This window comes from Scyliorhinus torazame, chromosome 20 (assembly GCF_047496885.1).
Source record: "Scyliorhinus torazame isolate Kashiwa2021f chromosome 20, sScyTor2.1, whole genome shotgun sequence".
In the NCBI taxonomy this organism is placed as follows: Eukaryota; Metazoa; Chordata; class Chondrichthyes; order Carcharhiniformes; family Scyliorhinidae; genus Scyliorhinus; species Scyliorhinus torazame.
The window spans coordinates 103,132-390,628 of record NC_092726.1 but is presented as its reverse complement, the minus strand read 5'-3'; the positions used below and the strand labels follow the sequence as shown (position 1 = coordinate 390,628).

Genomic DNA, 287,497 nt, shown 5'->3' with positions numbered 1-287,497 from the left:
CCCGGTGGAGGCGAGCAACCGCACCACGTAAAGCTCCCGGCTTTACCTGCAAATACGGCCGCAGAATGGCCGTGTCCGTGGCCTGCCAGATAGTGCCCCCCTGTAACCCCCCTCTTGCCACCCCTAGACTACCCACCACCAGTCGCCCCAGCCCACGCTGAAGCCCCCCTGTCAGCGGAACAGCTCCCTCCCCCCAACCTGGCGGTGCTGGACACAATCCGCAGCCGCCACGCAAGATCCCCGAAAATTGAGAGGACGGGCGGCCGACGCCTTTGGGAAGTCGGCCCATCGGGGGCGGAGCATCGGGGGAGGGCCTCAGGTGACATCCTGAGGTCATTCCCATGGTGTGCAGTGCGCTGTTTTTGAGGGGGTGAAGCGGCTGACAAACAGCGCCGCCCCCCATTTCGGTGTAAAAACGGATTCACTGGCCAATTGCCAAACGCGATTTTGGGGCCGGCAATCGGAGAATCCCACCCTATATTTCTGCTTTTGTACTTGATGCCTTTTATGAAGCTGAAGATTCCATATACTTTACTCAGCACTCTCTCAATGTGTCCTGGCACCTTCACAGATTGACACTGCACACTGTTGACAGATGTACCATTCAGTGTGTATTGCCACTATTCCTACTGTCAAAGTGCATGACTTCACACTTCTCTGTATTAAATTCCATCTGCCACTTCTCTGTCCATGCTGCTAGCCCATCTATGTCCAGTTGGAGTTGATTGGTACCATTCTCACTGCATGAAAGCATGAAAAACAGAGAGAGATTGCAAATGTGAGTCAAAATGGGGCAGAGAAAGAAGGAAGGTAGCTGGAGCGGGCCATCAAGAGTGGAACCAAACATTTGTGGCAAAGTAGACAAAGTGTTTCATGAACTTATATTGTAGAATATTTTGTGTAACAGAGATCTGGAGGTGGGAACACTGCATGTTCATGAATTTTGTATCAAGGTCTCTAACCTATTTCTTCATGTTCTGGTGAAATATGAAATCTTTGAATTAGGTTTTTACTTCAGATGGTTTCGTGATTGTGAAGGTGGTTCACTGTGTATGAAGATCAAGGCTGTCCAGTTTGTATTAACACCGAGTTTCATGTGGATGATGTGGCTGGAAGTTTGTATGAATAAATTACAGGGGGAGTGTGTTGGATGTAGGAATTTTAGATACGATGCATGATATATATCTGGAGCAGTAAGGGTTAACCTCCTGGATTAGTGTGTGAGTGACTGCTGCAGTAGTGTTTTTAAAAATCCTAGTTTGCAAGACTCCTAGGCTATTGGGAAGCCAGGGGTGCAATTAAAGCATTGTAAAAGGTTGGGCAAATGGATTTGTGTTTCTATTAAGAGGGTTCCTTGTGGAGTATTTAATTTAAGATATTGTGTTCAGTTTGTAAGATGATATAGTTAATGGAAGGAGCCAGGGGCTGAAACAGTCAGGTGTTGATGTTTCAGTTTAGTTTTAGATTGGATTGTGAACAGAAGTCGAGCATCTTCTCTCGATACAGTGCAGTTAAAGATCCTTCTGTGACTTCCGGTTGCGGCGATGACCAGCTAAGCCGCACGTTTCGGCGGCTCCAGCTCGAACGGACCTTCGGGCTCTTTTAAGAGCCCCAACGGGGAATTTTTTCGGAACAAAACCCGGTGTGGGGTGAGACAACAGGGAGTCCCCCCCAACGAAAAAGAAAAATATCGGCGGCGGCGGCCAGATCGCGAAGAATCCTCGAGGACAGGGGCAGAAGAAAAAAGTAGCAAGATGGCGGCGGAGAGAGCCCAGGCGACATGGGGGCCGGACCAAGACGAATTTTTGAGACAGTGTGTGGAGCTGCTTAAGAAGGAGGTGCTGGCCCCGATGCTAGAGGCAATTGAGGGGCTTAAGGAGGCACAAAAGACCCAGGAGACGGAGCTCCGCGTGGTGGAGCAAAAGGTGACGGACAACGAAGACGAGATCCTGGGCCTGGCGGTCAAAACGCAGACGCACGAGGCGCTCCACAAAAAGTGCATTGAAAGGATTGAAGCCCTAGAAAACAGATCACGGAGAAAGAATCTTCGGATCCTGGGTCTCCCCGAGGGAGTGAAAGGAGCGGACGGCGGGGCTTACGTGAGCACGATGCTACGCTCGCTAATGGGAGCTGAGGCCCCCTCGGGCCCCTTGGAAGTGGAAGGGGCTCATCGGGTCCCTGCGAGGAGACCAAAGGCGGGAGAACCACCGAGGGCGACGATCGTGCGATTTCATCGCTTCAATGACAGAGAAGTGGTTCTGAGATGGGCCAAAAAGGTACGAAGTAGTAGATGGGAGAATGCGGTGGTACGGGTGTACCAGGATTGGAGTGCGGAGGTGGCGAGAAGGAGGGCGAGTTTTAATCGAGCCAAGGAGGTGCTACACAAGAAGAAGGTGAAGTTCGGGATGCTGCAGCCGGCGCGACTGTGGGTCACGCACCAGGAGAGGCATCACTACTTCGAAACGGCGGAAGAAGCATGGACCTTCATTAAAAACGAGAAACTGGATCAGAACTGAGGGACTGATGTTAGAGGGGAAATGACAATGCCGATGTATATAGAGATGTAAATTGGGGAGGGGGACACTAAGAAATGTGGGCGCCGGTGAGGGGGAAGAAGAGACATAGGCGGGGGATGGGGAATGGGAGTGGAGCGGCAGAGGGAGCTGCGCCACAAGGGGCGGGACAACTATAGAGAACACTGGGCTTACTGTTCTTGTTCCCGCGCCAGAAAGATGATGGCGGGAAGATAGGCGCAAGGTAGATGGGAGTTCCCCACACGGGGGGGTCAAGGAGAGAGCGGGAGAAGCCGGGGTCAGTTGAAGTCAGCTGACTTTCGGAAGCAATATGGGGGAGCAATCATGCTAGATGGGGATCTAGCGGGAGGGGGGGAGGATAACTGGGTTGCTGCTGCAGAAATCAAAGAGGAACTGGTAAAAGAAAGGGTGGTTGGGGCGGGAATGCGCCGCCTGGGGAACGGGTGGGTGCGCGGAACCGGGACATGGGACTGGCCTAGAGAGGGTGATGTCTAGTCGACACGGGAGGGGGGCAGGTAGCCCCCCAGTTCGGCTGATCACATGGAACGTGGGAGGCCTAAATGGGCCGATTAAAAGGGCCCGAGTGTTCGCGCACTTGAAAGGACTGAGGGCAGACGTGGCTATACTTCAGGAGACGCACCTGAAGGTGGTGGACCAAGTTAGGTTAAGGAAAGGATGGGTGGGATAGGTGTTCCACTCAGGGCTGGATGCAAAGAACAGAGGGGTGGCCATACTGGTGGGGAAACGGGTGTCATTCGAAGCTAGGAACATTGTAGCAGACAGCGGAGGCAGATATGTGATGGTGAGTGGCAGACTGGAGGGAATGGAGGTCATGTTGGTTAACGTATATGCCCCGAATTGGGATGATGCGGGATTTATGAAGCGGATGCTGGGACGTATCCCGGACCTGGAGGTAGGAAACCTGATAATGGGGGGGGACTTCAACACCGTGTTGGACCCAGGGTTAGATAGATCTAGATCTAGGACCGGACGAAGGCCGGCAGCGGCCAAGGTGCTTGGGGGGTTTATGGACCAAATGGGGGGAGTGGATCCGTGGCGATTTGTTAGGCCGAAGGCCAAAGAGTTCTCCTTCTTCTCCCATGTTCACAAGGTGTATTCCCGGATAGATTTCTTTGTTTTGGGAAGGTCACTGATCTCAAGGGTGGAAGGAACTGAGTATTCAGCCATAGCTGTTTCAGATCATGCCCCACACTGGGTGGACCTGGAACTAGGAGAGGAGATGGAGCAGCGTTCACCCTGGCGACTGGATGTGGGTTTACTGGCGGATGAGGGAGTCTGCGGAAGGGTGCGGGGATGTATCGAAAGGTACCTGGAGGCCAATGACGACGGGGAGGTCCGAGTGGGAGTAGTATGGGAAGCACTAAAGGCGGTGGTCAGAGGAGAGCTGATCTCCATCAGGGCCCACAAGGGGAAAATAGAGGCCAAGGAAAGGGAAAGACTACTGGGGGAGATTTTGAGGGTAGATAAAGAATACGCGGAGGCCCTGGAGGAAGGACTATACAGGGAGAGGCGACGACTCCAGACGGAGTTCGACCTGTTGACCACAAGGAGGGCGGAGGCACAGTGGAGGAAGGCACAGGGGATGAGATATGAATATGGGGAAAAGGCGAGTCGCCTGTTGGCCCATCAGATGCGAAAGAGGACAGCGGCGAGGGAGATAGGGAGAATTAGGGATGAAAAGGGAGCTACGGTGCGGAGAGCAGGGAAGATAAACGAGGTGTTTAAGACCTTTTACGAGAGACTTTATAGGTCCCAACCCCCGGAGGGAAAAGAGGAGATGCGGCAGTTTTTGGACCAATTAAGGTTCCCGAGGGTGGAGGAACAGGAGGTGGAAGGCCTGGGGGCGCCGATTGGGGTGGACGAGGTTACCAAGGGGCTGGGGAACATGCAGGCAGGGAAGGCCCCGGACCAGATGAGTTCCCGGTGGAATCTTATAGAAAATATGTGGACTTGTTGGCCCCGCTGCTGGTAAGGACCTTTAACGAGGCCAGAGAAGGGGGGACCCTACCCCCGACAATGTCGGAGGCGACGATATCGCTAATCTTGAAGCGGGATAAAGATCCGCTGCAGTGCGGGTCCTGTAGGCCTATCTCACTGCTAAATGTGGACGCCAAGTTGCTAGCAAAGGTGCTGGCAACGAGGATAGAGGATTGTGTCCCGGGGGTGGTGCACGAAGACCAGACAGGGTTCGTAAAGGGGAGACAACTAAATGTCAACGTGCGACGGCTATTAGGGGTGATAATGATGCCCCCAGTAGAGGGGGAGGCAGAGATAGTGGGGGCAATGGATGCAGAGAAGGCATTTGATAGGGTGGAGTGGGAGTATCTATGGGAGGTGCTGAGGAGGTTCGGGTTCGGGGACGGGTTTGTTAGCTGGGTCAAACTCCTCTATGGGGCCCCAACGGCAAGTGTGGTCACAGGTCGGCAAAGGTCGGAGTATTTTCGACTATACAGGGGAACAAGACAGGAATGCCCGTTGTCCCCATTACTGTTCGCGTTGGCAATTGAACCACTGGCCATAGCGCTGAGAGACTCTAGAAAATGGAGAGGGGTGATTAGAGGGGGAGAGGAATACCGAGTGTCACTCTACGCGGATGACCTACTGCTGTATGTGACGGACCCAGTGGAGGGGATGACAGAGGTCATGCAGATATTAAGGGAGTTTGGAGATTTCTCGGGATATAGGCTTAACATGGGAAAGAGTGAGCTTTTTGTGATACACCCTGGGGACCAGAGTAGAGGGATAGATGGCCTACCGCTAAGGAGAGTGGAAAGAAACTTCCGATACCTGGGGATTCAGATAGCCAGGAGCTGGGGAACCTTACACAGACTTAATCTGACACTACTGGTGGAACAAATGGAAGAGGATTTCAAAAGATGGGACATGCAGCCGCTGTCACTGGCGGGCAGAGTGCAGGCAATTAAGATGATGGTCCTCCCGAGGTTCCTATTTGTGTTCCAATGCCTCCCTATACTGATCACTAAGGCCTTTTTTTTTTAAATAGATAGGAGCGTCACGAGCTTTGTGTGGGCAGGGAAGGTCCCGAGGGTAAGGAGGGGGTTCCTACAACGTAGTAGAGACAGAGGGGGACTGGCGTTGCCGAATTTGGGCGACTACTACTGGGCCGCCAATGTGGCGATGATTCATAAATGGATGATCGAGGGAGAGGGAGCGGCGTGGAAAAGATTGGAGATGAAGTCCTGTAAAGGGACGAGTTTAAAAGCGCTGGTGACGGCGCCACTACCGCTCTCACCAAAAAAATTTACCACAAACCCAGTGGTGGCGGCAACATTAAGTATCTGGGGGCAATGGAGGCGACAGAGGGGTGTGCTGGGAGCCTCGGTGTGGTCCGCGATCAGGAACAACCATAGGTTTGCCCCAGGGAGGCTGGATGGAGGATTCCAGAGCTGGCACCGGGTAGGAATCAGGAGAGTGGGAGATTTATTTATAGACGGGACGTTTGCGAGCTTGGGAGCGCTTGAGGAAAAGTATAAGCTGCCCCGGGGAAATTTCTTTAGATATATGCAGGTGAGAGCGTTCACAAAACAACTGGTGAGGGAATTTCCGCTGCTCCCGACACAAGGGATCCAGGACAGGGTGCTTTCGGGGGGGGGGGGGGGGGGGGTCGGGAAGGGCAAAGCGTCCGAGATATACCGGGAGATGAGAGAAGAGGGGGAGGAGTTGGTGGGCGAACTGAAGGGAAAATGGGAAGAAGAGCTCGGGGAGGAGATTGAGGAGGGTTTGTGGGCTGATGCCCTAAACAGGGTAAATTCCTCTTCCTCGTGTGCCAGGCTTAGCCTGATCCAATTTAAGGTGCTGCATAGAGCACACATAACGGGAGCAAGGTTGAGCAGGTTCTTCGGAGTGGAGGACAAGTGTGGGAGATGTGGGGGAAGCCCGGCGAACCACACACATATGTTTTGGTTGTGTCCGGCACTGGAGGGGTATTGGAGGGGAGTGACGGGAGTGACCTCGAAGGTGGTGAAGGTCCGGGTCAAACCAGGCTGGGGGTTAGCTTTATTTGGAGTTGCGGATGAGCCGGGAGTGCAGGAGGCGAAAGAGGCCGATGTCGTGGCCTTTGCGCCCCTAGTAGCCCGGCGTAGGATTTTACTCATGTGGAAGGAAGCGAAACCCCCCGGACTGGAGGCCTGGATAAACGATATGGTGGGGTTCATAAAACTGGAGCAGATGAAGTTTGCGCTGAGAGGATCGGCTCAAGGGTTCACCAGGCGGTGGCAACCGTTCCTCGACTACCTAGTGGAACGTTAGAGGGAAGATAGATGACCAGCAGCAGCAACCCAGGGGGAGGGAGGGGGGTAAATTGTTTGGGTTTTTGGAGGGGGAGAGGGGGCGGGGGGGGGGAGTATTACTTTGTGTTATTGGGTTAGTTTACCATGTTAGTCACACAATGTTATATTGCAGTCATCATGTTACTTGTATTTTTATTTCTTTGATTTGTAAAGGAAAAAATTGAGTTTGAAAACTTTAATAAAATATATTAAAAAAAAAAAGATCTTTCTGTAGACAGACCAACAATTTATTTCCAAACAGTTCAGAGTTTCTGAAGACTAACTGGAGATGCTGCTTTGTTCTGACGGGGGTCAGGTCTCTTTCTTTAAAGCAGTCTCTCTTAAAGATCTCTCTTTCTCAAAGTGGAGTCTCCAGACATCTCTGTACAGCAGGCATTCCTGAGTGCTAACTGTTTTTAAAAGTGGATTGGGAACTGAGATGGTTTTGTTGTTTCAGTGGGAGTAAAGATAGCAGTTAAGGGTTATTGCGTCACTGTATTGGTTAGCGTTGTTTAAGGGGTAATTGTAAGCGAGTTTCTTGTGTGATTTTAAAGATATTTAAATACTGTGTTAGTAATGAAGTTTGTTTTAATATACCATATCCCTATTCTTCGTGAAATCACTCCCAATAAAAATACAATAATCTTTATCATTGTCACAAATAGGCTTATATTAACACCGAATTGTGAAAATCTTGACTGTGAAAATCCCCGAGTCTCCACATTCCGGCACCTGTTCGGGTACACCGAGGGAGTATTCAGAATGTCCAATTCACCTAACAGCACGTCTTTCGGGACTTGTGGGAAGAAACCGGAGCACCCGGAGGAAAGTCACGCAGACACGGGGAGAACGTGCAGACTCCGCACAGACAGTGACCCAAGCCGGGAATCAAACCCAGGACACTGGCGCTGTGAAGCAACAGTGCTAACCACTGCTCCGCCCTGTGTGAGGTATTATTTCAGGTGAGGACCTTGAGAGGATTGTTATCACTAAGGAGGTAGTGATGGGCAAGCTAATGGGGCTAAAGGTAGACAAGTCTCCTGGCCCTGATGGAATGCATCCCAGAATGCTAAAAGAGATGGCTAGGGAAATTGCAAATGCACGAGTGATAATTAACCAAAATTCACTAGACTCTGGGGTGGTCCCGGTGGATTGGAAATTAGCAAACGTGACACCACTGTTTAAAAAAAGTAGGCAGGAAGCGGGTAATTATAGGCCAGTGAGCTTAACTTTGGTAGTAGGGAAGATGCTGGAATCTATCATCAAGGAAGAAATAGCGAGGCATCTGAATGGAAATTGTCCCATTGGACAGACGCAGCATGGGTTCATAAAGGGCAGGTCGTGCCTAACTAATTTAGTGGCATTTTTTGAGGACATTACCAGTGCGGTAGATAATGGGGAGCCAATGGATGTGATATATCTGGATTTCCAGAAAGCCTTTTACAAGGTGCCACACAAAAGGTTGCTGCATAAGATAAAGATGCATGGCTAAGGGGAAAGTAGTAGCATGGATAGAGGATTGGTTAATTAATAGAAAGCAAAGAGTGGGGATTAATGGGTGTTTCTCTGGTTGGCAATCAGTAGCTAGTGGTGTCCCTCAGGGATCAGTGTTGGGCCCACAATTGTTCACAATTTACATTGATGATTTGGAGTTGGGGACCAAGGGCAATGTGTCCAAGTTTGCAGACGACACTAAGATGAGTGGTAAAGCAAAAAGTGCAGAGGATACTGGAAGTTGCAGAGGGGTTTGGATAGGCTAAATGAATGGGCTAGGGTCTGGCAGATGGAATACAATGCTGACAAATGTGAGGTTATCCATTTTGGTAGGAATAACAGCAAAAGGGATTATTATTTAAATGATAAAATATTAAAACATGCTGCTGTGCAGAGAGACCTGGGTGTGCTAGTGCATGAGTCGCAAAAAGTTAGTTTACAGGTGCAACAGGTGATTAAGAAGGCGAATGGAATTTTGTCCTTCATTGCTAGAGGGATGGAGTTTAAGACTAGGGAGGTTATGCTGCAATTGTATAAGGTGTTAGTGAGGCCACACCTGGAGTATTGTATTCAGTTTTGGTCTCCTTACATGAGAAAGGACGTACTGGCACTGGAGGGTGTGCAGAGGAGATTCACTAGGTTAATCCCAGAGCTGAAGGGGTTGGATTGCGAGAAGAGGTTGAGTAGACTGGGACTGTACTCGTTGGAATTTAGAAGGATGAGGGGGGATCTGATAGAAACATATAAAATTATGAAGGGAATAGATAGGATAGATGCGGGCAGGTTGTTTCCACTGGTGGGTGAAAGCAGAACTAGGGGGCATAGCCTCAAAATAAGGGGAAGTAGATTTAGGACTGAGTTTAGGAGGAACTTCTTCACCCAAAGGGTTGTGAATCTATGGAATTCCTTGCCCAGTGAAGCAGTTGAGGCTCCTTCATTAAATGTTTTTAAGATAAAGATAGATAGTTTTTTGAAGAATAAAGGGATTAAGGGTTATGGTGTTCGGGCCGGAAAGTGGAGCTGAGTCCACAAAAGATCAGCCATGATCTCATTGAATGGTGGAGCAGGCTCGAGGGGCCAGATGGCCTACTCCTGCTCCTAGTTCTTATGTTCTTCACAGTTTCACAAAATTAAAATTAAATATTGTGGTTTCTGTCCAGTCTCCTCGTCACTGTTGGGGGTCTGGTCCGAGATTGTCACAGGAGTGTCTGTGTGTGTGTGTGTGTGTGTACAGGTCTGAGGAAATTCACAGCTTGGATGTGAGCATGAATCTATCTGCTTCTGGAGTCAATCAGTTCAATGAACCCCGTTGTCTCTGGAAGAGTAACTCAATGCATAGAGGGGGCGGTGGAATCGGGGCTGGGAGAAAGGGAAAAAGACCAATAAGATTCCCAGAGCTCCACCTCTGTTTCTTTCACAGGGAAGTTTTGAAATGTTCCCAGCTACTCATCACCCAAGATGTACAGAGAAAGAAAAATCCAAGTGGCCAATGTGAGGATTGCACTAATGCAGACCCTCCGAGAGGGTCATTTGCTTCGGCTTTTGATCAATGTGCGTCCGCAACAGTTCCTTCCATTTGTCTGGGATATGAAGCAGGTACTAATTTGCAAATAATAATGCATCGAGCCCTCGTTAAGCTTTCCGAGCTCTGGCACTCGTTCAGTCAGCCAGAGATTCCATGCAGTTAGTTCCTTGCTTGAAGACAGCAGGGCTGCCAGGCCTGGGAGTTGAGCTTTGTGCTTTTCCATCAGTCTCATCAATTCCATCGCAAGAAGCATTTGATGTTGCAGCGGTGTCAGAAGTGAGGGATGATTGACAAATTGTCTGTCCCAGCGGATCTCATTAAATCCATGGGTTGCTCAGGGGAGTGGAGCTTCACATCTCTCACACTTGGCCTCATGTTTACAGCCCGCCCCATCTCAATATTCAGAGTTCCTCGGCTCCGGTGTGTTGAGAGATTGAATTCAGCACTTTGCCTGGTAATAATCTCTTTCTAACCTTGCCAGATGCATTTTCCTCTTGAACGGTGAGCTGCCAGCATCTGTTGAGCATGGAGCAGGAATGACCAGGAGTGGGAGCAGGTCTAACAGAGACACCGGTTGGATTATTCATGAGCTTCTCTCCACTTTGATTTCCCCCACGGCTTCACCACTTTATTCATCTTTCTCTCCTCCAATGCCCGTTCTCCACCCTCCTCTTTCCCACAGTTTTTCTCAGCTGAGCAATGTGTTAATTAATCGGTTAGAGCCTCGATTTTCCCCGGGAAAAAAGTACTTTATTTTCCATCGATCCCTTTCCAGTGCCAGGACAGCAGGGAGAACTCGCAAGTTTTCCTTACAATCTGTACCACCTTTTACATCCACATTTGAGGGCAGACAGCTCCTTGATGTAACTTATGGGAGGAGAAAGACAATAATGGACTTGTGGGGAAGATCTGGATTTCCGACCAGGAGTGCTGGACTGGGAGAGAATTGAAAGATGGCAGTGTGTAGGCAACACGTTGGACAACAAACAAAGAACAAAGAAATGTACAGCACAGGAACAGGCCCTTCAGCCCTCCAAGCCCGTGCCGACCATACTGCCCGACTAAACTACAATCTTCTACACTTCCTGGGTCCGTATCCTTCTATTCCCATCCTATTCATATATTTGTCAAGATGCCCCTTAAATGTCCCTATCGTCCCTGCTTCCACTACCTCCTCCGGTAGTGAGTTCCAGGCACCCACTACCCTCTGCGTAAAAAACTTGCCTCGTACATCTACTCTAAACCTTGCCCCTCTCACCTTAAACCTATGCCCCCTAGTAATTGACCCCTCTACCCTGGGGAAAAGCCTCTCACTATCTGACAGTGAGAGGACATGAGAGTTCATCTGTATCCTGCAACTCTCTGTCCACTGGATGAGTTGTGGTGAGGATCTGCAGTGTACATCTATTGATGCTGAACTCCCTCATGTGTGGTGAGGATATTTGTTTGGAATAAAACAAAAGGCCCCACATGGCCACCATTAATCTTTGAGTCATAAAGTGCCACAAGATGAAAGTGCACTTGCCTGGCAGGGTCAACACCACCTGGGCACCAAAGGAGAGCTTTCTGTGCACAGATTGGCTGCAATGTTACAACAGTGACACTGTTATTTTCTCAGATGAGAAATCACTTGTAAGCACAGGGAGCATGATTTTGCAAAGTAGTTGTTAGACGAGTAACAGCAGGCATGAACTTTGCAATGAGAGTGTGAACCTTGACAAACCCAGAGTGATACACAGCTTTAAATCACAAAGAAATATCCCTGCTCTCTTTTCTCCCTCATGTGTATCTAGCATCCCCTCAAATGCATCTATACTCTTGGCTTCAACGAGTTCCACGTTCTCTATTGAATTTGAGAGTGACAACGTTTAATTTAAGACCCTTCATCCTGCTTGCAAATGGAAAATATCATCTCCCTGCCTTCTGCATGATAGTTTGTCTATTTTTAAAGATTCTATCCGGTCACCTCAGACTCTTACAGCATCTGTGGAAAGAGAACATAAGAACTGGGAGCAGGAGTCGGCCATCTGGCCCCTCGAGCCTGCTCCGCCATTCAATGAGATCATGGCTGATCTTTTGTGGACTCAGCTCCACTTTCCGGCCCGAGCACCATAACCCTTAATCCCTTTATTCTTCAAAAACTATCTATCTTTATCTTAAAAACATTTAATGAAGGAGCCTCTACAGCTTCACTGGGCAAGGAATTCCATAGATTCATAACCCTTTGGGTGAAGAAGTTCCTCCTAAACGCAGGAGAAGAGAGCAAACGTTTCAAGTCTGGATGACTGATGGCTAAAGCTTTGGTAAAGTGTAATCCAGACTCAGAACATCAGCTCCCTTTCTCTCCACAGACGCTGTCAGATCTGCTGAGATTGTCCGGTATTTTCTGTATCAGATTCCAGCATCCTCAGTAATTTGCTTTTATCGCCTCAGACTCTTTTCTCGAGCAAAGAGCCTTTCCTGATAGTTATTCTCTGTGCATCCCTAGCCTGTTAAGTTCTGACGCCTTTGCAAAGATGTTGTTCTTTTGCAAATCTGAAAGCCCCTTTGAACAAAGTGCGGAGGCGAGGCTGAAGGGGAATAATCCAGGTGAGTGGATCAGAAAGGTGGGGAACATCAAAGGTAATTATGAGTCCACACTCAAATATTCTACTGCAGAGTAATCTTAAATAGCTTCTCTTCAAGACTTTCTGCTTCTCCCTTTATGTTTGTCCAATTCTCTTTTAAAAGTTACTATTTCTTTCACCATTCTTTCAGATAGTGCATTCCGAATTATAGCAACATGCTGTGTGAGTTAATCTTGTCATGTCACCCCGGCTCCTCTTCCAGTCATACATTCATAAGTTATAGGAGCAGAATTAGCCCATTTGGCCCATCGAGTCTGCTCCACCATTCGATTATGGCTGATCTCATCCTGGCCTTAACTCCACCGTCCTGCTCGTTCTCAATACCCTTCAACCCATCGCCAATTAATAATCTAGGGCAGTATGGTTACGCAGTGGTTAGCACAGCTGCCTTGCGGCACCGAGGACCCGGTTCGATCCCGGCCCCGGGTCACTGCCCGTGTGGAGTTTGCACATTCTCCCCGTGTCTGCGTGGGTTTCCTCCCACATTCCAAAGATGTGCAGGGTCGGTGGATTGGCCACGCCAAATTGCCCATAAATTGGAAAACTAAAAAAAAACAATAAAAAATCTATCTAACTCTTCCTTAAATTGACTCTGTCTCAGCATCCACCGCACTCTGGGCTAGCAAATTCCACAGATTAACAACCCTTTGGGAAAAGTAGTTTCTCCTTAAATCTGTTTTAAATTTGCTACCTCTTACCGTAAGACGATGACCTCTCGTTCTAGGATGCCCCACAAGAGGAAGCATCCGCTGCACACCTAATTTATCCACGCCTTTTATCATCTTGTACACCTCAATTTGATCTCCACTCACTCTTCTGAACTCAGTCATGTTAAATCTGTTCCTCTGGTTCTTGATGCTTCAGACATTTGCAACAGTTTTTCTTTAATTATTCTCGAAACCCTTTGTAATTTTACAACCTCTATCAAATCACCCCTCATCCTTCTCTGCTGTTTGGATAACGTCCCCAGCTTCTCCACTCTCCATTTATCTGTAATCCCTCATAAGTGGAACCATTCTAGTCAATCTGCTCTGAACCTTTCAAAGGCCTTGATAACCTTCCCAAAGTGGATTGACTTGTGTTGTCTGAAAATTCAGGATATCTTCCTGGCTTTTCTCTTCTAGGCCTCTCCCTATAAAGCCCAGGATCTCATATGTTTTATGAGCTGCTTTCTTAGCCTGTACTGCATCTTGAAAGATTTGTCTACATACACCACACCTCTCTCTCTTCCGCAATCCTGTGAAAATTGTACCATTCACTTCATATGATTCTCCTCGGGGTTTCAAGAATAATTAACCAAAATATATCACTTTGTACTTCTCTTTTTCTTAATTTAAGGTTCCCAATTCATTATTTTCTAATTAAGGGGCAATTTAGTGCAGCCAATCCACCTACCTAGCACATCTTTATTGGGTTGTGGAGGTGAGACCCCCGCAGACTCTGGGAGAATGTGCAAACTCCACCCGGACAGTGACCCAGGGCCGGGATCATACCCCGTTCCGAGGCACCATGAGGCAGCAGCTAACCACTGCCCAAACGTGCCGACTTGTTATCCCAAAATTAGAGAGGGTTAATTGTTTCAACTTTTTGGGGGTAATGATTGGTGTAATGCTGGCTGAACCATCCACACACACCGATTTAAATCACATTTCCAGAAGGTTCTCAGCACAGAGCAATTGCCCAGTGGAACTTTCCATTTCTGGGAAATTGCCGTGCAAAACACTTACTGGGAATTTCCAACAGTCCAGAGATATGCGGACGAGGCGGGTTGCTGGATTACAGTGACAGGGTGGGGCCTGGGCCGAAGTAGGCTGCTCTTTCAGAGGGTCGGTGCAGACTCCCTTTTGCACTGTAGGGATTCTACATACAGGGACTGGTCTGAGGAGGTGCAGTGTATATACAGGGACTGGTCTGGGGGTGCAGTGTATATACAGGGACTGGTCTGAGGGGTGTGGTGTATATACAGGGACTGGTCTGAGGGGTGCGGTTTATATACAGGGATTAGTCTGAGGGGGTGCGGTTTATATGGAGGGATTGGTCTGAGAGGGTGCGATTTATATAGAGGGATTGGTCTGAGGGGGTGCGGTTTATATGGAGGGATTGGTCTGAGGGGGTGCAGTTTATATAGAGGGACTTGTCTGAGGGGTGCGGTTTATACAGAGGGAGTGTCTGAGGGGTGTGGTGTATATAGAGGGACTCTGAGGAGGTGCAGTGTATATACAGGGACTGCTCTGGGGGTGCAGTGTATATACAGGGACTGGTCTGAGGGGTGTGGTGTATATACAGCGACTGGTCTGAGGGGTGCGGTTTATATACAGGGATTAGTCTGAGGGGGTGCGGTTTATATGGAGGGATTGGTCTGAGAGGGTGCGATTTATATAGAGGGATTGGTCTGAGGGGGTGCGGTTTATATGGAGGGATTGGTCTGAGGGGGTGCAGTTTATATAGAGGGACTTGTCTGAGGGGTGCGGTTTATACAGAGGGAGTGTCTGAGGGGTGTGGTGTTTATAGAGGGACTCTGAGGAGGTGCAGTGTATATACAGGGACTGGTCTGGGGGTGCAGTGTATATACAGGGACTGGTCTGAGGGGTGTGGTGTATATACAGCGACTGGTCTGAGGGGTGCGGTTTATATACAGGGATTAGTCTGAGGGGGTGCGGTTTATATGGAGGGATTGGTCTGAGAGGGTGCGATTTATATAGAGGGATTGGTCTGAGGGGGTGCGGTTTATATGGAGGGATTGGTCTGAGGGGGTGCAGTTTATATAGAGGGGCTTGTCTGAGGGGTGCGGTTTATACAGAGGGAGTGTCTGAGGGGTGTGGTGTATATAGAGGGACTCTGAGGAGGTGCAGTGTATATACAGGGACTGGTCTGGGGGTGCAGTGTATATACAGGGATTGGTCTGGGGGTGCGGTGTATATACAGGGACTGGTCTGGGGGTGCAGTGTATATACAGGGACTAGTCTGAGGGGGTGCGGTGTATATAGAGGGACTCGTCTGAGGGGTGCGGTTTATATACAGGGACTGGTCTGAGGGGGTGCGGTGTATATAGAGGGATTGGTCTGAGGGGGTGCGGTTTATATGGAGGGATTGGTCTGAGAGGGTGCGATTTATATAGAGGGATTGGTCTGAGGGGGTGCGGTTTATATGGAGGGATTGGTCTGAGGGGGTGCAGTTTATATAGAGGGACTTGTCTGAGGGGTGCGGTTTATACAGAGGGAGTGGTCTGAGGGGTGCGGTGTATATAGCGGGACTCTGAGGGGGTGCAGTGTTTATACAGGGACTGGTCTGGGGGTGCAGTGTATATACAGGGACTGGTCTGGGGGTGCGGTGTACAGGGACTGGTCTGGGGGTGCAGTGTATATACAGGGACTAGTCTGAGGGGGTGCGGTGTATATAGAGGGACTGGTCTGAGGGATGTAGTTTATATACAGGGACTGGTCTGAGGGGGTGCGGTGTATATACAGGGACTGGTCTGAGGGGGTGTGGTGTATATCCAGGCCTCTGAGGGTGTGTGGTGTATATACAAGGTCTCTGAGGGGGTGCGGTGTATATACAGGGAATCTGAGGGGGTGCGGTGTATATATACCGGGTCTCTGAGGGGGTGCGGTGTATATACAGGGAATCTGAGGGGGTGCGGTGTATATACAGGGTCTCTGAGGGGGTGCGGTGTATATATAGGGTCTCTGAGGGGGGGGTGTATATAGAGGGATTTATTTGCCATCCTCATTTCCTTTGCCACCTCAGTGCTGTTTTGTGAATGTGTTGCAGCCTCTGTGCTGTGTCTGTATTGGACAGAGTCTGAGCTAGAGTCCATGTCCCTGTCTCTCTGCTCCATCCTCTCTCTGTCTCTGTGTCTCTCTCTCTGGATCCGCAAGGAGCGGCTGGAGACCCCCCTCCCGGAGCTGCAGGTTAAAGAGCGGAACCGCAGGACTCAGCCCCCAACAGTCCTTCTTTGGGGAGGGGGCTTGACAGCGGCAGCTTGAGATGGTGACAGAGGGGGGGGGGGGGGCTAAATAGTTAGAGTCCAATTTGGGGGGGGTACTGGCAGGGTGGTTCCCGGGACGGAGTCAGTTTGGGGGTGGGGCTAGTGGGGATGAGGGAGGGGAGATGAGGGGGGAAGGAAGAGGGTGTTGGGGTCTGCTGGGGCAGTGGGGCTGATCTGGGGGCAGTGGCAATGTGATGGGGGCAATGGGGATGTGCTGGGGGTAGTGGGGGGGGGGGTGCTGGGATGAGGGGCACAGTGGGGGGGATGAGGGGGGCAGTGGGGGTGTGGTGGGATGAGGGGGGCAGTGGGGATGTGCTAGGGCAGTGGGTATGTGGTGGGGCAGTGGGAATGTCCTGGGCTGTGCTGGGATGAGGGGGGAAGGAAGAGGGTGTTGGGGGTCTGCTGGGACAGTGGGGCTGTTCTGGGGGCAGTGGGGATATGCTGGGTGCTGTGGGAATGTGCTGGGCTGTCCTGGGATGAGGGGGGATGGAGGAGGGTTTTGAGGGTCTGCTGGGATGAGGGGGGGGGGGCAGCGGGGTGAGCTGGGATAGGGGGGGCAGTGGGGGGTGCTGGGGGCAGTGGGGGGGTGCTGGGATGAGGGGCACAGTGGGGGGGGTGAGGGTGGTACAGTGCGGGGTGGTGGGATGAGGGGGGCAGTGGGGATGTGCTGGGGGCAGTGGGTATGTGGTGGGGCAGTGGGAATGTCCTGGGCTGTGCTGGGATGAGGGGGGAAAGGAAGAGGGTGTTGGGGGTCCGCTGGGGCAGTGGGGATGTGCTGGGGGCAGTGGGGATATGCTGGGTGCTGTGGGAATGTGCTCGGCTGTCCTGGGATGAGGGGGGATGGAGGAGGGTTTTGAGGGTCTGCTGGGATGAGGGGGGGGGGGGCAGCGGGGTGAGCTGGGATGAGGGGGGCAGTGGGGGTTGCTGGGGGCAGTGGGGGGGTGCTGTGATGAGGGGCACAGTGGGGGGGGGGGTGAGGGTGGTGCAGTGGGGGGATGAGGGGGGCAGTGGGGATGTGCTGGGGGCAGTGGGGATGTGGTGGGGCAGTGGGAATGTCCTGGGCTGTGCTGGGATGAGGGGGGAAGGAAGAGGGTGTTGGGGGTCCGCTGGGGCAGTGGGGCTGTGCTGGGGCAGTGGGGATATGCTGGGTGCTGTGGGAATGTGCTGGGCTGTCCTGGGATGAGGGGGGATGGAGGAGGGTTTTGAGGGTCTGCTGGGATGAGGGGGGGGGGCAGCGGGGTGAGCTGGGATGAGGGGGGGCAGTGGGGGGTGCTGGGGGCAGTGGGGGGGTGCTGGGATGAGGGGCACAGTGGGGGGGGTGAGGGTGGTGCAGTGGGGGGTGGGGGGATGAGGGGGGCAGTGGGGATGTGCTGGGGGCAGTGGGTATGTGGTGGGGCAGTGGGAATGTCCTGGGCTGTGCTGGGATGAGGGGGGAAGGAAGAGGGTGTTGGGGGTCCGCTGGGGCAGTGGGGATGTGCTGGGGGCAGTGGGGATATGCTGGGTGCTGTGGGAATGTGCTGGGCTGTCCTGGGATGAGGGGGGATGGAGGAGGGTTTTGAGGGTCTGCTGGGATGAGGGGGGGCAGCGGGGTGAGCTGGGATGAGGGGGGCAGTGGGGGGTGCTGGGGGCAGTGGGGGGGTGCTGTAATGAGGGGCACAGTGGGGGGGGGTGAGGGTGGTGCAGTGGGGGGTGGGGGGATGAGGGGGGCAGTGGGGATGTGCTGGGGGCAGTGGAGATGTGGTGGGGCAGTGGGAATGTCCTGGGCTGTGCTGGGATGAGGGGGAAGGAGGAGGGTGTTGAACATCTGCTAGGATGAGGGGGGCTATGGGGGTGTGGTGGGATGAGGGGGGGGGCAGTGGGGATGTGCTGGGGCAGTGGGAATGTGCTGGGATGAGGAGGGTGTTCGTCTGCTGGGATGAGGGGGGGCAGTGGGGTGAGCTGGGATGAGGGGGCAGTGTGGGAATGTGCTGGGATGGGGGGATCTGCTGGGATGGGGGATGTGCTGGGATGGGGGATGTGCTGGGATGGGGGCGGTGTGGGAATGTGCTGGGATGGGGGATGTGCTGGGATGGGGGATGTGCTGGGATGAGGGGGGATCTGCTGGGATGGGGGATGTGCTGGGATGGGGGGATGTGCTGGGATGGGGGATGTGCTGGGATGGGGGCGGTGTGGGAATGTGCTGGGATGGGGATTCCCGGGACGGACTCGGCTCCAGGTTGTGGCTCCGCCCCCGGGGGGGCTGCTGATTGGAGAGCAGCTTTGGAAGTTTCTTGTCCATCAAAGTGTCAATCAGAGAGAGGGAGAGGGGGAAGGAGAAAAGGAGGGAGAGGGGCAGCGGGAGAGATGCCGCAGCTGCCCGGAGCCGATGATCTGGGGGCGAGCGATGAGATGATCTCTTTCCAGGACGAGGGCGAGCAGGAGGGGAAGAGCCCGGGAAGCGAGTCCGCCGAGCGGGACCTGGCCGAGGTCAAGTCGGCGCTGGTCAGCGAGACGGAGCAGCCGGAGCCCCGCAGCAGCTCGTCCGAGGTGAGGGAGGCCCCTGGGGCAGGGGTCCCGTTCCCCCCTCCCCCCGTCTTCCCCTATCCCCCCCCGGACCCCTCCTCGCCCTCCACTGCCCCCTTCCCACTCTCACAGCTCTCCTTTCTCTCCTTCCTCCCTTCCCAGGCTGACCGCCGTCCGCAGCCCAGGAGCTCGGGGACCTTTGCAGACAAGAGCCGGGAATACCAGCAGGAAGGTGAGAGCTGAGCCCCCCCGTCCCATCCACAGCTTTCCAACATTCCAGGCAATTGACAAAAGTTTGCTCAACTTTTTCCCTCTCTCTCTCCCTCTCCCTCTCTCGGCCATGTTCCCAAATTCCCAGTCAAAAGGCAAGATGGAGGTTTGTTCAAGGGAGCAGCTTACCCCTTCATCATGATCCCGGACCTGTCGGCTCCCTACCTCCCAACTGCATCCCTGTCTCCAGGGGCTCGCACGGTAAGTCTCCACCAACTTTTCCCTCCCAACTCGCTGCGGTTTTGTTTGTTGGGGAATGTGAGGGAGGGGAGGTGGGGACAGGAGCTTTCTCTCTTCCCACTCCTCTTCCCACTTCTTTTCCCGTTTCCTTTTCCCAACGTCACCTCCCCCCGACTGGCCTCTCAGGCTTTTGTTCTGGGCTGAGAGGGATCCGGGATGGGCAGACAGTCTGTGTCTCTCTCTCTCTGCTCGCAGAGTTTCGACGAACTTTCTGCACTTCGAGAGGGCCCCAGGGCGGGTAATTTCCATAAAGCGATGGCCTCAGAATTTATTCCCCCGGGCTGCAGGAACTGAATACCAAAAGCCTGGGAGGTAGAGAGTGAAAGAGTGCCCGCACTCAGGGAGTGGGGCAGAAACTCACTGGTGCCAGAGTGGGCACTGGCTCTGCTGGATTTCGCTGCAGTCACTGTGTCTGGTTCCATCTGCCACCCTCCTGGTGACCATCACTCCATGTCTCTCACTAGATGTGTCTGTGTAACCCTATTCAGTTATTGTCTAGTTGCAATGTCCCCACATCTCTCAATCTGTCCTCACTCGAAGTTTGGCTCATTCTATTGGGATTTTTAGACTGAGCGAACGAGTTGTGTAGATTTTCAGCATGTGTTCATCCTCTGGGGCACATGTTGGCTAAGACTTGAGGTGGAACTTGTTGCTGTGGATGCGGCACTGTGGAATGGACAAGGAGCCCCACAATTCAGTCAAGGCTGTCAGTGAATCACCGAGCAACAAATGGTTGGTTGTTGTGAAGCAACAAACGGTAACTCACTTTCATGCAGCTCTTTCCATGTCCCAAGGTCCCTCCATAGGAACATGGAAAAAATTGACACCAAAGAGATATTCGGACAGCGGACTGAAAACTTGATTGAAGAGGTTCTAACAATCATCTTAAAGGAGAATTGAGAGCGAGAGGGGCGGCAAGGTTTAGTTTGGGATGCAGACAGCCAAAGTCACAGCTGCAATGGTGCAGCAATTAAAATTGGGTGAAAATTGGAGGATGCAGGCTACCAAGGATAAGGATTTTGAAATAGTCATGTTTCTGGATGAGGAATACTGTCGGTCGACAAATACCGAGGTTGATGGGTGAATGGGACTTGTTGTGAGTCAGGATATGGACAGTCGATGTTTGGTTGGCCTCGATTTTATGTTGGGTGAGAGGTGAGCAAACTGGTCAGGAGAGCATTTGTTCAGAAAGATATGGATGAGGGTTTCAGCAGCAGTGGACAGTCAGTAACATTTGTTATCAGTGAGTCACCCAAAGGTCTGGAGTAGTTATCGTCTGGAGGCATCACAGCAGCTGGAGAAGTTAAATTTGACGATTTGAGAAATCTGGATTTTAAAAAGCGAGTATCAATAATGGTGATCATAAATCGGCTGCCCTTGTCTTTCAAGGTGGGAGAGGTAGTGGGTTTGGAAGATGCTGTTAATGGAGCCTGGATGAGTGACGACAGTCACCGGTCGATGGTACCTGCTGCTGCCACTGTGGTGGAGGGAGTGAATGTTGAGGGGGTGGATAGGGTGCCAATCAGGCAGGCTGTTTTGTCCCGCATGGTGTTGAGCTCCTCGAGTGTTGTTGGAACTTCACTTAGCCAGGCAAGTGGAGAGTATTCCATCACATTTGTGACTTGTGCTTTGTTTGTGGTGGATAGGAGGTGATTAATCTCCACGCTCTTCAGCCGCTGGCCTGACCTGGTAGGTGCGATAGCTATGTGGCTGGTCCAGTAAGTTTGGGGTTAATTGACTCTCGGGATATTGATGACGTGGGATTTTGTGATAGTAATGCTATTGAATGTTTAGGGAGGTGGTCAGACTTGTTAGAAATGGCCATTGCCTGAACGTTATTGGCCACTTATCAACTCAAGCCAGAAAGTTGCTACGGATGAACACGGACTGCTTCAGTACCTTGAGAAGTTGCGAGTCGTACAAAGAACTATGCAGCCATCAGTGACTGTTCCCATTTCTGACCTTATGGTGAAGGGATGTCATTGGTGAAGCAGCATAAGATGGTTGAACCTAGGACACTAAACTGAGAAACTCCCAAAGCGATATATTTGGGCCTGAGATGATTGACCTCCAACAGCCACAGCCATCTTCTTTTATGTTAGGCATGATTCCAGTCAGGAGAGAGTTTCCCCCTCGATTCCCCATGACATTTATATTTTTCCACTGGAACACCTTTGGCTAGGGCTGTGGCTTTCTGGAGCACCTGTTTCTAGGACCACAGCAGGGTTGATGTCACGGGCCATTGCTGTGCAGTGTCCAGTGCGAGCAGATGTAACTGTGTTCGAAGGAGTGAACCGAATTGGCTGAAGACTGGCTTCTGAGATGGTGGAGAGCAGGGGAGGCAGAGATGGCACTTTCTTGGTATCTCTGGCTGAAGGTGGCCAGTTAAGGTTTCATGGGAAATTGTCTAGTCCGGATGGTTGCAGCACAGGTTGCTTAAGGAGGTGGTGTGGACCGAGCACTCCATCATGTTCCAGTCTTCCCTAGATGGGGATTGGCCAATTATTCAAGAGATGGTGCAAGGACATTGCCAGGAACAACAGGCCGGTCAGTTTAACATTGGTGTTTGAGCAGTGCCTGTTCGGGTAGACAGTGGGAGAATTCAGAATGTCCAAATTACCTAATAGCACATCTTTCGGGACTTGTGGGAGGAATCCCACGCAGACACTGGAAGAACGTGCAGACTCTGCACAGACAGTGACCCAAGCTGGGAATCGAGCTGGGACCCTGGCGCTGTGAAGCCATAGTGCTAACCACTATGCTACCGTGCTGTCCAAATATAAACAGGCACTTGGAGAGGTTCAAGTCAATTCGGGACAGTCAGCATGGATTTGTAATAGACACATCTTGCTTGATGTGTCCAATGGAATGTTTCGATGAAATAACAGAAGGATGATGAAGGCGATGCAATGGATGTCGTCTGTACGGATTCGAGGAAAGTGGTTGACAAAGTGCCACATAAAATGCTCGTTAACACAACGAATGGTTCTGGAGATGAGAGATTTCATTTAGTTCAGAGAATGGATTGGTGAAACTGGAGCTGTTAAAGAAAAGGTGGAGTGGAGATTTTGTAGAGGTGTTCAAGATCACGGTGCGACTGGACTGAGTAGTTGTGATGAATTGTTCCCATTGGCAGAAGGGTTCAGAACCAGGTGACACTGATTTAAGATGTGTCAAAAGAAGCAATGGTGACGTGAGAATCTATTTTACACAGAAGTCTTACAACACCAGGTTAAAGTCCAACAGGTTTGTTTCGAATCACTAGCTTTCGGAGCACTGCTCCTTCCTCAGGTGAGTGAGGAAGAGGAAGGAGCAGTGTTCCGAAAGCTAGTGATTCGAAACAAACCTGTTGGACTTTAACCTGGTGCTGTAAGACTTCTCACTGTGCTCACCCCAGTCCAACGCCAGCATTTCCACATCCTGGCTATTTTACATAGTCAGTAGTTCGAATCAGGAATGCACTGCCTGAGAGTATGGCTGAGGAAAATTAAAACATGGCTATCAAAAGGGAATTGGTTGGTTTGGAAAGGGGAAAGATAGGGCAATGGGATGAGCTGATCTGTTTTGACAGAAATCCTTATTTTGTGCTGTAACCATTCGATGATTCTCTTCAGTAGATTTGGTGGACAAAGTAAAGCTGTTATGGTGAGCTGATGGTCAATGTTCTGGGGAACATGCATTTAAAGTTTAGAGCAAGAGATTAAGGGGGATGTGAGGAAAAACATTTTCCCACAGGAGCCTCCAGCCTCAGAGTTCTGCAAGTGTAGACGGTCAATGATTTCTAGAAGAAATTGCATAGGCACTTTCAGGGCTCTGTGGATACAGCAAGGGAATAGGACTGCGTGAATTACTCTACAGGAAGTTGGCATGGACTCAAAGGTCCAAATAGAACATAGAACATTACAGCGCAGTACAGGCCCTTCGGCCCTCGATGTTGTGCCGACCTGTAAAACCACTCTAAAGCCCATCTACACTATTCCCTTATCGTCCATATGTCTATCCAATGACCGTTTGAATGCCCTTAGTGTTGGCGAGTCCACTACTGTTGCAGGCAGGGCATTCCACGCCCTTACTACTCTCTGAGTAAAGAACCGACCTCTGACATCTGTCCAATATCTATCTCCCCTCAATTTAAAGCTATGTCCCCTCGTGCTAGACATCAACATCCGAGGAAAAAGGCTCTCACTGTCCACCCTATCCAATCCTCTGATCATCTTGTATGCCTCAATTAAGTCACCTCTTAACCTTCTTCTCTAACGAAAACAGCCTCAAGTCCCTCAGCCTTTCCTCATAAGATCTTCCCTCCATACCAGGCAACATTCTGGTAAATCTCCTCTGCACCCATTCCAATGCTTCCACATCCTTCCTTTAATGCGGCGACCAGAATTGCACGCAATACTCCAACTGCGGCCGCACCAGAATTTTGTACAGCTGCAACATGACTTCATGGCTCCGAAACTCAATCCCTCTACCAATAAAAGCTAACACACCGTACGCCTTCTTAACAACCCTCTCAACCTGGGTGGCAACTTTCAGGGATCTATGTACATGGACACCGAGATCTCTCTGCTCATCCACGCTGCCAAGAATCTTACCATTAGCCCAGTACTCTGTCTTCCTGTTATTCCTTTCAAAATGAATCACCTCACACTTTTCTGCATTAAACTCCATTTGCCACTTCTCAGCCCAGCGCTGCAGCTTATCTATGTCCCTCTGTAACGTATTACATCCTTCCGCACTGTCCACAACTCCACCGACTTTAGTGTCATCTGCAAATTTACTCTCCCATCCTTCTACGCCCTCCATCTGTGATGTTATGACTCTATCACTGCAAACAATCTTCATCCTTGTCTTTTGCTCTGATGTGCTGGGCTCTGCATATTGAGAATGGAGATATTCATGGACCGAGCTCCTCCTGAAGCAGAGGGAGGTGTGTGGGTGGTAATCGGCAGGAGAATTGAGTGCTCGTGTCGTAAGACTGCATGGGGTTCAGAGTCAATGTTGTGCACTCCTCAACTGACTGTTTACCTCTGGGAGGCCTGTCCAGGAGACTGGATTGAGCATATTTAGCGATGGAGATAATGAAAAGAGAAAACACTGAAAATACTCCGCAGTTGTGGCAGTCTCAATGGAGAACGAAACAGACTTAACATTTCATCAGTCAGCTTTCATCAGAACTCGTGTGTTAACTCATTTTCTCTCAACCGATACTCCTGATCTCCTGAGTGTTTCCACACTTTGTGTTTCTGGTTGATGTTCGTGATGATGGGCATGGACTGTAAGGCACAATAATGTGAGACTGTCGTCTAGTCTGTGAGATAGCTCTCTGAAGTGCCGTATGTTAGTGAGGAGGACTCTGCAGGGTGGACCAGACAAGATGTGGTGCCTAACCTGGATTGCCTATGTGTCGGCTAAATAGCTGGCTTGTAATGCAGAACAAGGCAGCAGCGCGGGTTCAATTCCTTGTACCGGCCTCCCCGAACAGACGCCGGAATGTGGCGACTAGGGGCTTTTCACAGTAACTTCGTTGAAGCCTACTTGTGACAATAAGTGATTATTATTATTAAATGGATTCTGCAAGATTATCCAGCTTCATTCTTACTGTACATTTTTTGTTGTTGTTTAGTGGAGCTGGGTGGCATGTTGGGCCTTTTCAGATTGCTGTGGTGTTGATGTCATATCCAGGTTCGACCGCTAAGGATGGTAGATTCCATTCTAAACAGCACATGCGTGAACTGGGTGGGCCTTCGTGACAAACTGTTATATTCATGGTAACCGTGTCTAATACCACATTTATTTGTAAAAAATTTTTAGTAAAAAATTTTTACAAATAAATTTAGAGTACCCAATTCGTTTTTTCCAATTAAGGGGCAATTTAGCGTGGCCAATCCACCTAGCCGGCACATCTTTGGGTTGTGGGGGCGAAACCCACGCAAACACGGGGAGAATGTGTCCCAGAGCCAGGATCGCGCCTGGGACCTCGGCGCCGTGAGGCAGCAGTGCTAACCAGACCGCCACGATGCTGCCCCTAATACTACATTTATATTCCACATTTAATTTACTGAATTTAAATTCCCCAGCTGATGTGGTGGGATTCCAACTTCTAACCGCACGTCACTAGTCCAGGCCTTTGTGATTACCAATCCAGCAACAGGGAAACAATGGTACCAAAGTATATGAGAGTTCAAAGGAGAGAAGTAGAGAAAGATGCGATTTCAGGCCATATCATGGGGTGTGCCCTGAGGGAGTGCTGCACATTGGGTAGGCAGGTCTTTGTGGTTACTGCATTGGCGGGATGATGGTCCAGTGGTCAAGTTGCACAGTTGGTGATATGATCTTCAAATTAAATGTGAAATGCAAGTCACATCTTTTCTCTCTGCCCCATCTATTGGTCAATATTTAACCCTCTCCCGACATGATGAGATTGCTATTTGTGGGAATATGTTGGGATATCTTTCCTGCTTTACAATAGCGATGACACTTACAAAATACTGTGTTGATGGTGAAGTGCTGTGATACATCCTGAGATTGTGTCTCGATGTGATTTCTTTTTTGCCAGTGCTCTTGACGATGATTTATTTTTGTCTTCAACTCACGATTGATGTACAGCACGGGGTTAGATACAGAGTAAAGCTCCCTCTACACTGTCCCCATCAAACACTCCCAGGACAGGTACAGCACGGGGTTAGATACAGAGTAAAGCTCCCTTTACACTGTCCCCATCAAACACTCCCAGGACAGGTACAGCACGGGGTTAGATACAGAGTAAAGCTCCTTCTACACTGTCCCCATCAAACACTCCCAGGACAGGTACAGCACGGGGTTAGATACAGAGTAACGCTCCCTCTACACTGTCCCCATCAAACACTCCCAGGACAGTTACAGCACGGGGTTAGATACAGAGTAAAGCTCCCTCTACACTGTCCCCATCAAACACTCCCAGGACAGGTACAGCACGGGGTTAGATACAGAGTAAAGCTCCCTCTACACTGTCCCCATCAAACACTCCCAGGACAGGTACAGCACGGGGTTAGATACAGAGTAAAGCTCCCTCTACACTGTCCCCATCAAACACTCCCAGGACAGGTACAGCACGGGGTTAGATACAGAGTAAAGCTCCCTCTACACTGTCCACATCAAACACTCCCGGGTCAGGTACAGCATGGTGGTGCAGTGGTTAGCACAGCTGCCTGACAGGGTCCCAGGTTCGATCCCCGGCTTGTGTCACTGTCTGTATGGAATTTGCACGTTCTCCCTGTGTCTGCGTGGATTGGCCATGCTAAAAGTGTGCCTTAGAGTCCAGAGATGTGCAGGTTAGGTGGGGTTGAGGGGATAGGGTGGGGGAAGGGGCTTAGGTAGGGTGCTCTTTCCTCCCACAAGTCCCGAAAGACGTGCTTGTTAGGTGAATTGGACATTCTGAATTCTCCCTCTGTGTACCCGAACAGGCGCCGGAATGTGGCGACTAGGGGATTTTCACAGTAACTTTATTGCAGTGTTAATGTATTTGTATTACTTGTGACAATAAAGATTATTAAATTAAAAAATATCCCATCTCTTGTCAACAAAGTCTGTTAATGGGCACATGGCTGCCAACTTGTGATCACAAGCCCACTCTTGTGTCAGAACTGGGGCATAGCTGGGGACTGGCTCCAGGGGTAAGTCTGTATTGGGCCATGGATGTGGGGGGGGGGGGGGGGCACGCGCGCTCCGCATTAATTTGTGGGATGTGCCTATCCTGGCTAGGCCAGCATTATTGCTGATCCCTAATTGCCCTTCATAAAGGTGGTGGTGAGCTTTCTTCTTGAACCGCTGCAGTCCATGAGGTGTAGACACACCCACAGTGCAGTTAGGGAGGGAATTCCAGGATTTTGTTCCAACCACAGTGAAGGCACAGAGATATAATTTGAAGTCTGGGTGGTGAGTGGCTTGGAGGGGCAGTTGCAGGTGATGGTTTTACGAGGCATATGCGACCCTTCACCTTCTAGACGGTAGAAGTTGCAGGTTTGGAAGGTGCTATCCAAGAAGCCTTGGTGAATTCCTTTTTAAAAAAAAAAAAAAATGTTCATTCAAAATTTTCAACAGTTTCCAACCAAACACTCCAGAAAGGAAAAAAAAAGACAAAATTGTTCATAGGAAATCAAACAAAGATACATTAACCCCATTTAACAATTAAATACAAAAGTGGGGGAAGCACCCCCTTTTAACTAAAATATTAACCAAACCCCCCCCCCCCAACTTTATCCTCTCCAACTTAATGAACCCTGCCATGTCATTGATCCAAGATTCTACGCTGGGGGGGCTTCGCATCTCTCCACATTAGTAGGATCCTCCGCCGGGCTACCAGGGACGCAAAGGCCAGGACTCCCGCCTCCTTCGGCTCCTGCACTCCCGGCTCGTCCGATACCCCAAATAGTGCCAATCCCCAGCCCGGCTTGACACGGGTGTGCACAACTTTGGACATAGCCCTCGCAAAGTCCCTCCAGAACCCCTCCTACGCTGGGCACGTCCAGAACATATGGGTGTGATTTGCTGTGCTCCCCGAACATCTCAAACATCTGTCCTCCACCCCAAAAAACCTACTCGTCCTCGCCCTTGTCATATGCGCCCTATGTACTACTTTGAACTGTATTAGACTGAGCCTGGCACAAGAGGAGGAGGAATTGACTCTGCCCAGGGCATCAGCCCTCAGACCCTCATCCAGATCCTCCCCAAGATCCTCCTCCCACTTGCACTTCAACTCCTCCACTTCCTGCAGTTCCTGATAAATCGCCGAGACCTTGCTTTCTCCAACCCATACACCCGAAATCATCCTGTCCTAAATCCTTCACGCTGGAAGTAGCGGAAATTCCCTCACCTGCGTCTCACAAACGCCCTCACTTGCATATATGTAAAAACGTTTCTGGGAGGCAACCCAAATTTCTCCTCCGGCGCCCCCAGGCTAGCAAATGTCCCATCTATGACCAGGCCTTGGTGAATTCCTGTAGTGCATCTTGTACAAACTGCTGCCAATGAGCATCAGTGGAGGAGGAATGAATGTTTGTGGATGGGGTGCCGATCCAATGGGTAGCTTTGTCCTGGATGATGTTCAGTCTCTTGTGTTGTTGGAGCTGTACTCACCCAGGCTAGGGGAGAGTTTCCATCATACTCGCGACATGTGTTTTGTCGATGGTGGACAGGCTTTGGGGAGTCGGGAAATGAGTTACCCATTGCAGAATTCCCAGCCTCTGACCTGCTCTTGTAGCCACAGTATTTATATGGTTAATCCAGTTCGGCATCTGGTAATCCCCCCCAAAACGTTCTGCTTCAGTTGTACAGGGCATTGGGAGACCACATCTGGAGTATTGTGCACAGTATTGGTCTCGTTATTTAAGGAAAGATGTCAATGAATTAGAAGCAGTTCAGAGAAGGTCTCCTGGGCTGATACCAGGAATGGGTTGGTTGTCTTATGAGGAAAGTTTGGAGAGGCTACGTTTGTATCCACTGGCGTTTCGAGGACAAAGTGGTGACTTGATTGGAACCTTTAAGGCCCTGAGGGTCTGTGTGCTCCGGGTGCTCCGATTTCCTCCCACAGTCCAGAAGATGCCTGCGTTAGGCAGGATGGCCATGCTAAATTGTCCCTTAGTATCCAGAGATGTGTCGGTTAGGTTATGGGGGTAGAAAGAGGTGGTTGGGTGAGTGGATATGGCAGCGTGCTCGTTCGAAGGGTCAGTGCCGCCTCGATGGGCGAATGGCCTCCAGCTCTGTGGAGGTTCTATGACAGGGTGGCTGTGGAGAGGATGTCTCCCCTTGTCGGAGAATTAGAACGAGGAGGCACTGTGTAACAATAAGGGGTCGTTCATTTAAGACCAACCTGGGGGAATAGTTTTCTCTGAAACTCTCTTCCTCAAAAGGTGCTGGAAGCTGGAGTGTGGAATATTTTTCACGCAGAACTAGACAGATTCTTGATTAACAAGGGGGTGGAAGGTTATGGGGTCGGCACTAGGCTGGTATATGGGGTTTAAGTTACAAGCATATCGAGCGTGACCTTCTTGAACGGGGGAACAGGCTCCAGGGACCGAGTAGCCTTCGTCCTGATCCTAATGTGTATTTCCATTGACTTTAATTTTGCTGGGGTCAAACGTGGCCTTGATGTCAAAGGCTGTCACTCTCACTTTGCCTCTTGCTTTAAACTCTTTTATCCACATTTGGACCAAGTTTGAAATGAGATCAGGGGCGCGATTCTCCGATTTCCCCACCGGGTTGGAGAATCGCCGGCGGCTGGCGTGAATCCCGCCCCCGCCGTGTCCCGAACTCTCCGCCACCAGAGATTCGGCAGGGGCGGGAATCGCGCGGCGCCGGTCGGCGGGCACACCCCCGGCGATTCTTCGGCCCGCGATGGGCCAAAGTCCCGCCGCTGTCAACCCTCGCCAGCCGGCGTGGATTAGACCTCCTTTGAACGGTTCCGGGGTCCTGGGGGGGCGCGGGGAGATCTGGCCCCGGGGGGTGCCCCCACGGTGGCCTGGCCCGCGGACGGGGCCCACCGATCGGCGGGCGGGCCTGTGCCATGGGGGCACTCTTTTTCTTCTGCCTTCGCCATGGTCTTCACTATGGCGGAGGCGGAAGAAACCCCCACCTCTGCGCATGCGCGGGGATGCCGTGAGCGGCCACTGACGATCCCACACATGCGTCGCCCGGCGAAGTCCTTTTGGCGCCGGCTGGTGTGGTGCCAAATGCCTTTCCCGCCAGCCGGCGGAGCGGAAACCGCTCCGGTGCGGGCTTGGCCCCTAAAGAGGCGGAGAATTCCGCACCTTTGGGGCGGCCCGACGCCGGACTGATCCTTGCCGTTTTTGGCGCCGGGTAGCGGACATCGCGCCATTTGTGGACAATCCCACCCCAGGTGTGGAGTAGCCCCACTGGAACCCAAACTGAGTGTCAGTGAGCAGGCTATCATTCTGTAAATGTCGCTTTTTAGAACCTTTGACCCCTTCCATTACTCTGCCGGGGATTGAGAGTAGACTGGTTGGGTGATAATTGACTGGGTTGGATTTGTTCTGCATTGTGTGGACATATCTCATGTATGTTCCCAGCCATGTATGTCTGCGGATCACTGGCATAGTGCTGAATCCCAATTTGAATGGACTAACCGTTCACACTGTCATTGCTAAAGGCGCATGGAGTGAGTTAAAATCCTCCTTCATTTCTGGGCTCTCCCTTTGTGGGATGGGTCTGGGGCAACTTGAGCTGGTTGCGAGCGCACTCCTTTTTGTTCTGGGCCCCCCTGCGTCCCCTGTGTGCACACCTTGACATTCCTGCTGTCATCTGTTAATGCAGAGAGTCAGGCGGGCTCAGGGGGCTATTGTTGGAAAGGGAATTAATTGCACAGAACCCGAGAGGGCATTCTATCAGTAGATTGAACTGCAAAACTCTGACTGAGTGCTGTCTCTCTTTGCCACTCTTGCAAACCCTCTTGCTTTTTAATTTGTTCACTCTCACTCTACCTTTCCCCGTTAACCCTATTGGCGGCGTCTCGATCAGTGCCTGATCCTCTATCCACAGTTGTAAACTGGTTTGAGTCAGTGACGAGTTGTTCCGTTCTGTTTTCATTACAAACATCTGAAGTATGTAGTGGTGAGCGACTGCTTCACAATCAGCCCTCTGTTCCCAGTGTGCAGTGTGGGAATAAGCTGCCACCTTCTGGAGATCTGTGCTCTTGATTTGCTTGCTGCCTCCCACCCCCCCTTCCCACTGCACCCCAGCCACAACCATGCAGCACAGCACAACTGCAACACTTGGGATGTGAGGTTACAGACTTTGGTGGAGAGGAAATGTGAGTTTCAGGGGCTGGAATGTGGGAAAACCCGATTCCCTTTGTTTCCTTTCTGAACAATCCTCCCCTGTCCCCACTCCTGAGGACACTCCTCCACCCCCTCTCTCTTATCCTGAGCAGGGGTCTCTTTAAATTCTCTTCACTGTGTGCAGCCCATTAGTTGCACTGTGTGGTCCTTTTTCAGTTTGCCTCTGAGGCACACATGCACATTTCTTAAATGGACGGCTGCTTGTGTGCGTCCTGTTTCGGTCCTGCATGACACATTTCCAATTAAGAGCATAATATAAGAATCGGGAGCAGGAGTCGACCAAGTTGCCCCTTGAGCCTCGTCTGACATTCTATACTTTCATACCTAATAATCTGCCTCAACTCCACTTTTCCCCCTCTTCCTCGCATGACATTTAATTCCCCAAGAGACCAAACATCTGCCCTCCGCCCCTGCGGCTTTGAGCGAACAGGGCCCCTGAAAAGGTTTGGGACAATGCAGAAGGAACTTGGTTGTCTACCTAACCCTGTCCTGTACCTGCCCTGGGAGTGTTTGATGGGACAGTTTAAAGGGAGCTTTTTTGCTCTTTTCTCATTGTGTGATCATGGGACCTATTTGCAAAGTGTGAAAATTGAAATGTTAGCTGGGTCTTGTGCAGCTGTAACACTTTTGCACAAATCCTTACAAGTTTTGGTTTCATAAATGATGACCCTACTTGCGGCCATCCTGGAATTTTCAATAGTTACTAAAATAAAAAGACTTTTAAGAGCGAAAAGTTCAAAGCAAACTGAGTCAGTTACTGTCAGTGAATCACAGACCGGAGACTGAGAATCCTAACTTCAGTCCCTGTCTGTGTTTATTTGCTGGATCTTAATTAGGTTCTGAGAGTGGGGTCAGATTGGGCAAGAGCAGGAGTTGCTGCTTGTGATGGCTACAAAGAGTGAATACCATTGACTCTCCAGGTCAGGAGGAGGTCATTTGGGTCAGTCTGCCGAGACGTTGCTGCCTGTTTTTTTTCCATGGAACCGTTCCTGTAAAGTTTCTCTGCTAAAGTCTGGTTCCCAGAATTGGATGCATTACTCCTGTTGAGGTTGTCCCAGTGTTTTATACGAGCTCGCTGGGAGCTCCAAGCTTTTGTACTTAATAAAGTCCAGGGTTCCGAGTGCTTTATTAACTGCTTTCTCAACCTGCCATGCCACTTCTGATAATTTGCACACATTCCCCCCCCCTCCTGCTCCCCCCCCCCCTAGAATTGTACCTTTTGTCAAATATTGTCTCTCCTTGTTCTTCCGACTAAATTGAAGCACCTCACATGTGTCTGCATTAAATTGCATCTGCCATTTGTCTGCCCATTCCACCCCCTACTGACGTCTCTCGCTGTCCCCCTCGCAGACCACAATACTTCCAAGCTTTGTGGCTTCTGTTAATTATGCCCCTTGCACCCAAGTCAAGGTCATTACTATAGACCAAGAGAAGCAGTGGTCCTAATTTCGATCTCTTGGGGATTGCTTCCGGCACAAAACAATGATTCACCACTACGATCACTGGTCCAATTTTTAAATCCGATTCCTCTAACTTGGTTCGCAGGTCTGTTGTGTCACAGTTTTCTAAATGCCTTTTGGGAAGTCCATGTGCACCTCAAGAACCAAATTGGCCCCATTAATGCCGTCTGTTACCTCTTCAAAAATCTCAAGCAAGTCGGTCAATTGTCCCTCAGCTGGTTTTCCTGAATTAATTCCCACTTATGTTACTGACTGTTCATCTTGTCCCAGATGATCATTTCTAAAAACTTTCTCAACTTAGGTTTAGCGGTCTGGGCTGTAGTTGCTGGACGTGACTTTGCACGCCTTTTTGAACAATTGGTAATTCCCCCCTCTTCTGGCACCAGGCCGATGGGAAGCTTATTGTCAGCATCTCTACAGTGTCCATGCTTTATTTCCCCTCTGTCCTTGCACGCATATTCTCTGACCCTGGTCATTTAGCAAGTTTAGGTACAACCAGACAATCTAATAGCTCTTTTTCCATTTTCAGTGTGTAAACTATCACCTCCTTCACCATCAATTTGGAAGCACTTTTTACTTCCTTGATAAAGATGGAAGCAAAGTTATCATTTAGTACCTGAGCCAAACCTCTGCCTCAATTCATAAATCTTTTGGTCTCTAATCAGCTCCACTGCTTTGTTTTATTAATCATTAACTTTTGGATTCCCTTGGTTTGCGGTCAGTGTCTTGCGCTCTCTATTTGCTTCCCTTCTTTCTGTTTTTTATTTGCCCTCTGAACCTTCTTCATTCAGTCTGATTCCAGGTTGAATTATCCAGCTCACAGATTTTTAATGGAATTACTGGCAAGGGCTGCATTTCTTGTCTATCCCTTATTTCCCTTGATTTCTAATTGCTTGGTCACAGCAAACGGCATTTTAAGCCCGGAACTTTATATCGCCTTCCATGCCCTCAGGATCCTCTGGTCATGCTGATGACCCACCCTCCCAGTGTCGACGGGAAACTCTATTGACAACGGGCAAGGACTGGAAGATTCTGCCACCTGCCAATGGCTGACCGTCTTCACTGCCACAAAACGCACGGTCGGTTACACAGAAGCCCACAGAGTGGACCACATCACTGTGGGCCTGGAGTCACCTGTAGGCCAGGAGGGGCACTGGTGGCACAATTGCTTCCTAAAGGGTGTTGGTGAACTGCATGACAACAATTGATGAGAATTGTCATGTTCAGCATTGCTTTTCATTTTTAATTGAATATCAATTTACCAACTGTCATGGTGGGATTTGAACCTAGGCCCTCTGAGTATTAGCTTGGAACTCTAGACGATGTCCGGTGACATTCCCACAGTGCCACCATCTTCCCATGTGCACACATTTTCTTTTTCATCTTCCTCTCCATTCCAGGGAGCTCTTGCTTCGTTGGTCCTAGTTCTGTCCCTTGTAGGAATCTACCGTGACTGTATCGGAATCACCTTTCTGTTAAAGTCAGCCCGTTGCAGTATTTATTCCCAGTTCTGATTGTACTTTTTTGAAAAACTTGATCAGATCCCTCTGACTCTGTTCCGGCAGCTTAAAAGCTGCATCGCTGCCTGTGTATCAAGAATTTGTGAACACGTCTGTTCAGTCTCAAGTTATGGGCATCACTGACAAAGCTGGCATTTAATTGCCATCCTTGGTTGCCCTGCAAAGATCATTTGGGGCACCTTCTTGAACTTTTGTGGTGGTTTGATACAACTGAACATCTGTGCCCCTTTGAGAGAGGTCCATGGGGAGACCCATTCCAACGTGGTGAGGATGGAGAGAGGGGGAAGAATGTGTTTTGAAAGATGGGGTGACGTGAGTCCACGAAGCAGAGAGGAGAACCGAGAGGGACATTGTCAGACTCTGAGGCTGTCTGCCAGGTTGGCTCAGTGGGTAGTGTGTAGTCCTGCATTTGAGTCAGCAGGTGCTGGGTTCAACTACCAACCCACAAACTGGAGCACAAAACCATGTTGCGATTGCCTGCACAATGCCCAAGGAGCATGGCATTGTTCAAGGATCAAGCTGTTATGGTCAACACTTGTCCTCGACTAAATCTTACAACACAACAGTGACTCCACCTCAAAAGTACCTCATTGATTGTAAAGTGCTTTGCGACATCGTAGTGGCTCAAGACATCACTGCAGGCTTCCAGTAGTTAACAAAGCGGTTTATTGCTGAAAGACAAAGGCAGTTAAGTAACAGGCACAGAAACTGGCTGCCTCAGTTTCTAGATTTGGCACTGTTGGGGGGAGAAAGCAGGAGCAGTCACAACATTGAAGTCCTTCTGGGCACACTGCAATGCCCCAAATTTCGAGCTACTGCCACCTGTGCCAAGGTTCTGTGCGATGTCCAGGGTGTGGCTACGAGCAGAGTGGTACAGCACAGCTTGACGTTTCAGGTTGGCTCATTCAAATTATTCATCAAGACGGGGAGAGTGATTCTTCGCTCTGTGATCCAATTTAATGACCTCACTAACTGAGGAGAGAAGGAAGAACTTGTTTTTATCTGGTGCCTTTACTGTTCTCAGAATCTGTAGGAAAGGGTGGGCTGTGGGCTGCAAATGGCAGACGGCTCTGGGATGAGAACGGAGTAACGTAAGTAGTTTTAGTTTGGGATTTAGGCAGGGATGTCGGAAGAGGATGGAGTGTTGTGTTCTGTGTGATGGCTGTTGCAATGAGGTACACAGAACATCCAGTTGCTTAACTAAAAGGTGTTTTATTAAAACACGTAGAAAGATAACTGTCATTACTATACAGACGGTCACTGCTATATGATTTCTACTGGAGCTACTCTAACTGCGACTATCCTCTCGTATGTCCTACTACCAACTGGCGGGTATCTCCGGTCACGTGATGGATGTCTGGCGCCACCTGCTGTTTGGAGGTCGCATCATTAACTATCTACAAAACAGGGCAGCATGGTGGCGCAGTGGTAGCACTGCAGTCTCACGGCGCTAAGGTCCCAGGTTCCATCCCAGCTCTGGGTCACTGTCCGTGTGGAGTTTGCACATTCTCCCTGTGTTTGCGTGGGTCTCGCCCCCACAACCCAAAGATGTGCAGGCTAGGTGGATTGGCCACGCTAAACTGCCCCTTAATTGGAAGAAATGAATTGGGTACACTAAATTTTTTTTTTTTAACTACCTATAAAACTGTGCACAGGCATATCACCACATGAAGCAGTGGGATTAGGCTGGGATTGCTGGAGAACTATGGGGAGCGAGCAGCTTTTCACAGGTCAATACTGTTGCTTAGTATTTTATTTTATCCATTGCCTTATTCTGACTGCATTTTGATTCTTTCCAGTACCTGCAGATGAAGTGGCCTCTGTTAGATGTACAGACGGCCAGCTGTCTCAAAGATTCACCATCTCCCATCCATCTGGTGAGTAACATCAAACATTGTGTGAGTTGGCTGGAGCAGTGGACCAGGCGATTAGCTGACTGGAGGAGTACGTTCATTCTGGGTGGGTTGCGAGTTCCCTGACAAACTGGCGGACGGACTTCATTGGGGGAAAGGTATGAAGTCATTCACATTGGACTTCAGATAGATTCAAGTGTTTTACAAATAACAAAATAATGATAATTGAGGAACTGTGAATTAGCAGAGAGGATCGACATACAGAAATCATTGAAGTGCTGGTGAATGTTGGCTTTTTTCCTCAATGGGATTGGAATATGAAGGAGAAGTTATGCTTCTGTTATAAAGAGCTCTGGTTGGACCCCATCAGGAATATCTGTGTTTGTTTCCGAGCACCACATCGCAAGAAGAATATATTGACTATGGAGATGTGTGACAGATTGACCAGCGTGATACTGGGACTTAAAAGGGTTTATTTGTGATGACTGGTTGCACAGAATAGGTTTGTGCTCCCTTGCGTATTGATGATTAAAGGATGATTAATGCGTGATACATAAAATGATTGAAGCATTTGACAGCGTTGGTAACGCTATTTGCTCTGCACGAGTCCAGGACAAGGGGACAAACCTTTCACATTCGAGCCAGGCATTCCGGGGTGATTTCAGGAAATATTTCTTCTCTCAAAGTTTATCGGAAATCTAGAATTGTCGTCTCCAAAATGCTATGTAGGCTGGGGGGGGCCAATTGAAAATGTCAACATGGATTCGATAAATTTCTATTAAATAAGTGGATTAAACGGGCAGCACGGTGGCGCAGTGGTAGCACTGCAGTCTCACGGCGCCGAGGTCCCAGGTTCGATCCCGGTTCTGGGTCACAGTCCGTGTGGAGTTTGCACATTCTCCCTGTGTTTGCTTGGGTTTCGCCCCCACAACCCAAAGATGTGCAGGGTAGGTGGATTGGCCACGCTAAATTGCCCCATTAATTGGAAAAAATGAATTGGGCACTCTAAATTTATTTAAAATTTTTTTTTAAAAGTTCAAAAATAAGTTGATTAAGGGTTAGGGAAGAAAGGCAGGTCGATAAAGTTCAGGTACAGATCAGACGCTAGAAATCTTGCATGGATAACTCACCTCCTAACTCCCCAAAGCCTGTCCACCATCTACAAGGCCCAAGCCAGGAGTACGATGGAAATCCCCCCACTTGGCTGGATGAATGCAGCTCCAACAACACTTAGAATCATAGAATCATAGAGGTTTACAGCATGGAAACAGGCCCTTCGGCCCAACCAGTCCATGCCGCCCAGTTTTTACCATTAAGCTAGTCCCAGTTGCCCGCACTTGGCCCATAACCCTCTATACCCATCTTACCCATGTAACTATCTAAATGCTTTTTAAAAGACACAATTGTACCCGCCTCTACTACTACCTCTGGCAGCCCATTCCAGACACTCACTACCCTCTGAGTGAAGAAATTGCCCCTCTGGGCCCTTCTGAATCTCTCCCCTCTCACCTTAAACCTATGCCCTCTAGTTTTAGACTCCCCTACCTTTGGGAAAACATGTTGACTATCTACCTTATCTATGCCCCTCATTATTTTATAGACCTCTATAAGATCACCCCTAAGCCTCCTACGCTCCAGGGAAAAAAGTCCCAGTCTATCCAGCCTCTCCTTCTAACTCAAACCATCAAGTCCCAGTAACATCCTAGTAAATCTTTTCTGCACTCTTTCTAGTTTAATAATATCCTTTCTATAATAGGGTGACCAGAACTGCACACAGTATTCCAACTGTGGCCGTACCAATGTCTTGTACAACTTCAACAAGACGTCCCAACTCCTGTATTCAATGTTCTGACCAATGAAACCAAGCATGCCGAATGCCTTCTTCACCACCCTGTCCACCTGCGACTCCACCTTCAAGGAGCTATGAACCTGTACTCCTCGATCTCTTTGTTCTATAACTCTCCCCAACGCCATACCATTAACTGAGTAGGTCCTGGCCTGATTCGATCTGCCAAAATGCATCACCTCACATTTATCTAAATTAAACTCCATCTGCCATTCGTCGGCCCACTTGAGAAGCTCAACACCATCCAGGACAAAACAGTCACGTTTTCCCTCCACCACTGACGTACAATAGCAGCCGTGTGTACCGTCTACAAGATGCACTGCACGAATTCGCCAAGGTCCTTAGGCAGCACCTTCCAAACCCACGGCCACTAACATCCAGAAGGACAAGAGCAGCAGACACATGGGAACCCCACCACCTGGAGGTTCCCTCGTTACTGGGCAGCCGGTTGACACAGTAGGTAGCACTGTTGCTTCACAGCGCCAAGGTCCCAGGTTCGATTCCCGGCTTGGGTCACTGTCAGTGCGGAGTCGGCACGTTCTCCCCGTGTCTGCGTGGGTTTCCTCCGGGTGCTCCGGTTTCCTCCCACAAGTCCCGAAAGACGTGCTGTTAGGTGGATTGGACATTCTGAATTCTCCCTCTGTGTACCCGAACAGGTGCCGGAATGTGGCGACTGGGGGATTTTCACAGTAACTTCATTGCAATGTAAATGTAAGCCTACTTGTGACAATAAAAGATTATTATTATTTGGAAAAATCTCGTCGTTTCTTCGCTGTTGCTGGGTCAAAATCCTGGAGCTTTGCCCGAAGAGCATTGTGGGTGTACCTACGCCACAGAGACTGCGGCAGTTCAAGAAAACAGCTCATTAACACCTTCTCAAGGGGCAATTAGAGACGGGCAATAAATGCTGGACTCACCACATTGCTCGAATTAATACAAAACAATAGTCTTCCTCTCGCCCTTTAACTCCTGTCCTGCCTCAGGAAAGCACATACCCCTCCCTTCCCACCCATTGATGCGACCATCTCACCACACCCACTTCACCCTTTCTTAGTATCTGCAGTGTTGTTTATCTCAGACTGGACTGACGGAAGTTTGAGGGATCCTCGGATGCGGAGAAATCTATTTCATATTTCTTATCAATGGGCCACAAGGATTGGGGCAACTGTGGAAATTTGCTGATTTCTGTGTGTCTCTTTGTTTCCTGTAGACAAATAGGTTGCCTCTGGTGCAGCATGCCCACCACATGCATCCCCTCACTCCACTCATCACCTACAGCAATGAGCACTTCTCGCCAGGGAACCCAACCTCTCATCTATCGTCTGAACTTGACTCCAAGGCCGGTAAGTAATGGAATTTGCCTCCAACCTCGGCCTTTCTGCAATCCTGACCACCATCTTGATTCTTTTCTGTCTTTTTTCCCCTGTGTTGTAGGACTGTCTCGGGTTCCACACCCCTCTGAGCTGTCTCCTTACTACCCTCTGTCTCCGGGCGCCGTGGGACAAATCGCTCACCCACTGAGCTGGATCATGCCACCGTAAGACATTCTTTAATTTCTCTCTCCTACCTCCTGCCAGCAGCCTTTTGGCCATTGTTGCAATTCCTGGAGACAAGACAATGGGTGGATTCTCCCGTCAGTGGCACTGTGCCCACTCAGGCAGTTACCGGGATAGGCATTGACCGTAAACCTTGGTGACCATTGGTTCTGACCTGGCCATGAGTAATGGAACAAAAGGGTCTCTCTGTTGTGGGAGAGCTGGGACCCTGGCATCACACCAGTTATTGAGAGAGAAAGGGCATATTCTTGACTCCAGATCATCGCAAAGTGCTTTACAGCCACCAAAGTAGAGCTCTCTCCCTCGAGCCAAAGGCCGTGTCTTCAAGCCCCCTCTCGAGACTTGGCCATGTTACCTCGGCTGACACGCCGAGTGTCAATACTGAAGAGCGTGCTGTCTGATGGGTCAAATGTTAAACCGAGACCCCAGCTGCCCCCTCATATGGACATGAAAAAAATGAAAATGAATGAAAATCGCTTATTGTCACAAGTAGGCTTCAAATGAAGTTACTGTGAAAAGCCCCCAGTCGCCACATTCCGGCGCCTGTTCGGGGAAGCTGTTACGGGAACAGGCGCCGGAATGTGGCGACTAGGGGCTTTTCACAGTGAGTGAAAGACCCAATGGCCATTTTCGGAAGAAGAACCGGGGAGTCTAACCCCAAGACAAAAATCTATCCCATAGCCAAGGTCAGTAAATCGGAGGCCACGATTTTAACCCTGTATTGGCAAAGACCCATGCCGGATGGAAATCCTGGCTAGATTCTCTCATCACTATCATATTGCTGTTTGTTGAATATACTGCACGCAAATTAACCCTCATGTCTTCTACATTGCACCTTGGGATAATCTGAGATCACGAAATGTGCTATAGAAATGCAAGTTGGTCATTCATGAGGGATCTTAACTCTGTATCTACCCCTGTGCTGTGCCTGTCTTGAACACTTCAGCACCAGACGTGGTGCAGCGACATGAAGAAAGATCTAAAGGAGCAGCGTGGGCCTCAAATCAGTGAAGAATTAGAATGATAGAATCTTGGAGCAGAGAAGGAAGCCATTTGGCCCTTGGAGTCTGTATCGGTAGTCGAGCTGAAATTTGAGTCTGGAGTTAACTGAACTGGAGTCCTTTGGAACCCTCTTGAGTCCTGCCTGGTGGTGGTTGGTTGGTGAGGAGTTGTGTGGGGGGGGGGGGGGGGGGGGGGGGGCAGAAATTGGTCCAGGGTTGGGAAGGATTGGGGAATGGCCATGAGTTCGATGAGGGAATGTTGCCAAGCTGCTGGGTCGTGGCTTTTGATTTATTGTTTATTTCCTCTCATTTAACTGCTGTTTTGTTTGTCTTGAGTCAGCGGAATGAGATTTCAACTTGTTCATTGATGTTGTTGTGTCCCAGGCAAAGTCCACCGCTCTATCCAATTCCAGCAGGAACCTTCCGGCCCTCGTATCACACAGCGCTGACTGTCAATGCTTCCATGTCCAGGTGTGTGGAAGGTTTTACATTTTCTGTTTTACCTATTGTTCAGAAGAATGCAGTTTCACACTTCTCCTGTGACCAGTGCAGAGACAGTAGAACTCTACTGCTTCCATTCCCCGTGGCATGTGCGAGGCCAGTACATTCCTATTGCCCCTGCCTTCCCCTCAGCCAGTGTGGGTCCAGTGCAGCTGCATTGCCCCACCCCGTCCCACTCTCAGCTTGGATTCCACAGAAAAGATTGTTACTTGAAATTATAGCTCATGAAATTCAAGAAAAATGATTAAACTGCTTAGGAGATTGCGATAAAGACAGAAATGAAAGGTCATGGCTATCGATTTAAATTGGAAGGAAGTGGCTAGTGATGTCCCAAAAGCATCTGTTTTGACCTATTAAACGCTTAGAAGAATAGAAAGCCACATTTCCAAGACAGAAGGATTGTCAGTGTGCTAACAGTTGGATGTGGAGATGCCGGCGTTGGACTGGGGTGAGCACAGTAAGAAGTCTTACAACACCAGGTTAAAGTCCAACAGGTTTGTTTCGATGTCACTAGCTTTCGGAGTGCTGCTCCTTCCTCACCTGAAATGCTGGAACCTGCAAGGCCATGGACCAGGAACTGGAAAATGAGCGGCTCGATAATTTTATCTCTTTTTTTTTTTTTTTTTTTGCACCGTTACTTTTGTCTGGTTCCATGACTTCCCTTTCACACAGTGACTGGGCAGATGTGAGATTGGAGTGGAGGGTTCAACAAGGCTGCAGAACTTTTAAAACAAGAGCTAAGATAGTTTTGGTCTTCCTGTGATCCAGCTAATTGTAGGTTTGGTTCAGCATGACTACATGGGCAAGATTATATCTGAATTTTTGAATTTTTTTTTCCAATTAAGGGGCAATTCAGTGTGGCCAATTCACCTATCCCACACATCTTTGGGTTCGAACATAGAACATTACAGCGCAGTACAGGCCCTTAGGCCCTCGATGTTGTGCCGACCTTTGAAACCACTCTAAAGCCCATCTACACTATTCCCTTATCATCCACATGTTTATCCAATGACCATTTGAATGCCCTTAATGTTGGCGAGTCCACTACTGTTACAGGCAGGGCATTCCACGCCCTTGCTACTCTCTGAGTAAAGAACCTAGCTCTGACATCTGTCCTATATCTATCACCCCTCAATTTAAAGCTATGTTCCCTCGTGCTTGACATCACCATCCGAGGAAACAGGCTCTCACTGTCCACCCTATCTAATCCTCTGATCATCTTGCATGCCTCAATTTTAAGTCACCTCTTAACCTTCTTCTTTCTAAAGAAAATAACCTCAAGCCCCTCAGCCTTCCCTCATAAGATCTTCCCTCCAGACCAGGCAACATCCTGGTAAATCTCCTCTGCACCCTTTCCAATGCTTTCACATCCTTCCTATAATGGGGCGACCAGAACTCCACGCAATACTCCAAATGCGGCCGAACCAGAGTTTTGTACAACTGCAACATGACCTCATGGCTCCGAAACTCAATCCCTCTACCAATAAAAGCTAACACACCTTATGCCTTCTTAACAACCCTCTCAACCTGGGTGGCAACTTTCAGGGATCTATGTACATGGACACCGAGATCTCTCTGATCATCCACACTACCAAGAATCTTACCATTAGCCCAGTGCTCTGTCTTCCTGTTATTCCTTCCAAAATGAATCACCTCACATTTTTCTGCATTAAACTCCATTTGCCACCTCTCAGCCCAGCTCAGCAGCTTATCTATGTCCCTCTGTAACGTATTACATCCTTCCGCACTGTCCACAACTCCACTGACTTTAGTGTCATTGGCAAATTTACTCACCCATCCTTCTACACCATCCTCCAGGTCATTTATAAAAATGACAAACAGCAGTGGCCCAAAACTGATCCTTGTGGTACACCACTAGTAACTGGACTCCAGTCTGAACGTTTCCCATCAACCTTTGTCTTCTTCCAGCTAGCCAATTTCTGATCCAAACTGCTAAATCACCCTGAATCCCATGCCTCTGTATTTTCTGCAATAGCCTACCATGGGGAACCTTATCAAACGCTTTACTGAAATCCATATACACCACATCAACTGCTTTACCCTCATCCACCTGTTTGGTCACCTTCTCAAAGAACTCAATAAGGTTTGTGAGGCATGACCTACCCTTCACAAAACCGTGTTGACTATCTCTAATTAAATTATTCCTTTCCAGATGATTATACATCCTATCTCTTATCAACCTTTCCAAGACTTTGCCCACAACAGAAGTAAGGTTCACTGGTCGATAGTTACTGGGGTTATCTCTACTCCCCTTCTTGAACAAGGGGACAACATTTGCTATCCTCCAGTCTTCTGGCACTATTCCTGTAGACAATGATGACATAAAGATCAAAGTCAAAGGCTCAGCAATCTCCTCCCTAGCTTCCCATAGAATCCGAGGATAAATCCCATCCAGCCCAGGGGACTTATCTATTTTCACACTTTCCAGAATTGCTAACACCTCCTCCTTAAGAACCTCAAGCCCTTCTAGTCTAGTAGCCTATATCTCAGTATTCTCCTCGACACCCACGCAGACACAGGGAGAATGTGCAAACACCGTACATCTGAATTTCTAATTGAATGAGTCTTGCACTGACTAATTGAGGATACCGTGTCTGTTGCCTGACACAGCTCTTAGTTCACCTCACTTGTGACCGATTCTACTTCTTTGAAGGTTTTCCCCTCACATGGCCCCAGCACCACATGCTTCACATGCAACTGGGATTCCTCATCCAGCTATAGTAACAACCGGTATCAAACAGGAGCGGCTTCATAACCAACCCAACCCCAACGATACCTCGTAAGTATGCTGTTCCATTCTTACTATGATAGGTTTTGGAAGTAGAATGATTTGCATATTGTATCAATTGGCTCTTATCGGGTGGAGGGGGGTTAGGGCTGGAAGTTCTGGGTCATGGTGTGACGAGGGCTTTAACCTTGACTACCAAGATGGTGGCCATACTGAGAAAGGAAGATTCATTTCCTGGCACAAACTTTCTGAGATATTGGTTCCAATGGGAAGATGTTTTAGTTCATTGGGATTCTGCACAGAGGGAGTGAATGGTTACATTGCAATTGTCTTCACTGGACCTGGTCTGGCTCCCATGAGTGAAGTACCAGAAGTGTGGACTGAGTTTAGCAATGGAAAGGGTGTGTTGTGTGTGTGTGTGTGTCCAGCTTCTGCTCCCTTTCATGTGACCAGTGTGTTTATTTCAGGAAACCCCTGGTAATGAAGGAGGATGAGAAGAGGAAGCCTCACATCAAGAAGCCACTGAATGCGTTCATGTTGTACATGAAGGAGATGCGGGCTAAAGTGGTGGCAGAGTGTACACTGAAGGAGAGTGCTGCCATTAACCAGATCCTGGGACGCAAGGTTAGTCATGACCAGGGCCAGGGTGGGCCCCGTATATTACGATGGAGGCTGGCTGCAGAACATGTACTGATTTTGGATCTAGGAGTCTGCTCGTCTCTGGTCAATGTCTCCACATTATCGCTTTAATGTCATTTTAACATGTTCTACAAGTGATTTTCATTTCCTGTTTGATGATTGTCCCTGTGACGTGCCTTGTGACACTTTGTGAAATTCGAGGAGCCGTGTCAATACAAGTTGTTATTCTGGTTGTATTTGGTCGAACCTGGGCCCAGATCCTGATTGAAGCTGATTCTAGAAAGCCTCTTCATTGAAAGATGCTCCCCTCCCACTCCTGAATCAGCTTGGGGTGGATGGGATAGCTTTAGTGGGGAGGGACGGGAGAATTGTTGGACCCTCCCGGGTCTCCTCCTGTACTTTCTTGCAGTTGAACACTCTCCTTGTATCTCCTGACAGTGGCACGCTTTGACTAGAGAGGAGCAGTCGAAATATTACGAACTCGCAAGGAAGGAACGACAACTCCACTCTCAGCTCTATCCTGGGTGGTCAGCACGGGACAATTATGTGAGTATCCAGCCTGGGTTGAGCAAGGGCAGGCCACTGACCATGGGAGGCGGGAGAGGCTGGGAGATGTGATTAGAGTTGGAGGGTGTATGAGATTGGAACCCTCCGCCCCTTAGCCGAGTTCTCCTGGGAAGAGCCAAGGAAACGGAAGGTTAGCTCAGGCCAGCTACGCCATGAAGGTCATCAGTGCCATCGCCGTTCTTTGACCATCAGAGCATAATGTTTGTCTCACTTGATATCTCTTGGGTGTGAAAGGGAAGCACTAATTCTGAAGTATCTATTTGACAGGGGAAGAGGAAGAAGAGAAAACGGGACAAGCAGCAGACAGAGACAGACAGTCGAGGTGAGTTTTGTGTGTGTGTGTGTGTGCTTGAAGCTTGGATGTGTGTGTTTGAGTCAGCTGGATGTCAGAGCTTCAGGAAGCCAGCATTTTGTGAGGGATTACTGCCAGACTCTAATGGCTTCACTCCGCTTGCTCCTGATGTGGGCTATGTTCCACCTGCTGGACAGACGGGGGTTGTGAATGAGCATTGTGGGTGTGGGTAGGGTGGTGGCAAAATTCCAGGGTTCCCAACAAACAAACATCTCCGAGACTAAGCCTTAACTAAGGGCCACATCAAAGGTGAAATCAAAGCTCATAATAGTGTAGGGGGTGACATATTGACATGGATGGGAGATTGTTTAGCTCACAGGGGACAGAGAGTAGGTATAAATGGGTGTTTTTCTGGTTGGCGAGGATGTGCTGATTGGTCTGTTACAGGAATCAGAGCTGGGACCTCAACTCTTGACAATTTATAGAAATGATTTGGATGAAGGGACTGAACGTGTGGTTGCTGAATTTGCTGACGACACAAAGATAGGAAAGTAAATTGTGACCAGGACATAAGGATGTAAAGAGGCTGCAGGTTAAGCGAGTGGGCATAAATCTGGCAAATGGAGGGTAATGTGGGCAAATGTCCATTTTAGCTGGAAGAATAAAAAGGCTGTATCTAAATTTGAGAGATTGCTGAGCTCAGAGGGATCTGGGTGTTATAGTGCATGAATCGCAAAAGGCCAGTTTAAATAGGCATAGCAAGTAATTAGGAAAGCTATTGGAACATTACCATTCATTGTGAGGGGAATTGATTATAAAAGTAGGGCGTTTATGCTTCAGTTGAACAGGACCACATCTGGAGTATTGTGGGCAGTATTGGTCGTCTTATTTAAGCAAAGATGTAAATATATTGGAAGCAGTTCAGAGAAGGTTTAGTGGAACAGGCAGGTTGACCTCTGAGTAATAGTTGGACAGATATTTGTATCAACGAGAGTTAGAAGAGTAAGAGGCAACTTGATCAGGACCTTTAGGATCTTGAGGGGTATTGACAAATGTGGAGAAGATGTTTCCTCTTGTCAGAGAATCGAGAACTAGGAGTCACTATTTTAAGAAAGGAATCATTCATTTCAGACAGAGATGAGAATCTCTCAGAGGGTTGTGAGTCTCTGGAACTCTTCCTCAAAACGCAGTGGAAGCTGAGTCTTTGAATATTTTTAAGGCAGAGCTGGAAAAATTCTTGATAAGCAAAAGGGGTGAATGGTTATCGGGGGGTCAGCAGGAATGTGGGGTTGCGGTTATAATCAGATCAGCCATGGTCTTACTAAATGGTGGGGTAGGCTCGAGGGGCCGAGTGGCCTTCATCCTGCTCCTAATTCGGATGTACACGTGTTAACTGATTGATGGAGGAAAGCATGCTTGTTTATTTGGGAGCTTATGCACCCTCCGGATATCCCCTAACCTTGATATGTAATTACTGTTACAATGTAGAAAACATGGGAGCCAATTTGTGCACAGAAAATGCCACCACAACAGTGAGGTGAAATAATGTGTCTTGGTGATGTTGGCTGAGGGGTAAACGTTGATTTAAACATTGGAGAGAATTCCTTTGCTGGACCAATAATGCCTGAAGACCTTCCACACCCACCTGAGAGATGTGGTGGGACTCGAGTTAACATTGCATCTAAAACAAAGGACTTTGGACATTGCTCCCTCAGTATAGCCCCAACCTCCCAATGGATATCTTGGAGGATAAAATCCCTTCAAAAGATAGATTGCATCTGTGCATTTTGAAAAATATTAGGGAATAGAAAGCCACAATTCAGTCCTTCTGTGACAGTGCAGCACCCTTTCAGAAGGAGGGTGCTGGGAGGTAAGTCAACCTTTAAAAGCACTTCTCTTTGCAGGGGCAGGCCAGTCGATTTCGGCGGCGTGAGAGCAGCTGGTTAGTCAGTTTCAGCGGGAGCATTGCGGAAGGAGGGTGCTGGGAGGTAAGTCAACCTTTAAAAGCACTTCTCTTTGCAGGGGCAGGCCAGTCGATTTCGGCGGCGAGAGAGCAGCTGGTTAGTCAGTTTCAGCGGGAGCATTGCGGAAGGAGGGTGCTGGGAGGTAAGTCAACCTTTAAAAGCACTTCTCTTTGCAGGGGCAGGCCAGTCGATTTCGGCGGCGTGAGAGCAGCTGGTTAGTCAGTTTCAGCGGGAGCATTGCGGAAGGAGGGTGCTGGGAGGTAAGTCAACCTTTAAAAGCACTTCTCTTTGCAGGGGCAGGCCAGTCGATTTCGGCGGCGTGAGAGCAGCTGGTTAGTCAGTTTCAGCGGGAGCATTGCGGAAGGAGGGTGCTGGGAGGTAAGTCAATCTTTAAAAGCACTTCTCTTTGCAGGGGCAGGCCAGTCGATTTCGGCGGCGTGAGAGCAGCTGGTTAGTCAGTTTCAGCGGGAGCATTGCGGAAGGAGGGTGCTGGGAGGTAAGTCAACCTTTAAAAGCACTTCTCTTTGCAGGGGCAGGCCAGTCGATTTCGGCGGCGTGAGAGCAGCTGGTGAGTGGTGAGTCAGTTTCAGCAGGAGCTGAGACTTTTTCTCTTTTCTTTAAATTAGTTTTTTAGGCGGGATCAGGAAGTCGACCCGCGGACGTCTGGGAAGACCCTCACCAATAAATTCTGGTGGAGAGGAAACCCGAGACACTACACGTGTAGTGTCTCCCACCCGCCCTCCTCCTCTAACCTAATAATAAAACCCATTGGTCTGAGGTAAGTACCATATTTTTATTATATTATTATTATTTTTTATAAAAATTTAATTTAGTTGTTAGCCAGATCTTGGTAGAAAGTTAGAGGAATGGCAGGGAAGGGAGTACAATGTTCCTCCTGCAGGATGTTTGAGGTGAGGGATGCAGTTAGTGTCCCTGCTGATTTTACCTGCAGGAAGTGCTGCCATCTCCAGCTCCTCCAAGACCGAGTTAGGGAACTGGAGCTGGAGTTGGAAGAACTTCGGATCATTCGGGAGGCAGAAGGGGTCATAGATAGCAGCTTCAGGGAATTAGTTACACCAAAGATTGGAGATAGGTGGGTAACTGTAAGAGGGACTGGGAAAAAACAGTCAGTGCAGGGATCCCCTGCGGTCGTTCCCCTGAGAAACAAGTATACCACTTTGGATACTTGTGGGGGGGACGACTTACCAGGGGTAAGCCATGGGGTACGGGCCTCTGGCACGGAGTCTGTCCCTGTTGCTCAGAAGGGAAGGGGGGAGAGGAGCAGAGCATTAGTAATTGGGGACTCTATAGTCAGGGGCACAGATAGGAGATTTTGTGGGAGCGTGAGAGACTCACGTTTGGTATGTTGCCTCCCAGGTGCAAGGGTACGTGATGTCTCGGATCGTGTTTTCCGGGTCCTTAGGGGGGAGGGGGAGCAGCCCCAAGTCGTGGTCCACATTGGCACCAACGACATAGGTAGGAAAGGGGACAAGGATGTCAGGCAGGCTTTCAGGGAGCTAGGATGGAAGCTCAGAACTAGAACAAACAGAGTTGTTATCTCTGGGTTGTTGCCCGTGCCACGTGATAGTGAGATGAGGAATAGGGAGAGAGAGCATTTAAACACGTGGCTACAGGGATGGTGCAGGCGGGAGGGTTTCAGATTTTTGGATAACTGGGGCTCTTTCTGGGGAAGGTGGGACCTCTACAGACAGGATGGTCTACATCTGAACCTGAGGGGCACAAATATCCTGGGGGGGAGATTTGTTAGTGCTCTTTGGGGGGGTTTAAACTAATGCAGCAGGGGCATGGGAACCTGGATTGTAGTTTTAGGGTAAGGGAGAATGAGAGTATAGAGGTCAGGAGCACAGATTTGACGTCGCAGGAGGGGGCCAGCGTTCAGGTAGGTGGTTTGAAGTGTGTCTACTTCAAAGCCAGGAGTATACGAAACAAGGTAGGGGAACTGGCAGCGTGGGTTGGTACCTGGGACTTCGATGTTGTGGCCATTTCGGAGACATGGATAGAGCAGGGACAGGAATGGATGTTGCAGGTTCCGGGGTTTAGGTGTTTTAGTAAGCTCAGAGAAGGAGGCAAAAGAGGGGGAGGTGTCGCGCTGCTAGTCAAGAGCAGTATTACGGTGGCGGAGAGGATGCTAGATGGGGACTCTTCTTCCGAGGTAGTATTGGCTGAAGTTAGAAACAGGAAAGGAGAGGTCACCCTGTTGGGAGTTTTTTATAGGCCTCCTAATAGTTCTAGGGATGTAGAGGAAAGGATGGCGAAGATGATTCTGGATATGAGCGAAAGTAACAGGGTAGTTATTATGGGAGACTTTAACTTTCCAAATATTGACTGGAAAAGATATAGTTCGAGTACAATAGATGGGTCGTTTTTTGTACAGTGTGTGCAGGAGGGTTTCCTGAAACAATATGTTGACAGGCCAACAAGAGGCGAGGCCACGTTGGATTTGGTTTTGGGTAATGAACCAGGCCAGGTGTTGGATTTGGAGGTAGGAGAGCACTTTGGGGACAGTGACCACAATTCGGTGACGTTTACGTTAATGATGGAAAGGGATAAGTATACACCGCAGGGCAAGAGTTATAGCTGGGGGAAGGGCAATTATGATGCCATTAGACGTGACTTGGGGGGGATAAGGTGGAGAAGTAGGCTGCAAGTGTTGGGCACACTGGATAAGTGGGGCTTGTTCAAGGATCAGCTACTGCGTGTTCTTGATAAGTATGTACCGGTCAGACAGGGAGGAAGGCGTCGAGCGAGGGAACCGTGGTTTACCAGGGAAGTGGAATCTCTTGTTAAGAGGAAGAAGGAGGCCTATGTGAAGATGAAGTGTGAAGTTTCGGTTGGGGCGATGGATAGTTACAAGGTAGCGAGGAAGGATCTAAAGAGAGAGCTAAGACGAGCAAGGAGGGGACATGAGAAGTATTTGGCAGGAAGGATCAAGGAAAACCCAAAAGCTTTCTATAGGTATGTCAGGAATAAGCGAATGACTAGGGAAAGAGTAGGACCAGTCAAGGACAGGGATGGGAAATTGTGTGGAGTCTGAAGAGATAGGCGAGATACTAAATGAATATTTTTCGTCAGTATTCACTCAGGAAAAAGATAATGTTGTGGAGGAGAATGCTGAGCCCCAGGCTAATAGAATAGATGGCATTGAGGTACGTAGGGAAGAGGTGTTGGCAATTCTGGACAGGCTGAAAATAGATAAGTCCCCGGGACCTGATGGGATTTATCCTAGGATTCTATGGGAGGCCAGGGAAGAGATTGCTGGACCTTTGGCTTTGATTTTTATGTCATCATTGGCTACAGGAATAGTGCCAGAGGACTGGAGGACAGCAAATGTGGTCCCTTTGTTCAAAAAGGGGAGCAGAGACAACCCCGGCAACTATAGACCGGTGAGCCTCACGTCTGTAGTGGGTAAAGTCTTGGAGGGGATTATAAGGGACAAGATTTATAATCATCTAGATAGGAATGATATGATCAGGGATAGTCAGCATGGCTTTGTGAAGGGTAGGTCATGCCTCACAAACCTTATTGAGTTCTTTGAGAAGGTGACTGAACAGGTAGACGAGGGTAGAGCAGTTGATGTGGTGTATATGGATTTCAGCAAAGCGTTTGATAAGGTTCCCCACGGTAGGCTATTGCAAAAAATACGGAGGGTGGGGATTAAGGGTGATTTAGAGATGTGGATCAGAAATTGGCTAGCTGAAAGAAGACAGAGGGTGGTGGTTGATGGGAAATGTTCAGAATGGAGTACAGTCACAAGTGGAGTACCACAAGGATCTGTTCTGGGGCCGTTGCTGTTTGTCATTTTTATCAATGACCTAGAGGAAGGCACAGAAGGGTGGGTGAGTAAATTTGCAGATGATACTAAAGTCGGTGGTGTTGTCGATAGTGTGGAAGGATGTAGCAGGTTACAGAGGGATATAGATAAGCTGCAGAGCTGGGCTGAGAGGTGGCAAATGGAGTTTAATGTAGAGAAGTGTGAGGTGATTCACTTTGGAAGGAATAACAGGAATGCGGAATATTTGGCTAATGGTAAAGTTCTTGAAAGTGTGGCTGAGCAGAGGGATCTAGGTGTCCATGTACATAGATCCCTGAAAGTTGCCACCCAGGTTGATAGGGTTGTGAAGAAGGCCTATGGAGTGTTGGCCTTTATTGGTAGAGGGATTGAGTTCCGGAGTCGGGAGGTCATGTTGCAGCTGTACAGAACTCTGGTCCGGCCGCATTTGGAGTATTGCGTACAGTTCTGGTCACCGCATTATAGGAAGGACGTGGAGGCTTTGGAGCGGGTGCAGAGGAGATTTACCAGGATGTTGCCTGGTATGGAGGGAAAATCTTATGAGGAAAGGCTGACGGACTTGAGGTTGTTTTCGTTGGAGAGAAGAAGGTTAAGAGGAGACTTAATAGAGGCATACAAAATGATCAGGGGGTTGGATAGGGTGGACAGTGAGAGCCTTCTCCCGCGGATGGATATGGCTGGCACGAGGGGACATAACTTTAAACTGAGGGGTAATAGATATAGGACAGAGGTCAGAGGTAGGTTCTTTACGCAAAGAGTAGTGAGGCCGTGGAATGCCCTACCTGCTACAGTAGTGAACTCGCCAACATTGAGGGCATTTAAAAGTTTATTGGATAAACATATGGATGATAATGGCATAGTGTAGGTTAGATGGCTTTTGTTTCGGTGCAACATCGTGGGCCGAAGGGCCTGTACTGCGCTGTATTGTTCTATGTTCTATGTTCTAGATACTGATCATCTGATAGTGAACTCACTTGAGTCATGCCCCTCAAGTGCAGCATTTCCTCTGTGCGGACTCTCCAACAGTGCAGTGTTCCCTCGATACTGTCTGCCTGATGGTGAGCACTCTCTCAGTATTAGCAGCGATGTTCAGCTAACCCACCCAACCGAGGAGAGATGTGCTTCTATCCAGGTTTCCATTCCTTATCACATCCCATCAATGTGCAGGTTGTGGAGACACGGATGTGAGGATGAGAAATTGGATACACTAAATTTTGCCCTTTTTCCCCCGGCTCTCTCCGCTCACCCTTTTCTTGTCCCTATCTCTCCCCTCTGTCACCACCGTCCCCCCTCCTCTTCTCTCTCCCTCACCCATTCAGTTTTTTGAGGTCTCTTGGTAGTCAGTACAGGTAACTTCCTCTGTCTCAAACCATTCTCACAAATCATTTCTGAATCCGTGTATGGTGCCACTCTTTCTACTGCTTTTGGGGTTAGGATGTCTCTCTCGGGCTGCCATGAAAGGGGCAGGGTTAACTCTGAGTCTGGGGCGTTGGCACATTTTAACTTGGCTCAGCAATGCCACTGGAGCTCATTTTCAACGGAATGCAGGAATGGGAGGAGACGATTTAGTCCCTGGAGCCTGTTCCGAGATTCATTGAGACCATGACAGCTCTAGAATCTAACTCCATGTATTAATCTTTGCCCCATATCCCCTAATGGCCTTGTTTAACAAAAATTAAACCATCTATGTTTTATAAGTTAATAATTGATCTGGCATCAACTGACATTTGTGGAAGAACTTTGTGAATAATGTGTGAACGGGTGTTTTCTAATTACACTGCTCTAATTACTCCACGTTAAGATCACTTTTCATTAGTTACCCAATTTGCACCCCTTAATATTTAAAAAACTTTGATTAAATTGTTCCTGGATCATCTAAATTGCAAAGAATCCAACTCTGATTTGTGTAGTCTCGCCTTGTAGCCATTTAATATTTGAGTAAAAGGGGTGTGACGGAGGCACAGTGCAGCCTCTGCTGCCCCACAGCACCAGGGACCCTGTTCGAATCTGACCTTGGAAGACTGTGTGGAGTTTGCACATTCTCTCTGTGTCTGTGTGGGTTTCCCCTGGGTGCTCCCGTTTCCTTCCACAGACCAAAGAGAGGCATGATCAATGCACAGGGATAGGGCTGGGGAATGGGCCGAGGTCGAGTGCTCTTTTGGAGGGTTGGCGCTGACCTGATGGGCTGAAAGGCCACCGTCTTCACAATAGGGATTCTATGGATTCTAAACCTACGCTGCAAACGCATCAAGGCCAAGATATCCTCACAAAGATGTGGGGCCCAGAACTTGTGCCATTGCTCCAGGCAATGTCTAACCAGAGTTCTGTCCTGCTAAAGCATGACATGCCCAATTGTAACCAGTTCCTCTGGATATAAAGGCCAGTATTCCATTCACCTTTCTGATTACATTCTGTACCTGCTCACATCATTTTAATGACCTACTTAGCTGGACCACACCTGCCTCCATTGAAATCCATTTGCCAGTTTAGCAGATTCACTTATTCTATCAGTGGATCTAAATTTAAGTTTCCGTCACCGCTTCTTGCCAATGTTGCCTATCATTGTGTCATCAGCCAATTTGGACAAGTGCCTTTCCGTCCTGGCTCCTCAGTTTAACAAATACAGAAAATAGGGGAGGCCCTAACAAAGATCCTTGTGGGACCCCACTGGTCACATCCTGCCAACTGGAGTACCTCCCCATGATCCCCCTCTCAGCCAATATCCTTGCCATGACAATTCTCTGCCGTTGTTTCCATGAGCTGCAATTTAACACCATGGTCTCTCACGAGAGATTTTATCAGTGACCTTCTGGAAGACCACATAAAGAACATTCACAGACCTGTCCACTTTTTAAATGATCCCTTCAAAACATTCAGTCAGACTTGACAGGAATGACTTGCCCGTTTCAAATCCATTGGTTTCCTCTGATGTGCAGATCATTTTCAAACTGTTCGTGCCCCTATCCTTAATTATAGACTGTAATATTTTCTCAACAACATGTTTGTTTAATTGGTCCATAATTCCCTTATTTTGCTTGCTCAGAATTATTAAATAGCACAGTGACATGTATAGTTTTCCCATTTAAGTTCCCACAGGGCAAGTTAGAGTATCAGCAATTTTCCCGTCGAGTGTCAGAGCACAGAGGGAGTCTATTTGGCTGATCGAATCCAGTTGCCTCTGTGCAGAGCATTCCAGTCAATCCCATTCCTCCTCCTCTATCCCTGCAGATCTGCAAGTTTAGTTCCTTCAGGGGCCCATCTGATTTCCTTTGGAAATTATTGACCTGTCCCCACTACCATTGTAGGCATCGTGTCCTGGGTCTTTATCACTGGTTGTGTCAACAAAGTTCAATCTCGCATCTTCTCTTCATCTCTTGCCCCAAAACCTTAAGGCTGGGATTCTCTTGTTCCGCTGGCAATGCACCCCCGCCTACCGGTTTCCCGCCAGCCTGGGGGGTGTCATTGGGAATTCTTGACAGTGGCGGGAGCAGAGAACCTCAACATCAGCGAACAATGTGCTGTATCGGGCCACTGAGACAAACGTGACTGGGAAGCTGGAGAATCCCACTCCAAATCTGTCTTTCCTCGTCCTTGTACCATCAGCAAATGGCAACATATTTTCTTTGTTTACCTGATCTAGACCCCTCATAATCTTGTACACGTCTGCCTTCAAAGTCAAACAAATTTGCAATTATTTAGTTTAAATCCCTGAGATGGAAGCCTGTTGATTGTGGCGATGTCATTTTTATATGTGCAGTACTTTCTTGAATATTGTTATTTTTGCTAATACCCTACCTCTTCCTGTGCTCAAAGCACTAACGCAAAGTAATAAATCAACATGTCCACCATTTTCAAGAGCCTGCTGTGCGATACGGTGACACAGTGGTTAGCACTGCTGCCTCACAGCACAGAGGACCCGGGTTCGATCCTGGCCATGGGTCACTGTCCTTGTGGAGTTTGCACATCCTCTTTTTAAAAATAAAAATTTCAACAGGCTGCATATCCCCTGATTACCCTCTTTTTCTGATGATAAAAATGGAATATTTTTGTGCTAATTTTGATATTCTTGACTAATTTATTTGCTTATCCCCATTTTATTTGCTTTTACCATCTGTTTTCTCACGGTTTAGACTTCTTTAGCACTGGTCAGGTCTCTTTTTTTAGTAATTGTATGAGATTTCTCTGACAGTTGATGTCCCTCAGACTGCACTCCCTCGTTGGCCACTCGGTGCAATGTTAGATTACTCTGAGTGCAGAGCAGGTGATGAGTGTCTGATGGATTAAAAATAAAATTTAGAGTACCCAATTATTTTTTCCAATTAAGGGGCAATTTAGCGTGGCCAATCCCCCTACCCTGCCCATCTTTGAGTTGTGGGGGTGAGACGCACGCAGATATGGAGAGAATGTGCAAACTCCACACGGACAGTGACCCAGGGCCGGGATTCGAACCTGGGACCTCGGCGCCTTGAGGCTGTGGTGATGCCCTTGAGCGTGAAGGTTAGGTACTGTGTACAGTGTATTTAGCTGTGACTTTCTCAATTTCCTGTCTTGCTCTGATGGTTGTTCCTTCTCTTAGATCTGTCCCTGCCGGTGTCCCGTCGGAGGCTGAAGTGTGTCCAATACCTGCGGGCGGATGAGAGCAGCGCCCCGTCCATCTCTGCTGGCGGTAGCATCTTGGACTCGCCGCCTTCGCCATCTACCCTGCAACTGCTGCCAGATCCCCCGGCCTCTGAGCAAGCTCAGCCCCTATCACTCAGCACCAAGCTGAGTGCCCCACGCTCTATCACTCCTGCTGCCAGCCTCACTGAGAGTAGCCCCTCACCTGCCAGTGCACGGCAGCTCTCCTACACTGCCATCCCCACCTTCTTGTTGACTCCTCCCTCATCGGTGGAGGCGGCTACACATTCCCAACATGCTTTCCCCGCCATGCAGACGCAGCCGTTGTCCCTGGTGACCAAATCTGCAGAGTGACAATGTATACAGCCCGTATCTCAGACCCACATCCTCCCAGAGAGATTTCAAAAGGTATTCTTTGCTGGTCAATATTTGACCCAATTCTTATACTGAAACTTGTAAATATGTTTTACGGTTAATGCAGCAGGAGGGAGGGGAGAGGTGAGGGGAAAAGGAGGTGTTCCCACGAGTATGGGGTCTCTCCCTCTCTTTCAACTAGCTCAGTTCCAGTTCTTGTGTGAAGCGTGATCGGTGGAGGAGCCCTGGACCTTTTACCTTACCTGAGTATGGGGGGCAGGTTTCATCATGGGTAGGAGAGAGAGCGAGGGCAGAACTTGCTGGAGCTCTGGAGGACGTTAACCTCTTCTGGGAAAGGGGTGACATTGACCTGGGGCTGGGCTACGGTGGCGCAGACTGAGGATATTGGTCTGGGTTGGAGCTGAAGGGAAATGGGAGGGTGGGTGGCATGTTATCGAACTGAGTTGGATCAAGATTTTGAGAGGTGGAGGAACCCAAACCCTGAACTGGGTTTCACCCGAGCCTTATCGGAGAGCAGGGATTTGGTGGGGTAGGTGATGGATGCATGAACACGTGAGACAATCATGTTACCACTGAAACTGACACTCCCTGCTAGGAGCAGTTCCTAGCTGAGTAATGCCAGTCTTGGCTGGGAGTGGAGACTGGACGAAACTTTAATTAACTGCTCCCTGTCGAATGGTGGATGTGGGTTGTAGACTTCACCATGAATCATTCCAGGTGGACTGGCAGAAAATTTAACTTCATCCCTTGGAAGGTGGGTAGCTCCTCTGCCAATGCAACATTGCAGCTCCTTGATTTTTAAAGAAAGAGTGATGAATACGCTGGGTTTTTATTGCACAGTTTCTGGGTGAAACTGAACCTTGTTGAAAGCTGCATTGCAGAGTCAGATTGCCCTGTGTGCTGCTGGCAAGAGCAGACCACTTCTGGCCCTGACCTGGGATGGCCAAAGCCCCTCGTATTGCTACTGGGTCTCAGGTGAAAGAAATGCCCTTTTTGTGGGATGTTGTTAACGGTGCAATGCTCTTGTAATCAAAGACCCATTAATGCTTTCTGTGCTGACGGAACATTTACAGGGCACCAGATCTCAGTGTTGCTGTACCAGGGCGAGAGGCATCATCTGCCATTTTGGGTGACATGGTACTGTTCACTCTGAATGGAGGACATGTTCCTCTTAATTTTAGCATGCAATTTGCTTTTGAGATAGTTGAGGAGGAGATTGGGGAATAGGTCTGAGCAGACCCCAACCTGCTCCATTCATCTGCTTGTTGGTTATATCCGCACCTCCACTTCCTGTCTGCAATAGTTCCCCATTTCCTTTTTCTATTTGCCTTGTTTTTAAAAATGTAAAAAAAGTTTCTGCTTAAACATTGTACATGAAAAATTCTTTGTATTTAGGGGTTTTTATAGGTTTACAGTTAGCATCTGTTTCTAAAATGTTATTTTGTGTTTGAGACGTGTAAATAAACTGAACCAACACATGTACATTTTGTGTGTGTGAGGGGAGGGGGGGGGGGGGGAAATTAAAGATGCTTTGAATAAAACTGTGTTTCATTTTGCTCTCCCAGTCTCGGAGTTAGTGGTTAGGTGTCCCTGGAAAGCAACTCCGTGGTTTTGAAACAAGAAATCTTCTGAACACTTACCTTTTGAAAATGGTATTGAACGTTTCGGGGCTGTGGGCATTGGCGTTGATGGAGGCAAGATGTTTACCGGAGGGTGTGATTTGCAGGAATATGTTTGGCCATAGTTGGTGAAGATCATGAAGGTACACAAGTGGAATTGTCGGGGTGTGGTGCATGGAGTGGTGCTTCTGAGGCATTGGAGGAGCAGGCCTGTGATTCATTATTGCTGCCGCTGGGATATTGTGTTTTTTTTCTCAGTATGACGAAACCCTGGGAAAGGTGAGAAACCAGCTCTCCATTTGAAGATTGGCAGGGGGAGAGTTTATGTCCAAAGAACAATAAATCTGCAGGCCATTTGCTCTGACTGAGGAAGGTGAAGGGGCAAGCAGCAGAGAATGGGATTCCGTCCATATGGCTTAACCAGTATATTTTGCCTGAAAGCCTGCCTCCATTGAGGGTCACCAGTGAAGGAGGAAGTCAATTCAGCGAGCCAGAGGCAGCATGGTGGCGCAGTTTAGCGTGGCCAATCCACCTACCCGGCACATCTTTGGGTTGTGGGGGCAAAACCCAGGCAAATACAGGGAGAATGTGCAAACTCCACACGGACAGTGACCCAGAGCCGGGATCGAACCCAGGACCTCGGCGCCGTGAGGCAGCAGTGCTAACCACTGCGCCACCCTGCTGCCCTAGGCTTTTCCATTCTTAACGTGTTTAATGGCGGCTTCGACTTTGTCCACTGTTGGTGGGAATCCAAGATCATCTTTGGTGGGGAGTTGGAGGATGTCTTCAAACACGTCTTCACCTATGATTGTATCTTTGAGTTCTTTGAACTGTCCTCTCCATTTTCTTTGTCTCTGCACCGGTTTGAGGCCAAGGGTGTTGGGTCCATATATAGCTTTGCTCTGGTGGCACTGAAGAAACCCCAGGTGTTGTGCTTGTCGGCCAGGAGTAGCAGCTCCTTGGCTTTCTCAGTACACAATTGGTTCTTGACTTCCCTAGTTCTTCTTTGGACCTCCGCCTTGGCTGACGGGTGAGCTCTCCTCTTTGCCTTGCTGGTTATGTCATTTTGCCAGATGCGGAGTTCTTTCCTCTTCTTGTCAATGATGTCTTAGATGGTGTAGTCGTTCACGTAGAACCAATCTTTGTGTGTCCTGGTCTTGTAGCCAATGGTTTCTTCACAGCTTCAGACGATGACTGCCTTCAGCTCTCTCTCCAGTTGTCCTCAACTCCATTAAAATGAACACTTTGGAGATTTTGGGGAAGACATTGTTGGAAGTTCAGTAGCATGCTTGGCTCTTGAAGCCACTCAACGTTGATCTTTGAGCTGTTTCTTCATCTTCCGCTGCTTCTGGAGGAGTTTGATGGATATAGAGGAATGAATGAGCCGATGGTCTGTCCAGCTGCCATCAGCACTGGTCATCACTTTGTTGATGAGGGCATGCTTTTGGTCTCTGGATTGAACAATGACTACTTTGTTTGTGTGCCGGTTCTTTGACCGTGGATATGTCCAGAAAATCTTGAATTTGTCTTTTTGACAGAACAGCGTGTTACTGATGACAAGCTGGTGTTCTGTCCACTTGGTAAGTCGGAGAACTCCGTTGGAGTTGCAATTCCCAACTCCTTCCTTTCCAATCCTGGCATTGAAGTCCCCAAAGAGGATGAGCTTATTTTACTGAGGAATATGGTGTCCAGGGTGGAGTAGAAGCCTTCTTTGGATTCATCATTGGCATCAAGGGTTGGGGCGCAGACACTCACGACTGTTGCCTGCTGTTTCTTGGCAAGTTGTAGACCAAGGTTCATGAGGTGATCGTTGATGTTCACTGGGAACTCTGAGTCAGTTGATGAGTTTGTTCTCCATGGTGAAACCAATTCCATGCGTCCAAGGCTGATCTTTGGATTTTCCTCTCCAGAAAGAAGGTGTAATCACTGGCATCTTCCCTCAGCTGCCCTTTGCCTGTCTGGGTCTCTGCCTCCGTCGCCGATCGCTTCAGGGGTTTCTCCTGATTTCCTCTAGGTAGACACTTGGTGCGGGACATCATTAAACATGGGAATGCCATTGCACATCAGCAGACAAATGGTGCTTGACAGAACATAGGTCCACTTCCAGAGGCAAGGGAGCCTCAACGATTGGGGATCTCCCTACTGCTACAGCCTTCATCTGCCATCACAGCGTTGATACCAGACGAGTGACCTCCACCTGACCGCCACCTGATTCACTGCCGTTGATCCCATACAAATAACTCCGCCTGTTTCGCAGTTGAGGACTTGTTATGGATGTCGCTTTGTCTGGTTTCCTCCCCTCCGACTTTACCGGCTTGGATGACCCTGCCAGGAGCTTAAGACTCCCAATGGCACCTCGGGATCAACAGAACGATGAAGCCTCCACCACAGCAAAATGGCAATTCGAGGAAAGGAATACAGAAATATTTCAAAGAGGAAGAAGGATTCTAGGAAGGGGATAAAACAACCAAGGAAGTTAAGGATAGTACTCCACTGAAAGAATACAAAGTGGCAAAGATTCATAGTAAGCCAGAGGATTGGGGAAGGTTTAAAAACCAACAAAAGATGACCAAAAGAAATAGAGAGGGACACGATATACTGTGAGGGTAAACTCGAAAGTAATATAAAAACAGACCGTATGAGCTTCTTTAAATAGTAAAAAGGAATAAAGTCCAAAGTCAGCAGAGCCCCTTAAGACTGGTGAAATAATAATGGGGAACCAGGAAATGGCAGACGCATTAAATAAATACGTTGCATCAAGCTTCACAGCACAAAACACCAATAGAATTTACAAAATACAAAATAATCAAGGAACAAAATGAGGAAAGGAAACACATTATTAATGGTCACTAGAGAGAAAGTACTGGGGAAAGTAAAGGCCAATAATTCCCCTGGACCCAATGGGTTGTATCCTCGAATATTAAAGGAATTAGCTCGAGAGATGGCGGAAGCACTGGCAGTAATCTTCCAAAATTCCTTAAATTCTGGGAAAAGTACTTGGAAAGCGACCAACATAACACCAATGTGCAAAAAGGGAGGGAGACAAAAAAAATAATGATCGGTCAGTTAGATTAACATCTGTGGTTGGGAAAATGTTTGTGTCTTATCAGAAAGGATGTAATAGAGCATTTAGAAACACTATCAAGCAAAGTAAGCATGACTTCATGAAGAGGAAATCATGCCTGACAAATCTATTAGAATTCTTTGAGGTGGTAACGAACAACATAGATTAAACGGGATCCAGTAGATGTTATATGCTAGGATTTCCCAAATGGTGTTCATAAAGTAGCACAAAAAAGGCTACTTGATAACAGGCAGGGAAACGTTGGCATCCGCAGGAACAGAGAAAAAGGAGAATACAGGTGGAAGACGGGAGGGCCGGCTGAAGCGATAGTGAGCACGAGATGACAATGGCAGCGAAAGCCGTCCAGGAGAAGCAAGGGTCAACACCAGCACCCGACCCATTCGAGGATTGCCCTCCGGAATTGTCTCTCCGGCACCCAAATGTATATCTACCCCCTGCCAGTCTCTCTCTTTCTCCCCCCCCCCCCCCCACACACACAGATGCCTACTTTTGTGTGTAAATAATTGATTCTGTATTTCTCTCGTGTTGTTACCGTTTTTTTTCTTTTTTCTTTCCCTGTGTGATTTGTGTGTGTGTGTGCCATTCTCTTCTAAATATATATATCATATCCTGTGTACATAACGGCAAATATACTTTGTTCAAAAACCCATTGGAAAACATTTTTTAAAAAAGGATGCCAACCTGTAACTAGTGGAGTGCCACAGGAATCAGTGCTGGGGCCACAATATTTGTCACACATATTAATGACTTGGATGAGGGAAGTGAATGTACTATTGCCAAGTTTGGGGCTAACACAAAAGTAGGTGGGAAGGAAAGTGATGAGGATGACACAGAATCTACAGAGGGATTATAGACAAGCGAGTGGGCATCAATTTGGTACATGGAATATAATGTCGTGATATAATGTCGTGAAAAGTGTAGTTATGCACTTTAGTAGGAAGCATAAGGGAACTGCATGTGATTTAAATGGGGAAGACTAGGGCAGCATGGTGGCGCAGTGGTTAGCACTGCTGTCTATGGCCCTGAGGACCCAGGTTCGCTTTCGGCCCCAGGTCACTGTCTGTGTGGAGTTTGCACATTCTCCCCGTGTCTGCTTGAGTTTCACCCCAACAACCCAAAGATGTGCAGGTTAGATGGACTGGCCACTCCATTGCCCCTTAATTAGAAAAAAAACTGGCAAGACTGCAGAAAGCTGCAGCGTGGAGGGATTTGGATGGTCTTGTGCATAAATTACAAATATGCAAGTTCACCAGGTGATTGGGAAGGCAAATGGAATGTTGGCTTTTATGTCCAAGGGAATGGAGTGTAAAAATAGGGCAGTCTTGATAAAACTCTACACTGGTTAGACCACACCTGGAATCCCGTGAACAATTTTGGTCCCTTTATTATGGTGGCAAAAGGGACTCGTCGACTGAGGTAGTTTGGGCTGAGGTTAGAAACAGGAAGGAGAGGTCACCCCATTAGGGGTTTTCTATAGGCTTCCGAAAAGTTCCAGAGATGTAGAGGAAAGGATTGCAAAGATGATTCTGGATAGGAGCGAAAGCAACAGGGTAGTTGTTATGGGGGACTTTAACTTTCCAAATATTGACTGGAAACGCTATAGTTCGAGTACATTAGATGGGTCCGTTTTTGTCCAATGTGTGCAGGAGGGTTTCCTGACACAGTATGTAGATAGGCCAACGAGAGGCGAAGCCATATTGGATTTGGTACTGGGTAATGAACCAGGACAGGTGTTAGATTTGGAGGTAGGTGAGCACTTTGGTGATAGTGACCACAATTCGATTACGTTTACTTTAGTGATGGAAAGGGATAGGTTATACCGCAGGGCAAGAGTTATATCTGGGGGAAAGGCAATTTGATGCGATGAGGCAAGACTTCGGATGCATCGGATGGAGAGGAAAACTGCAGGGAATGGGCACAATGGAAATGTGGAGCTTGTTCAAGGAACACCTACTGCGTGTCCTTGATAAGTATGTACCTGTCGGGCAGGGAGGAAGTGGTCGAGCGAGGGAACCGTGGTTTACTAAAGCAGTCAAAATACTTGTCAAGAGGAAGAAGGAGGCTTATGTAAAGATGAGACGTGAAGGTTCAGTTAGGGCGCTCAAGAGTTACAAGTTAGCTAGGAAGGACCTAAAGAGAGAGCTAAGAAGAGCCAGGAGGGGACATGAGAGGTCTTTGGTGGGTAGGATCAAGGATAACCCTAAAGCTTTCTATAGATATGTCAGGAATAAAAGAATGACTAGGGTAAGAGTAGGGTCAGTCAAGGACAGTAGTGGGAAATTGTGCGTGGAGTCCGAGGAGATAGGAGAGGTGCTAAATGAATATTTTTCATCAGTATTCACACAGGAAAAAGACAATGTTGTCGAGGAGAATACTGAGATACAAGCTGCTAGACTAGAAGGACTTGAGGTTCATAAGGAGGAGGTGTTAGCAATTCTGGAAAGTGTGAAAATAGATAAATCCCCTGGGCCGGATGGGATTTATCCAAGGATTCTCTGGGAAGCTAGGGAGGAGATTGCTGAGCCTTTGGCTTTGATCTTTAAGTCATCGTTGTCTACAGGAATACTGCCAGAAGGCTGGACGATAGCAAATGTTGTCCCCTTGTTCAAGAAGGGGAGTAGAGACAACCCCGGTAATTATAGACCAGTGAGCCTTACTTCTGTTGTGGGCTAAACCTTGGAAAGGTTTATAAGAGATAGGATGTATAATCATCTGGAAAGGAATAATTTGATTAGAGATAGTCAACACGGTTTCGTGAAGGGTAGGTCGTGCCTCACAAACCTTATTGAGTTCTTTGAGAGAGTGACCAAACAGGTGGATGAGGGTAAAGCAGTTGATGTGGTGTATATGGATTTCAGTAAAGCGTTGAATAAGGTTCCCCACGGTAGGCTACTGCAGAAAATACAGAGGCATGGGATTCAGGGTGATTTAGCAGTTTGGATCAGAAATTGGCTAGCTGGAAGAAGACAACGGGTGGTGGTTGATGGGAAGTGTTCAGACTGGAGTCCAGTTACTAGTGGTGTACCACAAGGATCTGTATTGGGGCCACTGCTGTTTGTCATTTTTATAAATGACCTGGAGGAGGGCGTAGAAGGATGGGTGAGTAAATTTGCAGATGACACTAAAGTCGGTGGAGTTGTGGACAGTGCGGAAGGATGTTACAAGTTACAGAGTGACGTAGATAAGCTGCAGCGCTGGGCTGAGAGGTGGCAAATGGAGTTTAATGCAGAAAAGTGTGAGGTGATTCAATTTGGAAGGAATAACAGGAAGACAGAGTACTGGGCTAATGTTAAGATTCTTGGCAGGGTGGATGAGCAGAGCGATCTCGGTGTCAATGTACATAGATCCCTGAAAGTTGCCACCCAGTTTGAGAGGGCTGTTAAGAAGGCGTGTGTTAGCTTTTATTGGTAGAGGGATGAGTTTCGGAGCCATGAGGTCATGTTGCAGCTGTACAAAACTCAGTATTGCGTGTAATTATGGTCGCCGCATTATAGGAAGGATGTGGAAGCATTGGAAAGGATGCAGAGGAGATTTACCAAAATGTTGCCTGGTATGGAGGGAAGATCTTATGAGGGAAGGCTGAGGGACCTGAGGCTGTTTTCGTTAGAGAGAAGAAGGTTAAGAGGTGACTTAATTGAGGCATACAAGATGATCAGAGAATTAGATAGGGTGGACAGTGAGAGCCTTTTTCCTCAGATGGTGATGTCTAGCAGGAGGGGACATAGCTTTAAATTGAGGGGCGATAGATATAGGACAGATGTCAGAGGTAGGTTCTTTACTCAGAGAGTAGTAAGGGTGTGGAATGCCCTGCCTGCAACAGTAGTGGACTCGCCAACACTAAGGGCATTCAAATGGTCATTGGATAAACATATGGATGATAAGGGAATAGTGTAGATGGGCTTTAGAGTGGTTTCACAGGTCAGCGCAACATCGAGGGCCGAAGGGCCTGTTACTGCGCTGTAATGTTCTATGTTCTATGTTTTTATCTAAGGAAAAAGATACTGGCATCGGAGGATGTCTAGAGATCAACTCGGTTGATCTTGGGCATTGAGGGATTTTCTCATGAGGAGAGGTTAAGTTGAGCCTGTACTCATTGGAGTCGAGAAGAATGATAGGCGACCTCTTTGAGACATTTCGGATTCTCAGGAGGTTTGAGAGGGTCAATGCTGAGAGGTTGTTTCACCTCCTGGGAGAGTCTAGTATTATGGGCCAGGGTTTAGAGAACACCAAAGTATATTGTGGAATTCACCTGACCCACAACTTTAAATAGATTTTGGTTATGGGGAGCACAAGAGCCCGCTTTACAGGTGTGATACAACAGAGAGCTAAAGTATATTTAAAACAAAACAATGTTTAGTCTATGAATTCAGTTAACACTTTATAACCACACAGTAACAGTAGCTCCCAACACTGATAATCCCCACAGATACAATATTCTATAGGTAACCCTTAATAACTTTCCTAACAACATCCATAAGTCAAAAAGACCCTTTTTAACAAAGACAACAGGTTTGAAATCTCTACAGAAAGTAGGTAGCACTTTTAAATTATCAAGTGATCTGGAGACACCTTTTTAACCTGCAGAGAGCGAGGGAGACTCCAACATCCTTGTAGTCTGAATACAGCTTTCAACTGAAAAGGAAACTAAGACACACTGCAGCTCCCAGCTGAAAACAAAAGTAAAAGACAATCACATTCCAGCTCAACCCACACAATGACACCACTGCAGCTATTTGATATACACCTATTTCTCAAAGATACAGTCCCATGAGACTAGATCCAGCGATCATTCATTTAAGAAGAAATGAGGAGGAATTTCTTCTCGGAGGGTAGTAAATCTGCGGAATTCTTTACTGCAGAGAGCTGTAGCGGCTGGGTCGTGAAGAATATTCAAGGCTGAGATAGACCAATGTTTAATCATTAAGGGAATCAAGGGTTATGGGGATAAGATGGGAAAGTGGAGTTAAGAATTATGACAGATTAGTCATGATCTCATTAATTGACAGAGATTGATGGCCCAAATGGCCTACTTCTGCTCCTATGTTTATGGTCTGATGCTGCTCCTGGTATGCCCTCCTTCACTTTTCATTGAACCAGGGTTGATTTCTTGGGTTTGTTGCCAGACCCGTTCAAAATCTATCCCATTTAGCACGATGGTAATGCCACCTGATGGAGGAGCTCCTTAATATGAAGACAGGATTTTGGCTCCACAAGGATTGTACAACGGTTACATGGTCCAATAATTTCATGGACAGATGCATCTAGGACATTCAGATTGGTGAGGATAAAGTCATGTTTTCCCTCTTGTTGGTTCCCTCACCACCTGCCGTCCAGCAGCTATGTATTTTAGGACTCAGCCAGCTCTCTCAGTAGTGGTGCTACTGAACTACTCTTATCTGTGGACACTGAAATCCGTTCCCAGAGTACATTCTGTGCCTTAGCCATCCACAACGCCTCTTCCCAAGTGATGTTCAACATGGAGGAATGTCAGCTGAGAGGGGGAAGCAGAGGAAGATAAATCACCATAACCAACAGAAGTTTGCCCTGCCCATGTTTGACCTGGTGCCATGAGACCTCCTGGGGCTCAGAGTTGATGTTGTGGATTCCCAGGGAAAACATCGCCCTATGTGTGCCACTGTGCTGCCGTGGAACAGGACACATGCAGGGCTGGTGATGTCTGGAATATTATTTGTAAGGAAAGATTCAGCGAGTATGAGCGACAGTTGGAGACTGACAAAGATGCCATGGACAGAAAGACAAAGGAATGTAAATGGTGGTCATGATGTGGAGATGCCGGTGTTGGACTGGGGTGAGCACAGTAAGAAGTCCTGGAACCCACCTCTTCATTCACCTGAGGAAGGAGCAGTGCTCTGAAAGCCAGTGATTCGAAAAACAAACCTGTTGGACTTTAACCTGGTGTTGTAAGACTTCTTACTGTAAATGGTGGTGATTAAGGCTAAGAATAGTGCTGATAGCAGCACATAAAGAGATTAGAATGTGTTAATGACAGAAAAAGGTGGGAAATGTGTAACGGGCAACTCGGAACAGGGAACAGATGGCCCGTGTGGGGTGGAGGGGGGGACGAGGGACGACGACGACGCTGTTGGGGTAAATGGTGAGGGAAAAACAGATAGATGGAAAAATTTAAAATAATTTGATAGAAATAAAAATGGGGTGAAGGTGGGGAGAGTTCAGAGTCTCGAGTTGTTGAAGTTAAAAATGAGGATCTCAAAGATGCTAATCTCTGGATTACTTTTAGTGTCATTTGTTGGTGAAAGGAATCATAGAATCATCATAGAATTTACAGTTACATAGAAACATAGAAGATAGGAGCAGGAGGAGGCCTTTTGGCCCTTCAAGCCTGCTCCGCCATTCATCACGATCATGGCTGATCATTCAACTCAATAGCCTAATCCTGCTTTCTCCCCATAGCCTTTGATCTGTTATGGGCCAGGGTTTAGAGAACCCCAAAGTATAGCATGGAGTTCACCTGACCCACAACTTTTAATAGATTGTGGTATGGGGAGCACACGGCCCACTCTACAGGTGTGATACAGCAGAAATGGAAAAGTATTTTTTAAAAGCAAAACAATGTTTATTCTATGAACTCAAGTTAACCTTTTACAAACATAGAGTAAACATCTTAGCAACCATTAATTCAAACACAGCCCCCAAAGAATAGAACACTAAGTAATGCTTAATAACTTCCCAAACAACATCCAGACCAAAGAAACCTTTTAACAGAAGCACATTAGGTTTACATTCACGACTGAGAACATTTATAATTCTGAATTCACCAAATGATCAAGAGATAGTCTTTTGATGGCAGAGAGATCAACAGTACACCTGCTTGGTCTGGCTTCAGCTCCAACACTGAAAACGAAACTAAAACACACCCTGAAGCCTGCTCAAAAACAAAAGTAAAAAACTGACAGACAGCCCAGCTCCACCCACTCTCTGACATCACTGCAGTAGTAAACACCCATTTCTTAAAGGTACTCTCACTACAGATATTTATATACACACCCATTTATAAACACCCATTTCTTAAAGGTACTCTCACATGACAGATCCCATTCTCCCCAAGTGCTGTATCCAGCCGCCTCTTGAATATATTAAAAGTTTTAGTATCAACTACTTCCTGTGGTAAGGAATTCCACAGGCTCACCACTCTTTGTGTGAAAAAGTGTCTTCTTATCTCTGTCCGAAATGGTTTACACTGAATCCTCAGGCTGTGACCCCTGGTTCTGGACACATCTATTATTGGTAACATCTTCCCTGCATCTTACAGTGCAGAAGGAGGCCATTCGGCCCATTGAGTCTGCACCGGCCCTTTGACAGAGTACCCTACCGAAGCCCACACCTGCACCCTATCCCTGTAACCCAGTAACCCCACCCCACCTTTTTGGACACTAAAGGCAATTTAGCGCGGCCCAATCTGACTAACCTGCACATCTTTGGACTGTGGAAGGAAACCGTGTCACCAGGAGGAAACCTACGTAGACAAGAGGAGAACGTGCAGACTCTGCACAGACAGTGACCCAAGCCCGGAATTGAACCCGGGTCACTGGTGCTGCGAAACAACTGTGCTAACCACTGTGCTACCCTGCTGCCTACAGGGGAAATAGGAATATGGGAGGATCAATGAGTGGCTTGGGGCATGGTGCAGGAAGGACACCTTCAGATATTTGGGCATTGGGATGAATCCTGAGGCAGGTAAATTCTACGATATTCAAAGGGAAGGGTTTGCACCCTAATTGCAATGGGACCAATGTTCTTGTAGGGAGGTTCACTAATGGGGTTAAGGAGAGTACAAATGGAAGTACAAATGAGGAAAAGGTGTTGGACAGTACCAGAGAATGGTGTCATTCCATTTTAAACAAGACCGCAAGAAACTGAAGAATATGAAGTCAGGATAACAATACATGTATGTAAATGCACAAACTGTGCTGAACAAAGTTGGTGAGCTGCACACAGAGTGCGAGAGTCTGATGTGGCAATGGAAGTGGTCAGCAACGATGGCTGGGTGATGGCGAGCACTGCTGCCTCACAGCGTTGGGAACTCGGGTGACTTTGTGGAGTTTGCACGTTCTCCCCGTGTCCGTTCCGGTTTCCTCCCACAGTCCAAAGGCGTGCGGGTTAGGTGGGGTTATGAGGTGGCGGGGTTGGGCGGGGTGGTAGTCCTGGTTAGCATTGACATGAGAGGGTGGGTGCACACTGAATGGCCTCCCTCTGCTCTGTAGGGAGGGGCAATGGTGCTGAGTGAAGAGGTTGTGCTGTCCACTCAGATGCTGATGTGGGATCCCAGTGAGGGATTGAGCAGCCAGTCTGCTGCACAGAACCTGCCTGGGAATCCCTGCCCCACATCCCGGCCATCGAGGGAATGTGAGGGTCAATCCCGCCATCCCCAATGGGACATTCCTGACCCTCATTATCCTCCCTCCGCGGCCACGGTATCTGCGCATGCGTTGCCGATGCGAAGGCGCGGCCGATCTCTCTGTGACGTCGACGCGACCTGTGTGACGTCAGCACGTCGCGCCCTGGTGACGTCATCGTGCTGCGCGGTATCCTGGACACTCGGCCGGGCGGGGATGGCGAAGAGGCGGATCCTCAAGGTAAGGGCGACGGGAGGGGAGCCACCGGGTCGCAGGCCCCCCCACCTCCCCCCTCACGATCCCCCACCCGCTCACTAAGGCCCGGTGAGAGAGGGGGAGAGGGGGCGGGGGTAGGGTGGGGGGAGAGGGGGGTGGGGGAGAGGGGGCGGGGGTAGGGTGGGGGAGAGGGGGCGGGGGTAGGGTGGGGGAGAGGGGGCGGGGGTAGGGTGGGGGAGAGGGGGCGGGGGTAGGGTGGGGGAGAGGGGGGTGGGGGAGAGGGGGGTGGGGGAGAGGGGGGTGGGGGAGAGGGGGGTGGGGGAGAGGGGGGTGGGGGAGAGGGGGGTGGGGGTAGGGTGGGGGAGAGGGGGGTGGGGGGTAGGGGTGGGGGAGAGGGGGGTGGGGGTAGGGTGGGGGAGAGGGGGTGGGGGTAGGGTGGGGGAGAGGGGGGTGGGGGTAGGGTGGGGGTGGGGGTAGGGTGGGGGAGAGGGGGGTGGGGGGTAGGGGTGGGGGAGAGGGGGGTGGGGGTAGGGTGGGGGAGAGGGGGGTGGGGGAGAGGGGGCGGGGGTAGGGTGGGGGAGAGGGGGGGTGGGGGTAGGGGTGGGGGAGAGGGGCGGAGGGGAGAGGGGGGCGGGGGTAGGGTGGGGGAGAGGGGGGCGGGGAGAGGGGGCGGGGGTAGGGTGGGGGAGAGGGGGCGGGAGAGGGGGCGGGGGTAGGGTGGGGGAGAGGGGGGGCGGGGGTAGGGTGGGGGAGAGGGGGCGGGGGTAGGGTGGGGGAGAGGGCGGGTGGGGGAGAGGGGGAGGGCGGGGTAGGGTGGGGGAGAGGGGGGCGGGGGTAGGGTGGGGGAGAGGGGGGCGGGGAGAGGGGGTGGGGAGAGGGGGGCGGGGAGAGGGGGGCGGGGAGAGGGGGCGGGGGGTAGGGTGGGGGAGAGGGGGACGGGGAGAGGGGGCGGGGGTAGGGTGGGGAGAGGGGGCGGGGGGTAGGGTGGGGGAGAGGGGGCGGGGGTAGGGTGGGGAGAGGGGGCGGGGGTAGGGTGGGGGAGAGGGGGACGGGGAGAGGGGGCGGGGGTAGGGTGGGGGAGAGGGGGCGGGGGGTAGGGTGGGGGAGAGGGGGCGGGGGTAGGGTGGGGGAGAGGGGGCGGGGGTAGGGTGGGGGGGCGGGGGTAGGGTGGGGGAGAGGGGGCGGGGGTAGGGTGGGGGAGAGTGGGGGAGAGGGGGGTGGGGGAGAGGGGGCGGGGGTAGGGTGGGGGAGAGGGGGCGGGGTAGGGTGGGGGGGCGGGGGTAGGGTGGGGGAGAGGGGGCGGGGGTAGGGTGGGGGAGAGGGGGGTGGGGGAGAGGGGGGTGGGGAGAGGGGGGCGGGGGGAGGGTGGGGAGAGGGGGGCGGGGGGAGGGTGGGGGAGAGGGGGGCGGGGGTAGGGTGGGGAGAGGGGGCGGGGGTAGGGTGGGGAGAGGGGGCGGGGGTAGGGTGGGGGAGAGCGGGACGGGGAGAGGGGGTGGGGTAGGGTGGGGGAGAGGGGGCGGGGGTAGGGTGGGGGAGAGGGGGCGGGGGTAGGGTGGGGGAGAGGGGGCGGGGGTAGGGTGGGGGAGAGGGGGGTGGGGGAGAGGGGGGCGGGGGCAGGGTGGGGGAGAGGGGGGCGGGAGAGGGGGCGGGGGTAGGGTGGGGGAGAGGGGGCGGGGGTAGGGTGGGGGAGAGGGGGCGGGGGTAGGGGGGGAGAGGGGGGCGGGGGCAGGGTGGGGGAGAGGGGGGCGGGGGCAGGGTGGGGGAGAGGGGGCGGGGGTAGGGTGGGGAGAGGGGGGCGGGGGCAGGGTGGGGGAGAGGGGCGGGGAGAGGGGGCGGGGGTAGGGTGGGGAGAGGGGGCGGGGGTAGGGTGGGGGAGAGGGGGGTGGGGGAGAGGGGGCGGGGGTAGGGTGGGGGAGAGGGGGGTGGGGGAGAGGGGGGTGGGGGAGAGGGGGGTGGGGGAGAGGGGGGTGGGGAGAGGGGGCGGGGGTAGGGTGGGGGAGAGGGGGGCGGGAGAGGGGGTAGGGTGGGGGAGAGGGGGGCGGGGGTAGGGTGGGGGAGTGGGGGCGGGGGTAGGGTGGGGAGAGGGGGGTGGGGAGAGGGGGGGGGGAAGGGTGGGGGAGAGGGGGGCGGGGAGAGGGGGCGGGGGTAGGGTGGGGGAGAGGGGGGCGGGGGCAGGGTGGAGGAGAGGGGGGCGGGGGCAGGGTGGAGGAGAGGGGGCGGGGGCAGGGTGGGGGAGAGGGGGCGGGGGTAGGGTGGGAGAGTGGGGGCGGGGGTAGGGTGGGAGAGGGGGCGGGGGTAGGGTGGGAGAGAGGGGTTGGGGGTAGGGTGGGAGAGAGGGGTTGGGGGTAGGGTGGGGTAGGGTGGGAGAGAGGGGGTGGGTGGATGGGGTGGAGAGGGGGCGGGGTGGGGGTTGATGAAGGGGAGGAAGGGAATGGGGTGGAGGGAGCTGGTGGCGAAAGATAAATCCCAGTGAGGAAAAAGGTTTCTAGGAAGTGGGTGAATCAACCCCGGTTAGCCAAGGAAATTCAGGATATTATTAAGCTGGATGTCCACAGAGTGGTGAGCCAAGAGGATTCAAAAGCTTTAAAAGCCAAGAAAACTTAACCAAAAAATTATACAGTGAATCGATAAACTATGACGATGAATTAACAAGTAATAAAATTCAGAATGAGACTGGGAAAATAATCATGGGGAAGTGGGAAATGGTGTCGATCTTTGCAGTGGAAGACAAAATCTGAAATGATCAAGGAACGAAAAGAGAAGAACTAAATACAGTACTGACCACCAGAGACAGGAACGAAGAAAATTAATGGTACTAAAGATGTCACCTGGACCTAATGGATTGCATCCGAAGATATTAAAGGAAGTTGCTACAAAGATAGTGGATGCAGTGCTCATAATCTTCCAATAATCCTTAAATTCTGGAAAAGTGCCATTTGGGGGGGGGGGGGGGGGGTGGAGCAGAGAGGGGGTGGGAGAGAGTGTGGGTGAGGGGAGGGGGAGATGTGGATAAAGGAAGGGGACGGACCTGGGGGTTGTGAGGCCGCAGTGCTAACCACCGCACCACTGTGGTGGCTAGGCCAGGATTTGTTATGTCTCCATTTGCCCTTGAGAAGATGACTCTGGGCTGCCTACTTTGAACCACTGCAGTCCACGTACTGTAAGATCGCCTGTGGTGCTGTTTGGGTGAGAGCCACGTCTCTGACCCGGCGACAACAGCGAGCCGGCAATGTATTTGCGAGTCAGGATATTTGTGTGGCTTGGAGCAATCTGCCAGGTGGTGGCGTTCCTTGGATTTCTGGATGGTGTTTGAAAGGCGCTGTCTATGGAGTGTTGGTGAGTTCCTTTGTGCATCTTGCAAATGGAACACACTGCTGACTGTCCTGGGGGGCGGGGGGTAGTGGATGTTTGTGGGAGGGGTGCCAATCAAGCGAGTTGCTTTGTCCTGAATGGTGTAAAGCACCTCGAGTGTTGTTTGCAAGTGGAGAGTATTCTGTCACACTCCTGACTTGTGCTCTGCAGACTGTGGACGGGCTTTGGGGAATGAGCAGGTAAGTGACAGGCTGCAGGATTCCTAGCCACTCACTGCTCTTGTAACCACAGTATTTATATGGTTAGCCAAGTTGAGTTTCTGATAAGTGGTAACTGTCAGGATGATATTGGGGGATTCTGTGATGATTATGCCTCGATTAACAGGATTTGAATGTCACTGGTGTGATGGTTAGATTCTGTTGATTCTGGATATTGTCCAGGTCTTGCTGCATTCAGTCTGTTTCTTTATCTGAGGAGTTGTGAATTGCGCTGAACATTGTGCAGCCATTGGGGAATATTTCCCCCCCCTCCCCTGCTGACCTTACGATAGAAGGTCATAGAAAAATAGGTGGCCGTTTGGCACTTTGAGCCTGCTCCACCATTCATTATGATCATAGCTGACAATCCAACTCTAGCCTAATCCCGCCTTCCCCTCCATAGCCTTTGGTCCCCTTCGCCCCAAGTGCTATATCGAACCTTCTTGAAAACATACAATGTTTTGGCCTCAACTACTTCCTGTGGTAACGAATTCCACAGGCCGACCACTCTCTGGGTGAAGAAATTTCTGCTCATCTTTGTCCAAAAAGCAGTCTGCTAAACCATCGCTGCACTCCCTTTAGACCAAGAACATCCTTCCTCAGATAAGGAGATCAAAACTGCACACAGTATTCTAGGTGTGGCGTCAAACAAGGCCCTACACAATTGCAGCAACACATCCCTGCTCCTGTACTTGAATCCTCTCGCAATGAAGGCCAACATACCATTCGCCTTCTTCACCGACTGCTACACCTGCACGCTTACCTTCAGTGCCTGGTGTACGGGGACACCCAGGTCTCATTGCATATTACCCCTTTCCGATAATAGTCTGCCAAAGTGGCATCTGCCATTCATTTGCCCACTAGCTCAACTTGTCCAAATCACACTGAAGGATCTCTGCATCCTCCTCACAGCTCACCCTCCCACCCAGCTTTGTGTCACTGCAAATTTGGAGATATAACATTTCGCTCCTGCATCTAAATCATTAATATATATTGTGAATACCTGGGGTCCCAGCACCGATCCACTGCCTGCCATTTGCAAAAGACCCGTTAATTCCTATTTTTTCGGTACACTACCCTAATCCCATGCACGTTAATTTTCCATGCTTATTTCTTATGTGAGCCTTCTGAAAGTCCAAATAAACAACATCCACTGACTCCATCTCATCAACTCTTCTTGTTCCATCCTCTAATAATTCCAGTGGATTTGTCAAGCATGATTTCCCCATCATAAATCCATGCTGACTCTGTCCAATCCTGCCAATGCTTTCTAAGTGGACGGCTATAAAATCTTTGAAAATTAATTCTAGACTTTTCCCCACTACCAAAGTCGGGCTCACTGGTCTATAATTCCTTGCTTTCTCTCGAGCTCCCTTATAAATAGTGGAGTTACATTTGATGCCATACTCCCATCAAATGCTCCTTTATGCCAAGGACTGTCACTGTCATATTACATAGATCATTACAGCGCAGTACAGGCCCTTCGGCCCTCGATGTTGCGCCGACCTGTGAAACCACTCTAAAGCCCATCGACACTATTCCCTTATTGTCCATATGTCTATCCAATGACCATTTGAATGTCCTCACTGTTGCAGGCAGGACAGGGGAATAGATAGAGTAGACAGTCAGAGACTTTTTCCCCGGGTGGAACAAACCATTACAAGGGGACATGAATTTAAGGTGAAAGGTGGAAGATATAGGAGGGATATCAGAGGTAGGTTCTTTACCCAGAGAGCAGTGGGGGCATGGAATGCACTGCCTGTGGAAGTAGTTGAGTCGGAAACATTAGGGACCTTCAAGCAGCTATTGGATAGGTACATGGATTACGGTAAAATGATATAGTGTAGATTTATTTGTTCTTAAGGGCAGCATGGTAGCATTGTGGATCGCACAATTGCTTCACAGCTCCAGGGTCCCAGGTTCGATTCCGGCTTGGGTCATTGTCTGTGTGGAGTCTGCACATCCTCCCTGTGTCTGCGTGGGTTTCCTCCGGGTGCTCCGGTTTCCTCCCACAGCCCAAAGATGTGCAGGTTAGGTGGATTGGCTATGATAAATTGCCCTTGGTGTCCAAAATTGCCCTTAGTGTTGGGTGGAGGTGTTGACTATGGGTAGGGTGCTCTTTCCAAGAGCCGGTGCAGACTCAATGGGCCGAATGGCCTCCTGCACTAAATTCAATGATAATCTATGATTAATCTTGGACAAAGGTTCGGCATAACATCGTGGGCCGAAGGGCCTGTTCTGTGCTGTATTTTTCTATGTTCTATTCCACACCCTTAATACTCTCTGAGTAAAGAACCTACCTCTGACATCTGTCTTATATCTATCTCTCAATTTAAAGGTATGTCCCCTCGTGCTTGACATCACCATCCGAGGAAAAAGGCTCTCACTGTCCACCCTATCCAATCCTCTGATCATCTTGTATGCCTCAATTAAGTCACCTCTTAACCTTCTCTCTAACGAAAACAGCCTCAATCACTCAGCCTTTCCTCATAAGATCTTCCCTCCATACCAGGCAACATTCTGGTAAATCTCCTCTGCACCCTTTCTAGATTGGGAAGTCTACAAAAACAAACAGAGGATAACAAAGAGAGAAATAAGGAAAGAGAGGATCAATATGAAGGTAGGCTAGCCAGTAACATTAGGAATGATAGTAAAAGTTTCTTTAAATACATTAAAAACAAACAGGAGGCAAAAGTAGACATTGGGCCGCTCCAAAATGACGCTGGTAATCTAGTGATGAGAGACAAGGAAATAGCTGAGGAACTAAATAAGTACTTTGCGTCAGTCTTCACAGTAGAAGACATGAGTAATATCCCAACAATTCAGGAGAGTCAGGGGGCAGAGTTGAATATGGTAGCCATTTTTTCGGAATGGCAACCGGTGACGAGTGGTGTCCCGCAGGGTTCAGTGTTGGGGCCACAGCTGTTCTCTTTATATATTAACGATCTAGATGACGGGACTGGGGCATTCTGGCTAAGTTTGCCGATGATACAAAGATAGGTGGAGGGGCAGGTAGTATGGAGGAGGTGGGGAGGCTGCAGAAAGATTTAGACAGTTTAGGAGAGTGGTCCAAGAAATGGCTGATGAAATTCAACGTGGGCAAGTGCGAGGTCTTGCACTTTGGAAAAAAGAATAGAGGCATGGACTATTTTCTAAACGGTGACAAAATTCATAATGCTGAAGTTCAAAGGGACTTGGGAGTCCTAGTCCAGGATTCTCTAAAGGTAAACTTGCAGGTTGAGTCCGTAATTAAGAAAGCAAATGCAATGTTGTCATTTATCTCAAGAGGCTTGGAATATAAAAGCAGGGATGTACTTCTGAAGCTTTATAAAGCATTAGTTAGGCCCCATTTAGAACTGTGAGCAATTTTAGGCCCCACACCTCAGGAAGGACATACTGGCACTGGAGCGGGTCCAGCGGAGATTCACACGGATGATCCCAGGAATGGTACGCCTAACATACGATGAACGTCTGAGGATCCTGGGATTATATTCATTGGAGTTTAGGAGGTTGAGGGGAGATCTAATAGAAACTTACAAGATAATGAATGGCTTAGATAGGGTGGACGTAGGGAAGTTGTTTCCATTAGCAGGGGAGACTAGGACCAGGGGGCACAGCCTTAGAATAAAAGGGAGTCACTTTAGAACGGAGATGAGGAGAAATTTCTTCAGCCAGAGAGTGGTGGGTCTGTGGAATTCATTGCCACAGAGGGCGGTGGAGGCCGGGACGTTGAGTGTCTTTAAGACAGAAGTTGATAAATTCTTGATTTCTTGAGGAATTAAGGGCTATGGAGAGCGAGCGGGTAAATGGAGTTGAAATCAGCCATGATTGAATGGTGGAGTGGACTCGATGGGCCGAATGGCCTTACCTCCGCTCCTATGTCTTATGGTCCCCTCCTGGCTCCTCTTAGCTCTGTCTTTAGGTCCTTTCTAGCTAACTTGTAACTCTCGAGCACCCTAACTGAACCTTCATGTCTCATCTTTACGTAAGTCTCCTTCTTCCTCTTGACAAGTGTTTCGACTGCTTTAGTAAACCACGGCTCCCTCACTCGACCACTTCCTCCCTGCCCGACAGGTACATACTTATCAAGGACATGCAGTCGCTGTTCCTTGAACAAGCTCAACATTCCATTGTGCCCATCCCCTGCAGTTTTCCTCTCCATCCGATGTATCCCAAGTCTTGCCTCATCACATCATAATTGCCTTTCCCCCAGATATAACTTGCCCTGCGGTATAACCTATCCCTTTCCATCACTAAAGTAAACGTAATCAAATTGTGGTCACTATCACCAAAGTGCTCACCTACCTCCAAATCTAACACCTGTCCTGGTTCATTACCCAGTACCAAATCCAATACGGCCTCGCCTCTCGTTGGCCTATCTACATACTGTGTCAGGAAACCCTCCTGCACACATTGGACAAAAATGACCCATCTAATGTACTCGAACTATAGCGTTTCCAGTCAATATTTGGAAAGTTAAAGTCCCCCATAACAACTACCCTGTTGCTTTCGCTCCTATCCAGAATCATCTTTGCAATCCTTTCCTCTACATCTCTGGAACTTTTCAGAGGCCTATAGAACACCCCCAACAGGGTGACCTCTCCTTTCCTGTTTCTAACCTCAGCCCATACTACCTCAGTAGACGGGTCCTCATCAAACGTCCTTTCTGCCACCGTAATACTGTCCTTGACTAACAATGCCACCCCTCCCCCTCTTTTACCACCTTCCCTGAGCTTACTGAAATATCTAAATCCCGGCACCTGCAACAACCATTCCTGTCCCTGCTCTATCCATGTCTCCGAAATGGCCACAACATCGAAGTCCCAGGTGCCAACCCATGCCGCAAGTTCACTCAACTTATTCCGGATGCTCCTGTCATTGAAGAAGACAACTTTAAACCACCTTCCTGCCTGCCGGTACACTCCTGCAACTTTGAAACCTTACTCCTGACCTCACTACTCTCAACCTCCTGTATACTGGAGCTACAATTCAGGTTTCCCAGCCCCTGCTGAACTAGTTTAAACCCTCCCAAAGAGCATTAGCAAATTTTCCCCCCCAGAATATTGGTACCCCTCTGGTCCAGGTGCAGACCATCCCGTTTGTAGAGGTCCCACCGACTTCAGATGCTGATCCACGCACCTTTTCTGAGTTGAGCGTTTGTCCATGTTTGAACCAAGGCTGCAATGAGGTTGGGAGCCGAGTGGTCTGGGCAGAACCCAAACTGAGCGTCTGTGAGCAGGTTCTTGTTAAAGCAAGTGCCACTTGACGGCATTGCTAATGAACCCTTCCATCACTCCCCTGATGATCGAGAGTGGACTGATGGGGGCAGTAATTGGCCGTGTTTGATTTGTCCTGGCAATGAATCATTGACTGAAGACTGACATCTGTAATACTGGTGACCTCCAGAGGAGGGTAAGGTGGGTCATGCACGATGGAACTTAAAAATAAATTACAATTAAGGGGCAATTTAGGGTGGCCAATCCACCTACCTTTGGTTTGTGGGGGTGAGACCCACGCAGATATGTGGAGAATGTCCATACGGACAGTGACCCATGGCCAAACCTGGGACCTCGGTGCTGTGAGGCAACAGTGCTAACCACTGTGATGCCCCCCCCACTTCGCACTTCTGGCTGAAGATTGTTGCAAATACTTCAGTCTTGTCTTTTGCACACCCCCACATTTAGAATGAGGATAATTGTGGATCGGTGCTGGGACCCCAGGTATCCTCAAGTTATTTGTTCAACCATCGTCCGCTATTCACAACTGGATGTGAAAGGACAACAAAGCTTAGATCTGATGTGTTGTGGAATTGCTTAGCTCTGTCCATTATGATTATGCTATTGGGACACAAGTAGTCCTTTGTTTTGCTTCACCAGGTTGACAAATATTTAGGTATGCCTGGTTGCAGCCCCTCGCATGCCCTCCCTCCACATCTCATCGAACCAGGGTTGATCTCCTGACTTCCTAGTTGTGGTAGAGTGGGAGGATATCCCAGGTCATGAGGTTAAAGATTGCGGTTAAGTACAACCGTGCTGCTGATGGACCAGAGAGCCTCATGGACCATAGAGCCTATTCTTGAGTTGCTGGATCTGTTTGGAATCTATCCCATTTAGCACGGTGATAGGGTCACATGACACAATGTTGGGTATCCTCATTGTGAAGACAGGAATTTATCTCCACAGGGACTATACTGTTTATGTCACTACTTATGCCTACTGCGACCGGCATCTTGGTGAGAGTGAGGTCAAATATGTTGCCGCCTTGTTATTTACCTCCCCACCTGCTGCAGACCCAGTCCAGCAGCTACATCATATCAGACTTGACCAGCTCGGTCAGTGGTGCTTGAAAGTGACGTTTGGTGATGAAGATTGAAGTCCCCCAGCCAGAGTACATTTGGCTCCCTTGCCACCCTCAATGCTTCCTCCAAGTGGTGTTCAACATGGAGGTGAACTGACTGGTGGGGAGGGGTTGCGGTGCAGGGAGTGCCGCCCTATGTGGTAAACAGCAGGGTTCCCTGCCTTTGACCTGATGTCATGGGGTCCAGAGTTGGGCGATTTCCAGGGCAAACATCTGACTGGAGACCTTGGTGCCGCAACTCCAGGGTTGGTGGTGGCGGACACCACAGTAGGATGATGGTGTCAGACAGCTGCTTGATAAGCCTGTGGGACAGCAATGTTGGCACAAGCCGTCAAACATTAGTGAAGCGTTAGTCGTGTGGACAGGTGCGATTTTACTGCTGTCCTTTCTGGGCTGAATTGGAGGATTGACCGGATGGCGCTGGCGGCCGGGCGCCGCCGGGTGGCGCTGGCGGCCGGGAGTGGACTGGCGGTGCTGCGCCCAGGCGCCGCCGGGTGGCGCTGGCGGCCGGGAGTGGACTGGCGGTGCTGCGCCCAGGCGCCGCCGGGTGGCGCTGGCGGCCGGCCATTGGCGGTGCTGCGTCGAGGCGCCGCCGGGTGGCGCTGGAGGCGGGGACTGGCGGTCCTGCGCCTGCGCCCAGGGTGCGGCCCGCGGTGGGGGTGACGCCAGTGCGGAGGGGATTGTGCGGCGAGGCCGGCCGGCGGGGGATGGCGCTCAGGCGGATCCAGAAGGTAAGCGAGGCCGGCGGGCTGAGTGGGGGGAGGGAGAGCCTGCCCGGCTGAGGCCCCCAAACCTCAAGCGGCATTTGGGTCAGTTTGATGCCGGTCCCACGGGGCCGGGCTCCGGGGGGGGCGGTGTCCAGGCCCCGGGCCCGGCCGTGGTTACAGACTCACAACGCGGCCTCTGCGGCTGCTTGTTCTCGATGACCCTGAGCCCCACCCCAGCGAGCAGCCCTTCGGTGTGACACAGCCCCCCCTCCCCGGGGGGGGTGACAGCCCGGCAGCAGCCGGACCCCCCTCCCCCACCCATTTACCACCACAACTAATTGTATTTGTATAGCACCTTTAATGTAACAACACATGCAGCAAACCATTCTCACTGACCCTCTGGATATATTGGGCCAGGTGACCGAAAGCTTGGTTGAAGAGGGGGATTTGAAGGAACATTTCAAAGGAGGGAAAAGCTAGAGGTTTAGGGAGGGAATTCCAGACTTTAGGGCCCAGGGACCTGAAGAAGTGATTCCTAATGATGGAGCAATTAAAGTCAGGATACTAGAGGTTGGAATTTGATGAACATGGGCCTCACGGCGCCCAGGTCCCAGGTTCGATCCCGGCTCTGGGTCACTGTCCGTGTGGAGTTTGCACATTCTCCCCATGCCTGCGTGGGTTTTGCCCCCACAACCCAAGGATGTGCAGGCGAGGTGGATTGGCCACACTGAAATTGCCCCTTAATTGGAAAAAAAATTAATTGGGTGCACTAAATTGAAAAATAAAATAGAATTAGAGGAATGCAGAGGGTTGTGAGGCTGAAAGAGTTCACGGTAGGGAGCAGCAGGGGCATGGAGGGATTTGAAAACCAGGCTGAGAATTTTAATATCAGGTAAAGGGGCAGTGCAGGGACAAAGTATTGAAGTGGATCAGCCATGAATGGCACAGCAGGCTTTATGGGCTGAATGGCCTACTCTCAAAATAATGTCCTGGATTTTGATGACTTTGAGTTGGGGAGAGGTAGCAGTGAAGAGTTGGGTTGCCAGCATAGATGTGAAAACCGACTTTTATTATGATGTTGCCGGGTGCAGTATGTAAAGGGTTATGGGATAGTGTGTGCACAAGACATTGGAAGTGCCCGACCTGCCATCATATTGAATGACAGGGCAGGCTGAATGGCCTTCTCATGTTCCTATGTAGATGAGTAATAGGTCCAGGTGCAAAGCAGGTCGGGACGCCATGCAAGTGATGACTTGCAATTTGCTACTTTTTGGTACTTTGGCAGGGCCAGAAAGCTGTTTGGAATGATTCATCCATTGAGTTGTGGGAAAGGAGGGCACAGATTTGGGATGTGTCACTGCATTCAAGGACCTTGGAAAGCAAAGGCAGATTTGAGATGGAGCAGTAGTTTGCAACGATGGTCAAGTCGAGTGTTAGCTTATTGAGGATAAAGGTGATGATGACAGTCTAAAAGGCGAAAGGGGCAATACCTGAAGGGAGAGAACAATATTGGATAACACGTGAACCAAAAAGGAAGTTGGGTGGTCGTGAATTCAGTGGGAATAGAATTGAGGGATTGGGAGCTGGGTCTTTTGAACATAAGTTTGGAGGGATACAAATATGCAAATTAAGGGCGACGGCATGGGAGAATTTTTGAGATTGTTTGGTTCAGTAGGCTTGGGGGAAGGGAGGAAAATGGCAGAGGCAGCTGATCAGACGGTCCCAGCCCTAATGGCAAAGCAAATCAAGGAGCTTCTCGCACTTGTCATTTGCATTGAGGGTGAAGGAGATTAGGGGAAGGGGTTAGGCGAAGAAGGTAAGGATTATCTTTCTGTTTCCAGACAAGTGATCAGTTTTGACAGTTGAGAGAGGACCTGATAGTGATTCATATAGTCCAGACAGATCTAGTGGTGAATGGTATAACCGAATGAGATGCGAGGGGTGCAGCAAGGTGAGATGCTCAAGGAAATGCACATGGCAGATGGGCACATGTCAAACAAGCTGTACTTGAGTACTGCCATTGCAATAACCTTAATGGGGCAAGTAGTGGAAGATAGGACCAGATGAAGAGGCTTAATTTAGAGGAAGTCAGGCATATTTCTGTCAAGGCCATGATGTTGATGCAATTGGCCACAGTAAGTCCTTGGACACATGAGCTATCTTTATAATTAGAACATAAGTGACAGGAAAAGACATACGCAGCTGAAACACCCACACAAATGTATAATTTTTTTTCTTTAATAAACATTTTATTGAGGTATTTGTTTAGCATTGTAACAGCAACAAAATCAACACTGTACATAACAAGGAAAATCTAAACATAGTGCAAATTCCACCTCCCTCTCGCACAGGTCCTACTATTGCTTACCCCCCCCCCCCCCCCCCAATCTATGCTAACCTAACCCCCCCCCCCTTCTGCTGATGATTAATTCTCTGCGAGGAAGTTGATGAATGGTTGCCTCCGGGCGAACCCCAACAGAGACCCTCTCAAGGCAAACTTAATTTTCTCCAGGCAGAGGAAGCCAGCCATGTCCGAAAGCCAGGTCTCCGATTTTGCGGGCTTTGAGTCCCTCCATGCTCGTAATATGCGCCTCCGGGCTACCAGGAAAGCAAAGGCCAGAACTTCAGCCTCTTTCTCCTGGATCCTGCGACACCCCAAAAATCAGCACCTCTGGACTCATTGCCACCCTCGTGTTTAATACCGTGGATATGGCGTCGGCAAACCCCTCCCCAGCTCCTCCTCCCATTTTTGCTTCAGCACCTCGGTCTGCGTCTCCTCCGAACCCATAATATATATACGTCCGAGACGCTCCTCTCTCCTATCCTGAATCCCCCTTAGCGGCCGGAGTGGGAAGGTTGGTACCTGCTTCCGCAGAAAGTCCTGTACCTAATTTGTTTTCCCCCGCCAATGCAAACTTCTCCTCCAGCACCCTCGTTCTCGCGAAGCTTCCTTCTGTAAACAAGTCCCCCATTCTCTCAATCCCCGCTCTCCTTCAAATTCGGAACCCCCCGCCCATCCTCCCCGGGGCAAACCGATGATTACTGCGGATTGGGGACCACACCGGCGCCCCCTCTGCTCCCACGTCTCCTCCACTGCCCCCAGACTCTCAGGGCCGCCACCACCACTGGACTGGTGGAGTACCGTGCCGGCGGGAACCCATCTCCATCTCCGGAAATCCTTCATCTGATCCACCAACCGGGCCAAGTTCAATTTGTGTAGCCTGTCCCAGTCGCTCGCCACTTGGATACCCAGGTACCTGAAACTCCCCTACCACTCTGAACGGCAGTTCCCCAGTCGCCTCTCCTGACCTCTCGCCTGACCACAAACATCTCGCTCTTCCCCATATTGAGCTTATACCCCGAAAACCGGCCAAATTCCCTTAAAATTCTCATAATTTCTTCTAGCCCCTCCATTGGGTCTGAGACATACAGCAGTAAGTCGTCCGCATACAGCGAGACTCTGTGCTCCACCCCCCCCGGACCAGCCCCTTAAGGCCCTCAGAGCAATTGCCAGCAGCTCTATCGCCAGCGCAAACAGCAGTGGGGAGAGGGGGCATCCCTCCCTCGTCCTCCGGTGCAGCCTGAAATAGTCCGAAGTCGTCCTGTTTGTCCGTACACTAGCAACCGGAGCCCGGTACAGCAACCTAACCCAGTCAACAAAGCCCCTCCCAAACCCGAACCGCTCCAGCATCTCCCATAAGTAATCCCACTCAACCCGGTCAAATGCTTTTTCCGCGTCCATTGCGACCACCGCCTGAACTTCCCTACAATCCGGAGGCATCATGATCACGTTTAGCAGCCTTCTTACATTGGCTGCCAGCTGCCTGCCCTTAACGCATCCAGTCTGATCCACCACAATAACGTCCGGTACACAGTCCTCAATCCTGGAGGACAAAATTTTGGCCAGAAGTTTGGCATCTACGTAAAGCAAGGAAATCGGCCTATAAGACCCACACAGCTCCGGGTCCATGTCCCTTTTCAGAATGAGCGAGATCTTGGCCTGTGACATCGTCTGGTGCAGAGCCGCTCTTTCCTTGGGCTCGTTAAAGACCTTCATCAGCGCCGGCCCCAATATTCCAGAGAACTTTTTCTAGAACTCGGCTGGGTACTATCTCCTCCAGCCCAATCGGGGCCTCCAGCCCTTCTAGCAGCTCCCCATCCACCTTCGGGAAAGTCAGCTAGTCCAAAAAGTTCCTCATCCCCTCCGGCCCCGCAGCGGGTTCCGACCTGTACAGCCTGCTATAAAAATCCCGACGGTCTTGCTTACCCCCTCCCAGTACCCAACTAAGTTCCCATCCCCGTCAATAACTTTCTCTAGCTGCCTCCCTCTTTCTGAGCTGCTGTGCAAGCATCCTGCTGGCCTTCTCCCCGAGCTCATAAATTGCCTCCTTCACCTTTCTGAGCTGTTCCACTGCCCTCCCGGTAGTTAACAAACCAAATTCCGCCTGTAGCCTCCGGCGTTCCCTTAAAAGCTCTGCCTCTGGAGACTCTGTATACCTCCTATCCACTCGTAGAATCTCTTCTACCAGTCACTCCGCTTCTGCACTATGCGTCCTGTCCCTGTGAGCCCGGATCGAGATCAGCTCTCCTCTCACCACTGCCTTCAGCGCTTCCCAGACCACCACTGCTGAGACCTCCCCTGTATCGTTTACCTGCAGGTAGTTCAGCATGCACGCCCTCAGCCTCTCGCACACCGCTTTGTCCGCCAATAGCCCTACATCCAACCTCCATTGCGGGCGCTGCTTGCTATCCATACTAACCTGCAGGTCTACCCAGTGCGGAACATGATCCGAGATTGCAATCGCCGAATACCCCGTGTCCACCACCACCCGCAAATAGGGCCCTACCCACAACAAAGAAATCTATCCGGGAATACGCCTTGTGTACGTGGGAGTAAAAAGAAAATTCCTTGGCCCTCGGCTGCCTAAATCTCCATGGATCCACCCCCCATCTGCTCCATGAACCTTTTCAGCTCCTTTGCCATTGCTGGCACCTTGCCCGTTCTCGAGCATGACCGGTCCAGGCCTGGATCAATAACTGTAATAAAATCCCCTCCCATCATCAGCCTGTGCGAATCCAGGTCCGGAATCTTCCCTAGCACCCTCTTTATAAAATCCCTATCCCAATTTGGTGCCCACACAAATGTGTAAAAAAAAAACCAGAAAGTGCTGTGCCGATTTAGCGGGTCAAGTAGCGTCTGTGAAGAGAGAAAAAGGGTTTACCTTTCAGGTGGTTGACCACTGATCAGAACGATACATTTATTGTGGATTACGATAGAGATGTGTAGTGAAGACTAATTTATATGCACACTGTGGTGTCGGATGGAGACCGGTTTGATAATTTTATTTCAGTTAGCCTGTGATATTGTGACTTGAAAACAAAATACTTTCTTAATATATATTATGTCTCAGGAAGCAAAGCTAGATCACATCTGTCCAAAGATAGCTGCCAATATCCAGTTTCCCATGGAGCCGTTGATAATACTTTTAATTGAATGACATCAGTAGTTATCTTCAGTGTGTGAGACTTATATGCAATCCATATCTGCAGCTTGATCTATGTTATGTAGCATGTAGTTTGGGTGCTAAAAACAGCTGGAAATCAAGAGAACTCTGCTTAGCAATCTGAACGTCAGAATCAAGATGACAATTTTCTGCCCAGTGGGAAATAATCGTTTTTGTGTCCATTGCGTTGGGAGACTCGGGCAAATGGTATCAAATAGTGTTCTCCCTATTCCATTAATTCCTTGGTCCAATTGTTTCCATTTCCCACTGATGACATGGGTCTCCCTGGGGCAGAGATGCGTTCTGCTATCTCAGCAATTCAAAACCTGGTACAAAACATTTTGCAAAGTTCTTTTAGATTTTGGGCAGTGTTATTTCTTTGTTGTGCAAGTTCAGAGTTTATTGACTACATCCATTTCCTGCCATGAATCTTGTATATAAGTTAACTTTCCTTTAAAATGTAAAGGATTGTCACTCAATTATGATTAGCACTCATGGGATTGAAGGGACAGTGAGGAGGATGTGAAATTGGCTAAGGGACAGAAAGGAGAGCGGGATGGTGAATAATTGTTTTCCAGATTGTAGTGCTGTTCCCCAGGAGTTAATGTATTAAGCAAGGAGGAGGATGTGGACTGGTGGAATGGGCAGTTGTGTGGCAGCTGAAAGTTGCCACAGAGCACTAAGAGGAGAAAGGATGAGTAGAGACAATATAAACAATATAAACTAGTACAGTGTTAAAGAGGACACCGGGTCAGAGAGATTCGGCATGTGTGTATATAATTGCTTGGGCTGAGGGGACAAAGCTAAGACAACTTTTTTGAAGTAATATATGTGATTATTGACTTTACTTCGAGACAGTACAAAAGCAAGCAGTGATTAAATGCAAAATACCACAGATGCTGGAAAAACTCCACACGTCTATCAGCATCTGTGGAGAGAGTTCACATTGCGAGTCTGTATGATTCTTCTTCAGAGCTGGGAATTTAAACTCACAGAACTGCTTGTAATGTGATCTCCTATACATTCAGGAGACTAAATATAGACTGAGTGACCACTTTATCGAACACCTCCCAGACTGTAATTATGACTGTAATTATCTACCTGTTGCTTGCCATTACAATTTCCTTTCTTGGCCTCATGCTCACATTTCTGTCCTTGGCCTGCTACAATGTTCTTTACAAAAGCAAACCGGTTATGCAGCAGCTTTACAAAACACTGTTAGGCCTCAGATGGTGTAGTGTGTTAATTCTGGGCATCAGAAGAATGCCAATTCCTTTTCGAGGATGTAGAAGAATACTGGGGTAAGTGATGAGAAATCTGAGAACCTTCAGTTGTTCAAAATGTGTTCAACAATAGGATCAGTTCTGAGAAGAGTAAATAAACAGAAATTGTTTCCAGTAGCAGGAGGATTGGTAGCCATGGGACACAGATTTAGAGTAATTATGATCCTAGACCAGACTCCATACCCCATAGGATACTGGACCGAAACCTCAATATTTTAGTTTACTACTCATTACCTGTAATAACCTGCCTGCTTACCATTGGCTGGGGACTAATGACAATCCCACAATCCTGTGGGAGTATGAGCTTCCCCAATGAGGGGGGCAGAGAAATCATTCGCAGACTCCCTGTAAAGATAAAGCTGGCCAGTTTGGAACCAGCCGGGAAGGAGTGAGCAGCAAGCGAAGTTGCTGCTGCTGTTGTATATATATGTTATAGTAAATGAATGTTATTTCTTTGTATTCTTAAAACTCGTGCTGGATTCTTCGTGGCCCTCACAAAACTGGCGGCAAGGGTTAAAGTGAATAGCTGTCTACACTGCTGAAGCCACCTCCCTGGATTTTTGTTGGATACAGGTTGGAAGTTGTTTTCTATTACACCATGCCTCTGTACGGACGTTTGGATGTTTTTGATGCTGCGCTGGAAAGCTGGAACCAGTACGCACAACGGATGCGTTACTATTTCCGGGCAACCAACATCACCAAAAACGAGCGGCAGGTGGTCCTATTGCCCACCGCCTGCGGCCCGCATACGTTTGGGGTGATTAGGAGCCTTACGTACCCAGCTGCGTGGACACCAAAACGTTTGACGAACTTGTGAACTTAGTGGGGCAACATTTTAACCCAACCCCGTCCACGATAGTTGGAGCTGGATCCTGCCTCCCGACCATATGTAACGATTAATACACACCGGGGCCTGTATGAATATACACGTTTTCCCTTTGGAGTATCCTCTGCCTGCGCTATTTTTCAAGGTGTTATGGAGGACATTTTGCGAGGTTTAGCGCATGTCGCTGTCTACTTCGATGATGTTGATCACAGGGACGTCAGAGCAGGAACATTTGGAAAATCTGGCGGCTGTCCTTAGACGCTTTTTGGAGGCTGGAGTCCGTTAACGTCGCACAAAGTGCGTCTTTCAGGCGAAGGAAGTACTCTGCCTGGGTTATCGGGTGGACTGCGAAGGTTTGCACCCCGTCGCAGAGAAGGTGTGCGCGATTCAACAGGCCCCCACCCCGACTGACACTTCGCATCTTCGTTCTTTTCTCGGCCTCGTAAACTATTACGGGAAGTTCCTCCCCAATCTGGCAACTACACTGGCCCCTTTGCACCTTCTGCGAAACAAAAATCACACCTGGGTTTGGGGTCAGCCGCAAGAAACCGCTTTCCGGCGGGTAAAACAACAATTGTCGTTGTCTGCGTTACTAACCCACTGTGATCCTGGAAAGCCTTTGCTCGTCACGTGATGCATCCCTGTATGGTATTGGGGCCGTCCTGTCCCACAAGATGGAGAATGGGGCCGAGCGACCGATAGCTTTCACCTCCTGCACATTGACTGCAGCAGAGAAAAAGTACGTGCAGATCGAGAAGGAAGGCCTGGCAGTGGCCTTTGTGGTGAAACATTTCCACCAGTACGTGTATGGCCGCCACTTCACTGTCGTAACTGATCACAAGCCCCTGCTGGGACTTTTCAGAGAGGATAAGCCAATACGGCCCATTGCTTCCGCACGGATCCAGCGCTGGGCTTTGTTGCTGCATACGAGTATCCTCTGGAGCACAAACCAGGAACGCAGATAGCGAATGCTGACGCACTGAGCCGATTGCCTTTATCGGCCAGCCCCATGTTGACCCCCATGATCGGTGAGGTGGTTGCAGCCCTAAATTTTATGGACGCCTTGCCTGTCACGGCATCACAGATCCGTGAGTGGACCCAGACGGAGCCAGTCCTGTCAAAGGTTCGGCACATAGTCCTGTATGGTGGGCAGCGTAGACAGCTCCCAGGAGAGTTGCGGGCATTTTCCTCCAAGCCGTCAGAATTCAGCGTGGAAGACGGCATCCTCTTGTGGGGGACGCGTGTGATTGTCCCGGATAAAGGACAGGAGCTGATACCAGGAGACTTGCACAATGGGCATCCAGGCGTGACCAGAATGAAAATGTTGGCCCGGAGTTATGTCTGGTGGCCAGGCCTCGACACCGACATTGAGAAGGTGGCCCAAAACTGCTCCATTTGCCAGGAGCATCAGAAGCTTCCGCCGACTGCGTCCCTACATCACTGGGAATGGCCAGGGCGGCCTTGGGCACGCTTGCATGCGGATTTCGCCGGCCCTTTTCAAGGATCCATGTTCCTTCTATTAATCGATGCCCAGTCTAAATGGCTAGAGGTGCATAAGATGGTAGGCACAACGTCCTGCGCAACAATCGAGAAGATGCGTTTGTCTTTCAGTACGCACGGCCTCCCCGAGGTGCTGGACACGGACAACGGCACTCCATTCACAAGTTTGCGAGGTTCATGAAGATGAATGGCATACGCCATATCCGCACTGCCCCTTACCACCCGGCTTCAAATGGGTTGGCGGAGTGCGCAGTGCAGACATTCAAACGAGGCCTAAGTAAGCAGTCTTCCGGGTCAATGGACACGAGGCTGGCTCGATTTTTGTTTTCGTATAGGACCACCCCCATGCGGTGACTAGGGTAGCTCCCACAGAACGCACCCGCCTTAGCATGGTTTTCCCAGACATTGGCGCAAAAGTACACCGCACACAAGAACAGCAGGGACATGGTTTTTTCTCGGCATCGGCCGATTCACCAGTTTGCGCCCGGTGACCCAGTGTTCATTCGGAATTTTGCTGGTGGTGCCCAATTGGTCCCTGGCATAATGTTTCACCAAACGGGCCCTATCTCTTACCTGGTGCAAGCCCAGGGTCGGCTCCAGCGCAAACATGTTGACCACGTTCGGTCCAGAAGACTATCCCTTCCAAAGATTCCCTGTGGAAATGGAGTTAATTTCTACAGCCACAGAGACCAGACACAATGGAAAGTAGTCCTCACAATCTTCCTCTGGTGTTTCACTCAAAGCCTGCGCAGATTATTACAAACCGCGCGGAGATAGAGACGCTGAGATGACGGAGGCAGCAGACTCTGACTCCGAGATGGAAACACAGGACGCATCAGTGGGGGAATCCATGGGCCGTGGATGTACAACCGATACATCGTTCATCGCGGAAGCGCCGGTCTCCGTCTCGTTAGAAGCCGCCCGATCCAGCGCCTCGTGCAAATGATGTCCGGCCTGCGACAAAACCAGTCCGACACCCTCCTTCGCCAGGGTCTTGGTGGATTCCTTGGACTTTGGGATGGGAGGGATGTTATAACCTGCCTGCTTACCATTGGCTGGGGACTAATGACTAATGACAACCCACAATCCTGTGGGAGTATGAGCTTCCCCAATGAGGGGGTGGAGAAATCATTAGCAGACTCCCTGTATAAATAAAGCTGGCCAGTTTGGAACCAGCCAGGAAGGAGTGAGCAGCAAGCGAAGTTGCTGCTGCTGTTGTATATATATTTTGTAAATAAATGTTATTTCTTTGTATCCTTAAAACACGTGCTGGATTCTTCGTGGCCCTCACAAAATTACCATCTCAAAGAATTCTGATAAATTTGTCAGGCATGATTTCATATTTCTGAAGCCATACTGATTAAGTGCTTGATTATGTTATAATAATAATATTAATAATAATATAATTATGTGTTTCTAAATACTCTGCTGTTGTATTCTTTCCAATTAATAATTTTAAGTTGCTGTCAAACTGATGCAGTGCATCTTCCAGGTCGCACTACTGCTGCCATCATGCACGGTTGCTGGGAAGAATGACTGTTTAAGCTGGTTGGTGCTTGGTACTGGTGTGGAATGAATCTTAGTTGTCACTAATGAGCACAATTTTGTCCAGGTCTTGCTGCATGTGGGCAGTGATTCCTTCATTATCTGAAGAATTGTAAATGAAGGTGCACACTAATCAGCAGCAAACATTAAAAAAAATTTTAGAGCACCCAATTAATTTTTTCCATTCAAGGGGCAATTTAGCGTGGCCAATTCACCTACCCTGCACATATTTGGGTGTGGGGGCGAAACCCACGCAAACACGAGGAGAATGCGCAAACTCCACATGGACAGTGACCCAGAGCCAGGATCGAACCTGGGACCTCGGCGCCGTGAGGCAGCAGCACTAACCACTGCGCCACCGTGCTGCGCCAATCAGCAGCAAACAGTCCCACTTCTGACCTTGCAATGGAGGAAAGGTCATCGATGTTGCAATTGAATATAGTTGGGTCTCAGGCATGGCTCTGAGGAATTCAGTGCTGTCCAGACGCTGAAAACCACAACCATCGTTCTTTGTGCTCGGAAAGTTTCCCCCAATTCCCATTGACTTAGTTCAATATGGGACCCATTGATTCCACGCACAGCCTTGATGTTGATGACAAGTCACTCTCATCTCTTATTGAACACAGCTCTTTTGGCAATGTTTGGACTAAGGCTATAAATGAGGTGCAAAGCTGACTTCCCTGGCAGAACCCAAACTGAGTGTTGGCTAGTAAGTGCTTCCACTTACATGGCCCATCCGTTTGATGATTCAAATTAGACTGCCTAGGAGGTAGTTAGCTGGATTGAATTTCTCCTGCTCTTTTGGGACATGTATTGATAGTAAATGCTAAACAGCCCCAAATCTCTGAAGGAAACTTGAAACAGCTGCTACAACTGTTTTTGTAGCTTCTAAGGAGAGGTCATGAAATCCAGAATTGATGTCTCCGACTAATTGTGATCATTTTATAGTAAATGTTACGACATCCTGGGCTTGGGGCGCGGTCAATTCCAGGCGTTCTTGATCCGGAGACGCAACACAATTGAATTAACAAATAATCCCGAGTCCGAGGCTGCCCAATAATTACAGTCACCAGGTTTGTAAATTTACACAATTACTTTTTATTTACCACAAGAACTCTAATGAAATATGCAACAAATACAGCTGGTTAGCTTTTATCTAATTCCTGATCCCCCACTCCAGTTAACTTGCCCACCCTCATAGAGGAAGGAGATTTCTCCTCTTCAAACTTTGCTTTCAGTTTGAGGTTTTCATTGTAGATTCATTTAGGTCTCTGCAGGTTCAAAAATACATCAACTCACAACCTTTGTGTGTGTCCAGGTCTTAACTTTGCTTTTCTTGGGTCTTTGGAAATCATCCTACTCGGGCACAATCTAATCACCACCTGTTACTGGGCAGAATACAGCCCAGTAACTGTATTCATTGGCCACCAGACAACCAATTGAACCGAGTCCCACTCCATCTCTTGGGTGTCACAGAGTCTGAGCGTTGCTATACAAAGCTAGCAGCACCATATACTCTGTTGCAACTTATAGAATTCCGGATTTTCTATGCTGCTCGATCTAAAAATACACGTCCATTAGGCATCCGTGGATCAAAAATGATGACCGCAAAAATTAAGGGAATTCCCGAAAAGAAATGAAACATCAGGAATACGACATTTCATTGAGGTGTGCAAGACACAAACATATCCATCCCCCTTATATAAGTTCCCTTCCCAGTCTCTACATTGGTAACTAGTCAGCCCTTAAACCTGTCACAAAGCATCCGCAATCACATTATCTTTTCCAGGCATGTATACAAATTTACCACTGAGCTGTTGTAAAATAAGCCTCCAACGGTATAATCTTGCGTTCCGGGTTTTTAAAAAAAAATTATATTTTTTTTCTCTCCTTTTTCACATTTTCTCACAAATTTACACCAACAATAACCAATAATCAGTAACAAATATGTCAATCCCCATATCAATAACAACGATCCCATCCTCCCACCAAACCCCAAACATTAGCCCGCATCATAAAAAAGGAATCAGGAATCACCCATAGTAGCCATTAACACATACAGCCCCCCCCCCCTCCCACCCCACCTAATGTTCAATATTATCCAGTTCTTGAAAGTGCTTAATGAATAATGCCCATGAATTGTAGAGTCCCTCCATCCTGCCCCTCGGTTCAAACTTCACCTTCTCGAGTCAAAAATTCCAACAGGTCCCCAGGCCAGGGTACAGGGTGGAGAGGTTGTTCTCCAACCTATCACAATCCACCTTCAGGCAATCAATGAGGCGAAGGCTACAACATCTGCCTCTGCAGCTGTTTCCAACCCTGGCTGGTCCGACACCCCGAATATGATATCCTGAGGGGAGGGCCTGAGCCCAGTTTCACGTGCACCACTTAAAAAAATTACCCGAAAAACCTCCTTCCAGTAATTCTCCAGCTTTGGACAGGACCAAAAACATATGAATGTGATTAGCGTCCCCCCCCCCAAACAACGTTCACACACACATCTTCGACTCCTTCAAAGAATCGGCTCATCCTCGCCCTCGTGAGGTGTGCCCTGTATACCACCTTCGGCTGTATCAGCCTCAACATCGTGCCAGAACCCCACCTCCATATCCTCTCCCAACTCTTCCCACTTTGCTTTGATCCCTTCCAGTGGTGCCTTCTCCTCTTCCAAAATAGCCCCGTGAACCACTACTAGCCCATACTTCGCTTCCAGCTCCTTCAGTCCTGCAAACCGATCCTGAGGAAACTCATCCGGCCGAATCCAATAGCAACAACAGCCACCTTCCCCGACTGCATCCTCCCAAACGCATCCTTTATCTCCTGTTCCACTATCGCTCTTTCTAAAGTAGCGCTGTCCCCCTCCCCTAACCTCGGGTACTCCAACCCATCTAGAAATTCCTGCATCTCACGGTCTCCCCCAGGTGGCTCTGACCTGTACAACCTCTCAAAAATTCCCCCAAAACCTTGTTAATCAGATCCGGAGCCACACCTGCCCTATTCCTCACCTGCATAATTTCCGTTACCGCTGCTTCCCTCCGGAGTTGACCTGCCTTATCTCCATTTTTGTAAACTGCACCCCTTGCTCGTCTCAGTTGGCATACCGCCTTCCTGGTAGATAGTCGGTCAAAGCTCGCCTGTAGTTCCTTCCTCTTTTCCAGCTTTGCTGGGTCCCCATCTCCTGCATAACTCCTATCTAACTCCAACATCTCATCTATTACCCTCTGCCGCTCTAACCTCTCCTCTTTGTCCACCCTGGCCTTAAACAAAATCACCTCACCCCTCACGCCTTTCGAGCCTCCCAGACAGCTGCCTCACCCGTACAGTTGAAACCTACATAGTCCTTAATTACCGTTTCAATTTTGTTACAGAACACTTGGTCCCCCAAAAGTCCCACATCTAAGCCAGTTTCTATGAATGCAAGTGGATTATGGTCTGTATAAACTAAGCTTTGTTTCCTGTCATGACGGACATATACTTAAAAGTGCCGAAGGGCTGGTTACACTGCTCCTACTCCCGGGTGACTGGCATCATCGGTCATTTTAAATGGTCTGAAAAGTCCAGGGTGGCCAGCGATTTGCCCATGAGCATGGCCTTCAATCTCCCAAACTCTACTTGCCGGACTACAGTGTTTTAGCTTGTTTCTGCAACATATCCACATGCACTGTATTTCAGCCTTTAACTGAGACAATCTCCATGGTTTTACGGATGTGGATTTACTGGTTCAGAGTTTTGTATGTCTACATCATGATTAGTTACCGGAGCCGTGGCGTGGCGGGGGGACCTGCTGGAATTCTTGACGCTTTAAGAGGTCAAATTTGAACTGAGGGGAAGGATGGAGGGATTCTACCATTCATGGGCGTTATTCATTATGCGCTTTCGTGAATTGGATCACATCGAACATTAGAGGGTTGGGGGCTGGGAGGGTTGGGGGGAGGGGGGCTGTGTTAATGGCGACTATGGGTGATTCCTGATTCCTCTGTCATTTGTTTATGTTAACATGCGGGCCAAGGTCTGGGGTTTGGTGCGAGGATGGGATTGTTGTTATTGATATGGGGATTGACATATTTGTTACTGATTATTGTTTATTGTTGGGTGTGAATTTGGGAGAAAATGTGAAAAAGAAGGAGAATAAAAATTATTTTTAAAAAAATGATTAGTTAACGGAATGCACCCTGATATTCCCCAACAACTTTATCTATATTCTTTCAGTATCTTTATTAGATCTTCTCTCTCTTATCCTACTGATAGGTTTGCATTTTTGGTTTTACAACCTCTCTGAAATCTTCAAATAGTGACTTGTTTTCCCTCTTGTTTATAAAATCAAAGAGAATGTGCCTCCCAAGTTGGAGAGAGTCTCCTGAATGAGTTTCTTCTGCATTTCTGTCTCAGTCTCTCGCAGTCGGTCTTTCCCGATTGTTCAATGAATGTTTATCCAAACTTCAAGGATTTTCTGCAGCCAAACTACCAACAGTGTTGTCAATACTGAGAGTAATATTTGGTTTGTTTTTAATTAATTCATATCTTTAATTACCCCCCCCCCCCCCCCCCCCCCCCAGCTTTACATTTTCGTTGTTATTTCACGTGGTTACTTTCTGCAACACAAAACTGAGGATTCAATCTTTGCAAAGGTGGTTGGCTTTATATGCACCATTCTTTGTCTTACAGCTTTTACCTCTTCATCGGAGTCTTCGTAATCATAGCTCGTATCCCCATTTCGTAATACGGACTTGTTTAATTTGTGCTTTCCAGATTTCAACTGTTCTTTACTTTCAGAATCTGAGGATAGGATATTATTGGTTCTGTGAACTTTCTGTTTTTTGTTAACAGATATGGTTGAAGAATCACTGCATGGTTCTCCATCCAACTTCCTTATTTTCAAAAGGAATTGATCACTAATTATTTCATCTCCTTTGATATTTGCTTCCTTTACCGTGAAGAGGCACTGTGAGTCTTTAAAAGGATGTGGGTTAACCCGCCTTTTGCTTGGCATCACCTCCCTGTCATTGCTGTCCTCGCCCTGAAAAACTGCAAGAGGCTGTATCAAATTACTTTTAGAAAAGTCCAATTCACTTTCTCCTTCCAATTTGATGTCTTCTTTCCCAGTTTTGGAAGAATTACCTGCCATCTGTTCAACATCAGTTAGTGACAGGTCTGCTATTAGCAGTTTATCATCCAAATTGGATTCCGAACTCTCATCTGAATATTCTTCGCTGTTGTTGCTATTGGATTCGGACTCCTTTCTTGAGATCACATTCGGTCTTGAAGTTCTCAATCTGGTTCTCTACTAGATTTTACCTTTGACAAATTTCTGTGAGGAAAATACGGTGAGAATGTGCAAACTCCACACGGACAGTGACCCAGAGCCGGAATCAAACCTGGGACCTCGGCGCCGTGAGGCATCAGTGCCAATCACTGAGCCACCGTGCTCCTTTCACTCGGAATTTCTTAACCACCTGACAACTACTGGGCCTGACATTAAATCACCCCACTCCATTATACAATGGAACTTGGATATAATCTCCCATCTATCCCATTCACTAATACCGTAGCTTTCATTGAACACTGAAGGGCAAACCAAATCCTTCTCGAGCATGAGAGTTTGAGTAGTACCTGTGTCCCTTAAGATAGTTATGGGTTTGGCTACATAAGTTGAAGAAAATGTGATCTTCCCCTTCCACAAGAACCCTGGACACCCTCTCCCACAAGAGAAACACAAACTTCCTGTGCCTACTTAAGTCAATTTATGTTGCATGGGTAATGCTCACTTTCCTTTTGGGTTGCTATTTTCTCAAAAGCCCCCAATTTTTTTTTTTTAAAAAAGGTTTCTACCTCCTCCTCTTCGAATTTTGAGAATACCTGCAAATATAATTCAACGTATCATCACTGGGTCCGTTCTAAAATGAAGTCCCCTCTTCACTTGCATCTTCTTGTTAATCCTCATTACTTGGCTATTACTGTGGGGATTCTTGTCTGCAGCCCAACCGTTGCTCTCAATGTGAATCTCGGAGCTTTTCACAGTAACTTCATTGCAGTGTTAATATAAGCCTATTTGTGACAATAAAAGATTATTATAATGTATTGCTGAACCTGTATGTTGAGAATTGCGTTCAAATGAAGCTGGTGTGTCTTAAATTTGTTATTTATTCTTCACCAGGAATACCAGGACTTGGAGCGTGACCCTCCAGCACTTTGTTCAGCAGGTCCAGTAGGAGATGACTGTAAGTACATAGAACTTCCAGGAATGTTTTTATTCAGTGTTCAGTCAAGCACAAGATTTCCATTTCAGTTTACCTGGGATGAAGAAAAGTTTGAAAAATGGGTCCATTTTTTTCTGTTCTTCCAGAGTAGGAAATAAGGTGTTTTAACAGAGGTTTTTGGCGAAAGGTTATTTTAATTGGTCACTAATTAGTCTCAAAGTTGAAGTTCGAAGGAACTTTGATCTAATGTTTTCTAAATAAGTTTCAATTTAAACCTTGATGTTGTGACATTAGCCCAATAGTGTCAGTTGCCGGATGAATGGTTTCATGACTGTTATGGGCCAGGATTTAGAGAATCCCAAAGTGTATCATGGAGTTCACCTGACCCACAACTTTTACTAGACTGTGGGGAGCACACGGCCCACTCTACAGGTGTGGTAGAGCAGAAATGGAAAAATATTTTTTAAAGCAAAACAATGTTTATTTTATGAACTCAAGTTAACCTTTTTGAAACATAGTGAACATCTTAGCAACCATTAATTCAAATGCAACCCCCAAAGAATACAACACAAAGTAATCCTTAATAACTTCCCAAACAACAGAAGACAAAAGAAACACCTTTCAACAGAAGCACATCAGGTTTACATTCACTACTGAAAACATTTATAATTCTGAATTCACCAAATGATCAAGAGATAGTCTTTTGAAGGCAGAGAGAACAGCAGTACCCCTGCTTGGTCTGGCTTCAGCTCCAACGAAAACGAAACTAAAACACACGCTGTAGCAAACAGCCTAAAACGAAAGAAAAAAGCTGACACAGCCCAGCTCCACCCACTCTCTGACATCACTGCAGTAATAAACACCCATTTCTTAAAAGTACTCTCACTACAGATATTTATATACACACCCATTTATAAACACTTATTTCTTAAAGGTACTCTCACATGACTGACATAAACATGGACACAAAACTAGAATTAGCCTGATAAGCAAATCCCTTCCAGCTGCCTTTTACCTTCATTGACGTGATAATTCATTATTTCTATTTACGCTCTGACCTTCTCTTGCAAGCTATTGCATGTTTTCCACTTTCCAAGTCTCATTTGTGGCTTGTTCATTTGTTTCTCCTCTTGTGCGTCAAGACATCTCTGATTACACATGTTCAATATGGTTCTCTCTGTTTCTCACAGAATAGACATGAGGCAGTGTTTTTTGAGGGGGCAAGAGGGATGCAGTAATTAGTGTGTAGTTGAAAGTGAAGCTTTTGAAATTTGTCCTGCACCTTTTTCAAATGATTTGAAGAAAAATGACTGCAATAAGTGGCCAGAAGTGGATGAAAATGTTGTATCAATGCAGATGACACAAATGCATTTTAGGGAATAAAGTACATTGCACTGCTCAGATTATGTGAAATTTCTGGAGTTATGGTGGGATTAGACACACTTGTGAAATGTGACAGAAACAGGATGACTGAATTACCTATGCAGGTAGGCACTATAATAATAATCATCATCGCTTATTGTCACAGGTAGACTTCAGTGAAGTTACTGTGAAAAGCCCCTAGTCGCCACATTTGGCACCTGTTCGTGGAGGCTGGTATGGGAATTGAACCCGCGCTGCTGGCCTTGTTCTGCTTTACAAGTCAGCTGTTTAGTGCACTGCTAAACCAGCCCCTATCATATATGTTTATATTAAAATGAATAATACTGCATTAGCACTTGGCAAGCGATATCTATGCTGTATATTAAGGAAGTTTGCTGCAGGACTTGTGCAGTGCAATACTATTTATTATTTTAATTGACAATCCAATGTCTGTATATTCTACCCATCAGGCTTTCTATAAACTTTCTATGTCGGTGTTTATTTTTAACTACCTGTGTACACTTGCCACCCTGTAAACATACCTTGTCGCCATTAAAAGATTCCACCACGCCGCCATTGTTGCCCAATAGGTGTTAACATTGGAATCAAAGACCAAGTTTATGACTGCGAAATGGGGAGAAACTGTGTTCGACCTGCTCTGATGCAATTGGATCCTGTTTGTGGATCTTGATTTGTTCTGTACAGTGCAGGACAATGACGAATCGAAACAATGTCTATTGCCCGTTGACACATTCCCTTAGTGTCCTGCGTATTAATGCAAGTTGGCGACAATCAAGTACGTATTAATTCAGAAGGATTTGCCGTTTTTGTGCAGAATCACGTCATAACAGGAACAAGGGAACCCTTCAGCCCATCAAGCCTGCTGCGCCATTCAATAAGATCGTGGCTAATTAGATTGTGGCCTCCAGTCCACACTCCTGCCTGCCCCTTTGATGCTCTTGAAGATCAAAAATCTGTTTAACTAAACCCTGAATATATTCTTTACTGCTTCAAGCGGAAGAGCACTGCAAAGATCAATGGGTCTGAGACAGAAATTCCTTCTCATCTCTGACTTAAACCCTCTGGCGAGTCCCCTCAGGATCCTTTATGTTTTTGTAAGATCTCATTTTTCTTGAGTACCGCCCAACTGCTCTGCTTTTCCTCAGCAGACAACCCCTTATGCCCAAGAGTCCACCTAGTGAACTTCCTCTGTCCTGCGTCCAATGCAGGTATTGTCCATTGAGGGCAAACACGTACAAATAATTGACCACAAGCAGGCAAAGAAAGCAAGGACCATCTTTTTGAGCACCTAAGAATTAATTTTGCATTGGCTGTCGTTTTCCTTTCTGTTCGTTTTTGATTGGAAATGAGCTAATATACTAAGCAAGGACCTTTGCTGAACACTGGAATGTAGCACTGGTGGATGCAGCTCTGTCATTCTATGACACTCAGTTACAATACTGGTAGGGAAAGAGGATCAAATTGAAGTGCTAAATTTAACAGTAAGTATTGCGACAGAGATCATTGATAAGAAGGAAAAGTGGAAAAGGATTTTGGTCATGGCTCCACTCAATTACACCAGCAGCTCCATTACTTCTGAAACAGTGACTTCATTGCTGACTCGAACACTCACGGTGGGAAGCGCTCCCTGAGTGTTAAAAGTTTTGACACGATTTTGCATTCCAGGTGCCACTTGCATATGTCTCCTGTATTTTAATGAAGGTGAGAAATAGCTGTTTTCTGCAGGTGTCTGAAATCAGGATTTATAGTAAATGTCTATAATGCCTTAAAAGTGGAGGTAATGCACTGCTCCTGTAGGTGTAATCAGCTCAAACATTTTCGTTTTGTGAAATGATCTCTATGCTGAAGACGTTCAAAATATCTCGTATGCACATAATTCCTGTCAGCTTTTTCCATTCCGATTTCTAAGCACAAATAGAATGTATATGCCGATGTGCACTCATCTGTTGTACCCTTTCCACAAAGGTGAGACTGGGTAACAACATTGGGCTATTTTTTTCAGCAGATATGAGCACAATTTATAGGCAACCCTGCCCCCACCAATACTGTATCCCAGTGGAATCAGTGACATACCTGTACACTCAGCTTTGATGTAACAGCTGCAGACTTTGTGATGCATGTGTTGATTTCAGTATCAAGGGATAGATTGCTGGTGATTGTGGTGCCTTGGTAAGTGAGGCCACCAGCAACTTTCAACGTTACACTGTTACTGCTAAAAGATAGTGGTACGACAATTTCCTGGACCATGACATGTGCCTTCCTGATGCTGGTGGTCACTCTTTACAGGTGTGAGAGAGTCTGGTTGTTTGCCGCTGAAGTGATTGCTTGTTATGGAATGCCAGTGTGAGACCATAAGCGTTCAACAACTCTGATGAAAACTTGGCCCACCCTTATCTTGGATTTCAGACGAGCAAGGCGAAATAGCTTTCTGTCAGTCCTGGTACGTAAATCGACACCCTCTGTAGGCGTGAAGGCCTATGATAACCAAAAGAAGAATATGACAAAGAGCGTCAGTGCCACAATACATCCTGATGACTCCACAGTGGATCTCAAAGGGCTCCAGTGTTGGCCTGTCATAGCTGACCTTCCCCATCATGTTGTTATGGAAAGAGGGGATTACATTGAGCAGCTTTGGTGGGCAGCCAGCTTTCTCCAGCTCACATAGTGTCTCTGCTCCCATGGTCGAATGCCTTGGTTGGATTGAGGAAGACTGTATATAGAGTTTCCTTTGTTCACAGCATCCTTTTTTGCAGATGCTGGACTGAGAAGATCAGGTCAATTGTAGATCTTACAGTTCTGAAACGGCACTGGGCTTTGGGGTGGATGCGTTCAGCCAGGATCTGCAGTCTGACAAGGGCAACATGGACTGAATAAAAATGTAGAACAGCAGCAACCTGACTGAGAACACAAAGCCTGTGTCCTCAGCACACCCCTACAGCGGTGAGACCTGGGCTACATATTCCAGGCTGGAGAAAAGGCTGAGCAGTTAGGTTTCCACCCATCATGGTCTCAGAACTATCTTCGGTAATTTCTTGGCAGGACAAGTCCACCAATTCTGAGAACCTGGATCTCTCGTTCTAGTTCCGTTAACATACACAACAACATCAGCTCTGGCTCAGCTACGTTCATCGAATGGATGACGGCTGTATACCCAACCATCTTCTATGAACTGACCACTGGATCAAGACCTCCTGCATGTCCATACCTCTACCACGAGCAATATGAAGATTGCAGACAATGAAATGAACAACTGGGAGATCTTGGCTAATGGCTATGACTTCCGGAGGCTGACTTGGGAAGGGCATTGGAAGAGATGAGCAGAATGAGGAAGCTGAGCTGGCTGAGGATAGTGCCAAAGAAAACAGAGGCCAGTGAATTCATGCACCTTCTCAGTTCATTGTGTTCCTCTACAGCAAATGCGACACAGACTGCCGTGCCTGAGTGGGGCTCTTGAAGCACACCAGATGCTGTTTAACACAGAGCTGCCACCATTAACATCCACTCACTAGTGCTGTACCCTGGGTTATCCAGTGATTAGGGAAAATTGAAACCTCGGTTTAGAGAGTGAGAATTAGAGAACAGGAATGAAGTAATTGCTGACTCTTAAGAGAAAAGCCAATTCACAGTCCTCTTTTCTTTCACAGATTTTCACTGGCAAGCTACTATCATGGGGCCAGTAAGTATCCTGTCTTTGTACAAAGTGCTTTTCACTGTCTCTGCCAATGTTTTTATTGACTCCACTCTCTGCTGTTTAATTGTAGAGTGACAGCCCTTATCAAGGTGGTGTCTTCTTTCTGAATATCCACTTCCCCTCAGATTATCCTTTCAAGCCACCTAAGGTAAGAGCCACAGCTTGGTTATTCAAACTTTTGTCACTGTGCCTGATGCAGGGGGAGTAATAGTCTTTCCTTCCTCATAGGTTTCATTTACAACAAAGATCTATCATCCAAACATTAACAGTAATGGCAGCATTTGCCTTGATATTCTCCGCTCACAATGGTCTCCAGCTTTAACATTGTCAAAAGGTAAGGGCAGCCTCTCTTCATTGTCCTGGTTCAGCAAGATTCTATGAATAAACAGAAGGCCTGGCGACTCATCCTGTTGACCAGAAAGGTTCCTAGTCTCTGTGCTGGGGTCTGATTTAACTGAAGAGAGCCAGGAAGGCTTTGTATAAGAAAGATCACGCTTGCCAAATCTAATTGAATTTTTTAATGAAGTAACAAAGAAGGTTGATGAAGAAAATGTAGGGGATATTTTCTTATGTGGATTTTACAAAGTGTTGTGACAAAGGGCCACGTAAAAAGCTGGTTAGTAAAATTGAGGCTCATTGAATCAGATGGTCAGAATGAACTTGGATTTTTAAAAATGGCTTGCGGATGGAAAACAATGAATTGTGATAAATGGTTGTATTTCAGACTGGAGGATGGTAGACAGTGGTGTTCCACAAGGTTCAGTAAAAGAACCACTGCTTATTTTGCTGTATTTGCAACTTAGCTGATGGAAAACTGAGGCTGATGCCGATCGAGGCCAACAGAATGGGCAGATCATTGGCAGCTTGAATTGAATACAGAGAAGTGAGAGGTGATGCATTTGGGTAGAAGTAATGGAAAAAAGCAAACAGACATAATGGCACAATTCTCAATGGCACAATACGCATGGCCAGGAAGTCCTGGGGGCACGTGTAGCGACATATTGACAGAGTGGTGAGTGGAATATATGGGATTGCTGCTTCATAAATAGGGGTGTTTAACACAAAAGCAGGGAATCACCCTGAACTGTTTAAAAGCTCTGGTTAGGCCATGTGAGAGTCCTTGAGCAGGTGCAGAGGAGATTTTACCCAGAATGGTTCCAGGAATAAGAGATGTTGGCTAAAAAATAGGGTTGGAAAGTTGTGAACGAAGGGGATTGAGGTGAGTTTTGATAGAGGGTTCCCCAAACTTTTTGAATCCCCAGTGACCTCCCAAGAGCATCATGGAGCCATAAGCATTCTCATAATATTCATGTCCCTTTTTTTTGCCGTGGGATAGGTGCAAAAACAGAGTTACGTCGTTTCTAGCGACATCTACACATATATTAGGAAGAGGCACACAGTCACAAATACATTTGCCAGCCGCATTGCCCCTTCACATTAGCCCCAGGCCAAGCCACCCTCCCCTGGCCTTTAACATTAAGGCCTGGAAATAGTTACCCACTTTCGGAGTGAGTAACCTGGCAATAATTAAAGTTCTTTTATTGCGAAAGTACTTGAGTCTTCCCTTCCCTTCAGTGAATTTTAATGGGAGGAATGATGCTGGAAAGTTAATTCTCGTATCGGACACATGCAACTCTCAATTACCCACACACACAAGGTGCTGACTGTAGTGGGGTGTTTTGTGCCTCATTTTTACCACCCTGAGAGCTTGTGGTTTGGTAGAATTAAGTATGGAAAATATATCTCTGTATGTGCCATATGTATTATTTTGAACAGTGTGGTCTATATATCCACGTCTACACATACACAGTGAAGAGGGATTGTGAAGCTGATTGCTTGGGTTAGAGCAACTGAGTTACCAGGAAAAGAAAGGAAATGAAAATGGGGCTTTCAAAATCAGACACTAACTTGATGAGCAGTTTCGAACTGAGGGAGATGAAGGCAATTTGGCATTTCTCCTAGCATGCTTGACAGTCTTTGTAGTGATAAATCATAGAGTCATAGAGTTTTACAGAAAGCAGGCCTTTGGCCCACTGTGTCTGTGCTAGCGATCAAGCACAAGTTTTGTTTCTGCTTCAATGGGAGCTGGTCCCAGAAGTGGAATTGGGAAGTATGAGGAAACACAAGCTGACCCTTGTCCATCATCCCAGATTGATCCTTGCCCCCTTGACCTGTTGGGAATTTCAGGCACTAAGATTAAGGTTGAATTGTCAATCCATAGAATGCACCATGTTGTTAAGTAACGTGTTGCCATGTTTTTCTCTTTCTTTCAGTTCTTCTGTCTATCTGTTCGCTGCTGTGTGATCCAAACCCTGATGATCCTTTGGTACCAGAGATTGCACACACCTACAAATCTGACAGGGAGAAGTAAGTGTTCAGCACAGCTCCTCATCCTGGGGTGGAACTACTTTCCTGTTTACTGAGTACTTTGGAGCTTACATCAAAGCATGGAGTGTGCATTAATGCAAATGTTGGGATTCCTTAAATGATTTATGCAAATAGTATTCCAGATTGTCCTCCACACTTGTAGCTAGGATCCCTTGTTCAGAACAGTTTGTCCCAATCGCTCCTGTCCTAATTCAGAAATTTGAAACTCTTTTGTCACATCCACCCCTTAACCTGCATTGTTTGAACAAAAGAATTCCCAATATTTCAGTCACAAAATGCAGAGGTTACACCTTGAGGACTAGGTTTTGGTCAGAACTTCAGGAGGGACTCTGGCGTTGATTGAAGGTGTATGAAAAGCACCTTGTACCCTAAACAAAATGAGGCAGATCTCAAACACTGCTTTCAAGGTAATGGCAACAGAGCGCAGATCTGTCTCCAAATTGAGGATGGGACATGGGGTTAGAGGAGGGGGGTCGAGCACCGATATGTGATAATCGCGTTCGCTCCGAGGGGGCTGGGCGGGGGGTTTCGGAGGTGGCAGTGATCGAGAGATTTGGGGATCTCTTTATTGATGAGGGTTTCTCGAGCTTGGAGGAGCTGGAGGAGGAGTTTGAGTTGCTAGGGGGGAATGGGTTCCGATATCTGCAGGCGAGGGATTTTGTGCGGAGGCAGGTTTCGACCTTCCCGTACCTGCCGCTCTGGGGGTTTAAGGTAGTGTCGAGAACAGGAGTAAGAGAGGGGAATGTCTCAAAGATCTATAAGGAGCTGATGGAGTGGGAGGGAGCCCCGATAGGGGAGGTGAAGAGAAAGTGGGAAGAGGAGTTGGGTGGGGAGTTGGAGGCCGGGTTATGGGAGGAGGCCCTGAGGAGAGTTTTAAAAAATAAATTTAGAGTACCCAATTCATCTTTTCCAATAAGGGGCAATTTAGTGTGGTCAATCCATCTGCCCTGTACACCTTTGGGTTGTGAGGGCGAAACCCACGCAGACACAAACCCATGCAAACTCCACACGGACAGTAACCCAGAGCCGGGATTGAACCTGGGACCCCGGCGCCGTGAGACAGCAGTGCTAACCACTGCGCCACTGTGTTGCCCGCCCTGAGGAGAGTTGATGCATCCTCGTTGTGCGCCAGGCTCAGCCTGATACAGTTTAAGGTGGTCCACAGGGCACACATGCCTGTGGCCCGGATGAGCAGGTTCTTAGAGGAGGTGGAGGATAGGTGTGGGCACTGTGTGAGGAGGTCGTACGAACCATGTCCATATGTTTTGGGCATGCCCGAGGCTGAGGGGTTTCTGGCAGGAGTTTTCTGACGTCATGTCAGAGGTCTTAAAAGTGAGGGTGGTTCCGAGTCCAGCAGTGACGGTCTTCGGTGTGTCGGAAGTCTCGGGAGCCCAGGGTGTGAGAGGGGCCGACGTCCTGGCCTTTGCCCCCCTGGTGGCCCGGAGACTGATCTTACGAGGGTTGAGGGACACTGAGCCCCTGAAGTTGGGGGTGTGGGTTTGTGACATGGCGGGGTTTCTCACACTCAAAAAAAAATTACATTTGCTTTGAGGGGTCCGTTGCAGGGGTTTGCTCATAGGTGGCAGCCATTCATCGACTTCGAGAAAAATTAAGCTGCCAGCGGGTGGGGGGGCATGGGAGAGAGTAGTAAGGATAGGAGAACCAATGGGGCATTGTTTGTGTAAGCCATGTTGGCTGGGGTCTGTGCCCGGGGGGGGGGTTGTTGGTTATATTGCTGTGTTTGTGTTTTTGTTGACATTCTGATGTTTAAAATTGTTAAAATTATAAATGCCTCAATAAAATATTTTCAAAAAAAAAATGTTTGAGGATGGGGTATAGCCAGAATTGGTGTGCGATTCAGATCGTGGCCATGACCCGTGTGGTGGAGGGTGGCATTGGCTACGGCCAGGATCTGAGAGAGGTGGGGAAGGGTCGGGGTGACATGGCCAGGATCTCTCTTCCTTGAGGTTGTGTTACGAGAGTCAAATGCTATTGCAAGTTGATTGGGTGGATGGACACTGAGGAAGTTTTCAAATATAATTTTCTCTCTCTCTCTCTCTCCAGGTACAACAAACTGGCCAGAGATTGGACAAACAAATATGCAATGTAACCGTGACAGACAAGAAATAGTAACTCCTTTACATAATCTGGAATGCAAAAATAAAAGCTGGCTGCAGTTTTATGGAATCCCATGTGCCATTCACAATGAATTTTATACTTGGTGAAGGGTGAGGAGCCCTGTGTCTGAGTGCTATGGCATTCTGGCCTGGTTCGAGCAGTCGGCCTGCCATATATGGATGTGTATTTTGAAATATACATATATATATTTCCTTTTTTATCGCCAGTTTCTGTGACCACAGTCAATTGTTCGCTGGTCCCCCAGCATTTTACCAGTCACAGATAGGAGGGAGGGAATAGCAACTACGTAAGTGTTTATTTTTTGGAAATGTGAAGCTTGTTTTCCTGCTCTATTTATGCTGTCTGCACTGCATCCTGTCGAGTGCGTGTTTTTTTTTTATATATAGATTATATAAGTGTGTCTGTATATACACATAGAAATCACAGAGCCTCTTGAGCACGGTTTTAGTGAATAGTGCAATTCAAACCCGTGTGTCGACACGGTTGCAACGCACCTGCTGAACTTTGCTGGGAATGAATGCTCCTTTGCAGATATCAACTGGTGTATGGCTGCTGTTTACCGATGAAGCAGTTTGCTTTGAATCCCCACCCCTACATCCTTTGAATGCCACTTTCTTGCCCTGAGGTGTATGAGCTCTGCTGGTGCAGATGCCCCAAGCAGCCACTCTGCTGGTTCTTTGTTGCCTCATCCCATTCCCTCCTGCTTGCTCGCCAGTGCCTGTCACGGGTTACTGAATCCTCTTTCTCCCCTAGACCAAGTACTCCTTAGAGGGCTGGCTGGGCTGAGGGCCAGCGTAGCTGCCAGAACCGGAACCAGGGTCTCCCTTATCTGTTAGCCTTTGCTGTACTGCCCACAGAATCATTAGGGACCCATGGGATGTTTTTGATGATTTCCCCCCCACCCCACTGCTGAACGACTGCTGCGAATGACAGGGAGGTCCTACTGCACAATTGTGAGACGCACACCAGATAGTTTGTTTGAAACCAAGAGTGTGTTTTTGACCAGTACTGTAGGCCCTTGCTTGTGACCGGACTGAGGGTTCGAAACAGGGACTTGGCAGTCATCAGCAGAACAGACTTTGGTTCCACTATACTGGGTGAGATTATGAACTCAGATCCCCGATATTAGATGAATGAATTCTGGTAGGCTCATAGATAATAGGCACCATCGACTTACCAGCAACAGACAATGGGCAACAGTCAGGATTGCAATCAAAACCTGACCTTTTTCCTATCTTAAGTTCAGGAACACCTAGGCAGATTATAACGCAGATATTGCCACCCCTGCTAAGGCTTAACTCAAAAGAGATCAAAGAGACAAAAAAACACTGCTGTAGTGACATCTTCCTGGTTTGTGCATTTCAATGCCACGTCATCCATCCGGTACACCCTGAGACCTCAGCGTGGCATGCAAAAGACTCGAAGCCTGCCTTTAGGAAGGGGCTTGTGGATTGCTCCCTTTTGGTTATACCGACTTTGGAGGTTCAGATTTCAGGCAGGTGAGAGAGCAATGATTACTTGGACAGTGCTTGATTCTTCAGTCATTTCAGTCAAGGACCTTGTGTCAAGCCACTGTGTTTGGAACCAGCAGGAATGCTCTTGCTGTCCATGGCCATGAATCAGAGTAACCCTCACCCTAAACCCGGGGTAGGTTGATGCCAGTGGCTGTGAACTGGCTGGAGACTAGCCCTCGAAGGTCAGTGACCCTTGCCATGTGTTACCCAATGGGGTAACTGCTAACTTAAATATCAGATGCATTCAGAATTCTATTCCATGCGCAGAGAGTTCGAAGTGAGTTTGTAAATGAATGGCACTGAAATGTGTGCCTGCTGCACTTTACCCGGTGCACAGCCACACTTGCTCGATCTCATGTCGGATTCAAAGCAGTTTGTACGCCTCTTTGCGAAATGTATTCTTTCAAAATGAATGAAAAACGAGGATTGAGAATGAAAAAGATCAAATATACATGGTTTTTAAGTTTATAAAAATGATGGGGTTTAACTCAGCTTTCACTAAATGATCTAGCCTCTTTTTGTTGGTACCATGTAGTGTTTTGTCTTTTTTAACAGTTTGTTTGAATATGCAAAGTCCTTTCCTATGCTATGTGAATAAATTGGTGGCTGGTTTCTGCTGTAAATTAGTTGCTTATTGTCTTTGTTGAAGTGAAATGTTCGCCATCTTGGGGCTGTTCCCACCATTCCGATCGTGGTTGACCTGTGTCTCAAGACCATTAGCCCGCCATTTCTCTCTGATCCTTCATAGCCTTCCAAATCAAATTCACCAATCTCGGCGTTACAATTTACAATTGATCCCCCAGTTTTCTGGGAGGCGATTTGAAGAAATGTTTCCCGTCATGCTGCCTAAACAACCTCATTCTGATTTTGCCACAAAAGAAATGTGTTTCTCTGTCGCACCAATCAACCCCGTTATTCATCTCAAACATCTCAATTAGTTCACTCCTTTTATCTCCTGGACTGTGACGTTGATGTCTGCAGTCAGATTGGCTGGTACAGATCTTAAAAAGGATGCCCTGAATGTTTGTTGGCCCAAGGATACAGCTTACAGGTCAGCTGTGCATGGGAGTAATAAACACAGCATCCCCCCCAGCTGCTTCACCCATGTTCTCAGCAAAACCTTTCACACTTGTTTATACATTGATGACAAAGGTTTGGCATATTCCTCATTTTAGTCTTGGTTGCACTTCGATCCACTCAGTTTCTTTGGTGTGTTTCGTTTCTGGTCTCTTGACTTTTAAGCTTCACATTTTTTTGAAGCTTTACATATTCTGGGATCTTTTTGTGATGCACTGAGGTGGCCATTTCTACTCCAATCTTAAGTGGCTTTGACTTGAGAGCATTGTGACGGTGTTTGAACTTCCCATTAAATTTTTGTTTGAGCTGCAAGATGCACAGAAGCCGGGCATTATCACTCCTATAACTGTTTATCTGAAATATAGAATCATCGTTGTGTTTTGGCTCTGCTCCATTTTAAGGAAAAATGGTTTTGCCTCAGTCAAAAGATTGAGGGTTCTAGTCTCACTCCAGTGAGCTGAGCACATAATCCTGATTGATACTCCCAGGGCAGTACTGAGGCCCTCAGTACAAAAGGATCTCTGCACATTCAGAAAAGATATCCTTCAGTTGAGGTGTAAAGCTGAGACTGTGTGCGTGAATGAATCTAAATGATCCAATGGCATTGATGGAATTCTGGCAGATGCTTATTCCTACATATCTGCCAGTCATCTCTATTTTTTTGTGGAATCAATTGGTTGCTGTGTTCCTACATTGCAAATGCGACTACACTTCAGAAAGTGTTTCATCGGCAAAAAGCGCTTTGTAACATACTCAAATCATGAAAAGAGCAATCGAAAGATAGGCCGTTCCCATCGTTCATTAATGACGCCTCCCAAACATTAGACTGGTATCTGGCTTCAACTAAATGCTTTGGGTGCCTATGTGTCATCCACACCTCTGCACTGTAGAGAAATGAAAAAGATAAAACTTGTTACAAAATCTCTGGGACCAAGGACACCGGTTCCTGGATGATCCTGGGAAAATCCATCACAGAATACTAATGGAGGTAAGTGGTGTGAACGGGCAGGTGACAAATGCAGTGGAGATATAGCAACAGAATGGAGATCCTTGTAATTTTAATGGTGTTAAAAAAGCAAGGTAGGATTTGGGGTTTGAATTACGGAGCTATCAACTACGAAAATGAGGGCGTGATGGTGAATTTTTATACTTTGGGCAACTGTTTGCATGGAGAGAATTAGAATCACAAAGGGAAAATTAATCACGGAGCAATAAAAATATACTTTACTCTTTCGACACTGATGATTAAATCAAGAGCTAAGAAGTGAAATATTTTTCTCACTTGCTGGTGAATCAGTAACGGGCATGGATTGAAGATTGAGGAGAGGAATAAAGGGGGAGAAATGTCTTTTGAGAGGGTTATTAGAAGAGGGAATATGTCCCCACCAAGGGAAATTTAAAGCAGGCACGTCCTGGGGGAGGCCATACAAATGTTCATCCATCGTCCTTCTCCATCGTTGTGTATTTGTTCGACACTCGGCCTGATTTGCCTTTTACTCCTGTTCCACTACAACAGACTCCACATCTACATGCAGGCTGTTTTAAGAACATGTCAAATAGAGCCATAAATGGTAGGTAATAAGCCTGTTTTTCATTCAGTAAGATTATAACGAGATCTGTTCTTTAACTCAATTTTACCTGATTTGATTGCAGAACATCATGGCGGAATAAAAATTCATCAAGCTCAGTTTTAAAATTCTCAATTGACTCAACCGCACTTGATTTTTTTGGGAAGAGTAATGGGTTTCTACTACCCTTGGTGTGAGGCAGTACTTTGTGACATCGCCCCTGAATGGTCCAGTTCTAAGTTTAAGGCTATGTCACTTTGTACTAGATTCCTGCCCCCAGAGGAAATGGGTTCTCTCTAGCTCTCCCACCCACCAGTTGCTTTGAATAACCGAATTGTGGATTACCCTAAACAACAAAGGCCTGTGGGGAGATTCATGGAGTGGATAGCGTTTGTAATAGCAAAGATTAGCAAATAAAAGACCTAAAGTGTGTGTTACAGAGTTACTGTTGTGTATCTTATTTAAATCCATTGCTGATGTCATCAGTAAGTGACGTCATTAGTTGTCACTTGCGTATATCCATATTTAATTTGCTAGTTTTATTTCTATTCTGTTACTGTTATTTTTATCTAAATTCAGAGTACCCAATTTTATTTTCAATTAAGGGGCAATTTAGTGTTGCCAATTCACCTACCAGGCACATCTTTGGGTTGTGGGGGTGAGACCCACGTAGACACTGGGAGAATGTATAAACCACACGGACAGTGATCTGGGGCCGAGATCAAAGAAAGATCCTTGGTGCCGTGAAGCAGCAGTGCTAACCACTGTGTCACCGTGCCGCCCCTGTTGCTGTTATTTCAATGTTTAGCTGGCTGCTCTCGTTTTTGAGTCCGTACTATATTTTATTTTTATGTATTAAAGAAGATGAACTATTTATTAACAGCGCGTTTCGATTACCTTTTTGTAGTCAAGTCACCACATCTTTTTGGCTGCGAGAAAACAAAATTTGAGTTTCAGCACGCACAACACATCTTGCTAAGATTACCGACAAGACAAGTTAGCAGCACCGTATCTATGTTTGGGGCTATCAATGAGTGAGGAAGAGGATGGGAACTCTACTGAATATGTGGAAATGTTGGAACACCTTTCCTTGGCAAGTGGGATCGCAGACAAGACTAGAAAGCTCTCAATTCCTGAGTGTGGGGCGATGACTTACAAGCTAGTGAGAAATTAAACTGCACCATGGAAACCAGAGGGCATTTCATTTGCAGATTTAGTTACACACTTTCAGAATCACCACAATCCTAAGCCCTCAGTAATTGTACAACGTTTCAAAATCATTTTCAGAAGACAGGATAGCCTGTAGCTAACTTTGTTGTTGAATTAAACCAACTCTCAACATTGCGAGTTTGGGGCATTTATGGAAGACATGCTTCGGGGAAGAAGGGTTTGTGCCATTTACGAGATCAGCATTCAGCAGCGTTTGCTGGGAGAAGCCACACTTTTAGAAGGCTCCAGAAATTTCTCAGGGCATAGAAATGACTGCCCATATGCAAAAGATATTCAGAAGGCCAATGGTGTCACAGGTGCACTGCATGAACTAAAGAAAGAAACTGCAAGGTGTGGTAGCACCGTGGTTAGCACCTTTGCTTCACAGTTTTCGCCTTACTATTCCTGATTTCCACCCAAATTCATTCAACCTTGTCCTCCATAGCACCAATATCATCCCTTACTATTGCCCGGATGCCATTCTTAAACAACAAAGCTACACCACCGCCCTTACCGTCCATTCTATCCTTTTGTATAGTCTGATACCCGTGGATATTTAACTCCCAGTCGTGACCATCTTTTAACCATGTTTCAGTAATGGCCACTAAATCATAGTCATTCACGATGATTTGCGCCATCAACTCATTTACCTTATTTTGTATACTACGAGCATTCAGGTAAAGTACACTTATGCTGTTTTTTATGTCTTTGTTATGAATCCTAACACCTTGATCAGTAACTTCTCGCAAATTATTTTTCCTTTTACCCTTTCTCCTAATTTTCGTTGTCTTTGAACCCATATCTCTACATAATAGCCTGTCACGTAACCTGCTGCCTTGATCTCCATTAACCATTATACTGTCCATAGCTTTACACTTCCCTTCCCCCCAACTTACTAGTTTAAAATCCTTGTGACCAACCTATTTATCCTATTCGCTAGAACACTGGTCCCAGAATGGTTCAGGTGAAGACCGTCCCAACTGTACAGGTCCCTCCTGCCCCAGTACTGATGCCAATGCCCCATGAAATGGAATCCCTCTTTCCTGCACCACTCCTTTAGCCACATGCTAACTTCTCTAATTTTCTCAACCCTATGCCAATTGGCACGTGGCTCGGGTAGTAATCCAGAGATTATAACCCTGGAGGACCTGCTCTTTAATTTAGTCCCTAGTGTTTGATAATCCCCAAACAGGTCCTCTTTCCTAGTCTTACCTATGTTGTTAGTCCCAACGTGGACCACAACTGGATCCTCCCCCTCCCTCTCCAAAATCCTTTCAAGCCGATCAGAGATGTCCCTCATCCTGGCACCGGGCAGGCAACATACCATGCGGGACTCTCGATCTGGCTTACAAAGGATGCCATCAATCCCCCTAATTATAGAATCCCCTACAACTACCACTTGTCTTTTTGCTTCCCCCCCCCCCTCTTGAATGGCTTCCTGTACCACGGTGCAGTGGTCAGTCAACGCATCCTCCCTACAGCCCTCTTCCTCATCCACACAGGGAGCAAGTACCTCATACCTGTTGGTCAAGGGCTGAGGCTCCTCAACTCCTAAACTCAGGATCCCCCTACCTGCCTCCCTTGCAGTCACACCACTCTGTCCCTGACCACTGTCCGAATTAACAGAACTTATTCTACCGGGTGTGACTGCCTCCTGAAACAAAGCGTCCAGGTAATGTTCCCCCTCCCTGATGTGCCGCAGTGTGTGCATCCCACAGTCCAAAGACGTGCAGGTTAGGGTGGATTGGCCATGATAAATTGCCCTTTGTGACAAAAAAAAGCTTAGGAGGGGTAATTGGGTTACGGGGATAGGGTGGAAGTGAGGGCTTAAGTGGGTCGGTGCAGACTCGATGGGCTGAATGGCCTTCTGCACTGTTCTATGGTGTGGGCGCTGGGCAGGGTGAGATTTCCCTCAACCCCGCTTTCCGAGCGTCGCTCCTTCAGCAGGCGAAGCTGTTGGACTTTAACCTGGTATTGCGAGACTTCTTACTGGACCTTTATCCGCGGACGGGCGGAGTGGCAGAATCCCGCCCGCTGCTTCTGCAGTGCAGCAACAAGCTTGTGCGAGTGGAGGTCGCCGGGTGGCGCTGTCTGCGGAGGCCGCCGGGCGGCGATGAACATAGAGGACGGCGGGTGGCGCTGTACGTAGTGGACGCTGGGTGGTAGCCCTGCAAGCGGACGTTGGTGGCGCTGTTTCCGGAGGTCGCCGGTGGCGCTGTATGCTAAGGCCGCCGGGTGGCACTGTACGTGGAGGTCGCCCGGTGCTGCTGTTTGTGGAGGTCGCCGGGTGGCGCTGAACGTGGAGGACGTTGGGTGGCGCTGTATGGGGAGGTCGCCGGGAGGCGCTGTATGTGAAGGTCACCGGGTGGCGCTGTACATGGAGAACGCCGGGTGGCGCTGTTTGTCGAGGTCGCCGGGTGGTAGCCCTGCGAGCGGCCGTTGATGGCGCTGTTTGTGGAGATCGCCGTGTGACACTGCGAACGGTCGCCGTGTGGCGCTGTTTCTGGAGGTCGCCCGGTAGCGCTGTCCATGGAGGTGGCCGGGCGGCACTGTTTGTGGAGGTCGCCGGGTGGCGCTGCTTGTGGAGGTCGCCGGGTGGTAGCCCTGCGAGCGGCCGTTGGTGGCCCTAGTTGTGGAGGTCGCCGTGTGGCGCTGTCCGAGGAGGTGGCCGGGTGGCGCTGTTTGTGGAGGTCGCCGTGTGGTAGCCCTGCGAGCAGCCGTTGGTGGCGCAGTTTGCGGAGGTCGCCCGGTGTGGTTGCGGAGGCCGCCGGGTGGCGTTGTCCGTGGAGATCGTCGGGTGGCACTGTTTGTGGAAGTCGCCGGGTGGCGCTGTTTGTGGAGGTGGCAGGGTGGTAGCTCTGCGAGCGGCCGTTGGTGGCGCTGCTTGTGGAGGTGGCCGGGTGGCGCTGTATATGGAGGCCGCCGGGTGGCGCTGCGAACGGCAGCCGTGTGGCGCTGTATGTGGAGGTCGCCGTGTGGCGCTGCGAACGGCAGCCGTGTGGCGCTGTATGTGGAGGTCGCCGTGTGGCGCTGCGAACGGCAGCCGTGTGGCGCTGTTTGTGGAGGTCGCCGGGCGTCGCTGTTTGCTGAGGCCTCCGGGTGGCGGTGTCCGTGGAGGCCTCCGGGTGGCGCTGTTTGCTGAGGCCTCCGGGTGGCCGACACTGTTTGTGGAGGGCCGCCCGGTGGCGCTGTCCGCGGAGGCCGCCGCGCGTTGCGCTCCCGGCTTGACGCCGAGGCCTGAGTTCGGGGTCGGCCGCGGAAGGGTAGCGGTCCGGGCCGCCGGCTTTCGGGCTCGAATGTGCTGCCGGGGCAGCGAGCGGGACCTGCAGAGCTCCGCCCGGCGGATGGGCGCCTCCCTCCTGCTGCAGCTGTCGGCCCACGAGCGGGAGCTGGACCTGGTTTTCCTGGATCACAGCTACGCCAAACCCTGGAGCGCCCACCCCGAGGCCAGCAGCTCCAGGCCGGCCCGCCTGCTCTTCGTCACCCCGCGGAGGCACCAGGACAGCAGCAGGTGAGGGGGGCCGCGCACGGGGCCCGGGGCCCAGGGGGCCGGTGTCAGGGGCTCTCTCCCGGTGTCAGGGGCTCTCTCCCGGTGCCAGGGGCTCTCTCCCGGTGTCAGGGGCCGGCTCCCGGTGCCAGGGGCCCGCTCCCGGTGTCAGGGGCCCGCTCCCGGTGCCAGGGGCTCGCTCCCGGTGCCAGGGGCTCTCTCCCGGTGCCAGGGGCCGGCTCCCGGTGCCAGGGGCCCGCTCCCGGTGTCAGGGGCCCGCTCCCGGTGTCAGGGGCCCGCTCCCGGTGCCAGGGGCCGGCTCCCGGTGCCAGGGGCTCTCTCCCGGTGCCAGGGGCTCTCTCCCGGTGCCAGGGGCTCTCTCCCGGTGTCAGGGGCCGGCTCCCGGTGCCAGGGGCCCGCTCCCGGTGCCAGGGGCCCGCTCCCGGTGTCAGGGGCCCGCTCCCGGTGCCAGGGGCCGGCTCCCGGTGCCAGGGGCTCTCTCCCGGTGTCAGGGGCCGGCTCCCGGTGCCAGGGGCCCGCTCCCGGTGCCAGGGGCCGGCTCCCGGTGCCAGGGGCTCTCTCCCGGTGCCAGGGGCCCGCTCCCGGTGCCAGGGGCCGGCTCCCGGTGCCAGGGGCTCTCTCCCGGTGTCAGGGGCCGGCTCCCGGTGCCAGGGGCCCGCTCCCGGTGCCAGGGGCCGGCTCCCGGTGCCAGGGGCTCTCTCCCGGTGCCAGGGGCCGCGCCCGGTGCCAGGGGCCCGCTCCCGGTGCCAGGGGCCGGCTCCCGGTGCCAGGGGCTCTCTCCCGGTGTCAGGGGCCGGCTCCCGGTGCCAGGGGCCCGCTCCCGGTGCCAGGGGCTCTCTCCCGGTGCCAGGGGCCGCGCCCGGTGCCAGGGGCCGCTCCCGGTGCCAGGGGCTCTCTCCCGGTGCCAGGGGCCGGCTCCCGGTGCCAGGGGCCCGCTCCCGGTGCCAGGGACCCGCTCCCGGTGCCAGGGGGCCGCGCACGGTGCCAGGGGGCCGCGCACGGTGCCAGGGGCCGGCTCCCGGTGCCAGGGGCCGGCGCACGGTGCCAGGGGCCCGCTCCCGGTGCCAGGGACCCGCTCCCGGTGCCAGGGGGCCGCGCACGGTGCCAGGGGGCCGCGCACGGTGCCAGGGGCCCGCGCACGGTGCCAGGGGCTCTCTCCCGGTGCCAGGGGCCCGCTCCCGGTGCCAGGGGCCCGGGTTCCCGCTCTCCCCGGGGTTCCTCTCCGGGGTCAGTGCAGGCTCGGTGGGCTGGCCGTGCTAAACTGCCCGGAGTTAGGTAGGGGAGTGGGCCTAGTGTTCTTTAGGAGACTTGATGGGCTGAATGGCCTCCTTTGTACTGTAGGGATTCTGTGATTCTAAGTTAATCTTGGCGAGTATTGTGCCATTTCCCTGGCCCTACACTCCTCCCCAGAGCATCTCCACAACAAGGACTCCTCCATCAGACTCCTATTTATTGACTACAGCTCCGCCTTCAACACCATAATCCCAGCCAAGCTTATATCAAAGCTCCAAAACCTAGGACTTGGCTCCTCACTCTGCAACTGGATCCTCGACTTTCTGACCAACAGACCACAATCAGTAAGAATGAACAACAACACCTCCTCCACAATAGTCCTCAACACCGGCGCCCCGCAAGGCTGCGTACTTAGCCCCCTACTCTACTCCCTGTACACACACGATTGCGTGGCAAAACTTGGTTCCAACTCCATCTACAAGTTTGCTGACGATACAACCATAGTGGGCCGGATCTCGAATAACGATGAGTCCCAGTCCGAAAACAGGAGGGAGATAGAGAACCTAGTGGAGTGGTGTAGCGACAACAATCTCTCCCTCAATGCCAGCAAAACTAAAGAGCTGGTAATTGACTTCAGGAAGCAAAGTACTGTACACACCCCTGTCAGCATCAATGGGGCCGAAGTGGAGATGGTTAGCAGTTTCAAATTCCTAGGGGTGCACATCTCCAAAAATCTGTCCTGGTCCACCCACGTCGACGCTACCACCAAGAAAGCACAACAGCGCCTATACTTCCTGAGGAAACTAAGGAAATTCGGCATGTCCACATTGACTCTTACCAACCTTTGCAGATGCACCATAGAAAGCATCCTATCAGGCTGCATCACAGCCTGGTGTGGCAACTGCTTGGCCCAGGACCGCAAGAAACTTCAGAGAGTCGTGAACACTGCCCGGTCCATCACACGAACCTGCCGCCCATCCATTGACTCCATCTACACCTCCCGCTGCCTGAGGAAAGCGGGCAGCATAATCAACGACCCCTCCCACCCGGCTTACTCACTCTTCCAACTTCTTCCATCGGGCAGGTGATACAGAAGTCTGAGAACACGCACGAACAGACTCAAAAACAGCTTCCCCACTGTCACCAGACTCCTAAATGACCCTCTTATGGACTGATTTCATTAACACTACACCCTGTAGCTTCATCCGATGCCAGTGCTTATGTAGTTACATTGTATATGTTGTGTTGCCCTATTTATTTTCTTTTATTCCCTTTTCTTCTCATGTACTTAATGATCTGTTGAGCTGCTCGCAGAAAAATACATTTCACTGTACTTCGGTACACGTGACAATAAACAAATCCAATCCAATCCATTTCTAATTTCATAGATATTGAGGCAGTGAAGGAGGGGGCTGCGGTGTATTACACAACTGGCCTTATTTGGAAGTCTGTCATCTCAATGCTCAAAGTACTCACTTTGGAATCTTTACCCAAGCAATGCTTTCTCTCAGACTCCCTCCTTCCAATATTCTTCTCCTTGGATTGTCGTGTGCATTCAAGCTTCGCCTTCGTTATGAATCATTAAATGGTTTCAAGAAGCTGATAGATATGTTTCTGATTTTAAAAAGGGGTTAAAGGGATATGGGAAACAGGCAGGGAGGTGGATTTGAGATCAGGAAGAGATCAGCCAGGATCTGATTGAATGGCGGGGGAGACTCGACGGGCTGAATTGCCGACTTCTGTTCCTAATTCCTATGTTCCTTCCACACATTCAGTTATTCAGCAGTTGCAACAGAACACTGTTCCACAGGGCTGAGACGAAGAGTTACGGAGCTTTGGCTAGCTCCTGGGACAGGCCTATTCCACTTTCAGTCTACTTCATGCAGCTGTCTCACTTTAAACTTAAAACCTTTCTCTGCTCCTCACTCTTGACTTTGCCGAACAGGATATGTTGATGATCCTGTTTTTTCTTCCTTGCCTTAGCTGTCATCTTGGGTCCTGTCCTGTCCTGTCCCTCCCTAGGTTTTGAAATGTTTTCTTTTGTTTGGGACTTGCTCTCAGTCCCTTTTCATGTCCTGCCTATTCTGCCACTTTCTATGGAATGCTGTTCCAGCTGAACGGAAATAACTTTTTAAGTTGCTCGGCAGCAACATAGTGTTTTCAAGTTGTAAAAGCTCATTAAATTGCAGGCATCTTTTAAAGTGGAACCAAAAACCCAGTTCCTCCTTTTTTTGAAACAAATATAAATTAAACTTAACCTCTAAAACTATATCTTATTCTTAACACCCACAAAATACAAATAACTTACTTAAAACTATCTCTATTTCCGAACACCTTCGAAAGCACCTTCCAAACCTGTGACCTCCACTGTCCAGAAGGACAAGGGCAGCAGACACATGATCACATGCAAGTTGCTGCTGTCCAAGCCACACGCTTGACGATCCTCACTTTCCCTTCACTGTCATTGAGCTGAAACACAGATATCTGCTTGTGGGTAGACCTGAACTTATGGCCACAATGTAAGGACCCTTCCTGTTAATTCCCTTATTACCTATTTCTATTACTTTGTTATTATCATTTTTGATCCATGAATATTGCATATCTTTAAGTTGAGCAGAGGAAGTGAAGAACTCAAAAGGTTGCAAAATACTGCATTGTGCTATTGGAGATTTAAATTTTTAACAGAAAAACTCAGACTTTGTGGCATCTGAGAGAATTGAACTGTAAGATGTCCATCCGAAACACAGACTTTTACCCTTTTACTCTACATATTATTTTTTCTTTCCACCACTTTTTTCCCTTTGTGTTTGTCTGTTGTGTGTGTGTGTGTGTGTGTGTGTGTGTGTGTGTGTGAGGGGGGGGCAAGTTAAAGAGGGGGGGCTTAGAAATTAGATAATAGTTAACCAGTTGTATTTGCTGCCTAGTTAATGATAGGTATTAATAAAACATTAATTGTGTTTACATTTACAAACCTGGTGACTAGTTATTGGGCAGCCAAAGACCTCGGGTATTTTCAAAGAATGAATAATTCATTTCAATTGTGTTGCAACTCTGGGTCAAGTGGGGCCGGAATTGACCGTGCACTAGCCCAGGGGATGGTCATAACAATAAATATAATATTATTGCAAGTAGCAAAGTATCATCTTTTCCATGTGTCTGACCTGCACATCAGGTCACGTCAATTCTACAATCTAGCCAGATTGAAAGCCGAGACAAAAATGCAGCACATCATGATCAGAGAATTCCTCTCAGCTGATGTGCTAACCGCTCTTATCAAAACTCAACCGCAAAAAAAAGGAAAGATTCTCCCATGTCTGTAACTTTATCTTCCTTACTGTTTTTAAAAAGAATTTAGAGTACCCAATTATTTTTTTCCAATTAAGGAGTAATTTTGCATGGTCATTCCACCTACCCTGCACATCTTTGGGTTGTGGGGATGAGACCCATGCAGGCAGGGGGAGAATGTGCAAACTCCACACGGGCACTGACCCAGGGTCGGGATCAAAGCCGGGTCCTCGACGAAGTGAGGTAGCGGTACGGTGCTGCCCCCTCCCTTACTGTTAAGTATCAAGAAAACCATAGTCATGTGGTGTCACATCTCTGCCTGATCAGACTGAAGAACAATCCTGTTGGAAGCGGCTAGCATAGACCAGAACCATGAGTCTACGGTGGCAGACAGATTGACTCTTGATGTAGGAAAGCAGTTTTCACGTTTGTCCAACTCTAGGAACTTATATGGGATGACATCAAGCTGACTTGTAGGCCCAAGATAGTGATTTATGAGGTGGTGTTCTCAGCACCTTGTTATAGCTGTGAAACGTGGAGGACTTGAGAGCTACCATGAAATGAAGCTCAACAACTGCAGTGCACTCTGGGTATCTCACGGGAACATATATCACAGAATTTAAAGTGCAGAAGGAGGCCACTTGGCCCATCGAGTCTGCACCGGTCCTTGGAAAGAGCACCCTACACACACTTTTGGACACTTGAGGACAATTTATCATCGCCAATCCACCAAATCTGCACACTTTGGACCGTGGGAGGAAACCCATGCAGACACGGGGAGAAAGTGTAAACTCCATACAGACAGTACCTCGAGGCTGGAACTGAACCTGGGACCCTGGAGCTGTGAGGCAGCAGTGCTAACCACTGTGCCACCCTGCAGCCCAATATCACACATGCGGCAGTCTTCCCAAAGGCAAAACTCTGAAGTATGTTGACAATCTTCAAGCATGGGCAAGATTACAAAGTGGAAGATGGACACACACACCAAAGTATTTTCTGTATGGTGAGGCGGTTTGGTCAGTGACCAGTGGGACACTCTAAGCTTCTCTTGAACAAATCTTTCAAGCATGACATGGAGGCCCTAAATATCGATTCTTACTCTGGGAAATACTGGTTGCCGACAGGAAAATGGTGACATCGCCCGTGGGCCACTGCGCCACCATGACAATCAGTGGAGACAGTTCAGAGAAGGTTTGCAGGACTAATACCTGAAATGAGTGGGTTTTCTTAATAAGGAGAGGTTGGACGGGCTAGTCTTGTATCGCTGGAGTTTAGAAAATAAGAGCTGACTTGATTGAAACATACACGATTCTGAACGGTCTTGACACGGTTTGAATGTGGAGATTTCTTTTGAAAATCCAGAGCTAGGGGCATTGTTTAAAAATAAGAGGCCGCGAGGTCTTCCGGTTGAGGCTATGCCTTGGTAGGTCGCACGGTAGGCAGCTGCCGCCGATAACGGACTTTTGGGTCCTTTTAAGGAGCTCCAGCGGCATTTGGACGACGATTCCCGGTGTGGGAAGGAAACCGTGAGGGTCCCCCAGCGCTGTATGGAGTGGACCAGAAGCAGAGCGGTCAAAAAAGTGGCTTTAGAGAAGAGAGGAGAAGGGGGCGTGAAAAAACAAGATGGCGGCGGGTGGTGATCAGGCAGCGTGGGCCCAGTGGTCCCGGGAGCAGCAGGAGTTTCTGAGAATCTGCTTTGCTGACTTGAAGGTGGAGATGTTGGCCCCTATGAAGGCGTCGATCGAAAGGTTGGTGGAGACCCAGAAGATGCAGGGGACGGCGATTAAGGAGGGGCAGCAGAAGGCCTCTGAGAATGAGGACAAGATTCTGGGCCTGGTGGTCAGAGTGGAAACGCACGAGGCGCTGCACAAAAAATGGCAACACTTCAATACGGTCCTGGACCCGACTCTGGACCGGTCTAGGTCGAGGTTGGGTAAGCGACCGGCAGCGGCCAAGGTCCTGAGGGGGTTCGTGGACCAGATTGGGGGGGAGTGGATCAGTGGAGATTTGCCAGGCCAAGGACAAGGGAGTTTTCCTCCTCCTCACATGTACACCAGGCTTACTCGCGGATAGATTTTTTCCGTGCTAAGCAGGGCGCTGATCTCGAGGGTGGAGAGGGCAGAGTATTCGGCCATTGCGATCTCGGACCATGCCCCGCACTGGGTGGAGCTGGGGGTGGGGAGGAGAGGGGCCAACGCCCGCTGTGGCGAATGGACGTGGGACTACTGGTGGACGAGGAGGTCTGTGGGCGGGGCGGGAGGTGCATCCAAAGATATGTGGAGGCCAATGATAATGGGGAGGTGTCGGTGAGTGTGGTCTGGGAGGCGTTGAAGGCAGTGGTCAGGGGGGAGTTAATCTCAATCAGGACCCACAGGGAAAAGAGGGCGAGGACGGAGAGGGAGAGATTGGTGGGGGAGATACTGAGGGTAGATAGGAGATACGCGGAATCGCCCGAGGAGGGGCTGCTGAAGGAGCGCCGGAGCCTCCAAACGGAGTTTGACTTGCTAACCACGGGGAAGGCTGAGGCCCAGTTGAGGAAGGTACAGGGAGCAGTGGATGAGTATGGGGAGAAGGCAAGTCGAATGCTGGCGGAAGAGGGAGGCGCTGGGGAGATTGGGGGAATTAGAGATGGGGGGGGAGACACACAGTGCGGAGTCCAGCTAAAATAAACGTGATTTTGTGGTAAACTGAATGAGTCAGAACCCCCGGAGAGTGGGAAGGGGATGAGGCAGCTCCTGGACCAACTGAGGTTTCCAAAGGTGGAGGAAGGGCAGGTAGAGTGATTGGGGGCCCGATTGAGATGGAGGAACTAATTAAGGGGTTGGGGAGTATGCAGGCGGGCAAGGCCCCGGGGCCGGAACATTGAGTTCTATAGGAAATTCTCGGAGGTGTTGGGCCCGCTGTTGTTGAGAACTTTTAACGAGGCTAAGGAAAAGGGTATCCTTCCCCCCGATGGTGTCGCAGGCTCTGATCTCGCTTATCCTCAAGCGTGATAAGGACCCGCTGCAATGCGGCTCCTATAGGCCGATTTCACTCCTTAATGTGGATGCCAAGCTGTTGGCCAAGATTTTGGCCACTAGGATTGAGGATTGTGTCCCGGGAGTGATTCATGAGGATCAGACGGGGTTTGTGAAGGGCAGACAGCTGAATACGAATGTGCGGAGGCTCCTGAATGTGATCATGATGCCCTCGGAGGGTGGGGATGCAGAAGTGGTAGTAGCAATGGACGCGGAGAAGGTCTTCGATCGGGTGGAGTGGGAGTACCTGTGTGAGGTGTTAGGCAGATTTGGATTTGGGGTGGAATTCATAGGCTGGGTCAAATTGTTGTACCAGGCCCCGGTAGCGAGTGTGTCGACGAACCGGCTGCGGTCAGGGTACTTTAGGTTATATCGTGGCACAAGGCAGGGGTGCCCTTTGTCCCCCCCCTGCTGTTTGCCTTGGCGATTGAGCCACTGGCCATGGTGTCGAGGGAGTCCAGAAACTGGAGGGGGTTGGTTCGGGGGGTGGGGGGGGAGGGAGCACCGTGTTTCGCTGTACGCAGATGACCTGCTTCTGTATATTGCGGATCCGGTGGAGGGGATGGGGGAGGCCATGCAGGTTCTTGGGGATTTTGGAGACTTTTTGGGGTACAAGCTAAACGTGGGAAAAAGCAAGCTTTTTGTGGTGCATGCGAGGGGCCAGGAAGAGAGGTTGGGAGAGCTACCGCTCAAGATGGTGGAGAGGAGCTTTTGGTACTTGGGCATCCAGGTGGCCAAGAGCTCAACTTAGCGCGGCTGGTGGATCAGATGGAGGAGGACATGTTGCCACTCTCCCTGACGGGCAGGGTGCAGTCCGTTAAGATGACAGTCCACCCTAGGTTCTTGTCCGTCTTCCAGTACCTGCCCATCCTCATCCCCAAGTCCTTTTTCAAGCGGGTAAATAGGAGTATTATGGGATTTGTGTGGGCAAATAAGACCCCTCGGGTTAAGAGACTGTTTTTGGAGCGCAGTGGGGGGGGGGTTGGCGCTGCCGAACCTGGGCAGCTATTACTGGGCAGCGAATGTGTCGATGATTCGGAAATGGGGAATAGAGGGAGAGGGGGCGGCGTGGAAACGGTTGGAGGCTGCGTCCTGTACAGATACTAGTTTGGGGGCACTGGTGACGGCACCGTTGCCGCTTCCGCGGAAACGGTATACCACGGGCCCGGTGGTGGCGGCGACACTGGGGATTTGGAGGCAGTGGAGACAGCACAGGTAGGGGCCTCAGTTTGGACCCTGATACGGAACAACCACAGGTTCGTTCCAGGTAGGATAGACGGTGGGTTCCTAAGCTGGCACAGGGCGGGAATCAGAAGGATGGGGGATTTGTTTATCGATGGGACATCTGCCAGTCTGAGGGCGCTGGAGGAGAAATTTGAGTTGCCCCCGGGGAACACCTTTAGGTACATGCAGGTTCGGGCGTTTGTGATAAAACAGGTGGGGGAATTCCCGCTGCTGCCGGCCCAGAGGATACAGAACAGAGGGTGGTCTCGGGCGTGTGGGTCGGGGATGGCAAAGTATCGGTCACATACCAGGAGCTGCAGGACGCGGAGGAGGCCTCGGTGGAAGAACTGAAGGGCAAGTGGGAGGAGGAGCTGGATGAGGGCCTGTAGGCTGATGCCCTGGGCAGGGTCAATTCCTCCATCTTGCGCCAGGTTTGGCCTGATTCAGTTTAAAGTGGTACACACGGCGCATATGACAAGGGTGAGAATGAGTAGGTTTTTTGGGGTAGAGGACAGGTGCGTGAGGTGTTAAGGGAGCCCAGCAAACCATGTCCATATGGTCTGGACATGCCCGGCACTTCTGGAATTATGGAAGGGCTTTGCAAAGGCCATGTCCAAGGTCTTGGACACTCGGGTGAAACCGAGTTGTGGGATAACGATATTTGGGGTATCGGACGATCCGGGAGCGCAGGAGTCAAAAGAGGCCGGAGTCCTGGCCTTTGCCTCATTGGTAGCCTGGAGAAGGCTCTTGTTGATGTGGAGGGACGCGAAGCCCCCAAGCGTGGAGGCTTGGGTCAACGACATGGCGGGGTTCCTCAGGTTGGAGAAGATCAAGTTTGCCTTGCGAGGGTCTGTGCAAGGGTTCTCCAGGCGGTGGCAACCGTTCCTTGACTTTCTCGCGGAACGTTAGGTGGAGGTCAGCACCAGCAGCAACCCGGGGGGGGGGATTTCATTTTGTTTGTATGGGGCGGATTTCCTACTTTGCTTTGTTTTTGTTTATTAAATTCTTAGTTGGTTAGGGGGTTAAATTGTTTTGTTGGCACAGTGTTTTGCCTTCTTTGCATTATATTTTCTATTGTAGTGCTTTGTAAAATATTATGGAAAAATCTTGAATAAAAACATTTTATAAAAATAAATAAATAAGAGGTCGCACATTTAAAATGGAGATCAGGTTGCATTCTTTCACAGAGGGTTGTCAGCCTTTGGAACTCTGAAAAGGTTCTGGAAGCAGAGTCTTTGAGGAAGAGGTAATTAAATTATTGGTGAGCAAAGGGGTGATAGGTTGTCGAGAGTTGGTGCTGTGCAGATATGAGGTTACTATGAGATCAACTGTGATCTTATTAAATGGTGGAGCAGTCTCAAGATGCTGAATGGTCGAGTAGGTGTGATCAGGCAGAGTGTGACACCCATGAGCTTTCTTGATGATTACAGTAAGGGAGAACAAATTACAGATATGGGAGAGACAATCCTTTCTCCGTGGTCATATGTTGGTCTGTAATCAGTGTCTCCAGCAGTTTAGCAACAAACACTAACCTGAAAACAACAAACCACAAGGGCACCTGATAAACCACATACATTATTGAGTTGTTTGAGAAGGTGACCAAACAGGTGGAGGAGGGTAAAGCAGTTGATGTGGTGTATATGGATTTCAGTAAAGCGTTTGATAAGGTTCCCCAAGGTAGGCTACTGCAAAAAATACGGAGGCATGGGATTCAGGGTGATTTAGCAGTTTGGATCAGAAATTGGCTAGCTGGAAGAAGACAAAGGGTGGTGGTTGATGGGAAATGTTCAGCCTGGAGTCCAGTTACTAGTGGTGTACCACAAGGATCTGTTTTGGGGCCACTGCTGTTTGTCATTTTTATAAATGACCTGGAGGAGGGCGTAGAAGGATGGGTGAGTAAATTTGCAGATGACACTAAAGTCGGTGGAGTTGTGGACAGTGCGGAAGGATGTTACAAGTTACAGAGGGACATAGATAAGCAGCAGCGCTGGGCTGAGAGGTGGCAAATGGAGTTTAATGCAGAAAAGTGTGAGGTGATTCATTTTGGAAGGAATAACAGGAAGACAGAGTACTGGGCTAATGGTAAGATTCTTGGCAGTGTGGATGAGCAGAGAGATCTCGGTGTCCATGTACATAGATCCCTGAAAGTTGCCACCCAGGTTGAGAGGGTTGTCAAGAAGGCGTATGGTGTGTTAGCTTTTATTGGTAGAGGGATTGAGTTTCGGAGCCATGAGGTCATGTTGCAGCTGTACGAAACTCTGGTGCGGCCGCATTTGGAGTATTGCGTGCAATTCTGGTCGCCGCATTATAGGAAGGATGTGGAAGCATTGGAAAGGAGATTTACCAGAATGTTGCCTGGTATGGAGGGAAGATCTTATGAGGAAAGGCTGAGAGACTTGAGGCTGTTTTTGCTAGAGAGAAGATGGTTAAGAGGTGACTTAATTGAGGCATACAAGATGATCAGAGGATTAGATAGGGTGGACAGTGAGAGCATTTTTCCTCGGATGGTGATGCCTAGCACGAGGGGACATAGCTTTAAATTGAAGGGAGATAGATATAGGACAGATATAGGTCAGAGATAGGTTCTTTACTCAGAGAGTAGTAAGGGCGTGGAATGCCCTGCCTGCAACAGTAGTGGACTCGCCAACACTAAGGGCATTCAGATGGTCATTGGATAGACATATGGACAATAAGGGAATAGTGTAGATGGGCTTTAGAGTGGTTTCACAGGTCGGCGCAACATCAAGGGCCGAAGGGCCTGTACTGCGCTGTAATGTTCTATGGCGCTTGGAGCAAAAGCTGTCTCTCACGGATTGGTCTCTTCAACCATGAGCAGGAGTGTGCCACAGGAATCGAACCCATTCCCAATGGATTTGATTTGTTGCACGTCCATCATCTTATGCAGATGGAAAGGAGATGACAATTGCTAATAAGATAACCTACAAATGTGTACATGAGTCCCGATGGCCCTTTGAGCCTGTTCTTCAATTCATTCACTATCTAAACTCTACTTCTCCACTTTATCCCCTAATTAATCGAATTGGAAATACTCTGACCAGAGAGTGCTGAGAATGTGGAACTGAAGAGCACGGGGGTTCAAACAGCATGGTGCACGGTAGCATGGTGGTTAGCACAATTGCTTCACAGCTCCAGGGTCCCAGGTTCGATTCCAGCTTGGGTCACTGTCTGTGGGGAGTCGGCACATCCTCCCCGTGTGCGTGAGTTTCCTCCGGGTGCTCCGGTTTCCTCCCACAGTCCAAAGATGTGCAGGTTAGGTGGATTGGCCATGCTAAATTGCCCTTCGTGTCCAAAATTGCCCTTAGTGTTGGGTGGGGTTCCTGGGTTATGGGGATAGGGTGGAGGCTTGGGTAGGGTGCTCTTTCAAAAAAAAAAAGAGCCGGTGCAGACTCGATGGGCCGAATGGCCTCCTTCAGCACTGTAAATTCTATGATACAATTCAGGGGATCATAAATGAGAACATGCGATAAAGGATTAGGAAGATCTGCCAATTGGGTGACAGGAGGCAAGAGTGGCACATTAACAAAAGCACACAGCCGATGGGCCAAATGGCCTGTCCCTGTGCTGTGAATTGTACGTAATTCTGTGCAACTTTGAAGGAAAAGTGGCTGAATCCTTGACCAAATGTGTTCTATTGCAGCTCCAGAATTTTTCACCTTGCTTTGATTGCCACCATTATTGTATAATAATGCGATTCTGTGTTTTGCAGTGATTGTGACGTGACTGTAGATGTGGAGACCGTGGTCCCAACCCCAACACCCCTGTATGATAACCAGAAGGCTCGGAGTGTGATGAACGAGTGTGAGCGTCATGTCATCTTTGCAAGGACAGACGCAGATGCCCCTCTGCCGCCTGATGATTGGGAGGATCACATTAACAGGTAGGTACCTTCCACAGTGAGCACACACATTGCCAATAGCTCCTGGGCCCGTACAGCATGTGGGGTCATCATCAAAAGATGGCCGCCTTGTTATGACAACGCCATGTGTGCTGAGACTTGCTTGGGCATTTCAAATAAGCTGGTCAAATCTCTACTCCTTTGCTTTGCATGTGTTGGCAATCAGGCCTTATAGATTGTCTTGTATTCCGACAGAATTTCTTTTCACACAAGTACACGAGTGAGTCCAACCACTGGGGTAAAATAGAACTAAAAAGCAAATGGAATGTTGACACAAGAACAGCAGGTGTGCCAACATTGGAGAGAAACAGAGTTAGTGTTCAAGTCCTTAGACCCTGTCAGGTCTGATGGGAGGGAGAATGTGTTAGAACTGCAGTAGCAACAAATAATAGCAACTTTAAGAACAACGGAATAGGGGGTGGGGGGGATTTGTAGCATGTTTGGAATATTAAAATAAAAGTGTGTTTACTCTGCGTTGAGTCCCGAGGGCTGCAAAGTCCCCGATCAGAAGATGAGAGGGCGGCACAGTGGCTAGCACTGCTGCCTCACAGCGCCAGGGACCCAGGTTTGATTCCCGGCTTGGGTCACAGTGCGGAATCTGCACGTTCTCCCCGTGTCTGCGTGGGTTTCCTCCCACAAGTCTTGAAAGACGTGCTTTTGAGGTGAATTGGACTCGAACAGGCGCTGGAGTGTGGCGACTAGGGGATTTTCACAGTAACTTCGTTACAGTGTTAATGTAAGCCTACTTGTGACATTAATAAAGATTATAAATACTTTTCCCTTTCCTCACTTGAATTCTCCATCTTCATTTCTGGGGACTAGACTTTTGACCAAAATTTACACGAAACCCCCCGACTTGGACACCTTCTGTGAGAACTGTATTCCAGTCTGCCAGTTTCTCTGTCTGCATCTGCTTTGACACTGCCACTTTCAATTCCAGAGCTTCCGTAGATTCCCTTCCATTGGTTGTCAGGGCCCTTTGCCGTGTTGTGCTGTCAGCCTGCTCCCATGAACTAGTGGAACCCTGGCAGCAGGAGAGAATAGGCGAGAGGCTGGAGGGCTTCCTCCCTTTCTGGCAGTTCTTTCCATTGCTACTGAATTAGGTGGTTTCAGTCCTTTGTGTTCATGGGCCACTGTTATTCTGTTTGCCCGGTGGGTCTGATCCATTCATTCTGTATCTCTCCAGGCTGGGGTGGACTGCTGCTCAGAACAAACTGTTCAACAAGATCGTGAAGGCGTTGCATTCGGACCGATTGGCAAGATTGGCGAACGAGGGGGTGAGTGCCATGTGATCGCTGAGCCAAGTGACTGTTTGCCCTATAATTCCCTAATGACTCACAAATTGTGACAGGGTAAAGAAGGATATTCTGTTTCCACTAGTTGGTATGTCAGTGACAATTTCAAGATGGTCAGCAAGAGATCTAGGAGTGAGATGAGGAGAAACGACTTTACTCCGAGTTGTTGGGGTTTGGGAGTGCTGCCTGGTAGAGTGGTGGAGATTGGGCTGGGGAATGGGACTAGCTAGGTCGCCCTTTCGGGAGCCGGTGCAGACACGATGGGCCGAATGGCCTCCTTCCGTGCTGTAAATAACAAACACCTTTGTTAGTAGATTATGTTTAATGTCTCCCCATTTTTCTGCCCAAATCTTTTTTGTTCAAGTTAATACATTGATATTTGCTTTTATTTGGATGGGTAAGAATCCTAGAATCCGCAGTGTTCTACTCCAGCGAGATTGACGGACTGGGGGCTTGCCCCTCCCAAACTTATTGTTTTGTTACTCGCAAAATGTAATTGTGGATCAGTGATCTGCACTATGTCCACTCTCCCAGCCATAGGTACTGCACCATTGCCCTTTTCTCCTGCTAGATTTTCCTCAAAACCAATGGTGGTCTCCTCTTAGGAACTGGAAACAGTTTCAACAGCATTTAAACTCTTGTCCTTGTCTTCACTGGCCCCTCTCTGTAACAATCACCTTTTCTTACCTTCTGGAATGGTCCCCTTCTGCACTTTGGCGATTCTTCGTTCTATGAGCTAAACTAACATAAGGACATCTATTCTACTTCCCTCCCTTGCACACAAATTCCAGCCACCCCTTTTTGCTCAGAACAATGTGAGCTGCCTATTCAACCTTGACGGCTACAAACTCTTGCAGTAATTTACAACAGGGACCTCTTCAGGCCTTACCTGTGATTAGCTCCCCATAGTTAGCTTCATTCTGTCTAAAATCCTAAGATGCAACATCCTGTCAGGTGAAGCTGAGAATAATCTCATGGTGCTAAAACTAAAATTCATCACCAGTTTAATCAGAATCATTGAATAGTTTGTTGATTGATCATTCCACTCAACGAAAACTATTCATGTGACATCAATTTATCTGCACTGGTTCATGACGTGGGAACCTATGGTACAGTGGTTAGCACTGCTGTCTCAGTGCCAGGGATCCGGGTTCGATTCTGACCTCGGATGACTGGGTGGAGTCTGCACATTCTCCCTGTGTCTGTCTGTGTTTCCTCCGGGTGCTCCGTTTCCTCCCACTGTCCAAAGCTGTGCAAGTTAGGTGGGGATGGGGTGGGAGATTGGGCCCAGGTAGAGTGCACTTTCAGAGGGTCTGTGGAACCCGATGGGCTGATGGCCTCCTTCTGCCCCATAGAACTCTATGGTTCTAACAGTCAGCTGAATTAGAGAACATGGTGAGGGTAAAATCAGTTTTAACAGTGTGGTTTTGCTTAAGAACATGGGCGGGATACTGTCACCGACTGCGTTTAAGAACCACAAATGTATGCCAATACTCTTCAATTAACCACAGTGCTGTAGGCCGTGGATAAAGGCGGGCTTCTTTCTCCTGTTCACAGCCCAGTTATCCAACAGGAAATTAATTGGGGTCAAAGCCTCTCTCACCTGTTTGGGAGGGAGGGGGATGGCAACGTGCAGGAGGATTGTTCATAGAGGATTTCTGATGCATTGATTGGACAGTGTAAATCTAAGGTTCTTTATTCAGGCCAGCAATGAACCAGTGCTGCGGAGGATAGCGGTGGACAAGTGTGCTCGGCGCATTCGACAGGCCCTCGCCAGCGTGAACTGGGACACCAAGTTAGCACAATGGCTGCACACAACTCTGGTGGAAACCCTGAGTCTGCCTATGCTGGCAGCCTACTTAGACGTGCTACAGACCCTGAAATGCAAGGTATGGGCGATTCTGTATTAATAGTGGGGAACGTATTTCACTTGGTGAAAGACATGTACGTCAATCCTGCACCTTCGCCTTAGGAAGTTACAAAGCCAAAGAAATACAATCTATTGCAGAGCAATGCAGCAGCAAATTAGCACAACAAGCTCCATCGAACAGCAAAATGGTGGTAATCGTGTTTTATTCATGTTGGCTGAGAAACATTTTATCCAGGAGACTGGAAGGAATATCCCTTCTTCCAACAGTGCTGTGAAAGAGAAGCAGGATTTCGGTGGAACATTTCCGTTCTAAGACAGTGTAGCACTCCCTCAGTACTGACCTCCTGACACTGAACTCTGAGGGAATGCCGCTAAGTCGAGGGTCTGCACCAGTGCGGAACCTTTGGAGGGTCGGTAATGCATGAGCACTGCAAAGTACCGAAAGAGTCTTCTTCTTTCCTTCCCTCCCCCACCCCTGTGCAGGGATGGGGGGAGTAACTTTCTCTCTCAGCTTGCCCCACCACCTCTGTCCATCAATCTCTCTGCCTGCTGCGCCCTCTCTCTCTCTCTCTCCCTGTCTCTCCCTGTCTCTCCCTGTCTCTCCCTGTCTCTCCCTGTCTCTCCCTGTCTCTCCCTGTCTCTCCCTGTCTCTCCCTGTCTCTCTCTGTCTCTGTCTCTCCCTGTCTCTCTCTGTCTCTCTCTGTCTCTCTCTGTCTCTCTCTGTCTCTCTCTGTCTCTCTCTGTCTCTCCCTGTCTCTCTCTGTCTCTGTCTCTCTCTGTCTCTCTCTCTCTCTCTCTCTCTCTCTCTCTCTCTCTTTGTGTCTCTCTCTCTGTCTCTCTGTCTCTCTCTCTCTCTCTGTCTCTCTCTCTCTCTCTGTCTCTCTCTCTCTCTCTGTCTCTCTTTCTCTGACTCTCTCTCTCTGTCTGTCTCTCTCTTTCTCTCTCTCTCTCTCTCTCCTCTCTCTCTCTCTCTCTCTCTCTCTCTCTCTCGCTCTGTCTCTCTCTCTGTCTCTCTCTCTCTGTCTCTCTCTCTCTCTCTGTCTCTCTTTCTGTCTCTCTTTCTCTGTCTCTCTGTCTCTCCCTGTCTCTGTCTCTCTCTGTCTCTCTCTGTCTCTCTCTGTCTCTCTCTGTCTCTCTCTGTCTCTCTCTGTCTCTCTCTGTCTCTCTCTCTCTTTCTCTGTCTCTCTCTCTCTCTCTCTGTCTCTGTCTCTCTCTCATTCTCTCTCTCTCTCTGTCTTTACACTTTTGGATGAAACCCATTGACATAACTTTACAAAGTGCTTCTGACAGAATCTAAGCACTTGGTTTGAATTTGCGCCCACATTCAGTTGTCAGTCTTCCATTACTGATGGAGCTTTAAAATCTGCTTCTCTGAAACTGATATTGATCGAATCTGTCAGTGCACAAAACTGTGGCAAATAAATTTCTGGATAAGCAAATTTTAGGCCATCCATTTTGAACTGCGATATAACAGAGTACTTGATGGTGAAAATCTAGAAACAGTTGAAAGAGACATGGATTATTAAAATGTCATGAGAAATCAAAAGTCTGATGGAAGCTTGGTGAGAGAGATGTGATCAGTTCTAGGCGCCATACCGTGGATATATCGGCACTTGGGAGGGGTGTATCATAGATTTAACTGGACACTAAGCGTAAATTATGAGACCTCAAACAAACTAGTACAGTGGTTAGCACTGTTGCTTCACAGCATCAGAGTCCCGGGTTCGACTCCCGGCTTGGGTCACTGTGCGGACTCTGCACGTTCTCCCCGTGTCTGCGTGGGTTTCCTCCGGGTGCTCCGGTTTCCTCCCACAGGTCCCGAAAGACGTGCTGTTGGGTGAATTGGCCATTCTGAATTCTCCCTCTGTGTACCCGAACAGGTGCCGAAGTGTGGCGACTAGGGGCTTTTCATAACTTTTTACAGTGTTAATGTAAGCCTACTTGTGACAATGAAGATTATCAAAAAAAACTAGGATTGTTTTCCTTTGGCTTTCGAAGGTAAATGGGTGAATTGATCCTTTTCATGATTTGAATGGGAACAGACAAATGAATAGAAACTATTTCTACTCGTTGGGAATTGAGGACTGGGGTAGACTTTAAAAATTAACAACAGACCTTTCAAGTGTGAAGTTAAACTCACACAAGAAAGGTGGTACAAATTTGGAACTCGCTTCCATCAGTGGCAATTGTTGCAGGATCAATTGCTAATTTTAAATTCTGGAAAATGGAATTCAGCCCAGAGAAGTGTGAGCTGATACATTTGGGACGGTCAATCAAGGCGAAGGATACACAATTAATGGGAGGTACTGAGAGTTTGGAGGGGGGGGGGGGAGGGGGCAGTGGGAGAGGAACAGGTTTAAAGCGATTGGTAGAAGGAATAGAGGAGAGATGAGGACATTTGTTCTCACCTGGAGAGTGGGGCTCTGGAACTCTGCCTGAAAGGGTAGAAGCAGAAAAGCCTCAACTCCTTTAAAAGGTGTCTGGATACGTGCCTGAATTCCCGTGTCCTCCAAGCCTACAGAATAAGTGCTGGGAAGTGGGATTAGGCTGCGTGGCTCATTTTTCCGCTGGTGGTAACATGATGGGCCAGATGACCCCTCTTTGTGCTGTAAAGTTTCTGTGATTGACTTGGAATCTTGTACATTAGAGATAATAAGGAATGTGGGAAACGTGCAGGCGTGTGGGATTAGGTCGCAGGTCAACCACGATGTCATTGAAAAGTGGAAAAGGCCCGTGATTCTGAATGGTCTGTTCCTGTTCTGATGTTCCTGAAATCACATGCTCAGGATTTCTCCCATTCTCCTCGTCCAACTGCTACTACCCAGGTCACCCGTAGCATTCTCTGTGGTCTTTGCTGAGCCCCCTGACTGTGTATGATCCTGCCTGCATATCAAGTTTGTATTTGCCTGCTGCCCTTCTCTCTGATCTATTTCCTTTCAGGTGCCAACGCTAATTGATAAAATGATCATCTCCTCCACCACAAAGTCAGGAGCTGCTGGAGCGGAAGCTTTGTCTTTGCTGTTGAAACGACCCTGGGATCCTGCAGTGGGCGTGCTTTCCCACAACAAACCAGTGAGTTACTTAGTTGGAGTATAAAATTCTTGCCTGTGCAGAGGATTGGCAAACGGGTGAATTTGCACTATTGTTGAATTGAAATAAGTGGGGTCAGCATAGAGTGCTGGTGCTTTGATGTGTTTTGGGAGAAGGTATAACTTGTAGCATGAATGAACTGGTAGAGACATGGGTTGGTAGAGGGGAGGGGGGCACTCAGGGTGGGGTTGCAGATGTGGATGAGGCCAGGGTTGGTGGGTGTGGAGGGGCTGCTGCACAGATGTTGGTGTGTTCAAGTCTGATGATTACAGTTGGAAGGTTCTTTTAAAACCGCTGTTTTCACCTGCAGAGTAAGATCCCGGGATCTCCGCTGCTACTCGTCACTCCCAGTGGACCGACGAATAACGTGACAGCTGCATCACGCAGGAATCGCTTCTGGTTATCCCAGTTGTCCTGTTTGGGGAAGGTTTGTTATGTTAAGAATGTACTATAATTACAAAACTGAAGAAATGTGTTGTATTTATTTCTGAGCAAGTTCTTCTGTGACCTTGATCCTCGTGTGTCCCAGTGGTGCCTGTCATTGGGAAATTATTGATAAATTTCAGTTCAGATACATGAATATTTCATGAAGTAGAATACTTGTAACGCTTCTGTGGCGTGTCAGAGTGGGAATGGTGGGGGCGGTCAGCTACTGGTGCGAGATGGCATGGAAGGGGGAGACCGTGAACAGGAACGGATTAGGAAGACAGAGGGTGAGTTGTTGGTGAGAGATGGAGGGAGGAGGAAGTACGGCCAGGGAAGGGGCATGTGCTGTAAGTATGGGAATGCTGAGAATGTATTTGCTTTCTTTGGCCCCTTGCTCCGCGCTGTAACCAATCACTGTTTGTCGATGTGCCATTTGTCAATGTTCTCTGTTGATTATCCTTTTGTCTACTATGTACGTACTGTGTACGTACCCTCGGCAGCAGAAAAATACTTTTCACTGAACTTCGGTACATGTGACAATAAATCAAATCAAATATGGGGACAGTTGCCAGTTGTTTCAGGGAATCAAACTCTTGGTGTCCTGTTGGATATTGGAAGTAGGCGTTTGAGAACAGTGATGCAGGTGAATAAAAATATCAGTGGCTGCTCAGTGGCTATACATAGGACAGTAGCACAGTGGTTAGCACTGTGGCTTCCCAGCCCCAGGGTCCCAGGTTCGATTCCCGGCTTCGGTCACTGTCTGTGCAGAGTCTGCACATTCTGCGTGGGTTTCTTCTGGGTGCTCTGGTTTCCTCCCACAGTCCAAAGATGTGCGGGTTAGGTGGATTGGCCATGATAAATTGTCCTGAGTGTCCAAAAAGGTTAGGAGGGGGTTACTGGGTTCCGGGGATAGGGTGGAAGTGTGGGCTTAAGTGGGGTGGTCTTTCCAAGGGCCGGTGCAGACTCAATGGGCCAAATGGCCTCCTTCTGCACTGTAAATTCTATGTTCTATATTCCCCACAGAGATGGGGGGGGAAGGTGTGGAGGACATAAGGAAGTTTCATTGATGTTTGTGGTTCTGCAGGTTATCCCAGTCACTATGCACGTGGTAGCTGGAGGTTCAGGAGTGAATGTGGTCCAGTGTCTAGAGCACATGATTGGAGCGATTCGAGCAAAGATCCATGAGGTAGGTGGTTTGACACAACAGGAGTTTGAGATTAAGGTTTTGGAGCAGGACACCACAACTTGGCCCCTAGGAGCCTGAGCTTGCAACCTCCCATTTTCCTACCATCTATCTTGTCTGATCCAGACCCACACTGGCACCATCACCTGTCGTCCTGCCTCTGCTGTCCATCAAATTTCTTCCATTCACCATTTTGTTCTGAGAGCTCTCAACCCACTTTCTTTTGCCACATGCTTGCCCCTCTTATTTTTTTGTTTATAAATTTAGAGTGCCCAATTATTTTTTTCCCAATTAAGGGTCAATTTAGTGTGGCCAATCCACCTCGCCTGCACATCTTTGGGTTGTGGGGGTGAAACCCACGCAGACACGGGGAGAATGTGCAAACTCCACACGGACAGTGACCCAGGGCCCGGATTCGAACCCGGGTCCTCAGCACCGCAGTCCCAGTGCTAACCGCAGTCCCAGTGCTAACCACTGTGCCGCATGCCACCCCGCCCCTCTTATTTTTGTCTGCCGCCTCTGGTGCACCCGCTTTACAACCACATCCCCGTCCTGCGCCCAGTGTGTCTGTTTCCTTTGCTGTACATCCTCACTGGACCAATTGCAGGGACAAGATCTGTGATATAAATTTGGACTTGGGGAAGAGACTGGACTGAAGCCTGGTATCAGGATGTTGGACAGAAACCTGAGGTATTATCATAGAATGGTTATAATACTCAGGCCCTTCAGCCCATCATCACCATGCTGCCTCTCTGCTGCAGCAGATCAGCTAATCCCACTTCCCTTGTCCTCTTCCTATAGCCCAGCAATGCTTTCATCTTCTGGTGCTTTTCCTGTTCTCTTTTAGAAGCCACAGTTGAATCTGCCTCCACCATACCCTAACTCCAGGTTCCAGGCTGGGTTGAATCTCGGTCTGAATATATTGAATAGATTGCTGTCAGGGTGGATTGTAACAATTGTGTCTTTCTTTCAGCTGCAGACTCACTTTGCAAGCAGACCAATTGTGCTGATCGGTTGGAATGTTGGAGCCCTAGTCGCTTGCCATGTAAGGAGCTTGAGTCAGGCCTGTTCTGGTGGGGGATGTTCTGTTATTTAGTTAATTATAGACTCCAGATGAGTTGCCCATCCTTGGACGCTGCCTACTGCTGTCAGAAAGAAGCATCTGCAGCAACTCAGATTTATACAGCAGAATTCAGAGAGCAGACAGCAGTGAGAGAAGGGAAGGGTTTCTGACACAGGAGCAAAATTGCAGAAATCAAAACAAGCGAGAAGAAGTGAGTCCCAGGCCCCGGGCCGGGCTGAAATCCAGAGTCCTGGAGGATTGGGATCTGGCCCTAATCCAGAATCCGAGGCGCTGGGAGTGGGCAAGCATCCAAGGATTGGGAACATGCAGTAATCCAGAGACTGGGATTGAGTGCAGGCAGTAATGCAGTGTGGACATCAGAATAGGCAGGTGTCCAGAGTCCAGGATTGGAAAGGGGTCAGAGCCTGTGACAGCAGGAACTCTCACACGACCTGTGTTTGAAGAAACACAGTTAAACAGCTGTGGTTCATTCTCAACATTAACGCAGAAAAGTGTTGAGTTGGTCGTGGCACCGACTTTGTTCACACAGCCTGACTCCAGTGGACACATTCGATCTCTGATATGAAGAACAGGTGGCGATCCTGGTATAACCTTGTGAAGTGTATGGAAAGGCTATCGGGCCATCGTGAAGGAATTTATCACTACCTTCCTGTTCAAATGTATGTTTTCCAATGTGAATATGAATGATAGTCTGACTCTCTCTCTCTCTCTCGACTGCATCCCATCTGCACTCATGATGGTTCTAACATTCATTCTTTCTGCAAAATGTTGTTTCAACCTCATGAGGTCTGTGGTCCAGTTAGGAACCACACGTATAAACTGGGAAAGTACAATCAATGCACCAGAGATGTTTTCTTTGTAGAAGATGTTTCTGCGTGACTAATGCTTTTCTCCGAAGGTCCTGCAGAATTTAGCCAGTGAAGTGCTGGTTTTGAAGTGTTATCTCTGTTGTAATATCGGAAATGCTGTCTGAAGTTACCAGTTGTTGTGTTTCCATACAGGTCTCGATGATGGAGTTTGTTTCAGCTGTTGTGTGTCTTGGGTTTCCTCTGCTCACTGTTGAAGGACCAAGAGGAGTAAGGATCAAAGAATTTTTATTATTTTTAAACGGTGAAATTTTGCTGTAAATGTTGGTGTTGGAAAATAATTTATTATTTCAAGAAATATCCCCAGGAAAGGTGCAGTATAGAATAGATGCAGACTCAAGCTCTCTACGTTGTCATTGAAATATTTTTAAATATATAAAAACGAAGAGAGAGGCCAAAGTGAACATATGGAGCACTGAGAATGAGACTGGTGAAATAATAATGGGGAACAATACTTTGTGTCAGTCTCCATGGCAGAAAACACTAGTGCATTCCAAAAATATTAAATAATTAAGGAGCAAAAGGGGTAAGGAAATTAATACAATGGTGATCACTGGAAAGAAAATACTCAGGGAAACCTTAAAAAAAAAATTCCAATAAAGGGGCAATTTAGCGTGGCCAATCCACCTGCCCTGCACATCTTTGGGTTGTTGGGGTGAGACCCACGCAGACACAGGGAGAATGTGCAAATTCCACACGGACAGTGACCCAGGGCCGGGATCTAACCCGGGTCCTCGGCCCCATGAGGCAGTACTCAGGGAAACTAGTCGGGCTAAAGGCTGATAAGTCCCCTGCACCTGATGGGTTGCATCCGAGGATATTAAAGGAAATAGCGACCGAGATAGTGGAAGCACTGACAGTATTTTACAAAATTCCTTAAATTCTGGAAAAATGTAAAGAGGATTAGAAAACTACAATAAAACAGCTTTAATCAAAAACGGAGGGAGACAAAAGCAGGTAATTAAAGGCCAGTTAGCTTAACATCTCAAAGAATACCTATGGTGTAGAAGGAGGCCATTCGGCCCATCGAGTATACACCGACCCTAACTAGGTGCATTACCCCATCCTATCCCTGTAACTCCAAAACCCCACCTAACCTTTCGACACTAAGGGGCAATTTATCATTCCCAATCCACCGAATCTGCATATCTTTGGACTGTGGGAGGAAACCGGAGCACCCGGAGGAAACCCACGCAGACATGGGGAAAACGTGCAGACTCCACCCAGTAATCCGATGCCGGAATTGAACCCGGGTCCCTGATGCTGTGAGACAGCAGTGCTAACCACTGTGCCATTGTGCTGCCCTATCTTTAGGGAAATGCTTGAGTCTGTCATAAAGGATGTAATAGCAGTGCAATTAGAAATATATAATATCAAGCGGAGTCAGCATGGCTTCATGAAAGGGAAATCAAAACTAACAAATTTACTAGAGTTCTTTGAGGTGGTGAATGAACATCATAGATAAAGGGAGACTAGTAGGTTTAATATGCATGGATTTCCACAGAGCTTCACTAAGGGACCGCACAAAAGGAAAATAACTCATGGAGTTGGGGATGGTATCTTAACATGGATAGAGGATTATCTAACTAACAGAAGTCAGAGAGTTGGGAAAAGAGAAGCATTTTCCGGATGGCAACCTGTAACTAGTGGAATGTCACAGGGATCAGTGCTGGGGCCACAATTATTTACAATATAAATGACTTGGATGAGGGAAGTGAACGTACTATTGCCATATTTGCAGATGATACTGAGAGATATGGACAGGTTAGGGGAGTGGGCAAAAACTCGGCAGATGGAATATAATGCAGGAAAATGTGAATTTATGCACTTTGGTAGGAAGAATAAAGGAGCTGAGTATTATTTAAATGGAGAGAGACTGCAGAAAGCTACAGCACAGATTTGGGGGTCTTCACGCATAAATCACAAAAGGCTAGCAAGCAAGGTCAGGTAATAGGGAAGGCAAATGGAATGTTGGCCTTTATTTCAAATGGAATGGAGTATAAAAATGGGGAAGTCCTGCTAAAGCTATACAAGGCACTAGTTAGACTACACCTGGAATACCGTGAACAGGTTTGGTCCCTTTTTTAAGGAAAGATATACTGGCATTGGAGGTTGAGACTGCTTATTGGACAGAGTTGGAATCGAGAAGATTTCAGTCTTTGAGGTAGGACCGCAAATAGATTTTCATCCCATCATTCTGTGTTTGATGTGAAGTCAGCTGTCTAAAATTAAAGATCAGTATTGAGCAGTAAGAAATAGTTTGGAAGCATTTAACCAGGATCTGCGTGTCCCTGAGCCTGGAAAAACAAAGCACAGGTTCAATTGTTGAATTGGTCTCCAGCAGTCACTGCACTTTGAAAAATGGTTGCGGCTGGATAGCCCTGAGCCTATCGTGCGTTGGTGGCTTTAGAGGAAAAAATGCAGTGGATGAGTATTGCTGCTATTTCTGTTTGCCTGGCACATGAAGTGTTGCAGATGACATTGCCACCAGAACCCATGTTTTCCCAGGCACAGCAACATGAATTTATTTGCAGTGTAAAAGTAGTAAAACATTTTTAACTGTTTCATAGGACAGTTAGCAAACCTGCATCGGCACCAAACCCCGTACAGAGATATTAGATTAGAAACATGATAAAGAAGTGGGTTTTAAGGAGCCTTTTGAAGGGGAAAATGATAGAAGTAGAGAGGCTTAATGACGAAATGAAGCGGAGAAAAGTTGGGAAATTGGTGCAGAGATGGAAGGAGGTGTTTAGTTTCCAAATTTCTAGATTTGTCTCCGCTTAAGGCACTCATTATTTGATGAGTATTCAGCTGCTATGAGGCAGAAATGGGAAAAACACAACAACCGTGATGTCACGGGAAACAGATATGTTGATTAAGTGCTCAGTAACGGACAATGTGTGAAAAACTAGTGTCTGGAATAAGGGAAAGTTAGGGCCAATATAGTTCGGTCATGCAAGTAATCTGAAATAGAATAGAGTTAACGCAAGAGAAGTAAAATTAAGACATGGAATGGCAGCTCATCGGAGTGGAATGTGTGCCTGGAGCGGCATGGTAGCACAGTGGTTAGCACTGTTGCTTCACAGCGCCAGGGTCCCAGGTTCGATTCCCGGCTTGGGTCACTGTCTGTGTGGAGTCTGCACGTTCTCCCCGTGTTTGCGTGGGTTTCCTCCGGCTGCTCCGGTTTCCTCCTACAAGTCCCGAAAGACGTGCTGTTAGGTGAATTGGACATTCTCAAATCTCCCTCAGTGTACCCGAACAGGTGCCGGAATGTGGCGACTAGGGACTTTTCACTGTATTAATGTAAGCCCACTTGTGCCAATAATGAAGATTAACTTAGAAGTCCTTCCTGTTTCCTGATGCCCCAGAAGTAACATTGTCTTTCATACCTTTCCGACATCAGTGGGCATCCCTGGGGGAGTCTGCATTTTAAAAAATAATATTTTGTAGCCAGTTTTAGAGTTACAAGTCTGAGATGGTCTGAAAAACCACTGAAGGTGCCATCTTGTCTGTCCACTCTGCTGTTTTGAAAAGCTTTTAAAAACTGTTTAAATGTTTGAGAACAGAAAAATGCGTTCAAAACAGTTGTCCTTAAAATCTACAAAATCATGATGATGTGTTCATCTTATTGAACGGTGCAACAGGCTTGGGGGAGCTGAATGTTTACTTATAAATCCCAGAGGTTGAGATTAGATGGCTGCCGGCACATTGGCCCCGCAATTCACCTGAGGAGAGCTATACCTAATAATGCTTGGAATGTCTGAGTCCCACTCTCCAGTTTGTCACAGATGTTACATGCCTGGACTTTTCCCTTCAGGATGTTGATGACCCGTTGCTTGACATGAAGACCCCTGTCTTGTTTGTGATTGGGCAGAACTCGGTGCAGTGCACTGCTGACACCATTGAGGACTTCCGGGAGAAACTTCGAGCTGAAAACAGTATGGTGATAATTGGAGGTGCAGATGACAATCTGAGGTACATATGCAACTTGACCTCTCCTTTTCCTTCATTTTGTGGCTCAATGATAGCTCTGTGTCCTGAGTCAGATGTTTGTGGGTTGAAGTCCCACTTCAAAAATTTGAACATATAGTAAATAATGTTCCCAGTGCAATAGTGAGCGATTGGTGCACTGTCAGAGGGTTGGTAGTGCAGCATTGTCCGGGGAGGGGAGGGGGAGTGCTGAGGAAGCGCAACAACGTCAGGGAGTGAGTGATGTGAGACCGTTGCATACAAACAGGAATTAGAAGCAGGAGTCAGCCACTTGACCATTCAATAAAATCATGGCTGATCTGATTGTAACTTCAACCCCGCATTCCTGCCTGGCCCAATAATCTTTTACCCCATTGTTAATCAATAATGTATCCAGCTCAGCCTTAAAAATATTCAAAGTCTCAGCTTCCACTGCCTGTTGAGGAAGAGAGTTACAAAGACTCAGAATTCTGAGAGAAAATAATTCTCCTCATCTCTGTCTTCAATGAATGGCCCCTTATTTTTAATCAGTGACCCCGAGTTCTAGATTCTCCGACAAGAGGAAACATCCTCTCCACGTCCACTCTGTCAAAATCCCTCGAGACCGTAAAGGTTTCATCAAGTCACCTCCTATTCTTCTAAACTCTAGTGGATACAAACCTCTCCAACCTTTCCTCAAGACAATCTGCCCATTCCTGGTGTTAGTCTAGTACCTTCTCTGTACTGATTCTAACACATTTACATCTTTCCTGAAATAAGTACTGTGCTCATTACTCCAGTGTGGTCTCCCCAATGACCTGTACAACTGAAACACAACCTCCCCACTTTCAATTCCCCTCACAATAAATAGTCATGTTCTAATATTATTCCTAATTCCTTGCTATCCCTATTACTTGATATGTCTGTATAATTGGCCTTTTGTGATTCGTGCCTGGTACACCCAGATCCCTCTACATCCCAGAGCTTTATAATCTCTCACCATTTAGATAAAGAACATTTTTATTTTCCCTGCCAAAATGGACATTTTCACATTTTCCCACATTAACCTCCATTTGCCACATTGTCACAATAACTTATGTAATTCGTGCTAATTGATACAGGCTATGGGAAGACCTGTTGCCAGAGTCTCTCTTCTCTTTGAGAGCTCTAGCAGGTCTCGAGTGTTCGCAGTATCCTGTCACCTCGAGAGTCAAGCAATTTAAATTTGGTGTCAGAATATCTGTGAGTCCCACATAGTCAGAAAGGACCATCCTTCTCTGTTCCTGCAGGTTGAACACAGTTGAAGAGGAGGATGTGCCCAGTGTTGGTTATTGATGGGAGGGAAAAGAAGGGCCTGGAAGTTGATTTGGGCTGTGTATAAATCTCATCGTGTTTCTTCACTGCAGGATCAGCAAAGCAAAGAAGAAGATGGAAGGGCTAACACAGAGCATGGTGGACAGGTGTATCCAGGTACTCGCACATACTAAGGGATTCTGGGACACACTCACTGTTAGTCATGTACACTGGCAAGCACACGGCCACTCAATATAATCTTAACAGTCACATAGACTCCTCGCACACTCACTCACAAGTAGATTGACACACAGAACCTCTTGACATACACACTTGCATGTATCTTGTGACAGACACACAGTCACCTACATGTAGACTCTGACACAGGTATTACAATCACATTGACTTCATTAATGCTCGTTACACGCACCCTTGTCGTTCAAGTGCTGTTGCTCCACAAACAACTTTGTTTTTTTTAAATTTTAGAGTCCTCAATTCTCTTTTTTTTTCCCAATTAAGGAGCAATTTAATGTGGCCAATCCACCTCCCCTGCACATGTTTGGGTTGTGGGGGTGAGACCCACGCACGGGGAGAATGTGCAAACTCCACACAGAAAGTGACCCAGACCTCGGCGTCATGAGGCAGCAGTGCTAACCACTGCACCACCGTGCCGTTCTCACAACTTTATTTCTTATGCAGCACATGACATTATGGCAAAATCAATCCACGAAGGTTCCACCCTCTGCCTAGAGGCTTTATCTCTCATCTGCCTCCCAGTTTGGCGAGGCAGGACAATGTGCAATGAGAAGCTATTGACGGCCCTCTGTATTTTTTAACCTCAGGATGAAATTGGTGATTTTCTTACTGGTGTCTTGACCAAGATTGAATCAGGGATTGAGGCCAAAGATCTGGATATAGAGAAGAGGAAGCGATGCAGGGACGCTCGTAGGGACTTGGCCTTTGAACTGCCGGAACGAAGCAGCCGCCCCACATCTCCCTTCAGCCGCGTGCCGGCTTCCCCCTCTGGCTCGGAGGTAAATAACTCTTCTTGTTCCAGCTCGGTACAGTCTAATAACTTGGTGAAAAAATTGTTTCTCTTTTTACTTCATGGAAAGAAATTCATTGACAAGATTTCACTTTGAACCTTTCACTATAACAAACAATAGTCAACATAATTCAAATACTAATTAATAGGCTAGTGACACTGAACAGTGAAGTAGTTTTCACTTTAAATAATCAATGCAACAAAGGAACGTCATGCAAAGCTACGGCCAGGCCCAACCCAGTATATATGGCATTAAGGTACTGAGTCCCACAGCCTTTTGTACTTCCGGGTGGCGATTCTGTTCTTTTTCAGACGGGCGATAGGTCTGTAACCCTTTTAGCCAGCAACCTCGGTATACCCGATTTCTACAGATCCCCAAAGGTCATGTCCTTCCCAACCTCATGTGGTCTGTTCCCGGATTTTCTTTTCTTAGTTTCCTTCGCTTGCTTAGTGCAGACTTCCGTCCACAACTGCCAGGTTCACAGTCCTGTTGTATTCTCAGAGCATTCTCCCTGCTTCTTCGCAAGCTCAGACCAGCTGTAACTCCATATCCCAAATAACTTTTATCAGCCTTTGTCTCCGCTTTTATCCTTTTCACAACCTCAGCCGTAGGTTAACTTCTCAGCGGTGACATCATTCCCAAAACATCCAATTATCCGCCCCATTCCAATGCTGATTTCACCTCGGATCGAAAGGAGAGATGGTATCGACGTGACAGTGTCAGTGAACCGGTAATCCAAAGGAGCAGGCTAACGTTCTCAAATCACACCACAGCAGCTAGTGGAATTTCAATTAAGTTAATACATTTGGAATTCAAAGTCTCAGTAATGGTGACCATGACAATTATCATGACAACTATCCAGCATTGGGTGACTGTCTGTGAGGAGTTTGTACCTTCTCCGCGTGTCTGCATGGGTTACCTTCGGGTGCGTCCAAAGATGTGGAGGTTAGGTGGGTTGGCCATGGTAAATTGCCCCTTCGATGTGCAGGTTGGATGTGGCTACAGGGGTACCACCCCACCAGTGGTGGGATTTTGCCTTCAGCTGCCTGGGCCTTAAGCTCGAGAATTCTCTCCGAGAATCTTTCCTCCTTTAAGATGCTCCCTAAAACCTTTGATGAAGGTTTTTGGAACCACCTTCAGTGCAAACGCTGCTGTTCTTTGGAACTGAAATATTTGAACTCTGGGCACCTTCTGTTCCTTTAGCTAATGAGCATGGCACAGCACTTTACAAAGGAGGTGGGAATGGAGGGAGAGGGAGGTGCACATTGCATGGAGTAGGTAGAATCTGTGAGTTAGACTTTCCATATTGAGGATTGTGGTGTAGGCAATTCAAGATGAGCAATAACTTACTTCCACAGGTTTTCTGGCTCCCGCATAGTCCTGTTCTGAACAGGAAGATTTGAGGTTTGATTCCCTGGGCTGTGCCATGCCGGTTGAGCTTCGCCCCAGTATTGGTCTGCTGCACTACCCTTCAGATAGATAGGGTAGCTGGGCAAGGATTCACAGCCGCCTTCTCATCGCGGCGTAGCCCCCACAGGCGATTCACTGCCTTCTTACTGCATGCACATGAACACTAAACACTGGCTCATTGGGTAACCCTTTCACCTCGAGAACAGCTGGTCATCAGTTCCAGAACCTTCCAAGAGACTTGAGTGTATAATCCAGCTGACACTGAGATTTCATAGTGCCGTACTGTCAGGGTGGTGTTGAGGGAACCTAATGTTACCCGAGTGTGGGAGAGCAAGAAGAACGTGGATTAAAGCCTGAAAAAGGCCATTTTTTCTGAGTTTAAATTAAGGCAATTATAAAGGTATGAAGACAGAATTTGTTCAAGTGGAAAAATAGGTTTAAAGGTATAATGGGAGATCAAACGTAGCAGATATTTCATATTACTTAAAGATACATTCCATTGAGAAAGTTATAGAGTATGAGAAAAAGTTACTCAATATAACTGATAGAAAGAGTTTCTACAAGTAATTGAATAGGAAAAGGGTAACTGAAGCTGGTGTGCTCCTCGGGAGAGTGAGTCTGGGGAACTGATAATAGAAGACCAACAATGGCAGTGGCGTCGGAACAGGTATTTTGGTCCGTCTTCCTGTAAAAGACGTGGAAAGCTTCCCAAACGTGCATGAAGATGAAGAGTTGAACAGGAGAAGGAACATAAAACAATCACCATCAGGGAAAAGGCGTTTGGAAAACTTCTTCGATCTGAAAGCGGAAAAGTCCTCAACACCTCCTGGCTTCCATCTTTGAGTCTTAAAAGAAGTGGCTGCGGAAGTAGATGCATTGGTTACAATCTTCTAAAATCCCCCCGATTCTGGAAGGGTCCCAGTGGATTGGAAAATAGCTAACACCTTAATTCAAGAAAAAGAAACCGAAAACTCGAGGGCAGTTCGCCTAAAATCTGTCAGAGGGAAATTTCTGGAATCCATTATTAAGGAGGTGCTTAGAAGATCTCAATTTGATCAGGCATATTCAGAGACAATGCAGGTTTGTGTTCAACTAATGATTTGGAAGAAGGTACTAAATGTTTTTTAAAATTTGTTCATGTAACGTGGACATCTCCGGCTGGGCCAGCATTTATTGCCCATCCCTAATTGCCCTTGAGGGGGCAGCTCTGAGTCAACCACATTGCTGTGGGTCTGGAGTCACATGTAGGCCAGACCAGGTAAGGACGGCAGATTTCCTTCCCTCAAGGACATTAGTGAACCAGATGAGTTTTACGACAATCAACAATTGTTTCATGGTCATCATTAGACTTTCAATTCCAGATTTTTATTGAATTCCAATTTCACCATCTGCAATGGTGGCATTTGAACCCGGGTCCCCAGAGCATTGTATTGCAGCTGAATGTGCTAATGACACCAAGGTGGGTAGGAATCCAAAGATGTGCAGGTTAGGTGAATTGGCTATGCTAAATTGCCCAAAGGTTAGGTCACGGGATTAGGAGTGGGGGATTGGGCCCAGGTAGGATGAACTATCGGAGCAAAGGCCAGTGCAGACTCGATAGGCTGAATGGCCTCCTTCTGCACTGTAGGGATTCTATGATTCTATTCTATGAATAAAAGTTATCTGCAAAGGGATATGGACTGGTTATGTGAGTGGGCAAACAAATTGGCAGATGGTGCATAATGTGGGAAAATGTGAACAGAATAGAAACGCTGAATGTTATTTAAATGCAGAGAGATTGCAAAACTCAAGGTACAGAGAGGGATCTGGGTGTGCTGGTACATGATTCACAAAATATTAGTCTGCAGGTATAGCAAGTGATTAGGAAGGCAAATGGAAAATTGCCACCTATTGAAGGGGGAATGGAATATAAAAATGGGGAAGTTTTACTGCAGTTGTATAGGTCCACACCTTTAAAACTTTGTGTAGTTTTGGTCTCCTTACTTGAAAAAATATTGCATTAGAAGCAGTTGGTTCACTTGACTCATTCCTGGGATACGACTAGACCATAAGACATAGGAGCGGAATTAGGCCACTCGGCCCATCGAGTCTGCTCCGCCATTCAATCATGGCTGATATTTTCTCATCCACATTCTCCTGCCTTCTCTCTATAACCACCAATCCCCTTATTAATCAAGAACCTATCTATCTCTGTCTTAAAGACACTCAGTGATTTGGCCTCCACAGCCTTCTGCGGCAAAGAGTTCCACAGATTCACCACCCTCTGGCTGAAGAAATTCCTCCTCATCTCTGTTTTAAAGGATCGTCCCTTCAGTCTGAGGCTGTGCCCCCTGGTTATAGTTCTTCCTACAAGTGGAAACATCCCACTCTATCCTGGTGATGGGATAAATACCAGGAGGATGTTTCCACTTGTGAGAGAACCAGGGAATAACAGGTCCACTGTTTCAGACGGAGACAGGCAGAAATAAGATTCTCTCAGGGGGTCATTAGTCTGTGTGATTCTCTTCCAGAGAAAGCAATGGAGATTGGGTCATTATATTTATTCAAGGCTCAGATGGCAGAATGGAGTTGAGACCAAACCACATCAGTCTGGGCAGCACGGTAGCACAAGTGGATAGCACTGTGGCTTCACAGCGCCAGGGTCCCAGGTTCGATTCCCCGCTGGGTCACTGTCTGTGTGGAGTTTGCACATTCTCCCCGTGTCTGCGTGGGTTTCCTCCGGATGCTCCGGTTTCTTCCCACAGTCCAAAGACGTGCAGGTTAGGTGGATTGGCCACGCTAAATTGCCCTTAGTGACCAAATAACTGTTCGGAGGGGTTATTGGGTTACGGGGATAGGGTGGAAGTGAGGGCTTAAGTGGGTCGGTGTAGACTCGATGGGCCGAATGGCCTCCTGCACTATGTTCTATGCTCTAGAATATTGCGTTGAATGACTAAGTAGACTCAAAGGGATGGATTTGTTCCTAGATAAAGAGTTTACAGTCAGTTATAGATAGGCTAAGAAAATGGGCCAAAATTTGGCTGATGGAGTTTATAATAATCTTTTGCTGCAAAAATTCTCTAGTCGTCACACTCCGGCGCCTGTTCAGGACTTGTGGGAGGAAACCAACGCAGACACGGGGAGAATGTGCAGACTCCGCACAGACAGTGACCGAAGCCAGGAATCGAACCTTGGCCCCTGGCGCTGTGAAGCAACAGTGCGAACCACTGTGCTACCCTGCCGCCCATATAAGTGTGAGATTGCCCATTTTGGCCAAAGCAAAGTAAGGCAAATTATTATCTAAATGGAAGGTAGATTCAAAATGCATCTGGGCAGAGAGATCTGGGTGTCTTTGTTCATGAATCGCAGAAAGTTGATGTGCAGGTACAGTGTGTAATTGAAAAGGCAAATGGAATGTTAGTGTTTATTGCAAAAAGACTGAAGTATAAAAGTAGAGAAGTGTTGTAATTGTATAGGGTGTTGGTGAGACCACATCTGGAGCATTGTGTCCAGTTTTGTCTCTTTATTTGAGGAAGGATGTGGTGGCATTGGAGGCAGTTCAGGGGAGGTTCGCCAGATTGATTCCGGGGATGAAATGGGTGACGTACGAGGAGAGATTAAACAGTTTGGGTTTATACTCGCTGGAGTTTAGAAGGACGAGAGGGGATCTGATCGAGCTGTATAAAATACTAAGAGGGATTGATAAAGTAAACATAGACCAAATGTTCCCCCTTGTGGGGCAATCTAGAACGACAGGTCACAAATGTAGGTTGAGAGGCGGTAGATTTAAGACTGAGATGAGGAGGAACGACTTCTCGCAGAGGGTGGTGAATTTAGGGCAGCAAGGTAGCACAGTGGTTAGCACTGTGGCTTCACAGCGCCAGGGTCCCAGGTTCGGTTCCCAGCTGGGTCACCGTGTTTGTGCGGGTTTCCTCCGGGTGCTCAGGTTTCCTCCCACTAATCCCGAAAGACGTGCTGTTGGATAATTTGGACATTCTGAATTCTTCCTCTGTGTACCTGAACAGGCACCAGAATGTGGCGACTAGGGGCTTTTCACAGTAATGTCATTGCAATGTAAGCCTAGTTGTGACAATAAAGATTATTAAATTATTAAAATATGTGGAACTCGCTGCCTCATAGTGCGGTGGAGTCTGAGTCATTAAATGGTTTCAAGGAGATAGATATATTTCTGATTTTTAAAAAATGGGTTAAAGGGATTTGGGGAACAGGCAGGGAGGTGGATTTGAGGCCATGATCTGATTGATTAGCAGAGTAGGCTCAAAGGGATGAATTGCCTACTTCTCCTAATTGCTATACTCCTAAAACTCAACGAGAAGTATGAGTCATCTTTGGAAGATTAAGACAGATTAAGGTGGTATCAAATTGAAGAAGAAAAAAAGCATACAATATTGCAAAGATGAATGGAAAAATATGATCCAGAGAGCTGGGGATTGTTTGAGTCATTATTGAATATATTCAAGGCTGAGAAAGAGTTTGGACCAGAGAACAGTGGAGGGTTATGGGCAGGAAGTGGAGTTGAGGTCAAAAATAGATGAGTTGTGATCTCAGTGAATTGTCGAGCAGTCTTGCACACCATGCATGGCCTTTTATACGTTCTGATGTTCCATCTGTTTTTCACAGGGCACATCCAGTGTGTCGAGCAGCCCAAATTCCAGCCCAAAGACCAAGAGTTCAACCTTGTCACCTGCCCAGAAGGCCAGCCTGATCACAGCCAGTGCCACCGCTGCCAGCCAGTCGCCCAGTCTCTCTGCCCAGTTCACCCAGATTCTCAAACAGCACATGCAGAGGACTGGCACAGTGCTGACCCAGAAACAAGCTCAAGGTAACTCAGAACAGTTCAGGGCACATATTGCGCAAATTGTTTGTTGAGGTGCTGAGGCGTTTCAGGGAGTGCTGCGCACTTTGGTACAGCTTTGAGGATTAGCACTAAATTTCGAAAGTCTGCATGCAGTATGTTTCAGCAAAGCTTATCCACACTGTGTCACAGTGTAACCCTTCACACAGTGAGCTGTTCCGTACACCCCTCACCACTTTTGTGGGCCCCCCACCCATCCCATGCTGTTTACTGTGTTCCTGTAGTGTCTGTGCCTTACAGTGTTAGTTGGATGCCTTGAGCTCCACCAGCGCTGAATATTGATAGGTTTCATTTTGAATGGACTGAATCTGCTTAGGCTTTGGTTGGAGTCAGGATATGTTAACTGAGTTGAGATCCTATCGCTCTTTCGGTGCTGAGTAATTTTTCATGCAGCAAGTTGTTGTGATCTCAAAGACATTGGAAGTAGCCTCTATGATAACTTGGAAAAGGGAATTGGATGAATGCATGAAGGGAGAAAGCTGACAAGACTGAGGAGAGAGCAGTGGATTGTGATTCATGGGGTAGCCCAAGGAAAAAGCTCTCACAGGCATGATGGATCTGAATGACTTCCTCATTTTACAATGTGTTGAACAGAAATGGACCATTTTGCTCTTTGCACCAGGTCCACCATTCAGCAAGATCATGGCTGATCCTTGTCCTCAACCCTGACCTCTCTCACAATCCCTGGTTTCCTTCATTCCCCTCATGTCCAAATATTTATCAATCTCTGTCTTGAGAATGCTCAGTTACTGAGAAGAAGAAGAAAACGCTTATTGTCACAAGTAGGCTTCAAATGAAGTTACTGTGAAAAGCCCCTAGTCGCCACATTCCAGCGCCTGCTCGGGGAGGCTGGTACGAGAATTGAACCGTGCTGCTGGCCTGCCTTGGTCTGCTTCAAAGCCAGCGATTTAGCCCTGTGCTAAACCAGCCCCACAGCTGAACATCCACAGCTTTCTGGGTTTCACCAATTCCACAGGACCTCAACCCTTCAGTGGAGATATTTCTCCCCATCTTTGCCCTAAATGGCCAGCCCCTCATCCTGAGAATATGACCCCTCATTCTAGACTTTCCAGCTCTGGGAAACATTGCAGCATTTTGTCGATCACCTGAAGAATTTTGTATGCCCGTTTCAATGAGATCACGTCTGATTCTCCTAAATTCAAGGGAAAATATAGACAGTTTATTCAATCTCGCTTGGGCAATTTCCACATCCCGGAAATTGCTATTGTGAACCTTTGTGAGTCTTTTCCAAAGCAAGTATATCCTTCCTTGGGTAAGGGGGGGGGGTGCTAATTCTATGGTACTCTGGGTGTGATCTCATCTAACCCCTATACAATTGCATTAAGACTTATTCACTCTCATGCTCCAGTTTCGTTGTAATAATGATCAACTTATTATTTGCTGTCCTAATTGTTTTCTGTAACTGCATGTTAATTCTGTGTGAGGACCCTTCTGAATATCAATTTCCCAGTCGTTTACCATGTCAAAGAACATGCGATTTTCTGTTTTTTTCCCTCAAAGTGGATAACATCACATTCCCCCACATTATAATCCATCTGCCATATTGTTGACCACTCGTGTAAGCTGTCTCTGTATCTTTGCAGCCTCCTGTGTGTGTATTCTCCCCTCTAACTGCACCAATCTATGATTCTTTGAGTTCTGCACCAGCTGCATCAAAGCTACACCGGATCAGGACAGTCCACTGTCTGCGGATCCTAAGTTTGACTTAGAATGAATCAGTGTGCAATTCTGAGACTCTTGCAGGTGGAACTGGAGATCTTGTGATTTGCTAATTGTCCTATGATTGATTCCAGCTCAGTTTGCTGCTTTTCTGAAACAAAACATGCTGGTGAGGAAGAATTTGAATCCAGCCAGCTCATCCTGTGTCTTTGGTAAGTCTGTCGGTCTCTCGGCATCCTAGCTCAAATCAGGACTTGACACATTGATACTGAAGCCCATGCTTCAGTATCACGTCGTGTGACTGCACATCTGGTCCCATCTACATTGGTTGCTTGTTCCTGGAGCTGGAATTCAGCATCGATTTTCAGTGCAGCAGAAACCAAACTTGAGTTCAGGGAGGACCTTGCTGGATTTAACTGACAATGTCAGTTTCCAGATGCATGCGGACAAAACCCAGGTCTTGGCTCATCATCATTTCTGTTGACCCCTGCGCACTCTGTAAATTGTCACACTGCTTACTTGATGACTACTACTGGATGAGCGGAAAATTCATTCATCTCCATTTTTGGAAGATCAAAGCCATTGTCTTTGATTCCTGTCCGAACCCCTCACCTCAGCTACCGATTCTAACCCTCTCCCAAGCCCAGGGTTGCCAACTGTGATTAAATGTATCCTTAGCGGTTTTATCACATGATGTTCCCCATGCTCCTGGCATTAGTTGGAGCATATCCATCTGTGAGATGTAGTCTCCTTCACCAATAGGAAAGTAAAAAGACCCCTTACCCAATTGAATGATGTTTCATTGTCAGCAACCTTTTTAAATTAACATTGTTTTTATATCTGGTAAAGAGAAATGTTCAAAGAAAATGGGGGGGGGGGCGGGGGGGGGGGCGGGGGTTGGGGTGGGGGTGGGGGGGGAGAAAAACACATTTTTTAATGTCCCTGTGATATTTCTCCAGTGTTGCACACAGCAGTGACCTGAGATTGATGTGAGATCTTGGAGATTGCAGGCTAATCCTGGAGGGTTAGTTACCCCACCAAACAAATATCTGAGGCTGATTTAGACAGTTCTTGATAACAGTGTCATATTTGTCTAAATATTTGCAAATTTCCACCAGCAGAACATTGCTCAACTCCATTCCTGCCTCTGCTTATCTGCTGCTGTGCCCCTCATCCCTCTCTTTGGTTGCTCGAGACTATTCCAATTTATTTCTGACCACCAACCCATGATCTACCTCCTATCTCAGGACATCTAAAATTCTGCTGCCAGGATCCTAACTCGCACCAAATCCCATTCACCTATCACCCCTGTGCTAACTGACAACCAACATTGGCTCTCAGTGTTACAACTTCATTCCTGTTTTCAGTTCCTCCACCACCTCACTATAACCCCTCTTTATAATTTCCTCCAGCCTTAATACCCTATGAGCTATTTGCAATCCTCTAATTCCGGCTTCTGCAAACCTGGTTTTAATCATTCCCTTGATGGTGGTCTGGGCTATAAGCTGTCTAATTCTGTCTCTGCACCAATGTGGTCTTATGTCCCTCCCTTTCCTCCTGTAAGATATTCCCCAAAGCATCCTTTTTGTGCAAAACTTTTGTTCATCTGTCTTTGTATCTCCTAATGTGGCTTTGTGACAAATTGTGTTGCATAATACTTGCATATAGTGCCTTGCGTCATTTTGCTATGTTAAAGGCACTACGTAAATACAAATTGTTATTACCATTTATTAAAAAATTATCATGGAGGAAGTAATAGGATTTAAGCTGAACAATTTTCCAGGAGCTGAGGGATATTAAAGAAGTGACAAAATTGCATATGTGTTGGCCATAATTTTCTGAAGTCCTGGTTTCAGGGATTGCACTGTGGGAATTGGAAAGCTGAAAATTGCATTGCTGTTATTAACGGAGGGAGGGAATCAACTCGGTAACTTTGAGTTTAATGTAATGGGTGGTCACAGAGCAATGATCAATGGAGCACATTGACAGAATACAGAAGGTGTGTAGTCTGGCACTGAAATTTTGTTTTTAAGTTACGCTTAATCTTTACAAACTGTCAAATAAACTATAAGATAGTCAACACTTGAGAGAGACTGACTGTGGTAGTTAACAATTCGCCAACTGTGAATGCCTGCTTGAATAGGAACTGACTGAATGCTGGTAACTTGGCTGATTCATAAAGGGGTCTCAATGTATCTGCTGTTGCAGAGTGTGGAAGTTAGGGATTTATAGAGATTATGAATTTGCCACATTGAATGGGTAAGAAGGTAACAGCTGAATCATTGTGTAGTCATTTCAGACACAGAAGGAAGCCAATTGAGTCCATGTCAGTTCTCTGTTGTGCAACGCAGTCAGTCCCATTTCCCCACTCTATCTCCCAGCGCTTCAAACCTATTTCCATCAAGTGCCCATCCAGTGTTACTTTGAAATTATTAATTGTCTTCACTTCCACCAGCCTTTCACGCAGTGGATTCCAGATCATTATCACAATGTTCTTCCTCGCATCCTACTTGTATCTCATGCCTTAAACCTGACATAGAACATAGAATCCCTGCAATGCATGAGGAGGCCATTCAGCCCATTGAGTCTGCACCGACCCTCTGAAAGTGTACTTCACCCAAGCTCTATCCCTCGCCCTATCCCATAACGCCTGAACCTAACCTACACATCTTTCTGGTCACTATGGAGAAATTTACCTTGGCCAGTTCCCCACCATTTAAAAAAAATCAGCTTGTCTATTCTTCTGACCAAGGTTAATTTCCGTATGTTAGCTGATTAACACTGCTGCCTCACAGCGCTAACCACTGTGCAATCATCTAACATAAGGAAATTTACTTTGGTCAGAAGAATAGAAAAACTGATTTTAAGAAAATGAATGGGAACTGCAAAATATTGTTCCCCTGAAGGATTTGTGTCTGTTATATGCAAAACACAAACATAAGTTGAAGGTATAGCAAGAAATTTGGAAGGCAAATGGTATGTTGACCTTTATTACAATGGACTTGGAGTACGACAGTAAGGGAGCCTAGTTACGTTTACACAGAGCTTTGGTGAGACCACAACTTGAGTACTGTGTATAGTTTTGGTCTCTGTTCATAAGTAATGATGCACTTCCTTAGACGGGGTGTAATAAAAGTTCACTAAATTGATTCCTTACATTAGTGAGCTGTTGGACGAGGAGATAATGGAGTTTAGAAGAATGGGAGGTCATCTGGGAGTGAATCTGTAGTGTGTGCAGGCCAAGCACAAATTTGCCCTTTCACTTACTGCGTCTATGAGACCATGCTAAATAATGCCATGGGTCTTTGCACTTACATGATTAGACAGTACAGCAAAACAAAAAAATAGAGAGAAGACTGAATGTTGGACCGTTTGACCATTGAAATTGCCTAAGATCTTAGGTACTCTCAAAAGTCTCAGAACTTTAAGACTGAGGCCAACTAACTTGGTGCATATCAATGATTAAAATGCAACATCTTAATCGAAGACACTGACTTTTGTTGGTAGAGAAAGAAAGAGCTTAAATTTAACATTAAATTTAATAAAACTAAATCTAATGTAAGAACGTTAGAAATAGGCAAGGGAGTGGGCCATACGGCCTTTGGAACGTACTTCCCTGTTCAACAGAATCATTTCAGAACTTCTACAGCCTGATCTCCAAATTCCTCAATTTCCTTATTCGCGGAAAAAGATCTTTCAATTCCAGCCTCGAATATATGGAGAACCAGGGTTCTGGAGATAGTGAACCCCAGAGATTCAGGACTCTGAGTGAAGAGAAAACCTACTTCTCATCCTGAGGGCACCCTGAAGTCCAGACTCTCCAGCCAGGGGAAACAGCCTCTCAACATCCATCCTGTCAAACACTCTGAGAACTGCACGTGTTTTACTGAGATCATTCCTTATTCTCCTAACCCGGCTGGGTGGCACAGTGGTTAGCACCGCTGCCGAACAGCATCAGGGACCCGGGTTCAATTCTGGCCTTGGATGAATGTCGTGTGGAGTCTGCACTTTCTCTCCGTGTCTGCGTGGGTTTCTTCCGGGTGCTCTGCATTTATCCCACAGTCCAAAGACGTGCAGTTTAGGTGGAGTTACGGGGATGGGGCGGGGGTGGGGTGGGCCTGAGTAGATTCCTCTTTCAGAGGATCAGTGCAGACTCGAATAGCCTCCTGCACTTCAGGAATTCTATGATTCTAACCAGCTTAGTGCTTTTCACAATCAGAAAGTGCTTTACAGTCGCTGAAGTCCTTTTATTGACGTGTATTCATTAATTTGCATACAGCACAATCCCACGAGCCAGCAGTATGATCAGTGGACCATTTCGAAGTAGCCCATCATGTCCATGATGCTCAAAAAAGAGGAACCACACTTTCCAGCTCTTGATCATTAGTCTTGAAGCTCACAGCAACTCGGAAGTGAATGGTCAATCCCTCAATTAGATGAGGGATTCTCTTTCTATCATCAACATTGGAGTGCATGGCCAATTTGTTTGTTTGTAAACATTTCTGTGGCTGCACATGCATGGGCATTTCAAGGACCACTTTAAAAATTGTGAAAGTTTCAGATGCTTACACGAAATAGACAACACCGAAACAGACCATTCAGCACAAGCAGCCAGTCCATGCTGGTATTTTATGCTCTACTGGAGCCTACTCTCATATTTTCTCATCTCCATCTATTGTAACTATCCATTCCCTTCTTCATCAAATCCTTGTCCAGCCCCCCATTAGATGTATCTATATTGTTCACTTCAACCACCACCTATGTTAGCGACCTCATTAGACCTTCCAAACTTCCTTTCTAATTTTCTGTCTTCTTTCTAGCTTTGTAAATCTACACTCAGATTCCCAGCCTCTCCTCAACAGCACAAGCCAATCTGCCCAGGGTGACATTGGCCCAGGCCTGTTGAGATATAGAAACATAGAAAATAGGAGCAGGAGGAGGCCATTCGGCCCTTTGAGTCTGCTCCGCCATTCATTATGATCATTGCTGATCATCCAACTTACAAGCCTGATCCCGCCTTCCCCCGCCCCCATATCTTTTGATCCTCTTCGTCCCAAGTGCTATATCGAACTGCTTCTTGAAAACATACAATGTTTTGGCCTCAACTACTTCCTGCGGTAACGAATTCCACAGGCCGACCACTCTCTGGGTGAAGAAATTTCTCCTCATCTCTGTCCTAAATGGTCTCTCCCGTATCCTCAAACTGTGACCTTGGTTCTGGACACCCCCCCTCCCCCTATAGCAAGAACATCCTTCCTCAGATAAGGAGAACAAAACTGCCACAATACTCCAGGTGTGGTCTCACCAAGGCCCTGTATAATTGCAGCAAGACATCCCATTTCCTCTGATGTGACCAGTGTGGTTTGTATAAGGTCCCATCTGTAAACCACTGGTAATGTCCCAGGAATCTGAGGCTCTGCTTGCTGCACTATCTCTCCAGCCACACGTCCGGCTGTGCAGTCATGCTTTCTCTACACTCACTAACACTTGATACTGGGAGTAATCCAGAGATTACTACATAGGAGTAATTTACTTTGTAATGTATTTCCTAACTATCTGAAATGTGTCTGCCGGATCTCGTACCTCTTTCAACCGATCCCATCGGAACAGATATTTACCATGACCCCGGCTGTTCACCCTCCGGTCTCTGAATGTTCTGCAGCTACTCACTCTTGCCTCTGACACCAGGGCCAGGTCTATACTTGCAGAAACACATAATGTTGAATTTCCCATCCCTATTGTTTTCCTCTGCTTCCTCCTCTGCTCTCCTGCACAGCTGAGCCATCATGTTTCTGCGCTCTTGGCTCTGGCTGTATTCCTAGGAGGAAAATTGCCCTTCCTGAGTGTCGGTTAGAGAGTGAGATGTGCTCGGGACACTAAAGCATTTTGGTCCCTGGACCTCCTTGACAGTCTGGCATTCCCTTGTCGCCTTCACACTCTTACTATGCAGTGTAATCTGCTCTGGACACTTGCTATCCATGCCACCATATATGTGATAAAATACAGTGGAATTCTTGCCTGGATGAGTGCAGCTCCAACGGCACTCGAAGCTCAGCATCATCCAGGGTAAAGTGGCTGTTCCCTCCCTATTGCTGGGTCAAAATCCTGGAACTCCATCCGTCACAGTGTCTGCACCACATGGACTGCAGTGGTTCAAGAAGGCAGCTCACCACCACCTAGAGCAATTGGGGAGAGCCAACAAATGTTGGCCGAGCCAGCAATGCCCACGTTCTGTGAAAGAATTTTTTAGAAAGCAGCAGTCCCTCACGGATGCACTGCAGTCATGCCTGCTGCTGGTCAAGCTCTGAAACCTGAAGTTCAAGCTGACTACGTGCCCTGCACATGTGACTGCCAGCACACAAAATGTTTCCAGGAGTTCCCACATGGAACTGCATGTGTATCAGAAAGGACTGAGGTGCCTGACTGAGCTTCTAATTATTGAACTGCCATCTGAACTTAGAAGTAAAACTAAAGACTTAGAGTTGAGCCTAGTTAAATCTTAGCAAATTTAAATCTATGAAATCTAAAGGCGCAACAACTAACTTAATTTAACCTACTGCTCTAACTTGGAGGGAAAATTGGCAAAGAAATTGTTCAACCAATCTGTGACCTACTTGTCTTATTAAAAGAAACTCGAGGGGTTTATGGCCTAATGCTGCAGTCAAGTTGGGTTATGGGATAATAATCGCAGGAGAGTAGCTTTCCTTCCCTCCAGGACATTAGCGAGCCAGGTGGGGCTTAACCACAATCCAAGAACTTCATGGTCACTTTTACTGGTGATTCCGTTTTGTTTTAAAGTCACACAAATTCCAATTTTCCAAGGATTATGGTAAGATTTGAATATCCTTCAGATCATAAGAAGAAGTAGGGCCAAGCGTAAGCCATTTGGCCCTTTGAGCTTGCTCCGCCATTTCGTGTGATCATAGCTTATCGTCCTTGCCTGCACCTTCTCCTACCCCTTGATTCACTTTGCACCCAGAAATCTATCAATCATAGCGTTTAATAAACTCAATATCTGAGTAGCCACACCTCTCTGGATTGATGAATTCCAAAGATTCAAAACCCTCTCTCGCTCTTATTTGCTAAGTGACGTGGAACCTTTTATATCCACCTTTGAGGGTGCACAGTGCCTTGATTTTAATGTCTCCTATGAGAAATAGCACCTTTGACTGTGGATTACATTTTCAGCACTACATTGGAATGTCACCATGACTTACCTGCAGAAGCTGGAAAATTAACTGAGAGGAGTGTTCTGAATGCTGCAGCTTTTATTGTTGTTTTTCCTCCACTGCTGCACCAGTTACAATGTACATTGCTGAATTTCAGTTCCACTGTCAGCGGAACAGCAAGAGCTGGTGGAGAAAGAGGACATGAAGATCCAGATGAAAAGACGGCAGACATCTAGCCCAACTCAAGTGGTCGCCAAGCCTGCAAAAAGAGCCAAGATCAAAGTAACCATTCTCTCCCAAGGAGAGACATCAACTGCTACAATGCCATACACCGGTGCCAAGGAGGGTAAGCAGGCATCACGCCATTAGGCTTCATTTCACAGTTCAGTACAGAAGGCACTTGAGGGAGAGGGGACGCAGTCCTTGTCTCATTTCCTTCCTGCTGCAGTTAGCTGCTCTGCCATTACTTTCTGAACTGATGTTCCCTTGCTCTCCAGAAATTGTGAGTTCTGTTGTTTGCCCATGTGGGGAATCCAGAAGCCACTCAATCTGATGAAATAAATCCAATTGCAAAGCAAGTAGAAATTGCTGAACATGCTCTGCTGGATATCACAAAGGCTCACACTTTGTGTTGCAGGTCCTTATTAAATATTGAACCTGCAGACTGAGCACAAGAGAGCTCACTGTAAATCCTAAAAGTGCACAAGTTAGACTTGAGGCACGTGAGCCGTTAAACAATGACTTCTCAGGCAGCCCGGTGGTTAGCACTGCTGCCTCACGGAACTGAGGACCCGGGTTCGATCCCGGCTCTGGGTCACTGTCCGTGTGGAGTTTGCACATTCTCCCGGTGTCTGTGTGGGTCTCACCCCCACAACCCAGAGATGTGCAGGATAGGTGGATTGGCCACGCTAAATTGCCTTTTAATTGGGAAAAAATACTTGGGTACTCTAAATTTATTTGAAAAAAAAAGGATGACTGTTCTGTGGACATGGCCTGGTGAAGGTAACCAATGGCAAACAACACTGCTGGTGGTGTAGGAGAGGAGTTATTCTCACCTGGGTCTCACTGAAATCATTTTAATCTGCTCTCTGTGCGCTTTCTAGTTGTGCAAGGAACACAATGACCATAAAAGCAGCCACATCTTAAACATCTGGCCTTAAAGGATAGCCCCGGCTTGTCTCAACTTTTGTCTTCAATGTTGATGATTAGGATAGTTTTAGGAAACATTCTCAAACAAAATGCCTCAGCAATGCAGTCTGGGTTAGAGGGGACATTGAAAAGTTGAAGCTAAATGGGGCATTTCCCTCTGAAGGCTGGTACTTTGTCGTCCGAGACTGGCCATTCTCAACATATTTGAGTTTGGGAATTATAAAAACCATATTGGAAATACTGAGCAGGTCTGGCAAAACTCTGCACAGAGAAACAAACTTTCATATATCCGGTTGATGACTGGGTTCTGGTGAAAGGTCTTTGGCCTGAAATATTATCTCTTTCTTTTTCCTCAATTGCTATTGAAGCTGCTGAGTATTTTCAATATTTCCTGATTTTAATTAGAAATTTCCTGTATCTGCAGTAGTTACTTTTGTATGTGGGGGTCAGCTCATCTGTTCCCTTGAGAAATCTGTATGTGTTTGTTGGGACACTAACAGGATCGAGGACTCTGGCCCAGAGTCAGGCTGCTCTGAAATGCTGGAGAATAGGAAAGGGTTTTTAACCAAGTTGTAGCAGAAATGTCATTGATCACTGTGATTATTAACTCTGAGTCAGGCTGTCAGAGACATTGATTTATTTTTCCTTGCTGGCAGGTGGGGTGGGGAAGTCCTTAACGTTGTCAGTGAGTCAAGCGGGATCTGGCAGCAAGGAACTCACTGGAGCTCTCACAGGTCAAAGGTGAGTGAGTCTTGCACAGCAGCTTAAACCCCAGGAATTTATCATTGTGTGAAATTGTAGAGATGTTAACCTGGGAAAAGCTATATCAACAGCTTGTTGAGATGAAATATTTACACTGGCGAAGAGTTGGGCTGCACCTGGATCGTGGCACAACTAGACTTGGGCCTGTGCACAAAGTCATGATACACGGTTCTGAGATATATATTGCCCCTCTCCTGAAAGCCGACATCAAGGGCAGTGGGATTGGCAGCAGCAAGCACCTTTCAAAACTGGCCTTGTGAGACTTAATCTGGTTTAAGAATGAGTCAGTTGAATAATTGTTGGAACATATGCGAATATTTATTGACCAATGAGGTCTCGGACTGGTTCGGCCAATGAATTCAAACATGCTTTCACCAGTCTTGAATACTTTATAAAACGCTGTTGTTCAATTGTCTTGTTTAAGCACTGGCTACAGAGTGATTGGCGTCCCAGCGCAAAGTTACTGGCTATACTGCACACTGGCTGTACAACATCTATCACTTTTATGTTTTGAAAGTCCGATTTCTGGTTCCTAATCTGTAAGGGCTATAATTGGTAGTTAAAACCATTAAAACTAAAATAAAATAATTGGCAGTTACGAGGACAAGGAAAGAGGGGCCTTGGAGAATTGGATATAATCTGATATTAAGCATATTCTAAAGGGTTACACCATGGCAGGAGATCTCAAAACCTTGCTCCATGTGGGAGGCTGGGAACATTTCCAATGCCCGGGACCAGCTGGTGTGCGGGAAGTATCTCCAGCTGCAGCTCCTGGAAGCCTGGGTTTCAGAGCTAGAGCGACAGCTGGGGTCACTGTGGAGCATCCGTGAGGATCCCTGATCCGTGGACAGCACATATAGAGAGGTGGTCACACCGCAGGCTCAGACTCCGCAGGCAGGAAGAGAATGGGTGACCACCAGGCAGAACAAGAGAAATAGGCAAGCAGTGCAGGAATCTCCTGTGGCCATTCCCCTGCAAAACAGATGGACTGTTTGGGATACTGTTGAAGGGATTGACCTCTGCAGGCAGGGGGGTGGGAAGTAGCAACAGCCAAATTGGTTGTAACACCGTCGGTTCTGCTGCAGAGGGGAAGAGTAAAGAGTGTGGGAATGCAATAGTTACAGGGAATTCGATTGTAAGGGGAATAGACAGACGTTTCTGTGGCCGCAAAGGAGCCACCAGGATGGTATATTGCCTTCGTGGTGCTAGGGTCAAGGATGTCTCGGAGCGTTTACAGGTCATTCTGGAGGGGGAGGGTGAACAAATAGTGGTCGTGGTACACATCGGTACCAACAACATAGGTTTAAAAAAAAAGGGACGAGGCCCAAAAAGCAGAATTTCGGGAGTGAGGAAGAAAGTTGAGAAGTCAGACCTCTAAGGTAGTGACCTCAGGATTACTGCCGGTGCCACGTGCTAGTTAGAGTAGAAACAGCAGGATATATCGGATAAATATGTACTGAAGAGATCGTGTGAGGGGGAAGCTGTTTCTGATTCCTGGGACATTGGGACCGGTACAAACTAGACGTGTTACAACTGGGAGAACCGGGACTTTTAAAAAATCCATTTACAGGATGTGGGCGTTGCTGGTTAGACCGGCATTTATTGCCCATCCCGAGTTGCCCTTCAGAAGGTGGTGGTAAATTGCCGCCTTGAACCGCTGCAGTCCATGTGATGTAGGTCCACCCACTGTGCTGTTAGGGAGGGGGTTCCAGGATGTTGCTCCAGCGACAGTGAAGCAACGGCCAATATATTTCCAAGTCAGGGTGGGGAGTGACTCGGAGGGGAACCTCCAAGTGGAGGGCTTCCCGGGTATCTGCTGCACTTGTCCTCCTAGATGGTAGTGGTCGTGGGTTTGGAAGGTGCTGTTGAAGGAATCTTGGTGAGTTACTGCAGCGCATCTTGTAGATGGTACACACGGCTGCCACTGTTCGTCGGTGGTGGAGGGAGTGAATGTTTGTGGAAGGGGGAGCAATCAAGCAGGGCTGCTTTGTCCAGGATGGTGTCGAGCTTCTTGAGTGTTGTTGGAGCTGCACTCATCCAGGCAAGTGGAGAGTATTCCATCACACTCCTGACTTGTGCTTTGTAGATGGTGGACAGGCTTTGCGGTGTCAGGAGGTGAGTTATTTGCCGTAGGATTCCGAGTCTTTGACCTGCCCTGGTAGCCACAGTATTAATGTGGCTGGATCCAGTTCAGTTTCTGATCAGTGGTAACCCCCAGGATGTTTTTAAAAAATGTATATATTTATTAATGGCAAAATAGTATATTTACATAGCTTTGTACACTGGCTCTCTCCCGTACGTGCCAGTTTCCCCGACTCTTCATGTTATCTCTTGCTCATCCACCCCCCAGGCAGCTCCCCACCCCCCCCCTCCTTCCTTCCTCTAACCGACCTTCCTCTAACGCTCCGCGTGATAGTCTAGGAACGGTTGCCACCGCCTGTAGAACCCCTGCGCAGACCCTCTCAAGGCGAACTTAATCCTCTCCAACTTTATGAACCCAGCCATATCGTTTATCCAGGCCTCCAGGCTGGGGGGCTTTGCCTCATAGAGTACAATAGAAAATACAGCACAGAACAGGCCCTTCGGCCCACGATGTTGTGCCGAACCTTTGTCCGAGATTAATCATAGATTATCATTGAATCTACAGTGCAGAAGGAGGCCATTCGGCCCCCTGAGTCTGCACCAGCTCTTGGAAAGAGCACCCTACCCAAACTCAACACCTCCACCCAACACCAAGGGCAATTTGGACATTAAGGGCAATTTATCATTGGCCAATTCACCTAACCCGCACATCTTTGGACTGTGGGAGGAAACCGGAGCACCCGGAGGAAACCCACGCAGACACGGGGAGGACGTGCAGACTCCGCACAGACAATGACCCAAGCCGGAATCGAACCTGGGACCATGGATCTGTGAAGCAATTGTGCTATCCACAATGCTACCGTGCTGCCCTTAAGAACAAATAAATCTACACTATATCATTTTCCCGTAATCCATGTACCTATCCAACAGCTGCTTGAAGGTCACTAATGTTTCCGACTCAACTACTTCCACAGGCAGTGCATTCCATGCCCCCACTACTCTCTGGGTAAAGAACCTACCTCTGATATCCCTCCTATATCTTCCACCTTTCACCTTAAATTTATGTCCCCTTGTAATGGTGTGTTCCACCTGGGGAAAAAGTCTCTGACTGTCTACTCTATCTATTCCCCTGATCATCTTATAAACCTCTATCAAGTCGCCCCTCATCCTTCTCCGTTCTAATGAGAAAAGACCGAGCACCCTCAACCTTTCCTTGTAAGACCTACACTCCATTCCAGGCAACATCCTGGTAAATCTTCTTTGCACCTTTTCCAGAGCTTCCACATCCTTCCTAAAATGAGGCGACCAGAACTGTACACAGTACTCCAAATGTGGCCTTACCAAAGTTTTGTACAGCTGCATCATCACCTCACGGCTCTTAAATTCAATCCCTCTGTTAATGAACGCGAGCACACCATAGGCCTTCTTCACAGCTCTATCCACTTGAGTGGCAACTTTCAAAGATGTATGAACATAGACCCCAAGGTCTCTCTGCTCCTCCACAATGCCAAGAACTCTACCGTTAACCCTGTATTCCGCATTCATATTTGTCCTTCCAAAATGGACAACCTCACACTTTTCAGGGTTAAACTCCATCTGCCACTTCTCAGCCCAGCTCTGCATCCTATCTATGTCTCTTTGCAGCCGACAACAGCCCTCCTTACTATCCACAACTCCACGAATCTTCGTATCGTCTGCAAATTTACTGACCCACCCTACAACTCCCTCATCCAAGTCATTAATGAAAATCACAAACAGCAGAGGACCCAGAACTGATCCCTGCGGTACACCACTGGTAACTGGGATCCAGGCTGAATATTTGCCATCCACCACCACTCTCTGACTTCTATCGGTTAGCCAGTTCGTTATCCAACTGGCCAAATTTCCCACTATCCCATGCCTCCTTACTTTGAGCAGAAGTCTACCATGGGGAACTTTATCAAATGCCTTACTAAAATCCATGTACACTACATCCACTGCTTTACCTTCATCCACATGCTTGGTCACCTCCTCAAAGAATTCAATAAGATTTGTAAGGTTTGCCTCCTTCCACAATAGCAAGATCCTTCGCCGGGCTACCAGGGACGCAAAGGCCAGAATGCCGGCCTCTTTCGCCTCTTACACTCCCGGTTCGTCCACTAATCAGAATATTGCTAGCCCCCAGCTTGGCTTGACCCGGACTTTCACCACCTGAGATATTGCTCCCGCCACTCCTCTCCAGAAGCCCTCCAGTGCTGGGCATGACCAAAACATATGGACATGGTTCGCCGGGCTCCCTGAGCACCTTCCACATCTGTCCTCTACCCCAAACAACCTGCTGAACCTCGCCCCCGTCAGGTGAGCTCTGTGAACCACCTTAAATTGTATCAGGCTGAGCCTGGCACACGAGGAGGAGGAATTAACCCTACCCAGGGCATCAGCCCACAGACCTTCCTCGATCTCCTCCCCCAGCTCCTCCCATTTACCCTTCAACTCTTCTACCAGCGCTTCCCCCTCTTCTTTCAACTCCTGGTGTATTTCCGACACCTTACCCTCCCCAACCCATGCGCCCAAGATCACCCTGTCTTGAATTTCTTGTGCCGGGAACAACGGGAATTCCCTCACCTGTCGCCTTACAAAAGCCCTCACCTGCATATATCTAAAGGCATTTCCCGGGGTAACTCGAACTTCTCCTCCAGTGCCCCTAGGCTCGCAAACGTCCCGTCAATGAACAGGTCCCCCATTCTTCTGATCCCCGCCCGATGCCAGCTCTGGAACCCCCCGTCCATCTTCCCCGGGATAAACCGATGGTTACCCCTGATCGGGGACCACACCGATGCTTCCATTGCACCCCTGTGCCGTCTCCACTTGCCCCATATCCTTAGCGTTGCCGCCACTACCGGGCTCGTGGTATACTTTGTCGGCGAGAGCGGCAGCGGTGCCGTCACCAACGCCCCCAGACTCGTTCCTTTGCAGGACGCCATCTCCATCCTCTTCCATGCCGCCCCCTCTCCCTCCATAACCCACTTGCGGATCATCGACACATTTGCTGCCCAGTAGTAGCTCCGCAGATTTGGCAGCGCCAACCCTCCTCGGTCCCTACTGCGTTCCAGGAACCCTCTCCTTACCCTCGGGGTCTTATTCGCCCACACAAACCCCATAATACTCCTGCCTACTCTCTTAAAAAAGGCCTTAGTGATCACGATGGGGAGGCACTGAAACACAATCAAAAACCTCGGAAGGACCACCATTTTGACCGACTGCACTCTACCCGCCAGCGAGAGCGGTAGCATGTGCCATCTTTTAAAATCCTCCTCCATTTGCTCCACCAACCTCGTCAGATTCAGTTTATGTAGGGTCCCCCAACTCCTGGCTATCTGGATCCCCAGATACCGAAAGCTCCCCTCCGCCCTCCTCAGCGGTAGGTCCCCTATCCCTCTTTCTTGGTCCCCCGCCTGTAATACAAAGAGCTCACTCTTCCCTACATTGAGCTTATAGCCCGAAAACTCCCCAAACTCCCTTCGAGTTTGCATGACCTCCACCATCCCCTCCATTGGATCCGCCACGTACAGCAACAGGTCATCCGCATATAGCGACACCCGATGCTCTTCTCCCCCTCGGACCACCACCCTCCATTTGTTAGACTCCCTCAATGACATGGCCAATGGTTCGATCGCCAATGCGAACAAGAGGGGGGACAGGGGGCACCCCTGCCTCGTCCCTCAGTACAGCCAAAAGTACTCCGACCTCCGCCGGTTCGTCACTACACTCGCCACCGGGGCTCTGTAAAGGAGCTCAACCCATCTGATAAACCCTCCCCCGAACCCAAACCTACACAGCACCTCCCAGAGGTACTCCCACTCTACTCGGTCAAAGGCCTTCTCCGCGTCCATAGCTGCCACTATCTCCGCTTCTCCCTCCACCGATGTCATCATTATCACATTTAAGAGCCGCCGCACATTGGTGTTCAGCTGCCTACCCTTTACAAATCCTGTCTGGTCCACATGAATCACCCCCGGGGACACAGTCCTCGATCCTCGTGGCCAGCACTTTTGCCAGCAACTTTGCATCCACATTAAGGAGCGAGATCGGCCTGTACAATCCACATAGCAGTGGGTCCTTGTCCCGCTTTAGGATCAACAAAATTGTCACTTCCGACATTGTCGGAGGTAGGGTCCCCTCCTCTCTTGCCTCGTTAAAGGTCCTCACTAATAGCGGGGCCAACAGGTCTACATACTCCCTGTAGAACTCCACCGGGAATCTGTCCGGTCCCGGGGCCTTCTCTGCCTGCATGCTCCCCAAACCCTTGCTCAGCTCCTCCAACCCATTTGGTGCCCCCAGATCAGCCACTTCTTGCTTCTCCACCCTCGGGAATCTCAGCTGGTCTAGGAATCGTCTCATACCCTCTTCCCCCGCTGGGGGCTGGGATCTGTACAACTCTTCATAGAAGGCGTTAAATACCTTGTTTATTTTCGTCGCACTCCGAACCGTGGCTCCCCTTCCATCTTTGACTCCCCCTATTTCCCTCGCTGCCATCCTTTTACGGAGCTGGTGTGCCAGCATACGACTTGCCTTTTCCCCATACTCGTAGGTCGCCCCCTGCGCTTTCCTCCACTGTGTCTCCGCCTTCCCTGTGATCAACAGGTCAAACTCCGTCTGGAGCCGTCGTCTTTCCCCAAGTAATCTTTCTTCCGGGGCCTCTGCGTATCTCCTGTCCACTCTCAAAATCTCCCCCACTAACCTCTCCCTTTCCATGCCCTCTGTCTTCTCCCTGTGAGCCCTAATGGAGATTAGCTCTCCCTTGACCACCGCCTTCGACGCCTCCCATACCACCCCTACTCGCACCTCCCCGTTGTCGTTGGCCTCCAAGTACCTTTCGATACACCCCCTCACCTTCCCACACCCCCCCTCATCCGCCAGCAATCCCACATCCAGCCGCCACAGCGGGCGTTGGTCCCTCTCCTCTCCCAGCGTCAGTTCCACCCAGTGCGGAGCATGGTCCGAAACGGCTATGGCCGAATACTCCATCCCCTCCACCCTCGGGATGAGTGCCCTGCCCAGAACAAAAAAATCTATCCGGGAGTAGGCTTTATGTACATGGGAAAAGAAAGAAAATTCTTTTCTTTCAAGGCCTGCGGCCTTGCAAACCACCATGGGTCCACTCTCCCCATCTGATCCATAAACCCCCTAAGTACCTTGGCCGCCGCCGGCCTCTTTCCAGTCCTTGATTTGGAGCGGTCCAGTGCTGGATCCAACACTGTATTGAAGTCCCCTCCCATTATCAGGCCTCCTATCTCCAGGTCCGGAATGCGCCCCAACATGCGCTTCATGAATCCTGCATCATCCCAGTTCGGGGCGTACACGTTTACCAACACCACCCACGTCCCCTGCAGCCTCCCGCTCACCATTACATATCGCCCTCCATTGTCCACCTCAATAGTCTTGGCCTCAAATGACACCCGCTTTCCCACTAATATTGCCACCCCTCTATTCTTTGCGTCCAGTCCCGAGTGGAATACCTGTCCTACCCATCCCTTTCTTAACCTGACCTGGTCCGCCACCTTCAGGTGTGTCTCTTGGAGCATGGCCACGTCCGCCTTCAGTCCCTTTAAGTGCGCGAACACTCGAGCCCTCTTCACCGGCCCATTCAGGCCCCTCACATTCCACGTTATCAGCCGGATTGGAGGAGCTCTCACCCCCCCGGCCGACTAGCCATCTCCTTTTCTGGGCCAGTCCCGTGTCCACGCCTCCCTCACCCTCCAGTCCCCCAGTCGGGGGACCCCCGTCCCGACCACCTCTTCTATATCCCATTCCCTTTCGGCCAGTGCAGCAGCAACCCCCCCCCCCCCCCCCCCCCCCCCCCGCTAGACCCCAGTCTGGCTTTTTTGCTCCCCCCATGTCACTCCCGTAAGTCAGCTGACACCTGCTGACCCCGGCTACCCCCGCTCCCCCTCCCACCTTTCTTCCCGCACGCGGGAAAAACCAAACCCCGCGCTTTCCAAGGGGCATAGGTTTAAGGTCGGTGTGGCAAAATTTAGCGGAGATGTGTGAGGCAGATGTTTAACACACAGGGTGGTGAGTGCCTGGAACGCGTTGCCAGGGGAGGTTGAGGAAGCAGATACATTAATGGCATTCAAAAGACATCTTGACAAATAAATGGATACGATGGATATAGAGGGGTACGGCACAAGGAAGTGCTGAGGGTTTTGGCCAAGGATGGTATGACCAGTACAGGCTTGGAGGGCCGAAGGGCCTGTTCCTGTGCTGTATTGTTCTTTGTAATACAGGGGTCTAAACACCAACCTCTGGGGAATCACCTTCCTCCAGTCAAAGACCAGCAATTCACCTGGACCCACTCCTTCCTGTCACTCGGCCAATTTGTTCCCATGTTGTAAATGTCTCTTTTATTCCATGGGCTCGAACTTTGCCGCCAAGCCTATTATGTGCCATTTTTAAAAGTCCTTTTTGGAAGTTCTGAACATCACAAGTCGTAAGTTGTAATTTTCCAGGGGTGACATTAAACTCTGAATCTCTCAAGTCTCCAAACATTAGTTCTCAAATTCTGATCAGAGACTTTTTGGCGGTTTGGAAAACACAGTGAAATGTGAGCCAGTGAAACATGCAGCCACTGGGGGTCAAGCAAACCCCCATCTGACTGCTAACTCAGTAAAAAGCATGATTGAAACATTTTTAATATGCAGTATTTTATAGTTTTAGAATGGGGTGTCCACAATTTCTCATCCATTTGAAAGGAGCTATTCAACCAAAACATTTCAAGAGAGCTGCTGTAAAAAAAAACTATTTCACAGGGCAGGTAAGATATTCCTGGTACACTGGCCAATATTTATGCCTCAGTCAACATCACTGAAGCAGATGATCTGATAATTTAAGATGTTCAGGTTTGGACTAAATGGCAAGTATCATGAGTGTCACACATGAGAAGCAATGACCACCTCCAACAAGAGAGAATCTAACCATCTCCCCCTGACCATCGCAGCATCCCCATTATCAACGTGTTGGAGGTTACCATTGAGCAGAAACTGAACTGGACTAGCATTCTAAATACTGTGTCTGCCACAGCGGGTCAGAGGTGTGTATTTCTGCGGCAAATAACCCATCACCTGACTAGAGCTTGTCACCATTTAAAAGGCACAAGTCAGGACTGTGATGGAATATTTTCCATTTGCCTGGATGAGTGCAGCTCCAACAGCACTCAAGAAGCTCAACACCATCCATGATAAAGCAGCCCGCTTGATTGGCGCCCCATATACTGCCTTAATGTTCACTTCCTCCACCATTGACACATAGTGGCAGCAGCGTCGACCATATACAGGAAGTACTGTAGCAACTCACCAAGGCTCCTTTGACAGCATCTTCCAAACCCACATCCTCAACCACTTAGAAGGACAAAGGCAGCAGATGCTTGCAAACGCCAATTGCACGTTCTCTTCCAGGTCTCACACCATCATGACCTGGAACTATAATCCCAGTTCCTTCACTGTTGGGTCAAATTCTAGGAACTCTCATCTGAACAGCACTGTGGGTGTACCTACACCTCACAGACTGCAGCAGTTCAAGAAGGCAGTTCATCGCCATCTCAAGGGCAATAACAGTGATGCCGTGAATGAATAATACAAAAACATTGTGGTATCTTGCTGTTTCCAAATTTGTAGAATGATAACACTTCAGAAATACTTTATTACTCAAGGGTGCTTGGGATGGCCGAGAGTTGTGAAATGCATTTGTTCCCATAATATCAAGATAACTTTATCATCTCATATTCTCTCTGTTTCTCTCAGATCAGTCTCTATGGACACATTCTCCAGTTGCCCTAGTACAGTAACATCACCTGCTCCAGCCATTAGCACAACATCCAGTGCCTTCCATACCATTCAGGCGAGGCTGGTCGCTGCATCAGGCCCCAGTGCTTCACAGCAACCTCATTCTGGTCCTATCACAACATCAGGTACTTAGCAGTTTTCTTCCTGAATCTGTTACTGTCTCTTGGAGTAAATCATGAGAAACTGTTTCCAAGCAGGACGATTGATAAGAAGACACAAATGATTAATAATTGGCAAAAGCGACCATGTAGTGACCTGGAATGCATTTCCTGAAAGGGGCTCGGAAACAGATTCAGTCATAACTTTTAAAAGGAAGTTGAATGTCAAATTGTTGTTTGTAAATTCAGGGCTCCGTGGAAAGTGCAGGAAATGGATAATTATTTCCAAAAGCTTGTACATACACTGGAAGCTGAATGGCTGCGGCAGTATGGTTTTGATTTCCTGTTCACACCACCTTGCTGGAATTATTTTACCATGTGGGATAATCACAGAGCAGCCAAATGCTGAAGGTGGCCAAGCTGTCAGGGCTTCTGGATGGGCTGTTGAACATAGCAATGCAGCTACGTTCTTCAGGGTTATACACGAGGAAATCTGCTCACTGACGAGCATAGCACTTAACCCTGAACTCAGCACCCCAAACCTGCGTGTTGAGGAGGAGACCTTAACCAGCAGAATCTCGCAATTGTCCAAATTGGGGCCTGCGTTTCTTTCCAGCAACTCTGCCAGACATTATCAACTGGTTAATTAGGCCAAAGGCCAGGAATTTAATTGGACCAGCCCTATAAAAACAGTGGTTACAAGATTAGGCCAGAGGCTGGGAATTCCACAGCGTGTAACTCACCACCCGACTCCCCAAAGCCTGTGCACCATTCATAAGGCACAAGTCAGGAGTGTGATGGAATACTCTTCACTTCTCTGGATGAGTTTCCTCCAGCAACATTTAAGAAGCTCAAAACCATCCAGGACAAAGCAGCCTGCTTGATCCACTAGCTTTTACATTTGCTCCGACAAACAGTGGCACCAGTCAATACCATCCACAACATACACTGTAGCAACTCACCAAGGCTCATTCGACAGCATCTCTGAAACCCACAACCTCTGCCACCGAGAAGGACCAGGTTAGAAATACATTAGACCATCACCACCTGTAAGTTCCCTTTCAAGTCACCCACCATCTCGACTGAGAACAATATCATCATTCTAAAGAGTTTGAGGTGACTTGCCATTATTTTCTCACCAACAATTTGGGAAAGAATGAAAAATACCACAGTTTTAACACTATTTGAACGTATCAAAATGTTGACACAGCCGTTAAGAGACATAGAGTCGTACAACGCAGAAATGCCCTTCGGCCCATCGAGTCGACACTGATAATAACTACCTCTAATTCATGCGCTGCTTCACTTCCAGCATCCTTGAATGTGCTGGTGTTTCAGTTGCTCATCCAAGTGATTTTTAAAGATTGTGACGTTTCCAGCCTTCACTACCTTCCCAGGTTGCGCATTCCAGATTCACACCACCCTCTGAGGGAATTTTCTTTTTTCTCAAATCCCCTCCTGTCCCTCACCCTAAAACTATGCCCCCTTATGATTGACCCCCCCCCCAACCAAGGGGAACAGCTGCTTCCTATTTATCCTGTCCAAACTCCTCAGAATCTTACACACCTCAATCAAATCACCCCCCTTAGCCTTCTGTGCTCTGAAGAAAACGAGCCAAGCCTATCCAATATCTCCTTTTAGCTCAGATGCTCCATTCCAGGCACATCCTGGTGAATCTCCTCTGTACCCCCTCCAGTGGGTTGGGGGGGGGGGTACCCACCTCCTCCTTATAGTGAGGTGACCAGAACTGTCCACAGTACTCCAGCTGTGGCCATTCCAACGTTCTGTACAGCTCCAACATAACCTCCCTGCTCTTATATTCTTTAAAAAAAATAAATTTGGAGTACCCAATTCATTTATTCCAATTAAGGGTCAATTTAGCGTGTTCAATCCACCTACCCTGCACATCTTTGGGTTGTGGGGGTGAAACCCACGCAAACACGGGGGGAATGTGCAAACTCCACACGGACAGTGACCCAGAGCCAGGATTGAACCTGGGACCTCGGCGCCATGAGGCTGCAGGGCTAACCCACTGCACCACTGTGCTGCCTTCTTTTCTATGCCACGACTGATTAAGACAAGTGTCCCATATGCCTTCTGAACTACCCTATTCACCTACTCTGCCACCTTCAAGGATCTGTGAACATGTCCCCCAAGATCCTTCTGTTCCCCTGAACTTTCCAGTGTACTGCCATTCATCACATACTCCCTTGTCCAGTTTCTTCTTCCAAAGTGCATCACCTCGCACTTATCAGGGTTAAATACCATCTGCCACTACTCTGCTCATCTGACCATCCCAACTATTTCTTCCTGTTCTTTGCTGTTAACCACCCTACCAATCTTGGAGTTGGCTGCTAACTTACTTAAATTACCCGACTATTGTATGTATATTTTTATATCTACAATATATAAAACAATAAGGGAGCCAGCACTGACCCTGTGGTATGCGGCTGGACACCGGCATCCAGTTACTCAAACAGCTACTACAACCACCTTTTGTGTCCTATAACTAAGCCAGTTTCGGGTCCATTTTGACAAGTTTCCTTGCATTCCATGTGCTTCAACCTTCTCAATCAGTCTCCCATGCGGGAACTTGTTAACGGTTTTGCTAAAATCCAGATAAAGTACATCAGCTGCACTCCAGAATGTCCCCTCTCTGCTACATCCACTTTCCCAGCTTCCTTTCTGAAGACTAAATTGTACCCCCTCTATTTGGGTTTGCAACATGAATTCTCTTGAATGCAGTTCAAAATGTTTGTGTCCTCTGTGCCCTTCACTCTCTTTGCATCACAATTGATATAAGAGTGGTCCCCCAACGATTACTACGCTATTGTTTTTGCACTCCGAAATCTGCTCTTCTATCTCCCTTCCACTATTTGGGGGTCTGTAATACAGACCTAGCAGTGTGTCAGGACCTGTGTGTAAGGAACTTATCGTGACTCAAGATCTGAGTGCTCACAAGATGGCCAAAAGCGTGTAATTCTCTGTTTCACTTTGCTCCCACTCTGCTTCCAAGTGCTACTTCTTGCTTGCGTAGGCCATTCTGGTATCAAGCGAGTTGAGTTTGGGTAATTCAGCATTGTCACTGAGCCTGATTGTGTTCTTGGTCAACATCTGCACATGATTAATCTCTAAAGTGGTGCACGTGAAACTGGACCCGGGCCCCCGGGAGGTCATATCCGGGGCGTCAAACCAGCTGGCGTTGGAAACGGGCGCGGAGGCAAATGTTGTAGCCTTCGCCGTTGATCGCCTGAAGGCGGATCCTGTTAGGGTGGAGATCAACTTCTCCACCCTGTGCCCTGGCGTGGCGGGGGGACCTGCTGGAATTCTTGACGCTTGAGAAGGTCAAATTTGAACTGAGGGGCAGGATGGAGGAGTTCGACAATTCATGGGCATTATTCATTATGCACTTTCGAGAATTTGATCACATCGAACATTAGGGGGTTGGGGGGAGGGGGACTGTATGTGTAAATGGTGACTATGGGTGATTCCTGATTCCTTTTTGTCATTTGGTTGTGTTAACATGCGGGCTAATGTTTGGGGTTTGGTGGGAGGATGGGATCATTGTTATTGATATGGGGATTGACATATTTGTTACTGATTATTGTTTATTGTTGGGTGTAAATTTGGGAGAAAATGTGAAAAAGGAGAATAAAAATATTTTTTAATATATAAAAAAAAGCATCCGTACATGATTGATCGTGATGGCAGGCAGTGATTGGTAATCAGGTGAAGAAATGTGGCTCTTCCTGGACATAGTGAGGTTAATAATGCTACTTCCTGCTCCCAGCCTGCTATTTCAGCCCACATAGGTCAGCAAAGGAACCCAGAGCCCTGTGCATATGATTTGAGTTTCAGCTTTGAAATAATACGAGTGCCATTGAATAGTTATTGCAGATCCTGGTTCCTGACATCTTGGTTTGTGTTCAGGGACTCCGTCTGCCAGTAGCCTGCTCCAGGGGCTGAGCTTTAGTCTGCAGGACATTGGAACAAAGGCCCCCAGCATGTCGTCGTCCAGTCCAGGCCAGGTACAGTCCAATTCATATGCACAACATCTCGTACCTTTTAGACTGTTGTATAAAGAGGGAAGGTTGAGAACAGATTGCTGCATTTTAGCTTTAAAGATCTGGATAATGGAGACCATGGGCAGTTGTTTCACCTTGGTTAAAAGAGTTAACCAGACGACTGGCCTGAGCTTGAAAGGGTGTACATTTTAACAATTCTGTGAGTGTGTGATGAATCTCTGGGGTGGACAAAGTTGATATTGATTTGTTCAGATGTAAATTAAATGTTTTATTTATTCACTCATGGGATGTGGACGTCACTGGCTGGGGCGGATTTATTCTCCATTCCTAATTGCTTGGCCATTTCAGAAGGGCGTAACTGTGGATCTGGAGTCACATGTAGGCCAGACCAGGGTTTCCTTCTCTAAAGGACATAAGTGAACCAGATGGCCCTTCTTAACAATCGCTAATGGTTTCACAGTCATCAGTAGACTTTTAATTTCAGATTTTTTAGTGAAATTACCAGAGCATTGCCCTGGATCTGTGGATTACTAGTCCAGTGACAATAACACTAGGCCACTACCTCCCCTAAATGTAAATTAAATAGGTAGCTTTAAAAAAAAAAATTACTTTTTATATCCAGGATATGAATCATTTGAGACTCATTGAGTGAGTTTGGGAGGAACAGGTGAATTTGCAATCTCAATTTCCAAATCTCTCCAACATGGAGCAATTAAAAAAATCACTCATGTCAGCGTTTGTTAGAATCAAATTGATAAAGTTTGATTGCTGTGCTTCGTCGACAGTTCCATTAGCATTTAATGTGACTACCAGGATATTAGGAGGTGCAGTAAATGAATGATTTTTTTGTAGTTTTAAAATAATTGATTTATTCAAAAGAAATTAAATCTTCTGCAACTCAGATTAACCCACACACACAAAGACCGATGATGAAATACTACGTGTAAAACAAGAGACTAAACGGCACATCGAAAATTCTTACAGCTTACACAGATTTACTTTAGTGCCCGCGAACACAGATATATTCACTCACCCACCCCAAACCTCAACAATCTATACTAATTGGGAGTTTTCTGTGAGCTGGAGGAATATACTTATCGCTCCAGGGAAAGGATTGTTAAAAAAACATTGGCACAGATTTCTTTAGGTCGGTTCTCGTGGTCTGTTTTCAGCCGCAGTAAATGAGTGTTGAATTTTCTTGTCTGTCAATTGCTCTGCTTCGAGAGGTGGGGAGCTGGAGGATCAGAGAGTGTGGAGCGGGGCAGTGAGTGGTTGTCTAGAAATTTAATGGGCTGTAGTTGCCTCTCAATAATCTGGTTTCGCCCTTTTTCGTGTTTTCAGGCAGTGCCTGGTGCAATTGGTCCCTGTGTTTACTTTGATGTTTCAGCAACAATGTTGTTCACAGACCCCGAATGTGAAGAGTTCCACCTCCACCCTGGCAAACGTCACCATGGCAGCAAATCCTGTTGTCCGCGCGGCCAGTGCGTCGCCTGCCCCAGGGTTTCTGGGTGGTAACGGAAGCAGCAAATCCACTGCCATCCACCAAATCCTGACCAACGGAGGACTGTCTAAACTGCCGAGCAGCTCATCTACTGCAAGTAAGGAAAAAGTCTCCCCATTTCTTTTTTTTTAATAAACGTTTTATTGAGTTTTTTTGGGCAGTGTAACAGTAGCAATATAACCAATGTCCATAAAAAATGTAAACATAGTGCAAATACCGCCTCCCTCCCCCACAGGTTCCACCATCAATTAACCCCCTAATCTACGCTAACCTAACCCCCCCTTCTGCTGATGATTAATTCTCTGCAAAGAAGTCGATGAATGGTTACCACCTCCGGGTAAACCCTAAAAGTGACCCTCTCAAGGCGAACTTAATTTTCTCTGGGCAAAGAAAGCCAGCCATGTCCAATAGCCAGGTCTCCGACTTTGGGGGCCTTGAGTCTTTCCATGCTGGTAATATCCGCCTCCGGGTTACCAGGGAAGCAAAGGCCAGAACGTCTGCCTCTTTCTCTTCCTGGATTCCCGGATCCAGCGACACCCCAAAAATCGCCACCTCTGGCCTCGATGCCACCCTTGTATTTAATACCTTGGACATGACGTCCGCTAACCCCTGTCAAAATCCCCTCAGCTTTGGACATGCCCAGAACATGTGGATATGGTTCGCTGGTCCTCCCGCACATTTTTTGCACCTATCCTCCACCCCAAAGAACCTGCTCATCCGGGCCACTGTCATGTGAACCCGGTGAAGGACCTTGAATTAAATCAGGCTGAGTCTGGCACAAATTGCGGTCACGTTGACTCCACTCAATGCGTCCGCCCAAAGGCCCTCCTCCATCTCTCCCCCCAGCTCCTCCTCCCACTTTCGTTTCAGCTTCTCGGTCTGCGCTCCTCTGATCCCATAAGCTCCTTATAAATGTCAGAAACGCTCCCCTCTCCTATCCATCCTCTGAAAACTACCCTGTCCTGAATCCCCCTTAGCGACAGGAGTGGGAAGGTCTGAGTCTCCCCCTTTCTACAGACTATTTCACTGCTCTCGTATCAATGAAATACCTTTGCACTGTAGTCATTGCTGATGCCGCAAATGTGGCAGCCAATTTGCACCATACCACAAACAGCGATGACCTAGGTGGTGCCTTGAATGTGGTGCAACATCGGAATGCTTCACTGGAGAATTAGAAAACAAACTTTGACACCAAGCCACATAAGGAATATTCAGATGACCAAATATTTTTGTTCTGAGGAGCATCTTAAAAGAGGAAAGTAAGATGGAGAAGTGTCGGGAGGGAATTCCAGAGCTGAGGCCAATGTAACTGAAGACATGGTCACCACGGTGGCACAGTGGTTAGTACTGCTGCCTCATAGTGCCGAGGACTCGGGTTCTACCCTGGCCCCGGGTCATGTCCGTGTAGAGTTTGCACATTCTCCCTGTGTCTGCGTGCAACCCAAAGATGTGCATCGTAGGTGGATTGGCCACGCTAAATTGCCCCTCAATTGGAAACAATGAATTGGGCACGCTAATTTATATTACATTAATTTATATTAAAAAAAACAAGGAATAGAATTTTAAAACAGTGAGTTTACCAGGAGCCATTGGAGGTCAGTGAACACAAGGGGATACAGGATTGGTGCTTGGTACAATTTAAGCCATAGGCGGCAGAGATTTGGATGACAAGTTTACACGGGTGGATTGTGCTGGAATCGTCGAGCCCAACGTGTCAGCCCTTCCATGTTGATTTCCCATTTCGCCATCATTTTGATCCACGGATGTTTAATGGGCATGTACCTTTAAGTCAGGCAGCGGAAGTGAGGAACTCAAAACTTGCAAAGTGGTACACTCTGCTCGGAGGTTTAGTTGCTGAACAGAAAAACCCAATAGATCGGAGGGATTCGGTCCGATTTTTTGGCTGGTGGCCAATTAATTGATCGAAGGCCGTAATTCTGCCCTCAGCGCGCCTTCTGTAATGCGCCTCTGACAATGGAGCGAACCCTCAGAAATGTCCCTGTGACCGAGCTGCATGCCCTTAGTAATACCTCTGGAAGTGCAGCTCGCCCTCTGTAATGCGTCTCTGACAGTGTGTCTTGCCCTCTGTAATGCGTCTCTGACAGTGCAGAGCATCCTCAGAAATGCCTCTGACGGTGCAGACCTCCCTGTGAACTATGCCTCTGAATGTGAAGCAGTCCCATGAATTTTAGCCTGAAAGATGGTTTGAGTCCCTGGGATGGGTTTTGAATCCATAACCTTTCTTTCCTAAGAGTGCCACCCACTAAGCCAGAGGTAGCGCCTCCTTCCTGAAGTTCCGAATTAACATTTGCAAAGTCAGCTCTGTCTTCCAGTCTGTGTTCTCTGGCCATCCATTGACCCTTGTGTATTTATCCTTCATGCTTTCTAGGTGTGAAGCCACCAACTACCATCACTGTGACCCTGAGGACCCAGGCCAGCCGAGTGCCCACCCTTAGTCAACCCAACACTGTCAGTTCTATGCCCACCTTATGCAGCACAGTAGGTAGCCTGGGTCTTAACAGTGAGGAGATGGATCACGAGGTCAAAGTGCAGACAGCCCTGAGTCAACAGGTAAGTGTTCCAAAGACTGATGGGAAATGTCTTTTTTCTTAGTCAAGCTGGTTTAAAGAGTATGAATTTTAAAAATATGTTTGCTTTTACAGCGAGTCACTAATAGCGAGTGGAAAGGTGTAGAAAAAATGAAAAGGCTGTTATTTGAAGGGACCTGCAATAAAAAAGTTGCTCGTTACAACTGAACAGAACTCTGCTTCGATTCCAAATCAAGGGCTGGATTCTGTTCCGGGCATTCTCCTGGGAAAGAGAGATTGATCCTGGAGAGACCAGCACAGATTCAATCAAATTATAGTAGAGCTAAAGGGGTTATGTTAAGATCAAATATGATGTTCATTTGAGCACAGAAGATTTGGGATAATGCAATATAGGTGATTTTGACGATTAAAGGAATACACAGGATAAGGAGGAATTCTTTCCTCTGGTAGGCAAGCCAGAAAAATGGAAGTTGCCTGAAAGTTTGAGAAAGCCCTTGAGAGGTCTGTCAGGGAAGTTCCGGGGACAGTATAGTGATGGGGATTGACACTGTTCTCTGCAGCAAAGAGCCAGAGTTCAGGCTGCTGTGTTGCCTGCCCAGCACCAGGGTTCGGGACATCTGCTGTGGGCCGGAGAGGAACTTGCAGTGGGAGGGGCAGGGTCCTGATCTTCTGGTCCATGGTGGTGACATAGGTAGAACAAGAAAAGAGGTTCTATATAGAGAGTTTGAGGAACTAGGTACTAAATTAAACAATAGATTTATTATCTCTGGATTATTACCTGAGCTGTATGCAAATTGACATTGGGTATGTAAAATTAGAGAGATGAAGACGTGGCTGAAAGGCCAGCGTGCGAGAGGTGAGTTTTGGTTTGTGGGGCACTGGCATCATTACGAGGGAAAGAGAGTGCTGTACTATTGGGATGGCCGACATTTGCACTGTGCTGGGACCAGTGTTCCTGTAAACTGCAGAACAAGGGAAATAGAAATTAAATTAAATAGATGGTGGGGAGGGGGTGTGAAAGTTCATAGAATCCCATAGAATTTACAGTGCAGAAGGAGGCGATTCAGCCCATCGAGTCTGCACTGGCTCCTGGAAAGAGCATCCTAGTTAAGTCCACACCTCCACCCTATCCCCACAACCTTGCAACCCCATCTAACCTAAGGGCAATTTATCATGGCCAATCCACCTAACCTGCACATCTTTGGACTGTGGGAGGAAACCGGAGCACCCGGAGGAAACCCACGCAGACACGGGGAGAACGTGCAGACTCCGCACAGACAGTGACCCAAGCTGGGACCCTAGCACTGTGAAGCCATAGTGCTAACCACTGTGCTACCGTGCTGCCCAGGGAGAGGATTCGAGTACAAGACCAGGGGTATCTTGCTACAGTTAAACAAGGTCCACACCTGGACTATTATGTGCAGTTTTGGCCTCCTTATGTGAGGAAGGATGTTCTAGCTGTAGATGGACTGCAGCGAAAGTTTGCCAGACTGATTCCTGGGATGGCGGGACTGATGTAAGAGGAGAGCTTGAGTCAGTTAGGATTGTATTCGCTGGAGTTCAGAAGATTGAGGGGGGAATCTCATAGAAACCGATAACATTCTAACAGGACTAGACAGGGTAGATGCGGGAAGGATGTTCCCGATTGGGGGTGTCCAGAACCAGCGTCACAGTCTGAGGATACGAGGTAGACCATTTAGGGCAGAGGTGAGGAGACATTTCTTCACCCAGAGAGTGGTGAATCTGTGGAATTCATTACCACAGGAAGTAGTTGAGGACAAAACATTGTATGTTTCCAAGAAGCAGTTAGATACCGCACTTGGGGCGAAGGTGGTCAAAGGCTATGGGGGGAAAGGCAGGATTAGGCTATTGACTAATAATCAGCCATAAATGATAATGAATGGCAGAGCAGACTGGAAGAGCTGACTGGCCTCCTCCAACTCCTATTTTCTTTTTCTTTTTTAAAATATATTTATTAAAGGTTTTTAACACAATTTTTCTCCCTTGCAAACAATAACCCCCCCCCCCCCCCCCGTAACAAAAAAAAACGAGAAATCGCGCAGAGCAAGATATATACATGGCAAAGTGATATATTTACACAGCTTTGTACACTGGCCCTCACCCGTACGTGCCACTTTCCCCAACCCTTCATGTTATCTCTTGCTCATCCACCCTCCCAGGCAGTCTCCCCCCCCCCCCCCCCAAGGTTGCTGCTGCTGCTGACCGACCTTCCTCTAATGCTCCGCGAGATAGTCTAGGAACGGTTGCCACCGCCTGTAGAACCCCTGCGCAGACCCTCTCAAGGCGAACTTAATACTCTCCAACTTTATGAACCCAGCCATATCATTTCTCCAGGCTGGGGGGCTTCGCCTCCTTCCACATTAGCAAGATCCTTCGCCGGGCTACTAGGGACGCAAAGGCCAGAATGCCGGCCTCTTTCGCCTCCTGCACTCCCGGTTCGTCCACTACTCCAAATATTACTAGCCCCCAGCTTGGCTTGACCCGGACTTTCACCACCTGAGATATTGTTCCCGCCACTCCTCTCCAGAACCCCTCCAGTGCCGGGCATGACCAAAACATATGGACATGGTTCGCCGGGCTCCGTGAGCACCTTCCACATCTGTCCTCTACCCCAAAGAACCTACTCAACCTCGCCCCCGTCAAGTGCGCTCTGTGGACCACCTTAAATTGTATCAGGCTGAGCCTGGCACATGAGGAGGAGGAATTAACCCTACCTAGGGCATCAGCCCACAGACCTTCCTCGATCTCCTCCCCCAGCTCCTCCTCCCATTTACCCTTCAACTCTTCTACCAGCGCTTCCCCCTCTTCTTTCAACTCCTGGTGTATTTCCGATGCCTTGCCCTCCCCGACCCATACACCCGTGATCACCCTGTCTTGAACTTCTTGTGCCGGGAGCAACGGGAATTCCCTCACCTGTCGCCTCACAAAAGCCCTCACCTGCGTATATCTAAAGGCAATTCCCGGGGGTAACTCGAACGTCTCCTCCAGTGCCCCTAGGCTCGCAAACGTCCCGTCGATGACCAGGTCCCCCATTCTTCTAATCCCCGCCCGATGCCAGCTCTGGAACCCCCCGTCCATCTTCCCCGGGACAAACTGGTGGTTACCCCTGATCGGGGACCACACCGATGCTCCCATTGCCACCGGTGCCGTCTCCACTGGCCCCAGATCCTTAGCGTTGCGGCCACCACCGGGCTCGTGGTATACTTTGTCGGCGAGAGCGGCAGCGGTGCCGTCACCAATGCCCCCAGGCTCGTTCCTTTACAGGACGCCATCTCCATCCACTTCCATGCCGCCCCCTCTCCCTCCATAACCCACTTGCGGATCATCGCCACATTTGCTGCCCAGTAGTAGCTCCCCAGGTTTGGCAGCGCCAACCCTCCTCGGTCCCTACTACGTTCCAGGAACCCTCTCCTTACTCTCGGGGTCTTATTCGCCCACACAAACCCCATAATACTCCTGCCTACTCTCTTAAAAAAGGCCTTAGTGATCACGATGGGAAGGCACTGAAACACAAACAGAAACCTCGGAAGGACCACCATTTTGACCGACTGCACTCTACCCGCCAGCGAGAGCGGTAACATGTCCCATCTTTTGAAATCCTCCTCCGTTTGCTCCACCAACCTCGTCAGATTCAGTTTATGTAGGGTCCCCCAACTCCTGGCTATCTGGATCCCCAGATACCGAAAGCTCCCCTCCGCCCTCCTCAGCGGTAGGTCCCCTATCCCTCTTTCTTGGTTCCCCCGCCTGTAATACAAAGAGCTCACTCTTCCCTACATTGAGCTTATACCCCGAAAACTCCCCAAACTCCCTTAGAGTCTGCATGACCTCCACCATCCCCTCCATTGGATCAGCCATGTACAGCAACAGGTCATCCGCATATAGCGACACCCGATGCTCTTCTGCCCCTCCGACCACCCCCCTCCATTTATTAGACTCCCTCAATGACATGGCCAATGGTTCGATCGCCAATGCGAACAAGAGGGGGAACGGGGGCACCCCTGCCTTGTCCCTCGGTACAGTCGAAAGTACTCCGAACTCCGCCGGCTTGTCACTACACTCCCCACCGGGGCTCTGTAAAGGAGCTTAATCCAATTGACAAACCCTACCCCGAACCCAAACCTACGCAGCACCTCCCAGAGGTACTCCCACTCTACTCGGTCAAAGGCCTTCTCCGCGTCCAGAGCTGCCACTATCTCCGCCTCTCCCTCCTCCGATAGCATCATTATCACGTTTAAGAGCCGCCGCACATTGGTGTTTAGTTGCCTGCCCTTTGCAAATCCCGTCTGGTCCTCGTGGTTTACCCCCGTGACACCGTCCTCGATCCTCGTGGCCAGCACTTTTGCCAGCAACTTTGCATCCACATTGAGGAGCGAGATCGGCCTGTACGATCCACATTGCAGTGGGTCCTTGTCCCACTTTAGGATCAAAGAAATTGTCGCTTCGAACATTGTCGGGGGCAGGATCCCCTCCTCTCTTGCCTCATTAAAGGTCCTCACCAGTAGCGGGGCCAACAGGTCTGCGTACTTCCTGTAGAACTCCACCGGGAATCCGTCCGATCCCGGGGCCTTCCCCGCCTGCATGCTCCCCAAACCCTTGCTCAGCTCCTCCAACCCAATTGGTGCCCCCAAACCAGTCACCTCTTGCTCCTCCACCCTGGGGAATCTCAGCTGATCTAGGAATCGTCTCATCCCCTCTTCCCCCGCTGGGGGCTGGGATCTGTACAGCTCTTCATAAAAGGCCTTGAATACCTCGTTTATTTTCGTCGCATTCCGAACCGTGGCTCCCCTTCCATCTTTGACTCCCCCTATTTCCCTCGCTGCCATCCTCTTACGGAGCTGGTGTGCCAGCATCCGACTAGCCTTTTCCCCATACTCGTAGGTTGCCCCCTGCGCTTTCCTCCACTGTGCCTCCGCCTTCCCTGTGGTCAACAGGTCAAACTCCGTCTGGAGCCGTCGTCTTTACCCAAGTAATCCATCTTTGACTCCCCCTATTACCCAAGTAATCTTTCCTCCGGGGCCTCTGCGTATCTCCTGTCCACTCTCAAAATCTCCCCCACAAAATCTCCTTTCCATACCCTCTGTCTTCTCCCAATGAGCCCTAATGGAAATTAGCTCTCCCTGATCACCGCCTTCAACGCCTCCCATACCACCCCCACCCGCACCTCCCCGATGTCGTTGGCCTCCAAGTACCTTTCGATACACCCCCTCACCTTCCCACACACCATCTCGTCCGCCAGCAGTCCCACATCCAGCCGCCACAATGGACGTTGGTCCCTCTCTTCTCCCAGCTCCAGTTCCACCCAGTGCGGGGCATGGTCCGAAACGGCTATAGCCGAATACTCCGTCCCCTCCACCCTCGGGATGAGCGCCCTACCCAGAACAAAGAAATCTATCCAGGAGTAGGCTTTGTGTACATGGGAGAAGAAAGAAAATTCCCTGGCCTGCGGCCTTGCAAACCGCCATGGGTCCACTCCCCCCCCATCTGATCCATAAACCCCCTAAGTACCTTGGCCGCCGCCGGCCTCTTTCCAGTCCTTGATTTGGAGCGGTCCAGTGCTGGATCCAACACTGTATTGAAGTCCCCTCCCATTATCAGGCCTCCTATCTCCAGGTCCGGAATGCGCCCCAACATGCGCTTCATGAATCCTACATCATCCCAGTTCGGGGCGTATACGTTTACCAACACCACCCACGTCCCTTGCAGCCTACCACTCACCATTACATATCGTCCTCCATTGTCCGCTACAATAATCTTGGCGTCAAATGACACCCGCTTTCCCACCAATATTGCCACCCCTCTATTCTTCGCGTCCAGTCCCGAGTGGAATACCTGTCCTACCCATCCCTTTCTTAGCCTGACCTGGTCCGCCACCTTCAGGTGAGTCTCTTGGAGCATGGCCACGTCCGCCTTCAGTCCCTTTAAGTGCGCGAACACTCGAGCCCTCTTCACCGGCCCATTCAGGCCCCTCACATCCCACGTTATCAGCCGGATTGGAGGGGCTCTCACCCCCCCCCCCCCACGCCCCGCCGACTAGCCATCTCCTTCTCTGGGCCAGTCCCGTGTCCACGCCTCCCTCACCCTCCATTCCCCCAGAGGGGGGACCCCCGTCCTGACCACCTCTCCTGTGTCCCATTCCCTTTCGGCCAGTGAAGCAGCAACCCTTTTTCCCCCCCACCCACTCCCCCCCCCCCGCTAGACCCCTGTCTAGCTTTTTTGCTCCCCCGATGTCACTCCCGTAAGTCAGCTGACGCCTGCTGACCCCGGCTTCCCCCGCCGTCCCATTGACCTCCCCGTGTGGGAATCTCCCAATCCATATGCATTCCTTCGTTCCCCTTCCCGCCTTTCTTCCCGTGCGCGGGAAAACACCCCGCGCTTTCCAAAGCCCGCTCCGCCCCCTCTGACGCAGCTCCTGTCACGGCCTTGTCTCTCTCCCCCAACCCATGTAACATTTCCTGCGCGTGATTGACCCCCTATATACAACAACCATCACACATCAAACCCCAAAACATCCCCCCCACCCTCACAAACCCTCAGTTAGAGTCCAACTTTTCGGCTTGTACAAAGGCCCATGCCTCTTCAGGCGTTTCGAAGTAATAGTGTTGGCCCTTGTATGTGACCCACAGTCGCGCTGGCTGCAGCATTCCGCATTTCACTTCTTTCCGGTACAACGCCGCTTTGGCCCGGTTGAAACCCGCTCTCCGCTTTGCAACCTCCGTGCTCCAGTCCGGGTATATTCGGATCTCTGCATTGTCCCACTTACTGCTCCGCTCCTTCTTGGCCCATCTCAGGACCCACTCTCTGTCCGTGAACCGGTGGAACCTCACCACCATCGCCCTTGGCGGCTCATTTGCCTGGGGCTTCTTCGCCAGCACCCGATGTGCCCCGTCCAACTCCAGCGGCCTCGAAGGGGCCTTCGTGCCCATCATCGCCTCGAGCATCGTGCTCGCACATGCCCGGCATCAGCCCCCTCCACTCCCTCAGGGAGACCCAGGATTTGCAGATTCTTTCTCCTCGACCTGTTCTCCAGGTCTTCGTGTCTTCCCGCCCACCTCTTGTGTAGCGCCTCGTTCTGCTCCACTCTCACCGCCAGGCCCACGAGCTCGTCCTCGTTCTGACTGACTCTTTTCTGTACCTCCTGAATCTTAGCTTCGTGGGCCTTCTGCGTGATCCCGAGTCTTTCAATTGCCGAAAGCATAGGCGCCAACATCTCTTTGCGCTGCTCCTCGAAGCAGCGCTTGATGAACTCCTGCAGCTCCCCTTTGTCCCTGGCTGCCGCCATTTTGTTTTCTTTCCCTCGCTTCTCCCGTTGCTCCAGTGCCGCTCCTTTGGCCGTTACACTTCTGGTCCGTTTCATAGAAGTTGGCAGTGTTTGCTTCACCAGTCTGCCCCAAAAAGTCTATGAAAACTCCTTAAAAAGGTCTGAGAGTCGGCTCCAGACGGGAACTGCCGAATGCGCGACCTACTCCTCGATGGCTGCCACCAGAAGCCTCGTCCCTGCTTCTTCGGCTATGGCCCTGGTAGATCTTTTCACGGTTGTTCCCTCTGCTGCTAGAATTCACCTTTGATAGAGTCAAGTCAGATTGCAGCTTTAAGCTTGCCCTTCCCCCGCCTGCATGCTGGAAGAGGCCTCTGTCTATTGCTGCAGCTCAAGCCAAATCTTTCACTGTTTCTGCTGGGTCTGGTAGCCAAAAGACACAACACTCCTGGGGGACACTGTCAGGGGAATGCTGCAGCCTTCTTCCCACATCGGGAAATGTCAAACAAATGCTGTGGGGGCCCTGGAAAAGAGCCCAAAAGTCCGTTCCAAGCGGGAGCTGCCGAATATGCGACCTAGCTCTGCATAGCCGCACCCGGAAGTCTCCAACTCCTATTTTCAATGTTTCAATGTGCTGACAATGTATGCTGACAAAGCAGAAAGACATGGCAGCATTGCAAGGCAACTATTTAGCTAATGATACCCAGAGTGTGCCAGGAAGGGATAGAGTGGAAAACTTATTCAAAAAGGGAGGGAAATAAAAAAAGAGATAACTGCTGGCCAGTTAGCTTTACATTTACCCTTGAAAAATGTTCGAGCCCACTATAAAGAGTGTAACAGCAGGACATTTAGAAATGTATAATATAATCAAGCAGCATGTCTTCATGAAGGGAAAATCATACTTGACAAATTTATTAGAATTTTTTGAGTTGGCAATGAGCAAGGTAGATAAAGGGAACAAGTGGATGTAATATACTTGGATTTCCAAGAAGCGTTCGAATAAATGACCACACAAAAAATTAGTTAGAAAGGTAGAGCTCCTGATGTTGGGGTAGAATAATAGAATGGATAGAGGATTAGCTAACTAATAGAAGCCAGAATGTTGGGATGAGAGGCTGTGATGAATGTAGGATCTTAGATATATTGGATGTTAAGGATTTGGTGACGCAAGGGTTAAAAACCTGCGTTAGTGTGTTTGACTGCTGCAGTCTCGCTTTTAAAAGAATCTTGTTTTGAAAGACAACAAAGCTTTTAGGGGCAAAGGTGCAATTAGGCATCATAAAAAGTTTGAGCTGATGTAATTTTGTTTTGATTAAGGGGATTCCCTGAGGAGTTAATTTGTTTTCAGCTAGGAAGGACGGCACCGTGGCGCAGTGGTTAGCACTGCTGCCTCACGACACTGAGGACCGTGGTTCGATCCTGGCCCCAGGTCACTGTCCGGGTGGAGTTTGCACATTCTCCCTGTGTCTGCGTGGGTCTTGCCCCACAACCCAAAGATGGGCAGGGTACAAAGAACAAAGAAATGTACAGCACAGGAACAGGCCCTTCGGCCCTCCAAGCCCGTGCCGACCATGCTGCCCGACTAAACTACAATCTTCTACACTTCCTGGGTCCGTATCCTTCTATTCCCATCCTATTCATATATTTGTCAAGATGCCCCTTAAATGTCCCTATCGTCCCTGCTTCCACTACCTCCTCCGGTAGCGAGTTCCAGGCACCCACTACCCTCTGCGTAAAAAACTTGCCTCGTACATCTACTCTAAACCTTGCCCCTCTCACCTTAAACCTATGCCCCCTAGTAATTGACCCCTCTACCCTGGGGAAAAGCCTCTGACTATCCACTCTGTCTATGCCCCTCATAATTTTGTATACCTCTATCAGGTCTCCCCTCAACCTCCTTCGTTCCAGTGAGAACAAACCGAGTTTATTCAATCGCTCCTCATAGCTAATGCCCTCCATACCAGGCAACATTCTGGTAAATCTCTTCTGTACCCTCTCTAAAGCCTCCACATCCTTCTGGTAGTGTGGCGACCAGAATTGAACACTATACTCCAAGTGTGGCCTAACTAAGGTTCGAGACAGCTGCAACATGACTTGCCAATTCTTATACTCAATGCCCCGGCTAATGAAGGCAAGCATGCCGTATGCCTTCTTGACTACCTTCTCCACCTGTGTTGCCCCTTTCAATGACCTGTGGACCTGTACTCCTAGATCTCTTTGACTTTCAATACTCTTGAGGGTTCTACCATTCACTGTATATTCCCTACCTGCATTAGACCTTCCAAAATGCATCACCTCACATTTGTCCGGATTAAACTCCATCTGCCATCTCTCCGCCCAAGTCTCCAGACAATCTAAATCCTGCTGTATCCTCCGACAGTCCTCATCGCTATCCGCAATTCCACCAACCTTTGTGTTGTCTGCAAACTTACTAATCAGACCAGTTACATTTTCCTCCAAATCATTTATATATACTACAAAGAGCAAAGGTCCCAGCACTGATCCCTGTGGAACACCACTGGTCACAGCCCTCCAATTAGAAAAGCATCCCTCCATTGCTACTCTCTGCCTTCTATGGCCTAGCCAGTTCTGTATCCACCTTGCCAGCTCACCCCTGATCCCGTGTGACTTCACCTTTTGTACTAGTCTACCATGAGGGACCTTGTCAAAGGCCTTACTGAAGTCCATATAGACAACATCTACTGCCCTACCTGCATCAATCATCTTAGTGACCTCCTCGAAAAACTCTATCAAGTTAGTGAGACACGACCTCCCCTTCACAAAACCGTGCTGCCTCTCACTAATACGTCCATTTGCTTCAAAATGGGAGTAGATCCCGTCTCGAAGAATTCTCTCCAGTAATTTCCCTACCACTGAAGTAAGGCTCACCGGCCTGTAGTTCCCAGGATTATCCTTGCTACCCTTCTTAAACAGAGGAACAACATTGGCTATTCTCCAGTCCTCCGGGACATCCCCTGAACACAGCGAGGATCCAAAGATCCTCTTTAGGTGGATTGGCAACGGTAAATTGCCCCTTAATTGGGGGAAAAGATTAATTGGGTACTTGAATAACTCAGTAAAGGGAGTATTAATCTGTGCCATTGGTATTTCGGGTGAATTGAGATGATCTATTTTCTTGTTGTTTCAGTGGGGATAACGATAGCAAATATTATTGTATTCATTGTGTTGAGTAGTATTGCTTATGGGGCTATTGTGAGCTATTTTATGGGTTTGATGTTAAAGATTTTCATACAGTGTTAGTAATAAAGTTTTGTTTTAAAATGTCATATTCCAATTTCTTTGTGAAATCACTCCTGGAACGAAGTATCCTTTCCTCACAGTCTGACAAAATTAAAATAAAATATTGGGGTTTATGTCCAGTATCCGAGTCACTATCGGGGTCTGGTCTGGGATTGTAATAAAGGGAATTTTCAGGATGGCAACCTGTAACTCGTAGAATGCCACAGGGATAATTGCTGGGGCCACAATTATTTACAATATATATTAATGACTTGGACAAGAGAAATGAAAGTACTATTGCCAAGTTTGAAGATGACACAAAAATAGGTGGGAAGGCAAGTGGTGAGGATGACACAAAGTCTACAGAGGGATATAGACATGATACATGAGTGGGCAAAAACTTGGCAGATGAAATATAATGCAGGAACATGTAAAGTTATACACTTTGGTCGGAAGAACAAAATATACTGGCATTGGAGGAAGTCCAGAGAAGGTTCATTCGCCTAATCCTGGGTATGGAAGGATTTCCTTACAATGAGAGATTGAGCCTGTGCCCATTGGAGTTTAGAAAAACGAGACATGACCTTCTTGAGACATAGTGCATTTTCAGAGGGTTTGACAGGGTCGACGCTGAGAGGTTGTTTCCTCTTTTGGGAGAGTCTAGGACCAGGGGGCATAATCTCAGAGTAAGAGTTCGCCCATTTAAGACAGATGAGGAATTTCTTCCCTTGGAGAGTTTGAATCTGAAAATTTTAACGCAGAGGCTGGCTTGTTAAGTATGTTCAAAGCTGAGATAGACAGATGTTTAATCGGTGAGGGAATCCAGGGTTATGCAGATATGGCAGGAAAGTGGAGTTCAGGATTATCATATCAGTCATGATCTAAGTAAATGGTGGCGTACACTTGATAGGCAGATTACCGACTTCTGTTCCTACTACGTCTTATGGTCTCGTTTTCACAAAGACCAGTGGAAGTCTGGGAATTGACTTGAAGGGTTCATTGAAATATTTACGGTTAAGAATGATAGAAACTTCAGAGTGTACTAGTGCGTGAATCGCAGAAAACTAGCATGTAGGTAATAAGGAAGGCAAATAGAATTTTGGCCTTTAAAGCTAAAGGAATAGAATATAAGTACGGAAGTGTTGCTGCAACTGTACAAGGCATTGGTGAGACCTCACCTGGAGTATTGTGCAGTTTTGGTCCCCTTACTTGAGGGGGGATGTAATTATATGAAGAGGCAGTTCAGAAGAGGTGCACTAGGTTGATTCCAGAGATGAGGGGTTTGTCTTAAGAGAGATTTAGCAGTTTAGGTTGAGACTCTCTAAAGTTTAGAAGAATGAGAGGAGATATAATTGAGGCATATAAGATGATAAAGTAGCCATTGTTCCTCTTATGGAGCAGTCTAGAATGAGAGATCATAGTTTTAGGATAAGGGACAGCTGATTTAAAACATGAGAAATTACTTCTCTCAAAGGATCATGAATCTGGAATTCACTACCCCAGAATGCAGTGGATGCTGGAACATTGTGTAAATTGGAGGAGATAGTCAGATTTTTAATTTTGAGGCCAGCCATGATCGCATTGGATGGCGGAGCGGGTTCGAGGGGCTGAATTGCCAACTCTGGGTTCTTATGATTCGTGTTAAAGACATCCATGCTGACGGAACAAAAACAGACAGCAGAGCCATGATCTGATACATTGGTGGAAGACTGGAGGGCCTTCATCTATGTGATATTGGGGTTGTCAGATGAGGTGGCCTCGCCTGTTGTACAAGTTGTAACACATCTGTCACCTTTGGTGATATTTCTCCAACTCTGATCGATTTTCCAGCTGATCTGCTCAGCTTTGTTGTATAATGACACCTATGTGAGGCTGTGCATAGAGGTTTAGGGGGCCCACGCAGAGCAGCTGAAGTTTATGGGTAACATTGCCTTTGACCTCGATTTTCTCTTTCTCTCTGCAGTGCGGTGACTCTCCACTGTCGGTTCCGAGCTCCCAGGGCACCTCCACAGTCAAACAGACAAATGCACCGGGGGAAATTAGCAAAAGTCAATCCCCTGAGGAACTACCTTCTGCAGAAAATGTTCCGACTCCCCAGTCTTCATCTCCAGTTGTAGGTGAGGCCACAGTAGGTAGATATTGGTATCAAGATTAGGTTAGGAATTTGTACCATCATTCCACAGTAACTTGGTTTTAAATTGTGTGGATACCCACTAGTACAATGGTTTTTCTGTGAGATTAAACCCACCAGAAGAGATTGAATAAGCTGGGACTCTCGTCAAGAAAAGGAGGTGTTAGGGCTTGATAGGAGTATTGGAGAAAATATTTCCACCAGTGGGTGGGTCGTATCCTAGAGGTCTTTATTTTAAAAGGTTAATGACCAATAAATCCTATAAAGAATTCAAGATAAACCTTTTGACCGAGAGCAGTGAGAATGTGTAATTTGCACCAACACGGAGTGGCTGAGGTGAAGAGAATAGGAGATGTTGATAGGACGAGAAAAGATAAGTGAAACCTTGTAGAGAATAAACACCAGCAGGGATATGTTGAGTTTCAGATCTATTTTCAATGGCTATGGACTCCATGTAGTTCTAACAAGGTAACTGCTTCGGTAATCAGTTACTGAATGTAATAGGAACAGGGTCCAATAAATCCTGATCACCAGTTGGTGCAAAATGAATGACAGCCTGAATCTCCCTCTTTCTCTCTCTTCTCCTCCCCTCTTCCCCCCCCCCCCCCCCCCCCCAGTACAAAGTGGTAAGCTGCAAGTGTCAAACTCCAGAATCATTTTTCCTGGGCTTAAACTATTTGCGTTGAGGGAGAGATAGAGGATGATATGTTATTCATTCTTGTCCTGGATAACAGTGAAGTGCCCATAAACAGCACACACTGTTCCAAGAAATGTCTGGCCACTGGTGAAGTTTCAGAACGAGAGCAGTGCATTTACTGCCAATTGTTTCAGAGTGGATGGGGAAATGGTGGTGCAAACAGCAATAATACTTTCAGGTGTTGAAATAATTAAGTGTCTCTGAATATGAAAAACTCATGGAGCTATACAGAAGTGAAGGTTTGATCGGTGTTAGCTAACTTTTTCATTCTTTTGCAGTTACTACAAGTCCAACAAAAACCCTATACGTCATGTCTGATGCAAAGATGTCTGCCCTCACAAAGTCTATAGTCAGTCCGCTTGAAGCCTCACCCTCTAGCACAGCTGGCTCTATAATGGCTCCAACCATCACCAGCTCGACCTGCACTGTGATGCTTTCCAAAGTAGGACCTGTTCTACAGAGCTCTTCAAAGACAGTGATACTCACCTCCACTAAGAGTGAAGGACAACCTTCTATAGCAGGGGAAAGATTTGGCCTTACTTCATCCATTTCCAAAACCCCAGGCACAAGGCCCATCAGTAGCGAGACCCGAGGAAAAGTGCACTCTGTGATGGACCAAGGCAGCACCATCATCCATAGCGCAGAGATTCCCCACCCCACAGGCTCACCATCACCTAATGTGCAGCAAGAACCTGTGACCTAAAGCAACCCAACCTTCCTTTGTTCAATCCAAATGGCTAATGAATCTCCTCCATGAGGGGATTCATTACTTGAGGCACTGAAATTTGTGCAGTGCTATTTTGGTGTGGTTATTTACTTATGTTATGACTTGTCAATGTCTTGCTTTTGAAGTGTTTGTTCCACTTGTTGCTTTGCTCTACACTTCTGAAGTCACATGAAGGTGCCACCTATTTCAACACTTCTCTCCATCCAGTAGTGTGTGGAGAATGGAAAGGCAGATCGGATCTATGTCGAACCTAGGTCTATTGGGGAAATCAGACCCCTAAGCTATAGCATTCTACAGAGAGACTTTTGGAAAATTGAATGAAATAAAGGCCAGGAAACAACACTGTAGATGTAAACATTCATTTTTAATATTTTTTACTTCTTAAGAATACAGTGGCAAACAGCCTGTGGAGTGTTACATGTTGGGTCCCGAACCACTAAGATCCATTGAATGCAAATGAATAGTACTGTCTTCAATGATGGTGGGGTACGAGCTGGTAGTGAGCCCCGCACGAGGGACAGCGCTGTGCATCTCCATCATGAAGCCAGAACCAAATGACTGCAGTATTGTCTTCTTCACCTACAAAGCAAAGTTCCCTGTTAATACAGAGTTCTTTTGTCAGCAGATCAAGGTTACTTACAGCAAACTATTGCTCCTCCTGCCACAGGAGGATTGTGATTGGTCAGATTTTCTTCCCATAAAACAGAGTAACATGCAGATAAATGGTTTTTCTCCCTTGCATTTAGTTTTAAATCAACATTTGTACACAACTGACAGAGGCAGGTGAAAACAGACATTAAATTGAAGAAAATACAGCAGTGAATATCGTACTTTAAAAAAAATGTTTTTTCAAAGTTTTTCCAACAAAAATTCTCAACCAACTATGTAAACAGTCCAACTAGGGAAGGGGCGGTACTGGACCTGGTATTGGGGAATGAGCCTGGCCAAGTGGTAGATGTTTCAGTAGGGGAGCATTTCGGTAACCATGACCACAATTCAGTAAGTTTTAAAGTACTGGTGGACAAGGATAAGAGTGGTCCGAGGATGAATGTGCTAAATTGGGGGAAGGCTAATTATAACAATATTAGGCGGGAACTGAAGAACATAGATTGGGGGCGGATGTTTGAGGGCAAATCAACATCTGACATGTGGGAGGCTTTCAAGTGTCAGTTGAAAGGAATACAGGACAGGCATGTTCCTGTGAGGAAGAAAGATAAATACGGCAATTTTCAGGAACCTTGGATGACGAGTGATATTGTAGGCCTTGTCAAAAAGAAAAAGGAGGCATTTGTCAGGGCTAAAAGGTTGGGAACAGACGAAGCCTGTGTGGCATACAAGGAAAGTAGGAAGGAACTTAAGCAAGGAGTCAGGAGGGCTAGAAGGGGTCATGAAAAGTCATTGGCAAATAAGGTTAAGGAAAATCCCAAGGCTTTTTACACGTACATAAAAAGCAAGAGGGTAGCCAGGGAAAGGGTTGGCCCACTGAAGGATAGGCAAGGGAATCTATGTGTGGAGCCAGAGGAAATGGGCGAGGTACGAAATGAATACTTTGCATCAGTATTCACCAAAGAGATGGAATTGGTATATGTTGAGTCTGGAGAAGGGGGTGTAGATAGCCTGGGTCACATTGAGATCCAAAAAGACGAGGTGTTGGGTGTCTTAAAAAATATTAAGGTAGATAAGTCCCCAGGGCCTGATGGGATCTACCCCAGAATACTGAAGGAGGCTGGAGAGGAAATTGCTGAGGCCTTGACAGAAATCTTTGGATCCTCGCTGTCTTCAGGGGATGTCCCGGAGGACTGGAGAATAGCCAATGTTGTTCCTCTGTTTAAGAAGGGTAGCAAGGATAATCCCAGGAACTACAGGCCGGTGAGCCTTACTTCAGTGGTAGGGAAATTACTGGAGAGAATTCTTCGAGACAGGATCTACTCCCATTTGGAAGCAAATGGACGTATTAGAGAGAGGCAGCACGGTTTTGTGAAGGGGAGGTCGTGTCTCACTAACTTGATAGAGTTTTGCGAGGAGGTCACTAAGATGATTGATGCAGGTAGGGCAGTAGATGTTGTCTATATGGACTTCAGTAAGGCCTTTGACAAGGTCCCTCATGGTAGACTAGTACAAAAGGTGAAGTCACACGGGATCAGGGGTGAGCTGGCAAGGTGGATACAGAACTGGCTAGGCCATAGAAGGCAGAGAGTAGCAATGGAGGGATGCTTTTCTAATTGGAGGGCTGTGACCAGTGGTGTTCCACAGGGATCAGTGCTGGGACCTTTGCTCTTTGTAGTATATATAAATGATTTGGAGGAAAATGTAACTGGTCTGATTAGTAAGTTTGCAGACGACAAAGGTTGGTGGAATTGCGGATAGCGATGAGGACTGTCTGAGGATACAGCAGGATTTAGATTGTCTGGAGACTTGGGCGGAGAGATGGCAGATGGAGTTTAATCCGGACAAATGAGGTAATGCATTTTGGAAGGTCTAATGCAGGTAGGGAATATACAGTGAATGGTAGAACCCTCAAGAATATTGAAAGTCAAAGAGATCTAGGAGTACAGGTCCACAGGTCATTGAAAGGGGCAACACAGGTGGAGAAGGTAGTCAAGAAGGCATACGGCATGCTTGCCTTCATTGGCCGGGGCATTGAGTATAAGAATTGGCAAGTCATGTTGCAGCTGGATAGAACCTTAGTTAGGCCACACTTGGAGTATAGTGTTCAATTCTGGTCGCCACACTACCAGAAGGATGTGGAGGCTTTAGAGAGGGTGCAGAAGAGATTTACCAGAATGTTGCCTGGTATGGAGGGCATAAGCTATGAGGAGCGATTGAATAAACTCGGTTTGTTCTCACTGGAACGAAGGAGGTTGAGGGGCGACCTGATAGAGGTATACAAAATTATGAAGGGCATAGACAGAGTGGATAGTCAGGCTTTTCCCCAGGGTAGAGGGGTCAATTACTAGGGGGCATAGGTTTAAGGTGAGAGGGGCAAGGTTTAGAGTAGATGTACGAGGCAAGTTTTTTTACGCAGAGGGTAGTGGGTACCTGGAACTCGCTATCGGAGGAGGTAGTGGAAGCAGGGACGATAGGGACATTCAAGGGGCATCTTGACAAATATATGAATAGGATGGGAATAGAAGGATACAGACCCAGGAAGTGTAGAATTTTGTAGTTTAGTCGGGCAGTATAGTCGGCACGGGCTTGGAGGGCCGAAGGGCCTGTTCCTGTGCTGTACATTTCTTTGTTCTTTAAGTGCCTCTAGGAAAACCCCCTTCCCCACCCACCCACATACCCCTCTCCCTCCCTGGGTTGCTGCTGCTGCTGCCCGACCTCATTCTAACCGTCTGAGAGATAGTCTAGGAACGGTTGCCACTGCCTGAGGAACCCCTGCACAGACCTTCTCAAGGCAAACTTTATCCTCTCCAGCTTGATGAACCCTGCCATGTCATTCATCCAGGCTTCCACACGGGGGGGGCTTCGAGTCTTTCCATAACAGCAAGATCGAGGGACACAAAGGCCAGAATACCGGCCTCCTGCACTCCCGGCTCGTCCGCCAACCCCAAACTTGGCTTGACCTGGACTTACCACCTTGGACATAGTCCTCGTGAAACCCATCCAGTGCCTGGCACAACCAGAACATGTGGGTGTGATTCGCTGGGCTTCCCGAGCACCTCCCATATCTGTCCTCCACCCCAAAGAACCTACTCAGCCTCACCCCTGTCATGTGCTGTGAATAACCTTAAACTATCAGGCTAAGCTTGGCACACAAGGAAGAGGAACTAACACTACTCAGGGCATCAGCCCACACACCCTCTTCAATCGCCTCCTCTTCTTGTATCTCCTGGTATATCGCCAAAACCTTGCCTTCTCTGACCCATACACCCAAAATCACTGTCCTGAATCCCATGCCAGGAGCAGCAGGAATTCCCTTACCTGCCGCCTCACAAACGCCCTCACTTGCATGTACCCGAACGCATTTCACGAGGGTAACCCAAACTTCTCCTCTAGCGCCCCTAGGCTTGCAAACATCCCATCTATAAACAGGTCCCCAATCCTTCTGATCTCTGCCCAATGCCAGCTCTGAAACCCCCCCCGTCCATCCTTCCTGGGACAAACTGATGGTTATCTCTGATCAGGGACCACACTGAGGCTCCCATCTCACCCATAGTCTCCACTGCCCCCAGATCTTTAGCGTTGCTGCCACCACCGGACTCATGGTGTACCTTGTCAGAGAGCAGCAGTGCCATCACCAGCGCCCTCAGGCTCGTTCCTTTGCAGAACACCATCTCCAACCTCTTCCATGCCACCCCCTCGATTACCCACTTACGGATCATCACCATGTTGGCTGCCCAATAGTAGCCACCCAGATTTGGCAACGCCAGCCCTCTGTCCCTACTACACTCCAGAAACCCCCTCCTTACCCTCAGAGTCTTGTTTGCCCACACAAAACCCATGCTCCTACCCACCTGCTTAAAAAAGGCCTTGGTAATCATAATAGGAAGGCACTGGAACACAAAGAAACCTCAGGAGGACCATCATTTTAATCGACTGTACCCTGCCCACTAGCGAGAGTGGCAACACATCCCATCATTTGAAGTCGTCCTCCATCTGCTCCACCAGCCACGTCAAATTAAGTTTGTGCAGGGCCCCCCAACTCCTAGCTACTTGGATCCCCAAGTACCGAAAGCTCCTTTCCGCCACCCTCAACGGTAGGTAGTCTATCCCTCTTCCCTGGTCCCCTGGATGAACCACGAAGAGCTCACTTTTCCCTACATAGAGCTTATAGCCCGAGAAGTCCCCAAACTGCCTTAGGATCTTCATGACCTCCACCATCCCCTCCACTGGATCTGCCACATACAGCAACAGGTCGTCCACTTACAGCGACACCCAATGCTCCTCTCCCCCTCGGACCACCCCCCTCCATTTCCTGGACTCCCTTAATGCCATGGCCAAAGGCTCAATTGCTAATGCAAACAACGGGGCACCCCTGCCTTGTCCCTCGATACAGCCGAAAATACTCTGACCTCCACCGATTCGTAACCACACTCGCCACCGGGGCTCTATATAGGAGCGTAACCCAACTGAAAAACCCCTCCCCAAACCTCCGCAACACTTCCCAGAGATACTCCCAGTCCAGTCGGTCAAAAGCCTTCTCCGCGTCCATAGCTGCCACCATCTCCGCCTCTCCCTCCACCGATGGCATCAGAATCATGTTTAGGAGCCTCCGCACATTGGTGTTTAGATGCCTGCCCGTTACAAATCCCATCTGGTCCTCGTGAATCCCCCCCCCCCCCCAGGACAGTCTCAATCCTTGTAGCCAGCACTTTTGCCAGCAACTTAGCATCCACATTAAGGAGCGAAATTGGCATATACGACCCACATTGCAGTGGGTCCTTGTCCTGCTTCAGGATCAGAGAGATCAGCACCCCAGACATTGTCGGGGGCTGGGCCCCCCTCCGTTGCCTCATTGAAAGTCCTCACCAGCAACGGGGCTAACAGGTCCGCATACTTCCTGTAAAACTCAACCGGGAACCCATCCGGCCCCAGGGCCTTCCCCGCCTGCATGCTCCTGTCCTTTAATCAGCTCCTCCAACCCAATTGGCACCCCCAAACCAGCCACCTCCTGCTCCTCCACCCTCAGGAACCTCAGTTGATCCAGAAATAGTTGCATCTCCTCTTACCCCGCTGGGGGCTGAGATCTGTACAGCTCCTCATAAAAGGCCTTAAATGCCTCATTTACTTTCACCGCACTCCACACCGTAGTTCCCCGGCCATCCTTGACTCCACCTATCTCCCTCGCTGCCATCCTCTTACAGAGCTGTACTCCCCATACTCATGCGTCGCCCCCTGTGCTTTCCTCCACTGTGCCTCTGCCTTCCCTGTAGTCAACAGGTCGAATTCAATCTGAAGACTTCGCTGCTCCCCAAGTAGTCCCTCCTCAGGGGCCTCTGCATATCTCCTGTCCACCCTTAGGATCTCCCCCATTAACCTCTCCTTTCCCTGCCCTCTCTCTTCACCCTATGAGCCCTGATGGAGATTAACTCTCCCCTGACCACTGCCTTCAGCACCTCCCATACTACAGCACCCCCACCTGCACCTCCCCGTTGTCGTTGGCCTCCAAATACCTTTCAATGCACCCGTACCCTCCCGCACACCTCCTCATCCGCCAGTAATCCCACATCCAGACACCACAGCGGGCGTTGGTCCCTCTCCTCTCCCAACTCCACCCAGTGCAGGGCGTGGTTGGAGATGGCTATGGCCGAGTACGCCGTCCCCTCCACTTTCGGGATCAGCGTCCTGCTCAAAACAAAAAAAATCTATCAGGGAGTAGGCTTTGTGTACGTGGGGGAAAAAAAAAAAAAAAAGAAAATCCCCTGGCCAGGGGCCTAGCAAATCTCCACGGATCTACTCCCCCATCTGGTCCATAAACCCCCTAAGCACCTTGGCCACAGCCAGCCTCTTCCCTATCCTAGATCTGGAACGAGCTAATGCTGGGTCCAACACAGTGTTGAAATCCCGCCCCCCCCCCCCCATTATCAAGCTTCCTACTTCCAGGTCTGGAATGCGCCCCAACATACGCTTCGTAAGTCCAGCATCATCCCAGTTCGAGGCATATACAATTACCAATACCACCCACGTCCCCTGCAACCTACCGCTCACCATCACATATCGACCTCCATTGTCCACCTCAATATTCTTGGCCTCAAATGACACCCGCTTCCCCACCAGTATTGCCACCCCTGTTCTTCGCATACAACCCCGAATGGAATACCTGTCCTACCCATCCCTTTCTTAACCTGACCTGGTCTGCCACCTTCAAATGTGTCTCCTGAAGCATGACCACGTCTGCCTTCAGTCCCTTTAGGGACCCCCACCCCGACCACCTCTTCGGTTTCCAGTTCTCCCTCGGCCAATGCAGCAGCAACCCTATCTCACCCCCCCTCCCGGCTAGATCCATATCTAGCTCTTTTGCTCCCCTCATAACACTCCCGCAAGTCAGCTGACCCCAGCCTCCCCCGCCATCCCATTGATCCCCCCTCCCGTGTGGGAATCGCCCCTCCTCCTCCCCAGCCATCAGTGCACGCTCCTCTACTACCCCCCCCCCCCCCCCCCCAAAGTGTGAATATTGTACTTACAAATGCAGCCTACAAGCCTCTTGTTGGTGACAGACGGTACAATGTGAGGATCGTCTTTGGTCCCAGCATATTCCTTCGGCTTCATTATATTGAAAGGATCCTACAGGAAACAACATCAGGTCCAATTGAATGAAGGAGCACCCTCTGCCACTTACTGCCCTATGGAATAGGACAGCAAGGTAGTGAGAAACCTTTATGCAGCCTCAGGCTGTCAACAGAGCAGCCTCATTCTCAGTCATGCACAAGCTGGCAGAGGAGGAACAGCAACGTAGTCATGCCCCTAAAGGTCTAACCACAATCAAACAACCGATCTTCATTGCGCTAAGGCCTAGGAACCTGCTAAAAAGATGGGCGGCACAGTGGCAAGCACTGCTGCTTCACAGCACAGGCTCCGGGTTTGTTTCTGACCTCAGGTGACAGTATGGAGTTTACACAATCTTCTGTTGCCTGTGGCTTTCCTCCCACAGTCCAAAGATGTGCAGGTGAGGTGGATTGGCCACGCTAAATTGCCCCTTAAATGTTCAAAGGTGAGGTGGGGACACAGGGATAAAACGAGGGAATTGGGCCTATGTCGGGTTGGTGCAGATTTGATGGGCCGAATGGACTCCTCCACTGTTGGGACTCTAAGGAGGACTTGGCCACAGGAAACAGCCCTGATATCAGATGGCTCTCACTCAGTTTGGATTAGGGTGGGTAAGTATGAGATGATAGTAGGTACTCATGTTCAATCTGTGAAACGGACTCACCCAGCACAAACTTAATTAGAGGGGGAAATCAAAGGGCAGAGCACAGACAGCTCCATCTTCAGTAAGACACATTCAATCAGCCCTGAAACACCCCCTCTCCTGAAGCCCCCTGACCGTTAAAGATTACCAGTCTCTTCACTGGAAACTGGTAAAGTTTTTGATGTACCTTCCCAGTTTTCATAGCCTGCATGATCATCTTTTCCATCCCAGTTGCTTGCTCTTCATCAGTCGGAATACCTGCCATTGAAAGGGGAAAAGCATATTGATTAGACATGCAGGCAAGGTGAACAAATGGGGTTTCTGTTAGTCTTTGGCTGCCCACACTGCAACATTCAGTTCTTGTTTGCCCACATTCATTTTCAATATATTTCTCACCCAACTGTTGAAGCAAGTTAAGAGAGCAGGGTCTCAAATTTTCCTCACCATCTGCCAGCTTCATGGAAGTGACAGGTGGTGTGTTTAACTTCTGGGCACAAGGGAGCTTTCTTCACTTGGGAGTTTTTGATGGGTACAGCATGGAGAGAGCTTTACCCTTGACTTTGTAATCTGTGTGGTACACACACTGCGAGTGTTTGCTGGGGACAGGTGGAGGAAGAAAGTTACTCCTTTAGATTGCTGGAACTGATTTTATTTGCATGACGCAATGATGCCGAAGAAAATGGTCAGGCCAGGACAAAGGATGAATGAATGCAACAACTGACAATGCAGTTCCGTTCTATGCATTCAGGGAATCAGAGAAATAGCATTAAATGGAATTGTCTGAGCGAATCACTGCCAATTTCCCATTCCTTTTATTCCTCTGGAGAGAAGTTTTGGTCTGTGTTCCTCTGTCCTGGATCTTGGGAACATTCCTCAGAGCCAAAAGGCTCCATTTTGATGCTGTCTGCACAAATCAAAAAGGAGTCTGGGGAACACAAGCCAAGTTCAATCAGATGTGGCCCAATTTCTCCTCCACCTGATCCCCACTTTGCCTCACAATCAGGCAGAAACCACATCAGCTGGAGAACCAAACACACCACACGGTTCTCCAACACAACCGCATGCTGCGATCGGCCCATTCATGTTAGAAAATGAGGAAAACAAGTTATCGATACAGTCTGTAGCCAGCAGTGCTGTTAATGAAGCAAAGATCAGCTGCCCAGTCCATGCCCTTGATTCCACTAACCTCACCCAAACAGCTCCAGAAAAGGTCCGTTCTTGCAATGTCTGATTAGACATTGAAAGATCGGGAGGAGGTCGGCTGGATTTCTGGTGGTGGCCATGGAGTGAGCGGTTTCACATTTGGTCGCTCCCACTCAAGGCGGTGTTTTCTGGTCTTTTCCCTGACCGAAGGGCAAAGTATGTGATGTCAAGAGTGCGTGTGGAAGGTTTTACTCTGGTGTGGCTGGTGGATGGATCCACAAAGTAGGAACGGGGCAAGAGGAGTTATTGTGGTACACCACAGGATAAGATGGCAGAGGGCACGTGGCAAACAGAACAGCTCCTAGAGTTCCTAAATGCAAAGTTCTGTTAGCAGAGGGAGGCGGCCCTGGAAGACCTGGCCAAGATGGTGGGACTGATTAAGTCAGGGATCAGGAGGAGTGGGGGAGCACGAGGAACAGTTGGCCGCATTGGTGGTCGAGGTGGGGGTGATGCGGGAGACCCAAAAGAGTATGAGGTAGAAGGTGGTGCTTCTGGAGAATCACTCCAGAAGACAAAACCGGAGGATCGTGAGGATGCCTGAAGGTACGGAGGCCAGCACGTACGTGGCCAAAATGCTGGAGAAGCCAATGGGGGAAGGGCACCTACGACCGGCCCCTGGGGGTCGACTGAGCACAGAGGGAACTCGTGAGGTTACACCGTTTTCTAGATAAGGAGAAGACCTTCCGATGGGCGAGGCAAACTAGGAAGTGCACCTGGGAAAGGAATGATCTGCAGGTATACTAGGACCTGACCTGGTGAAGCGGGCGGCCAGATTTAACAGGGTTAAGGCTGCTCCCTTTAAAAAGGGGGTGGTGGAGTTCAGAGTGCTGTACCCAGCATGCCTCTGGGTGACTCTCCAGAAGAGAGTATTTTGGCACGCCTGGTGGGGCAATGGAGCTAATGAGGGAGGAGATTGGCTGAACTGGTGCAGTTTATACCAGGCTCCCAAAATATTGTCACTAAACACAATGATAGCAGAAACAAACCATATAGGCACCGTGTCCAGCATTTAAAATTTCCATTGAAAAGGCAGCATGGTGGGACTTCCGGTTGCGGCGATGCGGAGCTAAGCCGCACATTTCGGCAGCTCCCGTTATCACGGACTTTTACGGAAATTTTTTGATTTAATCCCGTGTGGGAAGGTGAAGTAAGGTCCCCCCTTAGGTTGTATGGCGGAAATTAGCGGTGGCGCAGTGGCGAAAAAAACAGAATGGCGGAGGGCGGAGATCGAGCAGCATGGGGGCCGGACCAGCAGGAGTTCCTTAAGCGCTGTGTGGAGGAGCTTAAAAAGGAGGTGCTGGCGCCGATCGAGGGGCTGAAGGAGACCCGGAAGGCGGAGCTTCGTGAGGTGAGGGATAATACGAATGAGAACGAGGACGAGATCCTGGGCCTGGCGGTAAAAATGGAGGCGCACAGGGCAGTGCACAAGCGGTGGGCCGAAAAACTAGAGGTCCTGGAGAACAGGTCGAGGAGGAAGAATCCCCGGATCCTGGGTCTCCCCGAAGGAGTGGAGGGAGCTGATGCCGGGACGCACGCGAGTGCGATGCTCCAGTCGCTGATGGGTGCGGAGGCCTCTGAGCCCCCTGGTGCTGGAAGGGGCTCACCGGGTCCTGGCGAGGAGACCCAAGGCTGATGAGCCGCCAAGGGCAATAGTGGCAAGGTTCCATCGCTTCGCAGACAAAGAAAGTGTTCTGAGATGGGCCAAGAAGGTGCGGAGCAATAGATGGGAGAATGTGGTGATCAGAGTCTACCAGGATTGGAGCACGTAGGTGGCAAGGGAGAGAGCTGGCTTCAACCGGGCCAAGGCAGTGCTGCACAAAAAAAAAGTCAGGTTCAGCATGCTGCAGCCTGCATGACTGTGGGTCACTTATCAGGAGCGACACTTTTATATAGTATATATAAATCATAGAATTTACAGTGCAGAAGGAGGCCATTCGGCCCATCAAGTCTGCACCGGCTCTTGGAAAGAGCACCCTACCCAAACCCACACCTTCACCCTACCCCCATAACCCAGTAACCCCATCCAACACTAAGGGCAATTTTGGACACTAAGGGCAATTTAGCATGGTCAATCCACCTAACCTGCACATCTTTGGACCGTGGGAGGAAACCGGAGCACCCGGAGAAAACCCACGCACACACGTGGATGTGCAGACTCCGCACAGACAGTGACCCAAGCCAGAATTGAACCTGGGACCCTAGAGCTGTAAAGCAATTGTGCTATCCACAATGCTACCGTGTTGCCCCAATGATTGAGGAAAATGTAACTGGTCTGATTAGTAAGTTTGCAGACGACACAAAGGTTGGTGGAATTGCAGATAGCGATGAGGACTGTCAGAGGATACAGCAGGATTTAGATTGTGTGGAAACTTGGGCTGAGAGATGGCAGATGGAGTTTAATCCGGACAAATGTGAGGTAATGCATTTTGGAAGGTCTAATGCAGGTAGGGAATATACAGTGAATGGTAGAACCCTTAAGAGTATTGAAAGTCAAAGAGATCTAGGAGTACAGGTCCACAGGTCATTGAAAGGGGCAACACAGGTGGAGAAGGTAGTCAAGAAGGCATACGGCATGCTTGCCTTCATTGGCTGGGGCATTGAGTATAAGAATTGGCAAGTCATGTTGCAGCCGTATAGAACCTTAGTTAGGCCACACTTGGAGTATAGTGTTCAATTCTGGTCGCCACACTACCAGAAGGATGTGGAGGCTTTAGAGGGTGCAGAAGAGATTTACCAGAATGTTGCCTGGTATGGAGGGCATTAGCTATGAGGAGCGATTGAATAAACTCGGTTTGTTCTCACTGGAACGAAGGAGGTTGAGGGGAGACCTGATAGAGGTCTACAAAATTATGAGGGGCATAGACAGAGTGGATAGTCAGAGGCTTTTCCCCAGGGTAGAGGGGTCAATTACTAGGGGGGCATAGGTTTAAGGTGAGAGGGGCAAGGTTTAGAGTAGATGTACGAGGCAAGTTTTTTTTTATAATTTATTTTTTTTATTTTACAGAGGGTAGTGGGTGCCTGGAACTCGCTACCAGAGGTGGTGGTGGAAGCAGGGACGATAGTGACATTTAAGGGGCATCTTGACAAATACATGAACAGGATGGGAATAGAGGGATACTCTATGCACTGAGTGCTGAATTTGGTGCTTTGAGTGCTATAGTAAGAGTTTGTTTCCGACATTTCCACAAAGAGTGCGAAGAGAGCCAGGAGTTTACAGAAAGTGTAGCTGACTGGGAGCAGAGTCGGAGGGCGGAGATCTAGTTAGTCCACACGGCAGCTATATTCTGTAAGGTAAGAGGGGATGGAGGCTAGGCCAGTTGCATGCTCCTCCTGTAGGATGTGGGTGGTGAGGGATACCACGTGTCCCCGCTGACTATACCTGCGGGAAGTGCACCCAACTTCAGCTCCTCAAAGACAGTGTTAGGGAACTGGTGCTGAAGCTGGATGAACTTCGGATCATCCGGGAGGCAGAGGGGGTGATTGAGAAGAGTTACAGGGAGGTAACCACACCCAAGGTACAGGACAAGAATAGCTGGGTTACAGTCAGGGGGAAAAAACCAACAGGCAGACAGTGCAGGGATCCCTTGTGGCCGTTCCCCTTCAAAACAAGTATACCGTTTTGGATGCTGTTGGGGGGGGGGGGGAAAGAGATGACCTACCGGGGAAGGCCCTAGCGGCCAGGTCTCTGGGGCTCAGAAGAGAAGGGGGGGGAGAATAGAAAAGCAATAGTTGTAGGAGATTCAATGGTTAGGGGAATAGATAGGAGATTCTGTGGTCGCGAGCGAGACTCCCGGAAGGTATGTTGCCTCCCGGGTGCCAGGGATGTCTCGGATCGTGTCTTCAGGATCCTTAAGGGGGAGGGGGAGCAGCCAGAAGTCGTGGTGCACATTGGTACCAACGACACAGGTAGGAAAAGGGGTGTGGAGGTAATAAACAAGTTTAGGGAGTTAGGCTGGAAGTTAAAAGCCAGGACAGACAGATGTCATCTCTGGTTTGTTGCCGGTGCCACGTGATAGCGAGGCTAGGAATAGGGAGAGAGTGCAGCTGAACAAGTGGCTGCAGGAATGGTGTAGGAGGGAGGGCTTCAGGTATTTGGATAATTGGAGCACATTCTGGGGAAGGTGGGACCTGTACAAGCAGGATGGGTTGCATCTGAACCAGAGGGGCACCAATATCCTGGGAGGGAGGTTTTCTAGTACTCTTTGGGAGGGTTTAAACTAATTTGGCAGGGGAATGGGAACCAGATTTGTAGTCCAGCAACTAAGGTAGCCGATATTCAGGACGCCAAAGCGTGTAATGAGGCAGTGGGGAAGGGAACACTGACAAAGGAGAGTACTTGCAGGCACGGAGATGGGTTGAAGTGTGTATACTTCAACGCAAGAAGCATCAGGAATAAGGTGGGTGAACTTAAGGCATGGATCGGTACTTGGGACTACGATATGGTGGCCATCACGGAAACTTGGATAGAAGAGGGGCAGAAATGGTTGTTGGAGGTCCCTGGTTATAGATGTTTCAATAAGATTAGGGAAGGTGGTAAAAGAGGTAGGGGGGTGGCATTATTAATTAGAGATAGTATAACAGCTGCAGAAAAGCAGTTTGAGGAGTATCACCCTATTGAGGCAGTATGGGTTGAAGTCAGAAATAGGAAAGGAGCAGTCACCTTGTTAGGAGTTTTCTATAGGCCCCCCAATAGTAGCAGAGATGTGGAGGAACAGATTGGGAAACAGGTTTTGGAAAGGTGCAGAAGTCATAGGGTAGTACTCATGGGTGACTTTAACTTCCCAAATATGGAGTGGAAACTCTTTAGATCAAATAGTTTGGATGGGGTGGAGTTTGTGCAGTGTCTAGGAAGCTTTTCTAACACAGTATGTAGATTGTCCGACCAGAGGAGGGGCAATATTGGATTTAGTACTTGGTAATGAACCAGGGCAAGTGATAGATTTGTTAGTGGGGGAGCATTTTGGAGATAGTGACCACAATTCTGTGACTTTCACTTTAGTAATGGAAAGGGATAGGTACGTGCAACAGGGCAAGGTTTACAATTGGGGGAAGGGTAAATACAATGTTGTCAGACAAGAATTGAAGTGCATAAGTTGGGAACATAGGCTGTCAGGGAAGGACACGAGTGAAATGTGGAACTTGTTCAAGGAACAGGTGCTTCGTGTCCTTGATATGTATGTCCCTGTCAGGCAGGGAAGAGATGGTCGAGTGAGGGAACCATGGTTGACAAGAGAGGTTGAATGTCTTGTTAAGAGGAAAAAGGTGACTTATGTAAGGCTGAGGAAACAAGGTTCAGACAGGGCATTGGAGGGATACAAGATAGCCAGGAGGGAACTGAAGAAAGGGATTAGGAGAGCTAAGAGAGGGCATGAACAATCTTTGGCAGGTAGGATCAAGGAAAACCCCAAGGCCATTTACATGTGAGAAATATGAGAATGACTAGAGCGAGGGTAGGTCCGATCAAGGACAGTAGCGGGAGATTGTGTATAGAGTCTGAAGAGATAGGAGAGGTCTTTAACGAGTACTTTTCTTCTGTATTTACAAATGAGGGGCGATATTGTTGGAGAGGACAGGGAGAAACAGACTGGTAAGCTCGATGAAATACTTGTTAGGAAGGAAGATGTGTTGGGCATTTTGAAAAACTTGAGGATAGACAAGTCCCCCGGGCCTGATGGGATATATCCAAGGATTCTATGGGAAGCAAGAGATGAAATTGCAGAGCCGTTGGCAATGATCTTTTCGTCCTCACTGTCAACAGGGGTGGTACCAGGGGATTGGAGTGGCGAATGTCATGCCCCTGTTCAAAAAAGGGACTAGGGATAACCCTGGGAATTACAGGCCAGTTAGTCTTACTTCAGTGGTAGGCAAAGTAATGGAAAGGGTACTGAAGGATAGGATTTCTGAGCATCTGGAAAGACACTGCTTGATTAGGGATAGTCAGCACGGATTTGAGGGGTAGGTCTTGCCTTACAAGTCTTATTGAATTCTTTGAGGAGGTGACCAAGCATGTGGATGAAGGTAAAGCAGTGGATGTAGTGTACATGGATTTTAGTAAGGCATTTGATAAGGTTCCCCATGGTAGGCTTATGCAGAAAGTAAGGAGGCATGGGATAGTGGGAAATTTGGCCAGTTGGATAACAAACTGGCTAACCGATAGAAGTCAGAGTGGTGGTGGATGGCAAATATTCAGCCTGGATCCCAGTTACCAGTGGCGTACCGCAGGGATCAGTTCTGGGTCCTCTGCTGTTTGTGATTTTCATTAATGACTTGGATGAGGGAGTTGAAGGGTGGGTCAGTAAATTTGCAGACGATACAAAGATTGGTGGAGATGTGGATAGTAAGGAGGGCTGTTGTCAGCTGCAAAGATACATATATCGGATGCAGAGCTGGGCTGAGAAGTGGCAGATGGAGTTTAACCCTGAAAAGTGTGAGGTTGTCCATTTTGGAAGGACAAATATGAATGCGGAATACAGGGTTAACGGTAGAGTTCTTGGAATGTGGAGGAGCAGAGAGATCTTGGGGTCTATGTTCATTCATCTTTGAAAGTTGCCACTCAAGTGGATAGAGCTGTGAAGAAGGCCTATGGTGTGCTCGCGTTCATTAACAGAGGGATTGAATTTAAGAGCTGTGAGGTGATGATGCAGCTGTACAAAACTTTGGTAAGGCCACATTTGGAGTATTGTGTACAGTTCTGGTCGCCTCATTTTAGGAAGGATGTGGAAGCTTTGGAAAAGGTGCAAAGAAGATTTACCAGGATGTTGCCTGGAATGGAGTGTAGGTCTTACGAGGAAAGGTTGAGGGTGCTAGGCCTTTTCTCATTAGAACGGAGAAGGATGAGGGGCGGCTTGATAGAGGTTTATAAGATGATCAGGGGAATAGATAGAGTAGACAGTCAGACTTTTTCCCCGGGTGGAACAAACCATTACAAGGGGACATAAATTTAAGGTGAAAGGTGGAAGATATAAGAGGGATATCAGAGGTAGGTTCTTTACCCAGAGAGTAGTAGGGGCATGGAATGCAGTGCCTGTGGAAGTAGTTGAGTCGGAAACATTAGGGACCTTCAAGCAGCTATTGGATAGGTACATGGATTACGGTAAAATGATATAGTGTAGATTTATTTGTTCTTAAGGGCAGCACGGTAGCATTGTGGATAGCACAATTGCTTCACAGCTCCAGGGTCCCAGGTTCGATTCCGGCTTGGGTCATTGTCTGTGCTGAGTCTGCACGTCCTCCCCGTGTCTGCGTGGGTTTCCTCCGGGTGCTCCGGTTTCCTCCCACAGTCCAAAGATGTGCAGGTTAGGTGAATTGGCCAATGATAAATTGCCCTTAATGTCCAAAATTGCCCTTGGTGTTGGGTGGAGGTGTTGAGTTTGGGTAGGGTGCTCTTTCCAAAAGCCGGTGCAGACTCAAAGGGCCGAATGGCCTCCTTCTGCACTGTAAATTCAATGATAATCTATGATTAATCTAGGACAATCGTTCAGCACAACATCGTGGGCCGAAGGGCCTGTTCTGTGCTGTATTTTCTATGTTCTATGATACGGACCCAGGAAGTGTAGAAGATTGTAGTTTAGTCGGGCAGCATGGTCGTCACGGGCTTGGAGGGCCGAAGGGCCTGTTCCTTTGCTGTACATTTCTTTGACACCATTATTTTGAAACGCAAGAGGCTTGGACCTTCACCCAATCGGAAAAATTGCCGACTCGAACTGAGGGGCTGTGGGTGAGGGGGGGGATGTTGGCTGTATACGGGGGTCTAAATATGGGTAAAGAACATTTTATGGGTGGGTTGATGGATGGGGATGTGGGTAGAGTTCTGGTTAAAATTATTTTTTTCTGTAGTCGAGATGGCAGGGAATGTGGGTGCCAGTGCTGGAGGGAGGTGAGACTCGGGGATGGGGGAACTGGGACAAAGGCCGCAAAAGGAGCTGCGCCACAGGGGGCGGGGCTAGCTCAGGAAAGCACAGGCTTTTTACCGCGCTAGGGAAGGGGGGGGGGGGGCGAATGGAGTAAGGCAAGGAGGAAGAGACTCCCACACGGGGAAATCAACGGGAAGCTGGGGTCAGCAGAAGTCAGCTGACTGACGGAAGTAATATGGGGGGAGCAAAAGTGCTAGATGTGGATCTAGCGGGCGGGGGGGCACATTAGGGTTGCCGCTGCACTGTCCGAGGGGGAACTGAACATGGAAGAGATGGTCAGTGTTCCCCGTCTGGGGGACTGGAGGGTGCAGGAGGCGTGGGCACAGGACTGGCCTAAGATAGGAGATGGCTAGTTGGTGGGGGGGGGGGGGGGGGGGGGGGGGGGGAAGAGGGGAAGGGGGTTGCCCCCCAATGCAGCTGATCACATGGAATGAGAGAGGCCTAAATGGGCCGGTTAAGAGGGCCCCGAGTGTTCGCACACCTAAAGGGACTGAAAGCAGACGTGGCCATGCTTCAGGAGACACATCTGAAGGTGGCAGATCAGGTCAGGTTAAGGAAGGGATGGGTAGGACAGCTGTTCCATTCTGGGCTGGATGCGCAGAATAGAGGGGTGGCAATATTGGTGGGGAAGCAGGTGTCGTTTGAGGCCAAGAACATAGCAGACAATGGAGGCCGATATGTGATGGTGATCGGTAGGTTGCAGGGGATGGAGGTGGTACTGGTGAATGTATATGCCCCGAACTAGGACAATGCTGGATTCATGAAACAATGTTGGGGCATATCCCAGACTTGGAGGTAGGGAGCTTGATAATGGGTGGGGATTTTAACACTGCTGGACCCAGCATTAGATCGTTCCAGATCTAGGACGGGGAAGAGGCCAGCCAAGGTGCTTAGGGGGTTTATGGACCAGATGGGGGGAGTAGATCCGTGAATTTTGCCAGGCCATTGGCCAGAGAATTTTCTTTTTTCTCCCACGCACATAAGGCCTACTCCCGGATAGATTTTTGTTTTGGGTAGGGCATTGATCCCGAAAGTGGAGGGAACGGAGTATTCGGCCATAGCCATTTCGGACCATGCCCCGCATTGGGTGGAGCTCGAGCTGGGGGAGGAGGGGGACCAACGCCCGTTGTGGCGATTGGATGTGGGACTGCTGGCAGACAAGGAAGTGTGTGGGAGGGTGTGGGGGTGCATCGATAGGTATCTGGAGGCCAATGACAATGGGGAGGTGCAGGTGGCAGTAGTCTGGGAGGCGCTGAAGGCGGTGGTCAGGGGAGAGTTAATTTCCATCAGGGCACATAGGGTGAAGAGAGCAGGGAAAGGGAGAGGTTAGTGGGGGAGATGTTAACGGTGGACAGGAGGTATGTAGAGGCTCCTGATGAGGAACTACTCGGGGAGAGACAAAGTTCGACCTGTTGACCACAGGGCAGGCAGAGGCACAGTGGAGGAAGGCACAGGGGGCGATATATGAATATGGGGAGAAGGCGAGTCGGATGCTGGCACATCAGCTCCGCAAGAGGATGGCAGCAAGGGAAATAGGTGGAATCAAGGATGGCAGGGAAACTAGAGTGCAGAGAAAAGTGAATGAGGCATTCAAGGCCTTTTACAAGGAGCTGTTAGGTCCCAACCCCCAGGTGGAAAAGAGGGGATGCAACGATTCTTGGACCAACTGAGGTTCCCGAGGGTGGTGGAGCAGGAGGTGGCTGGCACCAATTGGGGCAGAGGAGCTGGTTAAAGGACTGGGGAGCATGCACAGGGAAGGCCCCAGGGTCAGATGAGTTCCCGGTGGAGTTTTATAGGAAGTTTGTCGACCAGTTGCTGGCAAGGACCTTCAATGAAGCAAGGGAGGGGGGACCCTGCCCCCGACAATGTCGGAGGCGACGATCTCTTTGATCTTCAAGCAGGATAAGGACCCACTGAAATGTGGGTCATATAGAGCGATCTCACTCCTCAACGTAGATGTCAAGTGCTGGCAAAAATGTTGGCTACGAAGATTGAGGACTGTGTCCCGGGGGTGATTCACGAGAACCAGACTGGATTCGTAAAGGGTAGGCAGCTAAATACCAATGTGCGAAGGCTCCTAAATGTGATAATGATGCCATCGGTGGAGGGAGAGGCGGAGATAGTGGCAGCCATGGACGTGGAGAAGGCCTTTGACAGAGTAGAGTGGGAGTATCTCTGGGAAGTGATGAGGTTTGGGTTCGGGAGAGGGTTTATTAGTTGGGTCAAGCTCCTGTATAGAGCCCCGTTGGAGAGCGTGGTCACGAACCGGCAGAGGTCGGAGTATTTCCGGCTGTATCGAGGGAAGAGTGCCCTCTGCTGTTTGCATTGGCAATTGAACCTTTGGCCATGGCATTAAGGGAGTCGGGGAAATGGAAGGGGGTGGTCCGAGGGGGAGGGGAACATCGGGTGTCGCTGTACGCAGACGACCTGTTGCTGTATGTGGCGGATCCAGTGGAGGGGATGGTTGAGGTCACGCAGATCCTAAGGGAATTTGGAGATTTTTCGGGCTATAAGCTCAACGTGGGAAAGAGTGAGCTCTTTGTGGTGCATCCGGGGGAATCAGGGAAGAGGGATAGACGACCTACCGTTGAGGGCGCAAAGGAGCTTTCGATACTTGGGGATTCAGGTAGCTAGGAGCTGGGGGGGGGGGGGGGGGGGGGGGCACTGCACAAACTTAATTTGACACGGCTGGTGGAACAGATGGGAGTATTTTAAAAGGTGGTACATGTTGCCACTCTCGCTGGCAGGCAGGGTACAGTCGATTAAAATGGTGGTCCTCCCAAGGTTTCTTTTTATGTTCCAGTGCCTTCCAATCGTGATCACCAAGGCCTTTAAGAGGGTAGGCAGGAGCATTATGAGTTTTGTGTGGGCGAGCAAGACCCCGAGGACAAGGAGGGGGTTCCTGGAGCGTAGCAGGGATAGAGGGCCGGCGTTGCCGAATTTGGGCGGCTACTACTGGGCAGCCAACGTGGCGATGATCCGTAAGTGGGTGATGGAGGGAGAGGGGGCGGCGAAAGAGGCGCCCTGCAAAGGAACGTGCCTGGGGGCACTGGTGACTGCACCGCTGCCGCTCTCGCCAAAAAGATAACACCACGAGCCCGGTGGTGGCGGCAACGCTAAAGATCTGGGGGCAGTGGAGACGACAGGGGAGCGTTGGGAGCCTCGGGGTGGTCCCCGATTAGGGATAACCATCGGTTTGTCCCAGGAAGGATGGACGGGGGGGGGTTTCAGAGCTGGCATCGGGCAGGGATTAGAAAAATAGGGGACCTGTTCATCAATGGGACGTTTGCGAGCTTAGGGGCGTTGGAGGAGAAATTTGGACTACCCCCAGGAAATGCCTTCAGGTACATGCAAGTGAGGGCATTTGTGAGGCAGCAGGTGAGGGAATTCCCGCCACTCCCGGCACAGGGGATTCAAGACAGGGTGATTTCGGGCGTATGGGTCGGGGAGGGCAAGATGTCAGCGATATACCAGGAGATGAAAGAGGGGGAGGCTTTGGTAGAGGAGCTGAAAGGTAAATGGGAAGAGGAGCTGGGGGAGGATATTGAGGAGGGGCTGTGGGCTGATGCCCTAAGTAGGGTTAATTCCTCTTCCTCGTGTGCCAGGCTTAGCCTGATACAGTTTAAGGTAGTGCACAGAGCGCATATGACAGGGGCGAGGCAGAGTAGGTTCTTTGGGGTGGAGGACAGATGTGGGAGGTACTCGGGAAGTCCGGCAAACCATGTCCATATGTTTTGGTCATGCCCAGCACTGGAGGGGAGTTGCAGGAATAGTATCTAAGGTGGTGAAAGTCCAGGTCAAGTCAAGCTGGGGCTAGCACTATTTGGAGTAGTGGACGAGCCAGGAGTGCATGAGGCGAAAGAGGCCGGTATTCTGGCCTTTGCGTCTCTAGTAGCCCGGCGAAGGATTAACATCTTGTTAATGTGGAAAGAGGCGAAGCCCCCCCAGCGTGGAGGCCTGGATAAATCATATGGCAGGGTTTATCAAGTTGGAGAGGTTAAAGTTTGCCTTGAGGGGGTCTGTGCAGGGGTTCTACAGGCAGTGGCAACCGTTCCTAGACTATCTCGCGGAGTGTTAGATGAAGGTCGGACAGCAGCAACAGCAACCCGGGGGGGGGGGGGGTATTTGAGCAAGAAAACACATGAATGATCCGGAAAACTGACATGTGCGGGAGGAATCCAATGTACAAAGTTCTGTATCATATTGACTTGCCATGTTCATGTCTTGCTAAGCGAGCTTTCTTTCTTTTCTGTTACGGGGGGGGGGGGGGGGGGGTGTTTGTAAGGTTGAAAATTTGTTGAAAAACTCAACATATTTTTTTTTTTTTTTTTTTAAAAAGGCAGCACGGCGGCGCAGTGGTTAGAACTGCTGCCTCAGCACCAGGGACCCAGGTTCAATTATCTTGGGTTTGTACATTCTCCCCGTGTCTGCGTGGGTTTCCTCAGCCCAAAGATGTGCAGGTTAGGTGGATTGGCCTGAGTGTTGGGTGGGGTTACTGGGACGGGGTGGAGGTGTTGACCTTGGGTAGGGGGCTCTTTCCAAGAGCCGGTGCAGACTCGATGGGCCGAATGGCCTCCTTCTGCACCGTAAATTCTCTGAAATGAACCGTCAATCATGCACTGACCAGTTCCCCCCGGATCCGCTCCCAGCCCCACCCGGGAAGTGAAACTCCGCGTTTCCGGCCTGTGACCGAGTGGCAGCCGCGGCCTCAGATTCGGCACAAGGCCCGTTTCGCGCTCCCACTTTACTAACCGCCAGTCGCCAGCGCCCTGCAAGAGACGCGGCCTATCTGTGAAACTGGACCCCGACTTCGAGTAGCCGCCAAACCGCAGCCGGTTCGCACAACGCGGCCGCCGGCCACCATCGCTGCTCGCGCCGCCATCTTGAGCTCTCCAATCAGGCTCCGCCCTCACCACCCGTCATGCCGGAGGCCAACTCCATGCGTCACGCCAGAAGCCCCGCCTCTTCCAACGCGTCACCTACCCCAGCCCCGCCCCCATCCTGCGTCACGCCCGTGGCCCAGCCTCCTCCACCGCGTCACCTGCTCCAGCCCCGCCCCCATCCTGCGTCACGCCAGTGGCCCAGCCTCCACCACGCGTCACGCCCTCCAGGCCCCGCCCTTAGATACCGGTTGCCAGGGGCCTGGGCTGCGGCCTTGCGGTGTGCAGGATGCGTCCTGCTGGGGCTCCTGATGCCGCCTTACCCATGGAACAGCTCTTTGGTTCTGGTGACATGCAGGCAAGTGCGGTGTCTTCCTTCTGTCTATAGAGTCATAGATGTTTACAGCATGGAAACAGTCCCTTCGGCCCAGACCACCCAGTTTCTATCACCAAGCTAGTCCCACTTGCCCACATTTGGCCCAGATCCCCCTATACCCGCCTCTACCGCTGCCCGTGGCAGCTCATTCCAGATGCTCACCACCCTCAGAAGAACTTTCCCCTGGTCTCTTTGTATCTCTCCTCTCACCTTAAACCTATGCCCTCTAGTTCTAGTCTTCTGTACCTTTGGGAAAAGATGTTGACTATCTACCTTATTCCTCATTATTTTATAGACCTCTATAAGATCATCCCTAAGCCTCCTACACTCTGGGGGAAGTGTCCCAGCCTATCCAGCCTCTCCTTAGAGCTCAGACCATCAAGTCCCGGTAGCATCCTCGTAAATCTCCTCTGCACTTCAGTTTAACAATAATAATAATCACTTATCGTCACAAGTGAGCTTCAATGATGTTACTGTGAAACACCTAGTCGCCACATTCCCAGCACCTGTTCGGGGAGGTCAGTATGGGAATTGAACCCGCGCTGCTGCCTTGTTCTGCATTACAAGCCAGCTATTTAGCCCAGTGTGCTAAATCAGCCCCCGACCAATATCCTTCCTGTAATAGGGTGACCAGAACTGAACACAGTATTCCATGTGTGGTCTTGCCAAAGTCTTGTACAACTTCCACAAGACGTCCCAATTCCTGTATTCAATGTTCTGACCAATGAAACTATGCCTTCTTCACCACCCTGTTCACCTGTGACTCCACTTTCAATGAGCTATGAACCTGTACCCCAAGATCTTTCTTCTGTAACTCTCCCCAACTCCCTACCATTTACTGAGTAGGTCCTGCCCCGATTCGATCTCCCAAGATGCATTACCTCATTTATCTAAATTAAACTCCATCTGCCATTCATCGGCCCACTGTCCCAATTGGTCAAGATTCGGTTGCAATCTTGTATAACCTGCTTCACTATGCCAATCTTGGTGTCATCTGCCAACTTACTAACCATGCCTCCTAAATCATCCAAATTAATATAAATAACAAATAACAATGGACCCAGCAGCAATCCCAGAGGCACACCAGTGGTCAGAGGCCTCCACTTTGAAAAACAACCCTCTACAACCACCCTCTTCTGTTGTCAAGCCAATTTTGTATTCAACTGGGTCCCTCACCCTGGATCCAGTGAGACTGGTTTAGCACAGTGGGCTAAACTGCTGGCTTGTAATGCAGAACAAGGCCAGCAGCATGGGTTCAATTCCCGTACCAGCCTCCCCAAACAGGCGCCGGAATATGGCGACGAGGGGCTTTTCCACAGCAACTTCATTTTAGCCTACTTGTGACAATAAGAGATTATTATTACCTTATGCAATAACCTACCATGAGGTTCCTTTCAAAGGCCTTTCTAAAGTCCATGTAGACAACGTCGACTGCATTGCCCTCATCTACCTTCTTCGTTACCCCTTCAAACAACTCATTTCAAGAGACATGATTTTCCACTTAGAAAACCATGCTGACTGCCCCTAATCAGTCCTCGTCTCTCTAAATGCCTGTAGATCCTGTTTCTCAGAATACTTTCGAACAACTTACCCACCGCAGACGTTCGGCTTTCCCTGTGGCCCTTCTTGACCAAAGGCACAACATTTGCTACCCTCCAATCACACTCAATCAACAGGGTACATTGAAAAATGGGACATCGACAAACAGTGATTGGTTACAGTGTGGAACAAGGGCCGAACAAAACAAATACACGAGCAACAGTGGCATAGGGAGTCGTGAATAGTGTTCTTACAGGGAACAGATCAGTCCGAGGGGGGGGGGGGGGGGGGGGGAGTCAGAGTCTTGTAGCTGTGGGGAAGAAGCTATTCCTATGTTTGGATGTGTGAGTCTTCAGACTTCTCTACCTTCTGCCTGATGGAAGGGTCTGGAAGGCAGCAATGCATGGGTGGGAGGGGTCTCTTCCCAAGGCAGTGGGAGGTGTAGACAGATTTAATGTGAGGGTGGCAAGCTGGTGTGATACGTTGGGCTGAGTTCACCACACTCTGCAGTTTTTTGCGATCTTGGGCCGAGCAGTTGCCATATCAAGCTGTGATGCAGCCAGATAGGATGCTCTCTATGGCACATCTGTAGAAGTTTGTCCTGTCTGTCCAATACCATCAAAATTGGCCTTGCCCCAATTTAGAATTTTAACTTTGGGCCAGACCTAGCATCTCCATAGGGTTTCTGTGGCTATGACTCATCCGGTTTAGGGGCTGGTTTAGCACAGTGGGCTACAGCTGGTTTGGAATGCAGAACAAGGCCAGCAGCACAGGTTAAATTCCCGTACCAGCCTCCCCAAACAGGTGCCGGAATGTGGTGACTAGGGGCTTTTCAGTCACTTCATTGAAGCCTACTTGTGACAATGAGATTATTATTATCTTTCATTCCCACTCCACAGTATAAATATTTCCCACTTTCTGCCTGCTGAGTATAAGAATTGGCAAGTCATGTTGCAGCCGTATAGAACTTGGAGTATAGTGTTCAATTCTGGTCGCCACACTACCAGAAGGATTTGGAGGCTTTAGAGAGGGTGCAGAAGAGATTTACCAGGATGTTGCCTGGTATGGAGGGCATTAGCTATGAGGAGCGGTTGAATAAACTCGGTTTGTTCTCACTGGAACGAAGGAGGTTGAGGGGCAACCTGATAGAGGTGTACAGAATTATGAGGCATAGACAGAGTGGATAGTCAGAGGCTTTTCCCCAGAGTAGAGGGGTCAATTACTAGGGGGCATAGGTTTAAGGTGTGAGGGGGAAGGTTTAGAGGAGATGTATGAGGCAAGTTTTTTTTTTATTTTTAAAAAGTTTTTTTACACAGGGTAGTGGGTGCCTGGAACTCACTACCGGAGGCGGTGGTGGAAGCAGGGACAATAGTGACATTTAAGGGGCATCTTGACAAATACAGGAATAGGATGGGAATAGAGGGATTATGGACCCAGGAAGTGTAGAAGATTGTAGTTTAGTCGGGCAGCATGGTCAGCACAGGCTTGGAGGGCCTGTTCCTGTGCTGTACTTTTCTTTGTTCTTTGTTCTCCATAGTCTCTGTACTGTGGCCCTTTTTGACTTTGGTTTCTCGGCCTTTCACTCTTACTGCTTTTTTTCTGACACCCAGGTGCAGATCGTCCACTTAGTGCTGGTCCCACCTACCCCAGAACTGGTTCCAATGTCCCAGGAATTTAATTGCTGCAGCACCGGGTCAGCGTCTGTGTTGTCAATACACAGGCCAGTTTCCCCTCGTTACTATCTTCCATTTCAACATCTCAGTTCAATGTGATTCCATTCTGGGATACCTTTGTGCAGCAACAGGAGGGGGAAGCGGTGCTGCGTGTGCACGTGATCAATAGGAGGAGGCCATTCAGCTCTGAGAGTCTCCCCCTCACGCATTTGGAACGAACTGACTGATCAGGTTGTGGCTCAACTCCTTTCCTGCCTCCTCCCTCTCTACGAATACACTCATCTTCGTGCCTAATAAGCAATTTAATTGATGTCTCCCATAAATGATTCACTCCCTGGGGAAAGGACCCCACCCCACTCAACTCTGAAGAAATGTCTCCTCATCTCCATTTTAGGATTGGAAAACTGCCAAAGTGCTATTCCTACTCAAAGGGACGGAGGCATAAAGTGGGTATTGGTCTATTAGCCTAACATCTTGTTGGAACAATGTCAGAATTAATTATTAAAGGAGGTAATAGCAGCACATTTTGAAAATCTTAATCTAATCAAGCAGAGTTAGAGTGGCTTCATGAGGGAAATAGTGTCTGACTAACTTAGAGTTTTGAGGAAGTCTGAATCAGAGTGGATAGAGGGGAACCAGTGTGTTGCGTTTGGACTTCCAGCGGGTGCTCGACAAGGTACCTCACAAGATAAGAGTCCAGTGTTGGAGATAGTAAATTGGCACGGACAGAGAATGGTCTAATGGACCGGAAACATCGAGTGGGGATAAGGGGGTCATTTTCAGGTTGGCGATCTGTGGGGTTCCACAGGGATCAGTGCTGGGATTGCAACGGTTTACGATTTATATTCATGACTAGGAGGAAGGAAGTAAAATGCACTGAAGCCAAATTTGCAGGGAACACAAAAATAGGAGGAAAGACAAGTTGAGGGATTCAAACAGTTTGTAAAGAGATATTGAAAGGTTAAGTTAATGGGCAAAAAGTTGGAAAATGGAGTATAGTGTGGGAAAATGTGAAGTTACTCATTTTGGAAGGGAGAACAAAAGAAAAGTATTATCTAAATGGAGAAAAATTACAGAAAGCTGGAGCTTAAAAAGGTACTCAGGGGTACTCGTACATGAAACACGGAAAGCGAGTACATAGGAGGAGCAGCAGGTCATCAGGAAGGCTAATGGAATTCTGGACCTCATTTCAAGGGGGTTGGAGTATAGGAGTCGGCAAGTCTTACTGCAACTGTACAAGGTACTGGCGAGACCACATCTGGAGCACTGGGAGCAATTTTGGTTCATTTGTTTCAGGAACACTACAATACAGAAGAGGCCCTTCGGCCTATCCAAGGCAGCATCCTGGTGAATCTCCTCTGCACCTCCTATAGTGCAATTACATCCTTCCTATAATGTGGGGACCAGAATTACACACACTACTCCAGCTGTGGCCTCAAAGTTCTAGAATGCTCCATCATGGCCTCCCTGCTTTTGTGATCTGTGTCCCGATTGTTAAAAAAGTGTCCCATATGCCTTTTTCACCACCCTATTTTTTTTTTCTCTTAAATTTAGGGTACCCAATAATTTCTCTCCAATTAAAGGGGCAATTTAGCATGGCCAATCCACCTAACCTGCACATCTTTGGGTTGTGGGGGTGAAACCCACGCAGACATGGGGAGAATGTGAAAACTCCACATGGACAGTAACCCAGGGATGGGATTCGAACCTGGGTCCTCAGTGCCACAGTCCCAGTGCTAACCACTGTGCCACATCCTTTCTGCCTTCATATCTCTGGACAAACACACCCACATTCCTTTGTTCTTCAGAGCTTCAGTGTCAGACCATTCATGGTAAGAAGTCTTACAACACCAGGTTAAAGTCCAACAGGTTTGTTTGAAATCACTAGCTTTCGGAGCACTGCTCCTTCCAAAGAATATCACCTCAACTTTAAGGTTAAATACCATCTACCAGTTATCCACCCATTTGACCATCCAGTCTATATCTTCATGTAACCCAAGAAAATCAACATCACTGTTAACCACCCAGCCAATCTTTATCATCTGCAAACTTACTGATCCTACTGCCCCCCCACATTTAGTCAGCTGTGTCATTTATATAAATGACAAACAATAAGGGACCCAGCACAGATCCCTGTGATATGCCACTGGCTTCCACACACTAAAGCAGCCATCTATCACCCCGTGTTTCCTACCGCTAAGCCAATTAGGAATCCACCAAATCAAATCCCATGTGGTTTGCTTTCTTAATAAGTCTTCCATGTGGGACCTTGTCAAAGACTTTGTTGAAATCCATGTAAACTACAATCAACTGCACCACCTTCACCTCTTTACTTGGTAACATGCTCAAAAAATTCAATCAAATTTGTTCAGCATGACCTCCCTCTGACAAAGCTATGCTGATTACCCTGGATCAAACCTCATCTCTCCAAGTGGAGATCAGTAGTTTCCCAACCACTGATGAGACTCACTGGTCTGTAGTTCCCTGGCTTCTCTACAACCTCTCAAATAGTGGGACCACATTAGCTGTTCTCCAGTCCGCTGGCACCTCCCCCGTGGTCAGAGAGGATTTAAAAGTATATTACTTCATTGGAGGCAGTTCAGAGAAGTTTCACTAGGATGATTTCTGGTGTGGAGGGATTGTCTTATGAGCAAATGTTAAACAGGTTGGGAGTCTACTCATTGGAATGTAGATGAATGAGAGATGATGTCATTGAAACAAATGGGATTCTGAAGGGCTGACAGGGTAAATGCTGAGAGGATGTTTTCCCTCATGGGAGAGTCTAGGACCAGAGGGCAGAGTCAGAATAAAGGGGTGCCAATTTAAGACTGAGATGAGTGGGAATTTCCTTGGATGTCTTTGGGACCATGCTACAGAGAGATTTGGGGGCAGAGTCTGTGTGTATATTTAAGGCTGAGATTACATAGAACATACAGTGCAGAAGGAGGCCATTCGGCCCATCGAGTCTGCACCGACCCACATTAATCCCTCACTTCCACCCCATCCCCACAACCCAATAACCCCTCCCAACCCTTATGGACACTACGGGCAATTTTTAGCATGGCCAATCCACCTAACCTGCACGTCTTTGGACTGTGGGAGGAAACCGGAGCACCCGGAGGAAACCCACGCAGACACGGGGAGAACGTGCAGACTCTGCACAGACAGTGACCCAAGCTGGGAATCGAACCCGGGTCCCTGAAGCTGTGAAGCCACAGAGCTAACCACTGCTACCATGTTGCCCTATCTTCTTTTCAGACTCCGCATCATTCCAAGTTTTACTGCTTTCAAAAGCAGTTCTTTCACTTCAGCGAAAGACAGGACACCAATCACTGACCATTGTCAGTCAGGCAGAACATTGTCAGCCAGTAGATTGGCTAGGGACAGACAACCAATCAATCCAACTCCCTCCAAACCCACTTCAAGGTCCACTAGCTGCAGAGGAGTCAGACTTCTCTTCCAAATACAAAACCTGAAACAGTCTGATCAACTTGGAGTCTTCTGCTTCAAGATTTCCCTTTCATAAATCCATGGTGACTTTATCTAATCCTGTTGATATTTTCTGAGTCCTGTTACCACATCCTTTATAATAGACCAGAGCATTTTCCCTGCTGATGTTAGGCTAAGTTTGTAATTCCCCGTTTTCTCCTTTTTAAAATAAGTGCTATTATATTTGCCACCCTCCAAAATGCAAGGACTGTACAAGAAGTTTGGAACATGACAATCAATGCATCCATGGCCATCTCGGTTAGTACCCTGGGATTAGATTAATAATAATAATTCCCATTGACTCCAGTTTTACTCTGGCTCCTTAATGCCATACTCAGTCAAATTCTATTATTATGTCAAGGGCAGTCAGTCTCCCCTCTGGAGTTCAGCTCTTTTGTCCATATTTGGTCCAAGACTGTAATGAGGTGGAATAGCACGGTGGTGCAGTGGTTAGCACTGCTGCCTCATGGCACTGAGGTGCCAGGTTCAATCCTGGCTCTGTGCAAATTCCACAGTGACCCATTCTCCCAGAATTGTGTGGATTTTGCCCCCACAACCCAAAGCTGTGCAGGGTAGGTGGATTGGCCACTAAATTGCCCCTTAATTGGAACCAATGAATTGGGTACTCTAAAAATTTCTTCTTTTTATATAACAGACTGTAATGAGGTTAGGAGCCAAGTGGCCTTGGCAGAATGTCACTATTTCTGGAAAGCTGTCAGGCCACGTAGCCTTGGCAGTACCCAGTGCCTTCAGCCATTTCTTGATGTCATGTGGAGCAAATTGAATTAGCTGGGGATTTTGGGAAACCTCTGAGGAGGCCATGATGGATCATCCACTTGGCAATTTTGGATGAAGATTGTTGCAAAGTTTTCATCCTCGACTTTTGCATTGATCTGCTGGTCTCCTCCATTAGAGGATCTGGGGATATTTGTGGAGCCTCCTCCAGAGAGCTGTTTAATTATCCACCATTGTTCATGGCTGGATTAATCAGAAATGCTCTTTCTTATTACATGCATGCAAGAGGTCCTGTGTTGTTGCTTCACCAGGTTGACATTTCATTTTTTGATATGCCTCATGCTACTCTGGTGTGCCCTCCTGCACTCTTCATTAAACCAGTGTTCATCCCACTGTTTGATGGTAATGGTGCAGTGTTGGACAGGAGGTACAGATTGTGGTAGAGCACAATTCTGATGGCACCTCATGGTTGCCCAGTTTTGAGTTGCTCAAAATCTCTCATTTGACAAGGTATCAGTGCCACACAATGAAGGGTAACTTCAATGTGAAGATGGGACTTCATCTCCATAACAACTGTGCTTTGGTCACTCCTACCAATACTGCCATGGACAGATGCATCTGCAACAGGAGAGATTGGACAAATTAGGTTTTCCCCTCTTGTTGATCCCCTCACTACTTCCCACAGACCCACTTTAGGATTGATGTCTTTAGAACTAGGCCAGTTCAGTTAATATTGTTGCTACCTAGATTACATTGAGCCCTTGCAACTCAAGTGAAGATCAAGTACTGATTGAGCAGCTGGAGGGGGTTGTGGAGAAATTGTAATCAGCAGGAGGTTTCCTTGGCCATGTTTAACCTGATGTCTTGTGACTTTACATGCTCCAAATTCATTGTTGCCGACTCCCAGGGCAACTCCCTCCTGACTGTACACCACTGTGCTGCCACTTCTGGTGGATCCGTCTTGCCAGTGATTATGGTCATGTCTGAGGCACAGTCATATTCACAGAACCATTCTTTACAGGCAATATCAGCCCGTTGCTCCACCTGTCTATGGGACAGTTCCGTTTTGAACAAGGCTCCAGATATTAGTAAAGGACTTTTCAGGATTACATAGAACATAGGAGGCCATTCGGCCCATCGAGTCTGCACCGACCCACTTAAGCCCTCACTTCCACCCTATCCCCGTAACCCAATAACCCCATCTAACCTTTATGGTCACCAAGAGCAATTTATCATGGCCAATCCACCTAACCTGCACGTCTTTGGACTGTGGGAGGAAACCTGAGCACCCGGAAAAAAAAAACCACGCAGACACAGGGAGAATGTGCAGACTCTGCACAGACAGTGACCCAGCGGGGAAACAAACCTGGGACCCTGGCGCTGTGAAGCCACAGTGCTATTCAGTCATGCTACCATGCTGCCCCAACTGAGGGGGCTCAGTTAGCCGTTCTTGTTTCTGGTGCCTAGGCTGATGCCAGGTGATCCAGCCAGTTTTATTGCATTAGTGCTTTTCTGGTTTTAACCTTTGTAGCCTTTTGAAACAACCAAGTGCCTTCCCAGACCATCTCAGAGTCAACCACATTGCTTTGGGTCTGGAGTCATTTGTTGGCTAGACCAGCTGAGGTTAACAGATTTCTTTCCCTTTGAATGAGGTGTTTTTCTACAAATCGACAATACTGAGTTATTTTAACAATTCCAGATTTTTATTAATTTAATTAAATTCTTAGCTGGATTACAAGCCTCGTGATATCACCTGTACCACTTCTTCCCACGGTGTAGAAATTCTTTTGTTTGTTTTTAATATTTAGAGCTAGCTTTCACTCGTACTCTAATTTCTCCCCCTTTATTATCTGATCTATGTAGAAATTTCCTTAGTTAGGGATGATGGATCTCAGTTGCCCTTGCTCATGAGGAAAGATCTCCTGAAAACGTCTGCCACAATATCCTTACCCACCTATCCCTCAACCTTAAGTCCAAGTTCACTTTAGATAGTTTTGTCTTCATATCAACAGAAGTTGACTACATTCATCTTAGACCCACTCTGCTATCCCTCAAACCAATTGTCAAATTAATCGTATTATGATCACTGTTACCTAGATGCACTTTTCATATGAGGTTTTTGATTAACCCTGCTGCTCGACACTACCAGATCTAGAATAGTCTGTTCTCTTGTTGCTCTGGAATGTGCTGCTCTAAGAAATTATCCTGAAAAACTCAAGAGCTCATCTCCTACACCAACTATACATCGATTAAAATTCCCCATGATTACTCCCTTACCTTTCTCACAAATCCCATTATTTCTTTCTATTTAAGCTGTCTGACAGCGTGGTTACTGTCAGGGCCAATAAACTATTCTCACAAGTGACTTCCTACCTTTATGGTTGCTTATTTCTACGCAGACTGATTCTACATTTGACCTTCAGAACTAAGGGCATTTCTCTCCAATATACAGATGCCTTTCTTATTAAGAGAGCTATCGCACCACCTTTTCATACTTTCCTGTTCTTCTGAAATTTCACGTGCCCCTGAATATTCTTTGTCATCTTGCAGGCATGTCTCAGTATGGCTGTCCCATCTTACATACTTATTTGTACTCAAGCATGAATGCTATGCTCATTCAGATACACAGCCTTCAGTTCTTCCTTTTTACGATTTTTATTTTTATAAATTTAGACTACCCAATTCTTTTTTCCCCAATTAAGGGGCAATTTAGCATGGCTGATCCAACCACCCTGCACATCCTTGGGTTGTGGGGGTGAGACGCACACAGACATGGAGAATGTGCAAACTCCACACGGGTCCTTTTTACTATTTTCACAACCAAGCTTTGTGCTGGCACACCCTAACCTTACGCCTCCCTACCACATCGGAATAATATTTCTTGTATAGGTATCTTCTCTTTCCTTGATGTTTCTTCAAATTATCACATTTTTTGCTCACTTTTGCTGATGACAGGACTGTAGTGGTCGGATCTCAAACATCGATGATTCAGAGTACAGGAGAGGGATAGAGAATCTACTGGCATGGTGCAATGATAACAATCTCTCCCTCAATGTCAGAGAAACTAAGGAGTTGGTCATCAACTTCAAGAAGCAAAGTGTCATCCACGCCCCTGTCTGCATCAATGGTGCTGAGGTGGAGATGGTCGACAGCTTCAAATTCCTAGGTATAAACATTTCCAACAATCTGTCCTAGTCCACCCATGTCAACGCTTTGACCAAAACAACAGCGCATACTTCCTCAGGAAATGGAGGAAATTCGGCATGCCCACATTGACTCTTACCAATTTTTACAGATGCACCATAGAAAGCATCCTATCTGGTTGCATCACAGCCTGGTATGGCAACTGCTCAGCCCAAGACTGTAAGAAACTAGAGAGTCGTGAACACCACCCAGTTCATTACATGAACCTGCCTCCCATCCATTGACTCCGTCTACACCTCCCGCTGCCTTGGGTCAGTGGGCAGCATAATCAAAGACCCCCCTCCCATCTGGGTTATTATCTCTTCCATCAGGCAGAAGATACAAAAGTCTGAGAATACACAGATTCCTGCTGTTGTCAGATTCCTGAATGACCCTCTTATGGACCAAACTGATCTTTCAATGTATTTTCTGTATAGTTGTAACATGATATATTGTATACTTCACCCACTGTATATGTTTATGTATACTCATGTATTTCTTATGTTTGACATTTTCATGTATGGAACAATCTGCCTGGACTGTACACCAATATTTTTCAATGTACCTTGGTACATGTGACAATAAATGTAAAGCTAACTCTGCTTGATCCTTTGCCCCCAATATTTATTTTAATCCTTTGCCCCCAATATTTATTTTAAATCACTCTCTACCACTCTAGTTACATGACTTGTCAAAACGCTGGTCTCTGTACAGTTCAGGTGAAGATTATCCCAGCCAGATAGCTCCCACTTCCCCAGTAATGGTGCCAGTGTCCCATGAATCAAAATCTATTTCTCCCATGCCAATCTTTGAGCCACACATTTAACTCTAATCTTATTTACAGCTCACCAATTTTCTTGTGGCTCAGGAGATAATAATCCAGAGGTCACCATTCAGGTTTTGCTTTTTAATTTAAATTAGTCTGTAACTGCTATCCTGTTGGTACCTCTATGGATCGTGACAACCGGATCTTTCCCCTCCCACTGCAAGTTCTTCTCCAGCCCAGAGCAGATGTCTGAAATCCTAGCATCTGGTGGTATCACCACCATGGACTCTTGCTCTCAGCTCCAGAGAACGGTGTCTAATCCCCCTGCCTATATTGTCCTCCACTACCACAAAATCCCTATATACTCCTCCCACATGAATGCCTTCCTGTATGATTGTGCCATGGTCAGTTCTCTTATCCACCCTTTCATCCCACAAGCTGCAAGAACCTTGAAACTTTTGGACAATTAGGGCAGCATGGTAGCACATGTGGCTAGCACTGTGGCTTCACAGCACCAGGGTCCCAGGTTCGATTCCCTGTTGGGTCACTGTTTGTGCGGAGTCTGCACGTTCTCCCAGTGTCTGCGTGAGTTTCCTCCGGGTGCTCCGGTTTCCTCCCACAGACCAAAGACGTGCAGGTTAGGTGGATTGGCCGTGATAAATTGCCCTTCGTGTCCAAAAAGGTTAGGAGGGGTAATTGGGTTATGGGGATAGGGTGGAAGTGAGGGCTTAAGTGGGTTGGTGCAGACTCGATGAGCCGAATGGCCTCCTTCTGCACTGTATGTTCTATGTTCAATTACAAGGGCTGAGGCTCTCCGACTTCAACTCCTTATCTATCTAACTCAGTCAACACCGTTGTCGCGGACAACATTCAGAAACCCTGACTGGTGTGATCATCTCCTGGAACAACTTGTCCAGGTAATTAACTCCCTCCCTGAAGCATCGCAATGTCTGCAGACTGGCTTCCAGTTCATTGACTTGGAGTTAAGATGCTCAATTTGCACACACTTACTCCAGATCCGTTTGCCCTGGATCACACTGCTGTCACAACACTTCGCTGCCCTGCCATCTTTATGTGTTGAATAATTTGTTTAATTATTAGTTAATAAACCATACTGTTCCCAATATGCTTTATTATTGCTAGTAAACCTAGTTAATACAACCTTGAAATTAATTATACAAGTTATTAAAGATTAATGAGCAAAATACTCACCAACCATTTATCCTTTTCCCTGGAATGTCACAATGAGTTTTCTCAGTGCAGCAGTACACAGAATGAGCTCCCTTTCTCTTTCAAACTGGTTTGCCACTCTCCACACCTTTATGAATTAATGTGACATAGATAGGAGTGGCAGTGGTTAGCACTGCTGCCTAGCACTGCTGCCTCACAGCACCAAGGACCTGGGTTGGATCCTGCCCCAGGTCACTGTCCGTGTGGAGTTTGCAGATTCTCCCTGTGTTTGCATGGCTCTCACCCCCACAGCCCAAAGATGTGCAGGGTAGCTGGATTGGCCATGCTAAATTGCCCCTTAATTTAGAAAGAAAAGAATTGGGTACTTTGAATGTATTTTAAAAAAAAAAAACTAGTCTGCCACTCTTCATGCCTTTTCACTCAAAGTAACATGTCCTTCTTCCCAAATTCATTAGCAGATGCGGTCTAGATTCTTGCTTACTTTACACACTTAACAAGAGCACCTCCATGTATTCTAGCTGAAATTCTACAGATGAATCAGCATTGCTGGTGAGAGAAATTCATTCAAAACAAGCCACCTAATTGACTAACTATAGCTGCCTCATTTTATCATTTGCAATTAGACAGTCATCCTAAATTAACTCTGGAGAAGGAAATTGAAATTTGCTGTTCGGGAGTTAATTAAAGTAGAATCATATTAGGATTGACTATTCCCAAATAGTCATTTAATTCGTCCATTATCATCATCATCGAATGTCTCATCAGAAATACACCCTTCCCCCAGCAAGCTCACATGCATCCAGTCTGTTATGGTGACTTGTCAACATTATAACCAGCTAGGGGTGGCATGGTAGCACTGCGAGTGGTTAGCACTGCTACTTCACAGCGGCAAGGACCCAGGTTTAACCCTGGCCCTGGGTCACTGTCGTGTGGAGCTTGCACATTCTCCCCATGTCCTGGAAGGGTCTCACCCCCAGAAAGCAAACATGTAATTGCCCCTTAATTGGAAAAATGAATTTGGCACTTAAATTTTAAAAAACACCACATTAAGACCAATCTTTCCTGTAACTTTTTAACCCAGACAGTGTTCAAACTACCTCCTTGTTCACTATGCCTTGCACAGTATCTTCCTGAGGAAAGACAGATGCAAAGTAATGCTGGAAGTATTTTTGGTCTCTTATTGGAGACAATTCAGAGAATGTTCATAGATGAGCTTATTGAACGTCAGATTCGGAGTGGCTTGACTGGACAAATGCAGTGAAGTGGTTGCCTCTTGTGGGGGAATCCAAACCTACTGAAAATTTGGAATCTTCCATTTAGGACCAAAGACATCTTCAGTGGAATTTTCCACTGCAGAAAGCACTGGATGCTAGGTAATTGAATACATTAAAAAGGTGAAGTTAGACACATCTTTGATCCACAAGTCAATGGTATTGGGGGTGGATAGGCAAAAAGTGGAGACCAGGCCAAAATCAGATCAGCCATGATCTTATGGAATATCAGAGCAGGCTCAAGGGGCTGAATGGCCTACTCCTCTTACTATGTTTTTATTTTTAGTTCCTTAGTCTTACACCCTGCCTCTTGTAGGTCCATAATTGACCCCACTCCTTTTACTTTTGTTTTGAGAATTATGATAATTTCATACTGCTTCTGTTGGATTACTATATCCACATCATCCCTTTCCTTTGTGAATATGGAGACAAAATAATGGTTTAAAACTCTTCCCATATCCTCTGCATAGTCACACGTTCCCTTCATCTCCGATAGGTCCCACTTTTTCTTAACTATCCTCTTGCTCTTTATATACTGGTAAAACATCTTTGGGTTTTCCTTAATATTTTCTCATGCCCTCCGATTTCCTCATTTCTTTTTTTAAAAATAAACTTGACCCCTGTACTTTCTATACTGCTCCCGGCTATCTGAAGTGCTGTGTATTTTGTGACCATCATAAGCTTTCTATTTCGATTTAATCTTTCCTTGTATTTTTCCAGACAACTGTGGGGGTCTAGATTTGGCAATACCATTCTTATTTTTGGAGGGGACATGTCTGCTTTGTACCCCAAGGATCTCACTTAGTGCTTCACACTGGTTTACACCGGATTTATCCTTTGGCAGTCTTGTCCAGTCCATCTCAGCCAAATCACCAAGAGTTGTGTCAAATGTGCCTTCCCCCAATTTAATTTTTTTTATTCCTCCTGATGTATCTTTGTCCTTGTCCATAATAATACTAAATCTGGGGCGGCAGTGGTGAGCATTGCTGCCTCACGACGCCAAGGTCCCAGGTTCGAATCCCGGCCCTGGGTCATGGTCTGTGTGGAGTTTGCACATTTCTCCCTGTGTCTGCGTGGGTTTCATCCTCACAACCCAAAGGTGTAGGGTTGGTGGATTAGCCACTCTAAATTGCCCCTTAATTGGAAAGGAAATTGGGTACTCAATTTTTAAAAAATACTAAATTTAAACTGCATTTGTGGTCACTATCCCTGACATGGCCGCCCAGTCACCCACTTGCCCATCTTGATTTCCCAAGACTATATCCAGAATTGTCTCCTCTCATTGAGTTTGTCACGTCTGGTTTAAAAAAAAATTCTGCACATGGTACATGAATTTTCACCCACAATGCGCTTTATATTGTTTGAAATGGTTATGGCCAGGGTTTAGAAAGCCCCAAAGTGTATCATTGAGTTCACCTAACCCACAACTTTGAATAGATTGTGGTTATGGGGAGTACATGGCCCTACTCTGCAAGTGTGATGCAACAGAAATCTACAGTACTTTTAAATTAAAACAATGTTTAGTCATGAAACCAGTTAACACTTTAACCACAGTAAACATCTCAACTAACAACAATAAATCCCCCAAAAATACAGTATTCATACAGTACTCTAAGTAACTCTTAATCTTTTCTTGCAACATCCACAAGACAAAAAACCCTCTTTACAGATAAACATCAGGTTTAACTTCACTACTGAGAACAGTTATAACTTTTAAATCACCTAATGTACATTCATAAGCTTGCTGTGATTACAGCTTATCCAAACCCAAAACAAAACTAAACACCCTGTAGCAAACAGCCTAAAGCAGACAGACAGCCCAGCTCCACCCACACTGACATCACTGATAAACACCAATTTCTTAAAGGTACTCACATGACAAAACAGTTGGTATTGGGAGAGTTCAAGTCTCCAAATATTATTGCCCTCTTATTTGTACAGGCAGAAATATGTCTACATGTATCTTCTATGTCTCTCTCTCTCCTGATTTGGGGATCTTTAGTATATTCCTAGCAGTGTGACAGCCCCTTTTTTATTCTTAAACCCAGCCCAGCCCATAAAGCCTCCTTGTTAACCTGTTGAGTGCATCACCTTCTCACACCTGTAATCGATTTTTTAACCAATAATGCTATCCTGCTCTTTTGTCACCAATTCTGTCCTGCCTAAAAACTAACTAGGGATATTGAGCTGGCAATTTTGCTTCTCCAGCCCGATAACAGTTATTGCAATAACATCCTGCTGCCATGTGTCTACTTGTGCTCATAGTTAATCTGCCTGGTTTGAGTCATAGCCATAGATATTTACAGCATGGAAACAGGCCCTTCAGCTCAGCTTGCCTATGCTGCCCCAGTTGAGCCCCATCAGTTTCCTTTGCTGGACGCTTGAAAATCATTGTTTGGTCTTTCCGAGTCGCTGACTATATCACCACCTCATGTTCTACCTCCTGTTTCTGGATCGGAATCTGACACATCTAAACCTAACCATCGAGCTCCCATCTCCCTGCCTCCCCAACAGAAAAAGCCCCTCCAAAGATTTTGGTCTCCACGCTACCCGCGTGCAACCCGTCCAGCTTGTACAGGTCCCACCTTCCCCAGAACTGGCCCCAATGCCTCAAGAATTTGAATCCCTTCCTGGTACACAATTTCTCCTGCCACACATTCTATCCTCTTATTCCTGCTCTCTATAAGTGTGGCATTGAGTGTAATCCTGAGATTTCAGGTCATGCATTTTAATGTATCTCCTAATTTCCTATATTCAGTTTACAGATCCTCGTCCCTTGGCTTATCTACGTCATTGGTACCTATGTGTACCATGACCACTGGCAGACCCTCTCGCCAGAATGCCCTGCAGCTCCATGACACCCCTGACCCTAACACTAGGGATGCAACATAGCATCCTGGATTCACGACTGACCTCTTACTGAACCCCCCGTCACTATAGCACTGCTGCTCATTTTCCTCCCCTTCTCAACCTCTCCTGCTATCTTCAGGGATCGGTGTTCATTGCACAGGACTGAGGTGACCTGCAATGTCTCTATCACACTACTGACTAACTTCATAGAAATAAACTTGGGACTGAAAAAACCTATTAGCTACTCAACGTTCAGCTCTTTCCCTTGTGCTGATGTCATTTTAGGTGCTTTTATGAACTCTCCATAAATCTCATGTTCTTACCTCCGGGCTCTCTGATTCAATTAGTCTATTTTAAGCTAATTTCTTTAGCTGAAGTTTAGGTTGGTTAACTGAATGTTTGCCAGAACACATTCTCTCAGGTCCTTCTTGTGGTGCAGTAATATTGCTGTTCACTTCTCTGCTGTTTCTCTACCTTGCATCTGTTTAAATCCTGGAGTCTGTTCTCGTCATTCACCGCACTCTCCCAATTCTCAATAAATAATGATCAAAAAGCCATCAGAGTAAATTATTGTAACCACAATTGTACAGTGTACCAGCAATTTGCTTGGAAAGACAAGAGGCATAACATAAGAACTAGGAGCAGGCCACCTGGCTCTTTGAGCTTGCTCCACCATTCAATGAGATTATGGCTGATCTTTTGTGGACTCAGCTCCACTTTCCCACCTGAACACCATAACCCTCTATTCTTCAAAAACTATGTTTATCTTGAAAACATGGGAACATGAATAAAGGGATTTTGTTCCTCTCCAGAAATTTGCTTTTCAACTGGAAACCAGAAAGAGGGGCTAGACGGAGCACTAACCGTCAGTGATAAAAGAACAAAGAAAATTACAGCCCAGGAACAGGCCCTTCAGCCCTCCCAGCCTGCGCTGATCCAGATCCTTTATCTAAATCAGTCTTCTATTTTCCAAGGATCTACTTCCCTCTGTTCCCTGCCCATTCATATATCTGTCTCGATGCATCTTATATGATGCTATCGTGCCCGCCTCTACCACCTCCGCTGGCAAAGCGTTCCAGACAGCCACCACCCTCTGCGTGATAAACTTTCCACGCACATCTCTCTTAAACTTTCCCCCTCTCACATTGAAATTGTGACCCCTTGTAATTGACACCCCCACTCTTGGAGAAAGCTTTTTGCTATCCACCCTGTCCATACCTCAATTTAGTAGACCTCAATTAGGTCCCCCCCCTCAACCTCTTTCCAACGAAAACAATGCTAATCCACTCAACCTTTCTTCATAGCTAGCACCCTCCATACCAGGCAACATCCTGGTGAACCTCATCTGCACCCTCTCTAAAGCATCCACATCCTTCTGGTAATGTGGCGACCAGAACTGCACGCAGTATTCCAAATGTGGCCTAACCAAAGTCCTATACAACTGTAACATGACCTGCCGACTCTTGTACTCAATACCCCGTCCGATGAAGGCAAGCATGCTGTCTGCCTTCTTGACCACTACCGATCTGCATTGCCACCTTCTGGGTACAATGGACCTGAACTCCCAGATCTCTATACATCAATTTTCCCCAGGACTCTTCCATTAACCATATAGTCTGCTCTTGAATTAGATCTTCCAAAATGCATCACCTCGCATTTGCCTGGATTGAACTCCATCTGCCATTTCTCTGCCCAACTCACCAATCTATCTATATTTTGCTGTATTCTCAGACAGTCCTCCTCACTATCTGCAACTCCACCAATCTTAATATCATCTGCAAACTTGCTAATCAAACCTAGACCTTCGTTCAGATCATTTATGTATATCACAAACAACAGTGGTCCGAGCACGGATCCCTGTGGAACACCACTAGTCACCTTTCTCCACTTTGAGACACTCCCTTCCACCACTACTGTCTCTTGTTGCCCAGCCAGTTCTTTATCCATCTAGCTAGGACACACTGAACCCAATACGACTTCACTTTTTCCATCAACCTGCCATGGGAAACTTTATCAAACTGAAGTCCATGTATATGACACCTACAGCCCTTCCCTCAATTAACTTTGTCACTTCCTCAAAGAATTCTATTAGGTTTGTAAGACATGACCTTCCCTGCACAAAACCATGCTGCCTATCACTGATAAGTCTATTTTCTTCCAAATGTGAATAGATCCTCTCCCTCAGTATCTTCTCCAACAGTTTGCCTGCCACTGACATGCTCACAGGTCTATAATTCCCTGGATTATCCCTGCTACCCTTCTTAAACAAAGGGACAACATTAGCAATTCTCCATTCCTCCGGGACCTCACCCATGCTCAAGGATGTTGCAAAGATATCTGTTAAGGCCCCAGCTATTTCGTCCCTCACTTCCCTCAGTCACCTGGGATAGATCCCATCCGGACCTGGGGACTTGTCCACCTTAATGCCTTTTAGAATACCCAAAACTTCCTTATGCCGACTTGACCTAGAGTATTTAAACATCCATCCCTAGCCTCAACATCCGTCATGTCCCTCTCCTTGGTGAATACCGATGCAAAGTACTCATCAAGAATCTCACCCATTTCCTCTGACTACACGCATAAAATCCCTCTTTTGTCTTTGAGTGAGCCAATCCTTTCTCTAGTTACCCTCTTGCTCCTTATATACACGAATAAAAGACTTTGGGATTTTCCTTAACCCTGTTAGCCAAAGATTTTTCATGACCCCTTTTAGCCCTCTTTATTGCGCGTTTGAAATTTGTCCTACTTTCCCAATATTCCTCCAAAGCTTCATCAGTTTTAAGTCGCCTAGATCTTATGTATGCTTCCTTTTTCATCTTACCTAGTCTCACAATTCCATCCGTCATCCATGGCTCCCTAATCTTGCCATTTCTATCCCTCATTTTCACAGGGACATAGAAAATACAGCACAGAACAGGCCCTTCGGCCCACGATGTTGTGCCGAACCTTTGTCCTAGATTAATCATAGATTATCATTGAATTTACAGTGCAGGAGGCCATTCGGCCCCCTGAGTCTGCACCGGCTCTTGGAAAGAGCACCATACCCAAACTCAACACCTCCACCCAACACCAAGGGCAATTTGGACATTAAGGGCAATTTATCATTGGCCAATTCACCTAACCCGCACATCTTTGGACTGTGGGAGGAAACCGGAGCACCCGGAGGAAACCCACGCAGACACGGGGAGGACGTGCAGACTCCGCACAGACAATGACCCAAGCCGGAATCGAACCTGGGACCATGGAGCTGTGAAGCAATTGTGCTATCCACAATGCTACCGTGCTGCCCTTAAGAACAAATAAATCTACACTATATCATTTTACCGTCATCCATGTACCTATCCAATAGCTGCTTTAAGGTACCTAATGTTTCCGACTCAACTACTTCCACAGGCAGTGCATTCCATGCCCCCACTACTCTCTGGGTAAAGAACCTACCTCTGATATCCCTCCTATATCTTCCACCTTTCACCTTAAATTTATGTCCCCTTGTAATGGTGTGTTCCACCCGGGGAAAAAGTCTCTGACTGTCTACTCTATGAACATAGACCCCAAGGTCTCTCTGCTCCTCCACAATGCCAAGAACTCTACCGTTAACCCTATATTCCGCATTCATATTTGTCCTTCCAAAATGGACAACCTCACACTTTTCAGGGTTAAACTCCATCTGCCACTTCTCAGCCCAGCTCTGCATCCTATCTATGTCTCTTTGCAGCCGACAACAGCCCTCCTTACTATCCACAACTCCACCAATCTTCGTATAGTCTGCAAATTTACTGACCCACCCTTCAACTCCCTCATCCAAGTCATTAATGAAAATCACAAACAGCAGAGGACCCAGAACTGATCCCTGCGGTACGCCACTGGTAACTGGGATCCAGGCTGAATATTTGCCATCCACCACCACTCTCTGACTTCTATCAGTTAGCCAGTTCGTTATCCAACTGGCCAAATTTCCCACTATCCCATGCCTCCTTACTTTCTGCATAAGCCTACCATGGGGAACTTTATCAAATGCCTTACTAAAATCCATGTACACTACATCCACTGCTTTACCTTCATCCACATGCTTGGTCACCTCCTCAAAGAATTCAATAAGATTTGTAAGGCAAGACCTACCCCTCACAAATCCGTGCTGACTATCCCTAATCAAGCAGTGTCTTTCCAGATGCTCAGAAATCCTATCCTTCAGTACCCTTTCCATTACTTTGCCTACCACCGAAGTAAGACTAACTGGCCTGTAATTCCCAGGGTTATCCCTAGTTCCTTTTTTGAACAGGGGCACGACATTCGCCACTCTCCAATCCCCTGGTACCACCCCTGTTGACAGTGAGGACGAAAAGATCATTGCCAACGGCTCTGCAATTTCATCTCTTGCTTCCCATAGAATCCTTGGATATATCCCGTCAGGCCCGGGGGACTTGTCTATCCTCAAGTTTTTCAAAATGCCCAACACATCTTCCTTCCTGACAAGTATTTCCTTGAGCTTACCAATCTGTTTCACACTGTCCTCTCCAACAATATCGCCCCTCTCATTTGTAAATACAGAAGAAAAATACTCATTCAAGACCTCTCCTATCTCTTCAGACTCAATACACAATCTCCCGCTACTGTCCTTGATCGGACCTACCCTCGCTCTAGTCATTCTCATATTTCTCACATATGTGTAAAAGGCCTTGGGGTTTTCCTTGATCCTACCCGCCAAAGATTGTTCATGCCCTCTCTTAGCTCTCCTAATCCCTTTCTTCAGTTCCCTCCTGGCTATCTTGTATCCCTCCAATGCCCTGTCTGAACCTTGTTTCCTCAGCCTTACACAAGTCACCTTTTTCCTCTTAACAAGACATTCAACCTCTCTTGTCAACCATGGTTCCCTCACTCGACCATCTCTTCCCTGCCTGACAGGGACATACATATCAAGGACACGTAGCACCTGTTCCTTGAACAAGTTCCACATTTCACTTGTGTCCTTCCCTGCCAGCCTATGTTCCCAACTTATGCACTTCAATTCTTGTCTGACAACATCGTATTTACCCTTCCCCCAATTGTAAACCTTGCCCTGTTGCACGTACCTATCCCTCTCCATTACTAAAGTGAAAGTCACAGAATTGTGGTCACTATCTCCAAAATGCTCCCCCACTAACAAATCTATCACTTGCCTTGGTTCATTACCCAGTACTAAATCCAATATTGCCCCTCCTCTGGTCGGACAATCTACATACTGTGTTAGAAAAGCTTCCTGGACACACTGCACAAACACCACCCCATCCAAACTATTTGATCTAAAGAGTTTCCACTCAATATTTGGGAAGTTAAAGTCGCCCATGACTACTACCCTATGACTTCTGCACCTTTCCAAAATCTGTTTCCCAATCTGTTCCTCCACATCTCTGCTACTATTGGGGTGCCTATAGAAAACTCCTAACAAGGTGACTGCTCCTTTCCTATTTCTGACTTCAACCCATACTACCTCAATAGGGTGATACTCCTCGAACTGCCTTTCTGCAGCTGTTATACTATCTCTAATTAATAATGCCACCCCCCCACCTCTTTTACCACCCTCCCTAATCTTATTGAAACATCTATAACCAGGGACCTCCAACAACCATTTCTGCCCCTCTTCTATCCAAGTTTCCGTGATGGCCACCACATCGTAGTCCCAAGTACCGATCCATGCCTTAAGTTCACCCACCTTATTCCTGATGCTTCTTGCGTTGAAGTATACACACTTCAACCCATCTCCGTGCCTGCAAATACTCTCCTTTGTCAGTGTTCCCTTCCCCACTGCCTCATTACATGCTTTGGCGTCCTGAATATCGGCTACCTTAGTTGCTGGACTACAAATCCGGTTCCCATTCCCCTGCCAAATTAGTTTAAACCCTCCCGAAGAGTACTAGCAAACCTCCCTCCCAGGATATTGGTGCCCCTCTGGTTCAGATGCAACCCGTCCTGCTTGTACAGGTCCCACCTTCCCCAGAATGCGCTCCAATTATCCAAATACCTGAAGCCCTCCCTCCTACACCATTCCTGCAGCCACGTGTTCAACTGCACTCTCTCCCTATTCCTAGCCTCGCTATCACGTGGCACCGGCAACAAACCAGAGACGACAACTCTGTCTGTCCTGGCTTTCAACTTCCAGCCTAACTCCCTAAACTTGTTTATTACCTCCACACCCCTTTCCCTACCTATGTCGTTGGTACCAATGTTCACCACGACTTCTGGCTGCTCACCCTCCCCCTTAAGGATCCTGAAGACACGATCCGAGACATCCCTGGCCCTGGCACCCGGGAGGCAACATACCTTCCGGGAGTCTCGCTCGCGACCACAGAATCTCCTATCTATTCCCCTAACCATTGAATCTCCTACAACTATTGCTTTTCTATTCTCCCCCCTTCCCTTCTGAGCCCCAGAGCCAGACTCCGTGCCAGAGACCTGACCGCTAGGGCCTTCCCCCAGTAGGTCGTCCCCCCAACAGCATCCAAAACGGTATACTTGTTTTGAAGGGGAACGGCCACGAGGGATCCCTGCACTGTCTGCCTGTTTGTTTTTTCCCCCTGACTGTAACCCAGCTATTCTTGTCCTGTACATGTCGGTCCTGCACTCTAATCAACCTTTCCTTAAAATACTCCCACATTTCAAATGTGGATTTACCCTTAAACAGCTGCTCCCAATCCACATTCCCTAGCTCCTGCTGAATTTTGTTATACTTGGCCTTTCCCAATTTAGCACTCTTTCTTTAGGACCACTCTCCTTTGTCCACGAGTATTCTAAAACTTATGGAATTGTGATCGCTATTCCCAAAGTAATCACCGACTGAAACTTCAACCACCTGACCTGGCTGGGATCATTCCTTAATACCAGGTCCAATATGGCCCCTTCCAGAGTTGGACTATTTACATACTGCTCTAAAAAAAAAAAAAAAAAACTCCTGGATGCTCCTTACAAATTCTGCTCCATCTACACCTCTAACACTTGTAGCCACCTAAAATGGCTGATTCCCGATTAATTTGGCCAAAACCCGATATAAAATGGCTAACCGAAAAGGCGGATGGGAAAAGAGCCAACAGGACACAAACGGACAGCTGCAGACAGAATAGCGTATTTGGCTCTGGGGAAGTCGGCCCAGATCGATACCTGCGACTATTAGCAGCACATCAACCCAGACATCTGCAGTTTAATCGGCTATCCCCGGGAACAATTGCAACATATTAGCAATTGAATGCCGGGCCAGACCTGTCGGCGCCTGCAGTGGCCGAAACAAAGACAGGTGAATGACCACCCCCGATTGAGGAATCGCCCCATTATTGGAGCATATCGAACCCAGTGATTGGGAACAAGTCCAATCACTTGGGACTCAGGGTCAAGGGCCGCCCCGAGAGGCAGGAAGCCCCAGGACCCTATAAAGTGGGGGGCCAAGTTCAGACTGCGCGCTCTCTCCCTTCTTCTCCTGCTCGAGACCTTCGCAAGAACATCCACCAGAAACAGTAAGTTTGACTCCAGCGATCGCTACCCGATAAAGACTCCTAGCCATCGACCCGTATCAGCCTTTTTGAATCCCGCGGGCCAGATCCGATTCGATAAGCCATTCGTTTCCCTGACCTGGTGGGCCCTTTCTAAAGTTAAGTATTGGCCAGTAGTGGTAGGTTTCTATATAGATAGTAGGATTATTGTATAAGCATTACCTGTTGTATATAATAAATGACCGTTGATTTCAATCTTACTAAGCGGTGTGCTGACTTATTAATCATAACTCGAGCTTCAACAAATTGGCAGTATCCGAAAGATACCTGGCGACTCATGAGCAAAGGTGACATAATCAGAGCTAATAAAACCAAGGCTAATAAGAGCAACACACTACACGAGTCCCATTCAATGTTGGGGAAGTTAAAATCTCCCATCACGACCACCCTATTGCTCCTACATTTTTCTATAATCTGTGTACATATTTGTACCTCTACTTCACACTTGCTTTTGGGAGGCTTGTAGTAAAGTCCCAACAATGTTACTGCACCCTTCCTATTTCTTAGCTCTACCCATATTGCCTCAGTGCTCATATCCTCCATCATGCTCTCCTTAATCACAGCTGTGATATCATCTGACCAGCAATCCAACTCCTCCACCCCTTTTACCTCCCTCTCTATCCCTCCTGAAGCATCTATACCCTGGGATATTTAGTTGCCAGTCTTGCAAGGGCAACCAAGTCTCAGTAATACCAATATCATATTCCCAGGTAAATACTAATCCAAGCCCCAAGTTCATCTGCCTTACCTGCTACACTACCCGCATTGAAACAAATGCCCCTCAGACCACCTGTCCCTTTGCATTCATGATCTCTTCCCCTTAGTCACATTGAGTTTATCATCTAGTACCTTACTGGCTTTAGTTGCTGCCTCTTTACTGACCTCTAACTTCCTAATCTGGTTCCCATCCCCCTGCCACATTAGTTTAAAACCTCCTCAACAATGTTGTTTAGGTGCAGTCTGTGGTATGGTCACTCGAAATAAGCAGCCACTGCCATTGGAGCTTGTTGATTGATGTCTTGTAAAAATGTTATGGCCTGTGATAGAAACCAGTTGTGTTTACAAGGCTCAGTCAGGCAACAGGCCTCAAAGATCTTTCAGTCTCCATCAATCAGTTATATATCTGGATCCCTTGTCCTCTTCACAAATTGCCTTCACATCTCACTCTTGCTTTTCAGCCAGTCCTTTTCAGCTTGACTGTTAATGGCTTCAGGATGGCAAGAGATCAGCATGAAATGTGGCCTTGCCAGCGTTGGCCACATCCCAAGAACAAGAAAGCAAAAGGTACACTTCTTGGACTTGAAATATGAAGGGAATGGTGCCCTTATTTTGCTTTTATTGCTGAATGGGATGTAATAGGACAAAGGGAGCTTTAATCCATATTTAATCCTGCCCTGGGAGAGTTCAATTGTGGACAGTAAACCTGTATAGACATCTGCTTCCACCAAAGTACCCTGTAACTTGTGCTCCACTCATCACTTGTTCCAAGGCCAAAGCCAGCTGTAATGCTCTTTGCAATCCAGCTCAGCCTCTGCGAGCAGACATTTTTGTATTGCCAAATCATTTATTCCACACACCAACCAGTCTGGGAGTATCTAATTTAGCGCCAGGCCAAATTCACAAGCCTCTGCTAATCATCTTAATCTTATCAATAGACAAGACTGCCCAGTGGCTCAGAATGCAGAGTAAACCCAGTACCTTCGCAGGATCAGAGGTGGCTTAGGGTCACAGTACTCTTACTAATCCATCAACTTCTGGGGAACGTTTCCATGTCCAGTGCCTACAGTAAGGTGAGATTGCACAAAATGGCAAAAGCCATCAGCCCAGTCAGCAGAATGACCCAGTGCTAGAACTGGATGGGGAAGGGTTCCAGAGAACTAGAAAGTGGCTAATGCAACACCACTGTTATGTAACACCACTGTTTAAGGAGGGAGGCAAAAGATAGGAAATTATAGGCCAGTTAGCCGGACTTCAGTCACTGGTAAGATTTTAGAGTCCGTTATTAAAGATGAGATCGTAGAGTACTTGGAAGTGCATGGTAAAATGTGTCAGCACAGCTTTGTCAAAGGGAGGTCATGTCTGACAAATCTGTTAGAGTTCTTTGAGAAGGTAACAAGGAAGCTAGACAGCAGGAAAACCAGTGGACGTGATTTATTTATATTTCCAGAAGGCCTTTGACAAGATGCCACATAGGAAATTGTTAAATAAGTCAAGAGCCCATGGTGTTAAGGGCAAGATCCTGGTCTGGATAGAGGATAGACTGACTGGCAGAATGCAGAGAATGGGGATAAAGTGGTCTTTTTCAGGATGGCAGCCAGTGACTAGTGGTGTGCCTCAGGGGTCTGTGCTGGGTCCACAACTTTTCACAATATACATTAATGATCTGGAAGGAGGAACTGAAGGCACTGTTGTCAGGTTTGCAGATGATACAAAGATCTGTAGAGGGGCAGGTAGTAATGAGGAAGCAAGGGGCTGCAGAAGGATTTGGACAAGCTAGGAGAGTGAGCAATGAAGTGCAGATGAAATACAATGTGGAAAAGTGAGGTTATGCACTTGGAAGGAGGAATTTAGGCATAGACTATTTTCTAAATGGGGAAATGCTTATGAAATCAGAAGCACAAAGGGACTGGCGTCCTTGTTCATGATTCTATTAAAGTTAACATGAAGGTTCAGTCAGTAGTTAGGAAGGCAAATGTACTGTTCGCATTCATGTCAAGAGGGCTAGAATACAAGACCAGGGATGTACTGCTGAGGCTGTATAAGGCTCTGGTCAGACACCATTTGGAGTATTATGAGTAGTTTTGGGCCCCATATCTAAGGAAAGATGTGCTGGCCTTGGAAAGGGTCCAGAGGAGGTTCACAAGAATGAACAGCTTGTCATATGAGGAACAGTTGAAGTCTCTGGGTGTGTACTCATTGGAGTTTAGAAGGATGAGGGAGGGGAATTTGTTGAAACTTACATGATACTGCAAGGCCTGGATAGAGTGGATGTTTCCACTTGTAGGAAGAACTATAACCAGAGGGCACAGCCTCAAACTGAAGGGACAATCCTTTAAAACAGAGATGAGGAGGAACGTCTTCAACCAGATGGTGGTGAATCGGTGGAACTCTTCACTTCAGAAGGCTGTGGAGGTCTTTAAGACAGCGATAGATAGGTCCTTGATTTATAAGGGGATCAGGGGAGAAGGCAGGAGAATGGGGGTGAGAAAAATATCAGCCATAATGGAATGGCAGAGCAGACACAATGGGTCAAGTGGCCTAATTCTGCTTCTATATCTTATGGTCTAACTGTACCATTCACCCTGAAAAAGTACTTTATCCACTCTACATATTGGGCCCAGTCTTCCACTGCAGGATCAGACGAATCCAACTTCCCAAATAAAGGCATTTGTAGCTTACCCTCTATATGGCAGCTGATAATGAGCAGGCTCCTTCAGGTCATTCCACTTTCCTCATCACCGCTGTAATAAGTCCACAGAGGCACAAGTCCCTTCACCGGAATCCCTTTTATTAACAAAACTAACAGCAGTATGACCAGCATGCCACTTGCTGTCTACTCTTGAAAGACACAGGCTCTGACACTCCCTGTTATATACAAAGAAGAGGTTCCCTGATTGGCCCACTAATCAGGGAACTCATATTCCAATTGGCCAATCTCAAAGGCCTGGTCTAAGTTATTAGACCACTGACACAAAGTATTCATTTAGAACCCTACCTACAACCTCGGGCTCCACACACCAATTATTTCTGTGGTCCTTAATGGGCCCTACTCTTTCCCAACTTATCTTTTTACCCTTAATGTATTTGTAAATCAACTTAGGATTTTCCTTTATTTTACCTGCCAAAGTCCTTTAATGTCACCTTTTTGCTCTCCTAATTTCCTTTTTAAGTTCCCTCTTGCACATTCTATGAGCCTCTCAGGCTTCTGCAGTATTGAGCCCTCGATATCTGCCATAAGCCTCCCTTTTTCTCTTTATCCAATGCTGCATATCCTTCAATATCCAGGGTTCACTGGATTTGTTGGTCCCACCCATTTTCTTGATTGCAACATCTTGGCCCTGCACTCTCCCTATTTCCTGCTTGAATGCATCCCACTGTTCTGTCACAGATTTACCTAAAAGTGTCTGCCAGCAGTCCATTCTGGCCAAATCATATATGATCTCATTAAAATTGACCTTTCCCCAGTTTAGAACTTTGATCTCAGGCACGTCGTTGTCCTTTCCATAACAATCTTGAATCTAATGGAGTTATGATCACTGTCTGCAAAATGCTCCCCGACTGATACTTCAAACTCTTGCCCAGCTTTGTTACCGAAAATTGTTACCAAGAATTTACAGTGCAGGAGGAGGCCATTCGACCCATCAAGTCTGCACTGGTCCTTCGAAAGGGCACCCCACCCAAGCCCATCACCTCCAGCCTATCCCCATAACCCAGTAACCCAACTTAACCTTTTTAGACAATAAGGGCAATTTAGCGTGGCCAATCCACCTAACCTGCACATCCTTAGACTGTGGGAGGAAACCGGAGCACCCGGTGGAAACCCACACAGACATGGGGAAAACGTGCAGACTCCTCACAGACAGTAACCAGAGCTGGGAATCGAACCTGGGACCCTGGAGCTGCGAAGCAACTGTGCTAGCCACTGTGACACCATACCACCCAAATTGCGACACCCCCTCCTCCTTGACCTCCTTCCCTATCTCGCCTGAAAATTCTGTATTCTGGAATATTGAGCTGCCAATCCTGCCACTCTCCCTCTGTTGATGTTTAGATATGCATGCCTAAATATAATAAATATGTATCTTATAGAGTGCTAGTCGTGTTTAAAGTTGAAAATGCTTTGGAAAAATGAAGCCATCTTTTGAAATTGCAGGTTCATTTTTTTTTAAGTGGGGAGATGTGATGAATTTTTATATTCTATTATATGTCTGTTGCATAACTAATAATGTAATTAAAATAACTTGGGTTAAGGTATCCAGATTATTTGCCCGCTAAAGCTGTGATTAAGGGGTTGACTAGGCAGGCAGCTCATAAGAGGGACTGGGTCTGTTTTTAATCTCATTTTACAGTTGTGCTCTGGGTTCGAAAGAAAGGAGTTGTGTTTCTCAGACTGACTTCTGAAAGTTTCCAAGGACTTAGTGAATAAATCTGTAAGCCACTAAGTGTTAACTTTATTAATAAGTGGTATGTCGGTGGATTTTGCTTAATTGAAATGTTAGAAGGAGATGGAAAAGCAAGTTCAAGGATCTTTCTTTCTTTCTTTTTGAAAACTCTTTATCTGTTCATTGAAAGGCTGTGTTTTCCATGGATGTTAATGGGATTAATCCTGTGTTAATAATAACGTTTATTTTAATACAAAAATATCCCTATTTGTCAGTGGAGTAATTCCAGGGTGAAGATTCCTTTTCTCACAGTTTACAAATTGAAAAGATCTTGGGGTTTCTTGTCCGGTTCCCTAATTTAAATTGGGGGTCTGGTCCAGTACCATAACAATTGGCACCATGGAGAAAAACTTTTGGGCACCTTCATGATTATTTGTTGTGGGGCGGTAGGAGCGAATCTGAAAATACTGTTATTAACTGGTTTAGAACAGAATTCATGATTGGATATCTGGCCTCTGGGGCATTCAAATACAATGGGTTAGAAATCGGGCAGAGTGGTTCCCATGTCATTCTACATCAGCTGCCTTACTTAACCCCAGAGGAATTATTTGAGACAGGACTTCACAAAAGGATACAGTGGCAACTAAATTGGAAAAAGAGGAACTCCACAGTTTAATTGGGCAGCTGCATTGCCAGTTTTGAAGTTGAAGAAATTGTTCAAGCAAACAAAAAATTGGTGAAATTAAAATTGGAGAATTATATTTTGATATTCCCATCTTTAGGTGATGTTGGACAACTGAAACTGATTGTGTATAGTGATGTATCTTATCCTAATCTCTGTGATGGCTTTTCGAGCGCTGGAGGATTTATAATTGTTCGCCTTGGTAGATGTGGTTCCTTAGCAAAGAAATAAAGAGTAGTACAAAATTATGAGAGGTATGGACAGGGTGGATAGAAACAAGCTTTTTCCAAGAGTGGGGGTGTCAATTACAAGGGGTCACAATTTCAAGGTGAGAGAGGGAAAGTTTAAGGGAGATGTGTGTGGAAAGTTTTTAACGCAGAGGGTGGTGGGTGCCTGGAACACTTTGCCAGCGGAGGTGGTAGAGGCGGGCACGATAGCATCATTTAAGATGCATAGAACATAGAACATAGAACGATACAGCGCAGTACAGGCCCTTCCACCCACGGTGTTGCACCAAAACAAAAGCCATCTAACCTACACTATGCCATTACCATCCATATGCTTATCCAATAAACTTTTAAATGCCCTCAATGTTGTCGAGTTCACTACTGTTGCAGGTAGGGCATTCCACGGCCTCACCACTCTTTGCGTAAAGAACCTGCCTCTGACCTCTGTCCTATATCTATTACCCCTCAGTTTAAAGCTATGTCCCCTCGTGCCAGCCATTTCCATCCGCGGAAGAAGGCTCTTCACTGTCCACCCTATCTAACCCCCTGATCATTTTGTATGCCTCTATTAAGTCTCCTCTTAACCTTCTTCTCTCCAACGAAAACAACCTCAAGTCCATCAGCCTTTCCTCATAAGATTTTCCCTCCATACCAGGCAACATCCTGGTAAATCTCCTCTGCACCCGCTCCAAAGCCTCCACGTCCTTCCTATAATGCGGTGACCAGAACTGTACGCAATACTCCAAATGCGGCCGTACCAGAGTTTTGTACAGCTGCAACATGACCTCCTGACTCCGGAACTCAATCCCTCTACCAATAAAGGCCAACACTCCATAGGCCTTCTTCACAACCCTATCAACCTGGGTGGCAACTTTCAGGGATCTATGTACATGGACACCTAGATCTCTCTGCTCATCCACACTTCCAAGAACTTTACCATTAGCCAAATATTCCGCATTCCTGTTATTCCTTCCAAAGTGAATCACCTCACACTTCTCTACATTAAACGCCATTTGCCACCTCTCAGCCCAGCTCTGCAGCTTATCTATGTCCCTCTGTAACCTGCTACATCCTTCCACACTGTCGACAACACCACCGACTTTAGTGTCGTCTGCAAATTTACTCACCCACCCTTCTGCGCCTTCCTCTAGGTCATTGATAAAAATGACAAACAGCAACGGCCCCAGAACAGATCCTTGTGGTACGCCACTTGTAACTGAACTCCATTCTGAACATTTCCCATCAACCACCACCCTCTGTCTTCTTTCAGCTAGCCAATTTCTGATCCACTCTAAATCACCCTCAATCCACAGCCTCCGTATTTTCTGCAATAGCCTACCGTGGGGAACCTTATCAAACGCTTTACTGAAATCCATATACACCACATCAACTGCTCTACCCTCGTCTACCTGTTCAGTCACCTTCTCAAAGAACTCGATAAGGTTTGTGAGACATGACCTACCCTTCACAAAGCCATGCTGACTATCCCTGATCATATTATTCCTATCTAAATGATTATAAATCTTGTCTCTTATAATCCCCTCCAAGACTTTACCCACTACAGACGTGAGGCTCACCGGTCTATAGTTGCCGGGGTTGTCTCTGCTCCCCTTTTTGAACAAAGGGACCACATTTGCTATCCTCCAGTCCTCTGGCACTATTCCTGTAGCCAATGATGACATAAAAATCAAAGCCAAAGGCCCAGCAATCTCTTCCCTGGCCTGCCAGAGAATCCTAGGATAAATCCCATCAGGCCCCGGGGACTTATCTATTTTCAGCCTGTCCAGAATTGCCAACACCTCTTCCCTACGTACCTCAATGCCATCTATTCTATAGACTGGGTCTCAGCATTCTCCTCCACAACATTATCTTTTTCCTGAGTGAATACTGACGAAAAATATTCATTTAGTATCTCGCCTATCTCTTCAGACTCCACACACAGCTTCCCATCCCTGTCCTTGACTGGTCCTACTCTTACCCTAGTCATTCGCTTATTCCTGACATACCTATAGAAAGCTTTTGGGTTTTCCTTGATCCTACCTGCCAAATACTTCTCATGTCCCCTCCTTGCTCGTCTTACCTCTCTCTTTAGATCCTTCCTCGCTACCTTGTAACTATCCATCGCCCCAACTGAAACTTCACACCTCATCTTCACATAGGCCTCCTTCTTCCTCTTAACAAGAGATTCCACTTCTTTGGTAAACCACGGTTCCCTCGCTCGAAGCCTTGCTCCCTGCCTGACCGGTACATACTTATCAAGAACACGCAGTAGCTGATCCTTGAACAAGTCCCACTTATCCAGTGTGCCCAACACTTGCAGCCTACTTCTCCACCTTATCCCCCCCAAGTCACGTCTAATGGCATCATAATTGCCCTTCCCCCAGCTATAACTCTTGCCCTGCGGTGTATACTTATCCCTTTCCATCACTAACGTAAACGTCACCGAATTGTGGTCACTGTCCCCAAAGTGCTCTCCTACCTCCAAATCCAACACCTGGCCTGGTTCATTACCCAAAACCAAATCCAACGTGGCCTCGCCTCTTGTTGGCCTGACAACATATTGTGTCAGGAAACCCTCCTGCACACACTGTACAAAAAACGACCCATCTAATGTACTCGAACTATATCTTTTCCAGTCAATATTTGGAAAGTTAAAGTCTCCCATAATAACTACCCTGTTACTTTCGCTCTTATCCAGGATCATCCTCGCCATCCTTTCCTCTACATCCCTAGAACTATTTGGAGGCCTATAGAAAACTCCCAACAGGGTGACCTCTCCTTTCCTGTTTCTAACAGCATCTAGACAGATATATGAACGGGCGGGGAACAGAGGGAAGTAGATCCTTGGAAAATAGAAGACAGGTTTAGATAAAGGATCTGGATCGGCACTGGCTGGGAGGGCCGAAGGGCCTGTTCCTGTGCTGTAATTTTCTTTGTTCTTTGTTCTTGTTCTAGTAAAGAGGACGTTGGCAGCGGGGATCTTCACGAGTGGAAGTGGGAGATATGTTTTTTTTTACATCCAGGGTCTTGACTCAATATTTAAATAGAACATGGTATTCTGGAACAGGACCGAGAGAGTCAGAGTCAGATAGACAATAAGTCCCTTTGGGAGAAGGTCCACTCTATAAAATATGGCTTGACATAGCAAGCCTAAAACAGGTGCTAGAGAACAGGGAGATCAACAAGATCAAGTGGGTTGATAGCAGTTACCAATCTGACTGTTTGATAAAAAGAGGGGAAAGCTTGAGGAAATTATTAAGTGAGGTGTCTTTTCCCATAAGGAAGCGATGTGAGTGGACAAGAAACTATTAAGGGGAATAGGGTGCACCTATTGCAGAAAAAAGTATATATACATTTGGTTTTTTTTATGACTTTATCAGAGATACAAAGCCAGAGCTCAGTGAGGAAAGGGGCAAACCCCTAATCCAACTCCTTGCCTGCTCCAAAAACCAATTCAAATTGAATCCAATTCATGGTCCACACAAGAGAGACATACCAGATGCAGGCATTGCACCTGACCTCATCTTAGTCAAAAGGCCGAGAAGCGATGGATATATACATTTGTGTTATGATGTATTGTAATTTACTTCAACATTAAAGATTAACTTTTTCCTCCTCAAGGAGGGGGAATCTGTTAGGAAAGAGTTAATGATCCCTCGTACTTAAGTTGGAATTGGAGTTTTAATTGTTTAATAGACTGCACCAAATATAAGGGATACAGGTGGCACTGTGGTGTTGTTGGAGTGATTGCTGAACACAATAAACTTGCAGCCAAAGAAGTCAAGATCTGCTTTCTAATTATTATTGGGTGACCATCGGAGCTCAACACATGGCTCTCAGCACTTTCGCCCCACACTCACAGCCTTTCACACACGCACACTCATGTTGTGCCAAACCTTATTCTTCTGAAATTTGTTCGTCGGCCCCTTAAGTAAGAAAGGAAGTAAAACGTGCCCCCTGTCCCACTTGGAAAGGTTGGACAAAGGGGAGCTTTACCCTATGTTACATACAGAGTAAAAGTCCTCCTACACCAGCTTGTCCAACCTTTTTGCATGAGGACTACACTTCAATTTTTTCCTGACTCAAGGAGCCAATGAACAAATTTTGGTATACCACAGAGTGAAGACTCTGTATCTCATCAGTGTTGCCTTGCCTCTCAGTGATCTGTATTTCAAACATTGTTGGCAATACAGACAGTGAATGTTTATATCTATGTTTATCTCTGGAGACTGTTTGTCAAACCAGAAACTGTCAACAGTCGGATACAGAGCTAACACAAATTGGAACATCCCACACATCCCAGTCGACAATTGGCCTTTGTAAATAAGATTATGAGAGCAGGTAACTGGAAGAAATGGAAATAAATATATCTGTGTTAACAGCTCTTGTAAATTGAAGAAGATGGAATTGCAGGAAAGGATCAGTGCTTACGATCAAAATCTTGACAGTTGCCATTCAATCATGAGGATAATCTTATGATAATAAGATGTTCATTTGGTGAAGACTTGAATAGAGACTGATCTCTCTCAGCTCAGCACCAGAACCCAGGGAAGAGCTTGTCAGTCCTAATAGCTGGTAAATTATGTATTTTTTGTCTTAATTAATTTTGTCTTAATCTTAATTTGGTACACCACAGCAAGAAAGTCAATCAGTACCACCATCATCATTCTTGGTACCACATACACTGTCCGTGTATTGGTCTGTGTTTCAACTTGGCTCAGCGAGTAGAGTCAGAAGGTTTTGAGCTCAAATCCCACTCCAGAGATTTGAATGCACATTTCAGGCTGATATTTCAGTTTCTTGCTGAGGGGACTTGCTGTCAAATTTGCAATCATAATTACAATGTATATTAATAACATGAGCAAGGGGATAGAGAGTACTTGATCTAGATGATCTGATGATTACAAAAGTAAGTGAGAATGCAAACAGTGATGGGGACACAAAGAGGGTGCAAAGAGATATAGAGGTCAATGAGTGGGCAATAAGGTGCCATGTGGGAAGTAGGAGGTTTTTCATTTCATAGTCAGAATAGATGAGCACTTTATTTTTTAAGAAGTCTGAAACTTGTACATGCAGATTTTGAGAAGGACTTGGGTATACTTGTCAAATGAGTACAAGAAGTCAGCATGGATTTATGAAAGGGAAATCATTCTTGACAAATGTACTAGAATTCTTTCAGTAGAGTTAACCAGGGAGAACCGGTGGATGTGGTTCATTTAGAATTTCAAAAGGCTTTTGACAAGGTCTCACGTAGCAGATTACTGTGCAAAATTAAAGCACATGGGATTGCGGGTAGTGTCTTGAGATGGGTCGAAAGCTGGTGAGCAGACGAGCAAAAAGTTGGAATAAATGGGTCTTTTTCCGATTGGCAGGCAGTGACTAGTGGGGTACCACAGGGATCTGTGCTAGGACCCCAACTATATATATATATATATATATATATATGAATGATATATGAATGATTTGGACGAGGGAACTAAATGGATTACCTCCAAATTTGCAGGTGATGCAAAGTTGGGTGGGAGGGTGAGTTGTGAGGAGGACGCAGAGATGCTTCAGCGGGATTTGGACAGGCTGAGTGAGTGGGCACATGCATGGCAAATGCAGTATAATGTAGATAGATGTGAGGTTATCCACTTCGGTAGCAAAAATAGGAAGGGAGATTATTATTTGAATGGGTGTAAATTGAGAGAGGTACATACGCAGTAAGACCTTGGTGTCCTCGTGCATCAGTCGCTGAAAGTAAACATGCGGATACAGCAGGCAGTAAAGAAGGCAAATGGTATGTTGGTCTTCATAGGGAGAGGATTTGAGTACAGGATGTTTTACTGCAATTATATAGGGCATTGGTGAGGCCACACCTGGAGTGTTTTTAAAAAATATATATATTTTATTCGAGTTTTTTGGCCAAACATAACAATACGTAGTGTTTCTTTTACACAACAATAAAGCAATATAAATAGCCGTGGCCAGTTTTAAACAAATAAATAAATAATATATATATAAACAAAAACAAAAGAAAAACAAAACTAAATGGCAACTGCCTTGTCCAAAATAAATACTCTCCAAAATTACAGTCCAACAGTTCAATATACAATTACATATACCAAATACCTATACATGTACAATAACATCCCTGAGAGTCCGTCCGATTCCTCCCCCCCCCCCCGCCCCCCCCCCCCCCCCCTCCCCCCTGGGTTGCTGCTGTTGTCTACTTCTTTTCCATTCCCTCTATCTTTCAGTGAGGTAGTCGACGAACGGTTGCCACCGCCTGGTGAACCCTTGAGCCGAACCCCTTAACACGAACTTAATCCGTTCTAACTTTATAAACCCTGCCATATCGTTTATCCAGGTCTCCACCCCCTGGGGCTTAGCTTCCTTCCACATTAACAATATCCTGCGCCGGGCTACAAGGGACGCAAAGGCCAACACGTCAGCCTCTCTCGCCTCCTGCACTCCCGGCTCTTCTGCAACCCCAAATATAGCCAACCCCCAGCTTGGTTCGACCCGGACCCCCACCACCTTCGAAAGCACCTTTGCCACCCCCACCCAGAACCCCTGTAGTACCGGGCATGACCAGAACATGTGGGTGTGATTCGCTGGGCCTCTCGAGCATCTCGCACACCTATCCTCTACCCCCAAAAATTTACTAAGCCGTGCTCCAGTCATATGCGCCCTGCGTAGCACCTTAAATTGTATCAGGCTTAGCCTGGCACACGAGGACGATGAGTTTACTCTACGTAGGGCATCCGCCCACAGCCCCTCCTCAATCTCCTCCCCCAGTTCTTCTTCCCATTTCCCTTTCAGCTCATCTACCATGATCTCCCCCTCGTCCCTCATCTCCCTGTATATGTCCGCTACCTTACCGTCCCCCACCCATGTCTCTGAGATCACTCTATCCTGCACTTCCTGCGTCGGGAGCTGCGGGAATTCCCTCACCTGTTGCCTCACAAAAGCCCTCAATTGCATATACCGAAATGCATTCCCTTGGGGCAACCCATATTTCTCCGTCAGCGCTCCCAAACTCGCAAACGTCCCATCTACAAATAGATCTCTTAATTGTACTACCCCAGCTCTTTGCCATGCTCCAAATCCCCCATCCATTCTCCCCGGAACGAACCTATGATTGTTTCTTATCGGGGACCGCACCGAAGCTCCCGTCCCTCCCCTATGCCGTCTCCACTGCGCCCAGATTTTCAGTGTAGCCATCACCTCCGGGCTTGTGGTGTATTTCTTCGGTGAGAACGGCAACGGCGCCGTCACCATAGCTTGTAGGCTGGTCCCCCTGCAGGACGCCCTCTCCAATCTCTTCCACGCCGCTCCCTCCTCTTCTCCCATCCACTTACACACCATTGAGATATTGGCGGCCCAGTAGTACTCACTTAGGCTCGGTAGTGCCAGCCCCCCCCTGTCCCTATTACGCTGCAAAAATCCCCTCCTCACTCTCGGGGTCTTCCCGGCCCACACAAAACTCATAATACTCTTCTCAATTCTTTTGAAAAAAGCCTTCGTGACCACCACCGGGAGGCACTGAAACACAAAAAGGAATCTCGGGAGGACCACCATTTTTGGGACCACCATTTTAACCGCCTGCACCCCACCTGCCAGTGACAAGGACACCATGTCCCATCTCTTGAAATCCTCCTCCATCTGTTCCACCAACCGTGTTAAATTAAGCCTATGTAATGTACCCCAATTCTTGGCTATCTGGATCCCCAGGTACCGGAAGTCCCTTGTTACCTTCCTCAACGGTAAATCCTCTATCTCTCTGCTCTGCTCCCCCAGGTGCACCACAAATAACTCACTTTTCCCCATGTTCAGTTTATACCCTGAAAAATCCCCAAACTCCCCAAGTATCCACATTATCTCTGGCATCCCCTCCGCTGGGTCCGCCACATATAGCAACAAATCGTCCGCATATAGAGATACCCGGTGTTCTTCTCCCCCCCCTAAGTACTCCCCTCCACTTCCTGGAACCCCTCAGTGCCATGGCCAGGGGTTCAATCGCCAGTGCAAACAATAACGGGGACAGAGGACATCCCTGCCTCGTCCCTCTATGGAGCCGAAAATAGTCAGACCCCCGTCCATTCGTGACCACGCTCGCCATCGGGGCCCTATACAGCAACTGTACCCACCTGATATACCCGTCCCCAAAGCCAAATCTCCTCAACACCTCCCACAAATAATCCCACTCCACTCTATCAAATGCTTTCTCGGCATCCATCGCCACCACTATCTCCGCTTCCCCCTCTGGTGGGGGCATCATCATTACCCCTAGCAGCCTCCGTATATTTGTATTTAGCTGTCTCCCCTTCACAAACCCAGTTTGGTCCTCATGAACCACCCCCGGGACACAATCCTCTATCCTCATTGCCATTACCTTGGCCAGGATCTTAGCATCCACATTCAGGAGGGAAATGGGCCTGTATGACCCGCATTGCAGCAGGTCTTTTTCCTTCTTTAGGAGGAGCGATATCGTTGCCTCTGACATAGTCGGGGGCAGCTGCCCCCTTTCCCTCGCCTCATTAAAGGTTCTCATCAGTAGCGGGGCCAGCAAGTCCAAATATTTCTTATAGAATTCAACTGGGAATCCGTCTGGTCCCGGGGCCTTCCCCGCCTGCATGCTTCCAATCCCTTTCACTACTTCCTCCGTCTCAATCTGTGCTCCCAGCCCCACTCTCCTGTTCCTCCACCTTAGGAAATTCCAGCTGATCCAGAAAGCACATCATTCTCTCCTTCCCGTCCGGGGGCTGAGCTTCATATAATCTTTCATAAAATGCCTTGAACACTCCATTCACTCTCTCCGCTCCCCGCTCCATCTCCCCCTCCTCATCTCTCACCCCCCCTATCTCCCTCGCTGCTCCCCTTTTCCTCAGTTGGTGGGCCAACAACCTACTCGCCTTCTCCCCACATTCGTACTGTACACCCTGTGCCTTCCTCCATTGTGCCTCTGCCTTACCCGTAGTCAACAAGTCAAACTCTATATGTAGCCTTTGCCTTTCCCTGTATAGTCCCTCTTCCGGTGCCTCCGCGAATTGTCTGTCCACCCTCCGCAGTTCTTTCAACAACCGCTCCCTTTCCCTACCCTCCTGCTTTCCTTTATGTGCCCTAATAGATATCAGCTCCCCTCTAACCACTGCCTTCAGTGCCTCCCAGACCACTCCCACCTGTACCTCCCCATTATCATTAATTTCCAAGTACCTTTCAATACACCCCCTCACCCTTAAACACACCCCCTCATCTGCCAATAATCCCATGTCCATTCTCCAGGGTGGAAGCTGTTGTTTTTCTTCCCCTATCTCCAGGTCCACCCAGTGTGGAGCATGGCTATAGCCGTGTACTCCGTCCCCATCACCTTTGGGATCAGTGCCCTTCCCAAAACAAAAAAATCTATTCGTGAAAATACTTTATGTACATAGGAGTAAAACGAAAACTCCTTACTCCTAGGTCTACTAAATCTCCAGGGATCTACTCCTCCCATCTGCACCATAAAATCCTTAAGCACCCTAGCTGCAGCCGGCCTCCTTCCGGTCCTGGACCTCGATCTGTCCAGCCCTGGGTCCAGCACCGTATTAAAGTCTCCACCCATTACCAACTTTCCCGCCTCTAGGTCCGGGATGCGTCCTAACATACGCCTCATAAAATTGGCATCATCCCAGTTCGGGGCATACACGTTCACCAATACCACCGCCTCCCCTTGCAGTTTGCCACTCACCATCACGTATCTGCCCCCACTATCTGCCACTATAGTCTTTGCCTCAAACATTACCCACTTCCCCACTAGTATGGCCACCCCCTTGTTTTTTGCATCCAGCCCCGAATGAAACACCTGCCCCACCCATCCTTTGCGAAGTCTAACCTGGTCTGTCAGCTTCAGGTGCGTCTCCTGAAGCATAACCACATCTGCCTTAAGTTTCTTAAGGTGTGCGAGTACCCGTGCCCTCTTAATCGGCCCGTTCAGCCCTCTCACATTCCACGTGATCAACCGGGTTGGGGGGCTCTTTAACCCCCCCCCTTGACGACTAGCCATTTCCTTTTTCAATCCAGCTCCTCACCCGGTTCCCACGTAGCTGTATCCCCCCCAGGCGGAGCCCCCCCCGCCCCGACCCTCCCCCCCCTCCCATACCAGCTCCCCCTTCTCCCCAGCAGCAGCAACCCAGTTAACACACCCCCCCCCCCCGGCTAGATCCCAAGCTAGCGTAATTGCACCCCCCATGTTGCTCCCAGAAGTCAGCAAACTCTGGCCGACCTCGGCTTCCCCCCGTGACCTCGGCTCACACTGTGCGAGGCCCCCTCCTTCCTGCTTCCCTGTTCCCGCCATGATTACCATAGTGCGGGAACAAAGCCCGCGCTTCCCCTTTTGGCCCCGCCCCCAATGGCCGACGCCCACAGCTCCTCATCCTCCCTCACCCCCTCCCCCACGACATGGGGAAGAGAGAGAAGTTACAGGGTCGCAGGTTTAACAGTCTGGGAAGTCTTCTCTTCCCCCTTTTCCCCCCTTCATCCCACAAATTCACCCCCCCCTTTTGTCCCATTCTTTTTCTTCTGGCCCGCTCACTCCAGCTTCTCCTCGACAATAAATGTCCACGCTTCGTCTCCCGTTGCGAAATAGTGGTGTTTCCCTAGATGTGTGACCCACAGTCTCGCTGGCTGCAACATTCCGAATTTGACCTTCCTTTTATGCAACACCGCCTTGGCCCGATTAAAGCTTGCCCTCCTTCTCGCCACCTCCGCACTCCAATCTTGATGCACGCGGATCACCGCATTCTCCCACCTACTGTTCCGAGTATTCTTGGCCCATCTGAGGACCATCTCTCTGTCCTTGTATCGGAGAAATCTCACAACTATTGCTCGAGGAGTTTCTCCGGCCCTCGGTCTTCGCGCCATAACTCGATAGGCTCCCTCCACCTTCAGCGGACCCGTCGGGGCCTCCGATCCCATTAACGAATGCAGCATAGTGCTCACATATGCCTCGACGTCCGCCCCCTCTGCACCTTCGGGAAGACCAAGAATCCTTAAGTTCTTCCTCCTCGCATTGTTCTCCAGCACCTCCAGCCTTTCCACACTTCTTTTGCGTTGTGCCTCGTGGATCTCCGTTTTCACCACCAGGCCCTGTATGTCGTCCTCATTCTCAGCAGCCTTTGCCTTCACGACCCGAAGCTCCTGTTCCTGGGTCTTTTGCTCCTCCTTTAGCCCCTCAATCGCTTGTAATATCGGGGCCAACAGCTCCTTCTTCATCTCCTTTTTGAGTTCATCTATGCAACGCCGCAGGAACTCTTGTTGGTCAGGGCCCCATATTAAACTGCCTTCTTCCGACGCCATCTTGCTTTGTGCCTGCCTTCCTGGCCGCTGCTCTTGAGGATCCACCGCAATCCGGCTACTTTCCTCTCTTTTTTCCATCCGTGTCCGGGGGGGGATTCCCTTCTGGATTACCGCACAGTGTTATTTGCCGTTAAAATTGCCGATGGGGCTCCTATTAAGAGCCCAAAAGTCCGTTCCAGCGGCAGCTGCCGAAACGTGCGACTTAGCTGGTCATCGCCTCACCTGGAAGTCCACACCTGGAGTGTTGTGTGCAGTTTTGGTGTCCTTATATAATCCTAACCGAATTAGTCTCTGCTCATATGACAGTCCTTATGGTGTCCTTATCTGAGGAAGGATGTTCTTGCAATGGAGGGAATACAGCGAAGGTTTACCAGACTGATTCCTGGGATGGCGGGACTGTCATATGAGCAGAGACTAATTAGGTTAGGATTGTATTCATTGGAGTTTAGAAGAGTGAGGGGAAATCTTATTGAAACTTATAAAATTCTAACAGGATTACACAGGGTAGATTCAGAAAGAATGTCCCGATGGTGGGGAGTCCAGAACTAGGGGTCATAGTTTGAGGATAAGGGATAAACCTTTTAGGACAGAGGTGCGGAGATATTTCTGCACCCAGAGAGTGGTAAATCTGTGGAATTTACTCCCACAGAAAGTAGTTGAGGCCAAAAGGTTGTGTAATTTCAAGAAGGAATTAGATATAGGTCTTGATGCTAACGGGATCAAGAGATATGGGGAGGAAGGCGGGATCAGGGTATTTAACTTGATGATCAGCCATGATCATAATGAATGGCAGAGCAGGCTCGAAGGGCCGAATGGCCTCCTATTGTCTATGTTTCTAGGTTCAATAGCAATTAGGAAGAAATGCCATATTAGCATTTATTGCAAGATTAAGGAAGTCTTGCTACAATTGTACAGGACTTTGGTGGGACCACACCTGGAGAATTGTGTACAGCTTGAGCCTAAGTAGGGAAGGCAGTGACGCAGTGGTATTGTGTCTGAACAAGCAATGCAAAGACCCAGTGTAATGATCTGGAGACCTGGCTTTGAATACCATGGCAGATGGTCGAATTTAAATTCAATAAAACATCTGGAATTGAAAGTCTAATGTCGATTGTTTGTAAAAATCCATCTGGTTCATTAATGTCCTTTAGGGAAGGAATTGTCTGGCTTCCATGTGACCCCAGGCCCACAGCAATGTGGTTAACTCTTACCTGCAAGGGCAGTTAGGGAAGGGCAACAAATGCTGGCCTTGCTAGCTATGCCCACATCCCATGAAAGAATAAAGAAAATAATGCAGGAACTCACCAAGACTCCTTGGGCAGTACCTTCCAAACCCACAACTGCTACCATCTAGAAGGACAAGGGACCGCTAATTCTGAGGAACACCATCACCTGGAAGTTCCCATCGAAGTCACTAATCATCATGGAAATATAGCATCGTTCCTTCACTGTCGCTAGGTCAAAACCCTGGAACTCCCTCCCTAAAAGTACCATGGGGATACCTACACCTCAGGGACTGCAGCGGTCAAAAAGGCAGCTCATCACTACGATCTCAGGAGAATTAGAAATGGGCAATAAAAGCGATGCCCATATCCCACAGATGCCTTGTTAAAAAATTAAGGAATGATCCACTTGCCTTGGAGGCGGGATGTGGAAGAATCACTAAATTAGTTCCTGGGATGAGAGAATGAGTAATTTGGGTCGACTCTGCAGTTTCAGAAGAATGATCTAATTAAAACATAGAAGTGTCTGAAGGAGTTTGACCGGATACAAAGGTTATTTCCCATTGGTTGGGGATTCTAGAACACGGGCACAGTCTCGGGATGAGGAATGTTTGGTCTTTCGAGTGATATGGGGAGTGGGCTGGAAGTGGAGTTGAAGCTGAAGATAAGCCATGATCCTGGCAGAGCAGGTTCAGTGGGCCATCTGATCTATTCCCATTTCTTTTGTTCTAAATTATGAAAAGTTATAACCTTTGGGGTCTTGATACATAGTTTATTGAAATGTCAGAAACTGGTCGTGAAAATAATCAGAAAGGAGATTGGAATTCTGGCCTTTATGCCCAGAGGAGTAGAACACAAGTTGCTAGACGTTATGCTTAAGCACAATCCTAGTTAAACCACATTTGGAGTACTTTGAACATCTTTGGATGAATATATTGGCCTTGGAGGGATTGCAGCGAAGATTTAACAGAATGAGTCTAAGACTCCAAAGGTTTTGAGGAAAGGTTATAAAACATTGGATTGTATTTCTTGAAATTAGGAGGCTTAAAATCAACGTTTTAAGATATTGAGGCGAACATATTGGGTCACTGAGAGAGTTGGGAGGAGGAGTCCAGGATTGGAAGCATAGAGCCAGACATTTGAAGAGGGAACCACAATGCCTGGTAGAAATGTGAAAGTCTTTTCCACAAATGGCACTTGTTACTAGATCAACTGTTAATTTTCAAAAGCTTTTACAGGATATGGGACAGTAGCACGTGTAGGTCTAAATAATAGCAAGATGCTGGAGATGTGAAATCATAACAACGTGCAGGAAAACTCAGCCGATATGGCAGCATCCGTGGAGAGAAACAGAGTTAACATTTGAAGCCCATTATGACTCTTCAATAGACTTTGAATATGACTCTGTGACTGGTTCCAAAGAAATCATATTGGACTCGAAAACGTTCATTCTGATTCTCTTTCCACAAACGTTGCCAGACCTGCTGACCGGCCATAGAGCAGCTCTGTCTCCTTGAACACCAGAACAGACCGAAGGAACTGCACCACCCAGTCTTGTTCCTGTGTTCCGAATTGAGACACTAAATAAAGACTCTGCTGGGTGGGCTTCAAAGATTTCCTGGTAACTGTGGCACTGTTCCATGCAGTGGATTTGTTGCTGATAGCTTTACAATCATTACTGAAACAGAAAATGTGGGTTTGTGAGATCTTCCTGAGAGCAAATTGGCTGAATTGATAGCTACAGTGATTCTACCTTTCAAATCATTTCTTGGCGGCGAAATGCTTTGGAGCGTGCTTGGATTGTGCAAAGCGCAATGTAAATACGTGCAAGTTGTTTCCTTGAGTCTGCATCACAGCAGGGCTTGAAAGAGGACTGAGCAGGAGACAGAGCTGCTGCTCCCAGGACATGGATGTGGGCTCAGTCCCAATGTCGCTGCTTCAACGCAGTCCAGACCCCATGTCGTCAGCATCCAGTGGCACCGCTGAAAAAAACTGTTGCTGCACATTGATTTTCCTTTAATTACCTGCGAGCGAAATCCCTTTGGAGCCCGGAGTCTGGGCTGCTTTTCCAACCTATCACAGCACATTGCGGAGTTGCACTCAGACGGAGGCTAGAGACTGCAGTATGCTCCCCGAGTGTGAAATCCAAGCAGGAGACAGATCTCGACAGCAGCTGAGCTGACGGAACTTTCCCCTGGCAGCGATCAGCATGAAGGGGAGCAAGAAAACAGCTCTGGCACAAATAAGCCAGGCTGCTGCTGCTGCTTTTTACTGACACTTGCTTTTGTGTGTGTGTGTGTGTGACAGTATAGATCGCTTGGTGAAGATGGGCTGAGGCCTTTAGGACCAGTCGCCCCCTCCCTGCTTCTGAATAGACGTCAGCTCCTGGCATTTCTACAACTGGAAATCGAAAGCAAGAAGCCACAGCAGCATCTTCCCAGGAGACAAGTCAATCAAATCCGCAGATCTACCCAAACAAAACGGTGAGAATCGCAGCTGTTGCTTGTGTGACTTCAGGTAAGGGTTAAGCTTCAGTACCTGGCCACTGTGCGCTTGGAAGCTTCTGAACGGAGTGGCTGTTTGCTATTCATTGTTGAATGGCTTCCCCTCCGACCAATGGCTGCATGTGGACCTTTTTAAGCTCTCTGCATGCTCCTGAATTTGGGAGGTCCTGGTGATGAGAGGGAAGAGAAAACTGTGTATGTGCTAACTGCTGAATACATCGAACAGCACAGACTTGTCTTTTGAGCAGTTTCAAAAGGCCAGGGCTTACCTTGTTTTGTAAATAGCACTCAATATTTTGGCTTCTTATAGTGGTTTTGATGACTTTTCATGCAAACTTTACCATAGAGAGATTCTGGTGTAATAGGAACAAATCTCACTTTTGTGCACCAAATAATAATACTCTTGAACAGTTATGACACTATGCACCAAGTGCTGGGAAATGGGATTAGAATACTTAGGTGGTTGTTTTTTTTGGTAAAATATTTTATTAAGGTATTTATAATTTTATAATAATAATAGTAAACAATACAAATGTAAACATAGTGCAAAAAACATCTCCATCCCTCGCTAATCCCACCTACCCTGAACAGAAAATAGCCGTACCGGCCCAACACCCTAGCGATCACCCCCTCCATCTCCCTCCCCTCGGAGGGCATCATGGCCGTTAGCTGCCTGTCCTTAACAAACCCCATCTAGTCTTCCCCTATCACCTCCTGGACACAGTATTCTATCTTTGGGGCGAAGATATTAGCCAACAGTTTGGCATCGACGTTCAATAGGGAGATTGGGCCTGTATGACCCGCATAGCTCTGGATCCTTCTCCCGCTTCAGGATAAATGAAATCGAGGCCTGTGACATTGTTGGGGGAAGAACACTTTGCTCCCATGCCTCATTAAATGCCGTCACCAGCAGCAGGCCCATCATTCCAGATGTGAGTCAAGGTCTGGGATCTTCCCTAACACCGCCTCATAAAGTCCGCATCGCCAAGTTTACGAACACCACCGGCATCCCATCCAGCTTCCCGCTCAGCATGATATACCTACCCCCCGAGTCCGCAACTATATTCCCTGTCTCAAATGATACCCGCTTATTGATCAGGATCGCGGCCCCCCCTCGTCTTAGAGTCCAACACCGAGTGAAATACTTTACCGACCCACCCCTTCCTCAGTCTAGTCTGATCCATTATCCTCAGGTGTGTCTCCTGCAGCATTGTCGCATCAACCTTCAACATCCTCAAATGCGCGAACACGCGAGCCCTCTTGACTGGCCCATTCAGCCCTCTGATGTTCCATGTGATCAGTCTGTTCGGGGGGGCATCCCCCCCTCTCCCGCTGATCAACCAAGTCCTGCACTTCCACGGGCCTGCCCTCAGGCACCCACCATGCTCGACCTCAATAAAATCGACCCTCCACCCCCCCCCCCCACCCCCCCCCCCCCACAAAAACAAAGTTAACTCACATACAAAACTGAGCAACGGCCCAAAAATTGATACAAAAAGCACTCCATGTACAGTCCATAATGAAAATAACTTCAACAGCACCAGCACAGCATTATCCGCCCCCAACGTTCAGTATCTTCAGTCACCTGCTAGTCTTTTGTCCTTAACAAAGTGCATCGCCTCGTCCGGTGATCCAAAGTAATGTTCTTGATCCTCGTAGGTGACCCACAAACGAGCTGGGTGTAACATTCCGAACTTCACCCCATTCTTGAAGAGGGCTGATTTTACCCGATTAAATCCCACTCTTCTTTTGGCCAGTTCTGCACCAGGTCCTGGTAGATGCGCAGCTCGCTGTCCTCCTACTTGCAGCTCCCTGTCTGCTTGGCCCACCGCAAGTTCAGTTCCCTAACCAGGAACCGGTGCATTCGCAGCGTCATCGCCCTCGGCTGCTCATTCAAACACGACTTCCTCGTAAACGCTCTGTGCGCTGTGTCTACTTCCAAGGGTCGAGCAAACGGCCCATCACCCAGCAACTTTTCAAGCATACATGTCATGTATGCCCTTGCGTTCGATCCCTCGCTACACTCCGGGAGGCCGAAGATCCTCAGGTTCTGTCTGCGGGGCCTGTTCTCCAAATCCTCCACCTCCTCCTGCAGCCTTTTCTGGTGGTCCCTCATCAGCCCCATCTCCGCCTCCAGCGCGGTTAGCTGGTCCACGTGCACGGCCACCTTCTCTTTCACCCTCTAGATCGCCAGTCTGTGGGCTTCTAGTCTCTGTTCCACCTGCCTTATCGGGTCTGAACCTTCTGACTTTTGCTAGGCAAAACTCTCCTGAATGAATTTCACCAGCTGTACCGTTGACCACTGGGCCGCCAATCCAAGATCCTGCACCTCCACCATGTTCTCCTGTGCTGTAGGTTCTGCACACGTCTTTTTTGCCCGGCTATTTCTTCTGATAAAACCACTTCTGATCCACGTCTCCTTAAACTAGTGGGGGAATTCCTCTTCTCTGTTTCACCCGGCTCCCATTTTTCCGATCAAATTCCACAAAAGTCGGGAGAAAAGGTCCAAAAAAGTTCACCACGAGCGGAGGCTACCAAATACGCGACCTCCTACTCCATGGCTGCCACCGGACGTCAGGTGGTTGTTTTTAACCAGTGCAGATGCGATGGGCCGAAGGCCCTTTTCTGTGCTGTTAGACCTCTATGACTCTATAGTTGAGAATTTGGAAGTGTTTTGGTGTACAGATGATGGTTTGAGTGATTTGAAATCTTGCAGCACAGAAAGTAGACCACCAGACCATGATGACTTTGCTGGCTCTTTGAAAGGTTCATAGAGTGAATCAACTTTCCCCAATAGTCCTGCAGACTCTGCTTTGTTTCCTAACCACCTACAGAACTTTTCAAGCGAGTAAGATTGCCTGATTGAGGTGCTTAAAATGATCAAGGGATTCAGTTGGAACAATGGAGAAAAAAACAACATGTGTGTGTCAGTGTGTGTGTGTTGGGGGGATGGGTGGTGGGAAGGAGAATTTTCTCAACAGCAAGTTTTTATGTGGAATTCACTGCGTGAAAACGTGATGGAAGTGGATTCAATGGTTACTGTAAAACGGGAATGGGATAAATACTTGAAATAAAGGCTTGTATTTACATTAACCCTGTCATGAGGTTTAAAATGCTTTACAGTCAATGAAGTCTGTTATAAGGTTGGAAATAACAAAGTCAAATTACATCCAGCAAACTCACCCAACAGCAATGAAATTCATTAATTTAATAAAACAACATTACCTGTTTCTAAAATGTTGATTGAGGAATAAATCTTTAACAGGATATGTGGTACAGCTCCCTTGCTTTTTACATGAAGGGGAATAGATTGCAGGGCTATGGAGAAAGAGCAAGGGATAGGATACTAATTGAATAATTAAGGAGCTAGTGGAGGCTCAGTTGGCTGAATCGCCCTTTAATGTTCTGTATGTTTCTGTAATTTTACAAAATATCTCCTTTGGTGGAGGAAAATAAAAGAACAAGGAGGCACATCTTAAAAATACAGGAATGTTGGGCAGGAATGAAATGGGAAAGAACTGGGAAATATGGAGCTCCTGACTCTGGATGCTGGCAGTCAATTGAAATTTTCAAGACGAAGATTGACAGATTTTGGTTAGATAAGGATGTGAAGGGATGTTGAGAAAAGGGTGGGTAAACAGTTCGTCTACCAACCAAATGTAATCTGATTGAATGGTACAACATTTTCTTGTCCTACATAGCTGGTGCAAGGTGTTGAACTTCTATTCCTGTGTACTATCTGGAAGATCCTGCCCACCGCTATGATGCCCTTCAGAATTACAACCATCTGCGATCTCTAGATTGCTCCAACTCTAACCCTTTGTCTCACTTTTGGCATAAGCTTGGGTCTTCAGCCCTCTAATCCTATGTTGGTGGACCCTTTTCCTATAACATATCCACCTCTCAGTCCTTTTAAGATCCTCCTTAAAATCAACGCTTGGTCATCTGTTCGAAGAATTCTGATGGAAGGTCACTTGTCTCAGTTTTTTTCATTCCCCAGATACTGCCTGACCTGCTGAGTATTTCGAGCATTTCTTGATACTATTTCACATTCCCACATCTTCAGTATTTTGCTTTTGTGCTAATAGTTCCTTGACTTCTGGGACAGTTTTCCTTATGCCAATGCCAAGTGCTATGACTCCTTTCCTGAGTCGGAGAAGCTATATAAATGCCATTATTTATTGTTCGGGTTAAAATATATTTAATGGCTGGAAAGAAACTATTAACCAGCACCAGTTCAATATTGGTTGCTTTGTGCTGAGGGAGGTGGCTGGCAATTCAAATACTAATCAAAGTATAGTCAAGAGCATTCTGCAAATAGCAATTCCGTAGGAAATGCATCTCCGAAACAAGCCATTCAGCTCAATCAGTCTATGCCAGCGTTTATGATCTCATCGCAGCTTTTCCAATCATATAAACGTACGAGATAGGAGAAGCAGTCAGCTACTCGACCCCTCAAGCCTACTCCGTCATTTAATAAGATCATGGCCGATCTGTTTGCGTTTCGAATTCACATTTCAGTCTACCCCTGATAACTTTTGATTCCCTTGCCTCTCTATCTCTGCCTTAAAAATATTCAGTGACTCTGCTCCCGCAGCCTCCTCATCTCTGTCCTATCAGGGTGACCCCTAATTTCAAAACAGTGCCCCTTAGTTCTGGAGTGACAACGTTTAAGAAGCATTTAGATGAGCACTTTGTCCATAGCCTTGTCTGCTATGGCATTTCAAGTGTTGGAAAATAGGATTCGAATAGATATGTGTTTGATGGTGGAACTGACATGGTGGTCCAAAGGGTCACTTTCAGCACTGGAAAACTCTGTCTCCAAGACCCAGAAGAGGAAACATCCTTTCCACATCCACTTTGTCGAGGCCATTCAGGATCTTATATACTTCAATCAAGTCACCCTCACTTTTCTGAACTCTAGTGAAAACAAGTCCACCCTGTCCAACCCACTCATTCCAGGTATCAATCTAGTAAACATCCTCTGAACGGCCCTTTCCGTCCTTCAATAAATAAGGGGACCAAAGCTGCACTCCGCTTTGAAGATGTGAATCGATAGAATCCCTACAGTGCAGAAGGAGGCCATTCGGCCTATCGAGCCTGCGCTGACTCCTTGAAAGAGCACTCTACCTAGGCCCACACCTTGCCCTAGCCCCGTAACCCTGCTTATTGATCATGACTAATCCACTTAACCTGCACATCTTTGGACTGTGGGAGGAAACCCACGCAGATGCGGGGAGAATGTACAAATCCCACATAGGCAGTCACCCAAGGCTGGAATTGAACCCCAGTCCCTGCAGTTGTGAGGCAGCAGTGCTAACCACTGTGCCACCATGCTGACACCACAATGCCCTGTATAACTGAAGACTAAAATCCTTACTTTTATGTTCAATTCCTGTCTTAATAAAGGATATCATTCCATTCCTTCTTGATTAAACACTGGATTGAACTTTGTCTTTCCAAATGTTCAGTCATCTCCTCCTTAATGATGGATTCCAGCAACTTCCCACCACAGAGGTCAAGCTAACTGGTCTAAAGATTCCTACTTTTTGCCTCTCTCCCGTTTTGAATACGGATGTCACATTAGCGTGTTTCCAATCCACTGGGACCTTTCCAGAATCCAGGCAATTCCAAAATATCATAACCAATGCACTCACTATCTCTGCTGCCACCTCCCTTAATACCCTAGTGTGCAGGCCATCAGATTCTGGAGACTTAACTGCCTTTAAGCCCATTAGTTTATTCAATACCGTCTCCGTAGTGATGGTTATTGTACCAAGTTCCTCTTCATTAACTGTAGTTTTTGGAAATTGTTTATCTTCTACCGTGAAGACAGAGGCAAAATATTGGTTCAGTGCCTCCGCCATCTCTGTGATCCCCATTATTACCTCACCAGTATTGTCCTCTAAAGGGCCAACATTTACTTTAGCTATTCTCTTCCTCTTTAGATACTTACAGAAGCTTTTGGTATCAATGTGTTTTCTGCTAGTTTTGTTTTGTGATTCATCTTAGCGCTTCTGATTTTATTTTTAGTAGCCTTTTGCTGAACCTTAAAGTTCTTCCAATCCTCCAGTTTACCACTAGCTTTTGCAGTATGGTCTGCCCAAGTTTTTGCCTCTATGTCTTCCTTGACCTCCTTGTTTTGCCATGGAACGTATTTCTCCCTTTTACAATTACTCTTGATCTCTGGAATATACTTTAATTGAGAGTTATTTAATATCTCCCTAAATATCCACCATTGTTCCTCACCTGTCATACCCTCAATTATCTGTCCCCAGTCTACTTGGGCTAATTCTTTCCTCAGGCCTGTATAATTAACTCTGCCCAACGCTAAAACTCTAGTATAGCACTCTGTCTCCTCTCACTCAATCTGAATTTGAAATTCTGGCATGCTGTGATCACTCCTTCCAAGAGGATCCTTTAATGACAAGACTATTTATCAACCCTTCTTCATAACCTAATACTAAATCTAAATCAGCCTGCTGCCTGGTTGGCTCCATAACATATTGTTCGAAGAAATAATCCTTCATGCACTCTATGAAATCCCCCTCGTGGCTACCTGTGCCAATTTGATTAATCCAGTCAATATGCATATTAAAATCACCCATGAATACTGTTGTGCCCTCCTCACCAAGCCCTCATTATTTCTTGGTTTATACTCTGCCCCTCTTTGGAGGTTTTGCTTTGGGGCCTGTAAATTACTCCTTCCAAGGAGTTTTTTCCCTTGTTTTTTATTTCCACCCAGATCGATTCAACGTTTTGGCCCGAGTGCCAATATAATTTCTTAAAACTGCCTTGATGTCATCTTTAACCAATAAAGCAACTCCATCTCCTGTTCCATCCTGTCTACCCTTTTGGAATACTGATTATTTCCTGTTAGCTTGCTAATCCATGCTAATATGATACCCCCCACACCATGAGCTTTTATTTTACATAGAACATACAGTGCAGAAGGAAGCCATTCGGCCCATCGAGTCTGCACCTACCCACTTAAGCCCTCACTTCCACCCTATCCCCTATAACCCCTCCTAACCTTTTTGAACACTAAGGGCAATTTAGCATGGACAATCCACCTAACCTGCACATCTTTGGACTGTGGGTGGGAACCGGAGTACCCGGAGGAAACCCACACAGACACGGGGAGAACGTGCAGACTCCTTCACAGACAGTGACCCAGCGGGGAATCGAACCTGGGACCCTGGCATTGTGAAGCCACAGTGCTAGCCACTTGTGCTACCGTGCTGTCCATTTTCTGCGATAACATTTGATGTAGCACCTTATCAAATGCCTTCAGGAAATCTAGGTACAGTGTGTAAACAGGCTCTCTTTTATGCAGAACACACATTAGTCCTTCAAAACAAATAAATTGGTAAATGTGATTTTCCTTTCACAAAAACAGGCTGACTCTTCGCAAACATCTTGGGTTTTACTCAGTACCCAGCTATAACCTCTTTAACGATTGATTCTAACACCTTCCCCACGACAAACGTCAAGCTAACTGGCCTGTAGTTTTCAGAGTGCTGTCTCCTTCAGTTCTTGAATAGAAGAGTTTATTTGCTACTTTCCAGTCTGATGGAACCGTTCCAGAATCTAGGGAATTTTGGAAAATGAATGCACCTACGGTCTCATTAGACACTTCCTTTAAGACTTTAGGATGAAGTCCATTAGGACCCACTTCCTTAATGATTGTAATTTCACTACGTTCCTCTCACCTTTCCACCTCCCGATTTACAGCTCTCCCATTTTTCCTCATCTAAATTTATCACTGTTCTCCCTCATTTGCTTGTTTAGTTTCTCATTAAATACTATTCATATGTACAATTCGCTTCAACCACTCCTGGTTGCAAGTTCCACATGCTCACCACTGTTGGGGGAGAAATATTTCTTCTTATTTGCTGATTGAATTCACTTGGTGGCCGTCTCATAGTTTCTCGTTATGTTCTTCCCCACAAGTGGAAACATTCTCTCTGCAATCACTGAGTCAAAACGTTTACTAATTTTTAAGACCTTTGTTAGATCACATCTCCATCTTTTTTCATTATATGTATGCCCGTGCTTTCTGAATCATCATTGTAAATATTTTCATTCTTGTATTTTTCTTTTTGAACTCTTTTTCGATGCTGTCCTCTAATAGAGATCCCATTATTTTCCCAACACTGATCAGTCTACAGTTTTCTGGGCATATTCTATCCCCTTGTTAAATATAGGGGGTGGGATTCTCTCAGCCCGGGCCGGGCCGGAGAATCCCCGCGACCGGCGCGAATCGTGCCACGTCTCCCCGATGCCGGCTGCGGAGAATCAGCGCCATTGCCGCCGGCGTGGTTGGCGCTGCGCCGGTCGGGGGTTGCTCTACGCGGTCGGCCCGCGGCATTCTCGGCCCGGGATCGGCCAAACGGCCGTTGTAAAAACGCAGAGTCCGACCGCCGCCGTCCTCACCTGCTCTCAGCCAGCGGGAGCTCGGCGTGGAGGGATCGGGGGGGGGTCCGACCCCAGAGGGGGCCTCCAATGTGGCCTGGCCCATGATCGGGGCCCATCAATCGGCGGGCCGGCCTACCTGGCTGGGGGGCCTCCTTTCCTCCGCACCGGCCCCTGTAGTCCTGTTCCATGTTGCGTCGGGGGCGGCGTGTTGAAGGAAGCCACTGCGCATGTGCGCGTTGGCGCCGGTGCCACTACGCATGGGCGGATCCCGCGGTGCCCAGTTCGCACCGGGATCAGCAGCATGAACCGCTCCAGTGCCATGCTAGCCCCCTGTAGGGGCCAGAATTGCTGACCCTGAGGCCTTGTTGACGCTGTCGAGAAATGCGACGGCATTTCCGACGACGTCAACACTTAGCCTGAGGATCACAGAATCCCGCCCAGGATTTGTGTTCGCTATCCAATAAATCTCTGACAGAACACCTTTTGCTGTTGAATTATTAAATATGTATAGTAATCCTTTCACTATCTCTTCCCTACATTATTTTAAAATGCGTCAAGGATTTTTAAATTCTATTTGAGTTTGGTTATATTTTTAACAAATCGTTTATGGATTTTGAGCCTTAGCTCCTCCAGACTAGCAAACTCTTCCTCCAAATAGAGATCCCTCATCTTGACCAGCTCCACTTCCATCCACCTTCTGTATACACTATTTCCCCCCGCCTCCTCCCCCTGGCACAAAGCCATGTTCACGCACAGCGGCGATAACACCGGCGTCCCTTCCACCCTAAAATGCCTCTTCACCGTGAATTGCACCAACGGGCACCCCGAAAACCTACTCGGAGCCATTGGCAACGCTGCCATCACCATAGCCCTCAAACTAGACCCCTTACAAGATTCCTCCTCCATCCTAACCCACTCTACCCCTTCTCCTTCGCACCATCGCTGCACCTTTTCCACATTCGCTGCCCAGTAATAAAAAAGGCCTTTGGTATAAAAATGGGAGAGCCTGAAAGTTAAACAAGAACCTTGACATAATATTCATTTTTACCGCTTGGACCCTCCCTGCCAAAGTCAACTGCAGCGTATCCCACCTCCTGAGATCCCCTGGCCTACTCCACCAGCTTTGTTAAGTTCCACGAATTGAATCCAGTCTATTCCCTCGCTACCTGAATATCAAAATACATCAACCTATCCCTCGCTACTGTAAATGGCATTCCCCCTAAATTATCCCTTGTGCCCCAGCTCATTCACCGGGAAAACCTCACTTTTCCCTACCTTCAGTTTGTACCCCGAGAACCCTCCAAACCTCCCCAACAGGCCCACCCTTCCCATACTCTTCAGCGAGTCCGAAACATACAGCAATGGGTCATCAGCATAGAGCAACACCCGGTGCTCCCTCTGTCCCCTCATAATCCCCCTCCACTCTGCCGAACCCCGAAGAGCCATCGCCAACTGCCAGCGCAGATAGCAACGGCGACAGCGGGCATCCCTGTCTTGTACCCCTGTGTAAATCAAAGCTTCGCGAGCTCATATTATTCACCCTCACCCTTGCCCTTGGGTGCCACATACAGCAACCGCATCCATGCCACAAATCTTAGCCCAAACCCAAACCTTCCCAGAACCTCGAACAAGTACCGCCACTCCACCCGATCAAATGCCTTATCCGCGTCCATGGACTCCACCACCTCCGGTATCAAAGCTCCTGATGGATTCATAACTACATTCAACAACCGTCTTATATTACTCACGAGCTGCCTGCCCTTCACGAAGCCTGTTTGATTTTCTACAACCACCCCGGGACACAATCCTCCATCCTCCCCGCCAACAACTTAGCCAATACTTTCACATCCATGTTCAATAGTGATATGGGTCTATACGACCCACATTCCACCGGGTCCTTCCTCTTTTTTGGGATTAACGTGATTACTGCCTGCATCATCATCTCCGGCAGCTCGACAGTACCCACAGGGCTGGGCCGATTAGGCTCCCCGTGATCCTCGTCGAGTATGTGCTTCCCTGCTGAGGGGCGGGCCCTCTTTTCAGGGGACAGGAACTCACAGAGTATTCAAACCCAGCCTGAGTGTGAGCCAGGCACGGTATCCCTGCCAGGACCTGTGTACATAGTCTTTTCAAACGTCTGTAAATAAACCTTCCATTCCCAACTCTACCCATGTGGCTGCTTCAACAGAAGCAGAACTCAACAGAACTCTATCCCAATAGTTATCATGGGTTTACAAGGTACAGTGCTTCAGAGGGAGCCACCTCATGCACGTCTTCCCCCTACATTATGCCACCGGAGGTCTTGTGTACCAGACATACCTGGGCACTTTTCCACATTGTTGGGTAGATGCTAGTATTGTAACTGTACGGAAATAGCTTGGCGAGGGGCCCAAGTAGTTTGGAGAACAGGTCTTCAGGACTATTGCCAGGATATTTTCTGAGGTCTTCAGCTGTTTCTTGATATCTGGGGATGGCTGGACTCTGTGATGCTGGGGACATCAGGAGGAGACGGGGTGGAATATCTAATTAGCTTTTCTGACTGAAGATTGTTGCCAATCCTTCAACCTTGTCTATTATTTTATTTGAAATGTCTCCTTTTTTATTTAAAATGAATTTACCTCATTACTCAGTGGGGCTAGTTTAGCACAGGGCTAAATCGCTGGCTTTTAAAGCAGACCAAGGCAGGCCAGCAGCACGGTTCAATTCCTGTACCAGCCTCCCCGAACAGGCGCCGGAATGTGGCGACTAGGGGCTTGTCACAGTAAGATCATTTGAAGCCTACTTGTGACAATAAGCGATTTTCATTTCATTTTCATTTCATTTCATCTCATCATTCAATGTCATGTCCACTGGTTCTATCTCATAGGTAAATACTGAAGCAAAATAGTTATTTAATTTGCTGCCATGTCTCTGTCGTTACCTGTGGTATTATCCTGCCTCTGCTTTAATGGTCCTATTCCCATCCGAGCCTTTCTTTTTATTTTGTTTTATGTTCCTTAATAATATAACTTTGGAGTTCCTCTATGCCTTCCAATATATTTTTTGACTTCTCTCTCAATTCCTTTGTACTCTCTCTTATCATGCACTCCTCGTGTAGCTGTCTCTTTCCTAATCCTCAATTGTTCCTTTAATCTTTATTCATCCGTGGAGTGTCCCCAGTCCTTAGTTTGTTCTTTCGTTTGAGCAGAATATCATTTTCCAGCAGTTTGTTGTTGCACACAGTTTTAAACATTTATCGTTATTGTGACTTTTATTCTCCTAAGTTCTGTTCTCAGCCCCTCAGAATCAGCTTTAATCCATTAACCTTTTTTACGTCATATTTCTGTTATATTATGGACACGAGATGTTCCCTGACTTTTTTTAAAAAGCTTATCTCATTGAGAAAATCACTTTTTAAGAAAACAATTTGGATTGGATTTTGTTTATTGTCACGTGTACTGAGGTACAGTGAAAAATATTTTTCTGCGAGCAGCTCAACAGATCATTAAGTACATGAGAAGAAAAGGAAATAAAAGAAAATACATAATAGGGCAACACAAGGTCCACAATGTAATTACATCACACCGGCATCGGGTGAAGCATACTGGGTGTAGTGTTAATGAGGTCAGTCCATAAGAGGGTCATTTAGGAGTCTGGTGACAGTGGGGAAGAAGCTGTTTTTGAGTCTGCTCGTGCGTGTTCTCAGACTTTTGTATCTCCTGCCCGATGGAAGAAGTTGGAAGAGTGAGTAAGCTGGGTGGGAGGGATCTTTGATTATGCTGCCCGCTTTCCCCAGCAACGGGAGGTGTAGATAGAGTCAATGGATGGGAGGCAGGTTTGAGTGATGGACTGGGCTGTGTTCACGACATTCTGAAGTTTCTTGCGGTCTTGGGCCGAGCAGTTGCCATCCCAGGCTATGATACAGCCAGATAGGATGCTTTCTATGGTGCATCTGTAAAAGTTGGTAAGAGTTAATCATGGTAAGTGGACATGCTGGATTTCCTTAGTTTCCTGAGGAAGTATAGGTGCTGTTGTGCTTTCTTGGTGGTAGTGTCGACATGGGTGGACCAGGACAGATTTTTGGCGATGTGTACCCCTAATAATTTGAAACTGCTAACCATCTCCACCTCGGCCCTGTTGATGCTGACAGGGGTGTGTACAGTACTTTGTTTCCTGAAGTCAATGACCAGCTCTTCAATTTTCCTGGCATTGAGAGAGAGAGATTGTTGTCGCTGCACCACTCCACTAGGTTCTCTATCTACCTCCTGTACTCTGACTCGTCGTTATTCGAGATCCGGCCCACTATAGTCGTATCGTCAGCAAACTTGTAGATGGAGTTGGAACCAAATGTTGCCACGCAGTCATGTGTGTACAGGGAGTATAATCGGGGACTAAGTATGCAGCCTTGCGGGGCCCCAGTTTTGAGGACTATTGTGGAGGAGGTGTTGTTGTTTATTCTTACTGATTATGGTCTATGGGTCAGAACGTCGAGGATCCAGTTGCAGAGGGAGGAACCAAGTCCTAGGTGTTGGAGATTTGATATGAGTTTTCCAATTAAGGGGCAATTTAGTGTGGCTAATCCACCTACCCTGCACATCTTTGGGTTGTGTGGGTGAGAGCCACGCAGACACGGGGAGAATGTGCAAACTCCACACCGACAGTGACCCGGGGCTGGAATGGAACCCGGATCCTTGGCACCTTGAGGCAGCAGTGCTAAACACTACACCACCGTGCCGTCCTTGGATGTTCCCTCACTTTTACTTGTTTATATGTTCTGCTTCATTTCCCAGAGCGTGATCTAATAGTGAATTTGGCCATAATGGACTTGTTGCTTATTGGGTTCAAAAGAAGTACACATTGTCAAATGCAATGTTTTGTGTTGTAATATATGAAAAATCTGAGAGCTGATGTGTGGTGACTGCACTGTATTTGGGAGGAGTAATTGACTTTGGACTTCTGGGGCGTCATTCTCCGACCCCCCGCCGGGTTGGAGAATGGCCGTTGGCCGCCGTGAATCCCGCCCCCGCCCCCGCTGAAGTCTCCGCTCCCGGAGATTGGGCGGGGGCGGGAATCCGGCCGCGCCGGTTGGCGGGACCCCCCGCTGGATTCTCCGGCCCGGATGGGCCGAAGTCCCGCCCAGGAATTGCCTGTCCCGCCGGCGTAAATCAAACCTGGTATTTACCGGCGGGACCAGGCGGCGTGGGCGGGCTCCGGGGTCCTGGGGGGGGGGCGCGGGGCGATCTGACCTCGGGGGGTGCCCCCACGGTGGCCTGGCCCGCGATCGGGGCCCACCGATCCGCGGGCGGGCCTGTGCCGTGGGGGCACTCTTTCCCTTCCGCCTCCGCCACGGTCTCCACCATGGCGGAGGTGGAAGTGACTCTCCCCACTGCGCATGCGCGGGAAACTGACAGCGGCCGCTGACGCTCCCGCGCATGCGCTGGGAAACTGACAGCGGCCGCTGACGCTCCCGCGCATGCGCCGCATTTCCGCGCCAGCTGGCGGGGCAACAAACGCCATTTCCGCCAGCTGGCGGGGCGGAAATCCCTCCGGCGTCGGCCTAGCCCCTCAATGTTGGGGCTAGGCCGCCAAAGATGCGGAGACTTGCGCACCTTTTTGCCGGCGCGATGCCCGTCTGATTTGCGCCGGCTTTGGCGCCAGTCGGCGGGAATCCCGCCGTTGGGGGAGAATTTCGCCCCAGGTTCTTGGGAATTTAATTAATTTGTTGAAGTCACTGTTGGACAGTAACTAATGTGGTAACTAATATACCATGTGTCGCCCAGTGACATATGCAACTGCTGATGTGTGAATTCTGAATTGACTGCACTCCTTATTTTCCATACAGGGGACTCAGATGGTGCACAGAAAGCCAAGGGAACACTGAGGGATTCTATCCAGGACAAATCATGGCAGAGAAGGATCACGAGATGGGTTGATGGAGGTGCCATCTTCGTCCGACTAAGGCTTGCTGAGAACTCGCATCTTGGACAACAGTGAGGCAAAGCCGGCCAGTCCGTTGAAGAATGGATCAGAACTTCAACCATTCCGTGAAATTCCATCCTGTCTCCTGGCCCAACGTTTCACTGCTGGCGGAGCAGTTCCAGTTCTGCTCTGACTCAGTGAGTAGCACCACCTTCCTCGTCGTGGCGTACAGTGCAGTGATGGCAGTGGGTGTGATCGGCAATGTGTGCCTGGTTCTGGTCATCATCAGGCAGAAGGAAATGCGCAATGTGACCAACATCCTGATTGCCAATCTGTCGTGTTCTGACATCCTCATCTCCACCATATGCCTCCCAGTGACAGTGATCTACACCATGATGGACCGTTGGATCCTTGGGGCTGCACTTTGCAAGTTGACCCCATTTGTTCAGTGCATGTCAGTCACTGTGTCCATCCTGTCCTTGGTCCTAATTGCTTTGGAGAGACACCAGCTAATCATCAACCCTACTGGCTGGAAGCCAAGTGTAAGACATGCTTACTTGGCAGTAGCTGTCAGCTGGTTGGTGGGATGTTTCATCTCTTTGCCCTTTGTGTCCTTCAACATCTTGACCAACGAGCCCTACACAAATGTCTCCTTTCTCCTGGACATGTTTGAGGACCATGCAGCTTGTATTGAGCGCTGGTCTTCAGAACGACAGAAGCTAGCCTATACCACCTGCCTCTTGGTTTTTCAGTATGGCTTGCCACTACTGCTGATGTTGATTTGCTATTTCCGGATCTTTCTGCGACTTCGAAGGCGCCGGGAGATGGTGGACCGGGCGAGGGATGGCAACCGCAGGGTCAGCCACAGTCGGCGGATCAACGTCATGTTGGCGTCTATCGTCGCAGCCTTTGGCCTTTGCTGGCTGCCGCTCACCGTCTTCAACACCATCTTCGATTGGGACCACGAGGCCATCTCCATTTGTCACCACAACCTGATCTTCTCCCTCTGTCACCTGACAGCCATGCTGTCCACCTGTGTCAACCCGATCATCTATGGTTTCCTGAACAGCAACTTCCAAAAGGAAGTGAAGGCCATGCTCTACAGGTGTCGCTGTGGTGGGGCCTCAGACAGTTATGAGAGTTTCCCCCTGTCCACGGTCAACACTGAGCTGTCAAAAGCCTCCGTGCGCCATTAACATTGTGCTTCTGTGGATCACTTGACATTCGTTGTTTTTGCTGTTTCTACACCCGACGATTCCATCCCTCACCTTATGCCTGGTTTTGCCAGTGATAAATATGCAGATGTGTGTTAAGGTAGTATGCCTGATGCAGTGATGGATTACCTAGAACGATGCCCAATGGTTTGAAAATCCATGTCTCCCTAAATGCACCTTCTCAGTGAAGCAGGACAGTGAGATGCAGACCTGAGCTGAATGTGATGTTGACAATGAATTTAATTCCTATTTGCATTCCCGTGGTTATGGACCATGGCCAGATTGAGGTAACCCTGTGGGTTGTGTTGTTTGTGTGGCTTACTGGGATCCTGCCTGTCTAGTCTGCTGGTGGTCCTCAATCAAGTGTGCACAACTGAGCGAGGGCAATGTCTGATGGATTGGAGGTGTGGACGAGGGACTGGGCACCTTACGGATGATGCTAGTCGCATCTCATCACAATGCCAAAACGATGCCTGAAGCATCCTTGCGGGCACAAGATCTTCAGGTTGAGTGATGTTCAGTTGCAGGATATGTACAGTGGGTGTAGTATTTCAACGTTTTCCGAGTGTTAATGATTATCCCACAAAACAGTTGCGAGACTGAATTAAAGGCATGTTGCAATGTTGGAATTGTTTGTTGTAAGTAACATTTTATCAGAAAAAGGAGCATTTTGTTGAGCTTGATTGGTCTACTTTCGTGCACTTGGACTTTTCATTTCTCATTTAAATGAGCACACTTGGAGATGAGTTGATTTCCAAGCCTATCTCTTTGTCACTGACCATGCAAGGCAGCCACTTGGACTGAAACATGGGGCAGGAGAAGTGAGGAAAGATGGTTTTAAACCCACACTCCATTTTGTTGTGCAGGCGCTGCAATCAGAGCCTGGTAGCAAGGCTCAGTTACTCACTGCCTATATAACTGTGCCACATGGAGAACTCTGTACAGATAAATTACAAAATTGGAAGATTTTAAAAGAGAAAAACTATATCCTTAGATTGCCTGTAGTCGGAGGACAAGACAAAGCTCTTGAGTGCTAGGGAAATATTCAAACTGGAACAGGAGTTCTGTCTTTTTAATATGTATTTACGTAAAAATGCATGAGATTGTTTACTATAGATGTTGTACCTCCATGTTCTTTTGCCAAACTTTCGGGGCCAAACCTCTTCAGGCATGAATCTTGAGCAGAGAAGAGGGGTTAGGGAGGTTCTGGTGCTAGCAGTGTGAGGAAATATTCTTCTGCAGCTCAGTGAGAACAATGTTTGTTGGACACTTTCTCCTCGATTGTAAATCAGCCGATGCCTATTCGCCGTCCATTATATAAGCCGCCCTGATTTTGTTTCTACTAAATTGAATGTAAAAGAGAAATGGGGAAGGGTGTCAATTTATAAAGGCAAGTCCAATGCCATGGGCAAGCCTCAGAATTTCTTCATTCTGTTCCAGATGCTTTGTAAATATTTCAAATTGCTTTCTGTTCAACCTTCAGTAAAATAACCTTTTGATGTAACTCATTGAATGTAATGCTGAGGTAAGATATTACCACCAAATGTCCCAATAAAATTTAAGATTGAGTTGTTCATACTGCTTTGTTATTCACCCTTTCAAGAATTCCCTGATTTCTTCAAGGACTGTCCCTCTTCAGCAGAGAAAATTCTTCAAGGATATATGTAATAGATATAAGACCATAAGACTTAGGAGCAGAATTAGGCTATTCAGTCTGCTCCGCCATTCAATCATGGCTGATATTTTTCTCACCCCCATTCTCCTGCCTCCTCCCCATAACCCCTGATCCCGTTATTAATCAAGAACCTATCTATCTCAATCTGAAAGACACTCAGTGATTTGGCCTCCACAGCCTTCTGCGGCAAAAAGTTCCACAGATTCACCATCCTCTGGCTGAAGAAATTCCTCCTCGTCTCTGTTTTAAAGGATCGTCCCTTTGGTCTGAGGTTGTGTCCTCTGCTTCTAGTTTTTCCTGCAAGTGGAAACATCCTCTCCACGTCCACTCTATCCAGGCCTCGCAGTATCCTGTAAGTTTCAATAAGATCCCCCCTCATCCTTCTAAACTCCAACAAGCGCAGACCCAGAGTCCTCAACCGTTCCTCATATGACAAGCTCTTCATTCCAGGGATCATTCTTGTGAACCTCCTCTGGACCCTTTACAAGGCCAGCACCTCCTTCCTTAGATACGGGGCCCCAATCTGCTCACAATCCTCCAAATGGGGTCTGACCAGAGCCTTATGCAGCCTCAGAAGTACATCCATTATTCTAGCCCTCTCGACGTGAATGCTAACATTGCATTTGCCTTCCTAACTACTGAAATCCATATAAAATACATCAACTGTACTACCTTCATCTACACACCTCAAAAACATTTAGTCGTATTTGTTAGGCATGACCTCCCTCTGACAAAGCCATGCTGACTATTCCTGATCAAACCTCGCCTCTCCAAGTGGAGAGAGTTTCTCTCCTTCAGAATTTTCTCCAATAGATTTCCTACCACTGACATGGTAAATTTTTTAAATAGTGGAACAACATTAAATTGTTCTCCAGTCCTCTGGCAACTTTCCTGTGGTCAGAGAAGAATTAAAAATTTGGGTCAGAGCCCCTGCAATCTCCTTCCTCGCTTCCCACAGCATCCTGGGACACAATTCATCACGACCTGGAGATGTGTCCATTTTTAAGCCTGCCAACATCTCCACTACCTTGTCACTACGACAATTTTTTTTTTCAAATTTAGAGTACCCAATTCATTTTTTCCAATTAAGGGGCGATTTAGCGTGGCAAATCCACCTAGCTTGCACATTTTTGGGTTGTGGGACTGAAACCCACTCAAACACGGGGAGAATGTGCAAACTCCATATGGACAATGACCCAGAGCAGGGATTGAACCTGGGACCTCAGCGCTGTGAGGCTGCAGTGCTAACCCACGATGCCACCATGCTGCCCCCGTCACTATGACAATTTGCTCACTAGCCACTCAGTCGCTCTCCTGGAGTTTGTCCCAACCTCCTCATTCTCTTGGGTGAAGACAGATGTCAAGTATTTGTTCAACAGCTTACCAATGTCCTCTGGCTCCACCAATGGATTGCAACAGATTGCCCACTTGGTCCCCAATGGGCACCACTCTTTCCCTCCCTATTGATCTACTAATAGAATATCTTGGGATTCCCCCTACTTTTATCAGTCAGATATTTCTGATATCCCCTCTTTGCTCTCCTAAGTGTTTTCTTTAGCTTCATCCTTCCCTTTTGCCCTTTGCTAATGCCTCCGCTGATTTGCTCCCCTTGTACTTGCTAAATACAACATCAGACTAGAAATTACACTTCATGAGATGAATGAATGAAATTAATTTAAAATTAACTCATTGTAATTTACAGTGTAATGAAGCTAATTACATCACAATACTGTCACTAATTCAAAGCAAAATTGCCCTTGAGGGGCAGTTAATAATCAACCACATTGCTGTGGGTCTGGAGTCACATGTAACGACAGCAGATTTATTTCCCTAAAGAACAATTGATTCATGGTCATAATGTGATTTTTAATTGAATTTAAATTTCACCATCTGTAGTGGAGGAATTTGAACCTGGGTCCCCAGAGTACTGAACCTCTGGTTTACTAGTCCAGTGACAATACCCCTATACCACACCTACCCATTACGCATGTTTGATTCAGAAATTGAGTAACTCTCTAAGTAGAGAGAAGTTTAATGATCCCAATTGAGGGAAAGGCCAATTAACCAATTGGGAAGCTGCAATTGTCCCAATGAGGGGGGGTGGGAGGACTTTTCAAATACTCTCATTGGATCCAACAGGGGATTGGCCAATCAGAGGCATTCTGGCCACCAGGTAGGCGGGGCTGAGGTGACGGTTCCCAATATAATCTCCCTCCAGCCAGGAAGGAGAGTAGAGCGAGTTGTTTTACAAAGTTTCTGGTCTGCCATCTCGATGAGCTGTGACTGCCAGGACACAGAGTCAATCGACAGGTCAGTGAACAGTTGCATTTCTGCTTGTCTTGGGAAATGTGAGTTGATATTCTTTTGGTGTGGGGGTGACATTTTTCAAGGTTCCTTTTCCAATCAACTCTGGCCAGCTCCTCCCCCGTGTCTTTGTAGTTGCTCTTATGTAATACCATTGCATCTGATTGCAGCTGCTTCCCCTCAAACATATTGTGGTCACTGCTCTCTAAGGGTTCCTTCACCTTAAGTTCCATAATCAAGTCTGCCTCATTACACATCAAACCCCGAACTGTCTGTTCCCTAATAGATTGTGTCATGAGCTGCTCCAAAAAACCAGGACATTCCACAAATTTCTTATCTTGAGATCCATTACCAACCTGATTTTCCCAGTCCACCTACATATTGAAGTCCCCCATGATCATTGTAATATTGCCTTTTTTATCTGACTTTATTTTCTTCCCATTCTGACTACTGCTAGGGGGCCTGTAAATAACTAAGTCTTTACCTCTACCCACAGAGATTCGATGCCTTCTGATCCTATATCGCTCCTTGTTATCAATTTAACTTTTTTCATTGCTAATGGAACTTTGCCCATCTGCCTTTCCTTTTGATAGGACATGTATCCTTGGATATTTAAATCCCAGACGTGAACCCCTTTGCAGCCACATCTGTGATGCCCACAACATCGTACTGGCCAATTTCAATGTGTGCAAACAAGCTCATTTACCTTGTTCTGTGCACACTTAGGGTTAGGGTTAGCGAACACTCAGTCCTGCATTGACCACTTCCCTTCTCATACTTGTCACCTTTTTTTTTCTCTGCCTGAGGGTGATGTTGTTCTTATTTTGGTTCTCTATTTCCCCTTCAGTTATTACACCTTCTAAGGTAACATTCTGGTTCCCACGCTAGTTTAACTCTTCCCGAGTGACTCTAGCAAACCTCCCAGCCAAAACATCAGTGCCCCTCCGGTTTAGATGCAATCTGTCCTTGTACAGGTCCCACCTGCCCCAGAAGAGATCCCAATGGCCCCAAAATCTGAAATCCTCCTTCTTACACCACCAGTTTAGCCATGGTAGCTGCACTATCCTCGTATTTCTAGCCTCACTGGCACAGGGAGTAATCCTGAGATTACATCCCGAGAGATACTGCCCAACTCCCTGAACTCCTTATGCAGGACCTCATCACTCTTCCTGCCTATGTCGTTAGTACCGATGTTTTGGGAGCCGTTCGGAGGAGGAGGAGCAGTCTCTGTCAGGGAGAGAACCTGAGAACATCTAAGACACTCAGAGGGTAAGAAGGTAAGTAAGTGATTTTTACTCATTTTTACTTTTATACCTTTTTCAAATTGTGTGTGTCGGGGGGGGGGGAAACTGAAGTGACATCACAGAAAGGCTGTGGCCTGAGTGGCTGGTTGGGAATCTACACTAAATTTAAAAAAATTAAGCATTGGTAACTAATTAAACATAATTACTTAATTATAATTTAGAGGGATATCTAAGCCAGAGATTGGAGAGTACTATATTTAGCTTTTGCATTTCTATTAGAAATCTAGTGCTAGGAAACAGATAGTTAACAGTAACTTTGAAATTAAATTTTTTAAAAAAATTAATTAATTGACGCAATGTCAGTTAGAGGGGTGCAGTGCTCTGACTGTGAGATGTGGCAGGTCCGGGAGGCTTCCAGCGTCCCGGATGGCTTCATCTGCAGAAAGTGCACCCAACTGGAGCTCCTCACAGAGCGCATGGTTCGGTTGGAGCAGCAATTGGATGCACTTAGGAGCATGCAGGTGGCGGAAAGCCTCATAGATCGCAGTTATGTAAATGTGGTCACACCCAAGGTGCAGGCAGAGAAATGGGTGACCACCAGAAAGGGCAGGCAGTCAGTGCAGGAATTCCCCTGTGGTTGTCCCCCTCTCGAACAGGTATACCCCTTTGGATACTGCCGGGGGCGATAGCCTATCAGGGGAAAACAGCAGCAGCCAGAGCAGTGGCACCACAGCAGGCTCTGATGTTCAGAAGGGAGGGTCAAAGTGCAGAATAGTAATAGGGGACTCTATAGTCAGGGGCACAGATAGGCGCTTCTGTGGACGTGAAAGAGACTCCAGGATGGTATGTTGCCTCCCTGGTGCCAGGGTCCAGGATGTCTCCGAACGGGTAGAGGGCATCCTGAAGGGGGAGGGCAAACAGGCAGAGGTTGTTGTACATATTGGTACTAACGACATAGGCAGGAAGGGGCATGAGGTCCTGCAGCAGGAGTTCAGGGAGCTAGGCAGAAAGTTAAAAGACAGGACCTCGAGGGTTGTAATCTCGGGATTACTCCCTGAGCCACGTGCCAGTGAGGCTAGAAATAGGAAGATAGAGCAGCTAAACACGTGGCTAAACAGCTGGTGTAGGAGGGAGGGTTTCCGTTATCTGGACCACTGGGAGCTCTTCCGGGGCAGGTGTGACCTGTATAAGAAGGACGGGTTGCATCTAAACCGGAGAGGCATAAATATCCTGGCCGCGAGGTTTGCTAGTGTCACACGGGAGGGTTTAAACTAGTATGGCAGGGGGGTGGGCACGGGAGCAATAGGTCAGAAGGTGAGAGCATTGAGGGAGGAATAGGGACAGTGTGGCTCTGAGGCAGAGCAGACGGGGAGAAGTTGCTGAACACAGCAGGTCTGGTGGCCTGAAGTGCATATGTTTTAATGCAAGGAGCATTACGGGTAAGGCAGATGAACTTAGAGCTTGGATTAGTACTTGGAACTATGATGTTGCCATTACAGAGACCTGGTTGAGGGAAGGGCAGGATTGGCAGCTAAACGTTCCAGGATTTAGATGTTTCAGGCGGGATAGAGGGGGATGTAAAAGGGGAGGCGGAGTTGCGCTACTGGTTCGGGAGAATATCACAGCTGTACTGCGGGAGGACACCTAAGAGGGCAGTGAGGCTATATGGGAAGAGATCAGGAATAAGCAGGGTGCAGTCACAATGTTGGGGGTTTACTACAGGCCTCCCAACAGCCAGCGGGAGATAGAGGAGCAGATAGGTAGCCAGATTTTGGAAAAGAGTAAAAACAACAGGGTTGTGATGATGGGAGACTTCAACTTCCCCAATATTGACTGGGACTCACTTAGTGCCAGGGGCTTAGACGGGGCGGAGTTTGTAAGGAGCATCCAGGAGGGCTTCTTAAAACAATATGTAGACAGTCCAACTAGGGAAGGGGCGGTACTGGACCTGGTATTGGGGAATGAGCCCGGCCAAGTGGTAGATGTTTCAGTAGGGGAGCATTTCGGTAACCGTGACCACAATTCAGTAAGTTTTAAAGTACTGGTGGACAAGGATAAGAGTGGTCCTAGGATGAATGTGCTAAATTGGGGGAAGGCTAATTATAACAATATTAGGTGGGAACTGAAGAACATAGATTGGGGGCGGATGTTTGAGGCAAATCAACATCTGACATGTGGGAGGCTTTCTTTTTTTGGGGGGGGGAGCGCAGAGGGGCGGGGTGGGGGAGCGCAGAGGGGCGGAAGCGCAGAGGGGGGGAGTGCAGAGGGGGGGGTAGGGGGAGCGCAGAGGAGGGGGTAGGGGGAGCACAGAGGAGGGGGGGTGGGGGGAGCGCAGAGGAGGGGGGGTGGGGGGAGCGCAGAGGAGGGGGGGTGGGGGGAGCGCAGAGGAGGGGGGTGGGGGAGCGCAGAGGGTGGGGGTGGGGGAGCGCAGAGGGTGGGGGTGGGGGAGCGCAGAGGGTGGGGGTGGGGGGAGCGCAGAGGGTGGGGGTGGGGGGAGCGCAGAGGGTGGGGGTGGGGGAGTGCAGAGGGGCGGGGGTGGGGGAGTGCAGAGGGGCGGAAGCGCAGAGGGGGGAGTGCAGAGGGGCGGAAGCGCAGAGGGGGGGAGTGCAGAGGGGTGAGCGCAGAGGGGGGGTAGGGGGAGCGCAGAGGAGGGGGGGTGGGGGGAGCGCAGAGGAGGGGGGGTGGAGGAGCGCAGAGGAGGGGGGGTGGGGGGAGCGCGGAGGGGGGGGTGTGTGGGGGGAGCGCGGAGGGGGGGTGTGGGGGGAGCGCGGAGGGGGGGGGTGTGGGGGGGAGCGCGGAGGGGAGCGCGGAGGGGGGGGGTGTGGGGGAGCGCGGAGGGGGGGGGTGTGGGGGGAGCGCGGAGGGGGGGGTGTGGGGGGAGCGTGGAGGGGGGGGTGGAGGGGGGGGTGGGGGGAGCGCGGAGGGGGGGGGTGGGGGGGAGCGCGGAGGGGGGGAATGGGGGGAGCGCGGAGGGGGGGGGGATGGGGGGAGCGCGGAGGGGGGGGGGATGGGGGGAGCGCGGAGGGGGGGGGATGGGGGAGCGCGGAGGGGGGGGGGGATGGGGGGAGCGCGGAGGGGGGGGGGTGTGGGGGAGCGCGGAGGGGGGGGGGTGTGGGGGGAGCGCGGAGGGGGGGTGTGGGGGGAGCGCGGAGGGGGGGTGTGGGGGAGCGCGGAGGGGGGGGGTGTGGGGGGAGCGCGGAGGGGGGGGGGTGTGGGGGGAGCGCGGAGGGGGGTGTGTGTGGGGGGGGGGTGGGGGGAGCGCGGAGGGGGGTGTGTGTGGGGGGGGTGTGTGGGGGGAGCGCGGAGGGGGGGTGTGGGGGGAGCGCGGAGGGGGGGGGGGTGTGTGGGGGGGGGTGTGTGGGGGGGGGGGTGTGTGGGGGGAGCGCGGAGGGGGGGGTGTGTGGGGGGAGCGCGGAGGGGGGGGGGTGTGGGGGGAGCGCGGGGGGGGTGTGGGGGGAGCGCGGAGGGGGGGATGTGGGGGAGCGCGGAGGGGGGGGGATGTGGGGGGATGTGGGGGGATGTGGGGGGATGTGGGGGGATGTGGGGGGATGTGGGGGGATGTGGGGGGATGTGGGGGGATGTGGGGGATGTGGGGGGATGTGGGGGGAGCGCGGAGGGGGAGCGCAGAGGGGGGGGTGGGGGGAGCGCAGAGGGGGGGGTGGGGGGAGCGCGAGGGGGAGGGTGGGGGGAGCGCGGAGGGGGAGGTGGGGGGAGGTGGGGGTAGCGCGGAGGGGGGGGTGGGGGGAGCGCGGAGGGGGGGGTGGGGGGAGCGCGGAGGGGGGGATGGGGGGAGCGTGGAGGGGGGGTGGGGGGAGCGCAGGGGGGGGAGGGGGAGTGGTGGGGGCGGAGTGGGGGGAGCGCAGAGGGGGAGGTAGGGGGAGGTGGGGGGGAGCGCGGAGGGGGAGGTGGGGGGAGCGTGGAGGGGGGGTGGGGGGAGCGCAGGGAGGGGAGGGGGCGTGGTGGGGCGGAGTGGGGGGAGCGCAGAGGGGGGAGGTGGGGGGAGCGCAGAGGGGGAGGTGGGGGGAGCGCAGAGGGGGGAGGTGGGGGGAGGTGGGGGGAGCGCAGAGGGGGGAGGTGGGGGGAGCGCAGAGGGGGGAGGTGGGGGGAGCGCAGAGGGGGGAGGTGGGGGGAGCGCAGAGGGGGGAGGTGGGGGAGCGCAGAGGGGGGAGGTGGGGGGAGCGCAGAGGGGGGAGGTGGGGGGAGCGCAGAGGGGGAGGTGGGGGGAGCGCAGAGGGGGGAGGTGGGGGGAGCGCAGAGGGGGGAGGTGGGGGGAGCGCAGAGGGGGGAGGTGGGGGGAGCGCAGAGGGGGGAGGTGGGGGAGCGCAGAGGGGGGAGGTGGGGGAGCGCAGAGGGGGGAGGTGGGGGGAGCGCAGAGGGGGGAGGTGGGGGGAGCGCAGAGGGGGGAGGTGGGGGGAGCGCAGAGGGGGAGGTGGGGGGAGCGCAGAGGGGGGAGGTGGGGGGAGCGCAGAGGGGGGAGGTGGGGGGAGCGCAGAGGGGGGAGGTGGGGGGAGCGCAGAGGGGGGAGGTGGGGGGAGCGCAGAGGGGGGAGGTGGGGGGAGCGCAGAGGGGGGAGGTGGGGGGAGCGCAGAGGGGGGAGGTGGGGGGAGCGCAGAGGGGGAGGTGGGGGGAGCGCAGAGGGGGGAGGTGGGGGGAGCGCAGAGGGGGGAGGTGGGGGGAGCGCAGAGGGGGGAGGTGGGGGGAGCGCAGAGGGGGGAGGTGGGGGGAGCGCAGAGGGGGGAGGTGGGGGGAGCGCAGAGGGGGGAGGTGGGGGGAGGAGGGGGGAGGGCAGAGGGGGAGGAGGGGGGAGGAGGGGGGAGGAGGGGGGAGGGAGGGGGGGGAGGGCAGTGGGGGAGGGCAGAGGGGGGAGGTGGGGGGAGGGCAGAGGGGGGAGGTGGGGGGAGGGCAGAGGGGGGAGGTGGGGGAGGGCAGAGGGGGGAGGTGGGGGGAGGGCAGAGGGGGAGGTGGGGGGAGGGCAGAGGGGGGAGGTGGGGGGAGGTGGGGGGAGGGGGGAGGTGGGGGGAGGGCAGAGGGGGGAGGTGGGGGGAGGGCAGAGGGGGGAGGTGGGGGGAGGGCAGAGGGGGGAGGTGGGGGGAGGGCAGAGGGGGAGGTGGGGGGAGGGCAGAGGGGGGGAGGTGGGGGGAGGGCAGAGGGGGGAGGTGGGGGGAGGGCAGAGGGGGGAGGTGGGGGGAGGGCAGAGGGGGGAGGTGGGGGGAGGGCAGAGGGGGGAGGTGGGGGGAGGGCAGAGGGGGGAGGTGGGGGGAGGGCAGAGGGGGGAGGTGGGGGGAGGGCAGAGGGGGGAGGTGGGGGGAGGGCAGAGGGGGGAGGTGGGGGGAGGGCAGAGGGGGGAGGTGGGGGGAGGGCAGAGGGGGGAGGTGGGGGGAGGGCAGAGGGGGGAGGTGGGGGGAGGGCAGAGGGGGGAGGTGGGGGGAGGGCAGAGGGGGAGGTGGGGGGAGGGCAGAGGGGGGAGGTGGGGGGAGGGCAGAGGGGGGAGGTGGGGGGAGGGCAGAGGGGGGAGGTGGGGGGAGGGCAGAGGGGGGAGGTGGGGGGAGGGCAGAGGGGGGAGGTGGGGGAGGGCAGAGGGGGGAGGTGGGGGGAGGGCAGAGGGGGGAGGTGGGGGGAGGGCAGAGGGGGGAGGTGGGGGGAGGGGCAGAGGGGGGAGGTGGGGGGAGGGCAGAGGGGGGAGGTGGGGGGAGGGCAGAGGGGGGAGGTGGGGGGAGGGCAGAGGGGGGAGGTGGGGGGAGGGCAGAGGGGGGAGGTGGGGGAGGGCAGAGGGGGGAGGTGGGGGGAGGGCAGAGGGGGGAGGTGGGGGGAGGGCAGAGGGGGGAGGTGGGGGGAGGGCAGAGGGGGAGGTGGGGGGAGGGCAGAGGGGGGAGGTGGGGGGAGGGCAGAGGGGGGAGGTGGGGGAGGGCAGAGGGGGGAGGTGGGGGGAGGGCAGAGGGGGGAGGTGGGGGGAGGGCAGAG

General features: G+C 48.4%; 5 protein-coding genes across 10 annotated transcripts; 4 read left to right on the top strand and 1 right to left on the bottom strand.

Moving 5' to 3' along the window:
• The first annotated feature begins 18,778 nt into the window (after window positions 1–18,778).
• LOC140396797 (transcription factor 7-like 2) lies at window positions 18,779–57,557 on the top strand. Its single transcript, XM_072485520.1, has 12 exons — window positions 18,779–19,004; window positions 19,143–19,212; window positions 19,339–19,451; window positions 36,104–36,181; window positions 39,214–39,346; window positions 39,438–39,540; window positions 40,945–41,031; window positions 43,736–43,861; window positions 44,278–44,434; window positions 44,888–44,995; window positions 45,284–45,338; window positions 55,660–57,557. Exons 1-12 carry the CDS (start codon window positions 18,822–18,824, stop codon window positions 56,052–56,054), a joined length of 1,608 nt encoding a protein of 535 aa, XP_072341621.1. The 5' UTR covers window positions 18,779–18,821; the 3' UTR covers window positions 56,055–57,557.
• An 11,736-nt stretch (window positions 57,558–69,293) lies between these two features.
• LOC140396796 (ubiquitin-conjugating enzyme E2 D4-like) lies at window positions 69,294–108,596 on the top strand. 2 transcript variants are annotated; one of them, XM_072485519.1, is made up of 7 exons: window positions 69,294–69,394; window positions 96,816–96,879; window positions 101,886–101,917; window positions 102,003–102,080; window positions 102,161–102,266; window positions 104,206–104,299; window positions 106,385–108,596. In XM_072485519.1, exons 1-7 carry the CDS (start codon window positions 69,371–69,373, stop codon window positions 106,428–106,430), a joined length of 444 nt encoding a protein of 147 aa, XP_072341620.1. In that variant the 5' UTR covers window positions 69,294–69,370; the 3' UTR covers window positions 106,431–108,596. The 2 variants fall into 2 exon arrangements, with proteins under 2 accessions (XP_072341620.1, XP_072341619.1); XM_072485518.1 differs by lacking the exon at window positions 69,294–69,394 and adding an exon at window positions 79,893–80,027.
• A 6,445-nt stretch (window positions 108,597–115,041) lies between these two features.
• On the top strand, window positions 115,042–193,624 carry kansl3 (KAT8 regulatory NSL complex subunit 3). 4 transcript variants are annotated; one of them, XM_072485512.1, is made up of 22 exons: window positions 115,045–115,338; window positions 127,822–127,992; window positions 129,197–129,287; window positions 131,009–131,194; window positions 134,116–134,247; window positions 134,576–134,692; window positions 135,776–135,877; window positions 136,848–136,919; window positions 137,960–138,034; window positions 141,642–141,799; window positions 143,179–143,242; window positions 143,908–144,099; window positions 150,142–150,343; window positions 152,191–152,268; window positions 159,383–159,571; window positions 161,031–161,115; window positions 170,997–171,163; window positions 175,067–175,164; window positions 176,549–176,759; window positions 179,052–179,233; window positions 191,691–191,844; window positions 192,834–193,624. In XM_072485512.1, exons 1-22 carry the CDS (start codon window positions 115,124–115,126, stop codon window positions 193,256–193,258), a joined length of 3,366 nt encoding a protein of 1,121 aa, XP_072341613.1. In that variant the 5' UTR covers window positions 115,045–115,123; the 3' UTR covers window positions 193,259–193,624. The 4 variants fall into 4 exon arrangements, with proteins under 4 accessions (XP_072341616.1, XP_072341613.1, XP_072341615.1 ...); XM_072485513.1 differs by having other exon boundaries at window positions 115,046–115,338; window positions 176,567–176,759; XM_072485515.1 differs by lacking the exon at window positions 191,691–191,844 and having other exon boundaries at window positions 115,042–115,338; window positions 192,834–193,065.
• A 3-nt stretch (window positions 193,625–193,627) lies between these two features.
• On the bottom strand, window positions 193,628–215,197 carry LOC140396795 (cytochrome c oxidase subunit 5B, mitochondrial-like). Of its 2 annotated transcripts, XM_072485516.1 has the most exons (4): window positions 215,006–215,183; window positions 201,325–201,395; window positions 200,413–200,512; window positions 193,628–193,861 (listed from the first exon to the last, which is right to left on the bottom strand). In XM_072485516.1, the coding sequence occupies exons 1-4, from the start codon at window positions 215,133–215,135 to the stop codon at window positions 193,755–193,757; spliced, it is 408 nt and encodes a 135-aa protein (XP_072341617.1). In that variant the 5' UTR covers window positions 215,136–215,183; the 3' UTR covers window positions 193,628–193,754. The 2 variants fall into 2 exon arrangements, with proteins under 2 accessions (XP_072341617.1, XP_072341618.1); XM_072485517.1 differs by lacking the exon at window positions 200,413–200,512 and having other exon boundaries at window positions 215,006–215,197.
• A 165-nt stretch (window positions 215,198–215,362) lies between these two features.
• Window positions 215,363–277,887, top strand: npy8br (neuropeptide Y receptor Y8b). Its single transcript, XM_072485510.1, has 4 exons — window positions 215,363–215,491; window positions 240,902–241,007; window positions 260,587–260,762; window positions 275,023–277,887. Exon 4 carries the CDS (start codon window positions 275,201–275,203, stop codon window positions 276,293–276,295), a length of 1,095 nt encoding a protein of 364 aa, XP_072341611.1. The 5' UTR covers window positions 215,363–215,491; window positions 240,902–241,007; window positions 260,587–260,762; window positions 275,023–275,200; the 3' UTR covers window positions 276,296–277,887.
• Window positions 277,888–287,497: the final 9,610 nt, after the last annotated feature.

What these genes read in the sequence shown, in the direction of transcription:
- LOC140396797 (XM_072485520.1), top strand. Translation starts at nt 18,822, where the DNA reads ATGCCGCAGCTGCCCGGAGCCGATGATCTGGGGGCGAGCGATGAGATG. An exon ending in CCCGCAGCAGCTCGTCCGAG is followed by an intron (nt 19,005 to 19,142) that starts GTGAGGGAGGCC and finishes CTCCCTTCCCAG; the next exon opens with GCTGACCGCCGTCCGCAGCC. An exon ending in TGAACTTGACTCCAAGGCCG is followed by an intron (nt 39,347 to 39,437) that starts GTAAGTAATGGA and finishes CCTGTGTTGTAG; the next exon opens with GACTGTCTCGGGTTCCACAC.
- LOC140396796 (XM_072485519.1), top strand. Translation starts at nt 69,371, where the DNA reads ATGGCGAAGAGGCGGATCCTCAAG. An exon ending in ATCCTTTCAAGCCACCTAAG is followed by an intron (nt 102,081 to 102,160) that starts GTAAGAGCCACA and finishes CCTTCCTCATAG; the next exon opens with GTTTCATTTACAACAAAGAT. An exon ending in AGCTTTAACATTGTCAAAAG is followed by an intron (nt 102,267 to 104,205) that starts GTAAGGGCAGCC and finishes TCTTTCTTTCAG; the next exon opens with TTCTTCTGTCTATCTGTTCG.
- kansl3 (XM_072485512.1), top strand. Translation starts at nt 115,124, where the DNA reads ATGTGCTGCCGGGGCAGCGAGCGGGACCTGCAGAGCTCCGCCCGGCGG. An exon ending in AGGCACCAGGACAGCAGCAG is followed by an intron (nt 115,339 to 127,821) that starts GTGAGGGGGGCC and finishes TGTGTTTTGCAG; the next exon opens with TGATTGTGACGTGACTGTAG. An exon ending in TGCTTTCCCACAACAAACCA is followed by an intron (nt 134,248 to 134,575) that starts GTGAGTTACTTA and finishes TTTCACCTGCAG; the next exon opens with AGTAAGATCCCGGGATCTCC.
- LOC140396795 (XM_072485516.1), bottom strand. Translation starts at nt 215,135, where the DNA reads ATGGCGGCGCGAGCAGCGATGGTGGCCGGCGGCCGCGTTGTGCGAACC. An exon ending in CAGGGCGCTGGCGACTGGCG is followed by an intron (nt 201,396 to 215,005) that starts GTTAGTAAAGTG and finishes TTTCAATGGCAG; the next exon opens with GTATTCCGACTGATGAAGAG. An exon ending in AGGCTATGAAAACTGGGAAG is followed by an intron (nt 200,513 to 201,324) that starts GTACATCAAAAA and finishes TGTTTCCTGTAG; the next exon opens with GATCCTTTCAATATAATGAA.
- npy8br (XM_072485510.1), top strand. Translation starts at nt 275,201, where the DNA reads ATGGATCAGAACTTCAACCATTCCGTGAAATTCCATCCTGTCTCCTGG.